Source organism: Panthera leo, chromosome D3 (assembly GCF_018350215.1).
Source record: "Panthera leo isolate Ple1 chromosome D3, P.leo_Ple1_pat1.1, whole genome shotgun sequence".
In the NCBI taxonomy this organism is placed as follows: Eukaryota; Metazoa; Chordata; class Mammalia; order Carnivora; family Felidae; genus Panthera; species Panthera leo.
In genome coordinates this window covers 43,578,643-43,855,875 of record NC_056690.1, presented here as the reverse complement: position 1 = coordinate 43,855,875, position 277,233 = coordinate 43,578,643, and the positions used below count along the sequence as shown (strand labels likewise).

The 277,233-nt window shown below is 41.1% G+C and overlaps 1 protein-coding gene and 1 pseudogene across 1 annotated transcript; both read right to left on the bottom strand.

Moving 5' to 3' along the window:
* Nucleotides 1-58,858: 58,858 nt before the first annotated feature.
* COLEC12 (collectin subfamily member 12) lies at nt 58,859-255,898 on the bottom strand. Its single transcript, XM_042910501.1, has 10 exons — nt 255,730-255,898; nt 236,809-236,859; nt 109,642-109,764; nt 102,960-103,058; nt 100,713-101,759; nt 87,623-88,111; nt 86,262-86,398; nt 84,899-85,008; nt 76,866-77,011; nt 58,859-60,315 (listed from the first exon to the last, which is right to left on the bottom strand). Exons 1-10 carry the CDS (start codon nt 255,734-255,736, stop codon nt 60,296-60,298), a joined length of 2,229 nt encoding a protein of 742 aa, XP_042766435.1. The 5' UTR covers nt 255,737-255,898; the 3' UTR covers nt 58,859-60,295.
* On the bottom strand, nt 186,514-187,286 carry LOC122203556 (annotated as a pseudogene).
* Nucleotides 255,899-277,233: the final 21,335 nt, after the last annotated feature.

Genomic DNA, 277,233 nt, shown 5'->3' with positions numbered 1-277,233 from the left:
AAATGTTAAAAAAAAAAAAGCCTGTATCACAAGTCTGTCGAAAAGCTCAAATGAAACAAAGCAAATGTGGCTTGTAATGGGAATATGAGCATCATTATCAATATCTTGGTATCAGTTAACTTTGCTGCACATAGAGGTGTCTACTGAAATAGACCGAAGAGGAAAGCAAAACTCCAGGCTCGTTGGAAAATGGATGGCACTGCATCCAGGGTAGAGACCCCAGTTGCAAAACCCTTAGTCCTCCGTTCCAAACGGGAGGAACTTCCCTAACGATCTTAGACCGTTCCATGTGTACCTTGTTTCCTTCTTTGGCTTCTAACAAGAATACAGGAAGCTAACCAAAGGATAACTTTGCATAATCTTGCCCCTAAGTGGGAATTGTGAACAATGGTGGCTACCTGGAGCATTGCAGTCTTTTTTAGAATCCACAGAATCCGGGCGCCTGGGTGGCTCATTCAGTTAAGCGTCTGACTTCGGCCCAGGTCATGATCTCGCGGTCTCGGCATCGGGCTCTATGCTGACAGCTCAGAGCCTGGAGCCTGATTCGGATTCGGATTCTCCCCCACTCTGCCCCTCCCTCATTCATGCTCTGTCTCTGTCTCTCAGTAATAAATAGGCGTTAAAGAAAATTTAGAATCAACAGAATGACTCATGTTTGAGTGTATGACTTAAATTTACAAGTTGACTAAATAAACTGGTATTAGCTGATATAATAGGATTATTATTATATTACAGATAATTATTAACTATCTGGAGTACAGCTAAGACATGAGAGGTAAATTTAAAAAAAAAATTTTTTTTTTACAAGAATTCAAACATAAGAGCTAGAGTGTATTATTCACCAAAGCCCCATGACTTAGAATTCTATTTGTTTAATTGACAAACATCTATTAGGCACTTGTATACAGTGGACAGTATTTGTTGAATAAATAATAACTATTTGAACAAATGATTGAACAAAATAATATAGCTTAATTCTTTTTTGAGGAACTCTATTTGACATAAAGGAAAACTATACAATTTCTATCAGTAATTTAGGTAATAGTTGCTATAAGTGATCAAAAGAGAATCAATACCACATGTGGTCAAGGAACCTTCATGCATTCCTCTTCTATCTTTCTCTTTCAGTACACACTGAATAGGAGAGATCTTCCAAATAGAATGGTATGAGCAGAAGTGTGGAAGGGAGAAGGCACAGTGAAAGATAGCTGTTTATTTTTACTTTAACATTGGCTTCTGCACAGAAATAGGGCTGAAGAGTCCAGCTGGAACCAGATTGTATTGATGTTTGAGGCCAAAGAATGTTATGGGTTTAAAAATGGCTTTTACAGCAGGTTATTACTGGCAGTTTATTTTGGAGTGGAGGAGAGGAATGAGCCATTTTGCTGCTAATGAGTGAGGCAACACCAGATGAAAGTGTAGGAAAAAACGTAATCAGGTGACAGAGGGGAGTTATTGTTTAATGAGTACAGATTTTAGCTTGGGAAGATGACAAATTTCTGAAATGGATAGTTGTAATGATTGTGCAATAATATGAATGTACTTATGTCACTGAATTGTACACTTAAAATGATTAAAATACTAAGTTTTATGTATGTTTTACCACAATAAAAATTTAAAAAGAAAACCTGTTTTCAAAAAGGCAGCAATCTGATGCTAGATACCTTAAAGACAAACATCAAAGACATTGGTATGATCTTGAGAACTCAAGGTAAGATTATATTCATTCAATAAGGCCAAGAAGTAGAGAATGCATTTTTAAAAGGTGTCCATCAAAAATCACTACAGTAAAATATTTAAGCATTTAAATATTTAAGCATGTTAATAAATGTTTTAGAATTCTGAGTACACTTGACATGTAGTACCTCCTTTGATCCTGTATGTGATATTTGGAGGTGGGTAATACAATTATCTTACAATTATTTCATCCATGAGGAAGCAAACTCAAAGAAATAGGGTTCTTGATATCGGGAATCAGCAAAATAAGACAACCCAGGAGTTTTGATTCCAAAATTTGTGCTCATTACTGTCATGATAGTGTGTTATATTGTCATGGGTAATGGTCAAGTTTTAATGACCACCACCTTATGACACTTTCTTGTAGTATTTCTATACCTTACAACAACATTGTGCATAGTTCTATAACAGTGAGGAAAAGTTTCAGCTGTCCTAGCTCACATGGCTAGAGAGAGGTAGTTTGGGAATTGAGCCTACCTTTAATCCCAAAGCCTGTATTTTTCTAAAGTCTTAACTCTTGAATCATTACCAAGCCATAGGCCTAATTAATATCCCATAATTATTTCCTTACAGTTAGATATGGGTGAGGATCCCACTGTCATCAATAACATATGAATTTTCAAAAGTATGTAATAACACTCAAAGGGCAGGCATCCAATGCACATAACATCTTCACTTACAGTTACTGAGCACCTGTTTTTCCTAGCAAGGTAAGGTGGACCAGGGACTGCCTCTCTTAGGAAATACCCTCCATGGGGAATTCTAAGCTGAGTGGTTTAGATCAGTTCTAAGCATTCACATCATTATTCTTTTTCTTTGGAGTACTCTCACTTGGATTCAAGTTACCATTGGAGTAATAACAGAAAAGGACCAAGGAGGCAGCTTAGTCTGCTTTTGTTCTGGTGTTTATCCTCTGGTCCAGTCCAAAGGAAACTTTTTGTTCTGTGATCACCAGCTACGTTAGGATGTTGGATTGCAGCTTTTGCTGGTTCAGGTTCTGGGCCCTTAGCCATCTTTCCCTTTCTCTCTGTCACTTGAGTGGATTGAAATAATTATATTGATAGGGAGTTGATGTTTGAGAAGCAAAGCTGAGAAAAAAGGATGAGACTCCTACATTTGGAGAGAAGTGGAACTGCAAAGAATAAGAATGGAAGAGAGATGGCACTTTGTATATATTTTGGGAATTTTTGTGGAAAAAGAGGAATTATATGAAAACTGTGGGTACTATATTTTTTATAGGGTGGTGGCAATTTTCAAGCATTTTATATTGTTATTATTGTAATGTTCTTTCAGTACATATTTACTGAGTGCCTACTATCTACCGGGCACAAATACAATATTATTGGCTTATGTATGCAGTATTATGTTTTATTACATTTTAAGTACTGTAAATGTCATTGTCTAATGTACGTTGTAAAATCCTGTGTCATGAGCTTGGTTGAACCACACAGATTGAGTGTAATTCAAGGTGTGAATAGAAGTCACAGAAATGGATGACTTCTTGCCCTAGTAAGCCTAACTTCCCTCCAGGGTTAAGCAGAGATTTTTACCTGAAACTGTACCATTGCTTGGTTTATTCCTGTTCTCTATCCTGATTCTCTCTCTCCCTTACTGGCTTCTCCTGACAGCACCTAAATCATTTGCTCACAAATTCTCACCTCAGGGTTTGTTTCTGAAGGTTCTGATTGTGTTAGTTTGGGTCTACCAATAAGCAGACACCAACAAGAATTTGTTATGGAGGGAGCAGGAGCAGGCAGAAAGCTGATGGACCACAACACAGGACCGATACCTGTGGGAGGAGAGAAGAAAGGAAGGAGGGCTAGGTAGGAAGTTTCTGAGTGAAACACAGCTCCAGGAAAGGTATGACTCTGCCAATTAGGAGTCCTCAGGTGAAACTTCTTGTCAGAAGACTCTTGCAGTTTGCCAGAATGAGCCTGAACTAGGACCTCTGCCATGCTCAGTCATTGACTAGAAATAGCCCTCGGAAAGCCTGGCCTCCGTGCCAATGTAGTGGATCCAGAGGTTAACAGCTAGGGCTGTCAGTCATTTTTGCCCCCTACAAGCAAAATTATCTGGGTGGAGCATTTTCAGGGCTGCTACAGTATCCTAGGGTATTCATATAATAACATTTTATTCATTCACTTTTGGAAAATATTTTCATTTGTTTATTCTCAACAAATATATATGAACCTGGCACCGTGAGCAGAAGAGTTCTTGCCCTCATGGAGTTTTTATATAACAGAATTTCATTGTGTGATAAATGCTGTGCAGGAAATAATAACATCTATTGAGTGCTGTTGTGTGCTTGAATTCTAAGTGCTTTACATGTATGAGATCCTTAATCTTCCCAGCAAACTTATAAAATTGACTCTTGGGGTGCCTGGGTGGCTCAGTTGGTAAAGCATCCTACTTCGGCTCAGGTCATGATCACGCAGCTTGTGAGTTTGAGCCATGTGTCAGGCTCTTTGCTGTCAGCTTGGTGACTGGAGTCTGCTTCTGATTCTGTCTCCCTATCTCTCTGCTCCTACCCTGTTCATGCTCTGTCTGTCTTTCTCTCTCAAAAATAAATATACATTAAAAAATAAAAATAAAAAAAGTTTACTCTTTATTATTCCCAGTTTGCAGGTGTAGAACTTGAACAGTGCTGAAGTAACCTAGCCCTAAGGTCACTTGAAATCAGAGTGAGAGACTCAGGGAGACTGCTAGGGCAGTGTGTAAATAGAGTTGTCAAGGAAAGACTTCTCTGAGGGAGTGATATTTAAGCTAAAACTTACAGGATGGAAAGGGATTCGTTGTGTATTTGTGAGGGTGGGATTTGGCAGGGGAAGGTAATAAAGAACATTCCAGGTAGAAGGAATAGCATGTACAATGGCTTGTGTTAGGAAGGACATCAACATATTTGAGAACTGAAAGAAGGCTTCATGAGCAAGATAGAAAGCAGCAGACAATGAGGTTGGACAAATGAACAGAGCCAGATTGTTCAGGACCTTGTCCTTCATTGGGGTTTCATTCTCCTCTATGGTATGCTATAGCTCTCTGGAATCTCACTGAACACACAAAAGTTTGTTTTAAACGTTCTCTATTTTTTGCATAAACTGTTTCTGAGGAGAGTCATTTGCTTTTATTGGCCACCTTGCTTCCACTCTGGAGAGCTTCTGCTCTCCATGTTACTGGAGATTTTTCATTATGTATTCATGTTTATAAATGGAGGTCAAGATTGCTCAGTCCTAAGAGCTATTGCAGGGGTTATTTAGCACATTTCCCACTCCTCACTTGGCATTCCCACCCCACTTCATCCCATTCTTGTAACAGACAAAACAGTGGTGGGCATATGACTGGGCCTAGCTATCAGTAAGTTTTTGAAATTTTTCTTCTGTGTCTGGAAAATATGACTGCTATTAGAGTTCTTTTTTTATAAACAATAGAAATCTTCTCTGGTTAGTGTTTTGTAAAGCAAGCTATTTGGAGGGTATTCGGAAACTTATACAACAAAGGCTAGAGATAAAGCTTGGGCAGGCTTCATGGGAAGCAAGACATAGCATCAGTCTTAAGATGCCCCTGATAACACCATCTCCAATGGCTTGTCTCTGCTCCTGGTTTCTGATCTCTGTGGACATTTGTCATCACATCACTGAACACTCATCACCACACCATGCTGCTGCAGCTATCCTTGCATCATCTCCAGCCCTAAAATTTTGCACCTCTTCCTCTAGGTATGAGATCATGGCTGGGAGTATCTGATTGGCTATCCTCAGGACTTGTGTTCATGCTGTAGCTTCCAGAGTACAGGAAAAGTGATAACCATCCCTTCTTGCTTTCGGCTTCTGTAATGAGCCCCATTTGGGATTTTCCTTCAGTTGGAAAGGGTCTTTGGATGCCGAGCAGTCAGTAAGAAAATATCCATTGGCCAAACTGGCTGCCCAGTACAATTCTCTGTTGTCTCAGGGGCTGTGATGAATTTTGACCTAACGTTGCCATCTTCCCCATCACTTGGATTAAGCCCATCTACAGAATGAGAAAATGAGCCTAACACACAGAAACAGTGTTGAAAGATGGGCTATAGGCAATGAAAAGAGGAGGAGAAATATATTAATTAGGTGGGGAGGAGAGATGTAGGGGGAGAGAGCAATGTGAGAGTGTTGGGAAGAGTTAACTGCAGAGAAGTTGGAGCACTAGGCTTTTTCATGTGAGGGGACTACTTCAGGGCATCTTCTAAAACAAACCATTCCCTTTTATAATAACTTAATGCTCTTTGGAGTTGGATTTCTTTTGTTTGGCTTCAAAGAGTCCCAATTAATGCAGGAGCTGAGGTAGGTTTAATTTCCTTTTCATTTATGAATTCCACAAAGTGGAGATGGGGCTACCCCATTGTGATGTTCTGAATGGGGTAGATTGACTTTTAAATGATCCAGTGCACTGGAGATTATGGTCTAGCAGGTGTGTACCTGTATTACCTCCTGTGAGCCAGGTGTGAAATCTAATTGGATTTTGCTTCTGAGCAGTGATAGATCTTTTTCTCAATGCACAGGAAAGTAGCAGGAATGCCTCCTCTTAGGTAAGGCATGACTTGAATGACAGTAGACATGAATATGAGCCTATCATTACATGACCAGTAAATGATCTGATAAATAGGATTCATTTTCTATGGTAATAGTGACATTAAGACCTCAATTTATGTCAACAAAGCTTGGGAAGTTTTGGAGCAAAATGGAAGAAGAGTGTTTTAGTTTGGATTACCACCCTCCCCCCTCCCCCCTCCCCCCCAGTAAATTAAAGACTTAATTTATTTGAAAAGTGATCCAAGGAAGCAGTGGAAGTAGGGAGAATGAAACAGAGGAGGAAAAGCCATTACAAAGGTACCTTATAGTACCGGTCACTGCTATGAGTGAATGGAGCTCAATGGCACTGGAATCTTTTGAGAAGCTGTATATAATGTGCCTCAAAAGTGCCTGCCCAAAGAAAGGGGAAGAAAGCATTTATGCATTGACTTTGAATCCCTATTCATCAAAAGCTGACTTATGGGAGATCATTGTTGTGCATGCAGGAGCACATAGAGAATTCCCACGGGATTTTGCAATAGCACAATATTAGAGAAGCCTTGGGGCAAAAAAAAAACAGGTGTGTGATGCAACTGAGGTGAATCTGGCTGTGTGGAGCTGGCTGTCAGCAGTGGCTAGAATAAAAAGTGGGTCCAAGGGATGTGAGGCAGGGCCAACGGATGTCTAATATAAGGGGAGGAAATGTGCTGAATTCTTAATCATACATAAGGGGAATCAAAATAAACTCTTTAGTGGCGTCTTAGGTAAGCACAAAAAGTATAGATTAAAGCATATAGATTTTAGAAACATAAGTGATAAGCATCAATAGAATCTAAAATAATATGTATACCCCCAAGATCACTGTAGATAATAAGAAAAAAATAAGTTCATATAACAAGAGTTAGAAGACAGGAAAACTGCAAAATCTCTTCTCTCTCTCTCTCTCTCTCTCTCTCTCTCGTGTGTGTGTGTGTTTAGATGGAGGGAGAAAGAGGGCATATGTATAAGCATATACATATGTATATCTAGTAAATTAAAGATTATGATTGTAGAAACAAAAGCAGACACACATCAAAGGAGGGATGGATCTAGCCTGAAGTTTATACAATTTGGGAGGGGTTGTCTTTAAGAAGAATAACAAAATTGTAAATACAAAATAAGATATGAAGTGAATATTTATTTGGAATGAGAAAAGAAAGGCAATCCATTACATATGTCACAAGCATCGTGAAATTCAAAGTAATGTTAACTCTCTGATATCCCTCCATAATGCTTTCTCCTACATGTTTGACTGCATATTCTCTGATTACCTTGTCATAATACAGTATTTATATAATATTTTTATTAAAAAGAATAGAAAGCTAATTCAGCCTTTTACTTAGCATAGTGGATATTTGTTAATATTGGTAGTTTATAGATTTTTCAGCCACACAACCCCTTATTGGGTATACCACATCTGTGATTTCCTCTGCGATTTCTTGCGCAGGTGATGTTTATTGCTCTAAGAACTTTAGTTCTTTAATTTCTCTTAGTATTAAGTCCATGTAATAGTTTATGTAAGAAAAAAATAGAAAAAAAAAGTTTATGTAAGGTAGGAAAATTAGTGGAAACTTGGTGAGAGGTATTCAGGAGCTGTCTATAGTATTTTTGCAACTTTTCTATAAATCTAAAGTTATTCCAAAATAGAACTTTTATTAAAAAATGTTAATAGACTATCAAATAAAGATCATGTCATTCTGGATCAAAAAAAGCAAGACTCAACTATATGCTGATGGTAAGAATACACTTTAAAAATAAGATCAGATAGATTTAAAGTAAAAGGATGGAAAAATACTTGTACAATCACTAATGATGAAAAATATAGCCTTACTATATTAATTTTGTAAAATTGGAGAAATGAAAAAAAGTATTACTAGAAATAAAGAAGCTTCTTTCATAATTAAATTATATTTTCATTAGGAAAATAATAATCTTTTAAATTTTATTTTATTATTTTTTTTTATTTTTTGAGAGACAGAAACAGAGCATGAGCAGGGGAGGAGCAGAGAGAGAGGGAAACACAGAATCTGAAGCAGGCTCTAAGCTCTGAGCTATCAGCACACAGCACGATATGGGTCTCAAACTTACTAATGGGAGATCGTGACCTGAACCGAAGTCGGAGGCTCAACTAACTGAGCCACCCAGGCGCCCCTGGAAAATCATAATCTTTAAGGTGTGTGCATCTCAAAACAAAACCTCATAATACATGAAGCAGAAATTGGCAGAGCTAAAAGAATAAATAGAAAAATACATCATCATAGTTGGAGATCTTAATACTATCTATCTTGGTAAGCAGAAAAAAAAAGGAGTAAAGCAAAGAATATTTGAATAACACTATTTTCCAACTTGACATAATTGATAGTTGTAAAATGCTACATCCAAGAAATGCAGAATGAATTTTCTCTTCAAGTGCGCCTACCTGAGTCATTACCAAAATAGACCATATGCTTAGTCATAAAGCAAGGCCGAAAACTTTTAAAGGGTTAAAATAGAATGTGTTCTCTGACAATAATGGAATTTAAAAATCAATAACAAAAGAGTAGCAAAATCACTAAATATTTGGAAATTAAGAAATAAAATTCTGAATCGTGTACCAATTATGGTATATTTTGGTATTGTGTACCAGTAATAACAAAAACACAATTTACTGATATTTATGAATATAGCTAGAGTAATACTTGGAGGAAAACCTATAGCTTGAATATCTTGTGTTATATACTTTATATAGCTTGTAATCATTAGAAAAAAGAAAGAGTTAAAAATCAATGATATAAATTTCCATCTCAAGAAGTGAGCAAAAGAAGGGCAAATTAAACCCTAAGAAAGTAGAAAAGTAAATAATGAATATAAAGGCAACAAAATAGAAAACGAACAGTAGGCAAATGAAGAAAACCAAAGTTGGTTCTATGAAGAGAGAAGTGAAATTGGTTTACCTTTAACAAGATAATCAAGAATGAGAAGAAAACTCAGATTGTCATTATGAGAAATGAAAAAGAGAACATCATTACAGATCCTACAGGCACTAAAAAGATAATAGGACAGTATTTAAAATTTTTAAGGCAATAAATCTGACAACTTAAAAAAAAATTTTTTTTTAATTTAGGAGACTTTTTGTGAAACACAATTTACCAAAACTGACAAAGAAGAAATCGGACATATGAAAAGTGCCATTTCTGTTAAAGAAATTGGATGTGTAATGAAAACCTTTCCAGAGAGCAAACTCCAAGTCTAGATAGCTCCACTGGTAAATTCTATTATAGAAGTAATAGTAATTTTACATAAGGTTTTTTTGAGAATAAGCCATGAATGGACATTTACCAACTTGTTTTAAGAGCCTCGCATAATTCTGATTTCACAATCTTAAAAGTACATTATAAGAAAATAAAATTACAGACTAATGTCCCTATGAACTTAGGTATAAAAGTACCAAAAGAAAAAACTTAGATCCAGCCATATATTAAAAGGTTAGTAGATCATGACCAAGTAAGGTTTATCTCAGGAATAGAAGTTTGGTTTAATATGTTATTCACCATGTTATCAGAATAAAGGAGAAAAATATAAATATAAGCATCTCAATGGATATAGGAAAAGTGATAAAACTCAGCACCCATTCATAATTTTTAAAAAGATCAAGAAACTAGGAATAAAAAGGACTTTTTCAATCTGGTAAAAAGTATCTTAAAAAATCTTCAGCTAACATAATAATAATAAATTTTGAAATCTTTGCCCCTAAAATCTGGAAGAAGATAAGGATATTTATATTCATCACTTAAAACAAATTTTTTTAATGTTTATTTTTGAGAGAGCGGGTGAGCTGGGGAGGGGCAGAGAGAGGGAGACACAGAATCCGAAGCAGGCTCTAGGCTCCCGGCTGTTAGCACAGAGCCTGACGCAGGGCTTGAATCCATGAACCATGAAATCACGACCTGAGCCGAAGTTGAATGTTTAACCAACTGAGCCACCCAGGCACCCCTATATTCATCACTTTTATTCAACATTATAATGACGGTCCTAGGCAATGAATTAACACAAGAAAACAAAAACAAAGAATTCAAAAGTGTCTTTATTTGCAAATGGAATGATTTTTTAATGTAGGAAATGCAAAGGTATAAAAAAAAGTATCTAAAAATGAACTATTTGTACTAATAAGTGAATTTAGCAAGATTATAGGATACAAGATCAATCAATCTATAGTTTTATTTCGTTGTGGTAATTCTAGAAATTTGGAAAATAAAGTTTAAAAAATAAATACTGTTTATAATAGCATAAACCACAACAAATACCTATGAATGATTTTTTTTTAAATGTAAAAGAATTTTAAAACAACCCTGAGATAAAGATGACATGAATAAGTGGAAAGGCAAATGATGTTTATGGATTTGAAGATTCAGTATTGAAAAGGTGTAAATTTTTCCCCAATTGATCTATAGATTCAATAGAATCTTAATTTAAAAAAAAAACCAGCAAACTTTTTATAGAAATTGGCAAGCATATTTTAAAATTTACAAAGACATGCAAAGGACTTAAAATAGCTAAGATGATCTTGAAGAAGAACAAAGAGGAATTACACTACTAGATTTGGAGATTTTCTATGAAGCTATTATAATAACATCATTAAAATAATAAGGGTAAAAAAGTAGACCAAAGGAACAGAAGAGAATCTAAAAATAGACTCAGGCAATTGATCACATGGTTTTTGATAAAGGTGTAAATGAAATTCAGTATGGAAAAGGAAGATCTTTTTAATAAATACTGCTGGAGCAATTGAATATTCACATGGGGGAAGAAAAAAACCTGACTCCTACTTTTCATCATGTACAAAAATGACTTTGAAATTGAGTGAAATAGGGGTGCCTGGGTGGCTTAGTCGGTTGAGTGTCTAACTCTTGATTTTGGCTCAGGTCATGATCTCAGGGTTGTGAGATCAAACCCTGTGTTGGGCTCCATGCTGAGTGTGGGGCTTGCTTGGGATTCTCTCTCCTCTCTGCTCTTCCCTTATGTGTGCATGTGTTCTTTCTCTCTCTCTCTCTCTCTCTCTCTCTCCAAAAAAAAAAAAAAAAAGAAATAGTAGAAAAACAGTGAAACTAAGAGTTGGTTTTTAAAAAAGATAAAAATTGGCAGGCTCTTAGCTAGTCAAAAAAAAAAAGACAAAATCAAATTAATGAAAGAGAAGACGTTGCAATTGATGTCACAGAAATAAAAAGGATCATGAGACTTCTATGAACAATAATATACCACCAAACTTGATAACTCATAAGAAATGAGTAAATTACTAGAAACATACAACTAATCAAGAATGAATCAGGAAATAAAGACTGATTAGATCTAACTAGTGAGGAGATTAAATCAGTAATCAGAAACTTCCCAACAGACAAAAATCCCAGGACCAGATGGTTTTATTGAATTCTACCAAACATGTAAAGAATGAATGCCAAATAATTGAAGAAGAGGGAGCACTTCCAAATGAGGCCAGCATTACCTTGATATCAAAGCCAGAGGAAGACCCACAAGAAGGAAAGTTACGGGCTAGTATCCTTGATGAAGATAGGTGCAAAGAATCCTCCACAAAATACTAGCAAACCAAATTCAATAGCATGTTAAAAGGATTATACATTGGGGCGCCTGACTCTTGATTTCGACTTAGGTCATGATCTCCTGGTTTGTTGGTTCGAGACTCATGTTGGGCTAATGCTTGGGATTCTCCTTCTCTCCCTAGCTCTCTGCCCCTCCCTCCTCTCTCTAAATAAATAGATAGATAGATAGATAGATAGATAAAACAAACACCACAACCAAGTGGGATTTATTCCTGGAATACAAGGATAGCTCAACATATGCAAATCAATAAATGTAATAAATTCACCATGTTAATAGAATGAAGGATAACAATCACGTAATGATTTCCATAGATGCAGAAAAAAAAACATTTGACAGTCAAAAATTAAGTATACTTCATGATAAAATCTCTCAACAAATTAGGTATAGAAGGAATTTACCTCAGCATAATAAAGGTCATATATGAAAAGCCCACAGCTAATTATACTCAGTGGTGAAAAGCTGACAGCTTTTCTTCTAAGCTCAGGAACAAGACAAGGATGCCTGCTGGTTCACAAACTCCTCAGGAGCTTCCCAGTTGTAATCTGAAACTGCCTCCCTCCCCCCACCTTGCACACCACACATAGAAGACAGGAAAAGACTGAAGAAAGAAGCAGGCCACTCCAGATCGGTGGGTAGCAGGGTTAATAAGCAAGAGAACTTACATCTGAAGCTTGTTTTGGATGGCAGCAAGAAAAGTTGATCTCTATTCCTGTCCACTGAATCTTCAAAGTTTATATAAAGGCCTTACTTAACTGGGTTCAGTCACATATACTGACCAGATAGTCTTGACTTCACATCACTATCAGGAAGCTATGTCTTTGGGACACACTCAGGGAGAAGAATCCATATTCCATGGACAGAGCAGAGGGTGAGAAGCCTCTGATTGCCAGGTCTAGCTCATGGATCAACTGGCTGTTATGTCTTCTTGATGACCTACCCTGAAACTTCACCCCTTGTGATTGGCTTTTGCAAACCCACATGCCCTCCTTTTCTGCAGTGGGCCCTGAGAAGTTGGCAAGATGTTTCAAGACATTGGAGGTGGCTATCTGGCTGCATTAGAGACAGATGCCACAGCAACAATATAGGCACATGTAAGAGAAAATACAGAATAAGACAATAATTTTCAAAGTCAGTGACAATTTTTTTCACCAGAAACCCAGTGATCTGACCTATTTATTAAGTTCCCTAAGCTAGAGGGTCAGATCACAGAGGGCATCTATTTGTGTCCTCATGGGATTTAAATAAAGATGACACGTTAGCAGACTTATCAGGTATGAGCACACAACATTTTGTTTGGATAATGGCACACGTGCCTCTCGTGAGACAGCAATAATCTCCAAGTCTGTTTTGGAGGACAGCTTTTTTCATTAGACATTTCAGTGTTCAGTAAGGACAGGCTTTGTTGGCTGTCATCAAGGCTTGTTGGGTGAATTTAGAAAGAGCTTCTTTCTATATGTGCCATAACATCCTTCAGGTCAATGGAAGGAACAAAGATGGTGGCCAAATGATCCTAACGGTGGGAAACAAAACGTGCCTACCTGGCAGTGAGGAGAGGGAGTTTGGCGGTTTTAGGAATTGACCTAGTTGTTCATACCATACATGTTGGCTGGGGGAGATAGTACTGTCAGGTGTGAGGAGATGGACCGGGGGTGGGATATACCAGACCAGGACCCCCACCTTCTCTGCTCTTTCAATGGTGCATGTTCCATTCTAGGAGGAGTGTGTTTCAGCAGGTCCGACTTGCAACAGGACAATAAGATCCCAAGGGAGATTGAGTAATTTCTCTTTACCCAAGTGTGTGAAGTTACCTGTTCCAGTGGGACGTCCCATTGCAAATTTTAGTAGATAACGCCTTTGACAGTTGTGATGTGGCAGCATAGCATGTTGATCCATGGTGAGAGCCAGGGAAATGACTGTTTCCCATGATTTTCATGCCTTTACGATATTGGGTACATTGGCAGGAGTCCCCAGTCTAGCATATGGGACAACAGGCCCTAATGTTGATCATTCAGATGATTAAGCCTGGAACAGTACTTTAGGTCATCTGCCCAAGGTAATTACTTGTTAGTATTTAATCCACTGCTTTAATATTCTATTTTTTTCTTTTTACCAACCCTATTTGTGGGCAGATGGAACTTCTATTTAATGTCATATTTTTTTGCCCAGTCTGATACTTGATGACTTTTGAAATATGACTCCTGATCACTGTCTAGTTGATGAGGGTATCCATACATGGTACTCAGCTTCTCTAAACCTCTAGTGATGGAAGCCTGGTTTTCATGGTGACTGGGAAAACCTTGGGTTAGGCCAGATGTGGTATCCACACAAACCAAGATGTATTTAGAATCCTCACTCAGAGGGAGGGAGCCCATATAATCCATTTACCAATCCCTCACCAGCTGGTAAATCTGGTGGATGGCCCCAGAATCTTTTAGCACTTGCCTTGGGTGTTGTTTAGAACACACAGGGCATGCTGCTACCACGTTAACCAAGTCACCATACTTCATGGGCAATTCATCATCCTTGGCAGTATGTCATTCTACCTGAGCACTGAGGTGGCCACTCTTTCTATGCATCCAATCTGCTGTAACTTCTGAAGGGTCATTTGCTAGGGCTTGTACCCGCACTAGGGCATCAGCTTCTTGATTGCCAGGTAGTGTCAGTGCCTTATGAGCTGGAACATGGAAGACAGTGAGGACCAGGCTCTTGCAGGTGGACCCAAATGCCACCCCATACAAGCTGTTGCTCTGTGGGGATATATTAGATTTCTGTTCCTTTCCAGAGCCAGGAACAGAATTCTAGGGGCACTCTGCCTTTCTTTCGTCTCTGTCACAGTGCCTGACCCATACCTCCCAGAATCACAGACACATCTAACTCTAATGGTAGCCCTGCTTGGGAGATGCCCAGGGCTTTAATTGACTATACGAGTATTTTTGTCTTCTCAAAGGTGGTTTGCTGCTCTGATCCCCACCCCCCACATGTGCTCTTTCTTTTCCAGGTAATACAAGGGACAGATACTGTGTCAGATCATGAATAAAATTCTTCCAGCCCCCAAAATCTTTACAAAAACTTACACCTTTTTCATAATTTTAGGGGTTGGATAGGCTTGCATCTTACCAATCACAGCTTCTGGGACAATCCAAATCTTTCTGAACCAAATGACTCACAAAACCTTATGAGCCTTGAGTTTTCTGGGGGTTCACTGCCCATCCTATCTCTTGTAGATGCTCTAGCAAAGCCTGTAGGGTGTCCCACAGTGGAGGCAAATCTTCACATGTTAACATTATATCATCAAAGTAATGGCCCATTTTACTGATGTGGGCTAAAGGAGAATGAGGACAGGTGTCAAGCTACCATCCCATGAGATATGGTGGGGCCATGTGAGTAGCTTTGGGGCAGAAGCAATAGAAAGGTTTATTATGTGTCCCTCCTACATGAATGCAAATTGACCTTAGTTATTAAAATAAAAGTCTTTTCCAGAAATCTCCTCACAGATGAAGCACTTTTACAAGAACACTTTTTTTTAGGTCAAAGCATCAGAGTAAAACAATAACTGTAAGTCACAAAGACTTAAGAAATGACTATGGTTAAAGATCCGATGATAATTCATTTTAATGTAATTGACAAGGGATTTTGGTTATTGCTGTGGCAGACATTTTAAAATTATGACTGAGAACATTGTCCCAGGACATATCAGATTTTTAGGAATTTCATACAAATAAACTTTAGCATCACTTATTTGACAGCACTTTCCATGAGATTTAATGAATACAAAGTCACATAGTTATATAAAAAAACTTAGCTCCTTTAATAGAGAAGACACCATTTTCTTAAGAATTCAAGGCTTGATAAAAGGCAAAACAGAATTTTTTTTTTCTTGGCAGATTACATTAAGGGTAAAAATGACTTTTACAATTTCTTATTAAGAGCAGACCAATAATCTAAGAAACCTTTGTCCTTTCAGTGGAGACAAAACCAAATTCTAATTTTGCACTAGTGTACTTTTAGTATTAATTTTTTTTTCTTTTTAACCTTGCGGGCAGTGTTTTGGTTATTTCCTGGGGTTTTACATTTCAAAGATATGATAAAATTTACAATCTCAAGGGGCAGAGAAAGAATGTAAGTTTTCCTCTAAGAGTTTTTTGGTAATTTCAATTTAAAAATTTCCTTTGGGGATCAGTTGGTTTGGGCATTCATCAATTTCCTCATCAATCACCACATCTTCTTTCTTCTCATCACTTCCCCAGGGATTCTCCCTCTTAGCATCCTAATCAGGCTTTATCCAAAGCATATTGTGCCCTCCTAGCTTTGCAAAACACTTGTAAAATAAAGTCTCCAACTTATTACCCTGCTCTCCCATTTTGTCTGCCATCCCCAAAGCTAGCAGACCAGTGGACACTCACATGTCCTTCTCTAACCTTAGCTGTTCTGACTTTCTAACTTGAGCGTCAGCCTCGAGCTGGGCGTAGTGGCCAGCTTAACTGCCCACAGTAGAGGCCAGCCCACTGTGAAAGCCATGTGTTTCCCTTTTGCACTGCAGTGTGCTATGTGCAGTTTCTCAAACAAGCTCATTAAAGCAGCCAGTATTTTTGGGGTATCCCTGAACCAACATGGTGGTCTGCAAGCATCTGATATGCATGCTACTCCAACCCACAGAGTGGTCAATGGCCAACCTGGGATTTCCCCCATGATGCCTTTTTCCCAAGGCCCATTTTTTTGGTTTCCTGGCTGGCTCACCAATTGTTGGTTCATAAGCTCCTTGGGAGCTTCCCAGGTATAATCTGAAGCTGGCCCTCATACATGGAGGGCAAGGGGAGACCAAAGAAAGAGGCCAGCCAGTTGAGATTGGTAGGTAGTAGGTTTAATAAACAAGGGAACTAACATGTGAAGCTTGTCTTTGGTGACTGCAAGAAGAGTGGATCTCTGCACCTGCCTGCCAAGTCTTAAAAGTGTATACAGAGGCCTTAACTGCGTTCAGTCATATAAATCATCCAGATGATCTCAACATCACATCACTATCATAAGGCTGTGTCCTTGGCAGCCTCTAAGAGTGGAGAAGGCAAGCAGAATACACATTCCATGGACAGGGGAGGGGTGAGAAGCCTCCAAGTACTGGCTCCAGCTCACGGATCAACCAGTGGTCACAGCTTCTCGATGACCACTCCCAACAATGCCTGCTCTCAGCATTCCTGTGCAGTGTAGTACTGGAAGTCCTAGCCAGAGAAATAGGAAAGGAAAAGAAATAAAAGATGCCCAAATTGGAGAGGAAGAAGTAAAATTATCTCTGTTGCAAATGACACAATTTTGTATACAGAAAACTCAAAAGACTCGACCATAAAAACTGTTAGCACTAATAAATGATTTTAGTAAAGTTGCAGGATACAAAATCAATATACAAAAATCAGTTGTATTTCTATACAGTAGTACTAAACTATCTGAAAAAGAAACTAAGTAAATAATCCCATTTACAATAAAAGAAAAAGGAATAATATTTCGGAATAAACTTAACTACAGAGGTGAAAGACTTGTACATTGAAATTATAAAACATTGGTGAGAGAAAATTAAAAAGACACATATGAAGATGCCCATGTTTATGGATTGGAAGAATTAATATAATATGCATACTACCCAAAGTGATCTGCAGATTCAATATAATATCAATCAAAATTCCAATGTCTTTTTTCACAGAAATAGAAAAAAATCCTAAAATTCAAATGGAACCATGAAAGACCTCAAGTAGCCAAAGCAATCTTGAGCAAGAACAAAACTGAAGGCCTCACACTTATTGATTTTAAAATATATTACAAAGTTCAGCAATCAAAACAATTTGGCATTGGCATAAAAAACCCAAATAGGCCAATTGAACAGAATGGAGAGCCCCAAAATAAACTAGGCATACATGGTCAACTGATCTTTTTTTTTTTTTTTTTTTTAATTTTTAATGTTTATTTTTGAAAGAGAGAGAGAGTGAGTGCACAAGCTGGGGAGGGGCAGAGAGAGAGGGAGACATAGAATCCGAAGCAGGCTCCAGGCTCTGAGCTGTCAGCACAGAGCCTGATACAGGACTAGAATTCACGAGCTGTGAGATCATGACCTGAGCCAAAGTCAGATGCTTAACTACTGAGCCACCTAGGTGCCCTTGATCTTTAACAGGGATGCCCAAGGTACACAATTGGGAAAGAATGGTCTCTTCCATAAATGATGTTGGGAAAACTGTATATCCATATGCAGAAGAATGAAATTGAACCCTTATCTCACACCATATATAAAAACTAAGTCAAAATGGATTAAAGACTTAAATGTAATACCTAAAACTATAGAACTGTTAGAAGGAAGCATAAGGAAAAAGCTTCTTGACATTGGTGTGGACAGTGATTTTTGGATATGACTCCAAACCACAGGCAACAAAAGCAAAAATAGACAAGAGTGCATCAAACTAAAAAGCTTTTACACAGCAAATGAAACAATCAAAAGAGTCAAGAAACAACTTACAGAACAGTAGAAAATATTTGCAAGTTTCTCAGTATCCACATAAAAGTGAAAACATATGGTACCTGTCTTTCTCTGTATGACTTACTTCACTTAGCATAACACTCTCCAGTTCCATCCACATTCCTACAAAAGGCCATAGTTCATTCTTTCTCATTGCCAAGTAGTATTCCATTGTATATATAAACCGCAATTTCTATATCCATCAGTTGATGGACATTTAGGCTCTTTCCATAATTTGGCTATTGTTGAAAGTGCTGCTATAAACATTGGGGTACAAGTGCCCCTATGCATCAGCACTCCTGTATCCCTTGAGTAAATTCCTAGCAGTGCTATTGCTGGGTCATAGGGTAGATCTATTTTTAATTTTTTGAGGAACCTCCATGCTGTTTTCCAGAGTGGCTGCACCAGTTTGCATTGCCACCAACAGTGCAAGAGGGTTCCCGTTTCTCCACATCCTCTCCAGCATCTATAGTCTCCCGATTTGTTCATTTTAGCCACTCTGACTGGTGTGAGGTGATATCTCAGTGTGGTTTTGATTTGTATTTCCCTGATGAGAATCTTTTCATGTGCCTGTTGGCCATCTCAGAAGAACATCTCTCAGAGGCTATCTCTCAGAAGACCATGGGGGAGGGGAAGGGAAAAAAAAAAAGTTAGAGAAGGAGGTAGCCAAACCATAAGAGACTCTTAAAAACTGAGAATAAACTGAGGGTTGATGGGGTGGGGGTGGGAAGGAGGGGAAAGTGGGTAATGGGCATTGAGGAGGGCGCCTGTTGGGATGAGCACTGGGTGTTGTATGGAAACCAATTTGACAATAAATTTCATATTACAAAAAAGAAAATATTTGCAAGCCATACATCTGATAAGGTGTTAATATCCAAGATATATAAGGAACTCAATTCATCATCAAAGAACCAAATAATCCAATTAACCATAAGAGGCTCTTAAACACAGAGAACAAACTGAGGGTTGATGGGGATGGGGGGATGGTGAGGAGGGGAAAATGGGTGATGGGCATTAAGGAGGGCACTTGTTAGGATGAGCACTGGGTGCTGTATGTAAGTGATGAATCATGGGAATCTACTCCCGAAGCAAAGAGCACACTGTATACACTGTATGTTAGCTAACTTGGCAATAAATTATGTTGAAAAAGAAATAAAATGTTAACACAACACATGCGTGCACACACACACACACACACACACACACACACACACAAATGGACAAAGAACCTGAATAGACATTTCCCCAGAGATGACATAAATATGGTCAATAGGTACATGGAAAGGTGTTTAACATCATTACTTGTCAGGAAAGGGCAAATCAAATGGGTTATTCCCTTACACTTGTTAGAATGGCTGTTATCAAAAAGAAGATAACAAGTCTTGGTGAGGGGGTAGAAAAACAGGAACCTTTGTACACTGTTGGGGGGAATGCAAAATGGTGTAGCCACTACAGAAAATGGTATGGAGGTTCCTCAAAAAATGGAAAATAGAACTACCATAAGATCTAGCAATCCCACATTTGGGTATGTATCTAAAGAAAATGAACTCAGTATCTCAAAGAGATACCTGCATTCCAATTTTCATTACTGCACTGTTCACAGTAGCCACGATATGGAAACAACCTAAGTGTCTGCCAGTGAATGAATGGATAGAGTAAATTGATATATATATACACATATACATATTTAATGAAATATAGTTCAACCTTAAAAAAGAAGTAAATTCAGGTATTTGTGATAGCATGGGTGAACCTGAAGGGAGGATATTATGCTAAGTGAAATAAGCCAGACATAGAAAGACAAATACTATATTATCTCTTGTATATGTGGAATCTAAAAAAGTCAGACTCATAAAAGCAGAGCATAGCATGGTGGTTGCCAGGGGCTGGAGCATGGGGGAAAGGAAAAGATGTTGGTCAAAGGGTGTAAACTTTCAAGTGTAAGAGGAATGAGTCCTGGGTGTCGAATGTATAGCATGGTGACTATAGTTAATGACATTGTGTTATATACAGATGGTCCCCTGACTTACAGTGGTTTGACTTGAGATGTTTTGACTTTATGATAGTGCAAAAGTGATATGCATTCAATAGAACTTTACATTTTGTGTTTCAGTCTTTTCCCAGGCTAGTGTTATGCCCTATGATAATCTCTCATGATGCTGGACAGTAGCAGCAAGCCACCGCTGCTAGTCAGCCATGTGACCTGGAGGGGAAACAAGCCATACACTTAAAACCATTCTGTACCTCTACAACCATTACATATTTCACTTTTAGTACAATATTCAATAAATTACATGAGATATTCAAAACTTTTTTATAAATTCTTTTTTTAATGTTTATTTTTGAGACGGGGGAGAGGCAGAGAGGGAGGCACAGAAGATCCAAAGCAGGCTCTGTGCTGACAGCAGAGAACCCAATGCGGGGCTCGAACTCGTGAACTGAACCATGAGGTAATGACCTGAGCTGAAGTCAACACTTAACCGGCTGATTCACCCAGGAGCCCCAATACTTTATTATAAAATAGGCTTTCTGTTAGATGATTTTGCCCAACTGTAGGTTAATGTAAGTGTTCTGAGCACGTTTAAGGTAGGCGAGGCTAAGCTATGATGCTTGGTAGTTAGGTGTATTAAATGCATTTTTGACTTAATGATATTTCAAGTTATGATGGATTTATCAGGATGTAACCTCATAAATTGAGAAAGATCTGTACTTAAAATTTGCTAAGAGAGTAGATCTTAAGTGTTCTCATCACACACAAAAAAGGTAACTATATGAGAGGTAGATATGATAATGAACTTGATGGTGGTAATTATTTCAAAGTGTGTATGTATATCAAAACATCATGTATCCAAAAAACAACAACCCAATTAAAAATTGAGCAGAAGACCTAAATAGACATTTCTTTGAAGAGGACATACAGATACTTAATATTACTAGTCATCAGGGAAATGCAAATAAAAACCACAATGCGATATAACCTTACACTTGTCAGAATGGCCATTATATATATAAAAAAAAAAAAAAAAGGAAAGAAAGAAATAACAAATTGGCAAGGATGTGGAGAGAAGGAAACCCTCGTGGCACTGTTGGTAGAAATGCGAACTGGTACAGTCCTGATGGAAAACAATACAGAGGTTCCTCAAAAAACTAAAAATAGAACTACCATATGATCTAGCAATTCTACTTCTAGGTATTTATCTGAAGAAAATAAACTTTAATTTAATTCATTGCAACATTATTTACAATAGTCAAGATATATGTTCATCAATAGATGATAAATATAAAAGAAGATTGTGTGTGTGAATATATATGTATGTACATACACATACAGACATACAATGGAATATTACTTGACCATTATAAAGAATGAAATCTTGCCATTTATGACAGCATGGATGGACCTAGAGGTTATTATGCTAAGTAAGTCAGACAGAGAAAGACAAATACCGTATGATTTCACTTATATGTGGAATCTAAAATAACAATTGAGCAAACCAAAACATAAACAGACTCATAGATACATAGAAGAATCTGGTGGTTGCCAAAGGGGAGGAGAATAGAGGGGATGGGCAAAATACAGGAAAGTATGAAAAGGTACAAACTTCCAGTTATAAAGACATGGGAATGCAATGTACAGCATTGGGAATATAGTTAATAATATAGAACAACTTTGTATGGTGACAGATGGCAACTAGATTTATCGTGGTGATCATTTCATAATGTATATAAATGTTGAATCACTATGGGTGACACCTGAAACTAATATAATATTGTATGTCAACTACACAAAAACAAAATCATGTTGTACACCTTGAATACATACTTTTGTCAATTATTCCTCAGTAACACTGGAAAAAATAAAAAATTATTATAATCATAAAAATTAGGTGCCATAATAATGATTTAGAGAATGATAAATAGACTAAGAAAAGAGTATGAGGAGCCTCTAAACAGACCCACATATATGTAGAAGCTTTTTACTGTTTCATCGTATCACATTATAAGACACTGTGACAGTTAGTAGGGAAATAGGAGATTGTATGATAAGTCATTCTGTGAAAATTGGTTATCCACATGTAAAAAAATAAAAATGGATCCATCGTATTATACCAAAAAAAAAAAAAAAAAATCCAGGTGGATTAAAGACATGAACTGCAAAATTAAATTATTTAGAAAATATCCTAATTTCCTTGGAGTAGGGAGGGATTTTTCAAAATACAAAAAAATAAGCCATAGAGGAAAAGATCAATAATTTTAGCTACTTTATTAAAAAAATTTTTTTAAGTTTATTTATTTATTTTGAGTGAGAAAGGGGCAGAGAGAGAGGGAGAGAGTATCCCAAGCAGGACCTGGGACTCAAACTCATGAGCCACAAGATTATGACCTGAACTGAAATCAAGAGTTGAACGCTCAACTGACTGAGCCACCCAGGCACCCCTAATTTTGGCTACTTTAAAATGAATTTTGGGGGTGCCTGCATGGCTCAGTTGTTTAAGTGTCTGACTCTTGATATAGGCTCAGGTCATGATCTCACAGGTGTGATATCGAGCCTTGCATCGGGCTCTGCACTGAACCTGGAGCCTGCTTGGGATTCTTTCTCCCTCTCTCTCTTTCTGCCCCTCCCCTGCTTGTGCTCTTTCTGTCTCTCTCTATCAAAATAAATAAACTTAAAAAAAAATAATTTCGGCTCATCAAAAGACACCATAATAAAAATGGAAAGATAGAGCTTGAGTGGTAGAAGATATTTACAACGCATATGACCAGTGATTAATATCTAGAATATATTGAAAACCTTAAAATCAATGAAAAAAATAGCAAATGACCAAGTTAAAAATGGCAAAAGATGTAAACAGGAAATTCATACAGAAGAGGAAACATGAAAAGCTGCTAACCTCACAAGGAATCAGGGAAAGGCATAAAACAATGCTGAGATACTGTTTTCTCATCTGTCCGATTGGCATGAGTTCAAAAACCTGATGAATGTTGCTGAGGAGGTGGGGCTCATGTATTCAAATGATGGGAATGTAATCTGGTCCAAATATTTTGGAAGAGTTGGCACTCTAGTATTATTGAGGACGTAATATGCTTTAACCTACTAACTCTAGGTATAAAGATAAGAGGATTTCTTACACATGTATACAAAGAGACCTGTATAGGTTTGTTTCAGTACCATTGGTAATGCTGCAGATTTAGAAACACCAGTGTCAATCAATGAATTGGTGAATACGTTTTTAAATATTCATTTGATGAGTGTATAAAGCAGTGAAAAATGAAGGAACTAGATGTACTTGTTTCAGTGGGAATAGATCACTGGTTTGGAGTGATCATGTTTTATACTTTTCAATAGAAATGTAATAAGCAAAATGAGAAATCCTGTGGAAAAGAGAAAGTTCTGTGGATTTCCAAGGATAAAGCATTTTGCAGACAAAGGTGTTTTTTTTTCTCCCTTAAAATATCATTTAACTTTGCCTCTTTCTATCCATAATAAGACTGATCTTAAATTCCATTGGATGCTTTCTTTGAAGTAACTGGTTCTTACCACAAGAGGTCAGCATTTGCATGGAAATATTTCCCTCAAAGTGGTACAGTGGAAAAATTGAGACCAAAAACAAAAGTGATTTTTTTGTATTTAGATGTATTCCTATCTGAAGTGGATTCTGGTACTGACCTTCAACTGCCTTAGTCAATGCAAATTTTAAGTAAGTTATTACAGAAAATGATATATATAGTATTTTGTATTAGAATGCTCAAGTTTTGTTAGTTCTGAGCATCTTAGTTCCCTGCTGCAGAATTGAAGAAGGCTCATCTTCACTTTGATGGTGTTTTTCTTTCTCTTAGAGGAAAATGAAGCACTTTGCCCCCAGGGCTAGAGGGGGTCTCTTGCCATTTGGTTCTGGTTAGATTTTCCACTACAATGTGTCTTCACCCAACTCCAGCTTACTTCCACCCACTTTGTAAATGGAAAATAGCAATGAATTTCCTGTTTTGAAGTCAGCACTAGACTAAATTGTCAGTGATGGCAATGAATTATAGGGACTCTAGATAGCATTTTTATTTAAACACCTTCTCTACAGTGCTTAGCACAGTGCCTTGCACTTGAATGTTTGCCCTAATGAAACAGAAACCTGATCAATCCATTCCCAGCTAAAAATCCATCAGTGACTCCAAATAGCTTTCAAGACCTAGTTGAATTAGCTCCACATTCAAAACTATTAATGATGTGGCCCTGACTAATCTGTCAGCCTTATTCAAAGGGTATAATATTCATACCTATTACTTAGAAATATATATGAATACTAATACTTAGTTATAAAGTATGTCATCATTGTCTTTCATACTATATATACATGATCTCACTTATTCCTTTTTGAAATGTTGGATGCCAATGAGGAAACCAAGACTCCGAGAACTCAAATTTTTATACAGCTAGGATTTGAACTTGAATGTATTTGACTCCAAAGCCATAATTCTGTATTACACTCCTCTCATCTTGCCTCTCCCCATAACCACATACTCTGCAGTCAGACTGAGCTACCCTTAGTTCCTTTCATGTCTAATAACTTTTGTATATCTCTTTACTTCTTCTGGAATGCCTTTCTCCTCTGTTCTAACTGGTCAAATCCTTCTTGGGTTTAAGACTTAGTTTTATCACCTGCTGTGGTTGACCCTGCCTGATCCATCCATTTGACTGTGTTTGTTGCACCTGCTCTGAGTTTCAGTCCTGAGTACTTTTTCTTAGAATGTGTGTGAGGGAGATCAGCAGAGGATTGAGGATGTAATTGCTGATGCTCTACTGGAAGAACCATTGCTTTACATGGTGCAGAACTCCATTTTTAACTTGAACTCCAACAAGGAAGTGATTCTTCCTTCCAAAGGGAGCAAAATAAGTCCACCTCCTTTGACCCCAGAACATGGTTACTAGGAGAGAGAGTACTGAGGGAAGCAGTAACTAAAGTTTCAACACAGAGCTCACAAGGTAGAGGGAATAGAAGGATACAAGGCTAAGAGAATAGAAAAAACTATCACCTGGGTTAACAAATCAAAGAAGTAGCTGTATTTGAAGACTAGACTTGAAATGAACTTTGAGCCTTTGCAAATAGAAAGACCAAAAGGACCTTGAAATTAAGGAACAACAACCCCCACCCAAACTACTACAGGGAGGATTTGCGTATTCAGAATGGGTGAATCCAGAGAAGCAACACTCCTTTCTTAAATTCTTGAGGTAGCTCATTGCTGTTTGAGCATGCTGTGTGGGAGCAGAAACTTTGGATTGATGGGTTGTATCTCCAACATTCCTTTTTATTTCTTTCTCAAAAAATTAGAAGCTAGACTTTCACTTAGATTTGTGGCATGAGTGTTGCCTTTCTTTTTTTTTTTAAACATTTTTATTTTATTTTTATTTTTTTAATGTTTTATTTATTTTAGAGAGAGAGAGACTCAGAGTGTGAATGGGGGAGGGGCAGAGAGAGAGGGAGACCCAGAATCTGAAGCAGGCTCTGGGCTCTGAGCTGTCAGCACAGAGTCCGACACAGGGCTCAAACTCACAAACCATGAGATCGTGACCTGAGCTGAAGTCAGACGCTTAACTGACTGAGCCACCCAGGCACCTGGAGCGCTGCCTTTCTTACTTAGCTATGGCTTCTTCCTCTTTTCTATTTTCTTTGCAGGTTGAACAGTTTCCTCGTTGATGAGACTCTGGAAATTTCCAGGCAAATTATGGTTACATTTTCTTGAGAAGAAGGAATTCTCTATATTTATTTATTTTGGGGCAAGCACAAGCAGGGGAGGGGCAGAGACAGGGGGACAGAGGATCCGAAGCAGGCTCCTCGCTGACAGACTGACAACAGTGAGCCCGATGTGGGGCTCGAACTCATGAACTGCAAGATTATGACCTGATCTGAAGTTGAATGCTCAACTGACTGAGCCACCCAGGTGCCCCAGAAGAAAGAATTCTTTAAAGAAATGGCCTTGGGGCGCCTGGGTGGCGCAGTCGGTTAAGCATCTGACTTCAGCTCAGGTCACAATCTCGCAGTCCGAGAGTTCGAGCCCCGCATCGGGCTCTGGGCTGATGGCTCAGAGCCTGGAGCCTGCTTCCGATTCTGTGTCTCCCTCTCTCTCTGCCCCTCCCCCATTCATGCTCTGTCTCTCTCTGTCTCAAAAATAAATAAACGTTAAAAAAAAAAAAAAAAAGAAATGGCCTTATTAGTTTCTCATTTCAGGTATTTTCTTTTTATCATTTTGAAAATGTTCCCTATTTTGAAAATGTTTCCTATTGGAAAGGGAAGTGGCAGACAATTCTTTCATATGCATTTTTTTCATTTAATTCCCAACACAGCCCCTATGATGTGTTGGTATTATCCCTATTTCATAGAGGAGGGAATAAAGTCTGATAGAGATATCAGACTGGTAGTAAGTCGGGAGCTGAGATTTGAATAACATTAAGAGTTTCCCAAATTTGGGGCGGCTGGGTGGCTCAGTCAGTTAAGTGTCCAACTTCAGCTCAAGTTACGATTTCCCCGTTCATGAATTGGAGCCCTGCATTGGGCTCTATGCTGACATCTCAAAGCCTGGAGCCTGCTTCAGATTCTATATCCCTCTTTCTCTGCCCCTCCCCCACTTGCACTCTGTCTCTGTCTCTCTCTCTCTCTCTCTCTCTCTCTCAAAAATAAACATTACAAAAACTTTTTTAAAATAAAAAATGAAGAGTTTCCCCAATTTGAGGAATAAAAACAAATTAAAAAAAATTTTTTTAATGTTTATTTTTGACAGAGAGAGAGACAGAGCATGAGCAGGGGAGGGGCAGAGAGAGAGAGAGAGGGAGACACAGAATCTGAAGCAGGCTCCAGGCTCTGAGCTGTCAGCACAGAGCCCGACGTGGGGCTCAAACTCACAGACTGTGAGATCATGACCTGAGCTGAAGTTGGACGCTCAACCGACTGAGCCACCCAGGCGCCCATAAAAACATAACTTAAAAAAAAAAATTTATAGTAGGGGTGCCTGGGTGGCTGAGTTGGTTAAGTGTCCCGCTCTTGATTTCTGCTCAGGTCTTGATCTCATGGTTTGTGAATTTGAGCTCCACATCAGGCTCTATGCTGATGGCTCGGAGCCTGCTTGGGATTTTCTCTCTCTCCTTCTCTCTCTGCCCCTCCCCTGCTTGTGCTTTCTCTCTCTCAAAATAAATAAGCTTAAAAAATTTTATATTTTAATCGTATCTTGAGCTTCAGAAATGATTTAAGCTCATTAGACCTCTTTTTTTTCCCCTTTAATCCCTATCCTCTAGTTTCCCCCTTCCTCCCACCGTCCTCCTCTCTGGTAACCATCAGTTCTGTATAGTTAAGAGTCTGTTTTGTGCTTTGTGTGTCTTTTCCTTTTTAACCCCTTTGCTCATTTGTTTTTTAAATTGCACATATGAGTGAGATTATCTGGTATTTATTTGTCTTTCTCTGACTTATTTCACTTAACATTATACTCTTTAGCTCTCTCCATGTTGCAAACGTAAAGATTTCATTATTTTTTATGGCTGAATAATATTCTATTATATATGTACACACATATACATACCGCATCCTTTTTATCCATTCATAAATTGATAGACACTTGGGCTGCTCCATAGTTTGGCTATTGTAAATAATGCTGCAATAAACATAGGGGTGCATCCCTTTGTATAAGTGTTTTTGTATTTGGGGGGGGTAAATACTAGTGCAATTTCTGGATCATAGGGTAGTTCTATTTTTAATTTTTTGAGAAATCTTCATACTGTTTTCCACAGTGGCTCACCAGTTTGCATTCCCACCAGCAGTGTACAAGAGTTGCATGACATGGGGCTTATACCTTATTAAATATAAATGCAGGGCCTGAAATCTCATGGTAGTAATAGATTGTTAGATGGTCATCCAGATGATTCCAAGTGTGCTTATATTGCTGAGATAATATTTTGAGTGATTTTACTTATTGATTTCTCTCTGTGTTGTTTTTCTCCAGCCCTTTTCTTTCTTCTTCCTTCAGCCACTCAGGCAGGTACTTGGGTTCTGTGCCTGTGACCTCACTGGAGAGATCTAGTGGCTCAGAGAAACAGAGGTTGTCTGCAAGCTTTCTTGGTTTTTGTTCCTTAAGCCTACAGATGAAAGCCATTTTTGAGTATACCCTTCCTCCATGTGATGCTTATCTTCATACCTCCAGATCCACTCTCCATTTCCCTCCATCCTCATCTGCGTGTTGGAGGCTGACCCTTATGAATTGCATAACTGGACCCTCTTGTCTTTTGGCTTCTTCAGTTTGGTCAGGTGGAGGCACTGGCCTGAGATTGGAGGGGCACACCTCAGTGGCTGTTTGGACAGATGTCCTGCCTCCCACACAGTCCCCCATACTTTGGTGTTTGGGTTCTGTGAAAGGTTGTGGGGTTGTGATAAAACCCTGGATATGTGAGGTGAGGGGAGCAAGGAGACTTGAGATTGTCTGGCTTCCTAGTGGAATGGTGGGCTTAAGTGAGAAACTAATTATAGAGAATTAAGTAGGAGGGAGTGTAAGACGGTGGAGTGGGAGAATCCTGAGCCCACCCCGTCCCATGATTACACCTAGATATCATTCACATCTGAATCAATAAGCCAGAGAGCAATTCGAATACTGGCAGAAAAAACTCCAGAACTAAACATAGAGAAGAAGCTGCATGGGAGAGGTTAGCAAGGGCAATAATGGTGGTCAGGAGCTGTCTGCAGGAGGGAGGAAGCTGCAGTTGCAGAGAGGGGAAAGCGCCAGGAAGCCCATACAGGGAAAACGAATCCCCATAACATCTGGCTTTGAAAACCAGAGGGGCTGAATTCCAGTGGGTCTTGGAGCCTGGAACTTTAAAAGGCAGCTGAGAATGTAAGAACACTAATTCGAAGGGATACATGTACCCCCATATTTATGGCAGCATTACCTATACGGAAGCAGCTGAAGTGCCCACTGATTGATGAATGGATAAAGGTGTGGCATATATACATAATGGAATATTACTTAAACATTAAAAAGAATGAAATCTTGCCATCTTCAATGACATGGATGGAGCTAGAGGGTATAATGCTAAGCGAAATAAGTCACAGAAAGACAAATACCATGAGATTTCACTCATGTGGAATTTAAGAAACAATACAAGCAAAGGGAAAAAAAATAGAGAGACAAAGCAAGAAACAGACTCTTAACTATAGAGAGCTGATGGTTACCAGGGGAGAGGGTGTGGGAATGGGTTAAATAGGTGAAGGAGTGCACTTGTCATGATGAGCACCAGTGTTGTATGGAAGTATTGAATCACTATATTGTACACCTGAAACTAATATAACACTGTATATTAACTAAGTGGAATTAAAATAAAAACTTTTTAAAAAGTCAGCTGACTCAGCACTGGGTGAGCTGGGAGGGGGAGTTATAGCTGGGTCCGTACATAATTTTACACACTGAGATTGATATCCACCCCCCATGACATTTTTTAAAAAAGGTTATCATTACAACAGAAACTCAAATTTTAAATTTGTGAATTCAATAGTGAATTCAATGGGACCCCATCTAAGAATGCACTTTGAGATACACGACATTATGTCACGCTAAACTTTAGGTAATAAAGTTCTTTTTTTTTTTTATTTTTAAATGTTTATTTTTGAGAGAGAGCATGAGTGGGGGAGGGGCAGAGAGAGAGGGAGACACAGAATCCAAAGCAGGCTCCAGGCTCCGAGCCGTCAGCACAGAGCCTGACCATGGGGCTCAAACCCACCAACTGTGAGATTGCGACCTGAGCCGACGTCAGACACTCAACAGACTGAGCCACCCAGGCTCCCTAGGGTTATAAAATTCTAAAAAGCTGGTTTCTGTGTGCCTGAACGAAAGTTGTGATTAAAAGTTATACTCTGGGAGGCAAAATATAGTGGATAAGAATGAGGAATCTGGATTCAGAATCTAGCTTTGCCACTTACTGGCTATGTGACTTTTAGAAGGTTGCTTAATCTCTCTGTGTCTCAGTTTCCTCATCTGTAAAAAGTACACAAAACTTTGAGGATTAAATAAGATCCTATGCGTAAGTGACTTAGGTGCACACAATAAAGTTTTCAACAAATGTTTATTATTATTATTACAAGGATTTCAGTATCACTAAAACATTCTTTGTCTCACTGATGTTTCATTGCCACTAACCCTGCAATGCCCAGCATTGCATTGCATTCCTGCAAAAATGAATAAGGCATTTATCTTGCTTCCAGGCAGATGACTAGCCATTAGCCAAAAAATCAATTCTTCTTTTTCTTGGGTGTGAACCTAGACCTCTCTTGTACCCTTGTGGGTAGGCATAGAATGCAACTAAGTTCCAGCCAATGGGTTGTGAGTAGACGTTTTGCATGTCACTTTTGAGCCAGGGTTTTTAAGAGGCAGGGGTGCCTCTTCATACTTGTTCCCTTTAGTGTCTTGATGCAGAAAATGACAAGACTGTGGAGATGACACAGCCGCAAAACAGATGGAGCCTGGGTTCCTGAGTCGCCATATGGAAGAGAGCTGCCAAACAACTAGGGATCTCTCTCTCTCTTACGTTGAATTATGCGTAAGAAATAAACCGCTGTGTTCGTTAAGCTATTGTATCCTTTTTTGAGGGGCTGTTTGTTATAGCAGCTAGTGCTACACTCTTTTCATAACTATAACCATGGTGGAACACATGGAAAGTGCAGATTTCTGCCATCACATATGTTGTGTAGTTGGATTCAGATTTTCAGAAGGGAGAGGGAGGGGAAGAAGGTAGAAAAATGGAAATCTTTTCACATCTTGTTTTCTTTACTGAAACCTGACCCTCCTGGTCTCCCCATTGTGTCTCACCCTGGGCAGTGCCCCCCCCCCCCCCCCCCCCCCGCTCCTGGCCCCACCTCTTTTCCATCATTTTGTTTGTTCGTCTTTCTCCCAGGCAGCAGCCTCCTCAGCTCAACCATGAATGGCATCTGCTAGAAGTGTTGGCCCCTTTTTATATCTGGGTCAGGCTTTGTGTGTCTTTCTGCATTAGTGTAATAAAGCGCTCTTCCTGACCCTCTGGTTCTTTTCCCAAATTATCAATTGGCAATTTTTACAGTGAAAGGTTGGTCTTCCAACAGTCCATAAATAATGTGACTTACTAATCAAAGGAATTTCATAACTCACAGGGCACTTAAATTGTTTAATTTAAATAAGTTGTATTGTTATTTTTTGAAAACATTTTAAAATTCCAAGTTAGCTGTATATCTACCTCTGGTGGCAAAGTACCTTATTTTCAATCAGCACTATTTGCAATGAAAGGCCTATCTATACCTTCACTAAATGGCAAAAACAGGTAGTGGTTCCCATAGTATTTTATCACCATCCTCCAACCTAAATTATGGATTTGACAGAGATACTTCTCAAGACACAAACAAACACCCAGATTTGCTAAAGCAAATCTGGATATACAGCTAGTTCGGCCAGTACAGAGTGGGAGCCAGTGAAGATTGGTTCTGAGCGAGCTGCCCTCATTTGGGGCAGCACAGGGAGGCCTGTTTTGGGTCAATTCCAGTGGGGCCCTGCTCCAGGCTCTGTCTGGAGGCCTCCCCAGAGGGGAGGGGTAGATGGTGTCCAGTTCTCTCCCTTCTCCATGGCACTGCCAGTCTGCATCCTTGGCTTGAAAGGTGTAATAACACAACTAAAAACAAACTGTAGGCACATTTTTACCTGTAGTTGCCAACTGTCCTGGTTTGACCGTTCTCGTCCAAGAAGTAAGCCTGAATCTTAGAGAAAAATAAGCACTTCAGAAACATTTGGAATTCTCTCTCTCTCTTTCTCTCTCTCTCTCTCTCTTTCTCTTTCTCTCTCTCTCTCTCTCTCTCTTAAACTCCCAAAGCCTGAAACCAAAAGAAGGCAATACTTAAGTTGCTCTATGTAGATTCAAGAGCCTGCATTGATCATATTTGCTATCAGGACTTCATTTTACGTTTTAAGATAATATTCCAACTCTGAAAAAAATTACTCTTTTGGCAGGTTTTCAGGAAATAAATGTTTACCATGTGAGGTTTTAGAAAAAAAGGAAGGGAAATTAGTCACTCAATACTTCGAAGCATCCAGCAACTTCAAAATCCCTGGAAAAATCAACACAACGCAGACCTCTTACAGATTTCTTAACTTTTCTATTCTCTCAGGAATGCCAGCCTCTCAGCTGGCTAGAACACAATTTGAGGACCAGGATTGGCCCAAACCAAACTGTGGTTTTTCATTCTTCTGTAGTAATGGCATTCAAATGGGTAATAACAGCTGCTGCCTCAAGTGTGCCCCCCAAAACTGGACAGAGTGGGATTTGGCACACGGTTATTTTTCTGACCTGCTTTGTAGAGGGTATCATGTTCTGGCTGGTTGCTAGAGGAGTAGTGACCACCCACTGGGCAAAACACTTAGGGGAGAAGCCGTGTGTTCCCCAGCCCAGTGCTGCTCTCTGGGTTGGCAGGGTGGGTCGCCAAGGAAAAGTACCGACTTAAGTGTCAACGAGCCTCACTCATATCACGTCTCTGCCCGGAACCTACCACAGCAGGAAAGTTAACCAGACACCTACCATCCATTTACAGACACAGTGGAAGAGAAGGATCACAGTATCTCACTGCTCACTGGGGAAGGGACTGCTGCCGTGTGAGAAGTCCTCTCATGGTGGCCTTAACAGAAAGTGGTGACAGCAATTGTTCCAGTGGGCAGAGATACAAACCGCATACTTGGAGGCTCACTTTATAAAGAGGGAGAAGTGGCTTGAGATACAGATTATTATGAACTGGAGGACAAGGGTGAATGGCTTGGCTGTTTGGTCAGGGCCATGAAGGAACCAGATTGGAAGGTCTGTGATAGGATAATCTGGGGGAGAGGGATGAGGTTGTGGGCCCAAAGTGTGTGTTTCTTATATCCTACATTAATGCCCACCAGAGAACTTCCACTGCAGAGCAAGCTGTCAACAATGAGGTCGATAAGAGGTCTTATTTTGTGGCTATGGACAACTAGTGATGAGCCTTGAGGACACCAGACCACCCACCTGGGGGCAGAGTGATTTCAATTTCAACTTGTCCTTACCAGAGTTGATACCTACATTGCCCCTGTGTCTCTGTTAGCACCACCATCCAAGGGTGCTGTTGACATCCTGATCTATTGACATGGCATCCTGCACAACACTGTTGCAATGGGTACATGACCATGAGATCTACTGGTCTTATCAGATATTTGAGTAACCAGGAGTAGCTAGGCTAATGGGACAGTGGAAAGAGTATTGAAGGCTCAGCTTGGGTGCTAGCCTCGGGGCAATAACTTATAGGGTTAGGGTGCTGCTGTTCTTCAGTGTGTAGTATATGCACTAAATCAGTGGCTATAGTGCTATGTTCCCAATACCTAGAATTCACAGATACAGGAACCAAGGGGAAGGAGTATGTGTGGAGCCTCTCATAAACACTGCTTCTCAAGCTTGCAACTTCAGGCTCTGCCATATTAAAGGTCCTGATTCCCACAAGGGAAACACCAGGCAGTAATTGGACTTGAGGCTGTGGCTACTGCTAGGTCATTTAAGTCGCCTCATGTCCGTGGAAGAACTGACAAAGAAAAGAATCACTGCATTGGTGGGCAAAATTGACCCCAATTACTGCGAGGAATGGGTTGCTTCTACATAATAAAAGCATGGAGGAGTAGACTAGAACCCAGAGAACTTGCTTGGGTATCTCTTGGTGCTTCTATGCCAGGGATAACAGTAAACGGGCAACTTCAAGAGCTATGGTTTGATGACGGCAAGGCAGTTCAAGACTCAAGGCTGAGGTCCTGGATCAGCCCATTGGGCAGGCAGCCTTGGCTGTCTGGAGCACTGGCCAAGGGTGACTGAAATTAGAATGGGTGGTAGAGGAGGGAAATAGAGTCTTTGTCCCACGATCTACTTCCCAGGGAACTCAAGAAGAAAGATCCCTAGCACCTGGCACAGGATCTGGGACAAAGCAGGGAGGCCCCGTGTGGTTGACCATATGAACGTCTTTGGTGAATGTATGATTGTGCAACTGCCTTGTGCTCTATGGTAAAGGTCCTCAAGTTAATTCACGTTTGAGATGTGCTTAGGGATCTTGGGGCAAAGTCTATTGTGGCACGTGGCACTCCCAGCCAGTTTCAGCAAGGTTCGCTAACTGCCCCTCCTGCAGAACCAGGGTCTCATGGTGAAGGCTCACACACAGCTTTGGAAATGCACCAAACCACCTCTCTGCTTGCCTCCCCAAGCCACTGTGTCACCAGCAGGAACTCATTATTCCTTCAGAGTCGGAGCGACAGAGAGAAATACAATCCTTCAGGCTTAACCATTTTCTTTCCCCCAAGTGAAAAAGCCAAGTCACACATGGCTACAATTTGGATGCTGTGTCACTTTCCCACTTTATTGCTCCACACATAAACTAGTTGAATGTTTTTGTAAGTGACTGAATGAATTTAGTTTTTCAATTACCCCATGTACCTTACCCTGATAAATTACCAAAATAAACAGCAAGCGTAGTATAATTACAGTGTTGACAGTGGTCTGAGGCTTAGCTGGATGAAAAATTGCTTTCCCTCCACCCCTTCATTTCTCTCTCCTGGGATCGGTTGGTGGGAGATGAATTCTCCAACATATGAGCCATCTTCTGAAATGTAATCATAAGCCTGGGTGGACCTGGAAGTGTTTTGCCTAATTGTGGAAGACTTTGAATAAGGTCAGAAATCTATCAGGTTTTCACCCTCTTCCCCACTTTTTTGCTCTCTCTACGTTTTGACATTTTGGAATCTGGTTCATGACTCTCAACTCTTAATGTTTCTAGACCATTCTCCTATTTGAGAATTTTGGTGGCATACTTGAAGAGATTGAAATGCTCAGCAGTAAACAAGCAATAAATTCCCATGTGATCACTGCTAGGTATAATGCTTTCTTGTGGTGTCTACAAAGCATCCACAATTATTACTTCATTCACCTGACAGTTTTTCAGGCCTATGTTGTTGTTTGAGGTGACCTTTTCACTGCCCTGGCCTTTTGTTCACATGTTTAAGTTATTGTAAAATTTGCTTTTAGTACTGGATTGGTAAAAATCTACATTTTATTGCCTTACTGTAAGTTTCACACTGCTGGTCATTGCTTTTCACAACCTTCTCACCTCTGTGTTTCATCTTTTGGATAGCTTTGTAACAGGAAGTACTCTAGTTGTGCCCCAAATAAAATTTATACCTTGTGAAATATTTGGCTGTGTGTTAGCAATGGGTTTGTGAGATGCCACAGTCCTATATGTGACCTACCAGTTAGAACCATGGATCTAGCTTGTAGTGGTGATTTCTGTGAAGAAAACAGTCTGTGTTACTTTTGTTAAGAGAAAATTATCCAAAACTCGGAAATAAAGTAGAAGGATGAATGTATATATACATGTAAATGTCATCTGTCAAATTGACCAACAAACCCATCTAAGGGCCATCAAGACCTCTAGGAGAATGACACTGGGACAATATGTCAAGTATGGGTCAGACCTGTAAAGCTAGATGTTAATGAAGATAATTGATAAGCTGCCAATGATTTTTAGAACAGTTTTAGATTTACAGGAAAATTGAGAAGAGAGTACAGAAGGTTGGTTTCCTTATGCCCTGCACCCACTTTTCCTTATTTTTTTTAATTTCATTTTTAATTTTTTAAAATTTACATCCAAGTTAGTTAGCATATAGTGCAACAATGATTTCAGGAGTAGATTCCTTAATGCCCCTTACCAATTTAACACATCTCCCCCTCCCACAACCCCTCCAGCAACCCTCAGTTTGTTCTCCATATTTGAGTCTCTTCTGTTTTGTCCCCCTCCCTGTTTTTATATTATTTTTGTTTCCCTTTCCTTATATTCATCTGTTTTGTCTCTTAAAGTCCTCATATGAATGAAGTCATATGATTTTTGTCTTTCTCTGACTAATTTCACTTAGCATAGTACCCTCCAGTTCCACCCACATAGATGCAAATGGCAAGATTTCATTTTTTGGTTGCTGAGTAATACTCCATTGTATATAGATACCACATCTTCTTTATCCATTCATCCATCGAGGGACATTTGGGCTCTTTCCATACTTTGGCTGTTGTTGATAGTGCTGCTATAAACATGAGGGTGCATGTGTCCCTTCGAAACAGCACACCTGTGTCCTGTGGATAAATGCCTAGTAGTGCAATTGCTGGGTGGTAGGGTAGTTCTATTTTTAGTTTTTTGAGGAACCTCCATACTGTTTTCCAGAGTGGCTGCAAATAATCCAGTGAAGAAATGGGCGAAAGACATGAATAGACACTTCTCCAAGGAAGACATCCAGATGGCCAACCGACACATGAAAAAATGCTCCATGTCACTCATCATCAGGGAAATACAAATCAAAACCACAATGAGATACCACCTTACACCTGTCAGAATGGCTAACATTAACAACTCAGGCAACAACAGATGTTGGCGAGGATGCGGAGAAAGAGGATCTCTTTTGCACTTTTCCTTATTTTTAACATCTTATATTAATGTGGTACATGTGTTTTACGTAGTGAACCAGTATCAATACATTATTATTAGACTCCATACTTGACTCAGATTCCCTTAGTTTTGACCTGATATCCTTTTCTGTCCTAGGATCCCACCAGGATACCGCATTACATGTAGTGGTCAGGTCTCCATGGGCTCTTCTTGGCTATGGCAGTTTCTACGTTTTTGATTGTTTTTGATGACCTTGATAGTTTTGAGGAGTACTGCTCAGATATTTTATAGGATGTTCCTCTGTGGGAATGTGTCCAGTGTTTTCTCATGATTAGACTGTTTTTATGGGCTTTTGGGAAAAAGACCATGGAGATAAAGTGCCATTTTCATTACATCATATCACAGGTATATACCATATATATAACATATATCAATATGGTATATGACTACTCAGGTTGGCCCGGAGCATCTGGCAGAGGTAGTGTTTGTCACGTTTCTCTACTGTGCATGTACTCTTTTCTTCCCCTATTCCACTCTGTCCTCTCTCTGGAAGGAAGCCACTGTATGCAGTTCATTCCTACAGATTGGAGAGTTTTGCTCTACCTCCTTGAGGGTGGAAGATCTACATAAATTGCTTGGAATTCTTCTTCATGGGATATTTGTTTCTTCTCCCCCACTTATTAACTTACTGAATCATGTATTTATATCATATTTATATGTACTCCTGGCTACTGGGCACTGGGTATACTTGTTGCTGATGGGGTGTTGTTCCTCCTGGGCCCTGTCAGCTGCAGCAGGGAAATCTGTGTATGTATATTAATCTGTGTGTACATACATGTCTGTGGCTATTTCTATATGTAGCTGTCTGTAGCTATCGTAAGCTACACATGAGTTCTTACTGATGTCTGCAACTCCAACTACATGCATCATTCTAGCCTCCTTCCCTGGCTTCCCTGTAATTTTCACTTCAGGAGTAAGAAGGCTGATTTTTACCACCCACCATCCATTCACTTAATTGTTCAATTCCAGGATTCATGTAAAGCACTGTAATAACTGTTAATCTATGCCCCCCTGGGAAACCACTTTATCTGCTGGGGGACAGTGCTTACGCCCAGCTCCTTCTGCCTTTAGTCTGTAGACTCCACTCATCTCCAGAGTTACTGAGGTCAGCACCCACCCCCTCCCTCTCCAGTAAGGTCGTTTCATACATTTGTGATACGGCCAGATTCTCATATCACAGTTAGCATTCCATCCTGGGATCCCTCAAGCTCTAAATGATTTAAAATCTTTCCCCCACACATTAGGATGCTGGAAAGTTCTATGGGCTTTAATAAATGTATAATGTCAAGCATCATACAGTTTTACTGTCCTAAAAAAAATCCTTTGTGCTCTGCCTATCCATCTCTCTCTTCTCTCTCCCCTCCCTCCTGGCAACTGCTGATCTTTTACTATTTCCATAGTTCTGCCTTCTCCAGAATGCCAAATAATTGGAATCATACAGTATATAGCCTCTTACTTAGCAATGAGCATTTAAGTTTTCTTCATGTTTTTTGTTTTTTGTGTTTTTTTTTTGTTTTTTTTTTTTTTTTTTGTGGCTTGATAGCTCATCTCTTTTTGTCACTGACTAATATTCCACTGCACAATGTACCAGTTTGTTTATCCGTTCACTTATTGAAGGACATCTTGGTTGCTTCCGGTTTTTAGCATTATGAATAAAACTGCTATATTTCTGCTAGCAACCCTTTTTTTTTTCACTGACTATATATATTCACTTCTTGTGTATGCCTTTGAATGAGTTTTTCTGTCTTGCCAGTTCCCTCATTAACGTGTGCCCACTTCATTATTTGCATGAGAATTGTTTTTACCCTCTTGGCAATCATATGCTGACATGCTGTTTTTATAAAATGCCTCTGGGATGATGTAAATATTCCTTCTGTGGCTTGGGGAACATGCTGTAGGACCTCAAGACTGGCCACCCACCTCATTTCCATAGGCATGGACCTTCATGTGGCCTTGGGATGGGTGAGCACTTCTAAGGGTGAGCCAAGGGGAGCATTTCTGATGAGTGGTGCTATGTGGTTATATACAAGAGAGTCTGTTGAAAGTACTACTTTGCTCTTAAAGCTCCTTAAGATGATTCTGTGTGCCCTTAAGACTTTCATCAGGTCATATTAAGGACATTATTAGTGTAAGGAGCATGGTGATAGAGTGGGATGGAAACTGCACTGGGTCTGAGGACCACTCTGTTACTCAGCACCAAGTCCATTAACACCTTAAGCCTCAGCTTCCTCATTTTTGTAAGGTAGGAAACATACAGCAACACAATGATACTATGTTGTAGATCACAGCAACACGGTGATACTATGATGGAGAAAATATCCTAATCCACTGAGATGTTTGTTTAAAATAAATGAAATTATATGTGTGAAATACTTTCTAAGCTCTATAAAAGGATAAGTTATTACTGTCTAGCATAGGCATTGACTAACTTTTTCTGTAAAGGAACAGATAGTAACTATTTTCAACTTTGCAGGCTAAACGGTTTCTGTTGCAACTACTCAACTCTCCCTGTGCAGTTCAAAAGCAGCCATAGACAGCAAATAAACCAATAAGCATAGCTGTGTTCCAATAAAATTTTATTTATAAAAACAGACAATGATCTGTATTTGGCCCACTGTAGTATGCTGTAGTATGCTGACTCCTTGTCTAGATTAAGTGTGGAAAGACACAAACCACTCTCTGCCTCTTTCCTTCTGAAGTCTCTTCCAAATATAGTGCTGAGGAGGACATCCAATCATTTCCTGAAAGTCTTAACTCACAGACTACAAAGTCTCTAGGTGGGTTGAGCCTAACTTGTCAGCCTAACTATTTAGAAAACACAACTGCTTCCCTGCTTTCTACCTGGGGTCCCATCTTCTCTGTGGGTGGAGCTTGACCTGCTACGGGAGGAACTGCCACACTTGTCTATCCATAAAACTGCTCACCCACTCGCTGGGCCATATTATTAAGTGTTTGGGATGACTGAAACCCTATTATTTCTTTAGCTGCACCAGAGACTAGAAGAGTGCCGCAGGAAGGAAAAAGACCAAGATCTTTGCCTGTATCATATGAACCAGACACTGTGCTAGGAGCTTTTTGTCCTTGAACTCACTTAAAGCTTGCAATAATTCTGTGAGGGTAGGTATTGGCACACTTATTTCACATTTGACAAGTTTAAATTTTATAGTTAGTTCATTCAATTTTCCATGTATAAACATTTATTCTGAAGTCATGACATCTCAGTTTCCAGAGAGCAGGAAATGTCATGTTGTCAACTCAAGGTAACACAGTCACTTCTAGATTTAAATGTAGTTAATACGTTTTTACAGTTTAGTGTAGTTTTTACTCAATTAGTGCAGGTTCCCCCCTCCACTCCTTCACCCCTTGTCTGGGGGTGGGGTGAGCTATGTTTGTGGGGTGTTGGTTTATATAACATCCTGGTGGGGAGAGGTGGTTACCAGCCTCTGTCTCCTGTATTCTCCTAAGAAGTGTGTCTTTTCTAGTCCATGTGGTCCTCATGGTTTCTTATCATGTCTGTGAGGATCACACACTCCTCCCTCTTCTTGCCCCAAACCCTGGCTCCTTTTTGACTGTGGCTTGTGCTCAGTCACTTTCCTTTTTGTGCAGCAACTCACAGGAAACTTTTGCTTATGGTTCTATGAGGCTGCCCTGAAGTTCATCTGACCTGGAAATATCCTTAGTCATTGTCAGGCTACCCCTCTGGGGCCATTTTGGATGTGAGGCTTTTCCTCAAGACCTGAATTCTTCCGAGTTACTTCCTGGGAAGCCAGACAATGGTCTCTTTGGCTCTGGAGATGCTTCAAGGTTATCTGGGATTTCTCTCTCCCCTTCTGTCCAAGGTTTTGGGTCCATGGAGGGGACCATTGTTCAGGGCACTTCTATTTTTTTTTTTTTTTTATGTTTATTTATTTATTTTTGAGAGAGAGGGGAGTTGAGGTGCAGGGAGATGGAGACAGACAATCCGAAGCAGGCTCTGTACTGACAGTGACATGGGGCTCAAACCCCTGAGCTGTGAGATCATGACCTGAACCAAAGTCGGGAGTTTAACTGACTGAGACACCCAGGTGCCCCAGGGTGCTTCTTAGGGATCCAAACATTGACTATAGCCCTATTTACTCTTGAAATTTTTTTTAATGTTTTTTTATTTTTTATTTATTTATTTTTATTTTTTTTTTAACGTTTATTTATTTTTGAGACAGAGAGAGACAGAGCATGAATGGGGGAGGGTCAGAGAGAGGGAGACACAGAATCTGAAACAGGCTCCAGGCTCTGAGCCCTCGGCACAGAGCCCGACGCGGGGCTGGAACTCACAGACCGCGAGATCATGACCTGAGCCAAAGTCGGCCGCTTAACCGACTGAGCCACCCAGGTGCCCCTATTTTTTTTTATTTTTGAGATAGAGACAGAGTGTGAGCAGGGAGGGGGAGAGAGAGAGAGAGAGAGAGAGAGAGAGAGAGAATCCGAAGCAGGCTCCAGGCTCTGAGCTGTGAGCTCTGAGCTGTTGGCACAGAGCCTGACATGGGGCTCAAACTCATGAACCATGAGATCATGATCTGAGCCGAAGTCAGTCGTTTAACCGACTAAGCCACCCAGGCGCCCCCGCCCTACTTACTCTTTATCCCACAGTCACTGAATCCATCTTTGGTCTTTTCAAGTAGAGAGAAATGTTTTAATGTCACCCTACATTTTTTCTGTTCTTTAGTTCATAGTATACAATACGCAGAATCCTCAAGGATCCTAGTTCCTTAGTTCAACATTTTCTGTCACAAACATTTTTCTCTCTCAAACCCCCTGCCTGCTGCAGCAAAAAAGCTTTGTTTTCAAGATACTATCTCTGCACTAGGCTCTAACGAGTCTAATTCAGAACTCACAGGTTAACAATTATTTGAGTTTAGCACATTTGCCTTCCCCCTAAGAATAGTATGCATAGAGAACTGCTTTCATTTTGTTTGTTTTTTCCTGGAAACAAACATTATGAAAAGCTTAAGAACCGACTGAATACAGATAAGTTTAGGATTCTGTTTCTTTGTCTAAATGAGGAAGCCAAGGGAAGGGCACAAGGAGGGAGGAGGAGGAGCAACCTAGGATAGCATCTCAAAATATCATCCATGCATCCTCACGCATGAGGAAACGGAGGCCCCCAGAGGCTAGACCACTCGCCCAGGGCACACCAGAGAGAGTGGAAGATGTGGAGGTCCAATCCAGGTCAGCAGCCAGCCCTGCCTGATTCCAATACGAACCCAAAGTTGGGGGGGGCGGGGGGAGAGTTATTAAAGGAAGGAGTTTTCAGTTTCAGCAGGTCCAAATGCTGCAGAGAGGCCCAGAGAGGTAAGAATGAAGACTGAGATTATTCAAATGAGATAGATGTTCAGATAACCACTGAGAGGTTTGCTCTATGCCAGACTCTGTTCCCCAACACAAGACTGCAGACTCAGAAGTCTTGGTCCTGAGGCCAGGTGCTCCACTGAGGTATTGCTGACTGTGAGGAGCTCCCAAGGAGTGTGCGTCCTTAAAATGTTTTATTCTGGGTGTCCAGGAGGGGGAGGTTCTAAAGACTAGAATGTCAGCAAGGATGTGGGGTACTTGACCATTACACAAGATACGTGGGTAGAGGAAGGTGCTGATTTGAAGAACATAGAAAAAGGTGTTGAAGGGAGTAGATAAAAGGGTTTGAGTGAGGACATGAGGGTGCCCCCAAATTTTCCACAAAAGAGAAGAGGCCAAAGGGCTGCCCCTCCAAAGATAGGCTAACAATTGCCATCCACAATGGAATTTTTTTTTTCCTGGAGCTGGCATTGTCTTTCCTTTCTTTTTTTCTTTTCTTCTTCTTTTTTTAAATTTAAATCAAATTAGTTAACATATAGTGTAGTGGGTTTCAGGAGTAGAATTTAGTGATTCATCTCTTACATATAACACCGAGTGCTCATCCCAACAAGTGTCCTCCTTAATGTCCATCACCGATTTAGCCCATCTCCTCCCCTACCTCCTGACCAGCAACCCTCAGTTTGTTCTCTGTATTTAAAAACTTTTTGCAAACTCTTCTAAGTAAATGATGTCAGTTTGCGCACCCCCCCAACTGTCTGTGTGCTAAGCGTGTGGAGTCTTTGTCATCTTACCTCAGGAGGGTTGGCTGCTACCTGAATCTTAGAGGACAGATTTTAATTCTCTCTCTCTTTTTTCTTCTCTGAACCTGCCTTCTAAATGCCTTGTGACAGCCAAGTTTCCAAGGCAAATGGCCTCACAGAGATCTGTCCCCTCCAGGACCTCAAACGAGGTGCCTTGCTTCACTTGTGCAGTTTCAGTGGGCTTTGTGGTCTTGTGCTAGATTAGGAGTGGAGACAGGCTGGGGGAGAGGGGATGGCGTGTGCCTGGCGGGAAGAGGCAGCCTGTGGGGGAAGGCTGGCCTCTGCTGTGAGGACAAACCCTTGGCTGCTTGTTTCATTTCTTCTAGAAACAAACATTATGGAAAACTGAAGTTCAGATTAAATAGAGCTCAATTAGGATCCTGTTCATTTCATTTTTTTTTTAAACCGTTTCTTTTTGAATCTTATTGTGGGGAAGAACTCTTAACAGGAGATCTACCATCTAAACATTTTTTTATTGAGATATAATTGACATATAGCATTGTGTTAGTTTTAGGTGGACAACATAATGATTTAATATTGTAAAATGGTTACCATAATGGTATACTTAATACCTATCACCACTTCTAACATTTTTTAAGTGCATAGCATAGTATTGTTGACTTTTGGCTTGATGTCGGCCAGCAGATCTCCAGAACTTACTTATCTGGCTTAAGTGAAACTTTATGCCTATTGATTAGTAACTCCCCACTTCCCCTCCTCCCATGTTCCTATCTTAATTCAGTTTGACTCCGGTGTCTCCAGTGCCTCCTATGTACAAGGCACTGTGGCAGGTGGCTGTAGAAAGGTGAAATGAAGTCCCAGCTCCTGCCTCAAGAGGTGTCTGTCACCTATGGGGTAGGAAGGTAGACAAATATTCAGGTAACTGGCAGAAAGTCAGTGCCTTAAGAGAGGAAGAATGAGGCACGAGAGAGTTAAACAAATTATTTCTGGTTGGGGTCTTCATGGAGGACATAGCATCTGAGGCAGAATTTGTAAGGAGAGCCTGAGTTCATTGGGTGGATAGATGTGTGGCTAAAAAGTATTCGACCCAGGGAAGCTGGCCATGGATATAGAAACTGTGGGCTTTTGCTCCTCTCTGGACCTGAGGCCACCTGATATAAAGCAGATCCCAGTTTGTTTCTCTGCCTTTTTTCCCAGGACTGCCTGAGACTTGAGTATTGTATAAAGTTCCCAGCTACCTTGATTATGGAAATAAACCAAAAGTGCTTTCCTGGAAAGATGGGAATTAATATTGAGAAAAAGGATAAAAAATAGGTCTTGGAAGGGAAGAGAAGAGGGGGCAGAACAAACTTCACAAGAAAGAGGTGACAAGGAGAGTCTGGGTGCCTCAGTCAGTTAAGCACCCAACTCTTGGTATTGGCTCAGGTCATGATCTCACAGTTTGTGGGATCAAGCCCTGTGTTGGGCTCCACATTGATAGCATGGAGCCTGCTTGGGATTCTCTCTCTTCCCTCTGTTCCTCCCCCACCTGTGCTCTCTCTCTCTTTCAAAATAAGTAAATAAACTTTAAAAAATATTTAAAAATTGGGGAGCCTGGGTGGCTCTGTCCATCCGTTAAGTGCCCAACCTCGGCTCAGGTCATGATTTCATGGTTCATGGGTTCAAGCCCCGTGTTGGGTTCTGTGCTGACAGCTCAGAGCCTGGAGCCTGCTTCAGATTCTGTGTCTCCCTCTCTCTCTCCCCTTCCCCTGCTTGCAATTTGTCTCACTCTCTCTCAAAAATAAATAAACATTAAATATCTCTGTAGCTATGTGCCTCTGCCTCTTGGCCTAACAACTATCTCATCCATCAGTGGGCCCATAGGTGAAGGGCCATTTGGCACATACATTGAATCCTGAGGAGCTCAGGCCTGGACAGTTGGGTTCTTTGTACAATTAGGGGTGGCCCTGTCGCTGGGAGTATCTCCACAGGTGGAAGCACAAAAATGAGGTTAGTGTGACAGGAGGGAAGCACACTGGGGCAGGTTGGGGCATGAGTCATAACAACCAGGAACACTCACATGGGCCAGATTCTGGGCTCTAAAGTCCTAACCTGTATTTTCTAACTTTATCCCCCCCCCCCCCCGCCAAACTGAGGCAGTCACTAGTGACCTTGGAGAGCATTTTTTCCAGAAGGCAGTGGGAGTGGGAGCCAGGTCTGCAAGGGGTAAAGGAGTGAGAATATGGAAGGGAAGTGGAGTGTGCAGGTCTAAGTCATTCTAAGCAATGTCTTTAATAGGAAGTGAGGGAAAAAGGGAAGCAGTTTAAGAAAGAGGAAGACAGTCACTTTTGATATTTTTCCTTTCATTAAAAAAAATTAGGTGTGTGTGTGGGAGGGGGGGATAGGAGATAGAGAAGAGAGGAAGGGACATGTAGGCTGAAGATACAAGAGAAGGGTTTCTTGAGTGATGTATTCTTGGGGTAGGCAATGTGATGTGCCTCCCAGTGGTGTGGTGAGTTGGTTCTGGAAATAGGTGTAGATGAAGTCAAGGGGCACAGGGAGACAGGAGGGCTGTGGCCCAGGTGAGAGGGACTTCCTCCTCAACAAAGGGAATGAAAAGGTGAAGGCAGAGAGAGATATTAAAATGGGCAGGAGGGAATTAAAGACATAAACATGACACCTTAAACCATAAAATTTCTAAAAGAAACATAGGCAATAATTTCTTTGACATTGTTTCTAGAAATATTTTTCTAGATATGTCCCCTCAGGCAAGGGAAACAAAAGCAAATATAAACTATTGGGACTACATCAAAGTAAAAATTGTTTGCACAGCAAAGGAAACAAGCAACAAAATGAAAAGTCAACCAACTGAATGGGAGAAATTAATATTTGCAAATGATATATCTGATAAGGGGTTAATATCTAAAATATGTAAAGAATTTATACAACTCAACACCAAAAAGAAAACATCCTGCAAATAATCCGGTTAAAAATGGGCAGAGAACCTGAATAGACATTTTTCTAAAGAAGACCGACAGATGGCCAACAGATGAATGAAAAGATACTCAACATCACTAATCATCAGGGAAATGCAAATCAAAAGCATAAGACATCACCTTATACCAGTCAGAATGGCTAGAATCAAAGACAGCAGAAATACAAATGTGTTGGTAAGAATGTGGAGAAAAAGTAACCTTCATACACTGTTGATTGGAATGTAAATTGGTACAGCCACTGTGGAAAACAGTATGGAGCTTCCTCAAAAAATTAAGCACAGAATTACCACATGATCCAGTAATTCCACTACTGGGTATTTACCCAAAGAAAATGAAAACACTAATTCAAAAAGATATATGCACCTCTATGCTTATTGTAGCATTATTTGCAATAGCCAAATTATGGAAGCAACTCAAGTGGCCATTGATAGACAAATGGATAAAGAAGATGATATATATGCATACATGTGCACACACATACAATGGAATATTACTCAGCCACGAAAAAGAATGAGATCTTGCCATTTGCAACAACATGGATAGACATAGAGGGTATAATCCGAAATGAAATAAGTCAGAGAAAGACAGTATGGCTTCACTCACATGTGGAATTTAAGAAATGAGACCAAAAAAGTGACAAAAAACCCCACTGACTTTTAACTGTTTTAACAGAGAACAAACTTATGGTTGCCAGAGAAGTAGTGGGCAGGGGGATGGGTGAAATCTATAAAGGGAATTTAAAAAAACGGGCATGAGGAAGCTAGAAAAGTGTACTTTGGCCTCAACATTTTAATAAAGAGGCAGAAACAGCCATTTACTAAGAGTGAAGGAGGCATGGAGAGTGTTACAGGGCTGTATTGTGTCCCCCAGAATTCCTATGTTGAACTCCTAACCCCCTAATATTTCAGAAGGTGATTATATGGGAGATAGGGTCCTTAAAGAAGTGATTAAGGTAAAATGAGGTCATTAAGGTGGACCCTACTATGACAAGTGCCGTTCTAAGAAGAGAAGAGGACCCAGGCACACAGAGGGAAGATCATGGGAGCTCACAACCGTCTCCAAGCCAAGGAGAGAGGCCTCAGGTGAAACCTGTCAGTACCTCCATCTTAGACATCCAGCCTCCAGAATTGTGAGAAAATTCATTTCTGCTGTTTAAGCCACCCAGTGGTACTTTGTTATGGCTGCCCTAGCAGACTAGCACAGGGAGGAACTGGAGGCTAAAACACGCAGGAGAAATTTCTAACAGTCAATGCAGGAAGTATCATAGAGAGTGAAGACCAGATGCTGAGGGGTGATGGTGTGCAGGTGAGTTCAGATGCCACTGTAGGTAGGCATGGGAATCCTCAGCTGGGTTTCGTGTATGAGTGTGTGTGCACATTCATAAACACACTAGTGTGTTTCAAGTGTTCGCTCATCCTCCTTTTGCAAAGATGTGATATGAACATGTCTGATTTGAGAACTTGTCTGGTGGTTAATATGTAGGATATGTGATTAATCTGAAAGCTTTGGAAAGTATTACAGCAGGGCCCCAGAATCCTAGCTCAAAGGCAAAAAAAAAAAAAGAGGGCGCTCTTCTCTCCCCTCAGCTCTCAACCACTCCTTCTAATCTGTTCTATTTATACCAGCTTGGTATGCAGCCTTCCCGTGGTAAAAGGCAGATCCTTAAAGAAAACCACCATGTGATGATACAAAATGTGAAAAATCTTTGCTTCCTTGTTTCATGGTGATCTTTTGCAGAGTTGTCTGATCTTGGGGGAGAAATAAAAAGTTGGTGGCTTCTTTTGCTTCTCTGCCCCCAGGGGCTTCTCTTCCCTGCCCAGCGCCCCTGAGACAGTGATATGCTAGCTGGACCCTCCAAGGGCCGGCTTTAAGTGTAGGGAGGGGCTCTCGAGCTACCATGCAGGCCTGAACTTTCCTTGAGAGTTTAGGGTTTGTGTGATGTCAGTCTCCCCAGTAAAAAGGGAATTCAAATGACCAAATGTGATTTTTGGGGAGGAGAAATGGGGGATCTTTTTAAGCTTTTTTTTTTTTTTTTCCAATGCACATTCACTTCACAGATTTTAGCAAAACGCTTTGTCAGATACCCTATTCTGATATTTTGTTCATCAAACATGGTTCACTTATAGGAAAAGTACAGGGGATTTTTAGGGCAGTGGAACTTCTGTATGATCCAGTGATGATGGATACCTGTTGTGAGAAGTAAGTGAGATGATTCGTTTTCATAAATACCAAATAAAAGCTGTGCTGTCTAGTCAACAATAGGTTTACAGCCTATTGGAAATATATACACACCCCCTCAATGGAGTCCCAAACCCGTAGACACTTCATTTCGCAGGCTTATTTTTCAGGGGCTTTGCAATGAGCATGCGCCAAAGAACTGAAGTCTCTGCGTCACATCAGGAATGAGCATTTGTTCTAATCAGACCTTTTTTCTTCCATGGGCATAGGCAACTTCCGAATAAGGCTGTAACCTCTGTAGTACTCAGCCAATGAGGAATCAGGGGAGGGACTTGCACTCTAGGAGATAAATTGCCTGCTGTAGCTGCCCTGAGTGTGCCTGCCCATTAGACACCCGCTTTTGCAAGAAAGTTGATTAAAAGCCTCTCTTCACTGTGGTCCGAGTCTCTGCATCCCTCCTTTAACTGGGTCAGTGGGCTCATTTCTCACACCTGTCATTGTACTTTCTATGGATTTTGACAACTATAAAACACAAAAAATGAAACTTAATGTAAACTACTTAGTTAACAATAATGCATCCATATTGGTTCATCATCTGTAACAAAGGTACCACACCAATACAAAATGCATGGTGAGAACAGGGAGCAAGGGGGAATATGTACTTGCTGTATTTTCTGATCCATTTTTCTGTAAGTCTATAACTGCCTCATAGAAGTAATACCTATAGAGATAAAGAAAAAAAAATCAAGGTCCATGTATAAATGTCAGCTGCTACCCTCCACCCCCACCCACTGTTTTTATTTCCTATTCCCAGATTCCTCTACACAATAACTATGTCCACCTTTGGAGACAAGATTCTTTGGGTGAAGTGCTCCCTTCCCAGACTTTTTTTTTTCTAATTTTATTTTTTTAATTTACACTCAAATTAGTTAGCATATAGTGCAACAATGATTTCAGGAGTAGATTCCTTAATGCCTCTTACCCATTTAGCCCATCCCCCCTCCCACAACCCCTCCAGTAACCCTCTGTTTGTTCTCCATATTTAAGAGTCTCTTCTGTTTTGTCCCCCTCCCTGTTTTTATATTATTTTTGCTTCCCTTCCCTTATGTTCATCTGTTCTGTGTCTTAAAGTCCTCATATAAGTGATGTCATATGATATTTATTTTTATCTGACTAATTTCGCTTAGCATAATACCCTCTAGTTCCACCCACGTAGTTGCAAATGGCAGGATTGCATTCTTTTTGATTGCTGAGTTAATACTCCATCGTATATATATACCACATCTTCTTTATCCATTCATCCATCGATGGACATTTGGGCTCTTTCCATATGTTGGCTATTGTTGATAGTGCTGCTGTAAACACTGGGGTGCATGTGCCCCTTCGAAACAGCACACCTGTATCCCTTGGATAAATACCTAGTAGTGCAATTGTTGGGTCGTAGGGTAGTTCTATTTTTAATTTGTTGAGGAACCCCCATACTGTTTTCCAGAGTGGCTGCACCAGTTTGCATTTCCACCAGCAGTGCAAAAGAGATCCTTTTTCTCCACATCCTCGCCAACATCTGTTGTTGCCTGAGTTAATGTTAGCCATTCTGACAGATGTAAGGTGGTATCTCATTGTGGTTTTGATTTGTATTTCCCTGATGGTGAGTGATGTGGAGCATTTTTTCATGTGTCGGTTGGCCATCTGGATGTCTTCTTTGGAGAAGTGTCTGTTCATGTCTTTTGCCCATTTCTTCACTGGATTTGTTTTTTTGGGTGTTGAATTTGATAAGTTCTTTATAGATTTTGAATACTAACCCTTTATCTGATATGTCATTTGCAAATATCTCCTCCCATAATGTCGGTTGCCTCTTCATATTGCTGATTATTTCCTTTGTTGTGCAGAAGCTTTTTATCTTGATGAGGTCCCAATAGTTCATTTTTGCTTTTGTTTCCCTTGCCTCTGGAGACGTGTTGAGTAAGAAGTTGCTGTGGCCAAGATCAAAGAGGTTTTGCCTGCTTTCTCCTCAAGGATTTTGATGGCTTCCTGTCTTACATTTAGGTCTTTCATCCATTTTGAGTTTATATTTGTGTATGATGTAGGAAAGTGGTCCAGGTTCATTCTTTTGCATGTTGCTGTCCAGTTTTCCCAGCACCACTTGCTGAAGAGACTGTTTTTATTCCATTGGATATTCTTCCCTGCTTTGTCAAAGATTAGTTGGCCATACATTTGTGGGTCCATTTCTGGGTTCTCTATTCTATTCCATTAATCTGCGTGTCTGTTTTTGTGCCATCCTTCCTAGACTTTTTACCAAGGTTTGCCTTTCCCTCCCTACTCCTTCTGTTTCTTGTACTAATGATTTGAGTGGTTTATTGGGAGGTTGTTTATTCTGGTGCAGATGGCTATAGAGAAAGGCTGAAATCTTTCCTGAAGGCTGAGGTCTGCTTTGTGTTAACAGTCTGAGACTAGTGGATGGATGGGTCTGTGCAAGTAGGAGAAAAGCACTTCAGGGGGCTGGATGCCTACAAGGTGCTCTTGGATGGAAGGTTTTAAAGGTGATGCCTGGAGGCAAGCTGGAGCTAAGACAGGAGGAGTCTAGGTGAGACCTCTTTGCCCTGGAATCTTCTGTGGACTGTGAACTCTGGTAGTCTAACAATTGGTTGTTCTTTGTGACTATTTGCTTCTTATTGTGTGCTAGCTTTTATTGCAAAGCCTTCTGCAGATCTTCCAACCTTGGGAATTTGAAAGGAAGAGATTTGGTCCATTTTTGGGTGTGAAGGGGCAACACTCCCCTCCCCACTATGATGACTGTAGGGATTAGTGTGGGCCTGAGGGGAATGTGAAGTTTGGGGACACATTAGGCTGTGTGGTCTGAGACATTATCCTTCTAATCTTGGGGAACTGATTTATTTTCCTATGAGAAGTGGTATTTTCTTTCTTATATAATCTCTAGTACTAAGTATAAGATTATTTCTCAGAAATACAAAGGGGCTGGACCAGAAAGGATGAAACTCTGGAGTTCATTTAAAGGTTTACACAGTAGAGGTGACAGCAGACGATCAACCTTGCCTGCTTTTCATTGGTGCCAGGCACCTTCCCACGAGGGTTTTAGGTTGTTGGGACCAGTCTGCCCCTGGTGCATCTGCTCCCGGGGAGGTTCATTTTCTACCTGTATTTGGATAACATGCTGGGTTCCTGGCTTCTCCTGCTTTGGTCTCCCTATGTGCCTGTTGTTCCACAGTACAACTAAGTGAGCTGAATTACAGAGGGAGGTAAATTGTCCTTTCAGGAGGAGGGATGTAGCAATCCCAAATGCCAGGGCCAGTTGACCAAGGCACCAATTCTTACTGCAAACTGGAGAATGCAATGCATGTAGTCTTGTTGCCTGTTATGAAAACGGGGAACGGTAATTTCTGAGGGGTGGGGAGGTCTATAAATAACTGCCAAATATTATAGCTATAGAGTATTGAAAAGTAAGCAAAAATGATTTGGGGCACATGATTTTTTCATGCCTTCAGCAAGGTATATGCAGTAGAGCCAGCTTTTCCTTATCTATTATAATTTATTTATAATTTTTTTTTAACGTTTATTTATTTTTGAGACAGAGAAAGACAGAGCATGAACAGGGGAGGAGCAGAGAGAGAGGGAGACACAGAATCTGAAACAGGCTCCAGGCTCTGAGCTGTCAGCACAGAGCTCGACGCGGGGCTCGAACTCACGGACCGTGAGATCATGACCTGAGCCGAAGTCGGACGCTTAACCGACCAAGCCACCCAGGCACCCCTATCTATTATAATTTAAAACTCAGGCATGGAAGCAGGTGATGGACTTCAATGGACTGGAGGGCTGTGCTTTTTCCACTGAAAGAACTCTTTCCAATGGACTCTGGGTTAAAAACTAACCACTTTTTTCTAGCCAACCCCCAATCTCTCTCTCTTTCTCTCTCCCTTCCATTCTATGTATGTATGTACGTATGTATGTATGTATGTATGTATGATGTATGTATCTTCCTATCTATCCATCCATCATCTAATTCTAGGTGTTTTTTTTTTTTCCCCCTTTTTGAGAAATGTCAGGATCTGTATGAAGATGCTGGTCACTATTCCTTGTGACTGTTGATTCAGGACTTTTGGTACATTTCATCCTGTGAAGCTGTAGGTATAAGGTTGAAATAAGTGAAGTTACAGTATAAAATGATTATCGCTTTGCAGAGTGTCTATTAGGTGGCATCTTATAGAACCTGAAATCCAGACTATTATATAAAATGGGCCTCAGACTATACCTTTGGAGAAAAAAAAAAGAAGCAGTTTCTTCTCACATGGTGGTGTCCTAATGGAGGCATAGCAAATAGTTATTTAGAAACAAGTAATTGTCACCATAAAAAAACAAGGTAGTATGAGTGGTACAACACATATGACCAATGTATATGCTGATTAAGCAAAAGAAAAATGATTTCTTTATTCATTTTACTACTTAAGAGCATCATGATAGAGTAGATTTGCCAGTCTACTGGGGGCACTTGCTTTTAATATGTGTGAGCAGGAGTTCCCATAGCCTCAGGCTTCTATGCCATTCTTCTAGCATCACTTTCCCCCCAGGTCTCCGTCAGTGCAATCTGGAGCTGCTTAGTGCAGCTGAGTTCAGCCAGCCTTGCCCATTGCACATATCCCTTAAGCTCCTCTTTAGTTGTGACCTCTTGGAGTTTGAAGTTGCAGGAGAGATACTTCCAGGGGGACTTGCGTAGGAGCAAAAAGACATGTTCCTATAGATTATGAGCAATGGGTAGAGCCTGTGAAGAAACTGCTTATGTTGGGGGCCAGAGCCTTCTTTATCTATCTATCTATCTATCTATCTATCTATCTATCTATCTATCTATCATCTGTCTATGCATGCATTCGTGCATCCATTCATCCATCCATGTATCCACTCATTCATCCATGCTGTTTATCTATGCATCTGTCCATCCATGCATCCATCTATGCTTCCAACCTTCTATCAGTACATCATCCATTTCTCCATCATCCATCTGCCCCTATAGCCAAGGGGGAACACAAATTCCTTGATTTTGGAGATATTTGAATTGATTTTGTTCCTTTTGGGGAGATATAATTCAATTGAATAAAAAGTTAAAGGCTAGTGTACTGCATCAAAGTTTTCAAACTTTTTTTTTAAACAGTGAATCTCGAGGCACCTGGGTGGTTCAGTCAGTTGAGCATCCAACCCTTGATTTCAGCTCAGGTCATGATCTCATGGTTCATGGGTTTGAGCCCCACATCAGGTTCTGGGCTGACAGAGTGGAGCCTGTTTGGGATTCTCTGTCTCCCTCTCTCTCTTTCTGCCCCTCCCCCACTCACGTGCACACACTTTCTCAAAAATAAATAAGTAAACACTAAAAAAAACAGTGAACCTCAAAAGAAACCTCATATATGAGATAAATACATAGCCATCTGAAAAGTGATCTGGAGTTCCATTTGCTCTGCAAATACCCACCTCCCAACTACTGTGACAACTTCACAAGATCCCTTTGCTCCCCAGAGCACAGTTTACAGACTGCTGTGCTTTGGTATAAAGCAAAGTATTGATGATGTGGTTTGGGTGGTGGATCTTGTGGGGGATTAAGGGAAGGGAGAGTTCACTGGGGCTGGAGACTTTGGAGGAAGTGTTTTGAAGATGGGTATGTCTTGAAAGGGAGTCATGTTTGAACCAGGAGAGTTGGGGGACACACTTCTTGGCAAGGTAAAGGACAGAGATAGGATGAGTAAAGGCCCTGGAGGGGGAGATGGGGTAGAGGCAGAAAGGGTGTCAGTCAGGGTCCAATAAGGAAAAGGTGGCATAGTCAAGCTGGGTATTGAGGAGAGTGTAATGATGGGGTGATTGAGAAAGCTGCAGCAGGTTTAAGGAAAACAATAAAAGTGTGGAATCTTGGAGCTAGTGTATCAGCAAGCCATTACTAGGGGTAAGAGGAAGTTGCTACTCCTGGACCCAGGGACAGAACTGGACCACCTAACAGGAGGTGTGGCCTTTGGTAGAGAGGTCCCACCTATTCCTGGTGACCTTCAAGGAAGAGACGAGGGAAATAAATACCCCACTTAGCTCTTTTCTCCCAGTGTGTCTCATTGTCCAAACCAATTGGAAGCCAGGGAGGCCCTCTTCAAGGTGATGACAGATGTACAAGAGGGCAGACAGTTACTTTAACACTTCTCAAGCCGTTGGTCATGTCACATCTGCCAATATTGGCCAAAGCAAGTCATGTGGCTGAGCCCAAGTCAAGGAGCAAGAAGGTCCCCTCCTCTCAGAGAGATGGGGAAATTGCCAGGTTGCCTGTGAAGAATTGGAACCAGTAATTCAGCCTATCAAAATTTCCCTTAAGAGGATGAGGTGGAAAATAGATTGTGCAGGAGGGGGATTAGTGTGAACAGCTTTGGGTGGTACAACTTCTATTTGTACTCCCACCCCCACCATATCCATCCTCCCTTCCTTTTATCATAATAGAATTTTCAGCTTGACACGTGACTGTATTTCACAGCTGAAGACAGTTTTTCCTAGCATTCCTTGCAAGTAAGTAAGGCTATTTGACTAAGTTCTGGGTGAAGAGATGTGAGTAGAAGTGGTATATACGGTTTCTGCCCTTAAAGGGATTAATTAACTTCTTTTCCCACCCTCTCCCCCAAGCCTGCTTCCTGGAATGTGGATGTATTGCTGAGCCCTCTTAGATCATGCTTGCTTCAGGATGGCAGAGCGAGAAGACTGCAGGAGGGCGGCTCCCCGGGCTGCTTATGTACCTATAGTCAGGTGCAAGGGAAAGAAGCCTCCAACTTTTTAAGGCTGCTGCTATTTTGGGTCTTTATTTCATCAGCCAAATCTGTAATTAATACAAATTCACAAAAACCTCTATTCCTCTGATACCCAATGGAAGGGATAACACAGAAGGAGGTATAAGTTTTGTTTTTGTTTTTGTTTTTTTCAGTCTTACTGGTATAAGGGAGAAGAGATCTCATAATTTTAGTTTTTCACCATGTTATCCCTATCTAGTATTTTGAAAGGATGCATTATCAGTGAGCTAGTTGCTGATGCAGTTTCCCTAATGATATTGGGACAGGTAGTGACAGGTCTGAACCAGTTCTGGACAATGCTGGTTCTATATGTGAGTGGAGGGCATGGCAGGCAAAGAGAGAAATGAGGGGAAGGGCAAACAAGCTCTTTGCCACTTGAGTATGTGTCATAACCAGGAAGTAGAGAGCAGGATTCCAACTTGGGCCCATTTGGCTCCAAAGCCCATCTCTCCTCATTTGGCACTAATTATATCAGAAAACTGGGAGAGGTCCAGCTACTCTAGAATCTAGAGTGGGTTCTTCAAACTAGCCTCTTTGGACATCCATGGCATTGGGGGCCTCTTTGCTAATTGACGTTGAAGGCAATGGTCTAGTACTTTTATCTAAACTGTGCAAATCAGGATTCCTACATTCTCTCTCTGGTCCTGCTAGAGAGAGGTAATCTTGGTGGTTTGAGATTTCTTGTGGCAAAGAACAAAATACAATGGGAAAAGCCTAGGCTCTCAGGAAGGTCCTGGTTGGGAGTATAGAAGACAGTATGGAGGGGTGGAAGCTAGGCAGCCATGAGTTCAAATCCCAGTTCTTGGAAGATTATTTAATCAGTCCAATCTTTAGTTTTCTTGCATAAGGGTTGGAAATAGTATATGTCAAGTTCCTAACCTATAGTAGGTGCTACTATAGAGCCAGCACTTTGTGCTTGTTTATGTCAGGCCTGGCCTGGCTCCTGCTTCATGGCACAGGAATTAATTTTAAGAAGCTTGTAACTCCCTGCAGCTTCCAGCCATGATTTGGTGGGTCTTGGCAATTAGTGACATGTAAAGAATACACAAAACTCTGGTGCCAAAGGTTAGGAGACTGGTCAAAGGGCAATTCTCCATACCTGGCCAAGAAGACTAAATTGAGACCCTTGGTTATGCCCATTTTATGACCTGTCTGAATGAGTTGTTAACACAAGTCTCTACACTGGCAGCTTCCTCCTGCTCAAGTTGCCAGGTGACCCTGCTTTGCAAACTGAGGGCTAATGTCCTTTGACGGAGTTTGGAGGCTGGGACACAATCCCAACTATGGCAGGCTGGGGTGGACTGAGATAGTTTATTCATAGACCATTCATTGAAAAATGTGAAAACCAGGAGTCCTGTCTCTGGGGAATTAATGTTAGTTTTCTTAAGCCTGCTTTTTTCTGGACTTTTGCTCAACTGGGCATGCTATATACTTATTTGAACAAGGATATCTTGGAGGAGAGGAAAAAGGATGAACAGGTGAAGCAAAATCTTTTCAACATCTGCTATGTGACTTATAAAATAAATATGACACCATGCCATTAAGGGATTCTTCCCAGGAAAATGGAACTGTTGTACAGAGAAACGCCTCAAAAAGACTGAAAAGTCTATCTGTACTTGTAAAATTGTTGAGTATAATGGTAAGAAAAGAGATACTCCATCACACTACCATTTAGAAAAGGTTTCTAAAGTTTTTCCCTGACTCAGGGCCATACTTCGGTAATAGAATGAATCTGTTTTATCATCTGATTCTTTCCACTCTATCTTCCATTCACGTTGATGGACTGAGACAAATATAATAAGCATTCATCCAATATACTGGATGTATAATAACCAACTTTTAGCAACATGAATCCCTTCATTTCTCTTGCTTGGCTTCTTCTACTCTTCAGTTCTTTTAAGATTTCATAACTGACTGGCCACATTCACCTTTCTCTCTTCTCAATTCAGTAATTTTTAGGTCTCTCATCTAATCTGTAGATCATCTTAACACATTGAAGGAGTTTTCTTCTGTTTCATCCAGATCACTTGTGCACAGTATTTGGCATGGAAAGAGGGATCTGCTCTACATTTTTTGGGAAAGGATTCAGACAAGAAGTGATGCTTGGGCTGAATCTTAAAGAAGGTACTCTCCAGGTATAAAATACAGGGAAGGAATCCAGGTAGAGTATGGGGGTGAGAAAGTGCATGGGAGAAAGTACAGGTGGCTTGGAAGGCTGTTTTGGTGCATGGATGAGGGAGGGTAGGGTTGCAGCTGGAGGGAAGGCTGGACATGTGGTTGGGAACCTGGGATCCTTTGGAAGATTTTAGGCTAGGGATATGGGGTAGGATAGAGTTGGATTTTAAATTAAGAATGAGGAACCTGATCAGATTTGCATTTTTGAAGGCAAATTGAAGGCATTTTGATGACAGCAGTGTGGGCTAGGGACAAGTCTTCCAATCATCCTGTTTCCTCAGTTTTGCATGAAGATTAGAGGAGATAATGTATGTGAAAATGCTAAACATTTAAACAATTATTCTGTGTGACTTCTCTGAGTCATGAGTTAATATGCTTACTTTTTCAAGAAGAGACCAGCTTTGTCATCTGAGGCAAAAAACACATGCTTGGCATTGTTACCTGATTTATATAGCTCTCTACTTCCTTAAATATCTGGTTTTTAAAATGGGAGTGGCTATTACCATTTGTATTACCATTTGTTGTCTACTTTAGCTTACATTTTAACTCCTACAAATTGGAAGGGTGAGAGGAGATTTATAATAGAAGATAATAGAAAAGAAAGGGTTTTTTCCCCTCCTGGTTGTGCATTCATTCTTTTAAGAACCATTAAAAAGAAAAATGTGGGGTGCCTGGGTGGCTCAGTTGGTTAAGTGTCCAACTCTTGATTTCAGATCAGGTCATGATCTCTTGGTTCTTGAGTTAGAGCCCCGCATCAAGCTCTGTGCTGACAGTGTGGAATCTGCTTGGGATTCTCTCTCCTGCTGTCTCTGCTCTTCCCTGCTGCATGTGCATTTTTTTCTCAAAATAAATACACTTATAAAAAGAAAGAAAATCATTCTCCTTCTTCTCCTAGTGTGTATCAGGTTACGTGCCTGAACAGACTTTATCATATCTCATTAAAATTCTCCTCCCAAAAGAGCATCAGTTGTGAGTAGGTGAACAGAAACCTGTTGTATAAAGAGCTAAATGTACAGAGAAGTACATAAGGTATCTTATAATGTGTGATATTCATCTGATTTTATTCAGTGTGTTATTAAGAAGGACCCCTGTTCCTCAAAAACAGAATTTTCAGAGCTCAAGTCAGAATCCTATCTCCTTAGTGATGGTGGGACCTAGGAAGTGGTGTCACCTCTTTGAGACCCTCCCCTTTTCTGTCAATGGGGAGGGTAGCAAGGCCTGCTCGATGGGACTGTTAGGAGGATGACGTGAGATGGTCTGACTAAAGTACTTCCCATAGTACCTGACAAATGACAGCACTGTAAGTTATGATTAGGGCTGGAGAGAACCATCTCAACTGAGAGAGCTAGCACTGTTCCCTTCTGATGATGGCATCACACATTTAAGTTGCTTCTGGGCATGAATATGAATTGACACTTAAAAAACAGGAAGAGGATGAAAAAGCAGATTGGGTTTAATCTATAAAAGGTCTTGAGGGATTGGGTTTAATCTGTGGAAGGCCTTGACCTGAGAAAATACTGGAGTCCAGTGCTTGCCTTGTGTCACAGGGCCCAGATGACGGTGAGTGCTGCCAACCTGACCAGGCCACGTGAACAGGACAGCAGGGCATAAAGGTGCGAGGAGATGGTTGTTTTCAGCTACAGAGATGGCATGAATGGTGACCAGGGGTTAAGACAACATAGTCCACACGGCTGCAGGTGTGAAAGTCAAACTCTGTCTTTATTCTTTTACCATTTTATTTGGGATAGGTAGCAGCACTGCCTGGGGAGCTCCTTGGAAGGGGAGGAGAGGGAATCTGTTGGTTGGAAATCTTACCTTTGAGCATCAATTATATCTAATGCCTATTTTCAGCACATTTCATGTTAGACTTTTTGATGGCAAGTCAAGGTGTAGAAGGTAGATGGGCTCAGAGGAAAGGTTCTTTGCAACAGTTCAATGTAGTGGCCAAAAGTTTACTCTTGCATTTCATCATACGTGTACCTTGGAGTTATGTTTTTTGGAACCTGCCTTAAGAAAACACAAACTTTCCAGGTAGCATATAGCTGTCCCCATCTTGCTTGCATCTCTGCCTTGGTTGATGAGATGCCATACTTTGCTGACAGTCACTAGTGGCTCTGCTATTGGTCTGATATGAAGCACATTCATAACTCAGCCATAAAATAGGGCTTTCTAGATAGCCAGATTTTTTCCCAACAGATACCTCTCCACCACCCCTAACTCCACCAAAATGAAGTAGAAGCACATCCTGAGTTGACCACTTTCTCTGGGCCTGGCCAGGCACATAGTAAGAATGTTGGCTGGTGATGGGCTCAAAACACAGCCCACTTGACTGAGCCATGTATATGCTCAGGCTTGACCTACCCTGGCAAAATCTGCAAGGATATTTTTAGACATTTCAAGTGATTGACTCCTCTGAGGAAATGATACATTAAAAAAATATATATATACACACATTTTTTTTTTTAAAACCACAACTGAAAAAAATTCTTTGCCAATGGGTAGAATTAAGTCTGACAAGAAACCCTAAGAGTTTTTTTTTTATTAGTACCATTATTGTTTTCTTTGGCTCCATGTATTATATTGGTAAGATGACCAAAAAAAAAAAAAAAAAAAAAGGAAGAAAAGGAAAAAATTGTAAAAAGGCAAATATTTTGTACAAAAATACAAAGTTTTAAAAGCTCTTTAAGTATATTTCATATCATTACTAAGAGTTGGCCTATATATCTGTGTGTCTGCATATTTTTCTTACATTTGGGATTTTAGAAATGTACGGTACGTTTACACAGTATAGTTCTCCCTAAAGCTCAACAACCAATGATAGCCTTTTTTCTGATTGGAGCAATCCATACTTTGGAAGATGTGATTTGCATAACTGTGCAGTTACTGGCTGAAAAAAATCTATGTGATTCAGTCCATTTGCATACTGAAAATCTATACATCATACTGGGGGGAACATTTTAGTTCTGAAATCCTTGAGTAAAGGAAGATGGTAAAGATAACTAGCTGTCAATTTTTTCAGTAATTTGTTTTCAGTGCTTTTTTTTCAATCTGGTGAGAAGATGATGCAATCAGAAAGAAGTATCCTTTGCCCTTGAGAACCATCTGAAAATCTGCTCTTGTTATTACATCACAGTCCATTATAATGCAGATGGTGGTACTACAAAAGAGGAAAAACAATGGGCGTTAGTTTTTCTTAAAGAATAAACAATGTACAATTCAAAAAAAGGAGCACATATTTTTATAGGAAAGATTCCAAAATACATCAATTATTTTTTTCAAGAAATGCCTATAAGTTCATATCCAGATTAACTAAAAGGTAAATGTCTCCTTTAAGGAGTCCATTCTGGGGTCAACTTAAATCTCAAGTGGCCAAACAAGGCAAACAAATGACAAACCTGGGTCACTTCTCACCCTCTACTGTAATTCTTTTTTTTTTAATTGAATATAACTGACATATAATATTAGTTTCAGGTGTGTAATATGATTTGATATTTGTATACATTGTGAAATGATCACCATAATAAGTCTAGTTAACATTTGTCATCACACACAGGAAAAAAAAAAAATTACCTTTTCATTTATATCCAAATTAGTTAGCATATAGTGCCATAATGATTTCAGGAGTGGAATCCAGTGATTCATCCCAACGAGTGTTCTCCTTAAGGCCCCTTGCCCATTTAGCACATCCCCCCACCCACAACCCCTCCAGCAACCCTCAGTTTGTTCTCTGTATTTAAGAGTCTCTTGCGTTTTGTGCCCCTCCCTGTTTTTATATTATTTTTGCTTCTCTTCCCTTATGTTCATCTGTTTTGTATCTTAAATTCCATGTATGAGTGAAGTCATAAGTATCTTTCTCTAATTTCACTTCGCATAATATACTCTAGTTCCATTCATGTTGTTGCAAATGGCAAGATTTCATTCTTTTTGACTGCTAATACTCCATTTTGTAATATATATATATATATATATATATATATATATATATATATACATATATATATATATATATACACACACACACATACATACCACATCTTCTTTATCCATTCATCTGTTGATGGACATTTGGGTTCTTTCCATACTTGGGCTATTGTTGATAGTGCCGCTATAAACATTGGGGTGCATGTGTCCCTTTGAAACAGCATACCTGTATCCTTTGGATAAATACCTAGTAGTGCAATAGCTGTGTCATAGGGTAGTTCTATTTTTTTTTTTAATCTAAAATTTTTTTTTTAATGTTTATTTATTTTTGAGAGAGAGAGAGAGAGAGAGAGAGAGAGAGTGTGTGAGTAGGGGAGGAGCAGACAGAGAGGGAAACACAGAATCTAAAGCAGGCTCCAGGCTCTGAGCTGTCAGCCCAGAGCCTGATGCAGGGCTCAAACTCACGAACTGTGAGATCATGACCAGAGCTGAAGTTGGACAGTTACCGACTGAGCCACTCAGGCGGCCCAGGGTAGTTCTAGTTTTCATTTGCTGAGGAACCCCCATACCATTTTTCAGAATTGGCTGCACCAGCTTGCATTCCCACCAGCAGTGCAAAAGAGATGCTCTTTCTCCACATCCTCGTCAACATCTGTTGTTGCCTGAGTTGTTAATGTTAGCCATTCTGACAGGTGTGAGGTGGTATCTCAGTTTGTATTTCCCTGATGATGAAGTGATGTGGAGCATTTTTTCATGTGTCGGTTGGCCATCTGGATGTCTTCTTTGGAGAAGACATATTCATGTCTTTTGCTCATTTCTTCACTGGATTATTTGTTTTTTTAGGTGTTGAGTTTGATAAGTTCTTTATAGATTTTGGATCCTAACCCTTTATCTGATATGTCGTTTGCAAATATCTTCTCCCATTCTGTTAGTGGTTTTATCTTTTTGCTAATTAAACAGTTTTGCTGTGCAGAAGCTTTTTATCTTGATGAAGTCCCAATAGTTCATTTTTGCTTTTGTTTCCCTTGCCTCCGGAGACATGTTGAGTAAGAAGTTGCTGTCGCCAAGATCAAAGACGTTTTGCCTGCTTTCTCCTTGAGGATTTTGATGGCTTCTTGTCTTAGATTTAGGTCTTTCATCCATTTTGAGCTTATTGTTGTGTATTGTGTAAGAAAGTGGTCCAGGTTCATTCTTCTGCATGTCACTGCCCAGTTTTCCCAACACCATTTGCTGAAGAGACTGTCTTTATTCCATTGGATAGTCTTTCCTGCTTTGTCAAAGATTAGTTGGCCATATGTTTGTGGGTCCATTTCTGGGTTCTCTATTCTGTTCCATTGATCTGAGTGTCTGTTTTTGTGCCAGTACCATACTGTCTTGGTGATTACAGCTTTGTAATACAGCTTGAAGTCTGGTATTGTGATGCCTCCTGCTTTGGTTTTTGTTTTTCAGGATTGCTTTGGCTATTTGGGGTCTTTTCTGGTTCCATAAAAATTTTAGGTTTTTTTTTTTTTAAGCTCTGTGAAGAATGCTGGTGTTATTTTGATAGGGATTGCATTGAATATGTACATTGCTTTGGGTAGTATCGACATTTATTTATTTTTTTTATTTTTTTTTATTTTTTAATATATGAAATTTACTGTCAAATTGGTTTCCATACAACACCCAGTGCTCATCCCAAAAGGTGCCCTCCTCAATACCCATCACCCACCCTGCCCTCCCTCCCACCCTGCCCTCCCTCCCACCCCCCATCAACCCTCAGTTTGTTCTCAGTTTTTAAGAGTCTCTTATGCTTTGGCTCTCTCCCACTCTAACCTCTTTTTTTTTTTTTTCCTTCCCCTCCCCCATGGGTTTCTGTTATGTTTCTCAGGATCCACATAAGAGTGAAACCATATGGTATCTGTCTTTCTCTGTATGGCTTATTTCACTTAGCATCACACTCTCCAGTTCCATCCATGTTGCTACAAAAGGCCATATTTCATTTTTTCTCATTGCCACGTAGTATTCCATTGTGTATATAAACCACAATTTCTTTATCCATTCATCAGTTGATGGACATTTAGGCTCTTTCCATAATTTGGCTATTGTTGAGAGTGCCGCTATAAACATTGGGGTACAGGTGCCCCTATGCATCAGTACTCCTGTATCCCTTGGATAAATTCCTAGCAGTGCTATTGCTGGGTCATAGGGTAGGTCTATTTTTAATTTTCTGAGGAACCTCCACACTGCTTTCCAGAGCGGCTGCACCAATTTGCATTCCCACCAACAGTGCAAGAGGGTTCCTGTTTCTCCACATCCTCTCCAGCATCTATAGTCTCCTGATTTCTTCATTTTGGCCACTCTGACTGGCGTGAGGTGGTATCTGAGTGTGGTTTTGATTTGTATTTCCCTGATAAGGAGCGACGTTGAACATCTTTTCATGTGCCTGTTGGCCATCCGGATGTCTTCTTTAGAGAAGTGTCTATTCATGTTTTCTGCCCATTTCTTCACTGGGTTATTTGTTTTTCGGGTGTGGAGTTTGATGAGCTCTTTATAGATTTTGGATACTAGCCCTTTGTCCGATGTGTCATTTGCAAATATCTTTTCCCATTCCGTTGGTTGCCTTTTAGTTTTGTTGGTTGTTTCCTTTGCTGTGCAGAAGCTTTTTATCTTCATAAGGTCCCAGTAATTCACTTTTGCTTTTAATTCCCTTGCCTTTGGGGATGTGCCGAGTAAGAGATTGCTACGGCTGAGGTCAGAGAGGTCTTTTCCTGCTTTCTCCTCTAAGGTTTTGATGGTTTCCTGTCTCACATTCAGGTCCTTTATCCATTTTGAGTTTATTTTTGTGAATGGTGTGAGAAAGTGGTCTAGTTTCAACCTTCTGCATGTTGCTGTCCAGTTCTCCCAGCACCATTTGTTAAAGAGACTGTCTTTTTTCCATTGGATGTTCTTTCCTGCTTTGTCAAAGATGAGTTGGCCATACGTTTGTGGGTCTAGTTCTGGGGTTTCTATTCTATTCCATTGGTCTATGTGTCTGTTTTTATGCCAATACCATGCTGTCTTGATGATGACAGCTTTGTAGTAGAGGCTAAAGTCTGGGATTGTGATGCCTCCTGCTTTGGTCTTCTTCTTCAAAATTACTTTGGCTATTCGGGGCCTTTTGTGGTTCCATATGAATTTTAGGATTGCTTGTTCTAGTTTCGAGAAGAATGCTGGTGCAATTTTGATTGGGATTGCATTGAATGTGTAGATAGCTTTGGGTAGTATTGACATTTTGACAATATTTATTCTTCCAATCCATGAGCAGGGAATGTCTTTCCATTTCTTTATATCTTCTTCAATTACCTGCATAAGCTTTCTATAGTTTTCAGCATACAGATCTTTTACATCTTTGGTTAGATTTATTCCTAGGTATTTTATGCTTCTTGGTGCAATTGTGAATGGGATCAGTTTCTTCATTTGTCTTTCTGTTGCTTCATTGTTAGTGTATAAGAATGCAACTGATTTCTGCACATTGATTTTGTATCCTGCAACTTTGCTGAATTCATGTATCAGTTCTAGCAGACTTTTGGTGGAGTCTATCGGATTTTCCATGTATAATATCATGTCATCTGCAAAAAGCGAAAGCTTGGGGTAGTATCGACATTTAACAATATTTGTTCTTCCAGTCCATGAGCATGGACAATTTTTGCATTTTTTTGTCTTCTTCAATTTCTTTCATGAGCTTTCTATAGTTTTCAATGTATAGATCTTCACCACTTTGGTTAGGTTTATTCCTAGGTATATTATGGTTTTTGGTGGGAAAAAAATTTTTTATGATGGCTTTATTTTTATGTTTGTTTATTTATTTTGAGAGAGAGAGAGAGAGTGAGCACAAGCCGGGGGGGGGGGGGAGAAAGAGGGAAAGAGAGAATCCCAAGCAGTCTTTGCACTGTCAGTGCAGAGCCCAATATGGGGCTCAAACTCCTGTATCGTGAGATCATGACCTGTGCCGAAATCAGGAGTCCAATGCTTAACCAACCGAGCTACTCAGGTGCCCCTAAGTTTTTATTTTAATTCCAGTTAACATATAGTATTACATTAGTTGCAGGTGTATAGTATAGTGATTCAACAATTCTGTACATCACCCAGGGCCCATCATGAGAAGTCCACTCTTTAATCCCCATCACCTATTTCACCCTCCCACCACCAACTTCCCCTCTGGTAACCACCAGTTCTCTATAGTTCAGAATCTGTTTCTTGCTTTCTCTCTCTCTCTCTCTCTCTCTCCCTTTGTTCATTTGTTTCTTAAATTTCACATACGAGTTCAATCATATGGTATTCTTCTCTGACTTATTTCACTGAGCATTATATCCTCTAGCTCCAGCCATATCATTGCAAATGGCAATATTTCAGTGTTTTTAATGGCTGAATAATATTCCTTTGTATTTATATATATACTGCACATTTATCCATTCATTAATCAATGGACACTTGGGCTGCTGTTGTAAATAATGCTGCAATAAACATAGAGGTGCATATGTATTTCTGAGGTAGTGTTTTCATTTTTTTCAGATAAGTGGCCAGAAGTGGAATTATTGGATAATATGGTAATTGTATTTTTAATTTTTTAGGAACCTCTATGCTGTTTCCCATAGCGGCTGGTATATTCCTACCAACAGTGTACATGGATTTCCTGTTTTCCACATCCTTGCCAGCACTTATTTCTTTCTGAGCACAGCCATTCTAACAGGTGTGAAGTGATATCTCATTGTGGTTTTGATTTGCATTTCCCTGATGATTGTGATGTTGAGCACCTTTTCATGTACCTGTTGGCCATTTGTATATCTTCTTTGGAAAAATATCTTATTCAGGTCCTTTGACCACTTTTAAATTGGGTTATTTGGCTTTTTGCTAATGAGTTGTTTGAATTCCCTTATGTATATTGGGTATTGACAACTTGTCAGATATATGATTTGAAAATATCTTCTACCATTCCACAGGTGGCCTTTTTTTTATCCTCATGGTTTTTATTCAAATCTTTTAAAAAAATTTATTTTTATCCCCGTAGTTAACATACAATGTTATATTAGTTTCAGGTGTACAATGTAGTGATTCAATAATGCTATACATTGCCCAGGGCTCATCATGATAAATATACTCTGTAATCCCCATCTTCTATTTATCCATCCCCCAACCCATCTCCCTTGTGGTAACCATCAGTTTGTTCTCTATAATTAAAGAGTCTGTTCCTTGGTTTGTCTCTCTCTCTTTTCCCTTTGTTCATTTGTTTTGTTTCTTAAATTCTACATGAGTATAATCATATGGTATTTGTCTTCACTTACTTCACTAAACATTACATTTTCTTACTCCATGCATGTTACTGCAAATGGCAAGGCTTCATTCTTTTTTTTATGGCTGAATCGTAAATATACACCACATCTTTTTTATCCATTCATCTATCAATGGACGCTTGGGCTGCCTTTTCATTTTTTTGATGGTTTTCTTTGCTGTGCAGAAGCTATTTAGTTTGCTGTAGTCCCATTTGTTTATTTTTGCCTCTGTTGCCTTTGCTTTTGGTGTTAGATTCAAAAAAGTCATTACCAAGACTGATGCCAAGGAGATTACTATGTTTTCTTCTAGGGGTTTTATGGTTTCGGGTCTTAAATTCTTAATCCATTTTGAGTTAACTTTTGTGTATTGTGTACATTTCATTCTTTTGCACATGGCTGACCAGTCTGTTTAACACTATTAAAGAGACTGTCCTTTTGCTGTTGTATATTGTTGGCTTTTTTGTCAGTTAATTAATGATATATGTGCAGGTTTATCTGTGGGCTGTCTATTCTGTTACATTGATCTATGTGTCTGTTCTTATGCCAATACCATACTCCTTACTATTAATTCAATCTTACTATTAATCTGTCAGTTCACATATTCTGTTTTCTTTGTTATTCAGTCTTGGTAGGTTTATGTTTCTAAGAATTTATCCATTTTTTTCTAGGTTGTCAAATTTGTTGTCAATAATTGTTCATAATAGTCTCTTATGATCCTTGTATTTCTGTGGTATCAGTTGTAATAGCTCTAATTTCTGATTTTCCTTAAGTGAGTCCACTCTCTTTTTTTCTTGAAACTAGATAAAGTTTTGTTGATTTTATCTTTTAACGAACTCTCATTTTCACTGAGCTTTTATATTGTCTTCTTAGTCTGTATTTTATTCCTTTCTGTTTTGCTTTTTATTTCCTACCTTCTACTAACTTTGGACTTCATTTTCTAGTTCCTTGAGGTGTAAACTATGTTATCTGACTTTTTCTTGTTTATGGAGGTGGGCATTTATTGCTATGAACTTTTCCCTTAGAACTCCTTTTGTTGCATCCTATAACTTTTGGTATGTTCTATTTCCATTTTCATTTGTCTCAAAGAATTTTTTGATCTTTCTTTTGATTTCTTCTTTGAGTAATTGGTCGTTTAGTAGCATGTTGTTTAATCTTCACATATTGGTGAATATCCCAGTTTTCTTCTTACAACTGATTTCTAGTTTCATACCTTTATGGTCACAAAAGATGTCTGGTAGGATTGCAATCTCCTTAAATTTATTGAAATTTACTGTTTTGTGGCCTAATATGTGATCTATTCTGAAGAATGCTGCATGTTCAGTTGAGAAAAACATGTATTCTGTTGCTTTAGGATGGAGTGTTCTGTATATGTTGGTTAAGTCCTTCTGATCTTAAGGCTGATGATTCCTCATTGATTTTATTGTCTGGCTGATCCATCTATTTATGTAAGTGGGGTATTAAAGTCCCCTGCTATTATTGTATTGCTGCCTATTTCTCCCTTTAGGTTTGTTAATATGTGTTTCATATATTTAGGGGCTTCTATATTGGGTCCGTAAATATTTACAAATGTTATATCCATTTGTTGGATTGACCCCTTTGTTATTATCTAATGCCCTTCTTTGTCTCTTGTACAGTCTCTGTTTAAAGTCTGTTTGGTCTGATATAAATACAGCAACCCCATCTTTCTTTTGGCTTGTTTTCATGGTGTATCGTTTTCCATCCCTTCACTTTCAGTCTGTGTGTATCTTTATGTCTAAAGTGAGTCTCTTTTTGGCAGCATATACATGGGTCTTGTTTTCTTATCCATTCAGCCACTTTGTGTCTTTTGATTGGAGAATTTAATCCATTTAAAGCAATTGTTGATAGGTGTGTACTTACTGCCATTTAAAAAGTTGCTTTTTAAAGGAAATTAAAAGCAAAAATGAACTACTGGGACCTTATGAAGATAAAAAGCTTCTGCACAGCAAAGGAAACAACCAATAAAACTAAAAGGCAACCAACGGAATGGGAAAAGATATTTGTAAATGACATATCGAACAAAGGGCTAGTATCCAAAATCTATGAAGAGCTCACCAAACTCCACACCCGAAAAACAAATAACCCAGTGAAGAAATGGGCAGAAAACATGAATAGACACTTCTCTAAAGAAGACATCCAGGTGGCCAACAGGCACATGAAAAGATGCCTAACGTCGCTCCTCATCAGGGAAATACAAATCAAAACCACACTCAGATATCACCTCACGCCAGTCAGACTGGCCAAAATGAAGAAATCAGGAGACTATAGATGCTGGCGAGGATGTGGAGAAACGGGAACCCTCTTGCACTGTTGGTGGGAATGCAAACTGGTGCAGCCACTCTGGAAAACAGGGTGGAGGTTCCTCAGAAAATTAAAAATAGACCTACCCTATGACCCAGCAATAACACTGCTAGGAATTTATCCAAGGGATACAGGAGTACTGATGCATAGGGGCACTTGTACCCCAATGTTTATAGCAGCACTCTCAACAATAGCCAAATTATGGAAAGAGCCTAAATGTCCATCAACTGATGAATGGATAAAGAAATTGTGGTTTATATACACAATGGAGTACTACGTGGCAATGAAAAAGAATAAAATATGGCCCTTTGTAGCAACGTGGACAGAACTGGAGAGTATTATGCTAAGTGAAATAAGCCATACAGAGAAAGACAGATACCATATGGTTTCACTCTTATGTGGATCCTGAGAAACTTAACAGAAACCCATGGGGGAGGGGAAGGAAAAAAAAAAAAAGAGGTTAGAGTGGAAGAGAGCCAAAGCATAAGAGACTCTTAAAAACTGAGAACAAACTGAGGGTTGATGGGGGATGGGAGGGAGGGGAGGGTGGGTGATAGGTATTGAGGAGGGCACCTTTTGGGATGAGCACTGGGTGTTGTATGGAAACCAATTTGACAATAAACTTCATATATTGAAAATAAAATAAAAAATAAAAAGTTGCTTTTTAGTTGTTTTTTTTTTTTAATTTTTTTAATGTTTATTTATTTTTGAGATAGAGACAGAGCATGAACGGGGGAGGGTCAGAGAGAGAGGGAGACACAGAATCCGAAACAGGCTCCAGGCTCTGAGCTGTCAGCCCAGAGGCTGACGCAGGGCTCGAACTCACGGACCGGGAGATCATGACCTGAGCCGAAGTCGGATGCTTAACTGACCGAGCCACCCAGGCGCCCCAGCTTTTTAGTTGTTTTATAGTTCCTTTCTAGTCCTTTCTTTTCTTCCTTTGTGATTTTATGACCTCCCCTACTGGTGTGCTCAGATTCTTTATCAACTATAGGTTTTTGTTTTGTGGTTACCATGAGGCTTACATACAACTACTTATAGCAGTCTATTTTAACTTGGTAACAAGTTTGCTTTCTAAAGCTCTACAGTTTTATTCCCACTTCCCACATTTTATTTTTTTGAGGTCACATTTCATATATTTTTATCTTGTGTATCCTTAATTATTGTATAGTTATTTTTATTACTTTTGTCTAATGACTAATCCACCACCTTTACTATTTACCTTTACCATTAAGGTTTATACTTTTGTGTGTTCTCTTGTTCCTAATTAGCACCCCTTTTTCAGCTTAAAGAAGTCCCTTTGACATTTCTTGTAAGGCTGGTTTAGTGGTGATGAACTCTGTTAGCTTTTGATTATCTGAGAAACTCTATCTCTCCTTCAATTCTGAATAACTTTGCCAGGTAGCGTATTCTTGGTTGGAAGTTCTGTTCTTTGAGCATTTAAAAAAATATTCTTTGAATATATAATGCCACTCCCTTCTGTCTTGCAAAGTTTCTGCTGAAAAATCTGATAGTCCTATGGGGGTTCCCTTGTACATAACAAGTTTTTCTCTTGTTTCTTTTAAAATTGTCTCCTTGTCTTTAACTTTTGACATTTCAATTGTAATGTGTCTTGGTGTTGGTCTCTTTGGGTTCATCTTCTTTGGAACTCTCAAGGCATCCTGAATCTGAATGTCTATCTCCTTCCGTAGGTTAGGGAAATTTTCTGCCCACCCCCTTTTCTCCTTCTACAACCCTTATAATGTGATGTTAGTATACTTGATGTTGTCCTATAAATCCCTTAAGGCATCTTCACTTTTTTCCATTCTCTTTTTTTGTTACTCTACTTTGGTGAGTTCCACTGTCCTGTGAATTCACTGATCCTTTCTTCTGCTTCATCTATTCTGCTGTTCAACCCCTCTAAGATATTTTTTCACTTCTGTTGTTATATTCATCAGCTCTGTGACTTCTGTTTGGTATTTTCTATCTCTCTGGAAGTTCTCATCATGTTCATCCATTCTCCCAAGTTCAGTGAGCATCTTTTTAAATAATTATTACTGAGGTATAATTGACATACAAGGTTATATTAGTTTCAGGTATACAGTATATTGATTTGGCAATTCTATGCATTATTTAATGTTCTCTATGATAAGTATAATCATCTGTCACCATATGATGTTCTGACAATGTTACTGGCTATATTCCCTATGCTGTACTTTTCATTTTGGTGACTTATTTACATTATAATTGTAAGTTTGTACCTCTTAATCTTCTTTATCTATTTTGCCCATCCCACCAAACCACCAATTTGTTTTCTGTAATTAAGAGTGTTTTTCTTTGTTCATTTGCTTCATCTTTTAGATTCCATATAAATTAAATCATATGGTATTGGTCTTTCTCTGAATTATTTCACTTAACATAATGCCCTCTAAGTCCGTCCATGTTGTTGCAAACAGCAAGATTTCATTCATTTTTTTATGGCTGAGTAGTATTCCTCTGTGTGCATATGTGTGTGTGTGTGTGTGTGTGTGTCTCTCTCTCTCTCTATATATATGCATGCACACACACACATCTTTATCCGTTCATCTATCAATGGACACTGAGTTGCTTCCATATTTTATCTATTATAAGCAATGCTGCAGTAAACATATAGAGAGTGCATATATTTTTTCAAGTCAGTGCTTTCTTTTTCTTTGGGTAAATATAGTGGAATTGCTGGATCATATGGTAATTCTATTTATCATTTCTTGAGGAATCTCCACACTGCTTTCCACAGTGGTTGCACCAATTTACATTCCCAACACTGTGCACAAGTGTTCCCTTCTCTCCACATTCTCACCAACACTTGTTATTTCTTATCTTTTTAATGTTTATTTTTGAGAGAGAATGAGAGCAGGGAGGGGCAGAGAGAGAGGGGGGGTTTGAGGATCTGAAGTGGGTTCTGTGCTGACAGTGGATGCTTAACCAACTGAGCCACCCAGGTGCCCCTATTTCTTGTCTTTTTGAGACTAGCCTGGCTATTCTGACTGGGGTGACGTGACATCTCCTGATGGTTTTGATTTGCATTTCCCTGATGATCAGTGATGTTGAACATCTTTTCATGTGTCTGCTGGCCATGTGCATGTCTTCTTTGGCAAAATGTCTATTCAGGTCCTCTATCCATTTCTTAGTCAAAAAAAAAATTTTTTTTTGGTGCTGAGTTGTATAAGTTCTTTATAGTTTTTGTATATTAACCCCTTAGATATATTATTTGCAAATATTTTCTCTCATTTACTAGGCTTTTAGTTTTACTGATGGTTTCCTTTTCTGGCTCTTTAAAGGTGGGGATTCAGTTTCCTATTGCCCTCCAGCTTCCTGGGGTTTTAGCCCCACTGATGTGATGTCCCTCCCATTTTCAGTTAGTCATAGTCGGGGTTTGGTTTCCAACTACATCTCTGTCCTTCCTACCTTTTATGATGTGGCCTCCTATGATTAGTTATGAAAAGTCTGTTTTTCCACTTTTCAGGTTGTTTTCAGAGTTAAGTCACATGGTGGTAGCTGCTATCTTGGTGTGTCCTTGCAACAAGGTGAACTCAGGATCCTCCTACTCTGCCATCTTCCCTGGTGTTCCAGTTAGCATCTTTATGACCATTACTATGAGCACTTTATCAGGTGTATTACTTATCTCCATTTTATGAAGGTTTTCTTTCCCCTGAAGTTTTATCTTGTTCTTTTGTTAGGAATATTTTCCTCTGTTTCTTCATTTTGCTTGACTCTCTCTGTTGGTTTCTATGTATTAGAGGAAACAACCACCTCTCCCAGTCTTTTTTTTTTTTTTTAATTTAAAAAATTTTTTTTAAATTTAAATCCAAGTTACTTCACATATAGTGTAATCATGATTTCAGGAACAGAATTTAGTGATTCATCATGAGCACACAGTGCTCATCCCAACAAGTGCCCTCCTTAATGTCCATCACCCATTTAGCTCATCCCCCCCACCGAACTCCTCTCCAGCAACCCTGTTTGTTCTCTGTATTAAAGAGTCTCTCATAGTTTGTCTCCCTCTGTTTTTATCTTGTTTTTGCCCCCCTTCCCCTATATTCATCTGCTTTCTTAAATTCCACATATGAGTGAAATCATATGATATTTGCTTTCTCTGACTTATTTCGCTTAGCATAATACACTCTAGTTCCATCTACATTGTTGCAAATGGTAAGATTTCACTTTTTTTGATCACCGAGTAATGTTACATTGTGTGTGTGTGTGTGTGTGTGTATATGTATATATATGTAGCACATCTTTATCCATTCATCAGTTGATGGACATTTGGGTTCTTTCCATACTTTGGCTATTGGTGATAGTGCTACTATAAACCTTGGGGTGCATGTGCCCCTTCGATCAGCGTTTTTGTATCCTTTGGATAAATATCTAGTAGTGCAATGGCTGGGTCATAGGGTAGTTATGTTTTTAATTTTTTGAGGAACATCCATACTGTTTTCCAGAGTGACTGCACCAGTTTGTATTGCCACCAGCAGTGCAAAAAGAAAAAGAAAATTTCCTTTTCTCTGCATCCTTGCCAACATCTGTTGTTTCCTGAATTGTTAATTTTAGCTATTCTGACAGGTGTGAGGTGTTGTCTCATTGTGGTTTTGATTCGTATTTCCCTAAGAATGAGTGATGTGGAGCATCTTTTCATGTATCTGTTAGCCATCTGGATGTCTTCTTTGGAGAAGTGTCTATTCATGTCTTTTTCCCATTTCTTCACTGGATTATTTGTTTTTGGGTGTTGAGTTTGAGAAGTTCTTTATAGATTTTGGATACTAACCCTTTATCTGATACGTCGTTTGCAAATATCTTCTCCATTCCATCGGTTGCCTCTTCGTTTTGCTGATTGTTTCCTTTGCTGTGCAGAAGCTTTTTATCTTGATGAGGTCCCAATAGTTCATTTTTGCCTTTGTTTCCCTTGCCTCCAGAAACATGTCTCTTAAGAAGTTGCTGCACCCAAGGTCAGAGGTTGTTGCCTGTTTTCTCCTCTAGGATTTTGTTGGCTTCCTGTCTTACATTTAGGTCTTTCACCAATTTTGAGTTTATTTTTGTGTATGGTGTAAGAAAGTGGTCCAGGTTCATTCTTCTACATGTCACTGTCCAGTTTTCCCAACACCATTTGCTGAAAAGACTGTCTTGATTCCATTGGATATTCTTTCCTGCTTTGTCAAAGATTAGTTGGCCATATGTTTGTGGGTTCATTTCTGGGTTCTACTCTGTCCTATTGATCTATGTGTCTGTTTTTGTGCCAGTACCATACTGTCTTGGTGATTACAGCTTTGTAATACAGCTTGAAGTATGGAATTGTGATCCCTCCAGCTTTTTCTTTTTCAACATTATTTTTTCTGGTTCCGTACAAATTTTAGGATTGTTGTTTCTAGCTCTGTGAAAAATGCTGGTGTTATTTTGATAGGGATTGCTTTGAATGCGTAGATTGTTTTGGGTAGTATCGACTTTTAACAATAGTTGTTCTTCCAATCCATGAGCATGGAATGTTTTTCCATTTCTTTTTGTCTGCTTTAATTTCTTTCATAAGCTTTCTACCTTGTGTAGGCAGACACACATTGGAAGTCAGACATTCAGGCAATAGTGTTTAAAATATGCAAATATATACAGTCCTGTGGGACCATGAGTATAAGGTCTGCTGGCCACCAGAGCCAGGTGATCTGGAGGTGTACCCTCAGTGGCAGTTGCAAAAATCAAGGCTCTACATGAGTATACAAGCTCCTTTCTGGGAGATACCAGTGGGCTTTCATGAGGCACAGGGAGAGTACAAAGTATCCCCCAGCCTCTGTTCCCTAGGAGCACCTCAGATGTGTGCCAAACCTGATAGGTTCCCTAGCCCACCACACATGTATAAGAGCTGTCCTGGGTACCTAGCCCACCAGGAGATTCTGGTGCTCTGGAGCACAGCAGAGAGCATGGAGATAGTGACTGCCCTCTGAGGAGAGGTCTCTGGAAATGCTTACAATCAGTCCTTAGATGCGTGCTTAATTATAAGCCTGTGCCTCCAGCTGCAGCCATGATGATAAGCTAACAGGCATCTTTCACAGATAGACTGAGCTTCTGGGACTGTTACCTGTTGCTGTGCTCTGGGGGTGGTCGCTGTTTAACAACTCTTTCTCTGTCGGTATAGTCCTGTGGGACCCATGTCCACTGATACCAAGTCATGTAGAACTGTCCCCTGGTGGCAGCTGCAAAAATTAGGGCACGAGACAAGGGTCTAAGCTCCTCTTTCGGAGACACCGATGAATCTGAGTGACTCTGAGGGAGAGGGCAAAGACTGAATCCACCAGCCTCTGTTCCTGAAGAACATATGTATAGGCTCCTAGACGTGTGCCAAACCAGAGGCCTGTCCCTTAGGCTCCTGGACAAGCAAATAGGCTTCTTTCACGGAATGATTGAGGGTGTCTTGCAGCCTGCTGTCTGTGCAGTGTCCTGGGGCAGTAGTCTGTCAAGAATGGTCTGATTGCTACAGTCCCATAGAACCCAGGAACCCAAGTCTCCCCGGCCTTCAGAGCTGGGTGATCAAGGGCAGTCCCATGGGCAAAAACCAAGGCACCAGACATTTATCTAGGAGATACTGGTGCCGTGGAGCAAGGCCGAGGGAGAGAGTAAGGATGGTGCCTGTCAGGTCTCATACAGTATTCCAGCAGGCTCCTAGATACATATGTTAAGTTAGATGCCTGCCCCCAGGCCTATGCTTTAATATAAGCAAATGAGCTTCTTTCATGTAAATTCTGGGTGCAGTTGACTGCCTGTGAGTTGGGCCGTGGGGTGGGTGAGTCCAAGTGTGCAGGCCTTTTAAGACCCCAGTTCTCAGTTTGCTATAGCCTTGTGGGTCTCATGGATGCAAGCCTCTTTGGTTTTCAAAGCTTGAGGTTTTGGGGGGTTGTCTCTCAGGTGCAAGTCTTAAAACTTGGGGTACCGGATGTGGGGTTCTCCTCGGGAAGAAGTTCTGGGTTTTGAGCTCCCCTCTGACCGAGATGTCACTGTGCAGGAGGGTGGGATTTATGGCAAGATTGTGTCTCCGCCTCTCGTACCTGCTTCGATGTGGTTTTTGTTCTTGTTTGCCTCATGTGTAGCAGTTGCTCGGCCAGGCTTTAAGTTTTTTTCGGAGGCAGTTATTCCATATGTAGCTGTAGACTTGGTGTGTTTGTGGGACATGCCATCATGAATTGGAAGGGGCTATTTCTTGTTTAGATATTTGTAGTTGTCCCCTGCCTGTAACTGACCAGGCTGGGAGTTCTTTGTGAGTTTCAAGACCTGTGGCACTGGAGACTAGTGCCTGGTATTCAATAAGTGTTGAATGGATGTATGGATAACTTGTGTCCTGGTTACTGTCAATAATGGTTTGAGCAAATGTATTTGAGGTTTTTGTTTACCACCACCGTTTTTATAAAGGCTTTATGAGATATAATTCACGTATAAATTTCACCCATCTAAAGTATACAATTCAGTGGCTTTTAGTATATTCAAAGATGTGTAGAATTTAGAAATATCTAATTTTAGAACATATCATCACCCCCAAAAGAAATCCATACTCATGAGGATTCACTCCTCATTCCCTCCTTCCCCCACCATAAATGTTTAAATCTATGTCTGATGAAGAAAACTAAGACACCCATTCTGAAAAGGGTCATGTATTAAATGAAACTTTAGATAGGTATCTTTTGTAATAAAAAAAAAAACAAACAAAAAACGTATACACAAAAGGCTCTTAGTCTATACCCCGGAAAAGCTTCTAAGCCGATCTCCCTCCATTATCAGGCATAGCATCTGGCTCATAGTAGATGCTCAGTAAATACGCATGGAATTGAATGCTTAGTCACCTAAATTGTCCACGTATGAAACTCTATAAAAACGATAACACTGATACCATATTTATTAACTGACAATATTATGAGATAGTGACCTAGAACAGTTAATCTGATATTTATTTCCTAGAAGTTAGGCACATTTATTAACTTGTTTAAACTCTCATGAAAACCCCACGAAGAGGATACTATTATTATTTCCCTAAGGTTAACAAGCTGCCCCACCGGTAAGAGGCAGAACCACAGGCTGTAGAACCTGACTGCAGAGTCCGCATTCAGAGCCCTTCTACTCCTCACATCTCACCCTTTGACAGAATATAAGCTGTGCAGCTCGCTCTTCAGTCCCCTCCCCTGCTTACCTGTCTCTCTGTCTTTTTCACAAATGAAGTTATTGATGTCTTCACACTGGAAGTCATTCCACTGCCCAGCATAAATCAGCCCAGCACAGTCTTCTCCTGGCCCATGGCCATGACCCCAGTTATCTGGCTGTCCAGCTTTCCAGTTTCTTTTAACAAAACAGAAATGGAGTGTTATTTGCAAGTCATGCAAAAGTTTTTTTTTTACCCAAGAGCAGCATATAAATATAAAAAATGTAACTGAAGCCATGTCATTTGTCCTGGAATAAAAATACACTGTTTAAAAAGCTGTGCCTGCTCTTAGAATAAAAAGCAGCTGTTTTGCAGAGTGGTGTGTGATGCAGCATCTCCCTGTGGGCTTGTTATCTTTGAATGAAATCAACTCATTGAGCTGCTTCATCACAATGCTGAGGGAGTAAATCCTTCTGCAACAAAGTTAGATGAGTAACTTTCCAGTGTGTACTGGAATGCTGACTTCTGGGCGTGTGTGAATATGTTTGTGTGTGAATATATATGCATGCTGAGGACATGACACACACATACACAGTCTCTCTCACTCTTATGGGAGCCCAGAGGGATCCTTGTGCATCTTGATTCCTTGCCTCTGACAAGTCAAAGCATCACACAGAGAAAGTGAGGGACCGCCAATATACACATTTACGAGAATTTACAATTACAAACCCTTGGTTATGGGTTGTCTGGCTAAGCTGCAGATAGTTGACTGCTTTAGAAAGAAATAGTAATTGAATCTTACTGAAAATGACTCAGACATTTCACTGTCTTTTTGGGGAGGGAAATTCTCAAAAACATATTTTCTTCAGGAGTTCACTGGGGGCTTGTTAACTTGGATGCCGCAGCTTAAAATACCACTTTGTCAGAGTTCACTGTTCTTGATTGTCTTTCTGTGCAATAAATTAGTTGTGCTTCCAGGACTCAAAACTTGAAAGCTCAATTTTCTCTAAGAAGCAGGTTCTTGCACAGAAATTTGTGGTTACTGCCTGAGAAGACAAGCTTGCCTTGCGTGGAGGGTCTAAAAAAACATGTGCAGCAGAAGGCTCTTCCCATAAATGATGACTCACTACCCCATCAGCCATAGGGTGTCCTAGGGTAATCTGAGGATAGAGCCCATATTGCTCTACATCTTTTCACAATAGGATCAGTAAGACTAGAGGGTAGTGGGAAATGACAGGTGAAATTTACAATTAAAAGGTGGGGAAACAAGGCAGAATTGACTCCCCACACCATATAATTCATATATATGTAAATGTATATAATATATAATATAAATATATGTAAAATATATATATGTACACAGATATATATATGGATCCATATATATATATATATATATATATATGGATTTTTAAAAAATGTAAAGTGACCTCACTTAAATAAATCTAGTGATAAACAGATAATTTAGACAAAACCATCAACTAAAAAGAATAAAAATGGGATGATACTTAGGAGGGAGTGTTAGAAATATTCATTCACACATTCACTCAACAGACATCCAGACAGTACCTACTATGTGCCAGGGATGATGCTACATGATGGCAGCACAGCATGTGGGTTAGGGTTGGGTTAGGGTTAGGGAGAATTCCCTCCCTCGGAGAACTTATGTAATAGGCAACAAACAAGTGAATTAAAAATCTCAGACTGCCGTGGTGATCGGGCCAAAGACAGATGAAGTTAGAAGGAAAAATAGTTTACTTTCACGTCTGCTTTTTTTGTATATTTCCATCCACCCTGTAGGACCCTTCAGCAATGTCAACAATGCCTGAGCAGTTTGATCCTGTTGGTGTACATTTGGTTAATTTCTGTCAGTAACATGAAGGGGTTTTATTCCAATTTTGTTTATAGAATTTGAGGTCTGTAATTCCTGAATGTATAATGATGGGACATTTGATATTCTTTATCTCAGTTAATTGGGAAGTTGTATAAATAGGAGTTCTGAAAGAAGACCTGCTTAGTATTTTTCCCTTGCATTTACTTCAAGTTAAATAGATAAAAGGGATTTATAGACTAGACCAAAAGATAAGTTAAAGATAAGAGACAGCCTTTATCAGGGTGCCTGGGTGGCGCAGTTGGTTGAGCCTCTGACTCTTGATCTTGGCTCAGGTCATGATCTCATGGTTTGGTTCCTGAGTTCAAGCCCCACATCACGCTCTGTGCTGATGGTGCCTGATTGGGATGCCCTCTCTCCTCTCTGCCCCTCCCCCGCTTGTGTGCTCGCTCACACTCTCTCTCAAAATAAACAAACTTAAAAAAAATACAAAAAAGAGATAACCTTTATCACCATTCTCCATTATTTTTTAAGTCATTGGAATTCTCTGCATATGGTACTCAAGTTTTTCCTTTGGGACTAGAAGTAGGATGCAGTTCTGTGGGTATGAGTGTGTGACTTAGGTGATACTAGTGTGGATGGGCGGTGGGGTAACCTGAAGCCAGGCTCCAGGGGGCAATTTGTCTTGCACCCAGTCTCAAAACATATCTTTGGAAAAGCCAAAATCACATGGAGTGATTTGTAGCAAAACCCCCGAGCCTGCATACTTGTTATTAAACAGAATAGAACATGTCAGATAAAGAGAGTGTATATAGTTTAGAGAAGAATTTCAGGTTACACCGCGCCTTAACTTCCTTTACAGGTAGATTCTGGAAAGAAGATGGCTGAAGCATGGGCCCCAAATCCCTGAATCCCATATTATAACACATATCCCAACACACATTTGTACCTGGACAGCATTCTCTAAGTACTCCAGGGACCTTGGAAGCACTTGGACTCACTGCTCTTGTCAGCTGGAAACACACAAGCACACCAGCTAGTGGGTGTGAACTCCCTCACCCAGGGTTTTGGTTTTTCCTAATGGTGGCAGAGCACAAAGTCTCAATCTTGGGAATAGCCCCTTCCAACCTCACGACTTAGTACTTTCTCATCAACCACAAGACTGGCTGAGGCCTCATGGCCAAGAAACTTCTGCTGGTAAGAGCCTGGCCTCAAAACAGGAAAATCTTAGTAGTGAGAAGTATTACTTTGCTGTAGAATGTTCTCCCGATACCAGGGTCTATATAGGTTTCTCTCTGGTGGCCTGAGCCAATGCCACTCTGACAGAAACATGAAGCGTCAACCAGAGTGAGTTTTTAGTGAATTAGATGACTCTGAAGGTTCCCTTCTGGTCTCCACCATTCTATGGCTCTACAGTCTAAAAACACAATACGTAATATTATAACGGAACAGTCTACATGGACAGAGGCAACCCAGGTTTTATCTTTGCAATGCAGAGATGAGAGTGTTACACATAACAGCATATTCCCACCAAATGAGGTTCTGCTCAGGGGACTAAGAAGTGGACAAGAGGAATAGAGGAACTTCAAGTGTGTTTTGGGAAACCCTCAGGAAGATACTCACATCTTTGGTGATCTAAGTAAGGTGGGCAACAGCAAGCAGAGTGGGCTGGAAAAGGCCTTACAAGGCTCCCTTTCGGTTGTGCTCTGGGCCAAGTCAGTGGGCAGAGCCTACATGCCACTTGTGTCTGATTCCTGCACTCGTACCAGGCAGCCTCTGTAAACAGTGATGATCTCTGCCAAACAACGTACTTGCATGTATTACATCCAGAGTAGAAAGATCAGCTTTGATGTGTTCCTAGGCTCACTGATCCTTTCTTTCATGTGTCTGTGTTCTGTTTCACTGCTTTCCAGTCATTATTGTTTCCTTCCTTCTACTTATTTTGGGATTGACTTGCTTTTCTTCTACCCACATAAAGTGGAAGCTTAGATCACGGATTTTCAAATTAAAAACTTTTTTCAAGGGCTGCTGGGTGGCTCAGTTGATTACGACCTGGCTCAGCTCAGGTCATGATCTCACGGTTGGTGAGTTTGAGCCCCACATCAGGCTGTCTGCTTTCAGAGCAGACCCCGCTTTGGATCCTGTCTCCCTCTCTCTGCTCCAACACAGCTCACGCACATGCTCCTTCTCTCTCAAAAATAAACATTAAAAAAAATAAAAAACTTTTTAAAAAAACATAAGTACATTAGAGGAGTCTAAACACTGTTTTAACTGTATAAATTTTGATATGTTATATTTTCATTTTCTTTGAAACATTTGCAAGTTTCCTCTCTGATTTCTTCTTTGATCCATGGGTTATTAAGATGTGTGTTCTTTAATATACAAATATTTGACAATATTGCAGATATCTTTTTTGTTGTGATTTCTAATTTAATTTTGGTCAGAGAACATACTCTGTATAATTTCAGTTCTTTTTAAATTCATTGAGACTTGTGTGATGGCCCAGCATATAGTTTATCTTGGTGAATGTACCGAATGTGCTTGAGAAGAGTGCATTTACAGCTCTTGGGTGAAACAGTCCATAAACATCAATTAAGTCAAGTTAGTTAACAGTGTCCATCGTATCCCTACTGATTTTTCTACTTATTTGCTCTATCAATTACTATAAGGAGAATGTTGAAATCTCCTTTGAAGCCCCACTCTTTGCTGTGTCCACATTTAGGGTTGGTGTGTCTATTTTCTTGATTGGGACATGGTCCTGGAAATCAGACTTTTTTTACATGAGCAGCAGCATGTCTCACTCACTGTTGCCTCTGTACTCTGGAAAAGATCCTCTAGGCCAGCACAGAGGCTGGCTCACAGTGGACTCACCAGGATAATTCACTGAATGTTGACATAGGACTATGGGCCCCTGGATTCCAATCTCCAGTCAGGGTTTGATGCTGGCCAGGAAAGAAGTTTTCACAGTTCTGTGGTGAAATGAAAAGGACAACTGTGTGTGTGTGTGTGTGTGTGTGTGTGTGTGAGAGAGAGAGAGAGAGAGAGAGAGAGAGAGAGAGAGAGAGACAGACATGGCCAAGTGTCTTCTTGGAAAGGACTATAGACTTGGTTTTTTAATACCAAGATTTGTTGATATGCAATTTTTAAAAAACATGTCCTTAAGTGGCAAATAAAATGTTGGCAACGTATTTCAGCCCTCCATTCTTTCCCTTGGAATTATATATGAGTGTGGACCCAAAGCATCTGGGAAACTGTCCTGGGCAGCATCCTGAGCCACCACAGATTGAGGCAGGTCGTATCTTTTATTAGAAATAAATCTTAATGCAGGTGTGTATGACCCAACCCTTTGGCATCTAGCATCCATTCCATGTTATTACCCTTGCTTTTTGTCTGTTTTTTTTTTCCAGCAGTCTTTGTCAACTAGGTCTCAGCATAAAAATGGAGGTGGGGGGGGGTGGGTAGGCAACAGGCAGGGAGAACCTTTTATCTCTTGTCTATTTCCACTTCAACAGTACCACAAACACCTGAAACAATTTCAAAAGGGCTGTGAGAGTGAGGGTGTGGGTGGGTGTGAAGCTGTGTGTGTTGGAGGAAAATGGTAAGAGGACATCTAGGAGACATGATTGATTCTTCTGCAGCCTGGGCAAGGCACAAGGTTGTGCCTTCACAACCTTGGTGTGGGATCTGAGTGAGATAACTATGTGTGGCATCTGAGTAAGGATACGGTAAAATACATAAATGCTAGGTAGTGTTATTCTGCAATTACTGACTGGTATGAAGATAGTTGGAATTATGACAATAATAGTGATAATACTGATACTAGTAGGTGACATTTCTTGAGCACTTCCCATGAACCAAGTACTGAACTAAATGCTTTATATACATAATCTCATTTAATTTTCACAATGCCAACATAGGTCCTTCTGTAATACTCACTGCCAGGTGAAGACATGAGATTTCACATGGTGGAGTAACTGGCAGCTACGAATGCCACGTCAAACCCTGGAACCCAGACCTCACTGCATTGGCTCTTTTTCTAGTTTGAGCAGTGTTTATTATTCTATGTCAAATTAAATTAGCCTTCCATTATTGAGGCCTCATAATATGTCTGCCTAATTTATTCTTGCTTTTAAAACTTGATCCTGGGGACTTTTCACATACTACATATGTGTTCCTCTGGGTGGAAAACGAGAAGTGCAGTGTGTGCTGTGGTTAGGGTCAGAAGCCAAGGCTCTCAGGAGGCTCCAGGGTGGCTGTGGCTGGGGAGGAGTTCCCAGCAAGGTGTCTGATCATCTAATCCCTCTCAGGTCCCAGGTACTGACACTGGTGCTCTCCTCCCCGTCACCAAATTCCTGCTGGAGCCCAGGGAAGAGGAGAAAAGTTCTCCTTTGGGAGAGTTGGCGCAGACAATAATGCTTCAGCTCAATCCATCCCATATGGGCCAATCTAGTTTTTTTCTTGGAGGAAGGCTTAAGATTGAATTTCTCAGTGAGTCTAACCCAGACCTTTTATGCACTTATAGCTGTGAGGAAAGTGGAGAAGGCTGATTTTTTTAAAGCTTGCCCCACCCTTTGTAATGTTTATTTATTTTTGAGAGAGAGAGAGTGTGAGCAGGGGAGGAACAGAGAGAGAGGGAGACACAGAATCTGAAGCAGGCTCCAGGCTCCAAGCTGTCAGCACAGAGCTCAATGTGGGGCTCAAACTCACGAACCCCAAGATCATGACCTGAGCTGAGGTCAGATGCTTAACTGACTGAGCCACCCAGGCGCCCCTAACTTTGCCTACCCTTAAAAAAAAACAAAAGATCCTGGCACTCCTGTCTGTTGAAGACAAGATTTATGCTTTATCCTCTAAAGGGAGATGCCTTCCATCTCCACCGCCAACCCTCCCAACTGTTTCGCGTCTCCTGAGTACATCTCTGCCACGCTGGGTGCTCAGGGTGGGCTGTCAGCCAATTTCCCGAGCGCCAGGGTGTGGCATAGCTTCCTCTCCCCCAAGGACAGGTGCAGAGGGAGCCGACAGGATATCTGTCAGGCCAGCAGGCAGAAAGCCAATTGCCCTGTGGGCACTGTGAGGCTCGCCTTCGGAGCAGACCTAAAACCTTCTCATGTTCCATCTTGATGTTTGGTCACTGTTTTGTAAAGAAATGGCCTTACTCAGGTTTCTACCTATATCCTCTAATCCTGGTCCCGTGGAAGATTTAAAAGTACAAAGCTAAGCTGCCTGTCTGTCTACCTGTGCACAGGCACACAGAAACATTTTAAAAACTCTCACTGGCTTCTCCACCGCCTCTGGCCCCTGCTTCTCCTCCTTGACAGCTACAGGCTCGGCCTCAATACCTCCGACACCATCTTAGTCCTGAAACACCTCACTGTCTCCTTCCTGGGTGCCGTGGTCACTGCTGTCTCCAAACCACGCCTGCTTGAGCCTCTGCAGGTCTGCCTTCTCTTCTCCAGCACAGGAAAGGTTGGTTATTCGGAAGTGAGTTTGCATAAATTCTGCTCCATGTGGTGCAGCTTGTTGCCTATTTTCACATCCATTAGAGGCAAGACAGGAGTTGGAAGAAGTGAAATTCAGATTGGTACAATTCAGCCACCATATGACCCTTGGGCAGGATTAGGGAAGGAGCTGACATTACAGCCCGGGATTGAATTAGGGGCACAGAAGTCCCCATGAGCCTGGGAGTCTGAGCAGGTTTTATAAAGGGCTTCCATTCTTTGTCGTTGCCTTTACAGAACTCAGGTCACACTGGACTTACAACACACACCTTTGTTCACGGTGCACCTGTCATAAACTTGTAGTTCATAATCATACTCTGGCCAGAAGCCCCGCTGGGGTCAGGGGCAGTGATGGTGTTATCCTCAAGGGAACTCCCAGCTCTTGTCAGGAACAGGGCTGGGGCAAGTTCTGATCGTGCCTGAAGTAGTCTGGGCTTCCTTATCCTTCAGAGCACCATTTAAGGAGAACACCTCAGTCCAAGTCCCATACTGTGAGCTTTTAGGAGTCTCTGATTTTTTTTTCCCCATATAAATGAAAAAAATTCACTCCATGAAAAGAAAAAGGAACCTTATGTTATAGCACAGTGATTCTCAAGCACACGTGGAAAGACACAACACTTGTACCAGAAGCCTCAGTGTGAGGGGCATCTGGGGCATCGGTGGTTAAAGAAGAAACTACAGGGGGTCAGGCAAAAGGTGAAAAACAAGAGCAGCCCAAGTCTTCCCAGGGATCTGGAAGGCCTCTGAGCACTCACTTGTACTCCGGAGACGTCCCATCCAGCCACTTCCATTCATTTTCGTGCTCCGAATCTGTGAGGCCGATCCAGTGGCTGTCTCTTCCTACTATCTGCTTTTTTATCCATTGCTGAAAAACAAAACAGTGACAATGTGTTATTATTTTGGGGTCACACATACCTGGGGGAATTCCCCTGTCCCCTGCAGCATTTGGGGGGAAAAAGGACATTTAAAAGAGGATGTTTGTTAGAGCACATACATGCTTCTGCTCTTTTTTACTGCACCTGTTTTGTTTTGCAGTGTTTTGGGGCTTTGACACTTTCTCCTCTTATAAGTTTGTAAGTAACATTTATGGGACGCTTTTCCTCTTGTAAATCACCCAGACAACTCAATGAATCCCACCAGGCTCCATCCCTCTCCATCAGCCGTCGCTCCCATGTTCTAATACTACTAACAACCGTGGCATTATTGAGCTCTTCCTTTGGCCACGTCCCACGTCCAGTGTGTCACATGCCACATGTCTTTAAGCCTTCACAGCAACCTATGTAACCAAGATAGTAAGTGGCTGGGCTGAGATTACACCCAAGTCTACACAGTCTAAAGCCCAGGCACCTGACTGGATGCTCATTCCTGGCCAGTTATTGCAGGAAACATCTGTTTTCAGGGTTGTGTCTGCTGGAGGTACTTAAGGAAAAGGAAGGAGGCCATTGGAACAGTGTGGCACCAAAGCCCATTGGCATGGTTGCTAGAGGGACCTCAGTTTCAGTCTCAGCTCTGCATTACTTTTTAATCCCATAAATAAAGCCATTGAACCTTGTGGGGCCTCAGTTTTCTTATCTGTAAAAAGGGGATAATAATACCCCTAGGTTCTAAGGTTGTTGTGAGGTGTAAAGGAGAAATGCCTTGTACCGTGCCTGGCACACAGTAGGGGCCTAGGGAGTAGTCAACATCGTTATGTATGGGCTCTACCCCGTGGTCTTCTCTGCTCTTCCTGACCCTGCTGAAGCCACAGATCTGGTCCCTTGCACCCACTCCTACAGTGTTCATGCCCCTTTGTTTCTCTCTCCACAGGTGTTTGATGCCAGCCTGCAGGCTTCTTTTCCACATTACGGCTCTTTTAACAGCCACCAGAGGCGGGGTTTGGGGTGAGCCACAGATCTCCGGCTTAATAACGCAGTATCTTCCAGGTAAGAAGCAAGAGGACAGAATTCCCGTGCCATGAATGCTTCTTGTCACTGGATAAAGCCCAAATCTCCAGAATGTGGCCTTCTGTGTTTATGTGACTATAGATTCTTGATATCTTCGAATCCCCAGTAAGCATGCAATTTCCAGATGTAAACTATCCTTAAATTATAGTTTTCTCCAAGTATGCTGCAAACATACCTGTTCCTCTCTTGTGTTTATGAAAACAAGATGTGAAGACTTGTCTTCACAGAAAAGTTTTGCATCCTCGAAAATGTCTTTCTCAACCGAAAAATAGTAGCATTTGTCTGTGAAGTTCTTCCAGTGAGGTGGGCAGCCTAGGAATGCAAATGTTTAAGATTATTAATTAGGGGCGCCTGGGTGGCTCAGTCAGTTAAGTGGCCAACTTCAGCTTGGGTCATGACCTTGCAGGTCCTGAGTTCAAGCCCCGCTTTGGGCTCTGTGCTGACAGCTCAGAGCCTGGAGCCTGCTTTGGATTCTGTGTCTCCCTCCCCCTCTGCCCCTCCCTGGCTCATGCTCTGTCTCTGTCTCTCAAAAAATGAATGAACATTAAAAAAAAATTTAAAAAATATTAATGAAAACACAAACACACACACGAAGCGCTATGCCTTTCTTCAGTTATATGTCAGAGGCCATGGCTTTGGCCTCACTTCCCTCACAGGCCAGGAGTGAGCAGTTCCAGCGTCTGTGTGTAAGCCTGTGACTGCCCTTGACAGACACCTTGGGAGCTAAGACTGGTCCAGGAGGGCAGGCCACAGAGCACACAGTAGTCAAAACTACGTAGCCTGGAAAATCATTTTTGCTGGGTCTTAGCTCCTCTGTGTCTGGATTAGTATTTATAGTGACAGAAACAACAACAAAAGGCAATGCAGATGCAGATGTTCCACATCAGTCTGGAGTCACATGGAACTAATCAGTAACTAGATGGGAGCACCCAGAACCAAAGCTGGGCTCGTGGAGCTACAAGGATGACCAGAGTCGTGCTTAAGGAAATCAGGTGGAACTGGGTGTGATTCAAAGGAGAGAAAAACAGGCTTGGTTGATAACCAAACACTGAGGGTTTTGCCAAGTTATCAAAATTTAGTAAGCAAATTTAAGAATTATAAAAAACTAGAAGCACCATAACACCTTCTCGAAACAATGAAATCTGGGCTTTAGTAACAAAATTCCATCTACATAGTTACTGAGGGATGTCTGTCCCCCAGATTGAAGGGCATAAAATGAGAACAAAATGGGTGGGGGGTAGCCAGGCTCAGACTGTCACAAAGGAAATGTCTGGGGACGCATTTGTCCAAGGGCTTGACTTAGCTACACAAACAAGTGCTAGAGAACCTGATAGTGTTTAGAGAGAAACACATGTGCCTGAGTGACACTGCCTGGTGCAGAGGCCTGTGAGAGCAACGGGGTCCATGCCTGCCCACGTGGTGCCTTCAATGCCAAGAGAAGTGGGGTGTGGGTGGCATATGGGCTGCATGCTGGGGGCTGGGCACAACCCCACACAGTGCCCTTGACCCTGGTTGTGAGGGAGGGCTCAGACTTACCATTGGCCTCAGGTGCAGAGGTTGGCTCATTCTGTAGGGCCAGGGGCATCGCTGCCCCTGATGGGCCTGGGGGGCCAGGGGGACCCTTCGGGCCTGGCATGCCTGGCACCCCAGGCAAGCCTGGCAGCCCCCGAGGTCCAGGTACCCCCGGCTCTCCCACGGTGCCCTGCAATCCCTGGAAGCCAGGAGGGCCCTGAGGGCCAGGGAGTCCATCCTTGCCTGGTGGGCCTGCGGGGCCTGGGTCTCCACTGGGGCCCTGAGGGCCAGGCTTCCCAGGGGATCCACGGGAGCCTTTGGGGCCCTGCAAGCCTTTGGAGCCTTTGCCGCCACGCTCTCCAGGGGGGCCAACTGGCCCAATTGGGCCCCTCTCACCAGCGGGGCCGGGTGGACCAGGCTCTCCCTTCTCTCCTTTTTGTCCTTTGTTGCCAGTGGGACCAGGGGGTCCCTGCTGTCCTCTGTCGCCTTTTGGACCCCTGGGGCCAGGAGGACCTAAAACATAAAAAAAATGTACATGGCATGAACAAAAATCCATTGTGAGTGATAGTGAAGAATTTATCTTATAAAATATCTAATTAAAAAAAATCTAGACATATAAAATATATTCATTAAAGGACTGCTTGTTTCACTATACTGTTGTCGATGGTATTTTTTTTCAAACAAAAAGGTTTCTTAACTAAGCTCACCCTTTCTGCTCCAAGCATTTAGAATATATTTTTTTTTAATGTTTTTTTTTTTTTCCCCCTGTTTTTGAGAGAGAGCAAGCAAGCGCACAGGGGAGGGGCAGAGAGACAGGGAGAGAGAGAATCCCAAGCAAGCTCCATGCTGTCAGCCCAGAGCCCGACGCGGGGCTCAAACCCATGAACCATGAGATCATGACCTGAGCTAAAGTCGGATGCCCGACCAACTGAGTCACCCAAGCGCCCCGCATTTAGAATATATCTTAATGGCACACAACCCTCCGGTATCCACTGATGTTTTAGGGGGAAGGACAGCTTCACGCCAACAACCACAGCAGTGACTCACACCATTCACCTGGGCTCCCTTAATCGTCTGGGACTGTTCCATCACCAGGAGAAAAGCAGTGCAAGTTGGGATGGGGATTCTCTCCTACTACTTCCTCTTCTTTTCATAGAGTGAATGAAATATCCCATCCAATGTTGAGAAGCACCATTCTGCTAATTCATCCTCACCAAGTGGCAGCCTCTCCTCTGACACCTCACTCCCGCCCTCCTGGCCCCTCTGCCAGTGCTGCAGGGATGCTGCTGCCCTTGAGGCTGAGCCTTGCTCACCTGTGGAACAGCTCAGAGGGTCTCTGGGGGAAAGTGTTCTACGAGCTGGGCTAAGTGTCATTTTCCCCAGTTTGTTAGTCTAATGCAAATAGGGCTGTGGGCTACGGAAAAAAATAGGCGACCATCTAATTGGGCAAGGGAGAGGAAAAACAACATTTTTCCCCCAAAGGAAGAAGGCAAATACCTGCTCATCCCTTGTCATCCTAGAGATGCTCACACAACCTGGGATTGTTTTGTTTTCTGTAAATTCTTAGAGGTGACGGGGAACTGCACACAAACATACCACAACCAGGATTTATATGGTGACTTGACAGTTTTTGAGCTAGTTTCACATACATTAGGTTATCTGAACTGTATCTATGAGATTATATTCCCAGAGTACATTTGAGGACGTGTAGGGCCAGAGACACCAAGCTCTTATTCCATGCTAGCTCCTTAAGACAGATCTATCCAGGAGAATGAGACATGAACAGTTACAGTCTAGTGGTGGAGCTGGAATGGTAATTCCTGTCTTCTCGTTGCAATGACTGTATCTAGGAGGACACTATTCTCAAATATTCTACTCCCCGGAACTTTTGAGTGTCTGAGATCTCATTGTTCTCTATGTGAATAAGTAAAGGAGATCCACACTCGCTCTTTCCATAGAAGTGGAAAGCCTTTCAGGCTGGATGGGCAGAAGTGCTGGGGAGAGGGAGAGTAGATAGGCCTCCCACCCTATGTTTTTCTTGATCCCCTTACCCCACTCCTCCCCCACCAGCTCATCAGGACAGAACACTGAAGCAGGCCTTCCCGCCTCAATGGGGAGGGGGCTTCTCTCTGCCCCACTCCCCTCTCTAGGTCTTGATGGATGTCCATTGTACCCTCATATTATCCATGGCCCTAACTAGCCCACCCATCTCTGTTCTCCTGTAGCAAGAACCTTGGCTCTGGACTCAGCTTTCCTCATTTAAGGTACTCATGATGTTGCCCTGGATTGACTGGCAGACCTACTACCAAGCTGTAAGAGAGTTCATGCTAATGGTTAGGACGAGCTTCAGTGTGTTTTTTTTGAGAACCCTTTCTAGGGGTCTTTCTCATCTGCTTGAGAAGACTTTGTAATGAAGAATTTTCTCTCCGAACCCAACTCACTGACTTTTGCCCACCAGCTCCTATTGGCTGCTCTCCATCACTAGCTCTCCTGGCCCTTATTTCCATCTCATAGTTGGACTGTCCATTATCTCTGGGATGTCCTGCCAGCACCTCCAACCTGACATATCTAAAACTGACCTTATCACCTCTTTATTGTTTATGCCCTTCTTCCATCATCCCTCATCCTACATCATCACAACCACCTCTTCCCTCTGTCCTTCATCATGACCCAGTGTGGGGGTTCTCTTTTCGGCAGATTTTTATAGTATCCTCTATAGTAACTGCTCTTCCTACCTTTGATTCCTCTCCATTCATTCCACTCTGTATCTTGCCCACATTTGTCCCACAGCTCTGATCTCCACTTGCCCTAAAATATTTTGTCCCCACTACCCGGTCATGTGGTATTAAATCAGGGTTTTCATGACCTGGTCTAACATGTCTTTAGTCCATCCTCCTCTGCACTTCTGCGTATCTCTTCTCTTAAAATTGCCTCTGCTCATATCCATCTGGAGAACTGTTATCCACCTACCACGTAATCCTCCCAGGTGGAAGTTTTTCCTCTTTCTCTAATCTTTTAGTACTTGTTTGTTCTTTGAGAACACTTTTCCATCTAGCAGCTAGCAGTGTCTGGTGTATAGTCCTTATTCAGACAGTGTTTATCAAACCAATGTGCATCACAGATCTAAATGCCTAGCATGCTGATGCCAATAGTTTGGGCCCCAGGAGAGACCAGAAGGGAGAGATTTTGGGGGGAGCAGCGATTTGCTTGGTGCCCCTTACCTTTCTAAGAAGTAAAGCTCCACTCAGTCTATGTATCAGGATGCTCCTGGCTGCTGCTACGGAATGGTCCTGGGGAGATCTTTCTTGACTCTACACACATTTAAGAATTGATCCAGTAGTCTCTTCATCTGCAATCTGAGGTGTTTTTTTTTTTTTTCTTTTTAAGCTGAGGAGGCTCTTGGAATGTATTAGTAAAGATAGAGAAAGTGGATTTTCATTGTCAAATCGATCTTCTGTAAAAAAGTATCTTAGTTCCTTTGTGTGGTTGAGAAATAGTGCCCTAGAGATTAATAGTGGGGATGGTGGTGTGTGCATTCATTCCTCCATAATGGATGTAGTATTATGGAAGGTTCTAGCGGAACAATACTGACAAATAGGCCAAGACAACAACAACAAAATTCTAATTTAGTTAGAATAATAGCAAAAATAAAAGTAGCTTTTCTTCCCACCTGTTTCTTTTTATGGTCTATGTTTAGACTTTAGAAATCCAAATAATGAAGAGGTTTTTTTGGGGGGGGGGGGAAATTCAAGTGCTTTAGACTCTTTGTTCTTTATTCCTTATTCTCCTTATGGGTTTTGCCAACAATCAGTGTTTCTCAATCACTCACAACTGGGTTTGGTACTATACTTGCAGGTTATGGGAAATGGGTTTACTCATGCCCATGGAATAGTGACTGTTCTGGGACTTGTCTTCCTGACATGACAGGGAGTTATATTTCTTCCAGAACACCTTCCTCTTGTTTCTAACAGAACTCCGAAGACACACAACTCTCTACTCCTCTCCGGGTATGAATCCGAGACCTTCCTTACGTAGGATGACAGCTTTTCATTAATCTTATTTCTCTCTGAGGTTGGGTGGGTTTATTATGGTGTTTAGCTATTTCCCTCTGAACTGAAGTGCTTCTCAAATGTCCCCACTCACTCCACACAAAAGTTGTGGCTTATTTTAAGAATGGCATCAAACATGGATCCCATAGTCAGTGCAAAATATCAGCAGGTGCTAACTTCCAGATCTTGGGAAGGAAGGGAAAAGATGTCAATATGCAAGGTTTTGCCTCTGATATAAAGGTCGAAAATCTCTTTTTTAAAAATATTTATTTTTGAGAGAGACAGAGCATGAATGGGGGAGGGGCAGAGAGAGAGAGAGGAAGCCACAGAATCCGAAACAGGCTCCAGGCTCCGAGCTGTCAGCAAAGAGTCTGACATGGGGCTTGAACCCATGAACCTTGAGATCATGACCTGAGCTAAAGTCGGATGCTCAACCACCTGAAGCACCCAGGCACCTCCAAATTTTTTAATTTTATTTTTAATTTATTTGAGAGAGAGAGTGGGGGAGGGGCAGAGAGAAAGGGAGAGAGAGGCCCAAGCAGGCTCCATGCTGTCAGCACAGAGCCTGATGTGGAGCTTGACTTCATGAAACCGTGAGAACATGACCTGAGCCAAGATCAAGAGTTGGATGCTTAACTGAGCCACCTAGGCACCTTGAAAATCTTATTTGTGATGCATTTCCCAGCTGGATTAGAATGAAAACTGAATTTTTTACAGGAATTGCTACATCTCTCTTAATAAGACAAGGTTGAATATCAATGACTGTAGATAAACTCCTGACAAGCACAGGGTTATCGATTTCTTCATCCATGGCTGCCCCAGCCTTGGGAGAAAACCATCATGACACTAGAGCAGGAAGCTGGCACTCTACCTTCCAATGCTGAGCTAAGTAAAAATGTACTCTATGTGTCCCATATGTAAGAGGATTCATTCATATACTTAAGTATTCAGTAAGACCGTACTTTGCTCACTAAGAACTAGAAATTTACAACTTGTTTCTTTTTAAAAATTACTGAGGAAAAAAAGCTAAAACCACTGGCCACCTGTAAAATAGCCATACTGGCTACCCGTAAAAAATAGATTATTAATTCCAGGGGTATATCTTCTTCTAGGACCTGGGATACTAGCATCAAATATTAATATCTGGACGATCCCAAGCTTTTAGGTCTTACTTGAATCTTTAATTGGGCAGCTGCTGAAATGAAAAGAAGATGAAATAAAAGACAAGTCACCCCTAGTGCCTTAAAACCGCAACAGTGAGATAAATGACCCAGGATTATTTATGAGCTTGGGCAGTAACAACTTGTGTTCAGAGTCGAGAATGTGGTAAATGCTACATGTGGAGGCAGATGTGATGTCCCCCTTCAGAAGCAAATTTGAAATTTGCTTTCAAGACCAAGTGAGTGGCTCCCTGGCTCAAGATTCTGAAATGCCAGAATACCCAGGTTGCTGGTAAAGCCATTGCAAGCTCCAGAAATGCCTGAATATGACCTAGACCAGATCTTTGAGCAGCCTGTGTTTTACTGCCAGCAAAACATCCTCCCTGTTCCCCACCCTCCAGAATTGGGAGCCTTGAACACCTGAATCCTCTAAACAGTTTAAATTTTTTTTTTTTAATGTTTATTCATTTTTGAGACAGAGAGAGACAGAGCATGAACGGGGAAGGGTCAGAGAGAGGGAGACACAGACTCTGAAACAGGTTCCAGGCTCTGAGCTGTCAGCATAGAGCCCGACGCGGGGCTCGAACTCACAGACCGCGAGATCATGACCTGAGCCGAAGTCGGCCGCTCAACCAACTGAGCCACCCAGGCGCCCCAAAACAGTTTAAAGAAGACAGAGTAAATTTACATCACTTTGCTGTTTCTGGTTTGGAAACCAAACTGCAGGCCCTGAGGAGGACCAGCCCTGTGTCCTACCCCTGAAAGAAGTTTCCAATTTGTTTTCCAATAAAGCAGAAAGTAGAGAAACCACTTCAATTCTTACTGCCCTGCAAGATTTTGGAGACTTCATTTTAGAACCTCTAGTGGTAAGGTTAGAAGATAGAGAAAACTAGTCGTATAATCTGAGACATTTTTTCTTCTCATTTTTTTAAAATATGAAATTTATTTTCCAGTTGGTTTCCATACAACACCCAGTGCTCATCCCAATAGGTGCCCTCCTCAATGCCCATCACCCACTTTCCCCCACCCCCCATCAACCCTCAGTTTGTTCTCACTGACGTGCTTTAAAAGTACTTGTTTGAGGAAATTTAAAAGATATTATTTGGCAATAATTTTGAAAAATAATTTGATTCTTAACCTCATGTTTAAGACAGGCTTCTGGAAAGCCACGGAAGCTCCCTCTCCACAAATATACCCTTGTCCACAGGGTATATTTAAACCACCATTTCTCACCAACTGGCCACAGTTCTGTTTCTATGCCCTCAAATGCCTGCTCTCAAAGGTCCTCAGACAAGCAGTCTTCTTTGAGGAAGCATGACAAGAATGGCAGTTGGCAATGAGAGAAATTGAGGCCTCCTGCCTGATCCATTCAGCCTTCCTACGTATCTGTCAAGGTCCAGCTCAAATGTCAATCTCTTACACCTCAACCGACTGTTCTCCTGAAAACAAACACTTCCACATTTCAACTTCCCAAACATGCCATCTTTTCTCTTACATCGTTGCATAGCAGCAGGGGCTCATGTGGAAGCATCAGTTTGGGAATTAGATCCAGGGTTAGTACTCTCTGACATTACTAGCTCCTTGACCTTGGATAAGTTACTCAGGCTCTGTGCCATGGTTCCCAGCCCTGCAAATGCGGAATGCTGGTAATTCCTACCTTAAAGAGATGGAACAAGGAAAACAAATTAACCAAGTGCTTAACAGTATGACTGGCACACTGCAGACAATGGACTGGAAAGTGAGTGAAAGCTAGCTGTCAGCAGCACCTGACTCTGAGTCCTCTCCAAGGCTAGGCACTGGGCTGCCAGCAGTAAGTACTTTTGGAACCAAATCAACACTGACCCCATCTGTACAATTTTATTCCTTGAGCACACAAAGCTGTCGTTTGGCACTGTGACGTAGCAGCTGGGGCTGCAGCAGAAATCCTGGGTAGGCACTGAACTTACTCACATTTGAGTATGAATATTAGCCAACTGCCTGCTAGGCACTGTACAAAGAGCTTTACTGACATTATCTCATGAAGTTCTCATAACTCTAAAGGTAGATACAGAATAGGAAACTGAGGCAGGGAGAGGATGAGGAACTTGGTATTTGTGTTCAGGTCTATTTCCAGAGCTCTTGTTCTTACCCACTAAATCTGTTGCCTCTCTCACAAGAACAAAGGAAGGGAGCACTCTGATTGTGCTAGGAAGGTGCACCTTGCATTCTTTGCTTCCTACCCGAGAGTGCACTGTGACGTTATGACGAGTGAAGTCCTCCACATACACAATGAGCATAAAGATATTTACATTATTTGTAACAAAAACAAGGCTTTTCTAATAAAGCATTTTTGGTTTATGGATAAAGAGATCATTGTTGCTGGGATTCAACATGGGGTTTAAAATCTATTTCCAGTTATCACCTAGCTTCAGTGCAAGCAGGCAGCTTCAGCTTCTACTTCGCAATGAGGCCAATGTCTCCTGTGACTGAACGGCATGCACCATATGCGTGAGGGCTCATTAAGTGCGAGTCCAAAGGATTTCCCAGGAAGCATCAGGGTATTCTGAATCTTGCAGAGGCAAGCCCAACATAACCCAAAGTTAATCCAATCCTGCTCCATCCTACTTTATCTCATCTTTCCCTCATCCTCAGGAACAAGATTTGCTGGGAGGGACAGAGGAAAGGCACTGGAGAAGTGCAAGGGGAAATGGAGCTCTGTCCCCAGTCTCTTCTTCCGTGGGAACACCTCATGAGCATTCCCGTTCTGGAGGAAGTTGAACAGATGGAATAGAATGGGGGCAGTTTGTTTGGCCTGAGAAGTTTCATTTACCTCACAGAAAGTGCAGGTAATAAAAAGACCAAGGATAAAAGTAATATAGGAAAGGCATATGTGAAAAGGAAAAAATCATTTAGAAACCAGGATCTCAGGTGTTTCAGAAGCACGGAGTCAGAAACCTCATTCTAACAGATATGTTCCACTTAATATGTCTAAACGGGCCTCTCAACCTGAACCTCCCCAGTCTGTCCATCCACCTACTTGCTTCAGCTAAAAACTAAGGAGACATCCTGCTCCTCTCTTTCCCTCACCCTCACAGCCAATCCACCCATCAGCCTCATCTAGCCACATACACTGGCCCCTGACCCTGTGTTCAGTTTCTGTCCACACCCCTCCACCACCACCCCTACAACACACCATGCCTCACGGCTGCTCCTCTGGGCTTCGGACACTTTGCGTAGGAAATTCTAGGGTCTTGGGCATCAAATGGGGTCAAGAACAGGTTGATGTGAGCTCTGAATACTCGCAGCCCCTTGAACCTGTAGACTCCTCCCCCTCGGCAGAGTACAGCCAGAGGAAGCCAGTCAGGGCTTCTACAGCAGGGCCCTGTTGACCACGGAAGGGTAAGGCTGCCCTTGAGTCTGCCTACAAGACTCCTCCTCAATGATGAGACCCATTTCTCTTATATCCACGTCACTCATATCTGGCCCATAGCTCCTCACTGGACCCCCATCACCCTGCTTGCTCCCCTGTAATCTATTCTTCTCCCACCTCACCCCCTGACCCTGCACCCAGAATGACCTTTTAAAAATATAAATCAGACCATGTCACCACCTTGCTTAAAACCTCCCTGTCGCACTTAGAACGAAATCCCAGCTCCCTGCCCTCACAGACTACTTCAGGGGCAGCTGGGGACTGTAGAGGAGGGTCACTCACTTTCAGCAATTACTGACGGGGTTGGCAGCATGGGCTCTGGCACCAGGAAGGCTGGACTTGATACTATTTAGCTATTTACCATCTGTAAATTTGAGCAGTTTCCTTAAACACCTCTCTAAACCTTAGTTTCCTCACCTGTAAACTGGTTATGATCTTATAAGTTCCTATCCTACAGAGTTTGTGCAAAGCACTCAGTATACTCACATTCAACATTAGCCAATAAAAATAATCACAATAATGGAAACATTAATTTAAAGCCAGGGTCTGAATGTTCAACTATAAGCTTTTCACACACTTCCCTAGCTGACAAGTCACACTGTCTATACACACTAAATATGTCAAAAGTTTACTTGTAGAAGACAAGCTAGCAATTGGACTAATGGAATAATAAAACCATAAAACTTATAGCTGGAAAATGGCCAGAAAACTACAATAGGATTTTCTAAGGTTTTACAATGCCCAGAGAAATTTAGCAAGCTCTTATTTCATGTGGTTGCATTATCTATTGAGATATGCCCTCATTCTGAATTTGAGAAAAAACAGGGAAAAACTAGTCCCCTAATACCTTTTCTATCATTTGAAAACCTGTCCCTTATTCAGAGTATGACTTACACCCACAGTGTCCCTGCAACTGTCCATCCCCCAGTTGGGACATCCATATTTCTCAGGGAAGCCATTATATTTACAGGCAATGCCAATTTTTATAAGCAACATCATATAAAACCAAAATGTTTTCTATTAATGAATACTCATTAGTCTTTGTTTCACCTTCCTCAGATGTCATTTAAAATCTCTTCCATGTGACAGTCTTTAAATAGCTATAGATAGCAGCCTTGTCTCCCACTAAGCAGTCTCTCCTACAGGTTAAAGTTCCCAGGTCCTTCAATCTTTCCTTGAGCACATCTAGACTGCATAATCCTGGGCAAATTTTTCTGAACATGCTGCTCTGTGAATGCCCCTCTTGAAAGGGACCCCTCCAAAGTACACACTATCCTCCAGGGATAGTCTTGCCACACTGAATGGAGTAAGATATCACCTCCTTCATTTTGGACATATTTCTATTGATATAGTCAAAGATCACATTAGATTCACTGGCAGACACAGTGACTTGCTTACAATCAACTAAAACCACCATGCTTTTCATGCATACTTCTTTAAGCCATGCTCTCCCATCAACATTGTTCTATTTGTTTTTTTCCACCTACCAGCAGGATTTTACATGTATTCCCTATCTCCTTCATTTGTTGGTATCTTTTTATTATTCTAGCCTCTCCAGGTCATTTTGGATTATGATTCTGTCATCCATGGGCTAGTATATATAGTTTCATGTCATACAAGTATTGGATTACCAGGTCATCCATATCCTCATGCTAGTCACGGACAAAGCTGTTGAATGGGCCCCTGCCATCTGCCATCCAGACTTGCTGCCAGCCTCACAGGGGCTCATTAACTACCATTCTTTAGACCCATTCTGTGGTAGACACACCCTAGGGTCATCTCCAATGACTCATACCCTCGTGTAATCCCTTCCCCTTGAGTGTAGAACCTGTGACTTGCTTCTAACCAACAGAACATGGCAAAGATGATGGCATGTCACCCCCTTGACTTACATTAGATGAGATGACGTTACATAACACAGTCTCAGCAGACTGGAGCTAGAGACTCCCTTGCCAGCTCTGAAGAAGCTGCAGTGTTGTCAGATGGTCACATGGCAAGGAACTGTAGGTGGTCTCTAGGCCAGTACCCCTTACTCCCCTGAAATCCCCCAGGAACCTCAATCTCACATTTGCAAGGACATGAATTCTGTCAAGCACCTGAGGGAGCGTGGAAATGGATCTTTCCCCAGTCAAGCCTCTGATGAAACCTCAGCCCCTCAGTAACACTGCACCCTGGTGAGAGACCCTAAGCAGAGGACCCAAGCCTTGCCCAGACTCCTAACCCACAGATATTGTGAGATAAGAAATGGGTGTCACCTGGGTGGCTCAGTCAGTTAAGCATCCAACTCTTGATTTCAGCTCAGTTCACGATCTCATAGTTTTGAGTTCAAACCCTTGTCAGGTTCTTTGCTGACAGCATGGAGCCCGCTTCAGATTCTATCTCTCCCTCTGCCCCTGCCCTGCTTGCTCTCTCTCAAAATAAAAAATAAACTAAAAAAAAGAAAGAAATAGGTGTTGTCTTAAGCTGCTGAGTTTGTAATTTGTTACATAGCACAGAAAACCAACGTAACCCATAAACCCATATAACTGTGCTATAATCCAGTAGCTATTTTTACCATCTTGTTCTTAACAACATTAGTGACAAATGCCTTGGTAAAATCCAGATATGCTATTTTTCATTCTCCTAGTTTAAACAATCGAATAACTCTGTTAATATGCAGAAATAAGTTTAGGTTCACCTGCTTTCTTCTTTTTTTTTTTTTTTAATTTTTTTTAACATTTATTTTTATTTTTGAGACAGAGAGAGACAGAGCGTGAAGAGGGGAGGGGCAGAGACAGAGGGAGACACAGAATCTGAAACAGGCTCCAGGCTCTGAGCTGTCAGCACAGAGCCCGACGTGGGGCTCGAACTCACAGACCGTGAGATCATGACCTGAGCCGAAGTCGGACGCTCAACCGACCGAGCCACCCAGGCGCCCCATCACCTGCTTTCTTAATGAACTCCTTATGATGACTGCTGCTTTCCTGAAGGTTCACAAATTATCCTCTTCTCAGGCTTGAAGACAAATTCCCATTCTACACAGTGTGTAGAATCCACCTATATCCTCTTTTTGAAAACCAGGATTATTTTGCTTAACAGGTAGTCTCCTGATACTCTAAATCTCTTGATTTTTTTTTTTTAAAGGTTTACTTATTTTTGAGAGAGCGAGCATGAGTGAGGGAGGGGCAGAGACAGAGTGAGACAGAGGATCAGAAATGGACTCCACACTGTCAGCAGAAAGCCTGATGCGGGGCTTGAAGTCTCGAACCGTGAGACTGTGACTTGAGCCAAAGTTGGACACTTAACCGACCAGCCGCCCAGGCGCCCCTGACCTTCTATTCATTTGAGCTACCTGAGGGCAGAGACCACCTGGGCTTCTCTGCATACCTCAGAGGGCTCAGCACAGCATCTTTCACATAGTACTTTCAACTTAAAACCTGTGAAGATAGTTTATGACTAAAAAATACTATTATTATATGGTTGCTGCAAATCTCAGAAGGAGACTTAATTTGAGCCAAATATTTTCAATTTACATGGATGACCTGGATGAAAGTAAAACTCAGATTGTATATGCAAGTCACATTCTTTCTCTTCTCTGTGGACTTATGGTTACTGGGATGGCCATCCATCCATCTGCTCATGACACTTAGGAATAGGAATCTCTGAGGTGCCTGGGTGGCTCAGTTATTTAAGCATTTGACTCTTGATTTTGGGTCAGGTCATGATCTCATAGTTCATGAGATACAGCCCCGCATCAAGCTCTGCAATGATAGCACAGGGCCCGCTTGGGATTCTCTGCCCCTCCCGTCATGTTTGTGCGCACGCGCGCACACACACACACACTCTCTTTCTCTCTCTCTCTAAAAATAAATAAACTTTAAAAAATTAGGAATCTCTGTGACCTAAAAAAATTAATCTTGCTTTCAAAGGAGCCCAATTATAAAGACTTGAAAGAGCTAGGCACTGACAAAGTCCAAATTCAACAAATATTTAATGGACTGTCTTTGACCACTGACCACAAGTTCATAGTTAAAACTCTTTTCAAGATGTGGAGCTTAATCTCCCCAGGTTGGACTTAGTGATTTATCAGATTATGGTGGAAGTGATGGTATGTGACTTCTGAGGCTAGGTCATAAAAGGCATGTGACTTCTCTTTGTGCTTTCTCTTGGATCACCTGCTCTGGAGGCAGCCAGCTGCCATATTGTGAGAACACTCAAGCAACTTCACGTTGTGAGGAACTGAGGCCTCCTGCCAAAAACCATGTACGTGAGTCATCTTGAAAGCAGATTCTCAGCCCCAGTTAAGGTTTTGAGATGACTGCAGCCCTTGCCAATATTTTGACATAACCTTATGAAAGATACTGAGTGAGAATCACCCAGCTAAGCCACTCCTGAATTCCTAACCTACAGAAATGGTGAGATAGCAAGTGTTTATTGTTTTAAGTTGCCAGCTTTTAGGGTCGTTTGTTATATAGCAATTAATAACTAACACAAGTAAATTCGGAATTTTCACTTACCTTGTAGTATTGTAAAATTCTTGATGAGCTGACCATGCTTGGAGTCTACCAGCTTCATTTCTTCCATAATTACTGATAAGTTGGCTACTTCAGTATCTAACCTTGACCTCATCATGTCTTGTTGCATCCTGAGAGAAACAGAATCCAAACGGATGTTGGCCAGTGTGTTATTCAAGGAGGTCAGGTCATCTGTGTGTTTGGTCAGCGTATCTGTGCAAGTCGTCCTGACTTCATTCAGATTGCTGGTCAGCGTCCGCAGGTAGTGGGCAGTGTAACTGATGTTGCTAATGATGTTCACAATATCCGTCTCAAAGAGCTGGAAGCGTTCCTCCAACTGGCTGAACTTCATGGCTGTTCTGTTCTCCGCATCCTTGTGTACGTCCTGCAGGTCTTTCAGGTTCTGCTCATTGGCTTGTGAGGCTGTGGTGATGTTGTCCATCTGACCTGTGAATGAACTGAGCTGGCTGTTCATATCCTCCAGGGTGTCGTTGTTAGCTTTGGCCAAGGCAGAGTTATTGGCAGCCAGCGTCTGTAAACTCTGCACTTTCTCCTTCAGCCAATCAGTGTCCTTCTTGGCTTGAAGGAAAACCTGCTGCAGATTTTGGAAGTCGTTCTTGATTCGCTGGATGGCCTGGCTCGTGTCATCCACAGACCGCTGCAGATTAGTGATGAGGTTCCTCTGCTGCACCTGGGTCAGGTTCAGGTTGTTGAGGTTCATAATAACCACGTTATGAGAGTACATTTGGCTCTGCAGATTGCCCTGCAGCACGCTGGTGTCTTGCTGTAGATTGGTGACATAGCCATTATACGCTTGGAGGGTTTTGTTTACAGTGGTGATGAGGAAAGAGTTATTCTCCAAAGTTTCCTTCAGGTGACTCTGCCTGTCCACCAGCGCATCCCCACTTGCCTGTAACTTCTCCAGCGTGTCTTTGTTCTTGCTGGTTTTCTCTGTAATCTCACGAAGCTGCTGACGAAGATCCAGTATGTCTGATCTGAAGGTAGAGAGTTCTGAGTTGGTGCTTATAGCTTTCTTCCCAGTTTGGTCCCCTGGAATAAGACATGTTTTGTTACTTAGTGATATGAAGAAATGTTCACATGAGGTCAAAGATCCCAAAGAGACTTAATTGGTATGCACTGCGTATTTCAGATATAAAATCTGTGATATATGCAGAATGGTCTACGTTAGTAAAACCCACATGTCTATTAAAACTGGGTCCTGGAAAAGTGGAAAGGGTACTAACTTTGTTAAATGCTTTTCTCAAAGAAGGAGGGGAATTCTACCAGATTCTAGAGCACTGGGCAGGGTGTCAAGAAGGCAATAAACTGTTTATTAAATTTACCATTAATTCCTTCCAAAAAAATGGAAACAAAAATTCAAGGATACAACTGGAATCTTTCATTTAAAAAAAATTAATTTTCATAATTCTTCAATGCAGTTTAGAATATTTCAAATAGGAATTGACTGGAAATTTTATAAAAGAGTTTTTATTAAAGTGTATTTGTGGTACTTTTTGATCAGGATTGGTCTTCAGATTTTTATAAGCATTTTTTTTTAATGTTTATTTATTTTTGAGAGAGAGGGAGAGATAGACAGAGCATGAGCAGGGGAGGGGCAGAGCGAGAGAGGGACACAGAATCCGAAGCAGGCTCCAGGCTCCGAGCTGTCGGCACAGAGCCCGATGCGGGGCTTGAACTCACGAGCTGTGAGGTCATGACCTGAGCTGAAGTAGGACACTTAACTGACTGAGCCACCCCGGCGCCCCAGTCTTCAGATTTTCAAATGCTTATTTATTTTTGAGAGAGAGAGAGAGAGAGCGCGTGCGCAAGTGAGCACAAGCAGGGGAGGAGCAGAGAGAGGGAAACAAAATCCAAAGCAGACTCCAGGCTCTTAGCTGTCAGCACAGAGCCTGACGTGGGCCCTGAACTCATGAACTGTGAGATCATGACCTGAGCTGATGTTGGATGCTTAGCTGACTGAGCCACCCAGGCGTGCCTGGTCTTTCAGGTTTTAACTGGCATATGGAGTAGTTTTTGGGGGTGGGGAGAATCCAACTCTAAGATTGCTCTGTAACTTTAAAACGTAGACGCCTTTAAATTAAATTGTGAGGAAAAACTCAATGCACAACACAAAAATTAATGTCCTTCTGGGTGGATGTGAGTTTATAGCAATGTCATTCTAAAGAGCTATGGTCTTTTAATGTAGAATTAGAGGATTTAGTTTAATGGGTCATTCTTGTTGCAGATTACCTAATTTTTTCAGGTCGCTTTCCACTGCTGTGAGCTTGTCATCATAGGTTTGGCGAGATGTCTCCATGCCACCTGTAACATTGTCCATTTTTTCTACAACTAAGATTTGGAAACTAAAGATTAGTACACACACCTGCTCATAATTTATTTTTCAGTTTCAACAAAAGACCATTTCATTACAGAATACAGGAAACAGATTGACACAAAAAGAGTATAAATGAAATCAAACATGAGGAATAAGCCATTCTCGTAGAAAAACAACTTGTCATAAAACCCAGTGATAGTTTATTTGGTTGAGAACTGTATGTTCTTATGATTCTGTATTGCCTCAGATGTTCCAGACCTTGTTTGAAACTAATTTTTAATTTTTATGTATTATATAAGCTTTTGATCTGTATTATTTTCTATAGGAACTTCCATCAGTAGATCATGTACAAAATCTCATCATTCATCAGACTCCCTACTATTCCTGGAAGGTGGTAGCAAAGAACACCTAGCTTAATTCTATAAACAGTCTTCGTGAAAGGGAAACAGTGTTTGCCGTTCTCTTTCAGGAGGCCTGAAAAATTTGGTTCTCCTTAGTGACAAGTGAATCTGTAGTTTATCAGTTCCCAAGGAGATGCCTAAGTAGGTTTCCAAACAATGATCTACGAAGACTTTTCCTTTTTTTTTTTTTTCTTAGCATTTTCTTGATTGTACGCGATAGGGAAAGAGTTAGTGATACAATGTTAAGTAAAAGCTTCTGTTCTCTTTGTTCTCAGAAGGCAGTCATTCTCTATGGTTGTGAATATGGTTTCCTTCTAAAATATCTATTAAGAGTGTATTTCTCCAGAAGTGACTCCTGTGAGATCCAGCCTCCAGCAGCTTGAGATGCAGTCTTTCTTGGTATCAACGGCTTTCTGAAAATACGGACTTTATTTTTTTTTAAGCATGAATATGTTTTGTATGTTAATTGTGAGGTAATGGAGCCAGTTTGTTTTTATTTATCAAGTGTCCCACCCATGCAAGACCGTGTGAGAAGATTCCCCTGGCTCCTATCAGGAAGCAGAAGTATGCTCCCATGTGTCTGTATGACCTAAACTGACCCAGCCCTGTGGTGCCTAGCACCTTCCCTGGAGAACCTTGCCATGCTGTCACTGTACCAAATACTTTCTCCCAAGCCCTTCCATGTGTTCTTTCTACCTAGAATGTTCTTCCCTGGACTCTTCACCACCCTAAGCCCTACTTGCTCTTCAAGACTCAGCTTATTACTTCCTGTGGGAAATCTTTGCTGCCGGGCATCTTGCAGAATTCTTTTGGCAACTAGTCCTTTCCCTACTGCAGGACTTCCTTCAATGTGTTATCATGGCTTGTTTACTATTAGATCCTTTAAGGCAGGAAAATGTGTATGCAGTTTTATCCGTACCTCTTAGTGTGTGGCACTTAGTGGGCATTCAACACATATTTGTTTATAATGCTATTTATTTAAATAAATGAGAGTCTGCCTGCTGGCTACTGAGGCCTGTGAAAAACTGGCTAAGCTAGATAGAGGTCATGCAAACAAACATACAAACCAGACGCCCCAGGGAAGCCTCAACACTGGCAAGGAGTACAACATCCAGGTGAATGATGATTGTTTCTTTGGTAAGTGACTATATAGACAAGAGAGGTACAGTTACAGTAATCTGTACCTTAGGATTGTTAGATAGGCATGCACATTCATAAATCCCTGAAACTGAACAAAATGTTTCATCTGCATTTAAGCAAAATTAAACTTTTAAAAAATAAAGTATAAAAGGTTTATGAGTTAAGATTCAGTTTTGATCCTCAAATCAAAATACATGCCTCAGTCTGTCCTCAAACCACACACAGGATTTTAAGTCCTGCCCTTTTTTCCCCCGGAAGCCGAAAAAACCTCTAAATATGCTGACAGGCAGTCATTTTTCTACCCTCTCTAATTTTTCTTCCATTTTAGTTTAAAAAAACACAGAACTTTCATGGACAGATAATTCAGGTTTGGGCAAAGTGAATGAATACATTTGTTACAAACAAATAACAAACCTGTTAGGTTTCTCTTCCGCTCAGCAAGGAAGCTATTTGCCCCGGCCACAAATGCTAATGAACTGCTTACATGCACTGGGGTGTGTGCGTCTGTGTTTAAAAATAGGATCTGGGTATAAAGCTGCAAACTTCAGGGCTGCAAAGCTGGCAGCTTGGTATTACATAAAAATACCCAGCTGATGGACATCCAGAACCAACACTTGCTGTAATAGCACACAGCGTTTTCGTCAAGTTTTACTCTTATCAGCACAAGTTGTTAACCAGGAAAACAGTGGCAGAGCCATCCTCTCTTAGACTAGAAACTCAGTCTATCGATGCAGACCTCTGTCTGTAGATCCCTCTCCTGTGAGGAAAATGAACATGAAACAGAAGAGTTCCTAGCAGTCTGTTTTTTTCATGGGCTCTGCTTTACCAGAAACTGTTTAACAGAGAATTTTTCTTTAGAATATTGCTGCTTCAGATATTATACCTAAAGGGTCAGCCCTCTTCAAGTACCCAAAGCCTAATTCCCTTGGATAATCTGACAATAATCCCTTTTCTACAAAAGCATTTTGGTACCATCCCTTGGCCTGGACGATCAACCTCCTTCTCTCTTAATGCCACCCATCCTTCAGGGTCCACTCCAAGATGACCACCCCAACTATGCTCAGCCTTCCCAGATGATCGGATTCCACACCACACCAATGATAACACCAATAACAGCCTCTCTTTATTGAGGGCCTACTCTTTGAGAGGTGCACTGTGCCATCACTGCAGTTAATCCTTAAAACTGCTATTTTACAGATGAAGAAATTGAGGCTCAGAGATGTTCAGTAGCTTGCCCAAAATTACACCGCTTGTAAATGACTAGGGGGCTGGCAGCCCAGGAGATCTAATTCCAAACCTCATGCTTTCTCTATAACTCCACACTGCTTCTTATTTACTATTTCTTTTTCCTAAATATGGTTTCCTCCCACAAGAGGCATAGCTCATGGCCCAGTCCCTGAGGAAAGGAACAGCAGCAAGGCACAGAGCTCCTGCTTGGTGCTCATGAGTGTCTGTCCCAGGCTGAATGGGGGATTGGGTGAGGGGAGATACCCCTGCATTGGTACCTGGGACTTCTGGGAATACCAGCTGCACTCCCCTGGAATGCAATAAAGACATTTCTACCTTGAACACTATTTCAGGTTTCATTACAAACACATAGGAGATATGGTTGTATGGTGTTACCCTGGCTTCTAACGTAGCCAACTCAGTGTGATTTGATGGACATAACTGCTAGGTTAGGAGAGCTTAGCAGCAGGGTAGACCTTCTGTGACTAGGAATGTTGAGTTATAGGAGATTCTTCTTGAGAAATATTCAGATTTCTGTCTTTCTTCTTTATCCTAATTACCTTAAGATGGATGACTGCTGGGAAGGACAACTGAGTACAATTTCCCCGTTCAGGGAATGTTCTGGAGGAAACACAACTCATTGAAATTAAACGATGGCTTCTGCCACGGAAGCTCCATGACTGAGGATAAAAAACCCAAGCAGAGAATGACCCAAGCTGAAACTGTCCAGGAACACGCTTTCTATAAAGTAGCTCATGAGTGTCGTGGTCACAGCCACTGTACAGACCTGTGTGGGTGACTCAGCAGTTCCCTGACTTGTGCAGCAAATTCTCTAGAAGGAACTAAGTTATATCCCAACTTGTAGCTGTCTGAGTGACATAAAAGGAGAAGTAAAAACACAATTTTGAGAAAAACAGTATGGAGTTGCCTTTGCTAACTCTGATACATAAAGCAGTTTCTATTTTCTTTCCTTTCTAATTTCTCCTTCAGAGAAACATCTTCTTTGTCTGAATATTTCTTTTTCTTCCTTTCTTTTTTGCAATGGACAGAGTTTCTCTAGACTTCAAAGGGAGACATGGGAGGGGAGAACTAGGTCTTATCTTTCTGCCTCTTACAATGTGCGGTTACTAGAATCTTATTAGCAAGAAAGAAGAATCACTGTACAAGAGAAAACACACCTGGAAAATATCCACACTTTAGTTTATGAAGACTATGTTTGGAAACCAAAACTGCATGTTGTATTATCTTATATTTCTAAGTAGATGCCTGAGAGATGGGGGCCCCTGAAGGAGGAAAAAGGGGCAAGACTATCATCTTGTGTCCACTTGTACTTGGTTCCCTCAACTGCTCCCCACTTCATCCTGGACAGATGACACCCACGGAGAAGGCCATGCTGATCTTCAGGATTTTAGGCTTACAGGTAGGGATCTGAGTGGTAGCAATGCCTTAAGTGCAGAATGGTTTTAGAGTCCCTGGGCACCACCTGATTGTCTTTACAGAAGTCAGCCCTGATCTACAATCCATCCATCCATCCATCCATCCATCCATTCTCTCATTAATTTATTCAGTAACTTCACTTGGTGCCTAATAAGTACCGTGAGGCTAGATGCTAGATGGGAGATATAACAAACTAAAGATAGGAGTCTCTTGTCTTCATGGAACTTATAGTTTGGGTGGTAAGACAGACAAGCCCATTTGTCATAATGATACAGTGTGATGGGGGCACCTAACTCAGCCTTCAGGGTGTTCTTGCAGGATGTATGTCTGAGTGAAACACGAAGGGAAAGAAGGTGTCATTTTAGGTAGAGAGCAGAGAAAAGGTGTTCCAGGCAAATGGACCAGCACACGCAAAACATGCCAGAGCTGAGAAGGGCTTTCAAAGGTCATAAAAATGGAGGAAACATCTGTACTTTAAAAACAAAGAAAAAAAACCCCTCCTCTAAATTTGGATCTTTCTGTATCATTGTAAAGGCATCAAGATCCAGATCTTACTTCTTTGCAGTGGTAAGAATTACAAAATCCCATATGGTGGTATGCTCTTCAAACCTTTGTCATCTCTCTTTCAGTAGTAAATGTTTGCTTTCATGATATCACATAGTACTAAGCCCTAAAGGTACTTGTTAAATGGCCATTTGCCAAGTTTCTCCTTTATCCGAGTTTGCTGGAAACAGTCAAGGAGAAGCGAGCAGTGACCTAAATAACTTGGTAAAGGAGGAGAGCCAGTCTGAATTACCTGGGACATAAAATACCCTCCTTTTCCTCACTAGGATCCCTCCCTACTCCTTGTCCTGCCTTACCACAGTTTAATAACCTTTCTTAACACTTACTTTGTTAATACTAAGTTGGATTAACTAATCACAAATGGATAAAATTACATGGTAATTTTCCAAATTTCCACTGCTCAAATTCATCAGTCAACACACTGTAGGACACACATAATTTTCTCTGCGTGTGACCTCAGAGATGAGACTTCCAAGCCTCACCTATATTGAGTATTTTTAACATTTTGCCATTCTAATGGCTATAGCTGTATAAATGCAGTTATGAAGAGGAAACACAGAAATATGGCCACTATCTAGTAGGACTAGATGGACAGGTGGTTCAATGACATCATCTTTGCTCATCTCAATCACCTTGAAAAATGGCATTATTAATTGCCATTTTAAGAAACAGTAAACTCAAAGAAGTTATGCTTCATACCCAGGTTACACAACCATGCAGAGGACTTAGCATGATGCCTAGAATATCAACAAGCACTTAATAAACATTAATTGTATTACAAACAGCAGAATCAAGAATGAACTTGACCATCTGGCTCCAAAGCCCATTCTCATTTCAACACATTGGGTTTCCTCAGGAAGCTTCTAGACACTGGGAGAGAGGAGACAGAAGTTACAGCCTGGGGGGAATTCACTTTGAATCTTTCTCTCCCCAAGGAGAGTAAATCTATGAACCAAGAACCCGTGGGAATTCTCCACTGTTAATCTGTCAGTTCTGAGGGAAGGCAGCCGAGATGACTGCTGAGTGAAGGTTTTGAAGATTAGCAGACCCCACGTCTGCCTCTTGCTAAAACCAGATGACATGCCTGTCTCACATATCTTTGATGGAAAGGCTTCTATGGCAGTTTTCTGTAAAAAGGTTTATGTAGCTTGTGATTCTGAATCATGACACCTTTTACCTGCAGTATCTAGAATGGGTGTGGTGGTGATGGTGGTGAAACCGCTTTGTTTGCAAGTCTGAGGCAATAATTCTCCACTGACCTGAAACCAGACACATCGAAAGAATACCTAACATCCTATAAAGTATTGTTGAGGTGGCAATGCTCCCTCTGTGTTTAACTTCTTCAGGGCAATATTTTTATGGAGCTATATAAACAACAGTGGTCACAGTAAATGTGCTGAAGAGGAAAAAAGGGAACTGGCTGCCCAGTCCCTGAGTAAAGTAAGTCGTATCTCTGGAGACTGTGTTTGGCTTACCCTGTGTCAGTACAATTTTCCTGTGTGCGGACTCAGGGTTTCCATAGCACCTCTTAGAGAGAAGATGAAAAAAGAGGGTGGAACTAGAAACAGGTAGGAAAATGCAACAGTGAGAAAAATTTTTATAAGTCATAGAGGACCTTTCTTATTGTTGAAATGAGTCAAAAGGACTCGGATCCCACAGCTACAAAAGGATCAAGACATAAAGTTTATCATGTTGCTTACTTGTGCGTTTGAGCTGAATTAATGAAATACTTCATACTTGCAAACAGGGGTGTCTTTTTTTTTTTTTTCATGTTTAAAGTCATAAAGAGAAACCTGCCATTTGGAAGGAAAAAGGAAAGAGTACTTACCTTTGTATCCCAAAATGGCTACTGTGATTGTTAGCAAGGCACACAAAATGTATAATAATATGATAGAAAACTTCAGTGCCCAGTTATTTTTACATTTGGTACACTGCGTTCCTTCCTGGATACCTGTAAGAGAAGTCAAATTTTAATAATAGTAACCAGAGATCTCATTTTGAAAACTATCTTTCTGCATGTTGCTTCAAACACTATGATCAGGAATAATTTTTCTAGGGTGCCTGGTTGGCTCAGTTGGTTAAGCATCCAACTCGTGATCTCAGCTTAGGTCTTGATCTCAGGATCTTGAGTTGAGTTCAAGCCCTGGGTTGGGCTCCATGCTGGGTATGGAGCCTACTTAAAAAAAAAAAAAGTAATTTTTCCACATGCCTTACTATAAGATGAGTGGTATTTTTTTTAAGTTTATTTATTTTGAGAGAGAGAGAGAGAGAGAGACAGAGAGAGAGAGACAGAGAGAGAGAGAGACAGAGAGAGAGAGAGACAGAGAGAGAGAACGCGCACACGCAGGGGAGGGGCAGAGAGAGAGAATCCCAAGCACACTCTGCACTGGCAGTGCAGAGCCCAACATGGGGCTCGAACTCATAACCCGCATGATCGTAAAAGTTCATGACCTGAGCCGAAACCAAGAGTTGGATGCTTAACTGACTGAGCCACCCAGGCACCCCAGAATGAATGGTATTTTAAAATTAAACATACCACTTTAGCAACACAAAGACTTTGAATAATGCCATTATGTTGTAATTTAATGTTGTTGTATTTAATGATGATTGGGCATTTGCATATAACTTTGTCTCAGAATAATTTCAGATCAAATTCCATAATTATAATAAAAATCTCTACATGACAAAAAATAATTATAATTTCAATAAAAATCTCTACATGACAGAAGATTTTAAACACCCAAATCTACTTGTTTCAGCTATTATTGGACCTATCACAATTCAAACACACCAATCAAAAAAACTGTGGCCTGTCCCTTAATGTTTGTTCAGTGGTATACTCGAGCTAGTTCCTACTGGCTTTACAAGAGTCAGCTGTTAAGTGTGTGGGAATCTGGGTAGCTGGTTGTTAAACTGTTGGTAGCTTGAAGTCGGCCCTGGAGGGAGTGTTTACACCATGGAAATTAGCAACCACCATAAACTGTGACACGCATTCATCCCCCCCACCCTCCCGACACCGAACTGGTTTACTATGCCACTGGCTATAATGCACTATAACCTGCAGCAGAAAATATTGGTAACTTCATGATTAAAATGCTCAATATATAACTATTGTTGTACATTATATGTATACAGAAAACAGACACCCTTATTTACGTTATCACAGTGACTTGAATAACGACTAGAAAACTAGAAAAACCAGACGTTTTTGATGAAAGGAGGTAAATTTTTACTGCTTACAGTTCAACTTTTTGAAAAGCATTCTAGTCTCAGTGGTAAACCACCATCACTTCTGCAAGTGACTCCAGAAACTAACCTATAAAAAGGGAACTTTCCATTAAATTGATTAGAATCACAGAAGACAAAAACGGTGGACATTTAAATGTGAAAATCACATTGTAAGAAATATCGGGAGATTCCTTGTTTTCCTATGTGTGTCTTACTAATAGTGTCCCACAGGAGCAACAGCACATAAAGTACTGATCTCCTATAATTGTGCTCAATAACTTTTGATGGGTAAGTCGTGAGGATTAAGCTGCAGCCAAAGCTCCCCCCTTCTGGTTTGCAATTTTACGCATAGTGCCCTTCTTCAGTGAAAAGAGTTCTTCAGCTGTGTTTAATGCAAAATGATGAGAGAAACAGCATAGAACAATGACTCCATTTTAACTTTCAGGGTTTAACCAATCCCTCTGGTGTTCTGTGCTACAGACCCAAGAGGAGGGGGTTCAATCCATCTGTTCCATGACTTAGAGCGGTGATTCTCAAGCTCTAGGGTACATCGGAGTCGTCAAAATACAGCCTTTCTAATTCGGGAGGCCTGAGAAGGTGCCTGAGAATTTGGATTTCTAACAAGTTCCCAGGGGATGCTGACACTGCTAGTCTGGCCACCTGCTTTACAACGGTGCTTCTCAAACTATAAAGTGCTTACAAAACACACTGTCAAATGCAGATTCTGATTTAGCAGGTCTGAAGTAGGAGCTAGGATTCTGCATTTCTAACAAGGTCTAGAAGATGCTTAGTTGGAGACACACATTATGAGGAGCTAAGGTTTACTGAGAAGATGATGATGCCGGATCAACCTTTGGGTAGCCAATCCCTTGAAGGTGAAGCTGTAAAGTCAGACTCAATGGTCAAACAGACCTAGAGAAAATCAACTTCTTTGTTATCAGTTTTCCTATTTCTTTCACTCTGTTTCCTTTTCATCCTCCTTCTTTAATTGCCACCTGTATGTCTCCGCACCACCTCTCCTGTCCAAAACGATCTTCACCAAACCAGATCTTCACCAAACCAGATCTCTAACTTCCACCAATGTCCGTACTTCCATCCAACCTAAATAGTACCACTATCTGAGTCCCTCACTCAAAGACACACTCAAGTCTTCTTTTGTACTTATTCTTTAATTCACTCAGTTGCCAGGCTCTGCGAATCCTCCCTGGGGATATTTTTATGACTATTATCTCATCTATAGTTTCTTGCTGTTCATTTACTGCCTACACTGTACCAGGTTCTGAGCTAGGTACTTTCCACACAGCACCTTTATTTGTAATCACCCTTCAAGGAAGCATGGCAGTGAGAGCTGAAATGACATCCCATAGACATCACAACCAGGATTCAAACCTGGGTCTGCCCAACTTCAAATGCCATGATCTCACTTTGCCATGGTGACTCTCTCTAGTCATCCCTTCATCTCGATTTCACTGGCCCTTCATCTCAGTGGGAGCTTCTACTTCCATTCCCACTGGAATCCGGCCTCACCCTGTACTCAGATGCTGTTGTCCTCATGACAATGCCAAAGAGAAAAAAACAAAAACACTTCACTAGCTCATCCTTGAATAAAGGATGAACACACACACACACACACACACACACCCATCAGCTCTTAGATTCTCTACAATTTGGCAGCTTAAAACAAAACAAAGAGCCCTTACATCAGTCAGAATGAAAATATTTTTGGAATTGGGAGAGGGGGGAAGTGTAAATAGACCCACAAATATGCCACATCTCATGTTCAGAAACCATAAACTTGCTTTGGTGGCAACTGTAAACACAGAAAGATGATAGACACAGCAATGCTGGACCAACCTCCCTTGGAAAGACTGGATGACATTTTTATGACTGATGGGGGAGGGGGTTCATTCCTTTTGGATTTTAGGACTGTGGTGGGTGAGCTCTTTATGTCTCTCCAGGGCTATTTTTTGCATTCCATTAGCAGAGCCTCAGAAGAGTTGGTCACCAGAGAGGTTAGGATAGATAACAGAATCTAGGGCGAGGAAGTTGCTTAGGGGTCATCTGGTCAAGTGTCATTGTGTTATTGATGGGGAAAGTGAGGCCAGCGAGGTAAAGCAAATCAGGAGCCACGCGTCCTCACTCTCAGGGAAAGGGTCTTTCCCTCCCATTCTGGCCATGTGTGCTAGGACTGTGTTTACCACCGGACATCTTGTGCATGTGGTATTCATGCAGACCTGCTCCCAGACCTCTGTCACTGGTTCATATTCTGAAGAGTAGGGTCATTTCCTCGTGATGTGCCTTTCTCCCTGCTGGCCTAATCAAGCATTTAATCAATATCAGATGGCACCGCCTGGCCTCCCTTTCCACTTGACACACTTTCTGTGTCTTGTTTTTTCTCTCCCCAGAGACTTATTTTTAATAAGAATTCTGTTTTATCTTTCCCTCTCTGCCCTCTGCTGGGAGGACACCTGGCCAAACATACAGATGCCTACTACAAAGAGATCCTGCTGGCTCACGTAGCTGGGGGACCCCTCCTCCTTGAACCTAGATGGTCACAAAAAACATTCGAGAGAGATATCCCCCTGTTACCAGCCTTTGTACTGTTTGTTTTTTCAGCATTACTTTCCAGAGACTGGGGACTTTGTTCCTGTTGGAGGGACTGGGGGTGGAAGGAAGGGCAAGGGAATCAGTCTGCAGAGCGCTGGAGATAAGGCATTCTAGTTCAGGAAGTGAAGCAGTTTTGCCCCTGTACCACCAGGACACTCAGCAGATCAAAAAACCTGGCCCAAATAGCACATTTGTGATTCAGCAGGCCACAGACAGAACGTGCCTGAAGGATCCATGCTTTTCTGTTGGTTATGCCTCTTAAACTAGCTCCCACTGAACTTGATTCTTGGCTCATGTTTTAAATGTATTTTCCAGGGTCCTAGTCTTTCTTATGCAAAAGTAAGTTTGGGGGCCCAGTGAAGTCAGAATCACTCCCAGTTAAGTCCTTGGGTATCACACGGAAGTTCAGAATAGACTGACAATATGATCCCCAGGGCCCAAACTCAAAGTTCCTCGTGTTGCCCTGTTTCCAATAACACATGTTTAAAGTAAGAAGGATGGGGTGCGGGTGGGGCTGCTGATCAGGGGGCTGGCGGTTAGCTGGTTGGAGAGAATAACTGCAACACTGCAGGAATGACAGTGCAAAGGGCCAGAATTCTCCAGCAGAGAATTCCTTTCTGCTGTGGTTCTCCATAAAGAGCCCTCCCAAGTGCTGCGGTCCAGGCTCCAATCCAGTCTGTTTTCCCAATCTGTTTGGAGAACAAAAGGGTCTCCTTCATTTACTATCATACTTTTCTGCCATCACAAGGATGGCTTGTCTTTTGAAACAGATTTGTGCTGATCAATGTCCTTCCTTGTCAGGTGAAGAAGCCTGGCACTGTGGGCAAGTGTGGAGTATTCCTGGTCTGTCCTAATTATCACAAGTGTCTATAAAAGCTCTGTGGTGTTGTCATAAAAATCATATTACCAGAGAGGAGCTTCAAAAAGCTGGTGGGTTGCAAAATCCAGAAAACCACAGGTTTTGATCCCAGATTTGCAGTGACCTTTTCATGTGGTTTTTTTATAGTTATTAATCTACCGCCTGGTGGCATATATTCCCATAAGCCCATGAGAATGATTTGGCTCTAACAGTAAAACTGATGATTCAAATAAACTCCTACAATTAAAATGCCCTCAAAAACAACAAAACAGTAAGAGTTAACATCCTGGTTAGTTATTTGGATATTATGCAATATCATTAGAACAAAAGTTAAATACATGAAACACTTTATCCCACAAATAATTAGTTTTTTTGCTTATTATAAAGGCCATTTACTAAATGGTGGAATATGGATTTAGTTAGCAAAATTTTTTTTTATTAATGAGTAATTTAGTTCCCCAAATATAAATCCCAGCCCTGGACACCTTATTATGCCAAGTTTCCTAAACGATGTGGAGAATCATGAAAATGGAAGCAGGACAAGACTTGGGAATGAAATAACTTTCTGCACAAAATAAATGAAGCCTTACAGCATTTCTGCATTCATAAAAGTATATTCAAACCAGGAAAATTATTTAGAGGAGAGTTTTAGGAGTTTGAAATCTTCAGTACTCCTGAGCTTATATTAATATTCTGCACATTTAACAAGGGTATAGTTTTTTTCATTAAAACAATTATATATATATATATATTTATATATATATAATTGTTTTAATATATATATATTTATATATATATGGCAGTCAGTTCTGGTTTGGGTTTAATGTTTTAAAAAAGAGTATGTGTTATTTGTTTAAAATTTATCATTAGTGCCCTGCCTACTAAAAAAGAACTGCTGTAGGAAAAAGCCAGATGTAATGAGCCACTCAGAGTATATAGTGTCTGCCAGAATATATACTGTCTCGACAGAACACCATTATTTTCTCTTTGTGGCTTTTAAAATAAGAAATCCTTTATTATATGAACCGTACACAAATGCTTTCGATTCTGAGGAACGGAATCCGGGCTCATCAGGGAGCTCAACCATCACATCTCCTGCATTTGTCCCTCCTCGCTGGCCCCCCTCCTCTTGGCTCCAGTCCTGTTCATTTTATCCTATGGACACAGAGTGAGCTGTCAACAATCCTGTTGATACATTTCAGCAGCCCTGACTACTTCATTATCTGGCACTACCAAACAATGTCCTTCTGTGATTAGGCACTGAATCTTTTCATGAAAAGGACTTACGAAAATACAGCTCCAGCTCAGGCCATCAGAGTCTGTTGTATAACTGAGCCAGACACATACACTGCACAGGTATCTGGAGGAAGGCCACTGAACATTTGTTTAGTGGGTGAGAGTCTGCCGTTGCTGCTAAGGCAAAGAGGCACTGCTGAGGACGGCTGCTCTTCCTGAGGCCCTGATATGTGCCAGGCACCCTCTCCTGGTTACTTACGATCCCTTTCACAATTCTGCAAAGTAGGAATTCTGACCCTAATGTTACAGAGTTTGGGAAAGTGGGCATCAAAGAGGTTGACTATCCAAGCCAGTGAGCGGCTGAGCTGCGAGCTGAACCCACAGTTATCATGTGCTGCTTCTCCAAGCTCACTGACTTCCACAAGTGGAAAGCAAAACAAAGTGAGATTAAGGATGCCTAACAAGATAAACTGTAGAAAACTGACAGGTTAGACTCCTAGAAGCACTCTGTCAAAATAAAGCGGTGTAGAAACATCTTTTCAAACGTTGATAGATAAGCCTTTCTCAGAAATGAGCAGTAAAATTCAGTCTCCAGTAAGTTAACTATTACAGGCCTGGGTCTTCTACTGACTGTAATTTCTCTCTGACTCTTCTGTGGTGACATACTGGAAAGCAAGTTAATTCCACCCTAAATAAATGCTCATTATCTCTGTGAGAGGTCAGGACTGTCTTGAAGGTTGGCTGGTAAGGTCTATTGGCCTTTCAGGGGAATCATCCACCAACGGTGATGGAATTTTTGGAATGGGGTGGGCCGGGAAGAGAAGGCAGCTTTATAATTTCAAGGCAAACTATGAGACGTGCAGGGGGCTTGCACAGTTTAAGCTTGGAACCAAAGCAAGTTGGTTGCTCCTAAGGAGTTTTCTTCTGAACTTCTAGTACATGACACAGTGGCCACAAAAGCCAGTCTCCAATGGACCATTTAACAGGAGGTTCACACCTGCAGAAGTTGGGTGAGATAAGTTAGTGGAAAGAAGGAGGTGCAAGAAGGATTAATTAAATGGTGATAAAAAAAATAATTTATCTGTAGCCTCTTAACCACCCCCTCAAACAAAAAATCTGCTTGAGTATATTGGGAAAACCTTTTCACAAATACCAGCTTGACCCAATGCTTCAGAAACCCATGGTGTTCTCCACTGCCATAGTAAGTTCCAGGTGGCTCAAAGTAGATTCCAAGACGCACACCAGCTAGCCTCCTCTAACCACACAGGTCTGAAGAACCTCAGGGCCAGGAGGAGAATCAGTTGTCATCTAGGCCAACATCTGTCTCACAGTGAGGAAACTACAGCCCAGTGAACTCCACTGTCTGCCCCATTCCACGGCCAGCCCTGTCTTTAGGATTCAGGTTTCCCGATTCTCTGCCAAAATTCTAATCTAGACCCCCAAACCCTGCCCACCTCCTTATGCTTCTTTCTTGTTACATCCCATTTATTCATTTATTCAAGAAATAAATATGGAGCACCAACTATGTACCAGGCACTGGGTATAATGGTCAACAAAACAGACAACAAATCTTGGCTCTTACGGAACTTACACACCAGTAGGAAGATACAGTAAGGTGTCGGAAGGTGATAAACACTACGGAGAAAAATCAAGCCAGGAATGGGCAAAGGGCTTGTGGGAGAGGAGATGGATGGCAATTTAAATAGCGTGGTCAGAGAAGGCTTCAGAGAGTAACACTGAAGCAAAAGCTTGGGGGAATGTGGGAAAGAGCACCAGGGTACCTGTGTGGAGCTCACACTGCACTCCCCAAACATTCCCCAAACATGTGCTCATTCCTTCTCCAGGTCTTGAGATCTGTCCTCCTTCTCCCTGCAAAACGTTTCCTCTCCATCAAACGACTTCTTTTGAAACTTTACTCACACATTTGTGAATCCTTTCGTAAAATTAGCCCCACCCCATGCCCAGCTGGGCCTGAACCCCTTTAGTACCTGTGTGATTTACAGTGTATAAATCTATACTCATTTGAGTTTTTGAATCTATACTCATATGTATGTCTACCACCTCTTGTAGGTGTGGGAATTTTATTTCTCTGCATGATTGCTTTTGGATATCTCTAAACAAACCAGTTATTTCTCTCTAGAACCCTACACATCAAGCCGTTTAACAAGTGAGAAAAGCAGTCTCTGTCACTCCCTCAGTGAAGGTCTCTCACACAAACCGGAAGTGGCCACTTCCCTCAGCTCTCAGGTGCTGGGATTTCACAACCTTTTCTCCCATCTTGCCTTCTACCTGATGAGTGACATGCTGATCTCACTTGCGGGCCAGGATGTATGCAGCCATCCTGGGAGAGGCATTCAGCTCAGAGGCCTGACAGTCAAAATGCAGACATTCATAACAACACTGCCTGGAACAATCAGGAGCCCACAGCCTGAAAGGAAGAGTTTTCTTTTTCACCACGGGAGGTGGGGAGTGCAGTGGGGTTTACTGACCAAAGAAACTCAAGGCATTCTTTAGACCCCAGCCCAGCCTGAAATGAATCCCAAGATCTAATGTGGGGCATGCAGCAGCATTTCTATGTTTTTTGTCCCTCAGTACTCACAAAACTAAATCCAGTAGGGCAAAGATGAGAAAAGCGAACCCGCAATCCAACATCTGCCTTGAGTGTTGTTGCTTTATTTTTTTTAAAGATTTATTTATTTAAAAGTTTATTTATTTTTAAGACAGAGAGTGTTCTCACACAAGTGGGGGAGGAACAGAGAGAGAGAGGGAGACAGAGAATCCTAAGCAGGCTCCGCAATGTGAGTGCAGAGCCCGACATGGGGCTTGAACCAGGAACCGTGAGATCATGACCTGAGCTGAAATCAAGAGGTGGACCCTTAACTGAGCCACCCAAGTGCCCCAGAGTGCTTTTGCTTTAAAAAGTGTTATTTGGGGGGCAGCAGAGGAGCTAATATCATGATGATGGGAACCCTGCTGAGCCAAGGGGGAGTGAGTCTCAGCTAATGATAGTGTATTTGCTGTTTATCACTGAAACAGTGTTGGGACATGTGGAAATTATGCTGTGGAGCAGGTGCTGGCATAAAAAAGAGACTAATCCACTCTCTCTCACATACCTACTTGATTTTTTCAAACCAACAGAACTAGTGTTTTGATGGGAAAAAAGGGGCCTTGATGTAAATGAAAATATCAATCAGCCTGACAGACATTCCTCATTCCTTTATGAATATGTGTTTTTTACTTTCTTCAAGTGAACACTGTAGTTGAGGACACTTAAATTAAGGGAAAAGTGAGCCAAGACAGAGCAACAAATTTTACTGTTGGTGTTTTAAAGTAATTATCTACTCTGCATTGAATGTAGCCCCAGTTCTGAACCTTGATGAGAAAGGAGTCAATCAACTTGAAATGACCCAAATGAGGAAGAGTTGGCAAATAAATAATGAGGGAAATGGGCGGGGGGGGAATCTATTTTACAGACTATGGCCCAGCGGTGAGAAGAATGAGGTCCCCAGATTCGGTGAAGAGCATCCCATTCACCAGCTTGTTATTCTTACTTGTTATTAAGGGCGGACAAAGGACAGAGAGAGGAAGAAATGTTTCCACGGGGCAGGCAGCTATGGTTGTAGAGGTCAAAAGAACATAAAAATGGAAACCCACTACACAAGAGAGTCAGAAGGCATGCAATGAATTATAATTGAACATAAAATAAATGGGAAGATGTATGCTTATTAAATTTTCCATGACTTTGTAAAGAGTTCGCAGAGTTAAATTTAGGAAATTATCTAAAACTGAAATAACTACATAAAAAAAAATGGATAAGTGCACACACTTGTATACATATGCACACGCACACAAAGTGATTTTCTTGACAGTAGAAATGTTTTAAAAATGGATCTCTAAGTCAAAATCCAAATTGACAATTTCCCATAGATTCCTCAGGTGTGTGCCTGAGCCAGCTGACACTGACTGGTGAGAACCAAGTATTTGTATCTCTTCACAACTCTACATTCAGTGACTTTACATTGGCAGCTTGGAACTGGTCACACTGGGAGTATTTACACCAAAAAAATCAGCAAATGCTACAAATCAGGGCTTTTGTCCCCTGGAAAGCTGGTTGTTAAACATCTGCCAGCACACTACTCAGCCTGGTTCAACTGACCCATCACATTTAAACAAATCAAACTGCTCTGTCCATCTGGAGTAATCACTTGAGAAGTTCGGGATCGTTGGACAGAGTGAAGATAACACTGGACCTTTGTTTCTTCTCTCCCCCTGCAGGTTATAGAGATCAGATGGGTATTCTTATTAGTGATATTTGTGCACATGAGATGTTTTGAATTCAAAATTTCCAGGGATACTTAATACATTTCAAATTCATAATCTCTATGGGGTACAATAATCTTCAATTCCTAGTGAAACTGACAATGTTTAGGATTCAATTCCCACAGGTCTTTTAACTTCCTACCATGGATAGAAGTTTGACTTAATTCTGACCAACCAGTCTGAAAGTGAATTTTCCTCTCGCTTCGGAGATGATGTACAGAAGGGCTGGCCTAGTCTGTCACCTACATGAAGTTAGTGCAGCAAAGTTAAGAGGTGGAGCATAGATGAATCAGTCTAAGGACAGAGAGTTGTGGAGGGCACATCAAATGACAAGCCTCAGGCTGGAAGACATTCTCTCTGCCTCCTAAAATTCTGAAGGAATTAAAACACCATCTGCTAGGCCAAATAATAATAATAATAATAATAATAATAATAATAATAATAATAAATTTTAAAAATTAAAAATGTCCAAGAGTCCAAAGGAGCATAAGATCTCTATACATTCATGAGATGCACAAATATCTGTGACAGCATCCATCAGACCCAGAGACAGACAGAAACAGGAAAACATCAGAAATACACCAGCTGAGCTGCAAATAGTGGAGGCAGAATACCTTTTGAACTTGACCTCTTGTAGCAGAAAATTGCAAAATTTGGCCAGGGCTACCTTAGCTCTGGTTCATTATTCAATGGAGATCACAGATGCAGACAGTATACACACAATTTCACCAATATGAACTTCTTAGGGTCAAATCACTTAATTCTATTCCATGCTCCACAAAATGCATTTTATTGCCCAAATGGCCAAACAGCTTTTAATTACATCAGTAAACTGGTTAAACAGATGGAAAGAAGAGGTTTAGGACAAGTTCTTAACAATGCTGTCTAACCCTCACCTAAGTCAGGGTTTTCTCCACTATGCCAGTGAATGTGGAATTTGAAATTTGTATCAGAATCACCCACTAGTGAGTCACTCATGTATTTCATTTCTAATTTGTAGCACATATTTATTTACATTAATTCCTAGTAAGCTAGATATAGTTTGGAATATAGTGTGAGTTTATTGCTTATTATTCTTTAAAATATCCTCTGGTCCCTTCCAGTAAAGAAGTACTTGTCTTGAGTGGTCACTGCACAGTGGGATGCGAGGGACAGGCCTGGCTTGGCTCAGCAGACCAAGGACACACACCCCTTCTGGAACAGGGCCTGGGGCACCTGGGTGGCTCAGTTGGTTAAATGCCCGACTCTTGATTTTTGGTTCAGGTACTGATCTCACAGTTTGTGGGTCTGAGTTTCACACTGGGCTCTGTGCTGACAGTGTGGAGCCTGCTTGGGGATTCTTTGCCCACTGCCCCCCTGCCCCCGTCTCTAAACAAACAAACAAACAAACTTAAAAACAACAACAACAAACCAGGGCCTAAGCAGGGATCTTCCTTCCTGGAGCGGCAAGACTTCCCCATGAAGTCTTGGAAGTGTTGGAAAAGCTCTCATCCTATTGCTAACAGTCCGGCAGTGTGATCCTACAATCAAAAGACAGTGCTATTTCATTACTTTCACGTCACGGATGGCCCTGAAGAGGAACTGAACAAGGATTCAGTGATTCACAGAATATCCATTCCTAAATGAGGAATAGAATAAAGTCTGGACTTAATAACTCCACTAATATGTGATGTTCCCTCCTGCCAGAAAGCAGTTGTGTTGTAGCAGTAAAGCTAGTAAAGACAACCAACCACCTGTAAATACAGTCTACTGGTTGCCTTGAAACAATCTGTCACTTTATATAGCACTTAGGGGAAACAACACCTAATAAACAACACCTAGTAAAGCACAGGAACATATACTACAGTAAAAGGAAAAATCCCACTTACAACTGTGGTTATGACAGTCCTTATAAAATTAGAAGCACTAATTTACTAGGGTATACAGAGCCCCCAATGACTATGTGATTGTAGATTTACTCAATTGTATCTATGGGACTAGCGTGTAGAAGTAAATCTTCTTGGCTTTGAGCTGGGTGGGAAGATCTGTCGGTTTCCATCTACTCTTGCTTACTTCCCAGGCACACAAAACAAGTGGGCACAAATCACCTAATGGAAATGTTTGTTCAAGCGGGGCTGGGAGAGTCAGGGGCTCAGGGAGCACTCCTCTCAAGGGCTTCAGCTGTACAGGCTTAGGGTAGGAAGGAAAGGATCTCAGAATAGGAGACAGAAATAACCAAAAAAAAGTTTTTTAGAAGAAGAGCAAAGATTTGTGAGTATCTAGAAATAACAGAAGAAAGGGGAGAGCTGTAGCAACAGAGAAATGAAAATAAGCAACAAAAGGCCTTGAAAGACACTATAAGGAAGGTTGATATCACTGAGTCATTTGTGTCCCAACAAGCGGGGAAATCCTGAGGTGGAATGTCTGTGCTCCATGCACTGGAACATAGAGATGATATAGATTATTTCTGTTAGTAATGAAGAGTGGGTTCTAGAAAGTAAAGAGAAAACAAACTAGAGCATGATACAAGTATCTGCACAAGTCATAGAAAATTACTTGGACATCTAGGGCATAATCAAGTAAGTCTGTTAGGTAAAGAAATGAGTACCAATGGAGCTCCTGCTGTTAAAATGCAGTGATTCTTAAGTTCCCAAATGGCCAATACTAAGGTTTTATAGCTGCACACCTGGTCCTCAGAGTAGGGTGAGATTTTGGCTTCCACTCAACCCTCACCACCCCTCCCACCACGGACATCATGGACAGGTGCTCTTGTGTGGCCCCCACTGGGACCCAAACACCGTGGCTCAGCACATATGTCGGGTGCTCCCTACTTGGGGTGCTATGTCTAGACAATGAAAGCATTCTTTTTTAGTAGACCCATTTCAGAGTTCTTCCTCAACCTCAATTATTTTTCCTCTACCCACCCTCATGAAACAGGTAATCAACTGAAGAGACCAAAGTGACTCTATTTTTACTGCACTATCTCATTTCTAGTAAGTCAAGTACTACAGTTCTGAAGTCTCTGAGCCGCAGCTGGGAGCAAACTAGTCCAACCCTTAAGATGGTGCAGAAGTGGGAGCAAAATAATTTCCCAGCTCTATCATCTTGTAGGATATACCTATAAGTGTTATTTACTGACACTGGGCAGCACTTTTGGCAAAGCACTTTCTGACAAGTGGACATGTAACGTGACACAGGAAGCGTACTGATACCTCCCAAATAGGGGATCCAGTTTTTGGTCTGATCTTCCAGCAGAAAAAAGGTTCCGGCCAAAGAGGTTAAACCTCCTCCCATCTTTCCAGGAAACAGAGATTACAGCTTTGTAGCAAAAGATAATGAATCTTTTCGAGAGACTGGTATTGTTAAATTAATTAAATCAGGAGGCCATTAGACTGAGGTGGCTCTCATGCCCTGGCAGCCTACATAAGCCAACCAAAGCCTAAGTCTGTAAATGCCTTAAGGTTACAAAATCCCAATCCAAGAATAGCCAATCACAAACAGCCAACTAGGCCTAAGCATTAGTCAATCAAATATTTTCCTTTCCTTGCTTCCGCACCTTCTCTTTAACTCTTTCCCTTGGCTCCTAACCACTTTTGGTTTGCTGCCCCAATTTGAACAGATGTTTGCTTAAACTCTTAAAATTCTTAACATGCCTCACTTTATCTTCTGACAGTATTTTCAAGTTAGAGAGGAACAGAGACTAGGACTCCCTGTGGCCAGGACAAAACTGAAATGTTGCTCGTGTTGGTGGACAGAAACACAGACTGAACCGGTAGCAAATGTTTTCATAGTTTTCCTTTTTAAAATTCTCATCTCAATAAAAAATGTGAAATTTCTATGCAATTGAAGAACAAAATAAACAGGCTTCTGTTTCATAATGTGTATCATGGATCTTCTCCAGTTATCAAATACAAGCTTAATCATATTTGACCATGTTTCTGATGGTCCTAGTTTTTCCCCTCCACAGAAAAAAATAGGAAGGCTTATGGATGTTCCTGACCCTGACGTGAGAAGCAGACATCTCTTTAGTCAGTGAGACTAAACAGTGGGGGAAGAGCAGGGTGGACCTATGGAAGCAGATTCAGACAGGACCAGAACTATTTCCTTAGCCACAATGATGAAGGGTTTTTACCAGTTCCTTTAGTGAGGAGGAGCTGGAACCTGATATCAAAACCCACTGTATGTCCTTTATAGTTTATTGTATATAATTATGTACCATAAACTGTGCAGGGTTTGCATTCCAGGGCGTGGGATCAGTCATTCTCAACAAATCCTTTTGTTGACTTCTCTAAGTCCCAGCTAAGAACCCCTTGAGGGCTTCTCTGCACTGGGCCCCATGGACTAATGTGCCCAGGGGAAGCAGCAACCCACCAAATTCCGCCTGGTGTGCTTCGGGTACATCTGCAGATGAGCGGCAACCAATAGATATGCCAGGTGCATAGCCTGCCTCCAGTACAGGAACACGTTAGGATGTGCCAGCACAACTTTAGGAACGTCTATTTCTATCACTGCACTGCTGCGAAGTCACTATGCTTCCCTATTAAATTTTCCTCTCTTTTCCCCTTTGCAGCTTGGACCTCATGTTGTGTGTGAGCTCTGTTCCACTAAGGACCCAAGGGGATGCGGGTGCTTCCAAATACCTAAGGCCTAGGTTGTTGTTTTAAACCATTTGGCTCATGTGCATGTCTGTAAAGCATTGCTAAAGTTGGAGGTGTCTCAAAGGCAATGAGGAGCATATGAGAATAAGTGATCTAATACAGCGGGTGAATTCCTAGCAGTTTAGTCACTGAGCATGGAGGCAAAACAGACCTTGTGTGATAACACACCTTGATGTCCTCAAAAATACATTCCATGCCTTCCTAGAGACCATGATTTATCTTTCCATCTTAGAAATCCTACAAGTAATATTTGTTAAATAGAAATTTTACAGATTCTTAATATTAGGAAACTAAAAGATCCCTTTAAGCCCCTTTTTGAAATGTTGCCACATTCAAGGAACAAGCAACATGAAAGTTATGACCTCTCCCCAGAAAAATGTACCTGGATGTACACTGGACATTATTTCAGGAGATCTCTGGGCTCTAGAAGCTCGCCATACCTAAGGCTCAGAGTTTGTGATGCCTGGCCCCTCACAGGAATATAAGGATATCATAATCTTTTCCCAAAGGAATTTATAGGTGCTAGTGAGTTCTCTGTCTGCCACACTGCAGGGGGCAAGTCCACTGACAAACATGTCTTTCCACATCCTTGGTCTCCACTGGTTCTCTTGGTTGCCCAGCCAAAGCAGTATTTATCTGTGAGTCCCCGGTCCCAATAACTAATGCAAACGCAGCAACGCATTATGAATCACAAGTATAGACCACATTAGCAGTATCATCGAGACAATCCAGTGCAGAGAGGCAGCAAAGGACAGAATCATCCAGAAGGGAGGCTGGACCCAGATAGAGGGGAAGTTGGGGAAAGCTCATCTGCTGTCAAAATCAACAAGTATAATGTTGACAGTGGAGGCCCAGATGTCCTGTTAAGAAATTTCCTACTTAAACAGTCTCAAAAAGTTGGCAACTGTCCTTGTGGGAACCAACAGCAGGGGCAGCAGCTGTAGTGAATGAATCAGAAGTGTCCTTTCTACACATCTGGCTTCTTCTTCAGCATGCCCCTCCTCTGCTCAAGTTCTTCTGGTAGCTTCTCATCTCACAGAGACAAAGAGCTAAGGCCCGCAAAGCCCTACACAGTCCGTGCCCCAACCCTGACCTCTCTGACCTCATCTGCTCTTTCTACTCCAGCCACACTGGTCTCCTTGCTGCACCTTGGATACACTAGACATGTTTCTACAGGGCCTTTGCATTTGTCTTTTCCTCTACCCAGACTCTCTCTCTCTGGGATATCCTCATGGCTCCGTCTCTCCCTTAAAGTCTTTACTCAAATATCATCTTGTCAGAGAGGCTTTCCCTGATCATTCTTTTGAGAAATAACAACACTACCCATCCCTCACCATTCCCCATTCCTGTTTTATCTTTCTCCATAGCACTAAGCACCATTTAACATGCTACTTATTTTACTTATCTTTTGTCTTTCCTCAAAAACAATGTAGGTTTCATGCAGGCAGAGATTTTTGTCAGTCACTTGCAACTCACTAGTGTATCCCCAAGGGCTAGAATATGGCTAGTCTGGTGCCTACCCCACGGGGTTGTTGAGAAGATTAAATGGGTCATGTCAAACCTAACAGCACAGAGCATATAACAAGAATTATGTAAATGTTGGCTATTATTTGAATTTTGTTTTATTTTATTATTTTTAAAAAATGTTTATTTTTGAGAGAGAGAGTGTGAGCAGGGGAGGGGGGGAGACAGGGAGACACAGAATCCGAAGCAGGCTCCAGGCTCGAACACGCGAACCACGAGATCATGACCCGAGTCAAAGTTGGACGCTCAACTGACTGAGCCACCCAGGCGCCCCATTTTGAATTTTGTTTTAAACTTCATGACAACCTAATGAGTAATTACTACTATGCCATTTTACATATTAGAAGACTAAAGCTCAGAGTAACTCACTTTAGGTGACATATTAGCAATTGGCAGAACCAGGATTCAAACCCAGATCTGACTCTAAGTTCTATGCGCTCATTCCCCTCACTCTGCTTTGTAATTCCCAGCAAAGAAGAGAGGCAGCAATCCATTCATTCTGGAACAAGCCCACAAAGCCTGAGAAGGCTCCAGCCCAAGGGAGTGGGGGGCAGGGAATAAAGTTTCTCGAATCCAGAGACCTTTGTATTGCGTGAATCTGAACTGGCGTGTGGCATTCTGTTTACTTCCTAACTTCACCGAAAAATGTAGAAGAGCCTGCCAATTAAAAAATGTTTTCATGACCCCAGAAAATCCATGTATTGGAGACATTTACTTTAAACAGTCATTCTACCATAACAGGAAAAAGAGGTAGAGTAGAGGAGTTTATTATAACAGCTGCTTTCATACCCAAAACAAGGTTTGGCTGTTTTTGGCAGGTTGTACCGTCCTAATGTTGGCACGAAGCTGATGGACTGCGTGAGTTTCCTTTCAAAAGATCATTTTGCTTCCTTAGAGAAACCCATGACTGGACTATCTAGTGTGAATTGCAGATGTTTGTTCCTCCTTTGCTCCTCTGTCCTCCTGGGGCTTCCACCCTGCCCAGGCCTAACCAGGTCATGAGCTCGTAGAGCAGAAAGAGCGTAGGCTTTGGATTCACAAAGATCATGGTTAGAATCCACCGTTTCTTTTATTAGCTGTGCAGCATTCTGAGACTCAGGGTCCTCGTCCACAGGGCTATGTGAGGAGTAAGGAAGGCAGACGTCACTCCTAGCATGTTACCAGGCACCGCCAGCAGCTATTATTATAATATAGTTTTTATGATGATTTTTAGGTGGCTAGAGGCTTGAGTCCCAATTTCCTCTGAGGGTTCGTTTGAGACATTCCACTTTGGAAAACGCACATAGCAGAGGATGTAAAATGCAAATCCTCTCCTGGGGGCTTTTTAAAGAGTGACTTACCTGCACACCCCACCCCTTCAAACCTACAAGGTAGGCAAGAAATGACAGAAGGATAGATGTCAGAATCTCCCTGCAAATGTCGTTACTCTTGGGCTCCAAAAGGAGAGAAAAGGGAAGAGATAGAAGGGGACCTGATGATGGCCTGGAGGCTAGGGCTTCACTGGGTTTTAAACTGGAAATCCTACAGGAAGCAAAAAGGCTCCTGGTTCCTAGAACTGGGGCTGTGCTGGGCTGCGCCTCCTGTGACACACCAAGTACACAGCGGCTGAAACCATTTCAATGCTAATGATTTCCAGATGGCGGGAGAACAACCAGCACATGATGCACTCAGCACAAGTGAGCCCAAGGGATCTGATGCCCATCAGCAGGGCTGGTGGCCCACACTCATAAAGAACCTATATGAACTAGAAATGGACCCCCAGCAAACTTGGATCCCCTGGCTGGACTGTACTATTCCAGTACTGGATCAGTCAGCACAGAAGTCACCTCCCTCCCTCCTCCAGCAATGCTTGCTCCCCAGCATCCAAGTCTGAGGCTCACAGACAACACAGGTCTTGTTGCACAAAGGAAATGAGCTTCCTAAAGCATTTGGGAGATGTGTGCTGGGCTGGGTTTTTGGACCCATGCTATAGTGGAGGGAATCCTTGGCCACTGCTGGCAGCTTTGAAGACCTATTTTTGACTTCAAAAGCCTTTAATCCTCTGTCTATTCAGAGCCTGAACTTGGAGCATTTGCCTTTCAAAGAAAGATAGGGAAGCCAATGAGCAGCACGCGGAAAGAAGATTCAAGGAGCACCCTTAATTGGGCACCTTTAAGCCCTACTCTTGGGCTCTAGCCTGGCAAAAAGTGGGGTTGGGGGGGGGCTACATCCTTCCCCGCTGAGAGGACTGAGGTTTAATTCAGACATTAAAACATCCCATATCCCAAATACCAGTTCAACCAAAAGGAAAATATGTGATTGTGCACGTCAGCCCCAACCCCATATCTAGGGGTGATTGTCCAAATATTTAATAAATGCTTTGGCATGGGCACTGATCAATCAGACGGAATATACCATGGTGCTCCCCTGCTGAGCATCAGCCCTACCTATATCCTGACAGAGATGTTTTAAAAATACCACGGCAATTACTTGTGGGTGGAATATCCCAGAGCAGCCAACACACTTTCCACTGTTGACATGCAGCTCTCACTGCCTGAAACTTTGCCTGGAGGGCGCCCTGCTCCATGGTCACCTGGCCACACAGAGCTCAATGGTACATCAGAAGATGGACTGCGTGCCCCAGTTGTGAATTAAAAACAAGAACTGTTATAAAAGTAGACGATGAATGGCTATTTTAAGTTGCTCCACTGTTTTGGGAAAGGAGCTGTGAGGACAGGTGCCAGGGCTTTGAGAAAATTCTTCCATTCCTGTCATATTGCATAAAAACCCCAAGTGTATTGCTTTGTGAATGAAAAAACTCAGATGTGATTGCCACAGGTCCTTCAGCAGGCAGACCCACATCAAGTCCCGAAGGGCATGGCTAGGGAGGGAGAAAGAAAGAAGCAAACAGCACCCAGTGCCCAGCCTCCAGAAACTTACAATCGAAGTCTTTGCAATTACTGTCATAGTTGTAGATAACTAGGCTCCTTCCATGCAGCAGTCTGTCACTACTCAGCAGGGAAAGACTGTAAGTGCTAAAGGAGATACAGAACCACAGTTTGTTTTGTCTTATTTATTTATTTACTTATTTTGAGAGACAGAGTAGGGGGGGGTGCAGAGAGAGAGGGAGGAAGGGAGGGAGGGAGACAGATCCCAAGCAGGCCCCATACTATCAGCACAGAGCCCAATGTGAGGCTCGAACTCACAAACTATAATGATCAGGACCTGAGCCAAAATTAAGAGTCAGATGACTCAGGTGCCCCTGTTTTGTCCTTTCAGGACTCTTCTGACACAGTGTTTTTCTTCCCAATCTATTTTCCCTTCTCCTTCTCACTCCTAGTAGATCGCTACCTTCTCCATTCTCACCTTTCTTTTCCTTCTTTCCCTAGAGCCAGTTCTCCATGGCAGTCTCTTTGATTCTTAGCAGCTCTATTTCTTTCTTTCCAACAGTGCCCTCAAGAACCTTACATCTGGACCACCAGAAAGAACCCCGAGTGCTTGTGACTGAGGATGGAGTGGGGCAAGGTAGAAATGTGAAGGATGGTTTCCAACAACATGCCCCCACCAGCCCAGGATTCCTTCTGGTAGGCCAGAGCTGGATGGACTGTTCACTCTTTTATCACAAACTAGATCTTCACTAGGAGAAAAAGTTAGAACAGGTCACTTACTCCCAGCCCAGGTCCATGCAGCCTAAAAATTCTGTTAAAGCAAAAAAGGAAAATTGGAGGATAAAAGGAAGAAATAAAAGGAATAAAGAGCAGGAGAGAGAGACTCAATTTCAGAGTGATCACACTGGATACAGGTCAAGGTTCAAAATACTAAAACTGTTTTTAATGTTCCACTAAGTAGCAGCCTCTCAGTGCCTCTGACAAGTGATTTAAGACAAGTGGTCTGCTCCCAAGGGGGCTCATGAATCTCCATGCATGACGGTTAGATCGAGAGAGTCTGGAGTCACACAGTTGGAAAGGTGGCAATGCAAAGGTCAGAAATACAAGGGAGGAGTCCATCCATCAACCCTGACAGGCGGGCATGCCCAGGACGGCAGAAGGGACAGGAGCCATCTGGTAGCTTTGCTTGCAAGACCAGATTAAGAAAGCACTAGCCCAGAAACCACAAAGGAGAAGATGGAGCTGTATTTCCGGAGGAAAAAGCAAAGACTTCTACCCAAAGCTGAGGTAAGAGCTTTATTTTATTATTTTTTTTTCCAGTGATGAAGAAAGAATTCTACTTCCCTCTGATTTGAATTATTTTTAGCATACATGCCTCAGCTTTGATGCCCAACACGTCTGGCCATGTCTCTCTTCCCCTGCCTGAAATTTTTCAGTAGCTTCCCACTGCCTACAGCGTAAAACGTAAACTCCACCGCATGGCACCAAAGGCCATCACGAAGAGACCTCTGCCTAACACTTCTTGTCTTCTTCCCACATTCTCAGCTCAGACTTCAGAGGACTTGCACCTTCCAGAACACATTACACTGTCTCATGATTTTCCCTCTGCTTCGAACACTTTCTCCTGCTTGCTTGCCTTCCTGCCCAAATTTTACTCATCCGCTATAACCCATCTAAAACTCCAGCTCTTCTGTGAATCCTGACTTCTAAGGCGTTCCCTCTCCTGGATGCCCACAGAACTTGAATGTGTTTCCATTCTACTAATTATCTTTTACCGTAATAGAGACTAGAGCTGTATCTTTCCATCTTTTTGCAACCAGTGGGCACACAGGCAGTGCCCCAAACATATTCAGAATATTCAGATATCATTTGTTTGAATTCTACATGTATACATATTTAATTACACACACACACACACACACACACACACACACACACACACACACACACACACACTCTGTCATCACCTCCGGCATCTCTAGGATTGTGGGTTCTAGTTAGGACACTGGTTAGAAGTTTTTGACCAGGGCCCCAAGGTTGGGACAGATGTGATGTGATGAACAGAGTGAGTCGTCTATCAGAAATCAAGTTTGAAACCTGGAAATGAATGGCTTCAAATGCTTAGAAGTATTTCCTATCCACAGTCCTTAGCCTTCAACTCAGAGTATAAATGTTTGCACGTGGGGGGTAGGGAGGTTGTAAATCAAAGTGAGTGAGAGCAGACAGAGGGGGTACAGGGTCTTGTGCAGAGTCTCACTCCTGGTCCCCCCCTTCCAGCCTCCTGGGCAAACGGCCCCTGGCTACTGGCTCTATATAAAGAGTCATTTATTATTTCCATCCATTTTAACTAGCCTTTTCCCAAGAACCACAGAATGTCAAAGATGCTGAGGTAAGCACTTGAGACTTTTGTAAATGTCAAAGGCAGTGGAGCCAGACTCCGAGAAAGTCAGGTAAGTGCAGGAAGGGACCCCTTGCATTCCAAAGCATGTGCAGAAAAGTGTAGAAAAGTACAGAAGTGGGTATTTATGTACAAAGGAATTTTTGAAATAGTTCATTGTACAGAGATATAATTCTGCTCCAAAACCTCAATTTTCAAGAAGTCTGGCATGAAACTGACAGGAGAAGAAAGGGGTATCTAAATCTGGAATATTCTGCACTTCTGAAACTGGGTGTAGTTGGTAGTTAGTAGATGTGCTCACCTCTCATCAGGAAAGAAACTGCTGGATTTACAAATGTCAAGAACTCATTATTTGGGCACGTTAAACAAGCATACCAGGTCTGTGATCTTCTAGAGATCTAAAAACTGCTACTGCCACCACAGGGGAGACAGGAGCTTTACTAAGAATTAGGACTACACTGCTATAATAATCCATAATATATTCATGGTGGAGTTGGAATAGTATTTTCACTATACATACCAGGTACACAGTGGGTTAAACAGGCATTGCAGATGATCAGAAGGTAAAACATTACTTCTAGAGAGAAATGTATCTTTAAATGATCAAACAGCTGCCTTACAAATTATTTTGCCTGTTCCAAGTTAGGAACTACCTGTATAAATCATTCAGACACACTGATGAAAAAAAAAAAAATCCCCTCTTCTACTTTTCATGCAGAGTCAAGAATATAGGATCAATTAGTTTCACAAGTGTGTAGTCTGACTTACTACTTTATACAGCAAGTTGCTCCAAGGAAGGTAGAGTATCTCCTAAGTGTTCTGCATTTCATCACAGTGGAGCAGGTTTTTGTAACCTAGCAAATGTACGCCATGCAGAAATAGGACCCAGAAAGACTGACAGCCTGGAATTCTGGAGTGAACCCAATACAATGAAATTCAATACAGATGAAGTGCCTCCCTTACCTTAGCAGTATGGTGGGGTGGAAAGGGCATGACACACATTTCCCTCCTGACACTCCACTTATTAGCACTCTGCCCCTCTGAGCACTAGCTTTCTTCTCTGTAATGTGGGCATAATTACATGCACATCACAAAATTATTGTACAGATTAAGTGAAATCATGCATTTACAATGAATATGGAAAATGTGGTACATATTGGGCCAATGCATCATAGTTACCTCTTCTTTCCTTGTAAAATGTAATTCCCTTTTGTGGGTGTCTGCCTGAAGACAGAGAACACACTTTATGGTCTGTGCCTCCACGCAGTACGTTTTACAAGACAGTCCCCACATAAGAAGTCTGTGGTTTTCTAGTATTCCCTGTGGGAAAGTCCAGCTAATTCTAGAGTCCAGGATTGGGAAGCTCATTGCTGTGGTACACCTAAGCCACATCTTCCTACCTAGCCTTTATCAGTATTAAAGGTGAATTTTTTAATTAATAAAAAAAAGCATCTGCCTAAATATAAGATGGGGTAATGGCTTAGTAGTAGCATGAGGGAAAAAAGACTAGAAGTTTAGGTGAGTAGCAAATTCAATATAAGTTAGGGATCTGGTGTAGCTAATGTGTAATATGTAGTGTGATAGAGGTACGGAGGGGAGTGATACCTCAGGAGGGAGACTGTATGTCCCCATATCCCAACTCCCAAAATGCCTTGTCATAACATCCCATAGCAAAACAAAATACCTGCCAGAAACATGATAAAATGTGGAACATGAAAACATGAGCTTACCTAGCTCAGCCGTGAAACTTAAGTTATGATTATATTGATTTTGTATTAATGCAACATAATTCAAGATTAAAACCTAAAAACCAAGTAACCTTAGTTCCATCTTAAGGAGAAACCTACCAATTCAACAACAGGTTATAGCTTCTCCTCCACGCTAACCACCCTCCCCATCCCTTTTCCACACTCAGCCCATGCACCCAGGAATGCCTTTGATCAGTAAAGACTCTACAGTAGTGGTTCTCAGCCTCAGTTGCATGATATACCCCAGAAGTCTGTACAAATCTTGAACCCAGGTCAGTAAAGTCCAGGTGATCCCAATGCACAGTCAAGGTCAAGAACCACTGCTCTAGAATGCTGGTCCCACTTGAACCCAGAGGATGGTACCAGTTCTGGTCCACAAACTTGAGGAAGATTGGAGAGAGTTGGGAGCCTGTTCAAATGAGAATGACCAGGATAGCGACAGAAGGACAACTGGCAAGGGACATGGAGATGAGGAGAATATACTCAGGGGGTGTATAATCGATACTTAACATATGTGGAGTCGATACTACCCAAAGCAATCTACATATTCAGTGCAATCCCTATCAAAATAACACCAGCATTATTCACAGAACTAGAACAAATAATCCTAAAATTTGTAGGGAACCAGAAAAGATCCCAAATAGCCAAAGCAATCTTGAAAAAGAAAACCAAAGCAGGAGGCATCATAATTCTGGGCTTCAAGCTATACTACAAAGCTGTAATCATCAAGACAGTATGGTACTGGCACAAGAACAGACACTCAGATCAATGGAACAGAATAGAGAACCCAGAAATGGACCCACAAACATATGGTCAACTAATCTTTGACAAAGCAGGAAAGAATATCCATGGAATAAAGACAGTCTCTTCAGCAAGTAATGCTCGGAAAACTGGGCAGCGACATGCAAGAGAACGAACCTGGACCACCTTCTTACACCATGCACAAAAATAAACTCAAAATGGATGAAAGACCTAAATGTAAGACAGGAAGCCATCAAAATCCTCGAGGAGAAAGCAGGCAAAAACCTCTTTGATCTTAGCCGCAGCAGCTTCTTACTCAACACGTCTCAGGAGGCAAGGTAAACAAAAGCAAATATGAACTACTGGGACCTCATCAAAATAAAAAAGCTTCTGCACAGCAAAGGAAACAATCAGCAAAACTAAAAGGCAACCGACAGAATGGGAGAAGATATTTGCAAACGACATATCAGATAAAGCGTTAGGATCCAAAATCTATAAAGAACTTATCAAACTCAACACCCAAAAAACATAATCCAGTGAAGAAATGAGCAAAAGACATGAATATGTCTTCTCCAAAGAAGACATCTAGATGGCCAACCGACACATGAAAAAATGCTCCACATCACTCATCATCAGGGAAATAACAAACTGAGATACCACCTCACACCTGTCAGAATGGCTAACATTAACAACTCAGGCAACAACAGATGTTGGCGAGGATGTGGAGAAAGAGGATCTCTTTCGCACTGCTTGTGGGAATGCAAGCTGGTGCAGCCACTCTGGAAAACGGTATGGAGGCTCTTCAAAAAACTAAAAATAGAACTACCCTACGACCCAGCAATTGCACTACTAGGTATTACTCCAAGGGATACAGGTGTGCTGTTTCGAAGGGACACATGCACCCCAATGTTTATAGCAGCACTATCGACAATAGCCAAAGTATGGAAAGACCCCAAACGTCCATCAATGGATGAATGGATAAAGAAGATGTGGTGTGTATATATATACATATATATATACATATATATATACATATACATATATATATATATATATGTATATATATATGTATATATATAATGGAGTATTACTCGGCAATCAAAAAGAATGAAATCTTGCCGTTTGCAACTATGTGGATAGAACTGGAGGGTATTTTGCTAAGTGAAATTAGTCAGAGAAAGACAAATATCATATGACTTCACTCATAGAGGACTTTAAGAGACAAAACAGATGAACATAAGGGAAGGGAAACAAAAATAATATAAAAACAGGGAGGGGAACAAAACATAAGAGACTCATAAATATGGAGAACAAACAGAGGGTTACTGGAAGGGGTGAGGGAGGGGGGATGGGCTAAATGGGGAAGGGGCACTAAGGAATCTACTCCTGAAATCATTGTTGCACTATATGCTAATTTGGATATAAATTTAAAATAAAATAAAATAAAATAAAATAAAATAAAATAAAATAAAATAAAATAAAAAGTGTTATGTGAAAACAGAGATGGGTCAGTTATAAATGTATATTTCAAACTTCAGGAAAAATTAAAAAAAAAATTTTTAATGAAAAAAAAATAAATAAAAGTAAAATACCTGGATCCCTGTCAAGTGTAGGAAAAAAATTGTTTTGTTCTCCCTGCATGACTATCAAAGGATGGAAACTAGAGGGAAATGATTTCAGTTCAACCTCAGGAAGAACTTTCTTAGAAGGAGAACTCTTCAAAGATGAAGAGGCCCTGAGGGAACTCACAACCCACAGCTGGATGTGAATGAGCGCAGACTGGTGTGAGGCCCCAGAGGCCAGAGATTCTATAATGGGAAATCAGGCATCAGATGGGGGATCAGACTGGACAGCTTTTCAGGTCTGGTGCAGCTCTGTGATTTCCGGGGCTTGATGCTAGTAATGGACTAAGTTATCAACTTTACATGATGAAGAAAAAAATTTCGTTTAACTCAGGAAAACAAATCCATTAATAACCCTTACCTAATGGGTAAACATGAGTGGGCTGGGATGTAGGAACAAACCCAAGAAGACTAAAATGCCCCAGAGCTCTTTCCACAATACCATACAGTTCATTAGAACAATTCAAAATACAGCAGTGAAAGGCAGCTACGCTGAATGCCCTCTCTGCAGCAGCTCTCCAGGAGCTATCTGATTTGAGAAGGCAGACACTCTGGAGGAGCTCCCTGCTGTTTATATGGCTGTCTAAGTTAATTATCCCTATATTTTCAGATGAAGTGAATGGTAATCTGTTTATCTAGGTCAAATGTTTGGAGCTGCCTCTGTCCCTTGATAGTCATACAAAAATACATAGTGTTATCCTTCTGGGCATTATAAGAAAAGATCAGGTTAAAAAAATAGCATCTACTTCTTTATAGGTTCAACACAGTAAGCCCTTATTTGTAAAGTACTCTAATTAAACCTAACTCTAAACAAGTAGTTTATAATGGGATTTTTTTAAAAAAGAAAAGAAATTTTGAATTCATGCCATACTGTTGTCCTGAGATTATGAATATGTTTCCCCATAGAGATAATGAAAAGCTGACTTCTGGTTTCTGCAACCATTCCTAAGAGTAGTCACTTCCACTGAACAAGGAAAAATGCATGGTACTACCATAGACAGCTAATAAAGTGCAGGTATTGATTACCAGAGCAAAGAGCGGTGTTGGACTGGAGGAAGAAACTTTATATGTAACAATGCATGTGGGGGAGGATGTGATTTAACACGCAAAACAAAATCTCTGGAAGGGTAGGTGTTTCCTAATGTCATCTACGATTAAGATGTACTTTAAGGTCATCTCATTTTGGATCAAGTCAGTCAGAGTGAACTGAGGATAGAGTTAGGGTGGGTATGCCCACCTGGGAGAAAGGATTAATAGGAAACCTGCTGTGGGTGGGGATGGGAATAAGGACAGTCTTGGTTTGGTCCTGGAGGAATGGAACCTTTAGAGGACTACAGAATCACTGAGCAGCTAAAGTTACAAACTCCCATCCATCTATGTCCCTTTGAGCCACTTTTCTGTACTAACTAGATCCAACATGTCTAACGTTATTACATGCAAGGCATCTAACCAAACGTGAGCATACAGCAATGATGGGAAGACTAAGACATGCCTGCTGCCATCTTCGAGTCTCAGGAGGATAATGCTATTAAGACCTCCACACTCGGGGCGCCTGCGTGGCTCAGTCGGTTGAGCATCCGACTTCGGCTCAGGTCATGATCTCACAGTTCATGAGTTCAAGCCCCGCGTCAGGCTCTGTGCTGACAGCTCAGAGCCTGGAGCCTGCTTCGGATTCTGTGTCTGTCTCCCTCTCTCTGCCCCTTCCCTGCTCATGCTCTGTCTCTCTCTCTCAAAAATGAATAAAAGTTAAAAAAAATTAAAAAATAAAAGACCTCCACACTCAAAGTGCTATCTGTGCACCAGCAGCAATAGCATCACCTGGATGGAAGCTTCTCAGAAGCAGAACGTCAGGCCTCCCCCCAGACCTACTGAATCAGAATCCACATTTTAACAAGATCCTTAAGTGATTCCTTTGGCTCATTAAAGCTGGAGAAGCACTTTGGTAAGAGACCTTAGAATTTCTATCCTCCCATTTAAAAATTTTAAAAAAAGACTATTTTTAAGGCAGTTTTAGGTTTGCAGCAAAATTGAGGGGAAGGTACAGAGATTTCCCATGTACTTCCTGCCTACCCACTTGCACAGTCTCCCCCATTATCCACATCCCCCATCAGAGTGGCACATTTGTTATAGGTGACACACCTACATGGACACATCATGATCACCCAAAGTCCACAGTTCACATTAGAGTTCATTCCTGATGTTGCACATCTTGCGGGTTTAGATAAATGTGTAATAACACGTATTCACCATTACAGCATCACACACAGTAGATTCATTGCCCTAAAAAATTCTGTGCTCCATGTATTCATCCTTCCCTCCCCATTACGCCTGACAATCACTGACATTTTTACTGTCTCCATAGTTTTGCCTTTTCCAGAATGTCACACAGTTGGAATTATACAGTATGTAGCCTTTTCAGACTGGCTTCCTTCACTTAGTAATATGCATTTATGTCACCTCCATGCATTTTCATGGCCTGATAGCTTCTTTATTTCTAATGCTAAATTATATTCCATAATCTGGATGCATTATGGTTTATCCATTCACCTACTGAAGGACATCTTGGTGGCTTACAAGTTTTGGCAATTATGAATAAAGCTGCTATAAACATCTGTGCACAGGTTTTTGTGTAGACATAAGTTTTCATCTCCTTTGAGTAAATGCCAAAAAGTATGATCGCTGGATTGTATGGTAAGAGTATGTTTAGTTTTACAAGAATAACCTTTCATTTCTTAGCTACAGAGCCGAGGCCCAGAGAAGTTAAACGACTTGCCCAAAGTCACACCATAAATTCATGGAAGCCAGGCCCAGAACACACATTTCTTGCTGCTTTATCTGGAAACATATGTTGTTATGGGAAAATAATGAATATAGAAGCCAGGGAGACCTGAATTTGGAAGCTCTGTGCCTCAGTTTCCTCACCTGTGGCCACTACGATGCTAATACTTGCCTAGTAGCATAATTGTGAAGATTTAGTGAAACACCTGAAAGAGCTCAAGGTCCACAAAAAATGTAACTTCCAAAAAGTTATTGTTCCTATTGGTACCTTCCAGGGGCACAGAACCTCTGAAAGGGGCCAGCTGCACTCCTCACTGAGGCTTCAGGGGCTCTCCACGTGGTGAGGAGTTTTGTTGGGCAAGAATGGAGAACTCTACTTCATCTGCTGAAGGGTGGGGTGCCACACTGCTGCCCATGTTCTTTAAGACTGCTGTCCAAGCTTTATATAGATCCCTGGATGTTTCCAGTGCTGTTTTCTAACACAGTGACAAGCTCGCTTTTGGCAGATTAATTGGTAGAGTTGTCAGCACAGCTGCCTTTTATTGCCAATAAATGTGGGTCCCTCTGAGCTGTGGTCTTAATTATTTGTTATTTCTTTTTCCAAGGGGGGTAACATATGTCCTTCTTTAGCTGGTGTTTTCTTGCATCAGGGCAAGAAACTGAAGGGTGCACTGAGGCATTTATCATATGGCAGTGACTAGGAGCGTTAGAGAAAGCAATAAACTAGCAGAAGCTGGAATACTCTTCTACTAGCCTTTTTCCTTTTCTCGATCCTCTCACTCCCCCCCCCTTTCTCCTCCCCACCAAACCCGTGCTTAAAGGCAAGAGGCAGAAAAACTTCTGCATCCAGTTTAAGCCTCATGATAAAATTTCTACTGGTATAATATTGTGATTTCCCTCTCCCCATTTAAGAAATGTTTGAAGTGGGGCACCTGGGTGGCTCAGTCAGTTGAGCGCTGACTTCAGCTCAGGTCATGATCTCACAGCCCTGCATTGGGCTCTGTGCTGATGGCTCGGAGCCTGGAGCCTACTTTGGATTCTGTGTCTCCCTCTCTCTCTGTCCCTCCCTGCCCATGCTCTGTCTCTCTCTCAAAAGTAAACATTAAAAAACAAAAACATAAGAAATGTTTGAAGGCTTCTAAGCCATAGGGCAATCCCTCGGTGATATTTTCTTATGCAATATTTGAGAACTATCAATCTCAGCACCATTGATTCAGATACAACTATAAATGACTATTTTTATAGCTCTTAAAAATAATGTACTCTAATAAAATTCAGAAACTTTGTTGACAGTATTTACAGAATTAGGCAAAAACTGTTTTGATGAGTGTAATCACTGTACAAATCATGTGTAATTTGAAAATCTTCAAAATCCTGTTGGATTTATCACTGTTTTTCCTTACATGTAACAAAATTAATGCCATATAAAGCAGAATCCTGCTGAGTTTACTTTTTATCCTACCAAGAAATATTCAGTTCAGCCAATTGTTAGCTCTTTCCAACATTGGGGATCTAAGGGAATCAAAGGAAAATGTAATCCATTCGGGAACACATAGGTCTGTTTTCAGCCAATAGTTTCAGTATCTTCCCCACAAAATGTTTTACTAGATTTGCTGCTAGGCAGATAGATGTGAGCTTCACCTTCTTCATGTCTAGCTTCTTGTCAAGGGGCTAGGGAACTGTAAAACAATCTCAGCTGGACAACAGGAGGGATAACGAGCAAAAAGAACTTGGTAATAAGCCATCTACATAATTGGGACATGAAACAAATCAAGCTAAAATGGTAATTTTTAAGGCTGTTAGTAGCACTCAGCTTCCACAATGGCAAGACACAGTAAACTACTTATTACACTATTTTATTATAGTCAAATACCACCTCATTTTAAATGGAAGCCTTGTAAAATTGAACTAGATTGATGTCTTAACCAGAGTTATCTGTATAATCTCTAACTAAATCTGCCTAATTGGGTCATCAGCAATGGCTCTTTTGGCCATTAGTCTTAATTAGCATGGCGCCATCAATACTGCACACACTCACATGCCTTCCAAGTAGGAGCTAGCATTAGCCACCTACCTTTTTTTTTTTTTTTTTTTTGAGAGAGAGAGTGCATGTGTGGGGGTGCAGAGCAAGAGAGGGAGGGAGAGACACACAGAGAGAGAGAATCCCACTAGAGAGAATCCCACACAGAGAGAGAGGGAGGGAAAGAGAGACACGCGCAGAGAGAAAGAATCCCACTAGAGGCAGAGGGGGAGGGAGGGAGGGAAAGGGGGAGGGAGAGAGAGAGAAGCGGGGATCACCCAAAGTGGGGCTCATGCTCACCTGAAGTGGGGCTTGAGCTCACCCAATGCGATACTCAAACTCATGAACCAAGAGGTCATGACCTGAACCAAAGTCAGATGCTTAACCGACTGAGTCACCCAGGCGCCCCCACCCGCCTTTTTATGAAGAGATTCACTCAAACATATGTATGTGGGTCTCCCCAGATGCCAAGCATACATCCAGTGAAGGTGGTAAACCTCAACTTTAACTTACTGAACTGATTAACTACTTGTGGCCAGCCAATGTCCAAGAGCCAGTATGTCACAGGGATGGACTAAATAGAGATAACACTGGAGAAACAATGGGAGGTATTCCTGGCAATGATGGGCTACCAACTCATTAATGTGACCCTGAAGCCAGCTTTTGCCACAAAATCAGAGTCCCAGGGACACTTGAAGAGGAGCAGGCACATCAGTAATTGTAATAACTGACTGTGCTTAGAAAATTCTCACTCACCATTACTGCTCCCTTTCCTTCAGGCCAAGGAACACTTGGGAGATCACACACCTTTCGTCCCAAGCCAGGGTCTGCTTTACACTTTCAACATAGGGAGAAGTTTGGAGTCCTCCTGTCCCCATCACTTTGGAGTCCTCCTGTCCCCATCTCTGCATTGCTCTTCTTTCTCCCAAGTGCCATCTACCCGTCCCCCAGCTCCCGGTGAACTCACTGTGCCTATCAGCTAGTGGCATTTCCTCACTTGCTGCCCTCTCCAATGCCCCTGGATTCTGATGACCTCTTCCTTCTATAACAAACATTTCCTCTCCTGGTGAGTATGTAAGCCAGGTGTTAGAAAGAAACAACTTGTCTGTATGATTCACAATTTATTGTGAAAATAGAACAACTAGCCACAACTCTCCCAAGGGTATTAACAATTAAAAGGATGAGCTTATTGACAAAATTGAATTTATAATTGATAGACTTCCAACCAGTGTAACTTTGAAAAGGAAGCTGTTTCAGGCAGAATGAGGAAAGGATGTTTGAAAAGATACCTATATCCATTTCACACACACACAGCCATGCTGTACAATACTATGCAGCAATTTTTAAAAATGACATAGTGCCATATATACTTAAGTGGAAACTCTCCAAGGTACTGTAACAGCAAGCCCCTTTGGGGATTCTTTAATCCAACCACAAGGTCAAAAATAAGGTCATCACTGGTCTTCTCCCACTACTTCAGAATAATCATCCCCTCTGCTCCACCTACTCCCCGAGAGAATCAAGCTCACTCAAAATGCCACCCACAGACTCAAGCCTGAAGAACAGAGCTGAAAACCTGGCACAGCACCTCTGAAAAATTGTTCAGCCCTGACCCTGGCCAATGGATGTGGAAATCTCATCTGTGGTCAAAATCACACTCACAGATCAGGCCACAGATGCAAATCCATTTTCTGCCATGGTATCCACAGACCTCATCTACAGCTTTCTGATGACTGGCTTTCATTCTAACTGAAAGGCCAACAATAAGATCCTGATGGAATTTTTCCTTAACATTAAAAGCACAAAGGGGCACCTGGGTAGCTCAGTCAGTTAAGTGCCTAACTTCGGCTCAGGTCATGATCTCACAGTTCGTGGGTGCAAGCCCCATGTGGGGCTCTCTGCTGTCAGTGCACAGCCTGCTTCAGATCCTCTGCCCTTGCCCCTCTCTAAAGTAATTAAACCTTAAAAAAACACACAAATAAATAAAAACAAACAGCAAACACAATGTCAGACTCTAATTTCACAGGATGCCATGTCAACCCGAGGCCTATCCCAGGACCCGTAAGTGCTTTGCCCAGCAAGGGGCTAGAGTGCTCCAAATCACATCTGCATTTCCCAAGAGCAGGCCTCAGATGCTCTCAAAATCTGGGAAGGGAAGCCAGTCCTGCTGCACAAATGGTGGTTTGTTACGGAACAGGCCTACGCCTGTTGTCCTGTGAGCTATTTTTGAAAAAGAGGCAAGATGAGTAAGTTGAATTAGAATCTTTCAAAGCAGAAACTACTTTCCAGGACCCAGATATTTTCAGAAATGTTCCATTAACTATTTCAAGGCACAAAAGATCATTTAGCAAATCACCCTTTACTGTACTTAAAGGTTAAAAAGATAACAAAGGCAAAGGCTCCTTTAGTGCATGAATTATAATCCTAAAGACTTAAGAAGGCCCTGTTTTCCTAATGCCCTGGCCACAGTACAGCAGCAGGTCACAAAGACACAAGGACAGTCCTTGCCTGCTACACTGGTGGGTCAGACATCATCCCCACAGCAGCAAACTGGGATCTGTTAGGAAGTAACCATGCAGGTGGCTGAGGGAAGCTGTGTGTTGATGGGGAACTGGTTCCACTCTTTCTCTCTTCCTACCTTCCTTTCTTTCTCGTGTGAATTTCCAGTTTTACTGCAGAGCCATTTAATGGCTTTTTCCAAACCAGTCTCAGGTTTGGATGTCACAGAGTCTTGTTTCCACTGACTTAACATGAACTCCATCTCTAACAACTTGGGAGGTTGGAGAGAAGAAAGCTCTTTGGGGATGTACCTACTTTCATCTTGTAGACTCTCAATGTTTTGAACTGAAAAAGACTTAGGAGATGATACATTCTCTCATTTGAAGAGTATGTACCAACTGGATGGCAACTGGAAAGGGGTGTGTGGTAATGTGTGTGCCCAAACAGAGAAGAGAATAGGGAAAGACGTTCTGGAATGTTTTACCCTGATTGATTTGGGGAGGGGTTACTTTGGGGTATCTTTGGCAAGTAACTGCAGCAAAAGTGTCTCCATTTTTCAGCAAATACACAACATGTTATAAGTTAACAGGCAGTATGCCATATTAAGATCTGCCATCTCCTCTTGGGCAATAAACTGGAGATATTTAGTGCTATCTTGAGATCACCTTTTTGAGTGCCTGTGGCTCTCTTGTTGTAAGAACTCTTGTTGATTGGGAGGAGATTCTGCCTTTTGGGACAGTAGTTTATAATTAGTGCACTGTGCCATCGATGTCTGAATTTTACTTCCTATTTGTATTTTTGGGGGGGACCAAGAGAAAACAGCCTACAACCACAAATTCCCTGCTGCACACCAAAGTAACTAGATACAAGTTAGCTGTTTGGATGTTCAATGAAAAAGTAGGTAGGAGGCAGCAAGAGTTTATTTTTACTTAAGTAGAGTACTCAGAAAACCAATTATTACAATATACAGAGTTCAAGTTCATCCTTACATCTATAGTGAGTAAGTACCTTTGGGAAGATCTCGTCATTTAATATCAACAGATAAGATTACTTAAAGTTTATACAATGTTTTTGGAACTAATCTTACATTATACTGAGAACATGCACATCCACACACGCAATAAACTTTGTATGTTTAGTAAATAGAAGACCGAAAGAACAAATCGTTGGATGGTCTCTGGCCCATGAGTACCTGGGACCATCCAGGGAGCACAGGAAATAGGAAGTGCATGGCTTTAGCATTTCTGCCTAAGGAGAGGATATTTTTTTCTGGGTTAAACTGCAGGGAGACTTCCATCCCCACAGTGCATGGAATTTTTTCCAATTGGCAGTATATAGCCTGGTGGCTGCTGAGCACAGTTATCATAACCTACAACTCACTATTCTTTTGGATAAGTCAGATACATCTTGGAAGAAAGAAAAAAATAAAAGACCCAGGTTATGACCCTTGCTCTCCTCCCCCATGTCCATGTCAACTTGGTCAAGCCTTTAGTTTTCTCATCTGTATTATGGGATAATCATACCAGTCCTGCTCAAAGTTTTATGCAATTCAAATTAGATGCTGGGTCGGAATGATGGAAATCTATTTTATAAATTGTACAATGTTGCATAAATATGTGGAAAGTGTGTTTTATATGTGGTAAAATTTACACTCTTTTAGTTTACATGCTATTTGGTGAATGCCACACACACACCAGCCTGTTGGATCTATGTTTATGCTTCACACAATTGCTTCAGCTGCTAAGGAAAAGGGCTAATGTCAAAAGATGCTCAGCTCACAGCTTGACTTGTATAATGTAAGGGCTCTTTATACATCTACCTTCAACCTAGAGTTCACAGCAAGACACGTGCTGTCAGGTCAGGGAACTCACTTTAGCAACCCAGTCCTAATTCCAGGTCAGCTGGAGCTGAGCCATGGATTACACTATTAGTCCAGGATGACAGTTACTTTCCTTCTATGATTAAACATCTTTGGAAAGGATTTCTGTGTTACATAACCCAAGGTTCAAACTCTTTTGTTCTTGAGTTGACAATGAATAGAAGCTTAAGTTCACTGTCTGCTGTCCAATACTTTTTAAGAGTCCTGTTGTAAGAAATAATATTCATGGATGATTGCCTAAAAGATACGAACAACTTCTATCCCTTTATATACCCAAAATTGTATCCGCACACCAAGCCAAATGATCAAAAAAGCAGCAGGCTTAGGCTGAACCGCTCTGGCCCGGTGTAGAGCTGCTTTTACTGAATTACACTTTGGCAGTATGCCATTGGCTTGCAGTGAGGGACATTATAAGAAACAGTTCTATAAAAACTGCTAGTGTAAGAATGTTGTTGAAGATATTTCCACTGTATCTCCACATTGAGCATTTGATGAGAATCAGTGGAGAAATGTCCCTTGGGTCTTAGTTCCAGCACAAACCTGTTTCTCTGGCTTTCTTGATATGGGCACAGGAAAGTGCCTATTTCCCTTTTTGCTGTGGTTTTAGGAAGCGCAGAGTCAAATTTTTGTGCTACCTCTAACAACTAACTGTACATAAACTGTATATGAACAACTAACTTTCATGGTCTTTTCCATCCTCATCCCTCATACTTTCTACTGTTTAATTTCTTCTTAATGTGTTTATTATGTGTATTTCTGTAAACTCTCCTAAATTTTTGAAGAAAAAATGTGCATTTAACTTGTGGGCCCTGAAAAGGCTCTGCCAGATCACATCTGCCTTTCCAGCCTTGTCTTTTGCCATTTTCTACCATGACTCTGTGACCCAGTCACACTGACCTGCATCATGCCTCAACTATGCTGTGCCCTTCTGTGTTGTTCTCCATCTGTCTATGCAGATTCCTCTGCCTGGAAGACCCTTTGCCTGTTTCTTAGTCAAGTGAGATCCTGGCAGAACTCATAGTTTCTGTCTTTGTTCCTGTATGGCTTTTCATCCATGCCACCAGGATAGCATTTATATTATCTCCAGTACACTAGGTATACACCTGGGTCCTTTGCTAGATCATAAACTCCTTGAAGGCAATTTGCATTTATCTTTGTATCTCCAGCACCTCACCACAGCTCCATATATATATATATATATATATACACACACACACATATATATATATGTGTGTATATATATATAATAACTGCTCAACAAATGTTTGTAAAAGTAACAAGTCAATGAATACTCCAGAACCAGAACTGGGACCCCTGGGAGACTCGTAACAAAGTTTGATAAGCTGCATTTCAGTATTCACATGGGCTTCACAGTGGTGGTTGCTGGAGGCACAGGTACACATGCTGGTATCTTCCAGAGTTTGAGATAACTGGCTACATCAGTCTTTCCTCAGAGCAAACCCCAATCCTCCAAATTTCTTCTGGAGACAGGAATACAGGGATGCTTTCTTCCCCCCACGACTCTTGCCTATGGCATTTGCTACCTGGTCAAATTCCAGCTGTTTGGCATTGGTGATGCTAACACCACAACATCAAACCCAAAATATAAAAAAAAGCTACACCTGATTCTGCTTTTTGATTCCACGGGACAGAGAAGAGGGGCCCAGGTAAAGGGAGCAGGTAGGAAGCAGTCTGGTATACTGGGGGCCTCAAGGGTACACACATGCATATGAATGTTGAGGAAAGCTAACACCAGCAACCAATGATTCAATCAATTTTCCAAACACTGGGATGGAAATGATGCTACCACAGCCTCCCCTGTCCTTTGAGTGCCAGCATAACTTCTCATTTGTTCAAGAATCCAAAATATCCACTGGATGATGAAACAGAACATGAAAATAGCATCACACTGTTTACAGAAGAGTCTTGCACCAAAACACATTCAAAGGGCACTGCAGAGCAATTTTAATATAGTAAGCAGTAACTTTCTGCCTTGGAGCTTTCCCATTTTTGCCTTTTGCTTAGTGTTTGCCTTCCTGGAAACCTCACAATAAAACTAATAGGACTACTACAGTTTCAACAGGAAGACCATGGAGTCCAACACCTCCATTTTACAAGTGGGCAGGCTGAGCCCCTGTCAGATACACTGAGTTGTCCAATGCTACACAATGAACTGGCAGCAGAACCAATGCTTGATACTCAGACCATTGTTGCTCCCAGGATCTCATGCCAGCTGCCTCCTGGTAGTCCTCAGACAAAAATTAAGTACAAATAACCAGAAACTCCTGGGAGAATAAACCAACCCACTTGTTTCTACATTAATGCCAACTCAGTTAAAAGAAAAAAAAAGCCCTCTATTAAAGGGCTAACAGACTCAGTTAAACATCTGAGCACGTGATTAATGTGTACAGGGACAGGGACAAGGTTGCAAAGAAATGTTCTATCTTCGAGCTTGGCATCTGGGACTAATTCTGTAAACACTTGGGGAGAGCCTAGCATCTGCTGACCCAAGTGTTGGAAGAAGGAGAGGAGGTGAATGAAAGCAGGGTGTGCAAGAATGCAGCAGAAATCTTGGTCTCAGATCTCCTACTCTGCTGACGAATGTGTTATGTATGTCACTTGGCAACTGGGACATGGCGTGCATCAGCAAAAAGACACTCAGGGTTTCTGCAGTTGAGTTGGGAGGGCACAGGGCTCTACAAACAGTTCACAATTCAGTTGGAAGTGCCATAAGGAACACAAGAGTGCTGGTGCCTTCTGGTTTCAATTCTGGCACAATATCCCAATTTTAGGGGGCCACATGTGTCCACAATCCCTGGGCACGCACAGCACAAGGCAAAGGCTCATGTTAGGATGTACCGACTCAACCACGGGAAGGGCACTAGACTTTTTTGAGTTTCTGATTGCCTTTTTTAAACAATAAAAACATGGATCATAATCCTTCCCAGAAAAATGTGAGGTTAAAAGTTTAATCTGAGTTCACAGCACACACATTCCAAGGGGGCACAGTACTTGGGGAAATTACTCACCTAGAGTTTATATAAGTTCCGAGGCGATTAGAGTCAGCCGACAAATTGGAGCCAGGACACGTTTACATTTAAGGCTTAAAACGTAGATTCCTCTTACAGAAAGAAAGAATGAGGGGGGGAAATCACCCAATGTTTCTTGTTAAGGGACCAGACCCCATTAAGTGTCAGTCCATCATCTCAGAAAGTGTGGGAGATGCCAACACATGATCCCTCTCTGTCCCTCTTGAAAAGCACACGTCACATCTGCTTGCTATCAGTATTTATCTCACAGCGTGCGTCTGACTCATTTGGAAAACTCAAAGCACATGTTTATTCCTGCTGAGGAATCAGCCATTACTATGCAGTTTTACAGGTCTTCTGTAACCCAGAGCACACTGTGATGAAAAGAGCTGCCAGGGAGGCAGGCTGGGCTCTCAGTGCTGCCTGGTTTGATTACATGGCTCCCAGCTTTGTATGTGGAGAGAACACCTTCCCATCCTCCAGTGAGCTCTCTTTCACTTCTAGTCTGGGTCACAACTAACTCCCCTTCTTAGTCACACAGTGGGTGAAGACCTTAAAGCAAGTGTGTCTGGGAAAGAGTGGCAGCAGTTAATGAGAATGAGAAACACACAGCTTGTTAATTGTTGGAAACTAATGGCATTTGTGCAGCAACTCAAAAAGTCTTGGTCACAAAACGAAATCTACGTGCTCTTCCTTTTTTTTTTTTTTTTTTTATCCCTGTCTTTGGGGTGGCTCCTGATGACTGCAATACAATTCTCACACTGGGCTTCTGTGCACCACCTAATCTGATTTCAAGTGGCTTCTCTAACAACACTGAAGATGATGGCAACGTGAACCTACGTTACCTGGGCCTACATAAAGCCACACTCTGGGATGAAGGATGAAAATTCGTTAGACTTAGTGTTTTGCCTGTTGGATCTTTTTTTCTGACTTTTGGCTGTATTCTGCCAAAATTGACTGCAAAGCCATGGCAGGACAACATAAGTGTCTTTGCATGACTTAGGAAAAGGTGCCCCTCCAGGCAGATCAGCCCTTCTGGAAACCCTTCTGCAGACCCAAACCTGCACAAGTGAATGCAGCAGCCCTGGCAAGAGCTTTTCCTAAGCCTTTTCTTTCCAGAGACCTTAAAAAGTGACAGAAACTCTAAAGTTTATTTGCTTTAACTGGAAAAGCCACACTAGGATGATTAAATGCAAGAGGTCAAAGGTTCTAATCAAAACCTACCATGGGGCATCTGGATGGCTCAGTTAAGCGACCACCTTTGGCTCAGGTCATGATCTCACGGTTCATGGGTTTCAGCCCTGAATCGGGCTCTGTGCTAACAGTATGGAGTTTGCTTGGGATTTTCTCTCTCTCCGCCCCTCCCCTGCTCACACGCTCTGTCTCTCAATAAGCATTAAAAAAAAAACACACAAAACCCTACCATATACTTTTGTGTTTGCTGAATGCTGAGTCCCACAGAGGGCTGGACGGCAAGGCTGGCATGAGTTAGCCATACCCGATGGGCCTCCATCTGGCCAGATGAGCTGATAATCCTCAGTTTGCCCAAGAACCAGCTGCCAGACAGAACTTGTTGCTTTGGTGAGTTTGTGTCCACTTTCTTAAGCTGTGTCCTTAGTTCTGCATACCTCTGGAATGACAGGGAGATTTCCTGTCCTCCTGGTTTGTATATGCCTTCCCACTTCTTGTCAGTGGCCTCTATCATCCCTCAGATTTTGCAGGCAGGCCTGTCCTCTGTGGCCACTCTTATCTTTCAACAGACCACCAAACTCTGACCACCAACTTTAGTAGGTGCTATTTCCTAGTTCAATGGGTTCCAAGCATTCGAACACAGAACCCCCAACTTCATTACTTTATTTATTCTTTGTTAACTGATAAATTATCGATGCAGGCTATCACATAATTACTTAATAGTTCAAAATACACTTAGAGTGAAAGCTATCGTAACAATTACACATGTAAATTTTCATCCATATCCCCCAGTGACATTTTAATAATTTTGATGGTTTTCTGGCTAATGCTTGGCAAATCACAAGAGACTGTCACTGTGTCTACCCTGTAACACTGTCACCTTATAATGTGATTGGCAAACCATTTTTGGGAGGCATAGGAGAAGTGTTTCCTGTGTTTAATTTTTGTCTATTTGGTTCTCTCAGGGATGTACTGATAGAATGCTATCTTTAATCCATGGTTCCTTTATAGGAGTCTTTTATTTTTATTTATTTTTTTAATGTTTATTTTTGAGAGAGAGAGAGAGAGAGAGAGAGCGAGAGCATGTGCAAGCATGTGGGCAGGGGAGGAGCAGAGAGAGAGGGAGACACAGAATCCAAAGCAGGATCCACATAACCTGTCAGCATAGAGCCTGACGTGGGCCCCAAACCCACGAACTGTGATATCATGACCTGAGTCGAAGTCAGACACTTAACTGACTGAGCCACCCAGATGCCCCTACAGGGGTCTTTTAAAGTCATATGTTCATTTCATGGAGGTTAAAACTAGACAATACAACTGTCAAATCCATTCAACTAGGTACCAGTAACCAAGCATGGAGTACTCTCTGCCTTTGAGGACTTGGAGACAAAAGTCTAAAGATTGGCCCACTCTTTCACTTAGGGTTAATACCATGTCACCCAGCCAGGAAAAAATGCAGTGGGTTTTATAGCCACCAGAAACATGAGAATTTCACAGCTGACTCCACATCTACATCATTTCTGGTTCAGAGCACTTCCTAGCAAGAGAAAGGAAGTTACAGATACCATGTATGTCCAAAAGTCTTAAATGCCTCCAAAGGGAAGCAGGTAAAGTATACGACCTAACTTTCTAGGCTTAAAACAAACAAAACAAAACAAAACAAAACAAAACAAAAAAACAGGGTCTGTCTTCACTCATCTTTCCTCCATGGGCACTTCAAAAAAAGCATGGGAGCTACAAGACAGCAGCAAAAGGCATGCTGTTCCTCCTTCCATTAGCCCACATTGCCTTACCTTCCGCAATAATAACACCTACGGTCTTAACACCTTCCGTAAATTGATTTTGTCACCCCATTCTAGGTTTGAAAAATTAGAGCTGCTATATACATTTTCAATCCGAATGGTCGTGATTTCTAGTTTTTGAGGAATGTTGCTACTTTATCCAAGAAAAGCAACCACCAACAAGATGAAAGGAACTAGCCACAAATTCCCCTTTCCACCCACTTCTACGGTAAAAGCACAAGATCAGCGCATTTCTCCAATGTTGCCAGTGAAGACTTTTCTCCAATGCCCTTCTGAGCCAGGTCTCCCCTCTGTGCACAAGCCTCTCTCTCTGACGGCAGAAGCATCTCTGTGCATTCAGTGGGCCTGATACAAGAGAGGGAGTCTGGGGGAAGGGTGGGGAAGCTGACTTAGCAACTTAGCAGGGTCAGTCACAGGAAAATTCTATCGATGGGAAAAGCAGATTCAAACTGTGCAAGAGTTAGAGGAGTTAGTTAACCATAAGTTAACTCTAAGTTAGCTTCTCCAATGAACTCTCTGATTCACTGGCATCTGTAATGGAGTTCAAAGAAGTCAGTTATTATAAAGAACAAGAAGAAAACCAGCATTGAAGCCAACTGAGGCTGTGGATTGAGACATCCAGAATCTCTAGTCTTTTCTGGAATGGGGGGAACATGTAAGCTGACAGCTTTGACCTCAAGTTCTACGTGCTGCCTCTTTTTGCACTAGGTGATTCTAAGTGCCCATGGACTTAATACAAGAAGAAAAGAAGGAATTAAAAGCTGGCCTATATGTAGTATCCAGACCTAAATCCTAACCCAAACATATCCAAATTCTTCTGATCTTGTTAAGATCAATGTAAGTAAACAAAGCAGGTCCAAATAATGCCAAGCAGTTGAGGGCCACCCATGTATACCAGGCTACTTTATCAGCAGCTCGAGGCACTATTTATAAAAAAGCAAAACCAACCAAATAAACCAACAAAAGACAACACACAAAAACAAACCCAAAATGCCATCCCAGAAAATGCACAATGGAGTCTGAGGTTGAGGACATTTTCCACCCTGTCTCAGGACTGAATTTCAGATGACTGGGGTGGGGACCACCAGCACTAGAGACCTGGGGTGTGTGACAGGGAAATGAGCCAGGAGAGCAACTTAGTTGAAAAGATACTTCTCGGGGGACCCGGGTGGCTCAGGCAGTTAAGCATCTGACTTCAGCTCAGGTCATGATCTCGTGGTCCGTGAGTTGGGGCCCTGCGTCTGGCTCTGTGTGGACAGCTCAGAGCCTGGAGACTCCTTCAGATTCTGTGCCTCCCTCTCTCTCTGCCGCTCCCCCACTCATGCTCTCACTCTCTCTCTCTCTCTTAAAAATAAACAGAAAGAAAGAAAGAAAGAAAGAAAGAAAGAAAGAAAGAAAGAAAGAAAGAAGGAAGGAAGGAAGTAAAGGTACTTCTCAGTCCCAGGTGGGCAGCTCTGTGCCCCTATAGCTGTTCCTACTAGTTGGGAGTCCTTTCTGTCAAACTCTCCCCAATGGCAGGCCATGCTCTGCTATCCATGTCATGTCATTTACTAATTTATTTGTCCATTTAGCAAATATTTATTGAATTCCTCCTAAGGGTCAAGCCCTGGGGATATACACATGAATGGAACACACATGGCCTCTACCTTCTTTTGGAGCTTTCTCTAAGTCTCTCTGGCAGGCTGTTTGCTTGAGTTTTAATCCTGGTTAACATGTAGACACTGTGGGGGCAGAACTAGACTTGGCTGTTGCCAGTTAAGCAGGGTTTTGAAATTCAGACTGACAGTGAGTACCTGGAAGGAAGCACTGGGGCAGATGTGTGGTGGGAACCATGGTAGAGCACTTGGGAAATTAATTTTCATCTGTTTCACAGTTTGCTTGGGACTAGCCCAACCTATAACAGACCCCGGTTCTTGGCTCAGTCCTCAGACAACCCTTGTTAAAGGGTGGACATGGGGGGGGGGCAATGACTGGAGAGGCTATATTTATTCAGAGTCTATAGAAAGTCCCAAGACACAGTTTTAGCTAGACTTTCAGCTCTCTCTTTGTGTAAGTGGTTAACCCTTTTCATCTCCATTTGCGTCCTCAGTGCAGACTGAGGTAGTGCTTGGGAGGAGTAAAACTGCAAAAAGACAGTGGCAAGTGGATATCTAGAAGCTGGAAAGGGCACACATAAAGTCTAATCTGGATAATCTCTGGGTACTGGATAATGAAGCACTGGTGTGCTCTAAGAGTGGAGCAACTTTCAGTTTAAATCACACCAACTGAGTGTTCAACAGTTTCTAGAATGAATAGATCCTTCTGATCTGTCATAAGTTCGTGCACTTGGAATAACCAATAATGTATAGTTAAACATGTAATAAAACTTAAGGGAAAAGAGAGTCCAGGGCGTGCAGGGGAAATGAGCTATTACTCCTCTGGCATGGAAAGGCCATTGTGTTTCATGTATGATTTGACCATGCTTCAGGAAAGCAATTTTAGCTTTAAATGGCACATTTCCTTTCTTCTTTTATTAGGCTTCCTGAAGGGTTATTTCACCCCAGGTACTTTCTTATTCTGAGTAGTATTTCAGCTGTTTCGTGCAAACCCAGATATCTTGCAGAGATCTCAGTAATATTTGGTATGTCACTAACGGTCAACAACTGGCAGACTGTGGTTCTGGAATCCTGAGCTGCATACTTGAATCTGTGATGGATGTTTATAACTGTCGGAATGTGTCTTCAATCATCACAGAAATGCCTGAGCACATGGCTGTCTGTTGCGCAATGGAAGACGTGACTGACCATGTTTCTTAAGATGGGCATTTGTGCCATTATTTATTATTGTTCTGGTAACATTTACTATTTTTGAGGGCTTGTTGTTCTGTTTTAAGAAATAACAATTTGAGTGTTCCCCCCCCCCCCCACAAAAGAAATAGCCTCAACCTTCTTTCCCCAAGTTTTGTAGCAAGGCAGCATCTGGGAACATATGGTTTCAGCTTCCTGAAAAATAAACTTTCCTTTCTTATTTTGTTAAGATGAATTCTTTATTCCTAGTGAAACCAAGACTAGATTAGTTAATGGAATTTTATTTCCTTGGAATTTATCTACATGGGAACATCAATCTCATTAGAGCCTCTGGAGGCAGGGGCTAATGGAATGTAGACTATCTTGTACATGAATGTCTTCTAATCATGAAACAATTCTTACCTAGGAGCCACAAACATGTGCTTTTTTTCAATACTATCTGCACTCAGGCTTGCTTCAACCTTCTTAGTATTTAGGTGTCTAAAATTAGTTATTCATGAGTGAAATAAAATATTTGTATTTGCATTATAGTTCTTCAGATCTGTAACCAGCTCACACCAGCTGGCCTTTTAAATAATTCCTCTGTAAAATCTCCAGTAACTCCGCCACTCAAAGCAATGCAGTTACCTTTGGCTTCCTTACAGGGATTCAACCCCTATTCCAAGGGAAACAGACCAGGTTTTCAAAAAGCCAAATGGTCCTTGGCGCCTTAGCTGCTCATGAAAGTACAATTATTATCGACAGAAAAGATACTTTCTAATTGTCACCAAGGACTTGTCCTCAGTGTTTTGTGATCTCAGATCAAAAGTCTCCAGGTGTCATGGGTGGGGCCAATGCTAGCACTTGGCTTAGCTCCACTGTGCATCCTCTAGGCATCTCAATGTTCTTGTTTATGAAGCTGGGCCATCTTATCCTTTACAGATACTCCACAAAGTACCTCAAAGGAATACGCTCAAATACTTGCTTCTGTATAATTCCTGGAGGCATGGCACTGGCCACATCATATTGCATAAGACTTCACAGCAGGCTTCAAACCTTCTTTCTTCAGGGTCCAGGGACAGGAAGGCTGAAAACTAGCTGTGTTACATGATGGTCTGGAACTCAGAGGACCCGAGGTGGCCTGAAAGGGATGGGTGGCTTCTTGAAAGACTCAACACTTAGCTCTGACAAAGTCCTCCTCTATGTTACACCAGCAGAAAGAACTATACACTGGAAAGCGCAGTTAATACATTCTGAGTCCAACTGCTGCTTTACCACACTTCATGGTTTCCTCACCTGTACAATGAGAGTTGGATATTCAACAACCTTCAGGACACCTTCAGGTTTGTTGCGTGATTCTGTAATTCCATTCTAGTCAGAATCATGTCCTAGCAGACTGTGGTGGAGCAAAGCTGCAATGTAACTGTATGAAAGAGGGAACTTATGATAGCCTGGCCAGATGACACAAAGATGAACCAGAAGTGAGGTATAGAAGATGCCCATGTCTCGTCTCCTGTAATCTAAAAGATCCAGAACTTCTACTTTCACATAATAAAGTAGTTGCCGTCTTAGCAGTAGTTGAATGAGGGCTATTTCCATGGCTGACACAATTCCACTGCCACCCCCATCCCCCACCATGGGCAGCAGTGAACGTTTGTTCCTTGCTTTCGGGTGTGTGCGTGGGAGAACTTGGTGGATTAGGTGTGCACGAAAGCAGGAAACGTGTACTGGGCACAAAGTGATTAAACAGCTATGGCCTGAGTTGCCAATTTGGGGGAGAGTCTATAGTGTTATATAGTGTTGGTGCTTCTGACGATGAGCAGTCCATGTTCACTTCTTTAAGGGTTAAGTTACTCTGCCCTTCAAAAGCACTTTTCAACTCCCCATCTGTAGCCTTAGCATTCAGAAGAATGCTAATCCTTGGAGGACTTTTAAATACTTGCTTCTTAAGAGCTAAACTTTAAGAAACAAAGACTAACAGCTATGTGCAACCAGCTTATGAAAGACCTTGAGGTAAGAAGTGCAAACCAGACCAAGTGAGACAAGATCATGATAGAAACGACTCAGACGGGAGCAGAGCCCCACTAAGGGTGACCAAATCCTCAGGGATATGGAACCAGCAACTGATAGCAAAACTCATTCTCTTCTTTATGGTTTGTGGTATCTACGCAAGTTGTATAAGGTCCTTACTTATCAGAGGGTGTGTTTTTAATCACTCCCAAGAAATTCCTTTGTTGTCTTCATACAGACCCTGAGTTTAAAAAAAAAAAAAAAAACAACCTTTCAGAGGTTGTTGTAAATAAACATATGACCTGGGTAGACACAGGTGCCTACAAAAGACAAGATTCTGATGCCCAGAGTGGGAAAATCCAGACTAACAGCACCCATTTGCCAAACCTTCCAATACAGCACTGCGTGTGCTAATAACACTTATAAAAATGCATAAAACAACAGAATATGAAGCAAAAAGTATTTTCTTTTGCCTTCAGTGACTCTTTACTATCCAAATTTCTGAAAAAACAGCTTGGAATGAAAACCTATCAACCTAATTTCTGCTGGAAATTTCAATCCAAAAGATAAATGGAGACAAAAAGATTAAAAAGTTGTATTTCCATTAGCTAACCAAAGTGGGGAGCTGACAAAAGTGTCCAGCTTGGACAAAACTAAAAGACAAGTTATCTTTTCAAATCTAAAATGTCCATACTCTCTATGGTCCCAATTTTGCCAGGTCCCTGGGCAGCCTTCTCATTCCCCTGAAGTCAAGCAAACATGAAAAAGGGATGGTTACATTTTGTTCTCACATACCTATGGTTCTAAAAAAAGGGGGGGAGGGGTTGGAAGGGGTTTTCTTTTGCTGCTATAGAATTGGAAGGACTCCAAGATCCAACCCAGGGCATCTTCCTTTTTTTCCCCAAATGTATTCCTAGTTGGGTTTTTAAATTTACTTTAGGTAAAATGAGAATAGCAAAACCATCTGAAAATTAAGCACGAAATGGAAACTCTGATGCTTTTATCTTCATACACGGCAGCCCTGATGTGCTGGTAGGATATAGTCATGAAAGCAGCCCTAGATAAACTTCGGTGACTTCTGATCTCTCAAAATCCGTTTATTCCCTTGAACCAGAATAATTCCTATGGCTCTGTTTATTAGCAATTGTTTTTCAAAGTTTGGAAAAGGGGGGGGGGGGAAGCAAATGATAAAACAAGAATATCACTCCTCTGCCAGAGATTTACAAGATACTAAAATAAATTAAAATTTACTCTAACAATATGGAATCCCAAAGTGCCTTTCATATATTTAAAGATATGATCAGTGTGATAGAAATTTATGAGGCACTGGCTTATGGTGTTATAAACCAAGGCTTTTTTTTTTTTTTTTACCAAGTCATGAACTTGTGTTACTGAATAAAATGAAATATTCAAAAGACAGATGGAGCCACATCTTAATATAAAGTGGAACTAAGGACGGGGCTGTAAAAATTGAATGAAAAAGTAGCCACTCAGGAGCGCCTGAGCGTCAGTTGGTTAAGCATCTGACTCTTGGTTTTAGCTCAGGTCATGATCTCATGGTTCATGAGATCAAGCTCCAGATCAGGCTCCGCGCTGAAGGAGCGAGCTTGGGATTCTCTCTCTCCCTCTCTCTCTGCCCCTCCTCCACTTTGCACTCACTCACTCTCTCTCTCTCTCTCTTCCAAAATAAATAAAAACTTAAAAAAAATAGCCATTCCAACACAGGACTTTCAACCAAACTGATTTATTCATGGCCATATGGCTGGCAGTCAATATGAATGAATCAGATATGCAATGATGGGAACATCTGGTTTACCTTCCCATCTCCCTCTCACCCCACCCCATCCTATTCTCCTCTGGCTACATCTACTGGGCTCTGACCTTCGACTTTCCTTCCCTCTCTGGCTCCCTGCTTGCCCCTTGGACTGGTATGGGACACTAGCCTGGCCCTCAGTGCTCTCTAGGATTGGCCTGTACCCCTCTTTGGTTCATTTTGCTCTTGTATCTCTGGGTAGTCACCTCCCCACTCAGTGTTGGACTCTAGATGCCAAGTTCAGCTTTGGGCATCTGGCCAACACTCTGAGCAGACTGATCCAGACCACCAGGAGGGACAACTAGTGTGCGTTAACAACGGGTACCATAACTGAGGGTTGATGGGGGTTGGGGGAGAAGGGAAAGTGGGTGATGGGCATTGAGGAGGACACCTGTTGGGATGAGCACTGGGTGTTGTATGGAAACCAATTTGACAATAAATTACATTTAATAAACAAACAAATGACAAAAAAAAAAAAAAAAAAACCACAATAGGTACCCCCAGGCTGCTCTTCCTGTGTTGAGGCCACTTTATCTAGGCTGTGTTTTGATAGCAAGGTATTGTGTTCCTTGATTTCACAGCTGCTTCTGTTGGAAGAACATAAGTATAGAGGCCAAGAATCAGATCAAGCTGGTTGAGGGAAGCACAGGGGCAGGAATGTGAGTTTCCTGTGGCTGAACTGCATCCCCAGCATCAATATTGAGGTGTAACGTTAAAGAATGTTAAAGAAATGTCCATCCAACCCCATTTCAAAAAAGCTCTCCTTATGATATCTAGAAGGACATAAAGTATGAAAAATCTCAGAGACGGAAAAGGTGTCAAGAAGGCTTAGTTAAAATATGATATGCATATGTGTATAGAGAGATTTATTATAAGGAATTGTCTTGTGTAATTATAGAGGCTGAGAAGTCCCAAGACTGGCCTTTGGCAAGCTATAACCCAGGAGAGCTGATGATGTTAGACTGAAAGCCAGTTGAGACCCAAGAAACACCAGTGTTTCAGTTCAGTCAAAGGCAGGAAGAGACCAAGGTTCCAGCTCAAGGCAGTCAGACAGAAGGACCCAGTTACTCCCAAGAGGGTCAGCCTTTTTCTTCTATTCAGGTCTTTGACTAATTGTAGATGGCCACTCATATCAGGGAGGGCAATCTGCTTTATTCAGTCCACTGATTCAAATGTTAATCTCATTCCGAAACACCCTTACAAACACACCTAGAATAAATATTTGACCAAATGTCTGGGCACCTCACAGCCCAATCAAATAGACACATGAGATTTGACCATCACAGAAAGTGACCTTACAGATTACAGGAAGCAAGGAGACTGCAAGGTGTCGATCCTGGCTGCATATCAGAGTCACCTGGGGACTTTAGAAATAGCTGTCTGGGCCCCATCTCGGACCAAAAATCAGAACCTCTGTGAGATGGAGCCTGACATAATTAAAAAACCCCAAAAAACAAAAACACCTGCCCAATGATCTGATATGTGGTCATAATTGCAAAGCTCTGGACTAAAAGGAATACAATAAATGGTTGGAGAAATGATGAACAGATGGAATCCAGTTGCTGGCACTAGCCTAGGAGATGAATTTTTAGTAGGTCTTCTTCAGAACGCAAGAGGTTAAGTCAATTTCTTTGGTTTTCAGCATAAGAGGATTTTCCAGCTTGGCGTGGGGAATGTATCCTGGAAAGTGTATGGGTTTCAGGGTCTGAAAGACTTAGGTTCAATCCCAGCTCTACCACAGAGTTATTTAGCCTCTCACAAATCCCTGGCAACCCCCATTTCCTAACTGGTAAACTAGGGATAATGATGGCTGAGTCGACACTCTTAGAAGGTCAGCACAATGCCCGACCCTGACAGGATACCAGCAAAGGCCATTCTCTTCCTCTAAACTCAGCAGGGATCAAGTATTATTAAAACTTGAGAACCGAAAACGTTACTATCATACATGTAATCCCATCTGTATTTTCAACACATAAATAATACATCACATACCACATCTCTTTTAGCAGTCTTTCTTTTCAATCACTATCTTGTACCAAAAACTCCTGTGGTTCATAAACAGAAAAAAAAAAAAGATGTCAGATTTTGAACTTGAAAAGGTATGAATGCAGGATTAAACTTGATTTATTCATAGCTGTCTCAAAGTTGAAACTCTCCAAGGAATTCAAGTATCGCCAAATATTGAGGGAAAAAAATGGGGGAAAATAAAAGGGAATAAAGAGATGAGGATGATTTCTTTAAGTCAAATTTCAGAGACAGGAAACACGTCTAAAATCAGTAATGTGTCCAAAGCCCCTCAAAAAATAATTTTGCCACAATTAATTCACACTAAAATAAGGCTTGCAATGCCTAACTCAGAAATGATCGTGCTCGACAATTATTATCAGCTTATTAACCTTAAATGGAGCAATAATTCTTCAAAACCCAAAGAATATCATTTGGATATTCTGCTAGCAGACAAATGTTTTTAAGTTCTTAAAGAAATGTCTCCTTTCCCCAAAATGTGAGCATTCCTATAAAAAGTGGCAATGACTTCTTTTACTTATGATTTTTTACATATGTATTTACTTATGAAATCAGTCTATTACATTGCAGGCACAACTTACATAGCAATACTGGAACACACTAACATGGTGGGTTCTCTCACTGATTTGATCCAATAGGTATTTATTAGTTTCCTACTGTTAGTATAGGACTCCTCTCTAACTACGCAGGTGTATTTATATTTATACACAAAAACCACACCTATAAGAATACGGTTCACCTAACTGAAAACTGATGTGGAGTTGCATGGGATTTATTAGGTATGCATACGCAAAAGAAGCAGGAAAGATCATCTCTGTCCTGGCTGAGTTAACAAGCTGAGTGAGGCATGTGGTGGAAGAAAAATGTCAGCAAATTACTAAATTGTGAGATCTGGAACAAGTTACTTAATTTCTCTAAACTTCAGTTCTCACCTCTGCAAAATAGGGTTAATAATACCCTCCCTGTAGCATTATTTTTGAGGATTAAGTGAAATTATGCATAAAGTACCAAGCACGTGGTAGACACTTTTCCTCTTGCATAAACCCAAGAAACAAATGTTTCCTGCAGGTGGTTTGGTGTCCTTCTGGTTTGTTAAGTGGTACTGCGTGTTCGTACAATATTGAGCTTGAAAACCAAGCTGACTAAAACTAAAGCTCCAGGACTTCCAGCTTCCAGGGAGATGAAGTGGATGCACTTACTCTCGTTTTTCCTACTAAGTAAAAATGAAACCCTGGACGTCAGATATTAAACAAATGTGACACTGTGAGAGGAAGGAGAAGGCAGACTAGTTAGAGACCTCAGGACACATGGAACAACACAGTGGTGAGTTGTTCTTATTTCTTTGTATGTCAAATACCCCCAACAAAAGCCTGCTTTGGAAAGGGGCAGCCTTGCAAGGTAGTAAACTTTTAAAGTAATAAACACTGTGCTCCAGCGGCGCCTGGGTGGCTGAGTCGGTTAAGCGTCCAACTTCGGCTCAGGTCATGATCTCACGGTTCGTGAGTTCGAGCCCTGTGTCGGGCTCTGTACTGACAGTTCAGAGCCTGGAGCCTGCTTCACATTCTGTGTCTCCCTCTCTCTCTCTGCCCCTTCCCTGCTCATGCTGTGTCTCTCTCTGTCTCGAAAATAAATAAACATTAAAAAAAATTAAAACAAAGCAAAACAAAACACTGTGCTCCAGCTAAAACTTGCACACACAAAAAATGTGACCCAACCTCCCAGGTGGGGAGCCTAGACTTCCACCCTTGTGAGGCTGTAATAAGGTGCCCAAATACCCGCAGTGGGGTGGTGGTGGTGTCAGGACTTTCATTATAGCCTCGTGATAATGAGGCCACCCTGCCTGTGGTGTCAAAGGAGAACCTCCACCCCTGTCCAGCAATAATGCTTAATAATGAGCAGTGATAATAGTGAGCAAGAATGACACCCCTCAAGTGTCAACACAGGCTGAGTAGGGGACCTGCACGTCTGCCTCCACCTAAACAGTAATGAGGCAATGCTCACGCCTTCTCCTGCTGAAGGCCCAAGAAAGCCAGTTTAAAACAGGGTTTCAGTAAAATCCAGAGTCTCATAAAATAATATGAAAATAACTGAGTTTCAATTGAAATCACTTGTCATACCAATAAGCAGAAAAATCTCAAACTCAGTAAAAAATAACAATCAACAGCTGCCAGTAATGAGATGACAAGAGATTTTAGGATTACCTGACAAAGATTTTATAGCAGCCATTATAAATTGCTTCTATAAATTGCTTCTTGTATTGCAATTATGAATACATTTCAAATGAAACAAGTTAAAAAGTTAGAAAGAAAAAGAAAGTTTAAGTGTAAAACCAGATGACCTAAAGAAAAATGAAATGGAAACTTCAAACAAACAAAAATGTAATAACTACAATAAAAAGCTCATTGGAAGGGCTCCACAGCAGAATGGATGGAACAGAGGAAAGAAACAGTGAACTGGAAGACAGAAGAATAAAAGCTACCCATCTGAATAGAGAGAAAATAGATTAAAAAGAAAATGAAGAGAACCTCAGGAACCTGTTAGAAAAATCTAACATTCATGTCAGCAGAGTCTTGAAGGAAAAGAGAAAGAAGGAGGAGCTAGAAAAGTACTTGAAGAAATAATGGCTGAGAAAACTTCTCAAATTTGGCAAGAGACAGAACCTACAAGTTCAGAAGCTGAGTGAACCCCAACCAGGATAAAGCCAAAGAAATCTATGCCAACACACATCATCATTAAACTTTTGAAAACAAAAGACAAGAAAATATTTTGAAAGCAGCAAGAGAGAAACAACACTTTACCTACAGGGGAAAAGCAATTCACACAACAGTGGTTTTCTCATCTGAGAATATGGAAGGGGGAACAAGATTTTTCAAGTGCCGAGAGAAAACAACTGTGAATACAGAATCCTATACCTTGAAAAAACATACTTTAGGAAGGAATGGAGAAATGAAGACACTCTCAGAAGAAGGAAAACCAAGAAAAGTTGTAGCTAAAAGACCCACTCTGAAAGAACAGCTAAAGAAAGTTCTCTAAACAGAAAAGAAACTGTGGAACATCAAGAAGGAAGAGACAGTAAACAAAAAAAAGATAAATGCAATAGACTTTTATCTTCCTTTGGAGTTTTCTAAATTATGTTTGATGGTGAAGCAAAATTAACAGGACTGTTTGATTTGGTTCCAAATGTATGTAGATGAACTATTTAAGACAAGTATATTATAAATGGAGAAAGGTAAAGGGAGGTAAGGTTTCTACACTTCATTTGAATTGGTAAAAAGAAAATAGCAGTAGGCTGTGATAAACTATGTAGATACACAATATAGTATTTAGAGCAACCACCAAAAGAAAGCTATACAAAAAGATACACCCAAAAACACTATGAATAAGTCAAAATGGAATTCTAAAAAATGTTCAGATAACCCACTGAAAAGCAAAAAAAAAAAAAAGAAAAAGAAAAAGAAAAAAGAAAAAACAAAAGAAAACAGAGAATAATGACAAAAAAATAAAAGTTGATGTAAGCCCTAACATATCAATAAATCCATTAAGTGCAAACAATCTAAATAAACCAATTAAAAGATAGTGAATGGCAGAGCATATTTAAAAGTGTTACTTAAGAATATGTTATCTACAAGAAACTCATTTCAAATATAGCAATATAGGAAGGTATATTCAAGTAAGAGGATGGAAGAAGATACATCAGACAAATATTATCAAAGGAAAGCAGGAGTGGTTATATTAATATCCGATAACGTAGACTTCAGAGAAAATAAAATGACCAGAGACAGAGAGGGATACTACATAATGATAACAGGGTCACTCCAACAAGACTTGGAAATCCTAAGTGTATATGCACCAAACACCAGAACTGCAGAATATGTGAAGCAAAAACTGATAAAATTCAAAGGAGAAATAAACAACTTAAGAATTATGGTTGAGAAATTTAAAACCATTCTTTCAACAATTGGTTGAAATTGATTTTCCTTTTTTTTAAGTTTTTTTTTTAATGTTTATTTATTTATTTTTTGAGAGACAGAGAGTGAGTGGGGGTGGGGCAGAGAGAGAGACACACACAGAATCCGAAGCAGGCTCCAGGATCTGAGCTGTCAACACAGAGCCCAATGCAGGGCTCGAACCCACAGACCATGACATCATGACCTGAGCTGAAGTCAGACACTTAACCCACCAAGCTACCCAGGCGCCTCGAAAATGATTTTCAACAGCAAATCAGCAGGACATAGAAGAACTCATCACCATCGACAACCAACAGGATCTAATTATAATTTCTAGAACACTCTGCCCAACAACTGCAGGATATACATTCTTTACAAGTGCCCACAGCACGTATACCAAGATAGACCAAATCCTGAGTTATAATACAAACATCATCAATTTAAAAGAGTTGAAATCATACAAAGTGTGTTCTCTGATCACAATGGAATCAAACTAGAAATCAGTAACAGAAAGATAACAGTAAAATTTCCAAACACTGACACTAAATAACAATCTGCTAAGTAATCCATGTGTCAAAAGGAAATTTCAGTGAAATAAATACATTGAACTGATGAAAATGAAAATACAACATATCAACATTTGTGGGACACAACTAAATCAGTGCTGAGAGGAAAATATACAGCACTAAATATATACATTAGAAAGGAGGAGGTCACCTGAGTGGTTTAGTTGGTTGAGCATCTAACTCTTGGTATCAGCTTAGGTCATGGTCTCTCAGTTTGTGGGATTGAGCCCCGTGTCAGGCTCCATGCTGAGAGCACAGAGCCTGCTTGAGATTCTCTCTCTCCCTCTCTCTCTACCTCTTCTAGTTCATGCGCTCTCTCTCTCTCTCTCAAAATAGACAAATAAACTAAAAAAGAAGAAGAAAAGTCTGAAATCAATAATCTAAGCTCCCCGCTCAAGGACCTACAAAGAAACAAAATAAACCCAAAGCAAGCGGAAGGAAGGAAATAATCAAGATAAGAGCAGAAACCAATGAATATTAAAATGCAAAAACAGTAGAGAAAATAGTAAACTGAAGAGCTGGTTCTCTGCCAAGATAATAAAAGTGACAAAAAATTCACTTCAGTAGGATCGACAAAAAATATATATGTAAACTACCAACAGTATCAGGAAAAAAATGGGATATCACTACAGACCCAGCAGACATCAAACGGATAATAAAGAAATATTAAGAACAATTCTACATGAATAAATTTGACAACTTCTATGAAATGAACAAATTCCTCAAAGAAACCCAAACTACCACAACCGACTTAATATGAAATAATATATGTATTCCTATATGTATTGAGGAAAATGAATTTATAATTTATTTATTTATTTGTTTATTTATTTATTTAAATTTTTATGTTTACTTATTTCTGAGACAGAGTGCAAGCTGGGGAGGAGCAGAGAAAGAGACACACACAGAATTGGAAGCAGGCTCCAGGATTTAAGCTGTCAGCACTGAGACTGATGTGGGGCGCGGGCTCGAACTCGCGAATGCTGAGGTCATGACCTGAGCTGAAGTCGGACACTTAACTGACTGAGCCACCCAGGAGCCCCTAATTTATTTATTTTTTAAATGTTTGTTCACTTTTGAGAGAGAGAGTGAGTGCAAGCAGGGGAGGGACAGAGAGAGAGGGAAACAGAGAATCCAAAGCAGGCTCTCCACTGTCAGCACAGAGCCCAACACAGGGCTTGAACTCACAAACCGTGAGATCATGACCTGAGCCAAAGTCGCCCACTCAACCAACTGAGCCACCTAGGCACCCCATGAATTCATAATTTAAAAACTCCCAAAAAGGAGTGGAGGAATTAAAATAGCTAAAACAATTCTGAAAAGGAATCATCAAATCAGAGGAATCAATTTACCCTATTTCAAAACTTTATATAACTACAGTAATCAAGATTGTACTGCATACGTGATTCAGAACAGAGAACCCAGAAACAGACCCCAAACATGCCCACCTGATTTTTGACAAAGGCACAAAAGCCATTCAATAGAGGAAATTTAGCATTTCCAACAAACTATGCTGAAGCAATTGGACATTGACAAGCAATTCTCACACCTGATATAAAATTTAACTTGAGGGGCGCCTGGGTGGCGCAGTCGGTTGAGCGTCCGACTTCAGCCAGGTCGCGATCTCACGGTCCGTGAGTTCGAGCCCCGCGTCAGGCTCTGGGCTGATGGCTCAGAGCCTGGAGCCTGTTTCCGATGCTGTGTCTCCCTCTCTCTCTGCCCCTCCCCCGTTCATGCTCTGTCTCTCTCTGTCCCAAAAATAAATAAAAAAAAACGTTGAAAAAAAAAATTAAAGAAAAAAAAAATTTAACTTGAATGCATCACAGACTTAAACATAAAACAAAAGACTTATAAAGAAAAAGTAATAGAAGAACATTTTTAGGCTCTTTATTTAGGTAAAGAGTTCTTAGACTTTACACGAAAAGCAAAATACTTTTAAAAAAAAACTAGTAAGTTGAATTTCACCAAAATTAAAAATTTTGCCTTTGGAAAAAAGTCCTGTTATCTAAGAAGCTGAAAAGACAAGCTAGAGAGAGGGAGAAAATATTTGCAAACCATATATTCAAACAAAGAACTAATATAGAATGTATAAGGCATTTTCAGAAACTCAAGAACAAAAAAAAAAAAAACCCAAATTTTTTTTTTTTTAATTTTTTTTTCAACGTTTTTTTTAATTTATTTTTGGGACAGAGAGAGACAGAGCATGAACGGGGGAGGGGCAGAGAGAGAGGGAGACACAGAATCCGAAACAGGCTCCAGGCTCTGAGCCATCAGCCCAGAGCCTGACGTGGGGCTCGAACTCACAGACCGCGAGATCGTGACCTGGCTGAAGTCAGACGCTTAACTGACTGTGCCACCCAGGCGCCCCCCCAAAAATTTTTCAATTGGAACATAGGCAAACATGAAGAGACATTCAAAGGAACATGAAGAGACATTTTGCCAAAAAAGACAGACAGCTGGCAAATAAGCACATCCAACATCATCTGCCATTAGAATGATGTAAATTAAAACCAACATCAGCAGCCATTAGAGTAATGTAAATTACAAGATATCCAACATCATCAGCCATTAGATATCCACCATCACTAGCCATGAGGGTAATGTAAACTAAAACCACAATAATATATACCACTACACATCTATCAAAATAGCTAAAATAAAAAATAGTGACACCACCAAATGCTAGTGGGGGTGTGGAAAAACTAGATCACTCTAGAATGTGAATGGAATGTAAAATAGTGCAGTCACTCTGAAAAAAAGTTGGGAGTTTCTTAAACAACAAATATGCAAATACTATATGATCCAGGAATTGCATTCCTTTGGCATTTATCCCAGAAAAAAAGTAAGACTTATGTTCACAAAAAAAATCTGTAAATGAATGTTTATAGCAGATTTATTCATAACAGCCACAAACTGGAAACAAATCAGATGTCCTTCACTGAATGAATGACTATCCCATGGAATATTACTCAACAATAAAAAAGGAAGGAAGTACTGATACACACAACAATCTTAATGAGGCTACACAGAATGCTCAGTGTGTGTGTGGGGGGGGGGGAGTCAACCATGAAAGGTTACATATAGTACAATCCTATTTATACATTTCTTGAAATGACAGAATTATAGAAATGGACTACTGATTAGTGATTGCCAGGGATTACGAGAAGGTGGAAGGGAAGGAAGTTAGTAAAGCTATCTATATAAGGGAAATGTGTGGGAACCTTGTGACAAAGGACATTTTCTGTATCTTGACTCTACCATTGCCAAAATCCTGGTTGTGATAGTGTCCTATAGTTCTGCAAGATGTTACCACTGGGGGAAACTGGGTAAAGGATACACAAGCTTACTCTATATTATTTCCTACAACTGCATAAGAATTTACAATGATTTCAAAACAAAATTTAAGTTAAAATTTAATGCTTCAGAGGTGACTTGCAAACTAGTAAGGAAAGTAAGCAAAAGCAAAACAAAACAAGCAAAAAATAAACACTCGTGCAAACGCTGACCCTTAGAGGTAGAAGACCTTTTAATTATCAACTAGTTTGATCTGTTAATCTGAAGATAGGAAATGGAGGCCCAGAAAAATAGAATAATTAGCACAGCTTTTCTGGATAAATGTGCAATAACATGGAGGTTTATTCAGTTGCCTATCATCCTGACATATGAACCTAATTATGTTGTAATTCACATCTGTCTTTCTTCAACTACTCAATACTCTGGTGTTGAATACGTTAGGCTTAAAATAAGTTGGACTGAAGAAAAATAAATAAGAAATGACAATCAACAGCACTAGTTCCTGGTCAGGCTACTGATTTTCACTGCCCTCAACTGAGTTATCATCATGCTAGGAGATGTGGGTGAAATATTTTTAGGGTGGAGAGATGACTTTTAAAACTCTTTCTAGATTCTCCAGTTCCTTTTTTTTTTTTTTTTTGCTGTTAAAGAAACAAGAAGGTCCAACAGATCAAATTTCAAAATGAACACGTTACCTGTACTGACCCACAAAAAATTCAGTTTGAGAACTGTTTAAGGAAAAAGCAAAAGCTAACAAAGAGCAGCCAGGAATATCTAGTGAAGTACTTATCACATGCTGGTTATTGTACATGATTCCAACATTAAGCAGAACTGAGTTTCATGAGATTATCTGATGTAGAGGAAAAAAAGAAAAGAAAGATGAATAAAGTCAGAGGTTGAAAAGGGATGTACTGAGAGACACTGTCACAATATCTAGGAGTTATACATCTTTAACTGCTCTCCCAACCATTTTATTTAAATATCTTGTTATTATATCCTACAAGAACTTCACAAGCCATTGAAAGTGGCTTCTGTGCCTCCTCTCTAGTAGGGAATATCTCCTGTTAAGAGCAGGGAGATAACTTCAAATTTCCATCCACACAATGAGGCTTTGGGACTCTTCCATGACCTGCTGTGCAGGCACTGTTCACATGCTTCTCTTGAATGTGTCATGGGAAAGTACCAGCTCTAGTGAAGACTGAAGTCCTTAATCAGAGGATAGATCTTTTGCTCTAACAATCAGAGTGACAGATCTCTTCACCTAAAGTATGTAAATAATAATAATAATAATAATAGCAATAATAAAATTGAAGTTAGAACATTCATCTTGCCCACATTCTGGACAGCACAAGATAAAGTTTGGTAAACAAATTGGGGGGTTATAGAAAAAGAAGAAGGGAGGAAAAGGGCACTCCAGGTAGAGGGTCCAGCATGTGCAAAGGTATTGATGTGTGAGAAAGTATACCTGGTTTAAAGAACTGCAGTAACTAGGAAGAGTTCATTAATTTTACATATATTTGTTGAGACCTGGGCCAGGCATTGTTCTCAGGGTTCTACTGGTGACCAACAGACAAGGTCCCTTCTCCATGAACCTGCCTCTGAGACAGAGTATGGGGGTTGGGAAGAGACGCAAAATAAACAAATAAAATAACATGAAAATTTCAAATAGTATTACACTGAGAATCAAAGTGGCTACTTTACATTGGGTCCTTCAGAAATCAGGAGGCTAACAGATCATCTAGGCAGAAAAGTCAACAAGGAAACATCGGCCTTAACAACATGTTAGACCAGATGGACCTAACCTATATATACAGAACATTCTCTCCAAAAGCAATAGAACACACACTCTTCTCAAGGGCACATGGAACACTCACTATGTTCAGGATAGATCATATCTTAGGTCAAGTGTTAATAAATTTAAGAAGAACTGAAATAATACCAAGCATCTTTACTGACCACAATGGTGTAGAAGTAGAAATTAATTACAAGAAAACTGGAAAATTCACAACTATGTGAAGATTAAACAACATGCTACTGATGGGTTGAAGAAGGAATTTAAAAATTCCTTGAGACAAATAAAAATGGAAATACAACAAACCAAAATTTATGAGATACAGTAAAAGCAGTTCTAAGAGAGACATTCATAGTAATGAATACTATCTCAAAAAAAAAAAAAAAACAAGCAAAAATCTCAAACAACCTAACTTTATACCTCAAAGAAATAAAGAAAAACAAAGTACAAGTTGGTAGAAGAAAAGAAATAAATATCAGAGCCGAAATGAATAAAATAGATACTAAAAAGATAATAGAAAAGATCAATGAAACTAACAGTTGGTTCACTGAAAAGATAAAATTGACAAGCCTTTCGCTAGGCTCACCAAGAAAAAAGAGAGAAAACTCAAATAAATAAATCAGAAATGAAGAAGACATTACAACTGCTACCACGGTAATAACAGAGGACTATAAGAGACTACTACCTGACAACCCAGAAGAAATGAATAAATTCCTAGAAACATATAACTTGCCAAGACAGAATCATGAAGAAACAGAAAATCTGAAAAGATTGGTTACTAGTAAGGAACTGAATCAGTAATCAAAAACCTCCCAACAAACAAAAGTCCAGGACCAGATGGCTTCACTAGTGATTCTACCAAACATCCAAAGAATACCAATCTTTCTTAAACTCTTCCAAAAAAATAGAAGAAGAGAGAGTTCTTTCAAACTCATTTTATAAGGCCAGCATTACCCTGATACCAAAACCAGACATGTATGGCACCAAAAAAAAAAAAAAAAAAAAAAAAAAAAAAAAATCACACATCAATATCCTTAATGAACATAAATGTAAAAATCTCCAATAAAATATTAGCAAACTGAATTCAATAATGTATCAAAAGGATCATACACCATAATCAAGTAAGATTTATTCCAGGGATGCACAATGGTTCAACATCCACAAAAATCAATCATTATGATACATCACATAATAAAATGAAGGATAAAAATCATATGATCATCTCAATAGATGCAGAAAAGCATTTGAGAAAATTCAACAATAAAAAACTCTCAACAGTATGTACAGAGGGAAAGTATATCAACATAATAAAGGCCACATATGACAAGCCTACAGCTAACATTATACTCAATGGTAAAATGCTGAAAGCTTTTCCTCTAAGATCAGGAATAAGATAAGGATGTATTTTTATTCAACATAATATTGGAAATCCAAGCCAGGGCAATTAGGCAAGAAGAGGAAATAAGAAACATCCAAATTGGAAAGGAAGAAGAAAATTGTCATCATTTGCAGATGATGTGATATTATATATATAAAACACTAAACTCCACCAAAAAAGTGTTAGAACTAATGGATGAATTCAGTAAGATTGCACGATACAAAAATCTGTTCCATTTCTATACAGTAATCACAAACTATCAGAAAAAGATTAAGAAAACAATCCCATTTACAATGGCATCAAAAAGAACAAAATATTTAAGAATAAATTTAGCCAAGTAGGTGAAAGAGTTGTACACGGAAAACTTTAAGACATTAATGAAAGAAATTAATGGAAATAAATAAATAGAAAAATACTCTGTGTTCATGGATTCAATGAGTTAATGTTGTTATAATGTCCATATAAAATAAAATAAAATAAAATAAAATAAAATAAAATAAAATAAAATAAAATAACCCATACTACCCAAAGCAATCTACAGAGTCAATGCAATCCCCATTGAAGTTCCAATGGCATTTTTCACAGAAATAAACAATACTAAAATTTGTGTGGAACCACAAAAGATGTGAATATCCAAAGCAAATTTAAAAAGAAGAAGAAACCTAGAAGCATCATGCTCCCTGATTTCAAACTATATTTTGAAGCCACAGTAATCAAAACAGTATGGTATTGACATAAAACTGACACACATCAAAAGACCAGAGCAGAGTGACCAGAAATAAACGTGCACATATATGGTCAATTATGACAAAGAAACTAAGAATATACAATGAGGAAGGGCAATCTCTTCAATAAATAATTGGATGGATGGATGGATGGATGGATGACTGGACAAACTGAACAGCCATATGCAAAAGAATGGAACTAGAAAGTATCTTACACAATACACAAAAATTAACTCAGAATGATCTAAAAACTTGAATGTAAGATCTGAAACCATAAGCTCCTTGACATAGGTTGTGTTTTTTTAATCTGACAACAAAAGCAAAAATAAGCTGGGGCGCCTGGGTGGCTCGGTCGGTTAAGCATCCAACTCGATTTCGGCTCAGGTCATGATCTCACAGTTCATGAGTTCAAGCCCCGCGTGGGGCTCTGTGCTGACAGCTCGGAGCCTGGAGCCTGCTTCGGATTCTGTGTCTCCCTCTCTCTCCATTCCTCCCCTGCTTATGATCTGTCTCTATCTGTCTCAAAAATAAATAAATGTTTAAAAAAAAAAAGCAGAAATAAGCAAGTAGGACTATACCAAATTAAAAGCCTTTACACAGTGAAGGAAACCATCAACAAAATAAAAGGCAACCTATAAAATGGGAGAAAATATTTGCAAATCATGTATCTGGTAAGGGGTTAATATCCAAAATATATAAAGAACTCATTTAACTCAATAGCAAAACAAAGAAATTAACAAAAACTCAAAAAAATCTGATTAAAGAATAGGCAGAGGATCTAAATAGATATTTTTCCAAAGAAGATATAAAGATGGCCACCAGATATCCTCAAGGAAATACAAATCAAAATTGCAATGAGATAAAACAACCCACATCTGTTAAAATGGCTATATTCAAAAAGACAAGAAATAACAAGTGTTGGTAAAGATGTAGAGAAAAAGGACTCTTGTGCACTGGTGGTAGGAATGTAAATTGGTGCAGCCACTATGGAAAACAGTATAGAGGTTCCTCAAAAAATTAAAAATAGAAGTACCATATGATCCAGCAATTCTACTTCTGTGTGTGTGTGTGTGTGTGTGTGTGTGTGTGTGTGTGTGTCGGTGTACACACACACATACATACATATTATTATTCAATCAGAAAAAAGAATGAAATCTTGCCATTTGCAACGACTTGGATGGACCTTGAGGGCATTATGCTAAGTATAATAAGTGAAAGAAAGTCAAATACCATATGATCTTACTTATAAGGAATCTAAAAAACAAACAAACAAAAAATCAAGCTCATAGAATCAGAGAATAGACCAGTGATTTCCAGAGGCAGGGAGTACAAAATTCTAGTTATAAAATAAATACATTATGGGGATGTAATGTATAGTACAATGACTATAGTTAACAATACTGTATTGCATATTTGGAAGTTGCTAAGACAGTAAACCTGAAAAGTTCTCATCACAAGAAAAAAAAAATGTCGCTACATAAGGTGATGGATGTAAACTAGTTCATTTGTGGTGATCATTTCCCAATGTATACAGATATCAAATGATTAAGTTGTATACCTGTAATGAATATAATGTCGTATGTCAATTATACCTAAAAAAACCCTAAATCAATAACAATAATTTAAAACTAAGTCAGGAAGTGGTTATTAAGTGGAGCTCTGAATAACAAGGAGCTAGTCATACAAGATCACTGGGGAGAGGGAGTAGCTACTGCAGAGATCCCAACACAAGTAGAAGCTTGAGGAGTGAAAGAGGGCCGCTGTGGCAGTGGGGAAGGAATGTGGAACCGGGAAATGTGTCCTGTAGCTTACTGCCAACATCTGCTTACGTCTCAATGGAAAAATGGAAATGTTTGCTAATGTTGTTTCAGCTTGAACAAATAACAAAATAATTTATTTCCTAGTCTCTTTGTGACATCTACAGATGTATAGACGATATTGGATCTACCCAAACATTTACCAAGATCGGTTCAGACTTGGGCTCCAAACTCCTCATTTTCCCTATCATCAGCCTGGCTCCCCTTCCCTAGAACATGGCCACAGCTGAACCATGTTCCCAAGGCCATTGTCAACATGTCTATCTAGTGACATGAGCAGAGACTTGTCTTGCCCTTCCTTCTGGCCAGGAGATCATGGTGGGAAATGGACATGGTAGAGCGGCTGAGATGGTGGATCCAAGTTCATTACTATCAGCATCAGAAGCATGATTAACAGAGAGATTTTTACTCCTAAGGCCTGCTGCTGTCAGCAAGTTCCAACAAACACTGGTCATTGCTATAGCAACTGATTTCACATGCATCAGGAGAAATCATAACAGTATTAGCTTTTCCTGGAAACAGTCAAAGTTGAAACTGCCTGCAATTAGAGTGTTCCCCATTTCCTCTAATAATGCCAGTGCTGCCCTGTTCTTTGTGCCTTTCTCTCACTGCTCTTTCAGTCCTCTGAGGCCTCCATTTTTGTCCCTGAGAAGGCTGGTCCCGGTCTATACAACTGAGCCATTTGTATGCTGTCCTAAGACTTCCAAGGCCAAGAAACAGGGTGTATGGGTGTGGGGGAGTGGGGATTCAAGAGGTAGACATGACAAGATTCAGAGTTTCAAGTTCTGGGCGTGGGCACTAGCTCTACCAGTCAGCCATGTGACCAATCCACAAGCAGTTTACTTAACCTCTCTGTACTTCTGTTTCCTCATCTGAAAAATGGTGCTTTAACAATACCTCTCATGAGATCAGCATGTGGGACAAAGTCTCTAAGAGCTGTCAAACACTAAGCATGTACCTGAAACCAAAGATCTTTTCTTCATTTCAGGAAATTAACACCCAAAATGATGAAATTTATTAAAAGTTCTTATCATGGTCGTTGACTTCCTTTTATCTATATTAAGGAATACAAAGATGCCATCAGTGAAAAGTATACAGCTAACCTAATTCTGGTCCTGTCTCTGCCACCATGAGTAGCCACGTAATATGGGACACTTAACCACTCAGAGCCTCCACTTCCTCATGAACAAAATGAAGACAGTAATACTCAAGCACAGATGTAAGAATCATTTAATACATCTTAAAATTCTTTGGAAAATATCCAATAAGTGCAAGGATATACATTTGGATATCCTACTATACACTGTAAATAGTTTAGATGATTACCAAGTCATAATTTTAGTTTGAAGTCAAAATTTTTCCATCAGTCAACAATCTTCATAGAGAGAGAACTCTGAAATGAGCTACAGCTGAATATCTACTTTTCTAAGGTAGGTACAGAGTGAGATAAAAATAATCTTCTTTTTGTCGATATGCTAAATGCCATGCGGTAGAGATAACCACAGATTCTTTGCTAATCTTCCAACTGAGAGGTGAAGTCTGTCCTCTGCCCTGGAATCTGCAGGGTGGGGTGTGGGTGTCTCTGTGAAAACTTAACCAACCTAACCAATATGGCAGAAAGAATGCTGTAGCCTGCCAATTTCCAGGCTCAGCCTTAAGAGACCAGCAGCTTCCCCTTTCTGATTCCTGAAGAATTGTTTTTGGAGCCCAGAGCAACCATGTCAGAAGGCTACCCTGAGGCTGCTGTTCTGTGAGAAAGCTTGCACTTAGTCACTTGGAGACCATGTGAGGAGAGAGACCTGCCCTGCTGCCCCCATGTTTTCCAGTTCCAGCCATTCCTATGATCCCAGCTGAAACCCCAGGGTGGTGCTGCAGAGGCGAGCTGCACAGAATCCTGAACTCACAGACCAGAGATATAAGAGTAATAAACTGCTTTATGCCACTAGGTTTTGGAGTGGTTTGTTTCACAGCAAAAGATAAAATAGATAACTGGAAAATCATCCAAACATGAAATGATAAAATATCTGATGGTTATTTATGAGTGTGTGTGTCACCAAAATGAAACTTCAGCCCTACAGTTGCCTCAGTCCTAGAATAGGAAAACATTTTCCTATGGCTAGCTGCCAGTGGGTGTCTGAGAAATTATGGGTAACTGGAATGAGTCCTCAGTATTTCCAAGTACGGTGAAAAGGGGAAAAGCCTCATTAAGTTTTGTAAAGCAACAAAATCTATGTAGGCTAAAATCTCTTCTGCAGAAATCTGAAAAAAAAAAAAGAAAAAGAAAAAAAAAGAAGTCTAAAAGGCTAATAAGAGCCCTCAAAAAGTTTCTGGGTGAGGGGAAGAGGGCTCTGGATTGCCTGCCACAGTCGAGGTTAAAGTTGGTATTGGACAGTAACTTAGGGCTGTATAAATACCGTACCATTCATTTGAAATCATGTAGACCACTAAAGGCAAATCACTTTATAACATAATTTGGCAAATACTCATGCAAACCCACAAAAGGTAACTAAGAAAGATTCAGACAGATATGTTAAACTCATCTGTATTGTATTTTTTTTATTTTCTGTACATTATGATGTTTTGACACCTTAAAAAAACCCTTTCTAGCTGAAAAGAGACTGTCCCCTCCCCTGGGGATAGCCAATTCTTGGAGATAGCAAAGGGCCCAGCTGGGAGCATGCCTTTGATATGCAAACTAACCAATCCAGAGCCAGACTTCCTCATTCTGTTCCATTCACCCTGGATACAATATTCCTCTGCCTTAATCATCCCAGGGCCAGGTACCAGGCAACTAGAGACCATCCCCATTGCCAAAATCCCTCAGAAATTATTCAAACTAGCCAATCCTATTTATCCTGGTCTGCCCTTCCTTTCCCTCAGAAACCCCAATAAAGATTGTAGCCTTCTCTTACCAGGCCATATCCAACATGGACATTCTTAGAACATCACTCAAAGGGTTACATGTTAAAGACTTAGCTGAGGTCAAGTGTACCTGGGGGGGAAATCTGGGGTGGGTGAGGTTACACTAGTTTAATGACCGTGGGATTACAGAGAGGCTTTTCTTGGCACAGAGACCTAACAACCTTCAGACTGGTGCACTGATGTCAGTGAGGCCTAGTCTGGGAGTACAGATGGGTTAGCACGTCTCCCATTATAATCAGAAAACCAACCCAGAAACTGTGACAGTAAAAGAAGTCATCACGTCCCCTTCCTTACAAAGGGGAACAGGTGAGAAAGAGGAGAGAAACTTAGCTGCTTAATTCCAAAATTCAGTTTCTCATGTCATCTAGCAGAAAACAAACTTACATGGCTTTCTAAGTACCTACTTCAATTAGTTCCTACAAATAAATATCTAAATGGTTGCATAGTTTTAAAAAGTACACACAGCTTTAAGTTGTTCATGACTACAAACCTTCTGAAAATGCAGCCTGTCTCTATTGCTGAGTTACGAAAAATACATGTTAAGGTTAGAAGGCTGTACTTTACTAGAAATACAAGATAAAATTGAACCTTCTTGCCTGGTGATAGAAGTCAAATATGTTTTATTAATAACCCATGTTAGTGGACAGCAGATAGCAAAAAAACATACAAACATTATGTCTCAGTTCTGCCTTGAAATGCTCTACTATCAGCAGAAATCAGATTTCTTATCTTCTCAACTTCCAAAAACACTGCCTTCATTTTCCTATAGTGAAAACAAATTAAGTAAAGTCTTTTATCCTCTTACAGATCCTCTACCTTCACCGCTGCTCATCTTCTGCTGGTAGGTTGATCAAACAGGCAAACACGGACAAACAGGAGACAAACTCAAAGGAATGTAGGAGAAATTTGGAGGTGTAATTAAAAGAATTACATGTCTGCCTTTTTGTGTCTTTAATTTAGGAAGTCAGTGGCTTAAATCACGTACTTCACAGCATGAGTAATGCACAGAACGTCTGTGCTGTAGCTACATTTAAAAGGACTCTCTGCCACCCAGACTGAAGCTAAGTGGCACTTTTTCCACCTGATCAAAATACTTAAGTGATTTCAGCAACCGACTACTGGTGGTAATCTTATCTGGACATTCCTGCCATTGGGATCTTTCTACCAGCTTCTTCAAATAGACTCCAAGCTGCCATTCAAGCATTTTTAAATACTGCCAACTCATTTCCTAGATGAGGGGCCAAGAAAGGGTTTCGTGCATTGGGGTCATACCAGCTGGATTCGGGTTAAACGTTCTCACGCATCATGTCAGTTTCTGGACATCAAGCTCATGGACGGGCCAAATGACTGGTGCTTGAACCACTAGATTGCTGTCTCCTTCTCCAGATGGTTTCATTAGTTCTTTATTTGATGCGGCAAACCAGCATTACCTGAAGAGGACTGTGAGTACAAAGGCCTTTCAGGAAGCTATGCCTGTCCAGCCCTATCAGGTTAGCAGATCACCAAAGTTAGTGGCCTTCTTGCCAGGCCATTGGCCTTTGTTCAGGCAATAGATAAGCCCAGAGGAACACCTACAATTATGTGTAATACCATGTTACTCTACATAATACTATGTTATTTGCTAATAGTGGGCAGTAAATTTGGGGCCATTTTGGTTTTTTTTAATTGGAAAATATATTTATCAATAGCAACCCAAAACTATTCCTATATTTCTGATGGCTTCTTTGATTGATAGACCCAGACGATGCCCTCTCTTTCCTAAGTCTTCAGTTCAATTTCCTTATCACCATTCTACTCCTAACTCTCTCAAAGTCAAATGTTTTGAGTCTAATTTACATGTCACTCCATTCACTGATTCACTTTATGTGTGTGTTTAACATTGATTTAACGTTTGCTAAGTGCCAGACCATGTGTTAAGAACTGAGATATACAAATGCATACTCATAGGAAGAATTCAAAAATGAGAAACACATAAGCTAAATTGTGAAAGTACTCTTTATCTTTCCCAAATTTACTCCTTTTTTAGAGATAACTACCGTTAACTATATTTTCCGTATCTTTTAAAAAAAAACATTGATATATATACATGCACTCACATAGAGGCTATGCGTGATGGTCTAAGCATGTACCTATGGGAAGTGTTGGGGGTGTATGTGTGTCCATGCACAATTTCAGATACGGTATTCATGAGCTTAAAAAGTACATATTATTGAAAATTATAATAAATGTTCTTTTTAAATTCTCACTCTGATCTTTTTGTTTATACACATTTTCAGAGTTTGCAGAAAGAAGACACCACTGGACTCACAGCCAACCAGCACAGAGGCTTCTGCTCTGTAAATATTCCTCTCACTCAGTGATTCAAAAAATATTTATTGGGCTTAGACCATCTTCCAAACACTACACCAACTAGGAGTACAAAAATGAAGATGTAGCCTTATCCTCAAGTCCAGAACACACGAATTAAAATGAATATGTGTACTATTTTTCCAAATAACGTTCTTATTTTTTAAGAAAATAACCTCAAAAATCCTTTTGGATTTAAAGAATTAAAATGATTTAAGGAATTAAAGTAAGGAATTAAAGTTAGTTGTATCAACTGTCAGGTGTTATGATAGTTGTTCAAATATTAGCTTGCCCAGGTAACAAGACATGACGACTCATTATTAGTGCAGGTCTCCCTGGAAGAGCCTTAAGAAGTAACGTTGCAGGTAACTTGAGAAATGGGCAGATTTTTATATCATACTGGCCACACACATAGTAAGGTTGATAGTAAGATTGGTTTAGGAGCACTCTGTTTTCACTTGTTTATAATTGAGGTTGGCTGATGTGGTCCCTAATACAGGGACAGGGAAAGATGTGACCTAGAGACCTGTCTCTCTTCCTCAGGCGAGAATCATGCAGGTTGAGAGAGCTAAAGGGTTCATTTGGTTTCTTGTCCCTCTTGCCAATTGGGAAGGAAAAGAAAGTGATTTTGGAATGTGCTACAGATGGTCTTTCATAGCTGCCACTAAACTCAGTTTTAAGAACAACATCTTCTAGTGAGAGAAGAAATTACACAACAAATGTCCCTGATCATTTTTCTACATAGGGCAAAAGCCCAGTTATAAATTACATCAAGTACTTAAATCATGGCATGACCTACAAGTGACCTTTTGCCTTCTGTCAGTCCAGCCAGCCTGGTGACTCCCTCCAACCACTGTCACCATGGATGCTGCATTACAGCTGAGATGGAGGGTGCAAGGAGGTTTACTTACGTAACCCACAGGGCCGTCTCTGTCCCAGCCCTCCGCTCACATTAACACTAAGCAGTATATAATTTAGAAAAGGGGAAATGCGATCATAGCTTTTGCCCCCACACTGCTATGACATTCCAGGCTTTTATGTTCAGGAAGCTCCGTGTTGATCTTGGCGTCCCCATGGGTTAAAATCTTGTTTAAATGTTGCAGCCTTAGAATAGTCTTTGAGGTTTTTCTGTGTTGTTTTATAAAAGGCTTCTGCCTGATTATTTACAGATGCTGTCTCTGAGAAAGCTGAAAATAGTCTCACTACGAATGCTGAAGTTTGAACTCAGGCTTCCCTTACTATTTTATGGTGAACAGTTCAATAGCACTCACAGGTTGGGCTGGTCAACTGGCTTTTAAATGGGGTTTCTGTCAGTGTCTCCAGCATTGAGGTTTCTGTTGACTTGACCTCAGCCTGTCAAAGGAGTTATTCATATCTGTGCACTCATTCAACAAATATTTGCTGAGCCCTACTACGTGTCAGGTATTATGCTAGGGGCTGGAGACACAGGGGTGAAGACCAAGGCTCTGCCTTTGAAGAGCTCAGTCTAAGGAGAGGAAGTAAGTGTGATAAACGCTGTCACAAATGCTGCCCCTCACAGGGCACAGGGAAGGGAAGGTAAACAGGGAAGTCAGCTCAGTTACTCAATCTCTCTCCCACCTTCACCTGGCTCTGTTAGTCACAATAGACAAGGTAGGACAATCAGGTGTGGTTCCCTTGTCTCAGCTTTTCCCTTCTTCGTATCTGAATAAAGCCTCTGCCTCTGCGGGGCAGCAGGGGAGACATGTTCTGTAATATTTCAGATTAAGAGAGTCCCAATCTTGTTCTTCAAAATCTCTAGAGAAGAACTTGGTAGAACCTTCATAAATGTGTCCACAGCATTCACTAGCTTAGGCAGACAGTTCTTCAGTTTCCATAACTATAACCCTTGAGGTAAAGTCACTCTCTTCTGCACCAGGCATGGTGGAAAGACTGCCTCTGTGGAAGCATCTGCCCATAGAATCCCGCTGTGGCCTGCTCCTTTCCAGGCGAAGCAGTCCTGGCACCTCCCACCAGAGCTCGCTCAACTCCTCTCAGTGCTTTCAGTGTCGGGTCCTGGACTCACTCCAAACCCTCCTTATCCCTTCTCAATTACAAAACCCAGAACTGGGCCAGGAAAGGAGTGTGCTGGGCCAAAGACTTTTCCTTCCCAATTCCTGCAAATTCCTGAGAGTCTCCACAGGCTGGTTAAATGAATCTCTTTTTACAGGATAACCAGGGGAGACTCTGGGATGACAGCACTGGGGGAAGAGGTTGAGGAGAGTAAAATGCCGTTCTTACAGGTTTAATTAAGGACACATGGCCCCATGGGCATCAACATACCACTGCTGGCACCATGAACTTCTCTCTGGAGCCATCAGGACATGTGGGTGAATATTGGAGAGGTGCTTTTGGATCAACAGTAGTGCCATAAATCATTGTTACTGAGTTAAAGACCTCTCCATGTGATTTACAACTTGCAGTAATAATGACCTGGTGAGTTTAAGAACTCACCACTCCATCTCTTATTCTAAAGTCTCTTCTTAAAGAAAAATGGACCAAATCTAAGCTGAGAGCAATAACATCACATCCCTTCTATAGCATTTTTTTTTATTTTCCAAAGTACTTTCCCACACGTAACTTCATCTAATTCTCACCATAGCCTTGTGCAGTGAATCTTAAATACACTAACTTACAGCTAAGGAAAGATAGGCAAAGAGGTGTTCTGTGACTTGCTCAAGATCACAGTATCACAGGAAGTATCAGAGGTTGGCCTGAAATTCAGGTTGGCCTCACCTGTCTCTTTTGTACTCTACTATTTGCAAAATATATCACAGCTTATATGGCAAATTTTCATATCTATTAACTTATTGGTCCTCAAAACATTCCTAGCATGCAAATAAGGAACTAGCAATAAGAAAAAAAAATGCAGAAAATAATTGTGAAAAATTCTGAAATGGATCAGAATGATTAATGGGTGTTATCAGCAGAAAACTAGGCATTGTGTGGTGCAGCCTTCCAGGTACCTGATTGTAACAACCTACTGATTATCTCATTAATGAGCGAATTAAATAAATCCTTGACACGTGTTCATTTGATATCTGAGAGTCATCATTTACCCTTTTAAAATAATCACCCTTTAACAATGGCTAACACTTCTTAAGCACTTACTAGAAGCCCTTACTAAGGGCTTTACATACACTGAATTCTCACAGCCATCAGAAGGCAGGCACTCATAATCTCCATTTTCTAGATGAGAAGATAGAGGTTTAGAAAGATTAGATAACTTGCTCAAGGTCCCAGAGTCAGTAAAAGAGGGAATCACTTCTCTCTGAGGCCACTGCTATTGATTTTTCCTTGGGGTCTACAGTATCTGGAACTAAATAATTAGGGCAGCAAGGGTCCTCAACAAGGGTGGGCATGTGAGTTCCTCTGGAGCAATTGTGCATGGTGGTCTGCAGTTCATGCACCATGAAGTTAAAGTCATTCTCATTCTGGTTGTTGATCAACATCCTACTGATAGACAATTTCCAAAGTACTTTCCCACACGTAATGTGTACTCGATGTCACCTATCTCTCACGCAGCATGAGTTGAGGGAAGGTAGTGTCCTGGATACAGCACTGGCCCCACAGTTAGAAGAGGTACATTCGTGGGGCGCCTGGGTGGCTCAGTCGGTTGAGCGTCCAACTTCAGCTCAGGTCATGATCTCGCAGCTCGTGAGTTCGAGCCCCACGTTGGGCTCTGTGCTGACAGCTCAGAGCCTGGAGCCTGTTTCAGATTCTGTGTCTCCCTCTCTCTCTGTCCCAACCCACTCACATTCTGTCTCTGTCTCTCTCAAAAATAAACATTAAATTAATTTGTATTCACAAATAGTGATATACTGGTTTTTATATGTGTGTGTGTCTTTGTGTGTGTATTACCATATTACATGTATCTAGAAAAAAAAATAAATAAACATTAAAAAAATTAAAAAAAAAAAAAAAAAGAAGAGGTGCATTCCTGCCCTGGCTCAGCTACTGAAAAGCAGTGTCACCCTAGACAAGACACAATTTTTCTGGTTAGTCTAAAGTAATGAAGAACAGATGGACAAGACGGTCAAGGAGAAGGACAAATTCAGTTATGCCCACAATGCTAACAAAGACAACGTGCGTGGAGTAACGTACGTGGGTCCCTGCCCTTTCAGTACTTAAATCTGGGCCTCAAGGGAGGGGAAAATCCTCATTTAAAAACTGGTAAAGAAGCAAGAATTGCAGGTCATCCAGTACACATAGGTGGAAGTGTTCTATATCTTGTCCCCATGGGCAGAACTGTCCTAGGTGATCCCCACAAGGCTGAGCCCTTTGGAAGCCTCTTCAGTGGATCTCTGGGGGTAACTCAGGGATGCAGCCTTCTTGGAAGAAAAGTGAAACTCTATGGCTGGGACTAACAAGACTGAGGCTTATCTATGTAATTACTAATCTCTAGAGGAAAAAGATCTTTTCTTATTCATCTTTGTGTCTGCCCAATGATTGACAAAGCTCATAACTAATCCTCAAATGTTCACTGAATATAACTGAAGATAAGCCCATAGCTAGTTAAATAATTAATACAACGAACATTTATTAGACATCTACCACATGCTTGGTATTATCCCAAATGAAGGAGATGCCAAGCCCACCGTACCACGTTCATGTGGGACATGCTCCCTGGATTCCACTCTCCTCTCTGGCTGTCTTTGGGAGGTATTATTTTCTCCTTTCAAAGTTGTCTTTGGTGTTAAACTATTGTCTTTTAAAAGTGCACAATTCTACATGAACTGTTATCTGCCCTCATGGAGGGCCTACTTAATGACATTTTTCTGGGTCACCTGGGTGGCTCAGTTGGTTAAGCATCCGACTCTTGGTTTCAGCTCAAGTCATAATCTCACGGTTCATGAGTTTGAGCCCTGCATGGGTCTCTGTGCAATGACAGTGCAGAGCCTGCTTGGGCTTCTCTCTTCTTCTCTCTCTACCCCTTTCCCACTCATGCACATACTCTCTCTCTCTCAAAACAAATTAAAAACTTAAAAGAATAAAAAGTAATGACATTTTCCCAACAAATGCTGACTGAATGTTTGCCATGGGTTATGCCATGTTCTGTGTGCTAGATTAAAATGGAGAAAATCTTTCCTCCCACAGAGTTTATGTTCATTTTAAGGTGAGACAATGGTGGGAGGAAACAGATGACGCTAAAAGAAAACTTTTTAAAAGGCATCCAAATTATAAAGAGAGAAGTAAAATTGTCTCTATTTGCAGATGAAATGATACCATACATAGAAAACCCTTGGGGTGCCTGGGTGACTCAGTCGGTTAAGCGTCCGACTTCAGCTCAGGTCGTGATCTCATCATGTTCACGAGTTTGAGCCCTGCGTCAGGCTCTGTGCTGACAGCTCAGAGCTTGGAGCCTGCTTCAGATTCTGTGTCTCCCTCTCTCTCTCTGCCCCTTCCCTGCTTGTGCTCTCTCTCTCTCTCAAAAATAAATAAACATTTAAAAAAATTTTTTTAAAAAGGAAAATCCTAAAGACCACACCAAAAAATGGTTTGGCTAGTCAACAAATTTAGTAGTTGCAGGATACAAAATCAATATACAAAATCAATATACAAAAATCAGTTGCATTTCTATATATTAACAATGAACTATCAGAAAAAAAATTAAGAAAAAAGTCCCATTTAAAATTGCATCAAAAAGAATAAAACCTGGGAATAAATCTAACCAAGGAGGTGAAAGACCTGTACACTGAAAACTGTAAGACATTTATGGAAAACTGAAGATGACACAAATAAATGGAAAGATATTTTGTGTTCATGGATTGAAAGAATATTGTTAAAATATCCATACTACCCAAAGCAATCTACAGAGCCCCTGCAAATTCCCATCAAAGTTCCAGTGGCATTTTCACAGAAACAAAGCAAACAATACTAAAATGTGTATGGAACCACAAAAGCCCGCTTGTCAAAGCAATCATCAGAAAGAACAAAGCTGGAGGCATCAGGCTCCCTGATTTCAAACTATGTCATGAAGTCATGGTGATCAAAATGTATGGTATTGGCATAAAAACACCCACACTGATCAGTGGAATAGATTAGAGGGCCTAGAAATAGGCCCACAATGATATGATCAATTAATTTATGACAAAGGAGCCAAGAATATACAATGGGAGAAGAATAGCCTCTTCAATAAATGGCCTTGGGAAAACTGACAGTCACATGCAAAAGAATGAAACTGAACCCCTATCTTAGACCATATACAAAGTCAACTCAAATTGGATTAAAGACTTGAACAGAAGACCTGAAGCCATAAAACCCCTAGAAGAAAACACAGGGTATAAGCTCCTTGACATTGGTCTTAGTAATGATTTCCTGGATTTGACACTGAAAGCAAAGGCAGAAAAACAAAAATGAATAAGTAGGACTACTTCAAACTAAAAAGCTTCTACAAGGCAAAGGAAATCACCAACAAAATAAAAAGGAAACTATGGAATGAAAGAAAATATTTTTAATTGGGTTATTTGGGTGTTTTGCTATTGAGTTGGATGAGTCCCTTGTGTATTTTGGATATCAGTCCTTTACTGGATGTATGGTTTGCAAACTTATACTAGGAAACCTTAAAAAATTGTTAGAAATCTTGTCTTGAGTTTCAAAAATAAAATAAAATAAATAACCTAAGCAATAAAAACTCACACTTTTTATATCTCTTCAGATCAAGTTAAATGATGGCAAAGAAGGTTGATTTTCATATGATTCTGTGGTAGTTCCCATTTTCAGAGAATACAGAAATCTGATCTTTTTGTTAAAAATAATTAAAAATAATTGGTTACTTCAAGTTACCCACTGAATAACTCCAGGTGGTCAGAACAGATGCCACGGATTGCTCAGCAATCTATTATCATGGCTAAAAAAGTGATTGATGAGAAATTATATCCAATTGATACATACAGACACATGTCTGTGGGAGCTCATTTAAAAGGAATTAAATAATGTATTATTCCCCTAATGAATCAGCATTGCATTTAATTAGGTAACTAAACACTGTATCTTTTTTTTTAGACCTAAATTAAAAATTATAAGCCAATATAATTTGGGAGAATAATAATTAAGACACCACACTATATATAATGGCTTTCCATTAAGATTTCATTAACTTAATGTTTTTCTCCCTTTGGATTAAATTACATCAGGCCAAAATGAACTTGCCCTAGAGCAAATTTTCTAAGGAATGAATGTAACATTTACTAGGAAAGACAAACACAGTAAAAGAATTATTTTTTTAGATATTTTTTAGCCAGATGGAAGGCTTTACTTTAAAAATGTAAAAGGTCATAAAAGCCCCCTTTTGGGGGGCAATCATAATTTTTTTAATAGGCCAAAGTGAATATTCTTAACATACAAATGTGACTTTTAATTCTTTAAAATGCAGTGGGGAGTAAGTTTTCCTTAACAGTAAGAAGGAAAATCCCTCTGAGATTATGAAGCCATAGAATTTGAGACTAAAATTTGCTCACATCAAGATGCTGTTAGTTAGCCATCTGCTTCATGTATGTGTTTTCTTAATGAAAGCATTTTGTCTCCCCACTAGTAAGGATGCAGATTTCAAAGTATTTACACTATTGTTAGAATAATGTGTGCCACATGAGACAACCTCTATACATGGCAGATTTGATAAACAACGCAAGCTATTTTCTTATGCAATTCATTACCAACACAAGCTAGCAGAGACTATGCACCAGAGTGAAACGGAAGGTAGGACTGTGTGATGGTAGATGTCAATTCGAATGTCTGATTTAGGCCAACGTGAATAATGAAATCTTAGTGAACAACCAAATAGGGAGGAAGCCCCACAATCTATGAGTGATTTCCCATCACCTTATCTATTGCATCTAGCACTCTTTACTCGCTAATCCTTATTGCCCTTATTTTCTTTAGTGAGATGATTCTTTTAATTATACTCCATAGACAAGAAATGTTTATCAATTCATAAAAGTTATACATTTATAAATAAATTTATGAATTCATAAAGGACTGTTTAAACAATAAGTTTTCCTCCAATAAGAGAATTATTAACTATGCATATCTTTTCTTTAAAATGAAGTGATAAATTATAAATAATGTATAAGTATAATAACGGTACTAAATTTAGATATGGAAATTAGCCTCAAAGCTGCTGGGTGTGAATAATCAAACCTTTCCTTTCTATTTATGCTTCTGGCTGAGAATGAAACAAGTGATGGAGACTTAAAGAAATGGAAAAAACCTTCACACGGTTTCTTGTGACCATGAGTGGAGGGCAAAGTCTTTTTCTCTAGAGTCCAAAGACAAGATAAAATGTCAGTGATTTGAAATCAGAATGGATCTGCTGCTCCGCTAACCATGGCTTGAGTATTGCCATAAACCTCTGATGGAGGATTCCCCAGTATGAGGTTGCAAATGGCAGTTCTTGCCATCTTGATATTTTGTAAAGAGCCAAGGATGTGAACCTTCACATCAGCCAAAATTATCCTTGTCCATGCCACACTCTCTGTGGTGAATTTGGGTGGTTCCTCCTTTGCCAGTGATTCTTCCTATTGCCCCACACAGGTGGTCTCCCTTTAGGGTCATCACATCTGTAATTTCAAAAGACTCTAGGAAAAGGTTACCCAACCTAATGAGGGCAAGTATGTCCTCCACCTGAAACCCAAGAGAAAGGTTTTCACAAAATCAGCTGCTTTTGTCAAAATACTAACGTCCTTGGTTTCTTTACAAGTCCTGATTCCACATTCCTGAATTTCAAGGTAAAGCGTATCTGAAGTCGCAAATGTTCTACAATAGGAGTAAATCTCTGCATCCATTCTCTTTTAATGGCATGTATCTGTTAGCTGGGACTGGAATTTTCCTTGTCTCTTCTTTCCCACCTAGGAATCCACGGCTGGAGAGGGGTGGGAAACCGGGCCTCCCTGCGGCCGGGCCTCTGCCTGCCTTGTCCATGCAGCTGCTGTTTCCCTGGGCCCCTGGGCCATCCTGGCGGGTGACCTGGGTGAAGCTGTCCTCAGCCCTGGCGCTCTGTGCCTCCATCCTTGGAAGAATTTTTCCAATCCCAACCTGTGCTTCTGGCTTGAATGCGTGTGCGCTGCCCTTATTGCCCCTATTTTAATTCATAGCTCTTATCACTGCCTGGCATCACAGGTTTATTGTTTATTAGTTTATTTCCTGTCTCTCTCAGTAGAATGTAAACTGTCTCAGGGCTGGGTTCTGGTTTGCTCACTGCTGCATCCCCAGCTCCCGGAACAGGACCTGGCACATGGAAGTTATCAATAAATAAATCCTTTGGAGAACTACAGACTCTGTACCTAGATAACTTTGCTTATTAATTACCCCTATTTTAAAAACTTTTATTTTTCCACAGCTCTTTCCTAACTGCCTAATTACTTACTAGTGAATAAATTATTTATAGTGCATTTGAAAGATAATGTTCCCTTTCACTTACATGTTACATTTGAAGCTTACAGTGAATTAAAAATCTCTAAGGTTTTATTTGTACAAAACTGCTAAGAATATGAGAATAAATGGGCTAAGCTCAATTTATTAATCCAACTGAGTATATAAAAAGTAGAAATTTAAATTCTTTAATTTAAATTTAAAACTTCTTTAACTTAAAAAAATTTTTAAATAGTCGACTTTAAATTATTTTCAACCTACCTTCATATCACCACAAAAAACAATTACCGTACAGACACAAGTCCACCTGAAGATCTGAATATTCTAGGGGCACCTGGGTGGCTTATTTGGTTAAACATTCGACTTCAGCTCAGGTCATGATCTCATGGTTCATGAGTTCAAGCCTTGCATCGGGCTCTGTGCTGACAGCTCGGAGCCTGGAGCCTGCTTCAGATTCTCTGTCTCTCTCTCTCTGTCCCTCCCCTCCTTGTGTTCTCTTTCTCAAAATAATAATAAACTAATAAAAATAATAAACATTAAAAAAAGAACTGAATATTCTTAAAAAGGGAAAACTTTTACTGTAAAGTCATCATCATGTGAAAGAATATTTTTAGGACCCAAAATGGAGAACAAGTAATAAAACTAGTTTTCCCAGGGGTGCCTGGGTGGCTCAGTTGGTTAAGGGTCTGACTCTTACTTTTGGCTCAGGTCATGATCTCAGGGTTGTGAGGTAGAGAAGCCCCAAGATGGGCTCTGTGCTGAGCATGGAGCCTGCTTGGGATTCTCTCTCTCCTCTGCCCCTCCTCCTCCCCTGCTCCTGTGTCCTCTCTCCCTCTGTCTTCCTCTCTCTCAAAAAAAAAAAAAAAAAAAAAAAAAAAAAACCAACCAAACCAAACAAACAAACACTAGTTTTCCTGACAAGTGTTTTGCTAACCAAAAGGACCAAAATTTTTAAAATACAGAATGATCCCCTGATGGTACCCTTCATCATCTTTCCATGTAAACGGTTGTCCACTTTGTATTTGAGTGGCAACATATAGGAACCATGATCACATCATGTGGCCTCTTACAGCTGGTCAATACATTTTACCTTGACTGGCTTACTATGTGGGATTTGCATTCAGCGCTTCGTTCTCTGCATCTTGTCTTATACTGAAGATTCTTCAGGACAAGAATCATGCCTTATTCACGCTTATTTCTTGAGGCACTTTGGAGAGTGCCTCGTACACACTTGGTGTTCAATAAAATCTTAATTGAGTGTCACACTTAATTGAGGTCACACTTAATGAGTGACCCATGGAATGTGGAGGAGGAAGGAGAGAATAAAGGACCACTGAGGTGTCTAGCTTGGGTAAATTGAGGAAAGTGGGAACTCATGAGGAGGAGTCTACTGGGAGCAAGCTAATGAGTTTGACTTTGGATGTGTTGAGTTTGAAGTGCTATTGTATCTCTGGGTTGGGGTATCCAGTGAGTAATTGGAAAAACTGGGCCACAGCTCAGGAAAAGTACCAGAGCGCCTTCTCTCACATTCATTGGTTCTTGGTTCCTTCCAACATACAGAGGGTTATGCTAGAAAAACAGCAGCAACAGTAGTAGTAGTGATGATGATGATACATGCTAACACTTAATGAACCATTGCCATGTACCAGGCATTATGTTAAGAGTTTATATACATGATTTTATCTAACTGTTACAGAAACCCAATGAGGTAGCTCTGGTATTATCTAGGGAGGTTAAATAGCTTGTCTGTTGTCACAAGCCTATACCTTAATTATTTTACAAAAATCCAAACAAACCCAAGAAACCTTGAAGAGTATATAAGGAGAGTACTGCCATCCTGAACTCTACATATCTTTTCTATTTGTTCCTCTACACGCAGGTCTGGAATTGTTTCCACAATGAACCTGGGCTTGATTATGACCATTCACTAACCTCATTCATTTATTAATTCATTTACTGACAAGTATTTATTCAGTTCCACATACTATGTTAAGTGCTTACACCTACATTAAAACAAGTACTAAAATAATGTTATCACTAACAATAAAAATAAAGGATATAACGGTAAAAGAAGCAACAGATGACATAGATATTCCTACTACAAAAGGAGCCTGGGTGTCCAAGAATTCACACTCAGCTCAGCTACTGCTAATCTGACTAGGAAACCTCATTTAGCTTGGCTGGGTCTCAGACTCCTTATATAGAAGCTAAGGGGGAGTTCTGCTGTATTGCCAGTGTGAGGATACAAATTCTTTCCGAACCATTTGATATATTAGAAAACAATTTGAGCATAACATGAATTTCACTTTGTTGCTAATGCAAAATTTCTTCTGTGACAAACACTAAGTGAATGCAGAAAACGTCATCCAGCTGAATTGAGCCATGTGGGAATACACAAAATGCGCAGTGTGTGTGCGTGCCTCCCCCCGCCCCCCCCCCACACATTTTAAACACCACCCAGCTACCTCGGTTCACTGTGTGTTGTGAGCCATTCCCATCCACATCTGGTGTTAGAACTTTCTGATATCAGATAACCTTCCTTCCACCCTTTCACAAAACTCACAAGCAACAACCCTTTCAGTATCTACCTCCTCAAACAAACTTTTCAACATAAAGTGCCACATTTACCATAGTATTTACATGCTTCTTAACGTGTTTCTTTAATGTGTATAAAACTGTGCTAATCTTTTTACAGAATCTTATCTTTTTTAAAAAACATATGTCACTGGTGAAGTCTTTGAGTGTTGTGTCCTGTGCCCCTTACCCTACGTTTCCCATTAGCCTGTGGTTTTTATCACATGATTTTGCATAGTGCAGTGGTTTTTAGGAAGGCAATATGCTGCATGATAGCAGAACTGACTGTACTCGGATCATGCTCAAATTTAACGTTCAGTTCTGCAAAACTTCACTATGTCATTCTAGATTGAAGGTTTACCTTTGATAGTCCTTTAAACAAATCTTAACATGTGGAATCACATCAACAGGAGGCTGAAAATAAAAAGAATTTAAGTATGAACTTGCTTTTTCCCCCCTATAAGGGAAAAAAGGACCAAGTCATACCATTTAAATGACCACACATTTGCTGTCCATTTTGCTACTCCCTCAGGAAAAGCACCTACTTCCTTGCATTTGAAAATTCAGCACTTTAGAAAGGCTGGCCCTTGGTTTCCTAGACAATCAAGGATGCTTGGGGCTTCACTTAAGGTAGGACTGGTATGGGCCCAAGAAACTTAATATAGTCAGAAGATTACTGGCGTGTGGCTGCCAGTTTTTTCTCTGAGACTCCTATGGCAACTGAACAGCTGGCTTCTTATAAGATTCTGGCATCCCGAGGAGGCCCTGAAGTCAAGTTATTGCTTAGCCCAGAAGCCAATCAGCTCTAGGAGTCACCACTTGTGGAAGACAACACAAGGTTTTAGAGGCCGGTCCTGATCATCACCTCCTAAATCTAGGTCTGCTCTGTTTCTTAAAAGGCTGGAGAAGAGATCTGCTGTGGCAGGTGGTAATCTTCTGAATATAATCATGGGAAAAAAGAGAAGAAAGAAGGAAGTTTAGGGGCGCCTGGGTGATTCAGTCGGTTGAGCGTCCAACTTCAGCTCAGGTCATGATCTCACAGTTTGTGGGTTCGAGCCCCGCATTGGGCTCTGTGCTGACAGCACACAGCCTGGAACCTGCTTCAGATTCTACGTCTCCCTCTCTCTCTGTTCCTCACCCGCTTGTGCTGTCTCTCTCTCTCCCTCTCAAAAATAAATAAACATTAAAAAAATTGTTTTAAAAAGAAGGAAGGTTAAGTACCCTGCAAGATTGTCCATAAAAATCAAACCCATATCCCAAGAGGGAGTCATTACACAATCATAGGATGCCATCTTGTTACTACTAATAATATAACACTACTGAACTATTATCCATATATCATTAAGCCATTCTTACTGATTGGGAAAAAGGAACAGGAATTATTAGAATACATGCTTTCCACTGATGATGGAAAACTGTGAAAGAACATGCCAACCACTGAAAAGTGGTTCAAAGCATCATCTGAAAATGGAAGAAATAAGGGAAGATACACAGTGCTTAAAACTGAAGATGTTTTAAAAATACATAAACTGATAATGGTTGATAATGACCCAGAGAGATAAATGTGGTACATGGTATTTCCATGACAAATCTCCATAATTGGGGGTGACTTGCTTTCACAACCAAACTTGCACTAGGTTTCTATCACCTATGTTTCTATATTGTCTGAGCAGCCACATCTAGCTTATTCTTCCTCCACAAGGCCTCTCCCGGCCACTCTTCCTCACTGTCCTGATCAGCTCAGGCTGCCACCATCTCATGCCAAGTGGGATGCAATGGTTGTCAAACTCAAACCCCTATCTGAGATACCTCCTCTCTTATCACTTCCCTACTCACACAGCCATCAAAATTATCTTCCCAAAATTCATATTTGAAGCTTACTTTCTCTTCTGCAATCACACAATGGCTACCTTTTCCTTACAGAAGTCTTTGGATGGGTTTTAGTGCAAACATCATCTCCATTGCACCCCACTGTTCTGGTCTAAACTATCTTTTTCTGCTTCATCTCCCATCCTGGCCATCCCTACATCCCCCAGTTGAGCCAAAACACTTGCCATTCACAGAAGTGTCCTACATGGCCCCTGCTCCAGGCCAATGCTCAGCCTAGGTTGACTAGCAGCTTTCTGGTGTTATTTAGTACTTATTCCTGATACTGTAATTCTCTTCACTTACACTTCCCTAGCTGGATTCTGAATTTGTTAAAGATTTTAGCACCCAGCACACTCTCTTGCACATAATGAACACTATTAATATTCACTAAATGTAATTAGGCTTAACTTATAAAAGAGAAAGGATGAGAAGTTAAATTCATAGAAATATATGGCTGACATATATCTGAAGTCTCTTTTTATACATAGCTTTTTCCTGAATGCTCTGAGGTAGACAAAGCATTCAGAATTTTGCCTGCTCAATAAGAATCCTGGATATCTAAAATCTGAATATTGCATTATACTGAATAGCCTTCTACACATAAGTTGAAGACACTTATTTGTTCTCAAAACACAACAAGTGTCCAAATATAATGACTATTATTTTGATGGGTTAGGCTAAAGAATTTCCTGGAACTTTGCACTCTTGTTTCTGATAACACACAACAGAAATCTGGACTGAAATCTAGACTCTTCATCTTCTGTTCACAGCAACTGTCCACAAAAGACTCTGATTGTGTTTCTGGCAGTCAGATATTCTTAATAACTGTTCACCTTTCCCCTCTGGTCTTCCATGTGTCTGTGTCGTCTCTGGAGAGAATTTAAGTCAGAATCCGTGACTAATGTGCATAGTATGTCAGCCAGACTATTGCTACGAAATAAGCTCCAGCTAGCTACTCATCAACTCTTTGTTGCTTCTTGGTCAAGTTACTAGACTGCATGAAAAAACACTACTTAGTGATTAAAATACTGCTCAAATAGGCCCTGCTCTGCCACAGGACTAACTAGACAAAGGGGTCTTTCTCAGCTAGAGATCTGTTTATTTTACAGGTAACAAAGGAAAAAAGAAAGGGTGGCTTTCAGGAATTTAGATGTGGGACTCTACAATGTAAATGTAGTTTGGTACACACATCTCATAGATCTCTTCTGTGTTCAACTGGGATTTTCAGGCCTTACTTCCAGTTTATCTGTGAGTCACCTGAATCAAAAGTCACAACCAGAGGTAGCCATCACAAGGAAGCATGTAGATTTCCTCTAAAGAGCCATAGAAGAGTTTTATATTGTTCTTTGATGATCTTACATGTGTTCATCTTTCCTTCACAACCAGACTACATGTTTCCTGAGGCCAGGTTCCATGTTTTATGTTTTGTTTGTATTCCTCACATGGCCGACAGAGTCGCCAGTGTTGAAATATATACCACAAGCTCATTAAATATCTTCAATTAATTGATTTTGCTATAGAAAGTAGCACACTACTTGTGTCTTTCAGAGATTTCTAACTCATGACTAGAAATAACCACATATTTATATGATCCAGCAGCTTCTGAGGTGAAAAGCATTCCCTGAGTAGAATAAAATTGAAGATGGAGGGGGTGGGGGGCAGTGGAGGAAGGGAGTCAGCAGTCACTGAGGAGAAATTACAAAAATTACAGTAGGCTGTCTTGGCCCAAACCAGGGACTCTCTAACCAGGACTCTATATTTTCAGAGAACAGCTCCATTAAATATTGATGATTGGACTCTGAAAGCCCTAGAATTAAATTCCAATCCTGTTTTAATTTTATGGGCTATGCAACATAAAGACCGAGGAAGAACATCTGGGCCACTGGGCCACATGCACATGTTCACAGCTGGAAGAGATCATAGATGACCCAAGTTAAATTAGCTTCAGGGTGGCCACCTGCACCACATTTTTATTTCTCTCAAATTCTTTCCCCTGCCCATTTTGACCTGTCCCATGACTCTCCACTTAAACCGAATTTTTTTTAAAAGTCTATTTCCGTAGTCTCTTTTCTCTCATACTCTCGAGTTGGTTTTCATTGCATTGGTGGTGTATGTGCACACACATGGAATGAGGCACTTGCATCATTTGCTCAGTTGATAGCTGGTTGAGTTATCTTTCTTTAGTATATTCCTAAGTACAATTAGAAAGGACAGGAAATGACTCCAGGGCTAAAAGTTTTATTCTGATTTGGGTAAGTGGTTTGAGTCAACCCAGATGGTGATACTTCATGTCACAGCATGTGACTGAAAAGAAAAGTCTTTGGAGAAATAATAGGAATGACAAGAGCTTGCATTTACTGAGCCCTTACCAGATGCCAGGCACTTTCTCCTAAGCTCTTTTGCATCTATTAATTCACTTAATGGACTATTTGAGCTACAAAAATGGGTTTTAAAACAAGTCTCCAATATTTCTCTACCAACTAATAAAATAGACTAAGGAAAGTAGAATTTAAAGCTTTGACCTGTCATCCCAAAGCACACATATTTCTGAAGAAATATAATTTTTAGAAATTTATAGTCTACGTACACATGGTACATGTATATAGTTGAGTATAATTCAGCTTTGAACTCTGGGATATATTTTGAGTTTAACTTTTAAAAAATGATAAAAGGGGTAAGATGACATATGTGCTAGATTGCAAAGTAAAAGCCATATTCTTAAATGAATGTAAAAAAGAAATTAATTTGGCCATAGAGATACTGTTGGATCTAGAAAAGTAGACATGAGTGATTTCAGATGTTGTACTCAGAATGCCAGCATAAACCTTACTCTCTTACAACCCGGGCTGACAAATAAATTAATAACTTACTTTTCCTAACTCCTTTCTTCCAAGTTGATAGCTTAGCCTCAAATATAAAATTGTACTATATCATGGAGCTAAAATTCATTCTAAATTTTAATATACTCAATATTTCTGCCAACTATTATTTTTAAACACATTAAAATCTTAAGTGAACATATGTCATTTTATTTGCAATACTTTAAAAATTTACACATCAAGTTTAGCTGCACTTTATAAAAAAAGAAGAGATACAATGCAAGATCAAAAACTCTCATTCCACAAAATCCCAAGCACCCCACATCTACAAACTTTCACTGAATCTCTCTGAATAGTCACAGAAAGAACAGAAGAAAGAACAGACTAGAAGTCTGGGGGCAAGGCCATAATTATGGGAAGTTAAAGAAGCAGCTGGCAGGAAAGAATAATAAATAAAGGAAGCAGGACTTATAATTTTGGATAGGAACTGGCTGTTCCTATTAACATGCCTCAGCTATCTGGGAAACTTTTTCCAGAATTAACTCAAACTTTTCTACCTTCCTCTGACAGTGCCCTTGCTCTGAGAAATCAAGGGCATCTCCTCATTCTTTGTAAATACCTCCACAATGGCACATTCTTTACTGTTTTATAATTATTTGTTTCCATGTCTGCCTTTTCCTCAAAACCATGAACTTAAAAAAGAGATTTTTTTTTTGTTTCCTTCATAGGCACTGTCCGTATGCCTATACCAACCAAAATAGTAGCTCATCTGAAGATGAGCTTAATAGTATTTGTTGCATAAATGAATGAATGAATGAATGAATGAACGAACAAGCAAATGGAAAGAGGTAATTAGGCTGGCAAGGGAGAGAAAACCTAGAACACAAAGAATACCCTCACAGCCCCAACAATTCAAATTTTCTGAACCTCATGGTTTCCAGAAGTATGAAGTTTTTTCATTTTTCCAACTTTCTCTCTCTCTCTCTCTACCTACCTAACAATGTGTATCGAGATATAATTCACATGCCATCTATTTGGAGAATAGCACATGCAGTAATAATAATTAGGAAATACTGCTAATACCTTACATTTAAATAGAGTTTTACATAAAAGCATTTTCAATATGTTAATGCACTGGATTCTCCCAACATTTCTTAAGCACCCGACTTCGGCTAAGGTCATGCTCTCTCAGTTCATAAGTTCGAGCCCCACATCTGGCTCTGTGCTGACAGCTCACAGCCTGGAGCCTGCTTTGGATTCTGTCTGTCTGTCTGTCTCTGCCCCTCCCTTGCCTGTGCTCTCTCTCAAAAATAAATAAATAAACATTAAAAAAACATTAAAAAAAAACAGACAAGCATATCAAAACTACCATGTGATACAGTGAATGCCATAATAAAAGAATGTAAAGTCTCTCTCAGCATTATCATTCTGATTTCCTTTACCATTTCTTTCTCTTAAAATGAAGTTCTGGAATCTAATAACAAAATATTGCTTCTGATGACCATCATTAGGAAATAGGAAGTGTTACACACAGGGATTTTGAGCCTGTGAGCCAGTGCTGTTCTCCTCAATGCTGGGGATGTCTAAGGAGTCAGTCAGACAATGATGCAAAGAATGAAGAAGAGGTTACCAAGTGTGAAATGTAGGCTGGCATTTCCCTTCCTTCATATTCATACTGTGGCTCTCTGATTTTCCATCACCACAATATTTCCTATAGAGATGGATTATAAAATTCAAGTCTTCGATTGTGACATCTACATAGAGGGCATTTGAATATTTGTCTGCAGCCATGACTTCTCTCCTGAGTTCAGTGGATGGATCCACCTCTTTGTGGATACTTCTACTTTAAAATCTTACCGTGACCTCACGTTGTTTACCTCAAATCAGGTAACAGCAACAGATTACATCACAAGTGTTCCTGATTCCAATCTTTCCTTTCTTTTAACCCATTTTATACACTAGCATATACAAATGCTCCTAAAACAGAGGTTTGTAGTATGCCTTCCACTACGTGACAGCATCCAAACTTTCTAAGCTGATCTGCAATGACCTCCTACTCTCACTCATGGCAGGTTACCGACATACTGGATTGGAGCAGAGGCAGAAGCTTGCCTCTGGCACTTGATTGCCATGACCTTGGGCAAATAGCTGAGCCTGCTAGGACTGAGTAAAAATCCCATGCCAATGTACAGCCCCAGGAGTAAGAAAGGCTTACTTCCTAGGTTTTCTATGTTCCTGCCCTTTGTTCTTTGCATATCCTGCCTCTCCAAAGTGAGTTCAAGTATCACCTTGCTTGTGAAACTTTCTTCAAGTACTCTGGCCCAGAATGACTTCTGCTTTTTCCAAACTCCCAGGACCTTTACTTCCAGCTCTTTTCATAATCCTAGAGCCATCTCTTGGAAATCTAGAAGTCACTGTCAAGAGTTCATTTGGTCCAGTCACTTGCTGGCTGGAGAGTTACCTCTTTTTACTGATCACCCGAGGCTGTCTCATATACAATCCATAGTGTTCACTAATTTTCTATATGTGTGTTAACATGGAATATATATATATATATATATATATATATATATATATAGTATGAAAAATATGTATTCTGTACATGCATATCTCTTTCCAACTAACGCATGAACTCTCCAAGAACAAGTACTTCTCTAATATTTCCCACAGCACCTAAAACAACGTATGTACTTGAGTACTGAACTGACTTTTAAGTATCTTCAGATTGGAGTTAAATTATTGGTCAAAATCTCCAAATCTGGAAAAATGGATGCATTAATTTTTCATGGCTGAAAGAAACCATGGGTCAAACCTGGAAGAAACTCAGTTAGCTTGTATCTCACTTTCATGTCTTTCAGTTAGTAAAATAAAACCATTCCTTTTATTTAAATATCCTCTTGGGCCTTCTATTGAAATGGTGGTTAAGAACAGTTGGCTCTGGAAGTGTGGCTGTCCTCAGGTTTTCATGGGAATGTGCATCTGTTGGCGAACCCTGAGGTACTCTTGGTTCCCAATATGTGCCTGTGTGCCCTTAATGGTGCTTAATGGTGCAGGGTGAGGGGAAGGGGAACCACTGGAAATGAATCATGGAGGCTGGAGCATAAGAATAAGGGTTAGATTATGATGGGAAAGAGAAAGCAAAGAAAGGAACATGCTCCAAACTTTTGTTCAAACATCCTTATCAGAAACAAAGTAATGAGAAAATGTCCTTCAGTATATTTATTTTATATATGTGTGTGTGTGTATATAGGCGTGTATATAGGTATACACACACACACATATATATACATATATATGTGTATATATACACACCAACTATGTCCATATTAAATAGTATTATAGTTTAAATGTCCTTTTCTTTTGTCAAATAAAAATCAACCATGTTCATACTGCACTTTGTAGATCACTGGTATAAAGTCTAGACTCCATAGCTAAGAGCTGGTCCAGTGCAAAGGCTACGGTGGGTGAAAATGCTGACATAATTGAAACAACATGCCATGTGCACAGCTAATAAAGCCATGCTCCCACTTCAGCTTCAACGGTCCTGCCAGAACACCCTCTGTGCAAAGAGCCTCAGGACTGCCCTGGCCCACACCCACTTCACCTCCAGCCATCCCACCAGGGCAGCCTCAGCACAGTGTACCCCAGGACCCCCAGCCCACACCAGCCATAGCCCCAACCAGCCAGCCAAATTCACCAAGTACACATGGTCTACATAAGGGACAACCATCCACAAGACCATTCCTTCAAGTTTAGAAGTAGCTGTTCAGCCTAAATCATAGAAACAAACACAGAAGGTCAGGTAAAAGAGGGAGACAGAGGAATATACTCCAAAATAAAGAGTAAGACAAAACCTCAGAAAAAGAACTAAATGAAACAGAGATAAGCAATACACCTGACAAAGAGTTTAAAGTAATGATTGTAAAGATGCTTAGCAGGCTGAGGCACTTAGGTGGCTCAGCCCAGCATCAGGCTCTATGCTGAATGTGGAGCCTGCTTAGGATTCTCTCTCCCTCCCTCTGCCCTTCTTGCCCCACTCATGTGCTCTCTCTCTCTTTCTAATATAAAAACTAATAATAATAAAAAAAGATGCTCACCAGGCTGGAGAGGAGAGTGGAAGAAATCAGCGAGAACTTCAGCAAAGAGATAGAAAATATAAAAAATATAATAACAAAGCCATGCAGATAGAACCCTGAGCCCATATTTACACTGCAGTGCAAACATAAAACATCAGAAGTAGTCTTGATATGAAATTAATTTATTTTTGAGACATGATATTCCCAGAAGTGGCTTATAGTCCTGACACTCTCAACTCTTTCTGAAGCAATATATATATGTTTTGCTTCTTCGTGTTGTTTTGTTTTGTTTGGTAGAGGGGAAGCAGGAGATCGGATAGAACAGGGAAAGATAAAGTTAAAATACAAGTACAGGTATGAAAAACAAAACTATTTTTCTCCCATGTGAAAACAACTTAAAAATTTTTTTTAATGTTTATTTACTTTTGAGAGAGAGAGAGGCAGGACGCAAGCAGGGGAGGGCAGAGGGAGAGGGAGACACAGAATCTGAAGCAGGCTCTAGGCTCTGAGCTGTCTGCACAGAGCCTGATGTGGGGCTCGAACTCACAAACCATGAGATCATGACCTGAGCCGAAGTCGGACGCTTAACTGACTAAGCCAACCAGGCACCCCTGGAAATAACTTTTATTTTAAAAATTATATATCTCTATATAAATGAGATATACATATGATATTTCCATATTGCCTTAAAGCAAGAAATTTAGCATTGTCAGGAACAATATCCTGAAAGCATCTCACCAGGTCTCATACTCACAATAAATGCAATTCTCCAAGCTGTCTGCAAGATCTGACAGAAGGGAACATGTACAACACTTTTCTGGATCTAGGCAATACTTACTCCTTGATTTGTTATGTTTTGTTTTTATTTTGTCCATTTAAGCTACTTTTACTCATTAAGATACTTTTTTTTTTTTTACATATGACTTTAAAACAGAAGTCAACTCTGACTTGTTGCCCTCTTCTTACGACATTCACAGTTTGTTTCTTCCAGTTGGAAATGTTTTTCCCATGTGATGTTTCCACTCTGAGGGGAACATATAATAAAGTAATCAAACCTGACCGGGACAACAATTTTCATATGGAGAACAGAATGCCAGGGAAAAAGTGCCAGATCATACAGCAACATGCACTTGTTCTTTCAATGTGGCACAAAGTACGCATCAGCAGATTCCAGCTAGTGTGGATTTCAGAGCACCTGGGGAAAAACCTTATCAGTCTCTCCTAAATTAAAGCTACATTTCTCAGCCTTGCTCCTTTTAAGTGGTAGATGTTGCCTATGTTGTATGTCAGCTCTTACTCATTTCAATGCCAATTATTCATATCTGTGAAAGTTCTAATAGGGATGGACTGACATTTAACTTTTTTTTTTTTTAATAGAAGAGCTTTGTTGAGATATAGTCACATACCATATAATTCACTCATTTCAAGTGTTCAATTCAAGGGTTTTTAGTATAGCTGTGCAACCATCACAATAAGCAACTTGAGAACATTTTCATCACCCCAGAAAGAAACCAAATACCCATTAGCATCCTCCAGCTCCTGCCCCACCCCACCCCATCCCTAGCAACCACTCTACTTTCTGTTGCTATAGATTTTCCTGTTCTGACACTTCACATGAAAAGAATCATTTTGTGTATGATTTCTTTTGTTAACATAATATGATCAAGGTTCATCTATGCTGAAGCATGTACCAGTACTTCCTTTTTATAACTGAATAATATTCCATTCTATGGATTATACTACATTTTATTTATCTATTCATCAGTTAATAACACTTGGGTTGTTTCTCCTTTTTGGCTATTATGAATAACGCTACTATACGCATTTGTGTGCAAATTTTAGGTGGACATGTTTTCATTTCATATCTAGGGGCTGAATGGCTGAGCCATATAAAAACTCCATGTCCAATCTTTTGAGAAACTACCAGACACTTACCTTCTTGTTGATGTAAACAAGTTTTGTAAACAAATTCAAACGTGAAATGCAAAAAGAAAAAAGGAATATTCTGCCCCTTTTCTAAAATAATTTCCAAACCTTTCAACATTTCAGAACTATTTGCATAAAATTTTTACTATGTTACTGGCAAATTATCGTCTTATTAGAGCAATTTTGGTTGATATTAATGTATATTGCAACATTCTGTCAGCCATTTATTTGTATTAAGCAACCATAAAAGCAATCAAAAGCCTTAATTTAATTCGCATTTTCCATTTGACTTCTCCCTAATCATTGTGAATTATTTTAGCCATTTTTCTTTAGAATATAAGATCTTTGAGTGCATATGCACATTAATAGGCTTCCAAAAAAAGTATGCGATTATCTTTGACAGTATGCTTTGAGTGCTCAGGACCACCTTCATAGTTATTCTTGATCATAAGTATTGGTTTATCTTCCCATGTTCAAGATACTGACTATTGATGGGCTCTTCTAGCTCATGTGATTGGACACAGTGACTTCCTGCTGAGAATTACATGCCCATTAAGTCAGATTAAAACATGCTGAATCCCTCTTTATGAAAGACTTTTCACACTGTATAGATAACACATGCATTCAGGCTTTCTCCTTGGTTTATGGCCTTTGTTAACCAACAAAAATGGTTATATTTTAGTAAATACTTTTTCTATTCGTAATTTGGGGTCAGCCATGGTTGTACCATCTAAGAAATACTTGGATCAGTCAGTGGTACCTTCCTATATGGAGACATACCTTGCTCCTCTGAGCAGGATCTGACTTCATCAGAAGGCAATCAGATCTCCACTCAACCTGCCCTGGGCAGTATGAATGTTCTCCATTTCTCATGGGGTTTGAGGCAAAGCAGAGTAGCCTACCACTTCTCGAAATTCACCATAGTTCTTCCTAGCATGCTGAATGGCGGCCACCCAGTCTGTCTTCTTCAATAGAATTTGATGACTTCACCAAACCAAGTGAAACAGATCCACCATAGAAGCACTCCAGGAAAAACAGCAGAGCGTAACCTCGGTGTGCTGAGAAACTCGTGTACTGCTCTTTATGGGCACTGTCGAAAGTTGGAGGGTACAACCCAGCTTCTCCTTTTGTGGAATTCACCCCTTCACATATACTTGACAACATTATGAAGAAGCCGTTTCTAATGCTTGGATCTTTCACTAATGTGTAGTAAATATACAAGTAAAACTGCAAAAGCAGATCCTGTCATCCCTGATTTTATTAAGTATAAATGTACTGATCACTTTGTTTTCCTCTAGCAGAATACATCAATAAAATAATCTTATGGGGAGAAAAACTCCACCCTTCATTTTTATAATTATCAAATATTTTAGAACTCTTTCCAAAAATTGTCAACAGTCAAGGTAAATGGTAATTTGAGGGTGTAGGGGCATGGAAATCTGACTTTGGGGAACAGTATGTATGAAAATATGTATCTAAAAAGCTCAATGTGGAATGCAGCACCAACTGCAAATGAAAAACAGTAATTCTGCTGCTTTCAAATACCCAAGTGGTGGCCACAAAGTCTGTCTTTCTCTAAAGCCTGTCTGCATCGATACCTTTTGTGTCTCCTGAAAATATTACTTTGTGTAGTAATCTTTATTTTAACCACTCTGTCATCATCGTGGGATAAACACAATCGAGTTTCCAAAATGAATCTGGGAGGCTGGGGTTGTCTAGATAAAACATGACTGACTGTTTGGCAAACAATTGCTCACAAAGGACCTGATCCTGTAATCTTTGTCTTGGCAGAACATTACTGTAGTATAACTCGGTTTGGCAAACCTTATATAAAAATAGGACCCTTGACTTAAGATACAGTGTAAACAGACTGACTTCCTAAAGCCCTCAATGGGTCTGTGGTGAATGAATGCTTAAGCGCAGACTCTTCTATGGAAAACCAAATCTACTTGAAAAGTAATGTTTCTCTTCTCTATTTTTCATAATATATGGGCAGCCCAAGCCCTACTCCTGTACCAAAAACTTCACAGTTATTGTCCAAATTCCTATGGAATCCAAAAGGGAGATGGTTTTTAACTACTGAGGGACTTTGAATAAAATGAGATGTGTGTCAGGCCATTATGGTTGTCAGTGGCCAAAAATATGCATAAATTAGAAGAATTAACTAAACAAAAATGACTAATAGAAATTTGTGGGGAAAAATCTTTTTAACTGATGCTGTTTCCATTACACAAGTACCAAAACCCTTTCTGATGAGTTTAAAACATTTAAAAAACTACTGTATTATACATAAATTTAATGACAATAAAGCAGTGCCTTCTGTTGTAGCATACAAAGGAATAAATACTACGGTTTCTTTTAAAAAGTAATTTTCATTGAAGGACTGATGTACACTCAGTATGTTCACAAACAATAAAAAAGAATTAATGGCCAGATACACAAAACAAGGTCATTTTTCTGCTCCTACAGAAATGACACCTGTGGGGGGGGGGAGGGGAATAAATATTGTTTACTTGAATTCATGTCTTTTTTTGTTTGTTTTTAGCATTTATTTATTGCTGAGAGACAGAGACAGAGAATGAGCAAGGGAACGGCAGACAAGGAGGGAGACACAGAATCTGAAACAGACTCCAGGTTCTGAGCTGTCAGCACAGAGCCCACCGTGGGGGCTCGAACCCATGAACCGCGAGATCATGACCTGAGCCAAAGTCAGACACTTAACCAATTGAGCCACCCAGGTGCCCTTACTTGAATTCATGTGTTTCATTGAAATCATACTGAAGTCTATATACAGTTGACACTTGAACAATGCACTTAGAGACACTGACCCCACAACAGTAAAAAAAAAAAAAAAAAAAAAAAAAAAAAGTCCATATATAATTTCTGACTCCACAAAAACTTAACTACTGATACCCTACTCTTTTTTCAATGGGGGGGAGGGCAGAGGGAGAGAAAAAAAATTTTTTTAATGTGTAGAGGAGGGGAGGGAGAGAGGGAGAGAGGGAGAGAGGGAGAGAGGGAGAGAGGGAGAGAAGGAGAGAGGGAGAGAAGGAGAGAAGGAGAGACGGAGGGAGGGAGGGAGGGAGAGAGAGAGAGAGAAAGAAAATCCTAAGCAGGCTCCAAGCTCTGTGCAGAGTCCAATGTGGGGCTCCAACTCACAACCCTGGGATCATAACCTGAGCCAAAATCAAGAGTTGGACACTTAGCCAAGTGAGCCATCCAGGTGCCCCCTAATAGCCTCCTCATGACCAGAAGCCTTACCGATGACATAAACAGTCAATTAACACCTATTTTGTATGTTACCTGCACTATATACTGGATTCTCACAATAAAGGAAGGTAGAGAAAAGAAGATGTTATTAAGAAAATCACAAGGAAAAGAAAATACATTTATACTGCTATACTATAAAAAATCCACATGTAAGTGGACCCATGCAGTTTAAACCCAGGTTTTTCAAGGGTCAACTGCATTAATGTTTTTTTTTTTAAATATAGAACATACACCTTTTTAAAAACAATGATTATCTTTTGGGGATGGAGTGTTACAGCAGACCTCTACATTCTAAAATACACATTTCTAAACTAATAAGAAAAAACCTGTCACTTAAAAAAATAACTCCAGTGTGAGAGATTTTCTCTGAGGCGGAGTTGAAGAAAAGGATGTTCTTCTCACTGTTGTTTACAGTCGAAATATACAAATATCAGAGCTTGTCTTGAAGGCCACCTGCAATGCCATGGAGTCTCTGAAATGCTGTTAACTAGCTGCCTTATGAGCTACCATAATGAAGCTTCCTCAGCAAACTCACACAGGGGCTCCCATATTGAGATGCTTTTCTAGAATGTGGTAAAAACCACTATGCAGGCATGGAGGTGTGCCTCTCAGATCTGCCGTCAAGACAGTACTTGCTGTGACTGCCAGCTACTATACTTTTGGGATCTCCAACAATGTTCCTGCTGAGGCCACACTGTCCTAGGTCTGCTCCCAGTCAATGACTGGGCATAGCAGGAACACTAGATCTAGGTCAGTTCTCAACATGGGATGCTTCTGAACAGGCAGCCTCTGCTCTGGGGCTCCCCATCAGGCCAACTGATCCCGTCCCTGGCTGCACTGTAGTCTGAGGCTTCTCCTACCCAGTCCTCCTTCCTTCCTCCTCTCTTTTCAAAGGTGTCAGACCCGTACAGTCTGAAGGCTCTCTCTGGTTATTCTGGCTTCTTCACTCCATTATCCTTCACAAGACATTTCCACCAATTAATTCTGTGTTGGCATGTGCCTTGCAGCGGACTCAAATAAATGTAGACACCTTAGGCTCCAACCTACATTCTTGTGAGAAAAATGGGAGCTGAGCTAGCCCTGGGATACCTGTAGTATACACACAGATCTTTAAATGAGAACAGAATGTCTGGGACACATCATCCAAACACCTTGTGCTCTCCTGCTCAGACCTGGCTTCCCCTCTCTATTGCAAAGCAGTTCCTAGAAACTCGATACTAACTCTGGTTTAGACATAGCCAGGAAACATTCTTCTTTTTAAAAACAATTGTGTCCCCAGAAATTACATAACATTTCAAAAATAATATTGTTATCAGTAATAAAAATATGACTAAAAAACTTTCATTGAGATATTTCTTATGATTTTAAACAATTTTCACTTATATAATTTCATTTTATCTTTTATTATCATGTCAAATATGTATGCTAGGTAAATCATTTATTAGTAAAATATTTAGTGAAAAAATTAGGCACAGATCGCCTTCACTTGCATTAGGAAACATCTACTTAAAGGGAGAATGTTGACATCGAACAAAGTATTAATAAAATACAAGAACTTTCTCTTTATTCACTGTGGCAAAATACACATAGAATTTACCATCTTAACCATTTTTAGGTATACAGTTCAGTAGTGTTAAGGACATGATGTTGTTCAACCAATTTCCAGAACTCCTTTCATCTTGCAAAACTGAAACTCTGTACCCATAAAACAACAACTTCCCACTGCCCTGTCTCCAGCCCCTGGCAACTACTAGAGTAGAGTACTACTCTACGTAACTCTAAGTGACATCATGCAGTACTTGTCCTCTTGTGACTAGCTTATTTCATTTAGCATCATGTCCTCAAGGTTCACTCGTGTTGTACATGAACGACTTTTTTTTTTTTTTTTTTTTTTAATTCCTTACTTAGCTTCCAGGGACACCATACCTTCCTGATTCTCTTCCCACCTCTAAATTTTTACTGGATCATCCATCTTTTTCCATCCACCTCTTTAACATGGACATTCTCCAGAGTTCTGTCCTTGGCCCCGTCAGGTTCCCTGTAGGTGGTCATATCCACTTCTGATGGTTTTCACTGTCATATATGTTGTGGTCATTTACTCTCCTGTGGACTTCAGACTCATATCTGACTAACCGCTGGACCTCTCCACCTTGGTACTAGAGGATCTGTGGTAAGCAGGTAACAGCCCCCAAAGATCATCAACTCCAATTCCTAGAACCTGTAAATGTTACCTTATTTAGAAAAACAGTCTTTGAAGACAGTAAGGATTCTGAGATGAGATTGTCCTGGATTACCTGGGTGGGCTCTGAATAAAATCACAAATGTTCTTACAAGGGAGAGGAGGAGAGAAATTCAACAAATGCACAGAGAAGAAGGCAAAGTGACTGCTAAGGCAGATAGAAAGGATGGGGCCAAAAGCCAAGGAATATCAGCAGCCACCAGAAGCTGGAAGAGGCAAGGAGCAGATTCCCTCCTAGAGCCTGTAGAAGGAACCCACCTGGTGACATCTTGATTTTGGCCCAGTGAAAACTGATTTTGGACTTCTGGCCTCCCAAACTATAAGAGAAGAAATTTCTGCTGTTTTAATCAACAAAGATCATGATAATTTATTTTGGCAACCACAAGAAACTGATGGAGTACTGTATTAATTTTCTACAACTACTGTAACAAAGTACCACAACACAGGACATAAACAGCAGAGACTTGTTTTCTCATAGTTCTGGAGGCTAGAAGTCCAAGGTCCAGGGATCAGCAGGGTTGATGCCTTCTGAGGGCTGTGATGGAGAATCTCCTCCCTGCCTCTCCTAGCTTCTGGTGGTTTGCTGGAAACTGCTGGTGTTCCTTGGCTTCTGATACATCACCCTGATGTCTCCTTCATCTTTACATGGTGTTCTCTCTGAGTGGATGTCCTCTGTGTCCAGACTGCCCCTCTTTATAAGGACATCAGTCATACTGGATTAGGGCCCATCCTAATGACTTCATCTTAACTTAATCTGCAAAGACCCTGTTTCCAAACAAGCTCATATCCACAGGTACTGGGGAGTTAGGACTTCAGCATCTTTTGGGGGACATAATTCAACCCATAACTTGTCTATTCTCTTGCTGCCCCAAATTCATGTCCTTCCCACGTGGAAAACACACTGACCTCATCACTTATATCTCCCCAAGTCTTAATCATTCCACCATCAACTCAAAGTCCCAAATCTCATCATCTACATCATGCAAATCAGTAATGGGTAAGACTTGGGGTAAGAATCATCCTGTAGCAAAATTATTCTCCAGCTGTGAAACTGGACAACTGGTTATCTCCTTCCAAAATACAACTGTGGAACAGGCATAGGATACAAGGATACACATTCCTATTCCAAAAGGGAGTAACTGGAAGGAGAAAAAAGGGACTATGTTGTCCCAAGCAAGAAAGAAAAGTAGCAGGGCAAATTGCATCAGATTTTAAGGCTTGGGAATAATGCTCTTTGGCTTCATGTTCTGTCCTCCAGGCCCACCAGCATGGCGGCCCCAGACCCAGCCCTCTGGAATCAAGGAGGAGGCACTGACCCCAGGCCTGTGTCCTAGAGGACCATGGTGATGACAGCAGCCCTGGTGACCTATGAACTGCCTTCAGGCTCATTCTTCCCTTTTCCTGAAGGATAATACATATTCTTGGCCAAACAGCTCCATCGACCCATCTCCTCCCTATAGACTCCTAGAAGTCTGATAACATCCTTCCCTCATTTTATCCCATCTCTGGCCCCTTTAGTCCACACTGGAAGTATTTCTGCTGAGATGGTTGACACCCTTGATGCTCTCTGTATGGTAGACTTTCTTGTTTTTTGTTTTTTTAATTTTTTTTTTTAACGTTTATTTATTTTTGAGACAGAGAGAGACAGAGCATGAACGGGGGAGGGGCAGAGAGAGAGGGAGACACAGAATCAGAAGCAGGCTCCAGGCTCTGAGCCATCAGCCCAGAGCCCGACGCGGGGCTCGAACTCACGGACCGCGAGATCGTGACCTGAGCTAAAGTCGGACGTTTAACCGACTGAGCCACCCAGGCGCCCCTCTTGTTTTTTTTTTTACAATATGGACAGGCTGAGAATTTTCCAATCTTCAGGTCCTGTTTCTTTTATGCTTAACAATTCCTTCTTCAAATAATCTCTGTTCTCTCACAGTTTCCCAAAAGCAGCAAGAAGATACTACACCATGCTTTCAACACTTTTCTTAGAAATCTCCACAGCTAAATATCCATGTTTAGTACTTATAAGTTCCACTTTCCATCCGACAGAACGCAATCAAATTCTCTCCTACTTCATTACAAGGATCGCCTTTCCTCCAGTTTCAAATAACACATTCCTTATTTCCATCTGAGAACTCACAAGAAGCACCTTAAGCATTCATATTTCTAGCAACAATCTTGTCATGATGATTTATGTATTCTCCAAGAAGATAGAAGCTCTCTCTACAAGCTCTCTTGTAGAGAGCCCTCCTGTTCTTTCTGAGTCCTCACCAGAACCACCTATAACATCCACATTTGTACCAAAATCTCTTTAAGGCAATCTGAGCTTTCTCTAGCAAGCACTACAAAACTCCTCCAGCCTCTACCCATTACCCAACCCCAAAGCCACTTCCACATTTTTAGGGATTTGTTACCACAGCACCAAATGTGTATTCGTTTCCTAAGGCTGATGCTGTAACAAAGTACCAAAAACTGGGCGGCTTAAGCAACAGAACTGTATTCTCTCCAAGTCCTGGAGGCTGCAAGTCCAAAATCAGTGTCTGCAAAGCTGATTCCTTCTGAGAGCTGTGATGGAGAGTGTCCTCCATACCCGTTCTAGTTTCCAATGGTTTTCTGACCATCATTGGCATTCCTTGGTTTCTGCTCATCATCCTGATCTCTGCCTTCATCTTCACATGACGTTCTCCCTGTGTGCATGTCCTGTGTCCAAATCTCCCCTCTTTTTATAAGGACCCCCATCATATTGGATTAGGGTCCACCCTAATGACAGCTTAGCCTGATTATCTGTAAATACCCCATTTCCAAATAAGGGCATATCCACAGGTACTAGGAGTTCGGAGTTCAACATCTTTTGGGGGAACATAACTCAACCCATAAATACCGCAAATTCAGCATTATGCAAAACATAATTTATCCTCCTTCCAAACAACATGTTGCTCTTCCTATACTCCATTCGTGAGATAGTAACACCACCACCACTGATCCATTCAGAAGTGTTGGAGTTCTCCCCGATGCCTTGCTTTCCCCTGAACTCCATGCTCAATCCTGCTTATTTTACCACCTAATTATGTATGTATGTATGAATGTATATATATATGCATGAATTTATTTTTTGAGGGGGGGCACACACATGAGTGGGGGAGGGGCAGAGGGAGAGGGAGAGACAGAATCATAAGCAGACTCTACTCCTGGCACACAGCCCAACGCAGGGCTCCATCTCGTAACTGTGAGATCATGACCTGAGCAGAAATCAAAAGTCAGCTGCTTAACTGACTAAGCCACCCAGGGTCCCCATATTTCAATAATATTTTATTTAACCCAACATGTCCAAAATATTATCATTTCAATATAAAAACAGTTTTTTTGGATGAGACTGCTCTTTTTCCCCCTATTTATTTCCAGTATAATTAACATACACTGTTATACTAGTTTCAGGTGTACAACATAGTGAGTCAACAATTCTTTTTTTTTTTTTTTTTTTTTGTGAGTCAACAATTCTATACTCAGTGCTCATCACAAGAAGTGTACTCTTAATCCCCATGTTCTATTTTACCCATTCCCCGCCCCCCACCTCCCCTCTGGTAACCATCAGTTTGTTCTCTACAGTTATGAAGAGTCTTTTTCTTTTTTCTTTGCTAATTTGTTTTGCTTTTTAAATTCCACATATGAGAGAAATCATACAGTATTTGTCTTTCTCTTACTTATCTCACTTAGCATTATACTCTCTAGCTCCATCCATGTCATTGCAAATGGCAAGATTTCATTCTTTTTTTGTGACCGAATAATATTCCATTGTACATGTGTGTGTATATATGTGTGTGTCACACACCACTTCTTCTCTATCTATTCAGCTACTGATAGACACTTGGGCTGCTTCCATATCTTGGCCATTGTAAATAATTCTGCTATAAACCCTGGGGTGCATGTATCCATCTTAATTCGTGTTTTTGTATTCTTTGGGTAAATTCCCAGTAATATGATTGCTAGATCATAAGGTAGTTCTATTTTTAACTTTTTGAGAAACCTCCATACTGTTTTCCACACTGGCTGCATGGGTTTGCATTCCCACTAATTGTGACAAGTGCTCCTTTTTATCCACATCTTCACCAACACCTGTTGTTTCTTGTGTTTTTTATTTTAGCCATTCTGACAGGTGTGAGGTAATCTCTTATTGTGGTTTTGATTTGAGTTCCTCCGATGATGAGTGATGCTGAGCATCTTTTCATGTGTCTATTGGCCATCTGTATGTCTTCTTTGGAGAAATGTCTGTTCATGTCTTCTGCCCATATTTAAATTGGATTATTGTTTTTTGGGTGTTGAGCTGTATAAGTTCTTTATATATTTTGTCTATTAACCACTTATCAGATCTGTCATTCACAAATATCTTCTCCCATTCAGTAGCTTGTCTTTTTGTTTTTCTGATTGTGTCCTTTGCTGTGCAAAAGAACTTTTTATCTGCCTAAGTATTGACTTTATCAGCATCTCTCAATCTCTCCAGCTAAAGCCTTTAAGTTAAGAGTTTATGTGCTTATCATCTGGGCTCATGGGCTCATTCCCCATGCTCTAGTCTTGCACTTCTCACATTTGCCCTCCTATCTTCTGAGCTCCTTCATCTTGGAATCCCACTGGCCTCACACAGAACTTCTCACATAGAAGACACTCACTTAGCAAATGATGACCAGTGAACTCATTCAAGAAACTGCATTATATACACAACACTAAAACTATCCCATTTGAGGTCTTCCTTGGGATTCACAGATAAATTCTCCTATTGAAACAAAAGTTATGATAGTATTTCTGAAAGTGGGATTTTACTAACCTTTTGATAGAGGGTACATCCTAAGTTATCAGTCAAGATGGTGTTTTATACACCATTAGTTGAAAAGATAGTTACATCATAGAGGAAAGATATCACCTTGACCTTTGTCACAGCATTTGCTCTCCCTTGGGCATCTGTAATATCTGTCCATAGCTCTGATTAGGCAGTTTGTTATCTACTGCCTTACACTTGTCTCTATTTTTTTTTATTATGTCTTCTCTGACACCTAAGCAGCTTGAAAAAAAAAAAAAAAACAACAATGTCTCATATTTTTGAATGCCCCCACAATGCATGGGCTAGTGTTAACAGAACAGATATTGGCATCAATCATCACTCATACAGATTGTGTTAGAAAAAGAAGACCAACTTTGTGCACTTCTGTCTCCAATATATATGTTTTAGATTAGAGCTTAGGTTCTGCAAACAGACAGACTTGGTTTCAAATTTCTCCCACCTACTAGCATATAACATTAGATGATTTATACAGCCTCTTGAAGCCTCAGGTTCCTCAGCAATAAAATGGGATCCCTCCCTTTAGTGTCTCTTGTATAGGACTATAGTAAGGATCAGCTCAGATAAGGCATGTAAAAGTGTCACGCAGTGCCTGGTACATGTAAACACTCATGGAATGGTGATTATCAACATCACTATTAGTTTTTATTCCTTTAAGGATTCTGACTGCTGCTTCTAGAAATCTCCTCTTTGGCAGTAGCGTCCTCCTCCTCCTCCTCATCACCATCAAAGAACATTTCTTAAGAATCTTGGAAGAAATCCCGTGTTTCCAGGTGTTGGGCTCTGGCAGGATTCTGTGGGAGTACAGAAGATCAGCTGATATTACCCCTGACAAAACCAAAAATTTTCCCAGTGCGAGCCAGGATCCCAAGATTGGATCTCCAGCACTTGTAGGCTTGCTTATTTTTTAAATTACTGTGTTCTGCCGATATGTTTTTTGCTGTGTATTTATTTCTCTTCCACTGAACCTCACATCTGTTTCTCTTGCCACACAAGTACCTAAGGGCCTTGGGACCAGACACTTTTTTTTTTTTTAATGTTTTTATTTATTTTTGAGACAGAGAGAGACAGAGCATGAGCAGGGGAGGGGCAGAGAGAAAGGGAGACACAGAATCCGAGGCAAGCTCCAGGCTCTGAGCTGTCAGCACAGAGCCTGACGTGGGGCTTGAACTCACGGACTGCGAGATCATGACCTGGGCTGAAGTCGGACGATTAACTGACTGAGCCACCCAGGCGCCCCAGGACCAGACACTTCTAACAGGAGCACAGGGCTGCTTTAGAGGGGTAAGGACATGGCCTTTGTCCCACCAAACAATGCCACTCAGGCACCCACCGTCAGAAATCCTAATCCATGGGAATTTGAAGCCAATATTCCACAAATTGAAAGAATGTATTCAAAACATATCACCCTAAAAAGCAGCAGGAAACTAGTGTTGTTGGTTTTTGTTTTTGTTTTTGTTTTTTTTATGGCACACTGTCAAGTCCATCTTCTAGTACACAGTGAGCTCCTCAACAATAAAGAGAGGTCTCTGGGATTTGATGGTTTACTCCCCACCTTCCCTAAACAGTCCAACTTCCCCTACTTAAATATGGTGGTGAATTTAGCAAGGAAGAATTCTGAATCACTGTCCAATGATCAGCGTTACTGAGCGTGTTCTGGAGATCGACAAGGACAGGAATGTGCTAGGAGATGTAAGCACAGGATCAACTCCCGGCCAGGTTGGGGAGCTCCAGAATTTGGAAATTAATCAAGAAAGGAAAGAAAGGGGAAAATAAAAGGAAAAGAGGAAAAAGAAAGTTATCAGGCCCCGACTCCCCTGCTCTTCCCGACACACATGAAGAGCACAGACCAAATACCTGAACATTCCTGACCCCACCCTTTCCCTTATACCCACATCAGCAAGCCCAGTCAGCTCAGTCTCTAAAATGTACCATTATTTTTGGTATTCTGGTCAAACACACCATTATCTTCCATCTGGTCTACCAACACACTTCCTTAGCTATCCCTGCTCCCACACTTGCCTCCTTATCCCTCATACCTTATAATCACTTTTCCATAGAGAAGTCAGAGTGGCTTATACTACGAGATGCAAGTCAGACCACGTTACTTTTCTACTCGAACCCTACTAAGGCTTTCCAAGACTCCAAAATCCTCTCCATGGATGCCAGGTCTTAACACTTCCCACTTCTTGACCTCATATCCTCCGCTTCCCTTTCATTTTATTCTAGCAATATCTGGCTTAGTACTGTTCCTAGAACACTGTAAGCTGTTTCTACCTCAGGGTCTTTTTACATACTATACCCTCAGCCTATAATGCTTCCCCAAAATCACAGCATCCATCATCATTTCATGTGTGCCCTTGTTCCAATGTTACCTCTTCCAAGAGGTTTTTCTTAATCATCCTGTCCAAAACAACCATTCATCTCCCTAGTCCTCTGTCTTGGTATTTCTCCATAGCACCTTGTCACTATTTGAATTATTTTCTCATTAGATTATTACCTATCCCCCAACCAACCTGTCTGAGGATAGGTGCTTTCTATGTGTTCTCCACTGTATTCTCAGAGCCTAGAACAGAGGCTGGCATATAACAGTTGGTCAACAGTATCTCAATAAATAAATGTGGAGCCATTGAGATTGGCCAGAAACGGTTTCCTATAATCAGGATTTTTAGTTTTATTTTCAAAGAGACGAAGGATACACGTTGGTTGGAATCATACCTGATGATCTCTAATGTTCCTGCTCTTACTGATGTCCAAGAATCTCCACTACCCCCACAAGCAGGGCCACCTTTTACAATCACAGACCACACACCATCATTCAGATGGTGCATGTGAGCCAGACAGAAACAATATGAAAAATCAGTTTTCCATTCCATGATTGTGTGGTACCTAAATGGAAAGCTACACTGGAAGATAAACAGAAATGAAAGGCACCATGATGCTATAATGTTATCTTTAAAAAGAAAGCGCAACCTATTTTAAATGACACAATACTTAAGTGCATCAGGCATACCCAGGCAGGGTGTGAAATCAGGCCATATGTTAGCCCTCAGGTGGAATTATAAAGCACGTGGCTGAAGGCTGACTGCTTTAAGAGGGCCTTGCATTACATTATATAAAGAATTTTACTACTTTTCTGAATTGAACTTAGCTACGGAATTGAGAGAAACCATCTGACTTCCACATTTACCCTGTCTCACAGAGGTGGGGCATGGTAGCATTAAAATCCAACAGGCACACTGTAGCCATGCTCCGTTCAAATTCTCAGTGCAGAACTACGATGTTGATGTTATATTGTGTTTAAACCTTAATGAAAGATAACATTTCTTTCTCTCTCACACAGTGCTCAGTTCTATAACCTTCATACAAAATACAGACCCTTGCTGGGGAGTTTGGACCAACAGTGTGCTGTGAGCAACTTGTGCTCATAAGCCAGGCCCACACAGATGAAACACTTTGCACAAAGAAAGAAAAGCTTCCCAAAAACCTCCTCTGGAGAAATACTCTATATTGGCTGGATTCTCTCTTCAGTGCCGGAAACAGCAGGATGACTTCTAAGTTACCAATGATCTGTTCTCCACATCACTGGAGCCTTCCCACACCTCAGCTCAAGAAGGTCACAAGCCCACTTTGGGTTAAATGCTCTCACAGCTTACTGGAAACCCACTGATGGCTGATGCAGTGTTTTGAGAATAAACTATGTAATCTTCAAGATTTCCAAAAGGCACAGTTTCCCTTCCAACAAAGCAGATTCTGACTGAACTGTGGGATGTGGGCAGTGGTAACCCCTGAGCTGCTCACCTTTTTGATTCTGGAGAGATCCCACGTGAGGATGAAAGTCTGTTGGGAAGGCAAGATCAGCTTTCCAAGCAGAAAGTAAACATAAAATACAAGGGGTAGGTAAGAGCTATGCAGATATGGCCACACAATACACAACTCTGAGATTTCAGCCCCCTCCTTCTGGTCAAGTGGTTAGCCCTAGCTCCTTCTCTGAAGATGAGCCTGGGAACACCTTCAAGTTCTTAAATGTTTCACTGCTCTTTGGCAGTGTTTCCATGGGCATTTTGTTGGGAAGATAGTTTGCTCATGTCCCTGGGAGTTTTCTCTTGGCAGGGATCAGTACAGCTAGGTGACTGCTCTCCCTTAATGAGCCTTAATTAGATTATGTTTAACAGCACGGACTGCACAGGGAGGCATGCTGATGTGCAGACAAGGAGTGGCTTACCCTGTAAATTAATAGGCCTGACTGGAATTATGGAAGCTAGCTGTGTAAACGCAAATGGAGCCCCCTAAGCCAACAGTCCTTGGCCTGCTGACACAGCTGCACCAGAGTACCCAGTCACTGGAGCGCCAAAGGATATTCAGTTACAGTGAAGAAATCATAACAGAGACAGGAAACAGATCAGCACACTCTGGATTTAACACCCTCCCTGGGGAACTCGGCTGATTTCGAGCCTGCAGATGTTTTTAACTCTGCCTTGAAGAATGTCCATGTCACATGCTCAAGCTGATGGAGTTGAGTACAGTAGTCAAGCAAGGCTTACATATTCAGAGAGGGGACCGAAATTCTGTTGATTCGAACTCCTCATCTCTGAAACTGAGGTGGGGCAACTGATAAAATCCGCAAAATCCTTCGGTGGATTTGCTGAGCTGGCTGGAAATAGATGCCTACAAAGCCCAGTGTTTACACGAAATGAGGTGTAAATGAAGTCAACTAGACTCTTCCATGAAGATCCTGCCGTCCCCATGGTAGTGGGGTTTCTCAGCTGCTTCCCCCTTGTTGTTATTCTCACTGCTCCATACCAAGTGGAGGAGAATGAAAACAAGCCTTCTCCATTCAGCATTTTCAACATCACTGCCAACAAAAACGGGATCCTTGACTATTTAGAGCTTATGACTAAGGGGATGGCATATCTTAGGCAGGATATAGGTCGTTTTTCAAAAGTTACAGTAAATTTGCAGAATTGGAAATTTATCTTTTTAAGTTCTTCCGACTGAGTTAGATAAATATGTCTAAGGCTGAATAAAGATGTGGTTTGCCAGAGGTACCGCATTTTCTTTGGGGCAAAGGGACCTGCTGGACCCTGCCAGGAAAGAGTTCAGGCAAGAGGAGGACTATGGATGTGAGATAAACCTCAAGTCTGAGTTGAAAAAAGAGAAGAATGTTCAGTTTGCTTGTGATTTTTTTGTTTTTGGTCCCATTTGCAGTTATTTTACTCTTCTAAATTTCCTTATCTATAAAACGAGTAATTTTTAAGAATGCTCTCAGAGGACCCTGTCAGGACCAAAAATTCTATCAGTCATTTCCTAACATACCCTTGAAACATCCCGCTGAGGACATATTTTTGTTTCTCATGTTGAAAAAGCAATGATCTTTTTAACTGCTACTGAATTGAGTTTCGTGTTTGAACAGACACACATTTCTGGCAATTTAGAGCAATTCTCCTTTCTCCACCTGAGTTTGCGGACTTATCCAAACAATTGAGAAGATGGGAGGGTGGTGGGGCCAGGGAGAGGGGAAGCCTGCTGGAGCTATCTGGGCTGGCCCTCTCTGCAGAAGGCAAGCCTTCACTTCTGTGAATGGGAAGCAGTTCTGGATGGAAGTAGAGACTTATGGGGCGGCCTGGATCACTGTTGGACAGTTCCACCTGTTAAAATAAGCCCCTCCTTATTTTGGACTTCTCCCATCTATGTTCTTGTCTGAAGAATTTATGACCACAGACTCTCTCCCCCGATGATCACTCCCCAAGACTTCTCTTTCCCAAGTGGAGCTATTTCTCCAATTTCCTCTGTGCTCTACCACCACACCTGGTTCTTACTTGCTATCTAAATAACAGGTGGATAGAGTTGGATCACCCAGATTCTAATGAGGAGCTTAGATGGATTAGGGACTTAGGGACTTAGGGACTTAGGTGTGGGCACAGAAATTCATCTTGTATTAAGATGTGAAGGGTACTGGGGCACCTGGGTGGCGCAGTCGGTTAAGCGTCCGACTTCAGCCAGGTCACGATCTCGCGGTCCGTGAGTTCAAGCCCCGCGTCAGGCTCTGGGCTGATGGCTCGGAGCCTGGAGCCTGTTTCCGATTCTGTGTCTCCCTCTCTCTCTGCCCCTCCCCCGTTCATGCTCTGTCTCTCTCTGTCCCAAAAATAAATAAAAAACGTTGAAAAAAAAATTAAAAAAAAAAAAAAAAAAAAAGATGTGAAGGGTACCAATGAAACGGACTTTGCCCTGCCAATCAGCTCTAAGTCTGGAAGGTCATTTGTTGCATGTTCTTGTTTGGAGTTACACAGGGCTCTTACATCAAGGTCTCCTTTTGAGTGAATGACCACCTGGAAAAGTAAGCATGCACAGTGCCCAGTACATATGTATAGAATGTATTTAGAAGTTAAATCCTAAATCAGACAGCTTTTCTCACACTTCGGGTTCCTGAAAGAGTGAAGGGGCAGGATGCCTGGAAGAGACTGACCAGAGCGAGGTATGTAAAACCTGAGCGTAGATAAGAGGAGCATTTGAGATAGTTCTGTCTACCTTAAAACTCTGCTAATGCCAGGTCTACATCAAGAGACACCAAACCAGCTACCTCTGCACACCTAGGGCAGCAAGTATTGCCTAAGTGCTAGAATACCTTTGCTTATTCTTTTCTCCATCTTCCTTCCAGAAGTTTCATGGAAGTAGAGCCAGGGCCAGGATACAATTTCCTAACTCTCCCATGCCTCTTAGTTATGGAGGTAGGACAGTACAGGAGGGAAAAAGGATACTGAGGAGCTTCTTAAAGGGGGATCGTTGCTCGTAAAGTTGGCCCTAAAATCAACCAGAAAATCTAATTTTAAAACACATGTGTTCAACACAGAAATTAGTTTATTGGATCATTCTCTCTCTTAATTACCCCGTTTTTCAGTAAACCATAATGACCTCTCAGTACTTCCCAGGGGGACTTCCCTAAAGTTGTTCCTTTAAAATGGACAAGTGATGAGTGATGATTGAGTAACCTGCCAAATCCTTCACTTACGAACTCATCAAGAGAAAGAAGAAAATAGACTTAGTTATTTTGATTTGGCAGTGAGCTCAAAGAAACAACATCAGTAAAACAGTTAAGAATGTTTTTGACAAGAGACATCATTTAAAGACACGTGGAATCCCTCTGCTGTCATCCAAGAACAAAATCCTGACTGGCTCCCACCTATTTTTCTCCTTCTTCTTCCATGGTCACTTGGGATGGGCCATGGGAGAGATCAGGATTCTTCATTTACTCTTTGCCCTAAGGTTTTATGGACTTTGTCTCACCTTTTGAATCCATTCCCCCAACACCACCCCAAGTTTCATTTTACACATCAGCAAAAGTCTCAGCCAAAGGGGAAGGAGTTTTCTTCCCACTGGAGTAGAATTCAGGAATGTATCTGTCTTAAGGTCTGGAGTCAAGCTAAATTATGTTACCTGGGGATGGTGCCAAAAAAAAGGTCTGTTCTCTTTTCTGAATCATGAAACCACCAGTGGTAATCTTATGTCCAAATAGTTGAGATTAAAAACACCAGTACATAACGTGTGCTTTACAGAAGATGGCTGCCAAGTATGTTACGCCTTCAACATAGCTCTCCTGGTAATCTGAAAACTGACCTTGAACGAAAAAAGGCAGGTGAGAAACACAGGGCCAACTCTACGATTAAGTGGTACCCACACATATTAGTTGAAAGATCAGCCTCGCCCAACATTTCCCCAACAACTTGCCACATGTATATTGTCTTTTTTTCTTTCTTGGCCTGCAATGTCCACCAGTCACTCTCCTGAGCTACACAAAGAGAGGGGACACTGTCCTAGGCCAGCATGTTACTGGGAGAGTCAGTGAAGGAGTTATATTCGATTATCACAGGAGTTTGTTTTAATGTCTTTATGGTCACGTTTCTTTTTTCTGTGAAGGCTTTGTCTTATTTTGTTGGTTAGGTGATGAATTAATTTTGAAGGAAGGCTGGTCAGTCGGTCAGTCAGCACCCTTCTGTTGAAGGCTGACTCACTGTTCTCAGTCAAGGGCAAATGGATTTCTGCTCTTTCTTTAGTGATTAAAAAAAAAAACTTGCCAATAACCATCTGAATCTACCCAAAAGAGAGTTAAATTTTTTTCTTTTCCAGTATTCAAAAAATAAAGCCTAGAAAATAGTATATAATAGCACTGCCGAATAGAAATATAAGCCACACATGTAATCTAATATTTTCTAATAGACACATAAAAAAGGTACAAAGACACAGGTGAAATTATTTTTAACAGTATATCTTATTTAACCCAACAGATCCCAAATATTATCCTTTCAATGTGTAATCAATATAAAAATCGTTATATTTTACATTCTTTTTGTCATATTAAGTCTTCCGAATCTGGTGGATTTTAGACTCACAGCATATCTCAGTTTGAACTAGACACATTTTCGAGGGCTCGGTAGCCACACGCAGCCCCTGGCTACCACACTGGCAAGCTCAGATGTAGCCCTGCCCCACACCTCACCAACTTAGGGAAAGGAGAACAGAAATATTAACCGGGTTTTCTTTTTCACATGGTGGCAAACTGAAGTATACTGTAATGTATAGATATGGAGATGTAAATAAATGACACCATACCTAAAACCACTCTCAGATCATTTCAGCTCTATCCTCTTTAGTTAATACAAATCACCACTGTACTATAGCAAAGTAATTGAAGATGGGTTTTTTCCCCTTTGGGGGTAAAGGACACAATGAAGGAGTGGTGCAGCCACTTTGGAATACAGGCTGGCTGTTCCTCCCAAAGTTAAACACTTCCCCAAGAGCAGTGAAAACATACATCCACACCAAAAACTTACACATCCATGTCCACAGCATTATTCATAACAGCCAAAACATGGAAAGAAGCCAAATGCCCATCAAATGATCAGTGAATAAATGTGGCATATACACAAGAATATTATTCAGCAATAAAGAGGAAAGAAATACCGACACGTGGTACAACACATGAGAACCCTGAAGACATGATGCTAAGTGAAATAAGCCAGAGAGAAAAGACCATTGTATGGTTCCATTTATTTTTTTATACTTTTCTTTAATGTTTATTTATTTTTGAGAGAGAGACCGAGAGAGCAAGTGAGCGTGGGTGGTAGAGGGGCAGAGCAAAAGGGAGAGAGAGCATCCCAAGCAGGCTCCACACTGTCAGCACAGAGCCCAAAGTGGGGCTTGATCTCATGAACCTTGAGATTGTGACCTAAGCCAAAGTTGGAGTCTTAACTGACTGAGCCATCCAGGCTCATTCATATAAATGGTGCCATTTTTATGAAACATCCATAGAGTCAAAAAGGACAGGAAAATCCATAGAGTCAAAAAGTAGCTTGGGTTACAAAGGGGTAGGAAGAGTTGGGGAGAAGAGGGGAATGACTGCTAATAGGTACAAGGTTTCCTTCTGAGGTGATGAAAATGTTCTAAAATTGATTGTGGTGATTATTGCATAATTCTGAATACACTAAAACTATCTAATTGTACACTTTAAATTGGTGAGTTGAATCATATGTGAGTTATGTCTCAATAACGCTGTTATTAAAAAAAAAAAAAGTAACAAAAGACGACTCCACCTAATGTATGAGGCCCCTGAACACCACATTTTATCAAGTGCTCATATGAGATTGCCCATGTGACCGCAGATATATGGATACGGAGGCATTCTACCAATACAAACAATGGGTGAAATGCTGAAGTATGTTTCTTCTATTTAAAGAAGGCAAAGCAGAGAAGCTCCAGGTTAATTTCTCCCTAGCCAGAGCCTATAAAGAGAAACAAAGTGTAGAATCTCAGACTGAAGACCTCCCTGGTAATAAGGAAAAAGCCAATCTTTCCATAGGAGGGTTGGCGAGAGGGGGTTTGACGACAGGGTGACAGGTCTGCAGAAGTACAGGCTCATACCGTGACGTCCCGCTTCCTCCTGCAATCCCGCCATCCTCCTGGGCAGCTCAGCACTCACTCACCACTCACTACCTCTTCAAGATGGGTTTCCAAAATCAGCTTCAGACTTTAGGACCCTAGCGCCAGCCTTCAGCATCAGGGCTTCCAGAAAAGCGATTTACTTACCCACAGACTACTGTCCTCCCTTATAGTTTGATACTTCTTTTACAATGTTTTGTTCTAGGCTTGGTTTGCTGTTGTTTTTATTTCCCCGAAACCAAAAACGTTTCCAAGACCACACTGGCACATTGGTGAAGTAACAGCTGCTTCGTAAAAAGCGCTTATTATTTGTACCTGACTATCCACGGTTGCATTTCAGCCACTTCCAAATAACCAACCAAACTGAAAAGATCTATTCAAATCAAGAAAGTAACAAACCACAAAGAAAAATAATTAGTTGCCTAATTGTCTCAATGAAATGAAAGGTGGCGGCCTGGGTCCTAAGCAACGTAAGTGCCTGGATTCCTCTGTGGTGGGAGCACGGTCTGTGCCGAGCTGCGGCCTCGCGTGCTGACCTCTGAACCTCAGTGCCAGATGCTATCAGCGACCACAGGAAGAGTCAGCAGACATCCTGGAGTCACAGATTACAGTGTCTCTTTCACTTCATTCCTACTGTCACAAGTATGTTATCAGCCTGTTCGCTGGTGATAGCTACAGCTCCATCTCCTGTCCCCTCACTGCCCCTTTCTCCTCTTTCTGTGTAACATTGTGAGGCAACATCACATCAGTCACCCTCAATATCCCTTAATACCCCTTTTGCTATACAGACTGCTCTGTTAAAACACTTTCAGAGACGGGCTATTTTAACTGAATCAAGTCTAAATTCTTTCGTCCTGGTTTTCAGCTCGCTAGCCTGGCTCCTTACCCACCCCCCACCACACCCTCCCTACAACCCCAGCTCCAGTCAGGAAAACAGTTTCCCTCTCTGGGGGCCTTTTCTCCCATCCCCACACGCTCCCTAAGCTAACTCCTGCTCTCCTCACCCAGAGCTCCAGACTACTACAATGGTTTTCCTCTTCCTTTCTTGATTTCCTTTGGACGCACCTTCACCACAGAGAGCTACTGTTGGAACTCACTGGCACTGTTTGCTACTGTTACCTGTCAGTAACTTTTGTCTCCTTAACTTGCTTGTAACATGCTGACCGCAGGGACCAAGATTTACTATTCTGAATCTTCCAGGGCATCGAGCACATATTGGGAGCCTAAGCCACACAGCATTAACAACTATCACTGGATACTGGATTACAGAAGACTGGTACTTAATGCTCCTTGATTCCCTTGCTGTATCTTCAGTCTGTCTCTGCCTCGAGACCCTCCCACTGACTGCCTAGGGACTCCCTCATTTTAATGCCCCTTCCCTTAAACAATCATCCTTCCCTATTCCTTTCTCTGATCACACATTGCTGTCCTCCCTACAGAATTAGTAACCTTAGAATCTGGGTCCTCTATCTATCCTCTATTTCCTTTCAAACATCTTTCAAACTATAGTATGATTATGTTGATTTTTTTCCCCTCCTCTGTTAGACCACAACGACCATAAATACTGATGCCATGTCTCAGCAATACAATCCCACACTCTAGCACAGGGGTAGGATATAATAGGTAGATAACAGATACTCTAGGATTTTATTCCAGGAGCTCTCATGGAGGGCCCAGGAATCATGCAAACTTCCTCTTCCTAGTGAAAATTAACTCTTTTCACAGAGCTTGGTTGAGGAGTCCTTCTTCCCAGCATGCAGAGATGGGCTCAGCCCCAGGGTCCAGGGAAGCCGGCGTGCCCTTCGGCTCACCACTGTTGCTCTGGGGACCTCTATCTAAAGGTAGCTTCCCCCCAGCAATAGCACTGTTAGGAATTTACCCTAGGGATACAGGAGTACTGATGCATAGAGGCACTTGTACCCCAATGTTTATAGCAGCACTCTCAACAATAGCCAAATTATGGAAAGAGCCTAAATGTCCATCAACTGATGAATGGATAAAGAAGTTCTGGTTTATATACACAATGGAATACTACATGGCAATGAGAAAGAATGAAATATGGCCCTTTGTAGCAACATGGATGGAACTGGAGAGTGTTATGCTAAGTGAAATAAGCCATACAGAGAATTAGAGTGGGAGAAAGCCAAAGCATAAGAGACTCTTAAAAACTGAGAACAAACTGAGGGTTGATGGGGGGTGGGAGGAAGGGGAGGGTGGGTGATGGGTATTGAGGAGGGCACCTTTTGGGATGAGCACTGGGTGTTGTATGGAAACCAATTTGACAATAAACTTCATATATTGAAAAATAAAATAAAATAAAATAAAATAAAATAAAATAAAATATAATAAAGGTAGCTTCCCCTCAGACTGCAGACTGTACTCTCCCTCAAGCCTCCTTTAAAGATGGCCTCTTCTCACTTGCTTTCTGGAAAGAAGGGAGATAGGAACAGACCTAAAGAAAATCATTATGGAAAGTTTGTTGTTTCACACTCACCTCTCTGAATTCCTGCTCTACATCTCAACACTCTTCTTCCCCAATCCTAGGTGCCTTCATTCCAAAGCTCCTTGAACCTCTCATATCTCTGAAACATGAACCTTTTATTAACAACAGATTTGAGGACCTCAGCGAGATTTTATGGAGAAAGTAATCTGATTCAACAGTGCAGCCTGAAGTGCAGGTGACCATTAAGAACCACCATTCTTTCTAAAACTTCCTAGTGTATTTGTACTTCACAAGAGGTCTATAATCTTAAGTTTAACGGAAATAGAGTAAATTCAAATGAAGCAAAAGGACTGTCCCAGTATCTTTCTGAAGAAGCAAAGAGACACCCGGTCCTACCTTAGAGATTTCCAGGTGCTTCAGCAGGTCCTTGCTTTGCTCAGTCTTCTCCCTTTGACCCTAGTCACTCTCTGACCTCCTCCTCCCCAAGGTTGGCTTGAGTTTGTCTCCTTCCTTCTCAGACCTAGCCACTGCTATCTTTTACTTTTCCTGGATCTGACTCTGTGCTATAACTGACTATTTGACGTGGGGTCTGAGCCTCTGCCTTCCCTGAATTCAACTTTAGAAAATATTCTTTGTCCATACACAGGCACCTTTGGGGAGAGGCCTACCAGATCATGGGCTTCAGTAAGATTTAAGAAAACACCCTAAGTAGGATGCACATCATAAGCACACAAAACATATCACTCTTCCTTTCTCAAATATTTATTGAGCTGAGGAACCGTCCCAGGTACAGTAATGAACAAGACACTCTGTCCCCATTAAACTTACACCATGGCTAAGAAAAAATATTTAAAAACAAAAAAAGTAATTGTAAGGATGCAAGGGTTTGTTCACTCCCTTCTGCCTATAAGCCCTGCCCTTGAGGACTAAATAAGATCACTTCATACCCCAATGTCGAAACCTGCTGCACACTCTGCTCCCTCCAGATCTTCCCACGCATGGGTCCTTCCCTTCCTGGTGCTTCCCTGAGCACCCTGGAGCCCCAAATTCTTCCACTCTCTCCAACCGTGGGTATACTTACCCCCGCCCCCACCACATGCTCATCCAGGGTATACATACCATCCCCTCCCATTGTGTTCAGCCTAGGTATACATACCAAAACCACACCACCACCCCCATGTGCTCAGCCAGGGAGAAAAAAAAAAAAAAAGACTCTGAACTTATCAGAATCCACCTTTTGTAGGTATTTGCAATTAAAATAGGACAAAAAAGTTAATACTCTTTTCTTTCTCCCTTCATTCTAAATGCTGACTTATTCACAATTTTGAAAGTGAGGTTAACTATATACAAAGAGGCAGAGAGGGAAGGAATCAATTTAATAATATCCTAGCTGGGAGAAGGACTAGCTGAGCTTTTAAAATATAAGTGTTCCCACTTTACATAACCACAATCTCAGAGGAAGGAAAAAAGCTCCAAAGCAGAGAAGACCACCTGGCACCTTTTTTTTTTCCTTTGGTGGATGGATTCTAATACTTGGTCATTAGCCTGAGAAGGTAAGAAAGTCACTGCTCCCAGCAAGCCATCTCAATACAGAGCATGGTTCAAGTGATTTCTTTTTCCTTTGTTGATAACTAGTAGATTTATGTTTTCATTCAATGTGGCTTTCATTAACATGAGAAGCACAAAGAAAAATTTCATAATATGATAAATATAAACAGATCACTGAACTGAGAGAAACTGCAAGTTTTCTTGGGGTTATTAATGGAAACGTTATGCTTTTTATTAAATTTGTAGACATGTATATTTGAATAATTACCCACTGATTTTATGAAGCTGGGAGGGACCAGAATCTTCCATGATTGAGTGTGGAAATCTAGAATAAAGTGAGTTCAAAACACGTAAGCCTAGAAAATACTTCAGTACCTCTAAAGTTACATGAAGGGAACCAAATGGAAAACCAATAATCATGAGATCACTAATATTTTGAACAAAACTAATGAGATGAGAGCTTTCCATCTGTCAATTTTTACCAACTAACTTTTGTTTCAGAGAACTGGAAAAATATATCTAAAGGGAAGGTACCAAAATATTTACTCTGAAGTGTTGAAGTAAGTAAAAGTAAAAACCAGTACTATGTATGTAAAATCAGGGTCACCTAGGTGGGTCAGTCAGGTAAGCATCCAACTCTTGATTTTGGCTCAGGTCACGATCTCACAGTTCCTGAGTTCGAGCCCCACATTGGGCTCTGCACTGACAGTGTGGAGCCTACTTGGGATTCTCTCTCTTTCCCTCTCTGTTCCTCCTCTGCTTGTGTTCTTTCACTCTTTCTCAAAAATAAGTAAACTTGAAAAAAAAAAAGTAAAATAAAATAAAACGTAGGGGTGGAATAGAGCTCTGGATGACATTACAGATCACACCCATAACAGTGCATGGCCTAAAGAAGGTTTCAAAATCACCTACTCTACTCCCTTCATTTTGCAGACTGGCTTATTTGAGACCCAGAGAGTTTACATCATCTTGTAAATTCACATAGCTAGTTAGTTAATACATATGCAAAAAAAAAAAAAAAAAAAGACTACTTCTGAACTCCATTCTTCAAATATCCAGTCATGCATGCACATGTAGGGGGGTGTGCATGTGTAGACAGAGAGAAGGAGGGAGAGACAGCGTGGGAGAGACAGGGCTCAAATGAAGTACTGAACTCAGTTATTTTCACAAAATCTAGTTTTCTATCTTTGTCTTTCTGTCTTGATTAGTAACGAGCATTTGTGGAATACCTTGTAAGTGCCAGGCGTTTCACTTACATCAAATAATCCTCATAATGCCCTGTGACGTAGGTGGTTTTGTTATCTCTCTTTCCATAAAGAGCAAATGAAGGCTTGGTGGTATAAATTTACAAGTTTAAGGTCACTTGGTCTCCCTGACCTCCTCATTCACAGGCTTCACTGTTTAGAGGAGGCACATTTTGGTCTACCAAAAGTGCAACAAATAGTGAAGGCTTCCAAACCAAATTATTTTATGCATACTTTCTGAACTGTGTTTTAAACGAATATAGCTGCTGTTAAAAAGCAGAGTGGATTCACAAGGCAGCAGCTTAGGAACAGCTGTGGTCGCTGGTGTGTACACCATATGGAGACGGAAATTACCTTCCAACCTTCTTTCACGGGCTTATATCAAACAGATTCTTACACTTCATCCTGAATCTTTTCTGTGGAGCAAAGGAAAGAGACTCTGCATATGCCCTCTTCACTTGCACAGACGGGAAGGGGCGGGTACAAAGGAGAGTCCCAACCTTACCCGGAAACCACTGAAGTTTTGCCAATAGCGAACTGACAGCAACACTGGAGACAGAGAGAGACGGCTCACATTCCATCTGGCATGTGGTGCCCTCTATTGTGCCTTTTGAAATTCTGCTGGCGGGTGGGGAAACAATTTGTAGGGCTGGCTGATATTTTTCTTTTATGCAAATGTACCAGTGTTGGAAAACTGTCTGCTTTTCATTAAATCGGAAATTCCCAAAGGCAAAGCTTACATCTCCCTTCTTTACTGTGCATGATGCCCAACACATTATGGATAGTTAATAAATGTCACATCATTTTCATATTGCCTTGACTAAGAATGACATTTTCCCATGAGTCTTGCTTGCTTCAATTTCTCAGCAAATCTCAAAAACTGCGTTTATTTCCTAAGAAAAAAGCACTGTGTAAGGCCCATCTTCCTTGCCTGAATCTCTTTCCCAAACTCCTATTAATGCTTCACTCGCCTTTTCTCTGGGCCAAGGGATATCTCCTCCCACAACCCCCAGCTGTTCCCCAACTCCGTTTCCATTCCCACTTGCAGAATTTATTCACAAATCTCTGACACCCTGGTTCATATCCCTTCCATCACAAAATGGCAGCTCTCTCTAAACTCCCTATACTTTATGAGTCTTTGGGGGAACCCTTTGATGAGGATTCTCAAGTAGGCTATCACTAGTATGCAGATTTTTTAAAGCGTTTTTTTTGTTTTCATAAGGATTACTATACCTCTTATTTTCTGAGAAACTGAAAAAAATGAATTATAAATGCCAATGATAATTAATAGTCAGGAAAGGGACCTTGTTTTCTTTATCTTTGTACCACAATTCACAGCACATGGTGGGTAGTCAGTGAGAGCTCATATGAATGATAAGTATTTCCATCTCTCCTCAATTATCTCAAAAGCAATTCAACAGTAAGATTTCTATGTAAAATGTGAGGTAGAGCAATCACTATATCTTCATATTCTTCATCAAAAGGCCCCAGTAAAGTACTGAATATGAGCTAGCATGAGGACTTCCTCTTCCAAGTACAAAACGAAATAAAACCCAAAGGGGAAGAATATGCTTATCTCTCGCTTACACTGCTTTGAATGCCTGAGCTTGGATTGAAAACTCTATCATCTAAAATGTCAACAGTAATTTTACGCATTTTCCTGCTTCACAGAACAAGAATGTAATAAAAAGTCTATCTCAAATATTAGAGAACAGAGGCATCTTTAGGCATTTAGAATAAGAATGTATTCTAAGTTTCTGCCAGAACTTTTGCAGACTGCTAGTTCCATTCTCCTGTTTTCCTGACAAGTCTACAGTTCTTCATCTTCTCAGTGTATGAAAAAAATTGATCTGTGTATGGAAATATTTACACCAATCAAAAAAAAAAAAACTATCGTAGCATATGAAAAGAGAAGCTTGTTTCAATCAGGGCCAAATGTCAGTTTTCAAAAATTTATAAAAAGGCTAAAAAATGAAAAACATCGGAAGAAGCACGAAGTGTTTATAGTTATGACTCAGGAGACCAGTTTCACAATGTTTCCTGTGGCAAGAGTTGTGTTCGCTAAGAATACAACATGAGAGTTGTATTCTTGAGAGTTCAACACCTTTGTAGCTCCATTTATAACAAAATTATAAGGCACTGAAAAGTAAACTTGTAATTATTTTGTAAATAAACTGAATTTTTCAATGTGCTATATAAAACCTGACAATTTTGTAAGTGGAACAAAGCATAGGTAATAATGGATCAGATTATAAATAAATCACATTGTTATTTAATAATTAATAATTACTCAGTCTAAATTAACATTAAATTATAAATATGACAATACTATATATAATATTATGTTAAATACCATGGCTATTAAGTTCTACATAATAAGAGCGGTCAAAGTCCTTAATTCCTCACTATACATTCTACACCTAAATGATTAGCCCAAGCCAACCAGAGCCAGCCCTACTCCCTTCGTCCATACTGATTTAGGAAAAGACTGAGGCTCAATGCTGGCCAATGACCTGTGACAGAGGGTCTACTGAAGGCTTTCTAGGATAGTTTCCTTGCTTCCAAAAAGACACTGAAACACAGATTCTTTCACCAACCTGGACCCGCTGCAGCAGCCACCGTGTGACCATTTCCATCACTTTTCATAACACACACTTGTATGCAGTTCTCTTTACATGCAAGATACTGTTCTAAGTATTTTAACTCATTCAGTTCTCACCTCCCTATAGGTAGATACTCGAATTACCCCCATTTTTTGATGAGGACAATGAGGCACTGAGAGGTTGACTTACCCAAGGCTGTCTCGCCACTAAGTGGCAAAGCCGGAAATTCAACCCAGGGTATGCTCTCTCAGCCATGAGGATGCTATGTCACCTCTCCAAGAAAGCTGCTCTTAGCCCCCAGCATGTGTTTCTTCCCTTTAAAATATCCTCTTTGCTAGTGGCCACTAGGTCTTTAATTATTTTTAAAAAGGCCTGCAAGACAATAGACTCCTTCGATATTCCCTGAACAAAGTATGACCCTGGTACAGGGAAGAGTACATAAGAGGGCAGTGAGGTTTTGATGGAGGGAGGACAGAAGGCGGGAAGGGTCAGAGGGCATGAGGCCTACCAGGCTTCACAAAGGGAGAGCCGAGGTAACGCAAACATGGGAGGCTGGTGCCTGGAAAATGGAGGGGAAGGGAGCAAGAGGGTTGAGAGTTGTCAGCAACTTACCGGCAGCCACAGGTCAGTGCAGACCGACTATATACTTGGCCCCTCTTCTGTATTACTTGTAAGTGTTATAACTCACACATCCTGCAAGGAAGGTTTTCTTGTTATTCCCATTTCCCAGATGAGCAAAGTGGTACTTCAAGAGTGGGTGATTTGGTGGCAAGGGGCAAAGCCAGCATGTGAACCAGACTATCGGAATCTAAAGATGAGCTGGCATCCTGCAGAGCAAAGGCACCAGCAGGGACTGTGAGGGAGGAGAGGAGCCCTCCAGCTCACCACTTTGCTGAGGACTGTGTCTTCCCTCAAAACCAACGACTCTCAGACATCATTCCCTTCCCTGGGGGGCCTCCAAATGAACAGCTCAAGTCTTTCAAGGAAAATTTCAGAGTTCATCTGTTTTAAGTTACTTGGAGTTGCTACCAAAAGGAATCACTCTTTCCCACCCTACCCCTAACGACCAAGCACTGGAAACAACCTAATGCCTTCATGCTGTCTGAGCAGAAAAATGGCTGAGATTTTTTTTTCCCCTTAGTTTTTCCAAAAATAAAAACAAACCACATTCAGCTTCAACCCAATTGTAGGACAAACAAATTATTCTCCCTCCCCACACTCTTACCAGGATTCATAAGCAAATGCAAACCAGGAAAGGGCAGGGAGGAATTCTACTTAAAACGGTTGAAAACTTCAGGGCTCAAGTATTCAATCGATACATATTATGAATTATGAAACATGAGACCATGTATAAACAGCTGCTGATTTAATCCACATATACATGTGATCGTTTGTTTTCCCATCAAAAACTTTTAGATGCAGGGCACGTGGGTGGCTCAGGTGACTGAGCATCCACCTCTTGATTTTGGCTCAGGTCATGATCTCACAGAGCATGGGATAGAGCCCCACCTCAGGCTCTACGCTGACAATGTGGGGCCTGCTTAGAATTCTCTCTCTCTTGGGGAGTCTGGGTGGTTCAGTTGGTTGAGTGACTTCAGTTCAGGTCATGATCTTGTGGTTGGTGAGTTCAAGCCCCACATCGGGCTCTGTGCTGACAGCTCAGAACCTGGAGCCTGCTTCAGATCTGTGTCTCCTTCTCTCTCTGTCCCTCCCCTGCTTGTGCTCTGTCTCTCAAAAATAAATAAGCATTAAAAAAATTAAAAAAAAAAAAGAATTCTCTCTCTTTTCTCCACCCCTCCTCCACATGCTCTCTCTCTCAAAAATAAATAAGCATTTTTTTTTTTTTTTTTAAATCTTGAGATGCTCTGAGAATGGATGTATCTGTGTGTTTCTTAGCCATGGATGGAGTGGAGAGATTGTGGGGACTGAAGTCAGGTTGAATACAAATGTTGGCCATGCCACTCAGCTCTAGGGGCTTCAGTCCTCCTCACCTGCAAACTGCAGGTAATTCCCACTTCAAAGGATTTCTGAGAGAATTAAATGAACTAATGAGTGAGAAATTGCCTAACACACAATAGATAGCTGAGAAATGAGAAATGATGCTTAATGGTTTCTTTCACATGAAAATGGTTAAAATAAAATCATAATCACATGGGAACACCATGTGGAACAAATTTTTTACTGATGAGCTAGAAGGACTAGGCAGGTAGGACCTTGATAGGAGCAGAAGTGAAACCTGGACAAATACTGGTGCAAGAGATGGTGTGAATATCATCTCTAATGATAAAAGTTAGGAAACCTGCTTAAGTTATTTAAAAGAAAGTGACAGCCACGGAACTCCCGTTCTTAGGTCTCAGGAACCCCGCCTGCCTGACTGGAAGCAGAGAGTAGGGTGAGATATTCTACGAATCTCCTTCAAGGTGACTCTGAGAATCTCTTTTGTGTCTACTTCTCCACAAGCCATGTGACACCAAATTCTTAAAAAATCAGAAATATCAACTTCATTAGGATTCACAAAGCCACATAAATAAAACCCTCCCACAAAGTGATGCAAATGGCTTGAACATTTCCAAGAAATCAGATTCCTGTTTCCTGCCCTAACCTGGTCTCTGCCCAGGGTCAGTCCTTTGCAATTGATCCTATATCATTTCCATTCAGAGATGCTTGGAAAAGGTGCAGCTGAAAGGCCAGCCCCATGCTGAACTTATTGAGTCATTCCTGACAGGAAATGATGGACATTCCTGGCATTCTTCTCAGGGACCCCGGTGAGCTCTGCCGGTGTCAGTCCTGCAGGCCTTGGTGAGAGGGATGTGGGGATCCCTGCTTTGTTGTTGGAGGTGGATGACTTCAAAGCAGTGCCTTCACCAAACCCAACCACGGAAGATAGGCTTCTAGCACAGTCGTGGGAGAGAAGAGACAGACAGCCTGGTCCCCAAACCCAAATAACCAGAAGTTGAGGCATCCAAGGGTTTATCTTGAGCAGCTTCCCAAACACAGTTCAGCGTCCTCTTGGTAAACTTTTTCAATCCTCTGCATTGAAAGCAGAAATGCACCATGTATCTCAGAAAGAACTCTTCTTTCTGGCTGTCTGACTAAGCAAATATACGTCACTATTTTTCAGGAGCCTGTGTGGTCTTCCACACCTTTAGACATTCAGTTCCTCTAAAACTCTTGGCAAGAAACAGCTCAGTGATTTAACTGAAGTCACTGATTTGAATTTTATGTCTTTGGAGGATGGTGTAGGTAAGGGGTGGGGGGTGGGGGGCATTCTGGAGCAGGACCGGGCTCTATTCTACATAGATTTCTCAGGCTGTTTCCACGTGCCTGAAGGTTAAATTGCTAAAATATTCTTGCTAAACTGAAATTATCATTCAAGAAAAGAAAGGAAAAAGAAAAAGCCCAGCATGTTTGAAACTTTAAATACAGGGGGGCCTGTGAAGTTGTAGGCGAACAAAACTATTCAAGGGCACACTTCCCGGAACATACTTAGGAAAAGGCATCTGATACCCTTTCTGGGACTGTATCCCTTAAATAGTTCTCTCAGAACTTCCTCACTTAGTTTTTACAAACGACTAGAATTCTACTCCACAGAGAATGCTTCTTTAACTTTCTGTTACTCTTTCACAGTTTGCAATTTTTCAGATCTTTTTCTCTTCATAGCTATTAATGCTCCTCATAGCTGAGCCCCGAGGAAGCAATTTTGTCACAGCTTTGTCAAATACAAACAACGAATGTTTCCAGCCACTCCCAGTTGGTCACTTGCAACCCTTAAATCTACCCATGATTTTCACGGACGGAACCACGTATCTCTTGCTCCTCTACCATTCCAGCTTTGGACATCCTATTATTATACCAGATCATATCCCAAAGATAACTCAAGAGAACCCAAAGCAACCAAGGAAACAAAGTTGGTCTAGGCTCCCTTCTGCCCCAGCACACAAAGGAGCAAAGCAGGCTCTAGAGGGAGGGCCCGCGACATCCAGTATGATGTTCACCGTGAGATGCACACACCACCCACCAGGGTGCTGGGGCACAGGACTGCTGTCCCCAGATCTTCTCACCTTTCCTAGTTTTTAGCAGTAAAGCAAGAGATATGATAGAACAAGAATTCATGAGGTTGCTAGAAATCAGAAGGTTCCAGAGGTCTACTAAATCCTAGGCACTATGTTCAAGCCACAGGGCCAGAAGGTCCAAGAAGGAACCTAATATTAGAATAAGGGTCAACACTTACAGGATGCTCACAGTGTGCAAGGCACTGTGCTAACCCAGCATCATATGTAATTCCACAACTTCATGCAGTTGGCCTATTATGATCCAAACTTCATAAGTGAGAAAACAGACTTCACAATTTTGGACACTAACGAACCCGAGGTCACACAGCTGGTGAGTAAACTCACACACCTGGTTCCAGTGCCCATACACCTAACCACTGCCCCCGCAATGTCTCAGGAAAGATGGAAAGCAGCCATCAAACAGGAAAGATGACACCTGGCCTGCTGTCCTCATGGATTTGTTGTGAAGGAAAAATATGTAAGTCCTTTAGAAAGATAAATGTGATACACAAATGTGAGCTGGATTTGCTATGATCATTTCTACACATGTTCTGGAATTCACCCCTCTTCCCACACTTCTCCCCTTCTCCTATGGAATTCTGATACACTTAGCCCTTCATTCAATGAAGAAGAGACATTCTTCATTCCTTCTACTCCACATCATTTTCATGAAGAAAAATTTAAGAAAACAAAACCTGGGATGCATTCATGTTGATCATATGACTAATCAGAAGGTTTCAGGAGACATTCTTGGATCAATTTATCACAAGTTCCAAAATTTATAAATTTATATTTATCCCTTATAATATGAAGTAATTCTCCTTCCTTTTCTGCTAACTACAATAAAGGATACTAGTGCCACGTGATATTTTGAAGAAAACAGTAACTGAGAAATATGTAGAAAGATATCATTATAGTATAGATCATACTCTATCTCTAGAAAGTAAAAATTTAACATACAGGTGCCTCATGTTTCAGAGAGTGAACTCTGCCAAACTGTAACTATAGTTATATCCCAAATTAATTAGCTCTGCATACTGAGTCCAAGAAATGCTGACCCTGAGAACCTGATTAAAACTTGTATATGCTTACTTCATTAACCTTTCGAAGTTTCCCCTCATTGAAGCCTCTGTTAGAGAAGCAAATGCATGGCAAACCTATGAGATTTAACTCTGCCTCTTCCCCAGACACCTGTCCAGAACTTTGGGAAAGGGGCTAACAAGTGTGACATAAAAAGAGGCTAAAGTGGGGCGCCTGGGTGGCTCAGTTGGTTGAGCATCTGACTTCGGCTGAGGTCATCATCTCCTGATTCATGAGTTTGAGCCCCGCACCAGGCTCGCTACTCGCAGCGTAGAGCCTGCATCAGATCCTCTGTCCCCAGACTCTGCCTGCCACTCCCCCACTCGTTCTCTCTCTCTCTCTCTCTCTTTCAAAAATAAATAAAACGTTAAAAAAAAAAAAAGAGTGACTGAAGAAAAACAGAAGACCTGCTTAAAACCAAAATGCAATAATGAATGCCCAAATAGACAAGGGCTGGTTGTCCTAATATCATGCCATGCTAGATTACCAGAAAAGATCACCCATTTTGCACTTTATTATAATTTTGTACTGAATTTAAAAAAGCAAAATATTATGTAAACTGCTACTATTTCATGTAGCAAATGTTTCTGAATAACTGTATACAAATAACTTTGGAAACAAGCCACCAAATAACAATTGTTAGAACAGTGAGTGGCCCCTTTGCCCTGTGAATAACAAATCCCTGGTTCATGTGTGGTCTAAATTCAAGTTGTGATTTGCATAAATCACAACAGACCCTATATGTTACCCCACTCGGACCACTTGCTAACACTCTTGCCACGCCTCTCTGCTCACGATCACCAATATTGGTAAGTTTTTATCATGCCTCCTCTGAGTCATCAGTCTATGATTTCCACACATAATTTAACCACCACAAATTAAATATTTCAGCAACTTATCATTTTTGCGTGTTTTTCACCAAATCCCCATCCATCTAGCTAGTTACATAGCTAGTTACATAGTCATGAAATTTTTAAAAAATTTCTCTCAAGGTCACTCTTTTTAAAGGAAACATTTTCTCATGGCTCTTCTTATTTCTACTAATGTCCAAAGAAAGATCTGAAATCTACTGATTTCCAAAACAGGCAGGTCAACATTGATTTTGCCTTATTTTTACAAGTTTGATATTCCTCTTTATTTCTACCTTTCCATTTTTGTTTTGTTTTTCTTTCCTTTATAATTCCTGGGTTCATCTTTGCTCCTGCTACCACCTTCAGTGAACCCACCATGGCAGTGCAGAACAACGCAGGGCACCAATCCCGAAACATGGAATGTGCAAAGAACAGCAGCGTGGAGGAGGGGAGAAAGTACTGAGCATCCCTGCCAGTGTACGAATGGAGTGGCCATCGGCTTGATGCCAGTGCATTCCCATCGTAAAGCCCTACTTTTTCACAGAAAGAAATGTAGAAGTGTATATCCAGAAGGAAAAATGTAAAGCAATGAGGGAGCCAGAGCAGCTGGGGACCGTTAACTTTAGTCAAAATCCAGCCAGGAGACTTTTTTTTTTTTTTTTAGTCAACAGGAAGTAGATTCATTCTCTTTCACATTCTCTCTCTCCCATTCTCCCTGCCCCACCAACACACACACACACACACACATGCACACACACATGCACACACACTCATTATTTTCTCCTCTATCCTTCTTCATTTCCTCTTGCCAAGGCACAGAAACACCCTGGACAGAAAAACCCCAGCTCCTCTGAACAGTCTTCAGAACTTTAAATGTTCACTGCCAGTTCAAAACCAAATTGCAGAGCACGAGAAGCATGGTCAAAGAGAGACGAGCACGGTGTGCGGCAGTCTGGGAGGCAGAGGAGCGTGTTTTGGTTCCCTACGGCTGCTGTAATAGATTTCCACAAACGTGGTGGCTTAAAACAACACAAATCTCCTCTCTCACAGTTTGAGAGGCCAGAAGTGTGAAATCCACTCCAGTTGGCTGGAATCAAGATGTTGGCAGAGCCCTGCTCCCTCCAGAGGCTCTGACCAGAAAATCCATTTCCTTGCCTTTTTCAGCTCCTAGTGACCACCTGTATTCCTTGGCTCGTGGCCCCTTCCTCCACCTTCAGAGCACACCACCTTCCCCTGTCAGTCGTCAAATATCCCTCTCCCTCCTTCTCATAAGGACACTTTGATTGCATTTAGAGCCCACCTAGATAACCTGGGATAATCTCCCCATCTCAAGATCTTTAACTTAATCACATCTGCAAAGCAACTTTTGCCAGACAAGGTAACATTCAAGTTCCAGGTATCAGGATGTGGATACCCCTGGGGGCTGCTATCCAGCCACCACAGGGCACCTGTGTCTGGCTGGGTGCCTGGAGAAAGCCGCCTTCTCACTATACACTACGTTATGAAAAAGGAGCCCTGAGGAAAAGAGGCAGAGATGTTTTCTCAATATCAACATAGAGAAATCATGTGTATTTTTGCTCCTGTCCTGTCACAGATTTACCTTTCTCATCAAGTTTTGCCTATTAAGCCGACTGGTTTATATTCAGCGAACCCTGTGAGCATCCCATCACTTCCCGTGCCTGGGCACGGCTTCTGCTCCATTACCATTACCCTCCGTGTTAGGAGAAATCGTCCACCTGTTACAGGGAAACTCAACTTCCAGTCAAACCTGGGCCTCGGAACCACACACATCCATGTGTGTTAAAGGTCCAGCAATGGCACTATCACCGTATCTCGTATCAAGCACAGAGAAGAAGAGCTTGGTCAGCACTCACCAAACCGCTTGTAACCGAAGGACTGCACCTCCTCCTCCTCTGCAAAGTCGTCTGCAGGAAAAGCAAAGGCACACTGTTAACCCTGGCGAGGCCCAGATGCACAGGGCCAACCTGGAATGCAGCTGCTGGGACCCCACCAGCTCCACCCTCCCCCACCTCTCCACCCTCCCCCACCAGCTCCACCTTCCCCCACCTCTCCACCCTCCCCCACCAGCTCCACCCTCCCCCACCTCTCCACCCTCCCTCACCAGCTCCACCCTCCCCCACCTCTCCACCCTCCCCCACCAGCTCTACCCTCCCCCATCTTCTCCACCCTCCCCCACCTGCTCCACCCTCCCCTTTGCCCACAACACGTGTCCTTCTGCTCCCGGAAAACATGCCACACTTTCTAAGAAAAGCTATGGGGTTCCTGCACTGGCTGTTCCCTCTGGCTGGAATGCTCTTTCTTCTGTTCTTGATGAGACTCCTTCTAATCCAGGTCTCAGCTGAAGAGTGACACCTTTGAGATGCCTTTCCAGACCACAACCCAGACACTCCCTGTCACACCACCCTACTTTAATATTACTCTCTGATATCCTCCTCATTTATGTGTGTGTGTGTGTCATCTTGCATCCTGTGAGCAGAAACTTTTTCTGTTTTGTTTCACGAATGAATCCCCTATGCCTAGAATGGTGCATGCCACAAAGCAGGGGCTAAATGAATTTTGTTGAATGATGACTGAATAACCAGCTGTCCAAAGGGTTATGTTATCATCACATAACTGAGTCTTAAGCCCTTCCTCTCAGATGCCAGGCTCTGGGGTCCTGTGTTTCACTAAATGTGACATCTCAGGAGCCCAGCATGGCTCCTGCAGTGACAAACAAACCCTTCCCACTCCCTTTCCATTGGATAACCAGGACCAACAGATGGTTTCCCAGTAAATACATTTCAAAAGACAGACTTGCTATGGGAATTCCTAAATGTAGGGCCCCTCTGGAACAAAAGAGATAGGTCAGCCAAGCTTTCTACCAAAAGATCTAAATCCAGACCCCCAAGACAGATGTGATGTGATTCCTTATCACACTGACAAAGAACCTACGTTACAGTTCTGCCAGGTGTGGGTCTAGTTTCTTGTGCACTTAAAGGATACTTCTGACAACAAGTAAAGTGTCAAGATGAGGCCTTTCCAGGGAGCCCTAACCAATTATTCTTGAGCTGGTCACCATTATTGCACCAGCATTCAGTAATCTCCATTATGCAGTTCAGTTCAAAAGCATTTATTTGGCACTTACTGTGGACCAGAGATTGCCAGGCAGTGGGGCTTCAGAAATGAGTGAACATAGTCCCTTCCCTGAAGAAGCTGACAAGTTTTCAAGAAAGAGAGTCAAGGAGGGGGAAAACAAAGCCTCTGAGATCATTTTTTTCAGGCCCCAAATGGAATGCAGGACCTGGATGTATTTGAACCTTGAACTGTTATAGAAAAACCCAAGAGGCATGGTATCTGTAATACAATGTGGTGGCCTCAGAGCACTAGTTTGTTGTGAAGTGCTATGAAAACACCAGTGAGAGAGCAATTACTTCCAGCAGAGAATGGAGAAGTGTGTATCTGTATTCTACCATTGTTTCCTTATTCAGAGAACAGGGAAGAAATCTTGCTTGGAATGCAGAAGGCCAGGTCTTCATAATTAAAGCAGTCTTCTTATGTCAAAGATTGAAGCTTTAGGGGTGCCTGCGTGGCTCAGTTGGTTAAGCATCCAACTTTGGCTCAGGTCAAGATCTCATGGTTCACGGGTTCGAGCCCTGCATTGGGCTCTGTGCTGACAGCTTGGAGCCTGGAGCCTGGAGCCTGCTTTGGATTCTATGTCTCCCTCTCTCTCTGCCCCTCCCCTGCTCACAATCTCTCTCCTTCTCTCTCTCAAAAATAAACATTAAAATTTGTTTTAAAAAAAGATTAAAGCTTTAGTTCTTTCTACATGGAAGAACATGCTTACAACCAAGAGAACAGCACCTTTCTCAGTCACTCGGTGACTGGTTAGTTTCACAAATACCTATTAAGCTCCTCTGGGCCAGCTTTACTAAGTAATCCTATCATATAAACGGCTGAAAGGCTTGGTCTAGTCTCAGTTAAAGAGAAATCCTTATCTACTGCTTCTGCAGATAAATAAATCCATTAATTCATTTACTTACTTATTTATTCACTCAATAAACATATGCTTATAGCCTAATGGGGTTGATGAGGCATGAAGACAGGTAATGGTGTCACCTAGATGTCAGCTTCCCCTGCCAGTTCCAGCCCCTCCTCCACCAGGCCACGTCTGAGGAGTCTACTCACAGACTCCTCAGACTTTGTGAAGCAAGGAGGCATCACTGAGGATCACACAGTGGAAACAAAAGAGCGGTTTATGCTGTACCTCTGATAGCAAACAGCTTACAATTTCCCGTTAAGACATTTCTGTTCTCCTCCCAAAGCTTCTTTTCAGCAAGCCTACCATTAGTTTGTTTGTTTGTTTTCTTTTTCCTCTCTGATCTTTTTCCCATGCAGCATTTAGTCTGACTAACTCTTGTCTCCTTCCTGAAATTTCCCTGGGAACTTCAAATGTCTCATATTTTTGTTACTAAAACAGTTCAGCTCTGTCTCCAAATTAACATACTCAAACCTATTAGGAGTTTGAGAAAACAAAGGCCTTCCAGGTGACCCCTAATAGGGCTCAAGGAGGATCTCCTCCTTCTTGTCTTAAGCCTCATTCCAAAAGGATCAGGACTTCTTATAGCGGCTACTAAAAGAATACAAACAACTATCTCATCCAACTCTACAACTAGACAGAAAATCATGAGCCCTAAGGGGTACACGTCAAGTACCATAGATCACATCTCATGTGGATGATCAGAGAAGGTCTCATAGAGAGGCATCTTAAATGAGTCTTCTCAACGTTTTTTCTTTGGAGGAAAAAAGAATTTTGGAAACACTGTATAGTATGTTCCTTTCTTGGCGATTCACAAGGGTTTTTGAACCCTTATGAAAGAGGAAAAAGAACTTAACTTTGTTTTACTCGTGTTTTCAACAATTGATCTTAGAATCCTCTTCTTGTATCCTTAAAAGCCAGGTGAAGTCAGTCAGGTAACACTTATCTGTTGTTCATTTGCATAGTTGGCTGGCCCCCAGAGCCCTCTGCCATGTTTCCCCAGCTGTGCAGCCAACAAACAGCCCATTCAAGCTAGTGGTAGAGCCAGGCATTTAGGGGATGGAAAAAGGGAAAAAGAGAAAAAGGCCAGGGCTGATGGCTCTGTGGCTGCGTGGGCAACCCACATCAGGCTACACGAGCCCCAGGAGAGAGGACAAGGTCAAGTGTTCTTAATGCCTAAATGCTTTATTTTTTAAGTTTATTTATTTCGAGAGAAAGAGAGAGAGAGCATGAGCTGGGGAGGGGCAGAGTGGGGGGGAAGGAGGGGCGGAGAGAGAGAGAGAGAGAGAGAAAGAGAATCCCAAGCAGGCTCCATGCTGTCAGCACAGAGCCTGACAGGAGCTCTATCCCACGAACCTTGAGACCATGACCTGAGCCAAAATCAAGAGTCAGATGCTTAATCCACTGAGCCGCCCAGGCACCCCTCTTTTTTTTTTTTTAATTTACTTTGAGAGACAGAAAGAGAAAGCAATTCCTGAAGATTTTAGAGGGGAAAAGACTACAATTCAGCCCACAGTGGCAGACAGACAGGTTTGAGGAAGATAAATAAGCCTGACATGATGTGCAACGTTGCATTCTATTCTCAAAACTTTTCCTCACGCTCCGTAGACCCAAGGGAAGTACATCATAGACTATCTTTACAGTACCGAGGGCCCCCAAAAGTGGTGTTCTTAAATAAGGATATTCTCCCTAGAGTATATCCAGTCACCTCAGCAACTTGCCACTTTCCAGAATCTGTCTCTGACACCACCTAAGCCACACATCTGTTGCACCCCTATGCAAGCAAGGATTTGGCTAAGATGAAAGGCCTCTAAGTTCTGGCGTGGCCCTAACCTGATCCCTGCTTGTCACAGCAGTTTGTCTGCAGAGAGGACATAACCTTAACATAACAAAATAACAAAACAAGTTTAAAACAATGTGAGACTTATATCTATAGGCACATGCTTTTAGGCTTCCACAGCTGTATTTCCGCATTTTTGTTTTAATACCTATGGGCTACCCGGTCTTCAGTTTGCCTGTTTCAAAAAGTGATTTTTATTTGTTTTCTTTACTTTCCTTGATATCTGGCACAGAGCCACACTCATCAGAGGTTTCATGATAGAGAACACTGAAGAGAATTCTGTTGATGATTGACAGCTTTGAGTCTTGCTATTTCAGGGTACCATGGGTTCAAGTGAAGATGTTCCAATCAACTTAAGGACCAAGTGTGTGACACCCTACAGTTAGAATATACCTCTCCTTTCCCTACACTCCCTTTAGGTCAGTGCGACAGCACTTTCCTCCATCTATCCCATGTTCCAGTTGCTGGTTTTCACGCCACCAGATAGAAAGCCATTTGAAAACAGGAAACTTGTTGCATTGTATGTACCCTCAGCAACCAGCACATTTATGGCACCTTATAGATACTCAATAGTTGTTGAAACTCAGCGGATTAGAGTTATATATGTGTATATCTCTACTACCAGTTGATGAATTCCTAAAGAAAAGAGATTAAATCTTCCTCTTTTTAAATATTCACCACATTTGGGGAAGATAAGAGAACTAATACTTAGTTAATATCTTCCATATGTCAGATACTTCCTACACATTATGTTTCTCTGTTTTACAGATGAGAAAACTAAGGCTCAGAGGAGTTACATAACTTGACCCCAGGTCTCACCGCTTGTGAGGAGTCAGACCAAGACTAAGACCCAGAATCTGGCAGCAGTGGGGGGAGGGGGGCTTGAGTTCCACACCATGAGGACACCACAGTCCCAAGAAACTGAACCCTGTGCTAGCAGCAGAAAAGCTAAGGTGCAGTCCTTTATACCACAGAATGCTGAAAAGGCTGAGGAATTTGGGACACAGGTCACTCTTGAGGGAGAACCAACATAAGGCTAAAATAGGAGGACTGGATGAACATATATTTAAGAAGCAGTTGCCTATAACCAAAAAGACAAATGGCAAATGTTGGCAAGGATGTGCAGAAATCAGAACTCTCATATGCTACCAGTGGACACGTAAAATGGTATAGCCACTTTGGAAAATGGTCTGGCACTTCTAAGGGTTAGGCCATTTCACTTCTAGGCGTACATACAAGAGAAATGACAACACATGTCCACACAAAAACTTGTACGCAAATGTTTGTAGCAGTATTAGTCATAACAGGAAAAAGTGGAAACACCCTGAATGTGCACAAAATGATGAACGGAGAAATTAGGGTAGAGCCACACAATAGAGTATTATTCAGCCCTAAAAAGGAATGATGCGCTGGCATGTGTTACAATATGAACGGACCCTGAACACATCATGCTAAGTGACAGAAACCAGTCACGAAAGACTGCATGTTGTACAACTCCATGTATATGAAATGAAATGTCTACGTTAAACAAATTCAGAGTTGGAAAGCAGATTAAAGTTTGCCTATGGCTAGAAGTTTTAGGGGAAAATGGGGAATGACAGCTAATGGGTATGGGGTTTCTTTCTTGGGTGACAAAAGTGTTCTAAAATTGATTGTAATGATGGTTGCAAAACCTGTGAATACATAAAACAAAAAAAAAATCCAAAAAAACCCACTGACTTGAACACTTTAAATGGTTTGTGTGGTACGTGGGGCAGCGGCGGGGGGGGGGGGGGCGGATGGGGAGCAGCTGGACTTCCCAAGTCCCCTGCCAAGGGAAGTGACTGTCCCTCCCTGACTACAGCAGAAGACCTAAGTTTATATTTCAGAGAAGTCAGAAACAAAAGGTATCTTGCCTAGAAGACACCAGGAACAGCTGAGATGAGGGGACTGCAAGGGACTCAGAGAAAAGGTGAACGTTTGCACACTGAATGTCCAGACACGTGGTCCTCCTCTCCCAGTCAGCCAGACTGTGCCCTCTAGGTCAAAGACTGGAAGGCTTTTCCTGGGAAATCTGACCAGTTAAGAGAAAAATAAACGAATGATTCTGATTCTGGGTGGTCCCCAGTGGAACAGCTCAGCCAGTTCAGCCTAGAGTGACAGTCACAGTTCACAAAACCCACCAAAACAAAGAGGTTCTAATCAACCTTTACCATAGTCTGTTCCTACTGATAAGACCCAGACATCTGACACAGCCTCTAATATGAAAAAAATAAATATGAACATAAAGAAACCAGATAGGGGTGCCTGGGTGGCTCAGTTGGTTAAGTGTCCGATTTCAGCTAGGGTCATGATCTCGTGGTTCGTGAGTTCGAGCCCCACGTCGGGCTCTGCACTGACAGCACGAAGCCTGCTTGGGATTCTCTCTCTCTCCCTCTCTCTGTCCCTCCCCTGCTCATGCACATGCATTCTTTCTCTCTCAAAATAAATAAATATTAAAAAAAAAAAAAGGAAACCAGATAAAGAAATTTGGAGGAAAGACATATGAGACGAAAAAAATTTCATAAAAAATTTCTACCAATATCCTTAGAGAGATAAGAGAAGATAACATATCCATAAAATTAGAACAGGATGGCATAATTTAAAAAAAGAACCATAAGAGAAAGAGAAAAAGAAAAAGCTCTTGGAAATTAACAGTATGATCATAAAGGGGCACCTGGGTGGCTCAGTTGGTTAAGTGTCTGACTCTTGATTCTGGCTCAGGTCATGATCTCCTGGTTCATGAGATTGAGCCCCATATCAGACTCTGTACTGACTACACTGAGCCCGATTGGGATTCTCTCTCTCCCCCTCTCTCTCTGCCCCTCCCCTGCTCATACGCTCTCTCTCTCTCTAAATAAATAAATAAATAAATGAATAAACATTTTTTTAAAAGTATGATCACAAAAGCAAAAATTTAATAGAAGAGTTGGAAAATACAGCTGAAATATTCCAGAGGTTGGGAAGGAAGGGAAACAAATAAATAGAAAAGAGCAAAGCCAAAAAAAAAAAAAAAAAAATCAATTCAGTGGATCCAATATTTAAATTCAAATAGCAAGTGTTTTAGGTAAAAGAACAGGGGTAGATAATTATCAGAGGAAGAACTAAACAAAATTTTTCAGCAGTGAAGGATGAGTCTCCAGAGTGAAAGGGCCAGTTTCCTCCCAGCACAAAGAAAAGAGATCCACTCCAAAGCACATCACTGTAAAATTTCGGAACACTGAGGACAAAAAGAAAATCGTAAAAACTTCCAGACAGGAAAACTTAAAAGCTTACAAAGGAAGGGGAAGGGGAAGGGGAAGGGGAAGGGGAAGGGGAAGGGGAAGGGGAAGGGGAAGGGGAAGGGGAAGGGGAAGGGGAAGGGGAATGGGAGGAGGAGGGGGAGGAAAGGAAAGGAAAGGAAAGGAAAGGAAAGGAAAGGAAAGGAAAGGAAAGGAAAGGAAAGGAAAGGAAGACCTCACACTCACACTTCTTAATAGCAAAACTAAAAGAAAATAGATCAGTGCCCTCAAAAATTCTAAGGCTAAATTATTTCCTACACAGAAATCTCTCCAGTGAATGAGTAGGTAATACAAAGATGTCTTCAGACCTACACAGTCCCCAAAAATGTACTTCTCATGAACACTTTCTTCAAGACATTAGAGAATGCATTCCACTAAAATAACAAAGCTAGAAAAACACGTGTGTGTGTGTATCCGTGTGCACGCACACATGCATATACCCTAATCTAACCCTAACCCTGAGTAGGTCAGAAAGCTCCAGGGGAGATTTCTTCAAAAATATGGAAATGAGAGAATATCTACTATAGGTGAACACATGTGTAGAGATTCAGAAAAGTGGAAGAGACTCTGGGGATGAATGATGATACACACACACACACACACACACACACACACACACACACACAGGAAGCTAAGCTAATAAAACAAGAGAATTGTTAACTCCAGAGGAGAGAAGTTATGCATGAAGGAAATATGAGTCAGCTGTGAATAGCATTTATATAAGTATAGTAATATGAACACTGAATGCTGATTTAATCAAGATTGTGATGTAACTATTTTGGGATGATGGAGGGCAACAGACGGCATCCATGAGGGTTGTTAGGTGGAAATGAAGGGTGAAAGAACTAAACCTTATCTGCTATAAAGGGGAGTCAATATATATGCCTAAATCCCAATTAGCAATGAGTACTAATTGCTAACTAATTGCTAACTAGTACTGCTGTAGTACTAATAATAATAAGGAGGAGGAGAAGACCACAAGCATTTCACTTAAAGACAAGGGGTTGTGACAGATCATCCGCATAAAGGACTACCAACAATTATTTCCATCCCTCCACGTGCAAGCCCATTTCCACTCTCTTGAATCTGGGAGAGCCCTGTGACTTGCTTTGGCTGATGGAATTTGCCAGAAGTGGCAGTGGGTGACCTCAGGAACTGGGCCCCAGATGCCTTTCAGCTTCTGTTTTCACCCTTTGGCAACTAGCTGCCATGTGAAATGTCCCACGACCGTGCTGGACTGGAGGCCCCCCTGGGAGAGAAGATCTGTGGGAGAGCAAGAGATGACGAAGGGGAAGAAGCCATTCCAGCCACCCTGCTGATGCCCGGCCCTGGGGGTGCGGCTGACCAGCATGGTCAACACCCCAGGAAGCAGAAGCCGAGCCGAACTACAGAATCCTGAACAAATACACAGCTGTTGTTTTACGCTACAGGGTTTGGGGATGGTTTGTTAGGCATCAGAGGATAACCACAAGAAAAGTAAATGCCAAGAGAAAATGTTAAAAATGTTCTCAAGAGATTCCCTCTGGGGACTGGAAAATGATGATATGAAGGTGGGCCGGCAGGAAACTGCTGTTTTTCATAATAAATCTCATTCATAATAAATGTTTTTTGACTCTTCAAACCATATACATCTCTAACTTTGATTTAAAAAAAAAATAAAGCCAACAAAACAAAGGAATGTGGGTGCAAGATAAAAGTCAGGTAGACAAAAATGAAAGTGCTGATGACCAGAAAAAGGTCCAAAGTCCACCCTGTTCCAAAGAGCCAGTGTGAAGAGTTCAACCTGAAGCAACAGAATAAGAAGTTTGGACTTAGAGCCTTAAATCCCTGGCACAAAGTATGTTCTGACAAATGCCAAACTGAACAGAGCAAGTTCAGACTTCCTTAGTAGCCAGGCTGAAGGACCGTGGACAGAGGCTAGGCTCAGTGATGCTGTCCGCATGTGCGTATCCATCGGCTACTCTATGCTGTTTCTACCTCGATGCAGTCCCAGCTCTTGTACAGCCATCACTGTTAGAACAGAACAGCACAGTCCTACCAGCTGTTAGAATGTTTCCATGCTTCCAAACCAGCTGGTGAACATACGGTGCCTGCCGTGAGCATTCCTGCAAGCTGTTCCTGTGGGTTCCCACCACCACTACCTATCATAGCAGGTCTGGGTGGTGAGGAGAGGAAAAAATGCCCCTGCATCCCTGGAGCCAAATACCCAGTGTCATCTGGACCCCTGAGTCTACAGTGGCCCTCCACTGGCCACTGCTGCGTGGAGGCACCTTCATGGCACTGCAGAACTGTGGCCTCCACAGAATGTCACCTGGGTTACTAAATATTTTGGGCATCTCTTTGGACACCACTGTGCTGTTCTGGGGGACTTTGCTCCTAAAGCCAGGCTGAGCCAGCCAAAGCTTGGGCTCTGGAATTAGAAGACCTGGGTTTGAACACTGGCTCCACCTCGTCTGGCAACATAAACTCAACGCTGCCTCTCATTCTCCCATAAGATGGGACCAATAATTCCTATCTCACTTATTGTTGGGAGACAAACAGGAATTGATATGTGGGAAACACCCAACACATACTTAATGCTTAATAAACATGAGGGGTCTTTCTAAGTAAGAGGACAGAGGTGGTAACAGCGGTACTCTGCTTTAAGGACAAAAATACATATCACAAAACTTGAATGTTCATGAAATACAAGATAGCTTTAGGTTTGGATAGGGACCACTTATTTTTTTATTTTTTATGTTTGAGAGAGAGGGAGAGAGAGAGAGAGAGAACACACCTGAGCAGGGAGGATGGGTAGAGGAAGGGAGAGAGAGAAAGAGAAATAGAAAGGGAGAGGATCTCAAGCAGGCTCAGTGAGAAGCCCAACATGGGGCTTGATGTTGGGGCTCAACCTGAGCCAAAATCAAGAGTCAGATGCTAAGCCAACTGAGCCACCCAGGTGCCCCAGGTAGGGACTACTTTAGTGCTCAAGTTTCAAAAGACTCAAAGCTCCAGTCTGAAGTGAGCATTTGGGGGAGGTCAACAGCAGGGAAGTTTGATTAGCAAGAGTATTATGTGGGGTGGGTTCAATTTGGACCCTAGCTAACTGGCACTGAAGTATCTATCTGATATTGAAGAAGATTTACCTTAACAAATTTGGGCTGTAAAAACTGAAGACAGACATTCTTTTTATTTTTGAGAGAGACAGAGTGTGAGCAGGGGAGGGGCAGAGAGAGGGAGACACAGAATCTGAAGCAGGCTCCAGGCTCTGAGCTGTCAGCACAGAGCCTGACTCAGGGCTTGAACTCACTAGCCGTGAGATCAATGACCTGAGCCGAAGTCAGATGGTTAACCAACTGAGCCACCCAGGCGCCCCAAAGGCAGACATTCTTTAACCTTGATTTAACCTTAAGAGCCGTACTAGTACTATCTGCCCTGGCTTCATAGCTTTATAAATATAAAACCTAACATGGCCCTTGTATAGTTTGGTTTGCCCATTGGCATTTCTGGGCCATAGTTGTTAAGTATTCTGCAAGTGAATGAGCTCAGTGCAGTGCAATATAATACTGAGGTTCAGCATAATTTTGATGGGGTAATTAGATCTGCCTTCCAGGCCTCCCCACTACCATACTCCAAATGGATAAAGGAATTTGTAGCAATTTAAATACTTGTAGATTACTCCAAATATTACAGAAGATTTATTTCAATTATTCAGCTGCTTTCCCAATTTTATGTTTTATAACAAAAGGATCACTTTTTGGTTCAATAGTATAAGTTTGTTTTTTTTTTTTTAAGTCAATATTACAGACATAAAATGACCCTAATTTGTGGTACAACTTATGGTTCTGATTCTTATAAAAACAGCAAATACTTGCTTTTAGGGTAAAGAGAGATACCATACCTTTTTCATTCCTTTATATTCCAACAAAATTGAGGTGATTTTTTTTTTTGTTACTTTTACCCCTAAATTGGGAGTGTAGGCTAAACCAGATTTCCCCTGGGAGCCAACTTTAACAACTTAAAAAGTAAGAAACAAATATGACACTCAAAACCTTGATCCCCACATCTACCATTCATGGCTAATTATAGGGCAGAGGACATGCCTCTCTTTGTTTTATGATGGACCTCCTCATCCAATCACATTGTCAGGTTAATAATAAGAAAGTCCAGAGCAGACGAATCACTGCCTCAAATTTTCTAAGGGCTCTGAAACGGCCTCAAATACATGGGTCAGTTGTCAAGGAAAACTAATGCTGTCCAATTCTCTGGAGGCATGCAAAAAATAAGTGGTCTTTGTTAACTAGCCCCCTCCCAAATAATAAATAAACAACTGATACATCTGTTTTGTTTTGAAATCACTTAACTTTCTGTTTAGGTTATCCAGACAATTATGCCAAAGTGATATACTATAATTAATTACAAATAATGGACCAACATTGAGCTCAGGAGACAAAGTTTGAGAAAACTGTGATCTCTCACCTCCTACAGTGAAATGCCTCACTTCAAGGTTTTGCGGGGCCTGGATGTACCATTTCCCTCTTCAATTACAATTAGAATAATACAATCTGAAATACGAAATATAATTCAAGGTAATGAATCAGCTTGCATCATCCCTCCAAATGAAATTATCCCTGTTTTCAGCCAGGTTGCCCTCTCCTCCTGTCCTCCAACAACATTTATCTGAACTTCACATAGGCCCCATTTCACCTTTTCCTTAGATGCCAATTGTTTGTGCATAAGCCTTGCTCTGCCCACCAGACTGCAAGCTCTTTGGGGACAGGAGCTGTATAATATACTAAATAATGTAAATAATATACTATATAATGTACTAAATATTTGAATAGATCTCAATCATATACTAAATGAATATTTGAATATATTTGATATAAAGAATATTTGAACATATTTAAATAATATATTAAATAAAGAGTAAGTGAAAGCTAGTTAAGATTTGGTGGCCCAATCATAAATAATAAAATACAAATATGACAAATCAGTAGGAAATCAACACTACCAGTGAAATAGACATGATCTCATACAGTGTGTATATATATATATATATATATATATATATATATATATATATATGCCTCTGTCCTAATGCTTCCTTAGAGACGAATTTGTTTTATGTTTTGATTCTTTGATGTCATATTTTTACTGGATAAATCTGGACACTGGATTTGAGATACATATCTTTAAAAACAGTATGTCATTATTAGTAGGCATTATTAGTAGGCATGGAAATTGCATGCTCTTAGGCAAATTAAATGTATTTACAAATATTTAATCAATTTTCTACCACTACCACAAATGAGAAAATTGTATGATTTTACTATAGTTTACAAACTCACTATAAACACGGTCCCTGCATTTTCAGTATGGCTGGTTTTTATATAATACAATGATGACGATAACACTAGAGACAACAGCTAAAGATAGACCAATGTGAGCACTGTTCCTATAGAGAGCACAGCTCCCTCCAGTCTCTGAGGTCAGCTTTAACACATCTGTAATTTGAAAATTACTTTTCTCTCAGAACTGAAATTTTTTCTTCATGGTATACATTGTTTCACTTGATTAACTTAAATGGTTCATAACTGGCAATTCTATTACTGCCTGGAGGAGGCAGCAGGTTAACAATTACACAGTATAACAATAACTAAAATGTCTTGAGTTTTCATTAAGTGCTAGACACTATTCTAAACAATCCATACCAACCTATTTAATCCTCCACACAACGAACAAATAAGAATGGCATTGGGTAGATGCCATTACTATCCCCCACTTGACAGAGAAGGAAACCAGGGACTGTGTTCCTAACCAGGGGAGGTTAGGTAATTTTCATGTGGTTACCAGGTCCCTCTGGTTTCAGAGTCCACACCCCTTGCCACCACACTAAAATTATCAGGCTCAACTCCTGGGGTCACTATGTATAATTACATTTTATGAAATGGTTATATTTTAAAGTATGCGTTATCAAGTATAAAGTTGAACTATTTTGCCTGTGAATAATATGTTGTAACATAAATATCAGTTTCTTAACATTTCTAGGTCACAAGGAAGTGACTTAGGCCCAAAGAAGTGCAACTGCTTCCACAAAAGCCAAGCACAAGTCAGGCAGAATGTCAAATATCCAATCTCAGTCTAGTGAATATGACCTCATGTGATACTGAGTTATAGTCCCAAACCATTCATTCAAGGAAATGTAAAAGAGTCATATTTAATATATCAAAGTCCAATAAATTTACTTAATTTTTGAAACTTCTCCCATGCTGAAAAACACACTTCCTTTATGTTCTAAAGAGTATTAACTGAATATTCATGATAAATTCAGGGATTAGCTCTTTGGCATCTTAATTTGATATCACTTATTTCTGTTTACGCTGGTTTTCACTGCCATATAATTACAAAGGACCCTTAAGCAATCAGCAGGATCTTTTCAAGGCACTGTATTGGTTTGGGCTCTTCAAATATCACTCACTTAAACAGAAATCAAATCACTGATTGAAAAGTTACCTCCCTCAAGCTTTGTTGCTATGGTTAGAAACAGCGGTGTCAGCAGTAAAGAATGAAATACTTTCTATGAAGAATGTCCCTATTTCCCTATCCGTTGCTCATAATGTTTATTTACTACCACTACTACTATTTTATTTTTATGTATTTTTCTTATAACTGATCATCTACTGATGGTTACAGTCTGTTCCTGAATATGACACTTCTGACAATGTTCCATTGTTTCATGGCAAATCTGTCAGCAAAACTGTGGTGCAGAGGCTGTTTTCAGAGTTGCTGGATTCAGTGAGCCACTCACATTCATTCAATCAGTCATAAGCAAAACCTCCCAGAAGATAAACTGTACACATGGCAATGACTCTGGAATATGATATATCTTTTATAAGAGCTTCTGTCTAACGAGGCTCTTCTAGTGGCTGGCTGTAGAGCACATCAATTTCTTCAGACCTTTGATGCCAGGTTATTATAGGTCTGAGTCCAGATGGTAGGACTTTATGTGGCTCACTTAGTATCTAGTGGAATGTGACACACAGTAGGTACTTAACAAAGATGGGTTGATTGAGTGGAATATTAGAGTTTGGCTAGGAAGGAGTCTAAGCAAGAGGTGTCATGTGCATTCTGGAGTCAGACTGTCGGAGTTTGAATACCAGTTTTCCCACTGACCAGCTAGGTGCCCTTAGATAAGTAACCCTATCTCTTTGAGCCAAACTTTTCCTATCTGCAAAATGGAGAAAATAAGGACACTCGGCTGGGCAGGTGCTCAATAAGTGTCAGCTATTATTAGAGAGAAAAATAATAAGTGGGCATATTAAGTGGCCATCAGCCACACCTAAGAAGTTGTTAGCAAGCGTAAACCTTGGTACAGATCAACCTCGTCCCTGCCATTTATCTTCCAACATATGACCCTGTTTCCTTCCTCCAGGCCATTGACAGGAACTCTGGAAGCTGAGTGGGAGTGAGCCGGTGCCTTCAGAATGGCAGAAGATAGAAAGGGCAGAAACATCCTGGTAGAGCTGACCCCATGGTGGGGTTAGATTCTTCACAGATGATTACCTTCCAGACCTAGAATGCTGTCCAGCCCCCACTCCCCCTGACTGCCTGATTCTCTTCACTCAGACTCACCAGCTGAAGCTCCAAAGCACCATGGGTACACACGGCCAGCAAGAAGGCTGTGCTCTACCACCACTCTGGGCCTCCTTTCCCAGGACCCCACCCCTTCTTCCCACCATGGGGAGACACGTGTCAGATTTGCCACCTGAGAGATTACTCACATTCCACGTTTACCTGAGGCAAAATATATTTTTTTTCTATCACAAAACTTAAATGTCTATTTTCCCATCTGAAAACTTACTTTGGCAGCAGCTGCATCAACTGTTTTAAAATACTATTTTAATAAGTGTTAATTCAGAAAATTAGACACCTGGTTATGCTGTAGCTTGCAAGCTATCATCTGCCAGCTTGTCCCAGTCACACCCTTATCAGTAGATGAACTGCATGGTAAAAAGCAGGGGGGAGGGGACATAGGAGCAATCTTGGGAAACCACAGAAAAGATCTATACTTAGCAATAATTAAACCTCAGATTAAGAATGTTAAGCATCCCCAAACTAATGAAAAGTCAAAAGTATAATTAGATTGTAAATTTGCCTTCCAGAGGAAGGTCAGCCCCAATTCCAAATCAGTGAAGGGGAAAAGGCCTCATTTTGTTTCCATTTCCCCTCAGAAAACATGATGCTTTCAATGCAGCTGGCCCTTACATGCTTGTTTACTTATCCCAGTTAAGGACAAAAAATCTTAGAGAGACAGTGGTAAAGCAAGGAGTCCATGAGTCCAGAAAAACAACTGGCAATAGACATATATTGCTTACCAGTGCATTTTTTAAGTATTCTTGCCAACAGTATTTCAGAAATGTTTATATACAGGCACACAAAAATAAGCGGCTGAATACTATGATTTGATGGCACCAACCTCCTTCCTGTGTTAAATCAGAACAGTGGTTTGGACCACTGTGGTCCCAGTTGCTAGTGGCTGTTTTGGGCCATCTCTTAGGCAACAAGTGCTGCTGCATTAAAAATTACCAATATTCCCAACTTTCAGAACTAGAAACGTGATTTAATAATGACACACCTAACTCTGGAGGAGTCAAATTCCTTCAAAAAGAATGTGACTATTTATCCAAAACCATGAGATTTATGGTGTAGCACAGCTAAATGAAAATGAAACTGGAAATAAATTAAAACAACTTCATGTTTTAATAAGTTTGAAAGACTTCGAGTATTGCAGCACAAGGCAAGTAATTTTCTTCTGGAAAAGATATAATGATGTCATTATTTTGGTACTTGTGATTCCAGAGATCGAGGAAATAAACAGAGAAAGTACTTGCCGAATGCAACAGATAGGTGGCGCTGTGGCTCATGGCAGATGTGGAATTACACTCCAAAAGCCAGGTTTATTACATAGACCCTGTCCCAGGTTGAAACATCAGAATTAGAAAGTCAAATAGGTACCTTATAAAAGCATTGGACTCGTACAGGAGCTAAATTTTTGCTTTAGCAAAAAAAAAGTTCTGTAACTTCTAAGGAGTCTACTAATTTTCTATTTATCTAAAGAATGTTTTAAGTTAATACTTTAAGCATTTGCAAGGTTTGTCATTGACCTGTATCATTTAGGGAAGTTAAAGTCTAATGAAACATTGGCTTTCTTCAGCATAATGAGTTAATAACTACGAGACATAATCACAAACCCAAGGAAAACTTTGGATTGGTTACCTATGGCAAATTGTCAAAATAATTCCACTCGGTAAAGGCAGCCTTCCTCCTTGGCTAGAAATACACTCTCTGCTTGGCTTCAGAAGCCTTGTGTCCAATTTCTTGGATCCACCCCCTTCCTGACTGCTGCACCTACTGTGGGTTACTCGGCTACTTAGTTGTCTGAGACTTACCCCTCTTCTAGTCTATACCAGAAGTTATCATACCTGGTGTCCTAGGCCTTTCCAAGGAACACAGGGAAACTGGCAGAGCTTGTCTTTAGTGCTTACCACACTCCTGGACTCCAGTTCTTATAAGTTCTAGACTCAGTTTCCACATCTGTAACGTAGGAGTTAAAATACCTACCTCATACCATTGAGGATTAATTGATAGAGGGCTTGTAGAGGGTGTAGCACAGGGGTTGGCACTGAGTACATACCAAAAAATTATTACCATCCTCTCCTTTCCCCACCTCAGTAACCAGACAAATGAATGTAAGTTATATGGCAATAGTTGGTAAGCAAATCTCTTACAGAATATTTCCTTTGAAAAGAGGCCTTCAAAGCAAGTAGTCTACCCTGGGATTCACCAGTACCTTATACCCCCTCCCCCACTGGGACACAAGGTAAGTGGGACCTTCAGACAGTGCCTGGATCACAGAGGGTAGGCAATGAGACTTCTCCAGGGGGGTCTGCAAGCTGGTCCAGAATGCAGCGTAAACTTCACAAATGTACATTTAGGACTTTCAGGTGTGTCTTCCCTGGCAGATTTGAATTAACACTTAAAAATACCCAAATTGCAGTAATGGTCATTTACCCAGTCAAAAAGCATAAAATTTTCAGGGTTCAGGAGCCCAGATGGGAGCTGATCTTCCCAAGAGTTCAAAAACTACTGGCCTCAGGGACCAGCAATAAGATTAACTTCTGGCTCAAATGAAGGTAACTGAGCCCCAGAGTAACATTTAGCCATGTGAACTCTTTCCTTTCTGGGAGGATCCTTTAATCAGTGCTAGCCAAGGAAAGTGTGTTTCCTAAAATGTAAATGAGAGAAGACAAACTGAGTGGAAAAACAAGAAACACACACCACTGCGTTTTGAAATTCCCTAGCCAGAAAATTGTATCATATCTTTCGTTTCTCTTCTGGGGAGGGTGACTTTTCACCTGGAGTTCAGTCCCTGCCCTTCCTCGAGTCTCCTGACTAGGAAACTAACACCTTGGAGGGACAGATAATTGGTAGAACGGTATCGCTCCGGATACTTTAGCGAGAACTTCCTTCCAGAGAACGCTAGAGGCAAAAGTTACTTTCCAAGCGTGTGGGGCTTCCCAGACACCTCCCTCGGACCACAGCCCTGGCAAGTCAAAGCGATCGCATCGCGTGGTCTCTGGTGGCTGGAAATTCGGTCACGGCGGTCACATGGCATTTCGCACCCAGCCCCCTCACTCAAGCCCGGCCCGTGTTATCCTAGCACAAAACTAGAAACTCCAGTCTTGTGTAAACACCACGCCAGGCCATCCCGAAATGATTCCCTTTTGATGCCCGTTGCAATTATTTATCCCACATATAAATCAGAATTCTGTTGACGGATCTCACTGTTTCTAATAAATAGAAAGTTGCCCTGCAAAGCCCTCATCCTTGTGATTCCGCTTAAAGGTACGGTAACATCTGACACTCCCCTAAACCGGCCTGCAGAGGACACCGCCCAGGAGACGATCAACGGAATGATTTGTGTCACCTCTGAGCACACGTGGACACACCAACTGCACAGGCGGGCACATGGAAGGGACGCGGAACCGAGAGCAGTTATTTTCCAATCGGTGGGTCTGATGGAGAAAGATGCCAAACGCATTTTCCGAGCCAGCTGAACTCCGCGGGCACCTAATCATTGCCAGATGTGGGGAGGGCGCACCGAGAACATCCCCGAGTCCCGAAGGAAACACCCGGCTGGCAGCACGTCGACTTCTCGGATGGGGAAACTGCACCAGCCGAGCGGAGAGGACCCCCAAACACAGTGTGGAGCGCCTCAGAGCGGAAAACGGACTGGGAGGAATGAGGATGCCTCCACTCTCCTCGGCATGTTTTTTCAATTAAAAAGTTGGGAACTGGAATCTGTAAACAACGACTTAGGGCTTCAAACTACTTCGCAGAGAGACACGATGGGGAGAGGAATACTTGTACGCCCCCAAACCCGAACCTCTGTGTCTCCTGCCGTGCGGAACTGCGGGGTGGAGGAGCGCCCCACGCGTGCACGCACGATCCCCGCGCCGCATCTCCTCCGGCCCTCCGCCCGGAGAAAGTTCGCGCAGCTTGCACCTCCGCCCCCTCCCGCGCGTCCCGAAGCCCGCCCTGCGGGCCGGGAGCCCAGCGCAGCCCGCCGCCGCCCTACCTTTCATGGTGACCGAGGAGACGCACCGCCAGCCAGGGAGCTCCGCGCAGCCGAGGAAGTTCGCACTAAACAGCGGGTCACTGCGCGTCCATGGCAGCCGCGCCGCGCGTCGGCCGTCTGCGCTCCAACCCTTCCTCGCCGCCACCCGCCCGCGTTCCCCGCTCGGCGCTCTGTGCCGCGGGGCTGCCGCGCGCGCCGCTCACCCCGGGCGGGAGGCGCCGCTCCCGCCAGCGCCCCTCCCCCTGGCCCGCCGGGGCGCGCGGGCCGCCGCGCCCACGCCCCCTCGCGCCCTCCCGCGCCCGCCCCGCCCTTCGGCCCGTGCTCGCCCCTGCCCAGTCGCTTTCTCGCCCGGCCTCTCCCCCGCGCGGTGTCTCGCCCCGGGTCTCCCTTTTCTCGTCACACCAGCGGCAGAACGATGTCGGAAGAAGGCGTCTTCCAGTCGGTAAAATGCTCACCCTTGGTGTGCGCGAAAAGTGCCGCTACTGGGCTTGTTTCTAGACCCCCAAAGTACCTAGAGAGTGGGGTGAGAGAGTTGGGGAGCAGTAGTGTCACCGGGGTGGCGGAGTAAGCATGTCCCTTCCCCAAAAGTCTCTGGGGCATCCAGGATTAGATCAAACCGAGATGAGAACGTCTTCGGGGTTCCAAGTTTCCAGGTGCGCTTGTGGACACCCGAAGGAAGAACGGGCACAGGCGACCGCGCTGTCACCCCGGGAGAGCTGTCGCTAAATCCGAAGTCACAATTAGATGCTCTCCCTACAGAACTCCGAGCAGGATTACAACTTTGGACCTTCAAGAACACAAAGACACAGACCAAAAAATCCTCTACGCTCCCCTTGGTTTAGAAAAGTCACCCTTCTACCCACCTCCCCTGAATTGATAAGGTTGAGGGATGCTGGGCTACTGAGTGGCTTATTAGTAAGTTCCCTCCATTGTGGCCCATCATGTTGTCCCAATGGGGGTTCCACCCCCCGCCCCCTTTTAGAAACTCCTAAGCAGACCCATTCGTTGCTTTATTGCTTTAAAAGTTTCAGTGGTGAGTGGATCTGTGGGGAGGGAGGTGCAGAGAGACTTCTTCAACAAGGATGGAATGAAAAATCACCATGCACTCAGTAACACAGCAAAAGGAATACAATTCTGCCTGGGCGGTGGTTACAGCTTTTCAGATTTCCTCTCCTGAGGATTTGGTAACGCGGTGTAAACAACCCACTGATTCATTCTAAACAGGGAATTCTGCTCTAGAAAAAGGTAGTGCCCAGAAATGAATACATTCTAAAATATTTTAGACTCTCCATTCCAGAGTCCTTCTTTTGTCAACACCAGTGGGGAAACTTGTACATGACTAGCAAAGAAAAAGGTAGAAAACAACAACACTTTTTATTTCACTTCAGGAGTTGATTAAACGTTAGGGTCCCTGGGGACTTGCTCCAGGTCTCACCAATGTTACCTGCTTTGTCTTGCTGGGCAAGTGAGGGTGGCCAAAGGAAACCCAGATTATGGATTCTCAGCCCAGAACTTACTAGCCAATGTTGGAATAGAGGAAATCCATCAGTTTCTTTGTGTAATAATTTCCCCAGCTGAAAAATGGAGAGGATTTTGGCTCCAATATTTCAGTTAAAAAATGATTTTAAAAACATAAATTAGGGGCGCCTGGGTGGCTTGGTCGGTTGAGCGTCCGACTTCGGCTCAGGTCATGATCTCACGGTCTGTGAGTTCGAGCCCCGCGTTGGGCTCTGTGCTGACAGCTCAGAGCCTGGAGCCTGTTTCGGATTCTGTGTCTCCCTCTCTCTCTGCCCCTCCCCTGTTCATGCTCTGTCTCTCTCTGTCTCAAAAATAAATAAACGTTAAAAAAAATAATAAAAAAAATAAATTATAGCTATGACACCAAAAACAGTAAAAGAAAACATAGATAAATCGGATTTCATTAAAATTCAAAACTTGTGCATCAAAGGACACAGTGTGAAAAGGCCACCCATGGAATGAGAGAAAATATTTGTAAATCATATATTTTGTAAGGGACTAATATCCAGAATATATAAACAATGCCTACAACTCAACAGCAACAAAAAACAACCCAGTTCAAAAGTGGGCAAAGGACTCAAACTGACATTCTCCAAACATTTACAAATGGCTAATAAACATATGGAAAGATGTTTAACATCTTTAATCATTAGGGAAATGCAAATCAACACCACAATGAGATACCATTTCATATCCATTAGGATGACTATTATAAAAAATAAAAATGCTTTTAAAAAAGCAGCAAACAACAAGTGTTGGCAAGGATGTGAAGAAATTAGAACCTTATGCATTGCTGGTAAGAATGTAAAATGATGCAACCACTGTGGAAAACAACATGGTGCTTGTTCAAAACAATGAAACAGAATTATCATATTATCTAACAGTACTACTTCTGGATATATGCCCCCAAAGAATTGGAAACAGGGACTCGAATAGATATTTGTACACCCATGTTCACAGCAACCTTATTCACAATCGCCAAAAGGTAGAAGCAATCAAAGTGCCATCAATAGATGAATGGATAAATAAAATGTGGTATATATTAACAATGGAATATTACTCAGCCCTAAAAAAGGAAGGAAATTCTGACACCTGCTACAGCACGGATGAACATGAGGGCATTATGCTAAGTGAAAAAAAGCCAGTCACAAAAGGACAAATACTGTATGATTCCACTTATATGAGTCACCCAGAATAGTCAAATTCATAAAAGACAGGAAGTAGAATGGTGGCTTCCAGGGGCTGAGGGGAGGAAAGAATGGGGACACAGTGTTTAATTATTACAGAGTTTCAGGTTTGCAGGGTGAAGAGTTCGGGAGATGGATGGTGGTAATGGTTGGGTGATAATGTACCTAATGCCACTGAACTGCACACTTAAAAGTGGTTAGGATGGTAAATTTCATGTGTACTTTACCACAAAAAAATTCTAACCAAAAAAAAAAAAAAAATGAGATTGAAGAAAATCCCATAAAACCCCAAACCTATGATGTTAGTTATAATGAGCCAGACTCACAGACCTGCTGATGAAGAAGCAGGCTTGGCAATTCTTCTTCTTCTTCTTTTTTAATGTTTATTTATTTTTGAGAGAGAGCACGTACATGCAAGCAGAGGAGGGGCAGAGAGAGAGAAAATCACAAGCAGGCTCTGGGGTGTCAGCACAGATCCTGACATGGGGCTCAGACTCATGAACTGTGAGATCATGACCTGAGCCAAAATCAAGAGTCAGAGGCTTAACTGACTGAGTCGCCCAGGTGCCCTGGCAATTTTTTAGAGGACAGTTTTAAGGAGGGTCCCTGGAAGATTGCCTCTTTCAGCACAGGAGCCCCCCAGGTACATCCCACAGGTCCTCTGCCTGCCACCCCCTCTGAGTCCCACTCTGGAGGGTTCAAGGGCTGAAGGTGTGGACGCATGCAGACCATCAGCTGACCAAGATTTCTCTGATCAAGATCTGTGAGAGAAGTTGAGGACCCAGCTGGGACTCAGGAAGAAAAGGGAAAGGTAAAGAAGAAGAGGGTAGTTGGCAAGGACTGAGTCATACTGGGGAAGATGCTTTGAACTCCTCAGTGGAAATGGGCTACAGGGCCTCTAGGTCACACAGAGGCCTCCTTACCACCAGCAGCAGCACCTGTGTTCTGCATTCGCACTACACTTATAAACTTGGGGAAGTCATTATCTCAGTTAATCCTCCCCACAACCTTGTGCTAGGTATCTCCTTTTTACTAATGAAAGCGCATATCTCACACTTCTCCACCTCTTTCCATCTCCCATGTAAAGACCACTCGAGCCCAACTGGAATTTTGCAAGGACCTTGCAAGGCCTCCCCACACCCACTGTTGCTTCTCCACTCCAGCCTCCAACACGCAGCAGCTGGAGAGGCAAGGAAGGACAGATGAGAGATGGGAAGCTCTACAGTTTCCCCAGCTTACTACCTTTACAGAGTTTCCAGGCCATGATATGAAATGGGGAACCCAGGCTGAGCCCAATCGGCTCCTTGAGGGAAGGAGAAGCTGATAGGGTAGGAAGACCAAGGCAGGACAGAGCACTGGAGGGGAGACAGTGGCAGTCAGTTTGTGGCAGGATCATTCCAATACCTTGATCTCTGACCATCTGTATACTTCCTCTCTGGTGGGCAGCCAGTACCTTCCAGCAACTGTCAGAGCTACTACCACCTTCCATTTGCCCACTCATTTTTCTCCTCTCCTTATACATCTCCTTTTGTTCTGTTTTAGCCAAGCTATTCAGTGTCTCCCCAAACATCCTGTACTTACTCCACCTATGAAGCACTGAGCCTAGCTAGCATTGCACATCTGAAAACATCCTCCTTTCTCCATTGTATCAGTATATTTATTTACATCCGCTTTATTTTTTTTATTTAAAAAAAAAATTTTTTTAACGTTTATTTATTTTTGAGACAGAGAGAGACAGAGCATGAACGGGGGAGGGTCAGAGAGAGAGGGAGACACAGAATCTGAAACAGGCTCCAGGCTCTGAGTGGTCAGCACAGAGCCTGACGCGGGGCTCGAACTCACGGACTGCGAGATCATGACCTGAGCCGAAGTCGGACGCTTAACCGACTGAGCCACCCAGGCGCCCCAACATCCGCTTTAAAGGCACAACTTTTTACAAATGGGCCCTTCATCCAGCAAGCAAGACTTACATGATTACTAATAATTGGCACTGTGCTTCACACTGCAGAGAATGCAAATTTGGGTCAGATGGTCCCTCATCCAGGAGTCTGGTAGGTGAGATAAGACATTCCAGAAAGGATCCATAGTAAAGACAGAAAGTGGGAGATGGCCAGTGTCATGAGACATACAGATAAAAGGCCACAGAAGGAAATAAGGTGATGATTTCTGACTAAGGTAACATAGAAAGCTGGGCGCTGAAGGTTAGTTGAGATTCAAAAGAACATGAAAAATGCTCTCTCCCTCCAGACCAGTAGGTTGAACAATGGCATCTGGGAATCACCTATATCAGAATCACTCAGGGGTGTTTTTATAAAGTTCAGATGGCTGGGCTTCTCTTCAGGCTCCTGAATCAGAATCTTTCAGGAAGAGGTTTGGGGTGCTTCCATTTTCTAGCACTCCCCAGCTGAGTTTTGTGCTCACTAAGCTTGGAAGATCATCACAGTAGACTATGAGCTTCTTAAGAGAAAGACCACGTCTTCTTCATCTTTGTAGCAACAGCTTCCAGCAATTAACAATCAAGCGAAAGACCGAATAAACGGAAAGGGGATTAGCAATGGAAGACAGTGCCCCCAAAAATGCAGAGCAGGGAAAGCAGAATGTATGGAACATCCCTTAACATAGCCCTCTGTGGATGACACATGCTCTGCTTATTCAGGAGAATAAGCTTGTTTTCTGAGAATATTGGCTTCTACAGGTTGGTCCTCTGAGTCACTTCATATTTTCTCCCATACTTGACAAAGAATAGACTTTATTTTGACTGATGAGTCATTGTGCTGTTAAGCAAGTCCACTAAAATGTAAAGATCCCATAAAGAAACTAAGGGTGCTGTAATGGACACGAGGTGCTCTGTCTCATTCTGTCTGCATGAAAAGTTTTTTTGGATGAAGAGGTAGTTTTCAGGTCTTTAAAAGCTTAGGTTTTTGTCAGTTCATGTTCTTTTTCTTTAGTGTTTAGACAAACAGCATTTTGGAAAAGGGCTCTGATTGAGAGCTGCTTCCCCTGCTCATCCCCAAAATCTCTATTCTATTCCATTCGATGTTTCACCGTTCAAAGGATGAGTCTGAAATTGTTCCTCTAGCCCACTACAAACCACTTTGGTTCTCGGGGTGGTACTGGGGCCTCTTTTTAAGTTCAGTGAAGAGGCAAGGGGCCAAGAAAACAGAAACGTGGCTCTTGAGTCTCAGTTTGGAGACCAGGGTGTATCTTGAGGTAAGCAGTAATTACCTCATCATGACCTGAGAGCTATGAGGTGGATGACCATTAATTCTGTTCCAGCTCTCAAAACATTGGTGATTGCTTTCCTACCAGGCTTCAGATGTTTAACACTTATACATTTCAGATTGACATGTGTAAAATAAAATTAAGAGTTTACTTTTGCTTTTGATATGTGTCTATTGCAGTGACATAGATGAGAGGGATTTACTTTGGCTTCATGTTTCATTTGGCTTTGTCGTTCATTTGCTCTGGAGATGAAGAGTGTTGGATGTGAGAAAACCACCATCTGGTGACCAGTCGAATTGGACTCCAAGGCCGGTTCTGTGAGAGGTGCCTCTCTGATTTAGGGCAGGCCTCTGACTTCTCTGGGTCTAAGGATTCTCACTGTAAGATGAAGGATTTTAGACTAGGTCATGTCCAAGATCCTTTTTGGCTCAAAAACTCTAACATGAAACACATACAAATACTATTTAAGTACAAAATAACCACACAGAAAATGTGAAAGTTGGAAATTCAGATACCTTTTGGATATATATATTGTCATATCCAAAAGGCATCTGAATTTCCAACTTTCACAGTGATCAGCTACAAATACATACATACATATATATATATATGTATGTATATATATCTGATCAGGATATAATATCCTGATATATATATATATATATATATATATATATATATATATATATATACATACACATACATATATGTACACACACAGCACACACACATGCATTTGTAGCTGATTGCTTTTTAAAATACTGGATTTCCTCAGGGTGCCTCAGTGGCTCAGTCAGTTAAACATCCAAGTCTTGATTTCGGCTCAGGTCATGATCTCATGCTTTTGTGGGTTCAAGCCCCACTTTGGGCTCTGCACACGGTACTATGCAGAACCTGCTTAGGATTCTGTGTCTCTGTCTCTCTGCCCCTCCCCTGCACACACACACACACACACACACACACTCTGTCTCAAAATAAACTTAAAAAAAACTACTGGATTACCTCAGAGGTACATCTTTGTGTATCCACAGTGATATTCTCAGTGCATCGTAAACATTCAGTAAATGTTTGTTGAATGAATAAATGAATCAGTATTCAAATGCATTTGAAACAGATGCAAAAGCTAGACTAATTTATCTGTTCATCAACTTTCACTGACCTTTAAAGTAAACCCCTTCTTTAGAGTAATAACAGTAGCCATAGCTGACATTTATTGAGTGCTTTCTATGAGGGCTTATTTAGCCCTTGATACACAGTACTGTATCTTATTTATCGGATTCAGAAAATACTTGAGGCTTTAGGGAAATCACTTAATTTGAATATCAATTTTCTTCCTATAAGAAGTGAGGGCTACATTTTTTAAAAATTTTTTGTTCTAATGTTTATTTATTTTTGAGAGAGAGAGACAGGACACAGCAAGAGCAGGGGAGGGGCAGAGAGAGAGGGAGACAGAATCTGAAGCAGGCTCCGGGTTCTGAGCTGTCAGCACAGAGCCTGACGTGGGGCTCAAACCCACCAATCATGAGATCATGACCTGAGCTGAAGTCGGCCGCTTAACCGACTGAGCCACCCAGGCACCCCAGGACAATATCTTTCTTGCAATATTTTGTGAGGAATTAAAGATAATGGTTTAAATACTTCACATATTACCTATTACTTAGGAGGAACTCATTAAATTGTAGTAATTTTCTCATAATTAATGAACTTATTTATTATCTTCTATTTTGCTTTTTTAAGGTAAAACAGAAGACCAAATTGAACAAAGGTAAAATAATCTTGTTCAATTATTTCATGTGAAATAACAATTTGGCTGGGTAGGGAAAAACCTAGTAAAATTAATTTTAAAGCTGAATGATAGAGTATCTTTAAAGAGACAGTTTTATTTTTAAAAGCAAACAAGTACAAAAATAGTAGAAAGCCTAAAGAGAACTACCTTCAGGGATAGATTAAATTGTTTATAATTCATATGTACATTGTTACTAAATACAGTCCGTTCAAGATATTTGAACATAATCTGTTCTCTAAAGTAATTTAAACATTAACTTTGTGAATATTGTTTATACTATAATTTGATTAATAATGGTGAAAAGGTAAACTTGCTCTAAGCTTTTGTCAAAATTGTTACAAATTCTAAATAAGCATATCAAGATTGGTAAGGCTTCACAGTGTGGTCTTATTCCTATGTGGTATTATCTGTTGATATTATAGTCTTTCACGATTGGCAAAATTTTACTCCTTCATATAAATAACTAGCCATTTCCATTGGAGTTTTTGACCACACTACATTTTACACTACATTTTTTATTCAAGATTAAGATCCAATAATTCTTTCCACTTTAGTTATTTATATCTTCATTGAAGCAACACATTATACATTGAGGTTAAATTTTTCTTTACCTAGAATGTGCTTTCTCAGCACATAAGAATAGCGCATATCAATATTCTAAAAGATTTACTTAGAAATAAAGAGCACCAGGTCAGGTAGGGGCTGGGAGAAAATTTTTTTAAAAATAATTAAAAATAATAAAATAAAAATAAACAAATAGCACCAAAGTGCAAACAATTTAATAAGATCTTTTATTTGCAAAGACTTTTCACTGAATTGGAAAAAGTGTTCATTGTTGATTGCTCCTATGCTTCTAGTGAATTCTCACATTGCCCATTAAGCTGATTTGCTCTATAGATTGTAAAAGTTGTGGATTTTCAATCACATACAGTTGAAATATTTAGTATCCATATAGTAGAAACTAAATCCCAGAAGTGTTCCACAACTTTTCTAAGTCCAAGACAATCAAGAATAATGTTCCATTAAGATTCCTATTGAATGTATTCAAAATAAACCCATCTCAAATTGAATATGATTTTCCAATAACTTCAGTTTAGCTGAATGAAAAACTTAAGACTGGGAAGAGAGAATAGGACTTTTGTGACTAAATCTACAATGCTGCAGGAACATAGGAATGTGGGTAGCTTAAAGATAATTGTTACCTTTTATTTAATATTGTCTATGGAGAAGGTACAGCTAATGAAATCTTTATAAATTTTTATAAGATCCCTAGAATCCTAGGGATTATTATTATTTTATTATTATGTATTTATTTTTAAAGTTTATTTTATTTATTTATTTTGAGACAGAGTGCATGGGAAGAGCAGAGAGAGAAGGAGAGAGAGAGAATTCCAAGCAGGTTCCGCACTGCTTGAGCTGGACGCAGGGCTTGAACTCACGAACCGTGAGATCATGACCTGAACCGAAATCAAGAGTCTGACACTTAACTGAGTTAGCCACGCAGGCCCCCTTTAGAATCCTAGAGTTTAATGTGCTATAAGGAAAATACCCACAAGTTAGACCCTAGGGTCCTGGTACCAGCACAGATCATAGCTAATTCTGCTGTGGTCTCACTACTCTCTCAAGTGTCCTTGCATGTGCTCTGGGAAGTCCATTTCCCCCATTTTCCTAGCAGCTTCTCCTGACCTTCCCCAGGACCCTGCTTGACACCCACCCTCTTATTCTCTGCAGATATGAACTCATCTCCTCCTCTACAGAAAATCGGAGGTTATCTGGCAGGTATCCCCTCAAGTTCCCATGCCCTCCCCTACACCTACCCCTTTAGAACTTATCTTGCCTAGCACCTGGCCTCACCACTTCCCCTAATTGTCACAGGCAGAGGCATCTCATCTGCCATGCAGGAGCGGCTCTCCACCCAGCTGTGTTCTCAAACCCCACCTCTCCTTGCTCTCATGTCCCACCCTCCCTCATCTATTATTTCTCTCTCTCTCTGTATCTCTCTTTCTCTCTATAGATTCTTCCTTTACTTCCTAAACTCTTCTTCTCATCAGAGCCAAGCTCCTGAAGTCATCTACATTTTGCAGTGTCCACTTCCAGGAACTGTTCCTTCTTTAAATGTTCCAACATTGCCCACTTGTCTCCTGCCACACGGTGGCGCTGGCCCTGCTGTAACAAAGGTCATTCAAGCCGTTCAAACTGCCAACTCCAGTGGACACTTTGCACTCCATTCTTAATTCATTTAACTTCTCTTCTGTTGACACCCAACTTCTTGAACCTTTCTCTTCCCTCTGATAGCTGTCAACATGTCTCTGATTCTCCTACTAACTCTGTCACTCTTGTGATCTTCAATGTGGCTTTTCCTTATCTACCTTGCCTCAAAATAAGGATGATCCTAAAGATCTTACCATCTGTTCTGCCTTCAAGTCTTGAACAACTGTTTGTTTCTGATGACCTCTGTTTCCTGCCTGGACTTTTCTGAGTTTTTGTGGACATTGTCCACAAATGTCCAATTGCTTACTAGATATTTCAAAACCTTTCTCTTTCATGTAGTGTTCCAAATTTACTGGCATGAAATTCATTGCAGTCACTTGTATGATTTTTTAAAAAACATATCTGGAATAGAATGATATGTTCACACCTTTACTATGGCATCATGGTGGGTGGAGTATACTCCCTGCCTCTTGACTTTAGGCTTGTCCACTTCGGCCATATTTGAAGTAACCTGAAATGTACCTATGCTCTTGGGCTTGCCCTCCTGCTCTCTGATGATCTGTTATGAGAAGAACATGACCCAGTATCTGCTGTCTCTCAGCCTGGGTGCCCAAATGGTAAATGTAAAGCCAACTACATGCCCCAGCCCAGGACCTGAAGAGTCGGTGAGACTTGACTTTGGACATAGGGCCTAGGGAGCTTGCATGGAGGCTTCTGAAATGTATTACACAGGTAGTGATAAGCACAGAGAAGAAAGATGAAAATAAACCAAAACCCTCTCATTCAAAGTAAGCCTGTAAACGCAAATTCTCAAAACACTTAGGGAAAAGGAATACAATAAAGTATAATGTGTTAGCAATTATCACCACAGCAAAACTTTTGCTGTACAGCAAAACTCAGTAGCTTAAAAACAGCCATCTATTCTCAAGCAGGCTGCCACCTGACTGGGCTTGGCTGGACTCTAGGTTCTAGGATCCAGCTTCTGGTCTCCAGGTTCCAGGTTGATTTCAGGTCTGGTTTGTGTGTCTCTTATCCCTCTGAGACCAAATGCTACCTAAGGCATGTGGTTGGCTTCACATTTCCCATTCAGGGGCCTTGGCTGAGGGACAGCAGGTACCTGGTTCATGTTTCTCTCATAATAGATCATCAGAGAGCAGGAGGGCAAGTCCACCAGCACAGGTATACCTCAAGTTACTTCAAATATGGCCAAAGCCAGTCACACTGATGAGCCTATATCTGGTCATTTAGTCAGAGGGTGGCTTGGTCCAGGTACTGGCTGTAAGCTGCATTTGCATCTTCCTGTCTCTCTAGGTATAAAACTCATATCAGATGGCTCAAGTGGCAAGGTAGTTGGATCTATTCTTAGTTTCCATTCGTGCAGGAGTTAAAACCAGCCCCTGGTTTCTAGGGCTGAGCCTGGCTCACTTCTTCTATCTTGCCTAAGTTCTTTTACCCCACAAGACATAAACTCCACCTCTACCTGCTTCCAGACCCTGAGCTCAGCAGGCCACAGCTTCAGTCCTGCTTATCATTTTGTATGTATTTCTCTTCTAAACCTAGTCCAATGTTGTATTTATCTTACTTTTGAGATACCAATGTCTTTTTAAGTTTCACACTGCTCTGTGTTTGAAGTGGGGAAAGGGTGCTTTGAAACATGAACTCACAATGCTATCTTGACTACAATTTTCCTGGACATTTCTACCTACGTGCTCACCAGGCACTTAAACCTCTTCCACTCAAAACAGATTCTATTCACCACTTTCCCACAAAACCACTACTTCTGTATTCCCACTTCTGGTTGTTACACTATCTCTCCATTTGCTCGAGTCAAAATCCTCATTCATTCTTTTCTTCCCACCTTCTGCATCTGCTTCCAGTCTGACTATCAACTCCTCCCCCATGCCAACCCTCAGTCCCTTCTGTGAAGTCAGATCACTAAAATGCACACCTTATTCTATTACTCCATAGCCTGAGCGTTCTCAGCTTGAGAATAAAGTCCAGACTTTATTCTGGACTGATAAAGTGCAACATAGGCCTGATCCCACAGGTCTGATTCCCTCTGAGCCTCAGTTCCCGCTACTAATGTATCGACAATTCCTTGACTCAGGTACCCTGTTTCTGGCTCCGTGTTTCTTTTCATGCCCTTTGCGATAACAGAAATTCCTTTTCCTGAACCACCAGCCCAAGCCCTACATCTACCACTCCTCTTCTCTCCCCTCTCCACAGCTCATCTGGGGAATCCTCGAGACCCAAGAACCTCTTGCTCTGAAAACAACTTCCACAATCCCCTCACCCCCAGAGTTAACTGATCTTTTGCACTTTTGAAGAACCTGATATTACACCTCCATTAGAGAACCTATCACACCAACTAGTGTGTGCTTGCATACACTTGTTTTCCCATCTAGGCTTTAACCTTTGTAAGAGCATTTTCTTTTTCAATACGGAGCATGCACCCAATGAACGCTTGCTGAAGCCTTAGGATTAAACACAGGTGAGCCTTTTTCTCACTAGGTCTTTGGTTTTCTCATTAGCAGGTGAAGAAATAGACTGCATGGCCTCCAAGAGCTCTCCAAGGCTCATCACACTGCCATTGGGATGCCTCAAATGTACATTTTAAGTATAACTCACACGAAAATTTTTATAGATAACATCAGTAAATCTTTGATGTTTCAGGCCTCAAAAGATGATGGCAGTGAAATTGATAGTTGTTTTAATAAATGTTTCTAGTTTACCCTCGGTTTTGGGGTGGTTTTTTTTGATGTTATTGTTTTAGACTAAAAACGTAAAGGAAGACTGTCAAGTAAAAGGTATTCTACTCCAAGTATGTATTGCACACAGTTATGTTTGAGTCTTTAATGTAGTATTTATGTTTTTATTTAAAGTACTTGTTTACTGTTTTATTTCAATGGGAATCTCTTATTTGCAGTTGTTTGGATTTTGTGTTCTTGTTTTAAGGATTTAAAAATATATTCAGTGGAGACCTTAGCTAATGTGGTACAACTGAGCCATATTGGGAATCAGAAATTTCATTTCAATTTCTGCCTGGCTTGGCTGCTCAGAACTTTTCAGGTCCTTGTTGAAAATCTCAAGCATCTGTATACAGCAACTGAAAGTTTGGTTCAGGTCACACATGATGAAAATTTGCCATTCATTCATTTCATTCATTCAGGAAATATTCATGCAGCGTCTATTAGGAATTGAGCACTGGGAACACAATAGTGACAAGATAGAGTAGTCTCTATCCTCAAGGATGTTTGCATTTGTTGGGGGAAAGAAGCAATTAAATAAGCAAGAAAAATATGATGTGTAGTGCTGATGAGTTAAACAGCTTTCCAGCACAAGTAACATAACCCTACTGTAACTGGGTTAACCAAAAGAAAATTTATATATGCCTGTGTCTTCAGAGGTAGGCTGGCTTCAGCAAAGCTTGATCTAGGCAGTTCAAAGCATGTGGCCAGACCTAACACTCCTTTCTCTTTATTTCTCAGCATTGCCTCCATGATGTGGGCTCCTTTGTCATCAGAACTCTTATGATTCCAAGATGGCTTCAAGCAACTCCTGAAGCTGGAGGCTACATATATCATTCACTATGGTGGGGAAGAGGGAATCTGTGTCCCAGGATTCTCTGCATTTGAGGAAAAGTCTCAAGATTTCTTCTTATTGGAGCAGCCTAGCATCTGTGTCTGCCCTGAACCAATCACTGTGAGCAACTGGAAGGGATGTGTTGATTGGGTTAGTCTGCATCATGTGGTTCACCCCAGGGACCAGGGATGGAAACTGAAATAGAAATTGTTGGGGCGCCTGGGTGGCTCAGTTAAGTGTCTGACTTTGGCTCAGGTCATGATCTCGTGGTCAGCAGATTCAAGCCCCACGTCAGGCTCTGTGCTAACAGCTGAGAGCCTGGAGCCTGCTTCAGATTCTGTGTCTCCCTCTATTGCTGCCTTTCCCCCACTCATGCTCTCTCTCTCTCTCTCTCTCTCTCTCAAAAATAAATAAACATTAAAAAAAAGAAAGTTGTTGTGAAGGAAAGAGAGGGTGGGTGCTTGGCAAGCAATATATTCATGTTCACTAGAAGTGCTGTGATAGGAAAAGTACAGAGTGTTTTGGGAGGCAGGATAACACAGTAGTTAGGAACATATGTCCTGCCTTGTTGCTCAGATGTTGAATTTGGAGCACCCTTGGCAATAGAAATCTTCATAGTTGGAGCCACCACATACCAAAGAGACAAAACATGCATCATATTGTGAAAAGTACCAAATGCAAGACTGGAAATACTGATACTGACTTTTTGGATTTAAGAAATTTCAATACTTGAACTATAATTGAATAAAGGAGAGAGATGATGAGTGATCATATTTATTAAATATTTGGCTTTGGTTCAACAGGATGAAATCTTGATTATCAGATAAAAGGTATGTCTAAGCATAACTTCAAATGATGTCATTTTTTTATTCATTGGTCTTAGATCAAGCTAGAGATAAGATAGTCTGCTAGACAAAATTCATAGTGGGGTAAGTTTCCTCAGATAATAGCCACTCATTGTCAGGAGTCAGTCATTTATTCAACATACTAGCACATTTTCCTTGACTGTCCATCTTGTGACTGACAATGTTCTAGATGCTGAGAGTACCTACAAAGCATCTGGGGGATTTGGCTGTCAGGTGTGAAGACAGATGGAACAAATAGTCTCAATGTAGTCCATGCTACAGGGAGATTTGTAAGCAATACTAAGGAGTGATGGGAAGGAGGGTGACAGTCTCCCTGGGGAGTTCAGAAGTGTCCCATGAGAATCAGAAACCTATAAAGCAGTCACATTTCCACTAACAATAGCATTAAAAAGAATGTGATTACCAACAATGCAAAGTTTATTACAAAACTAAAATGAACTCCATCCTAAACATTTAAAACTGTTCGGAGCAAATAATGCAGATAAGGAAAACAGTGACAAACTGAAGTGACAAACTCTTCACTTCAAATGAACAGCTTTCCTCCCCTCCCCTCCCCTCCCCTCCCCTCCCCTCCCTTCCCTTCCCTCCCCTTCCCTTCCCTTCCCTTTCTCCTTTCTCTGCCCCTCCATCTCTCTCTCTCTCTCTCTCTCTCTCCCCTTTCCTCCCTCCCTCCCCCACTCTCTTTTTGGTGAATACTTCTTTTTCTTGGTGTAGCTGTTTGATGGTTAAAATGAACCAAATTATAGTTCTGTGTGGTTGACTCTTAAGTGGTCAATCCAAAGATAGGAACACGTCACTTATAGGATATATTTTAACATGGCAACTTCCTTTAATCTATACATTTACTAAAACTATGAAACATAATTCATTGAAACTAATTTTTCAAAATATATATTAAAAGAACCATCAATAGGCAAGGTGGGACTCAGTAGTTACCCCCAGTTTTCTGTCTTTCACACTTATCTATCACCTTCTAGCCCTGACCCCTTCCCACCATTTTCTACCCCACTCACTTCCCACCACCTTTAAGTAGCTAACCTCTACTTATTCAGACCTCACCTTCTCCAGAAAAGATATCCTTCAACCCTCCCAGAACAGCCAAGTACCCCTGCTTGGGGGTCCAACTTAGCCCTTTCACTGCCTTATGACAATCTTTTATATATATATATATATATATATATTTTTTTTTTTTATTTGTTATTTTTAGAGAGAGAGAGAGAGAGCATGAGCAGGGGAGAGGGGCAGAGGGAGAGAGAGAGAGAGAGAGAGAGAGAGAGAGAGAGAATGAATCCCAAGCAGGCTCCAAGCTCAGTACAGAGCCCAACGCAGGACTTGATCCCATGACCCTGGGACCATGAGCTGAGCCAAAATAAGAGTCCATGCTCAACCGACTGAGCCACCCAGGTGTCCCAATCTGTTTCTATTTTTAAATAAAACACTGCATCATGTGCACTCTTTTATCCTCTGTGCCTCATGAAGAGAAGCTCAAAAAACATTTGAGAAATGAATGAAAGAATTTGGTCACCATATAAATCAATAGCTAGAATTATAGTGATAGTGAATGTCTATTAGGCATGTGTAATGTATCAGGCACTGTGCTAAGCATTTTATGTGTATTTCATTCCATCCAATCTTCACAACAGCCATAAGAGGTAGAGACTATGAGTCTCCTCATTGTACAGATGTAGGCACTGAGGCTTGAGGGATTAGGTAACTTGCTCAAAGGTAGAATGAGACAGGGTCAGAACTGACTCCAAGTCTGATCTCACTCCAGAGTTCATGCTCTTAGTCACTCAATTTTTCACTCTTCAACAGATGTCCTTACAGGGGGAAGTTATAACCAGCCCATTCTTAGACGTTCTACTGTCTTGAAACAGGTATCTTTTAGATTATCTCTTTTTTTTTAAAAGAGGGAAAGAAAATGTGTGCAGTGAGGAGGAGGAGGAGAAGGAAGGAGAAGAAGAAGAAGAAGAAGAAGAAGAAGAAGAAGAAGAAGAAGAAGAAAGAGAATCTTTTTTAAAAATTTTTTTAGTGTTTATTTACTTTTGACAGAGAGAGAGACAGAGCATGAGCGGGGGAGGGTCAGAGAGAGAGGGAGACACAGAATCTGAAGCAAGCTCCAGGCTCTGAGCTGTCAGCACAGAGCCTGATGTGGGGCTCGAACTCACAGAGTGCAAGATCATGACCTGAGCCGAAGTCGGACGCTCAACTGACTGAGCCACCCAGACGCCCTGAGAGAGAGAGAATCTTAAGCAGGCTCCATGCTCAGTGCAGAGCCTGATGCACGGCTCGATCCCTCATCTCTGGGATCATGACCTGAGCCAAAATCAAGAGACACTCAACCATCTGAGCCATCCAGGTGCTCCAAGATGATCTCTTTTTACACTCAGTTCTTCAGACTTCACAATGAAAGTTTATATAGACACCAGCCAAGTTGACTGATGATGTCATTCTATAACACTACCTCTGAAATGGCATATTTCAGGCTCAGAATTCTTTTTAACTCAACAGGCCCTGTGATATGGAAAAAGGAAGAAAAAGAAAAAGAAAGAAAGAAAGAAAGAAAGAAAGAAAGAAAGAAAGAAAGAAAGAAAGAAAAAAAAAAAAGAATGGCCTGAGTCACAACTCTTGATGACTCCATCTTGAGCAAGCTGAGGGTTTGAGGCAAATCACTCAATCGCTCTGGATCTCTGAATCTTTGCCTGTAAAGTGAGAGTCATCTCTAGCACTCATATTCTGTGATCCTTCCAGGATCTCCAGCTGTCTCCATATTATATCTTGAAACCTTATACAGTGACATGTTTTGTGAATTTAACTTTGGCACTTTCTTTCTCAGAATGTGTGTCTAGAAAGGCAGGATAAAGTAAAGTTACAGACTGCATTAACCTTCCAGAATAATTGCTAATTCTGGCCAAAAAGAATTGCCTTTGCCTGAATGCACAGGTTTGTCTGAACCTCCCTAACCAAACTGCACAGTCTCTGAGGGCCTGCTGTCTTTCTTGGGAGGACCCAGCTAAATGCAATTGGGCTTTTTGTTGTCCAGATACTAATTGTAAACATGACCTTTCTGGCATTCACAAGGAGAATATGCAACTTTTGAAGCTGAATCCCAGAAGACAGAATCTTAATTGGGAACAGTAGAAAGACATCTATTTCAGTAGAAAATTATGCATAGTTCAATGTGGATTTGTCTGTAATTGTTCCCAAGTGGTTCTTTGTTCATCAGAGCCACTGTATCTAAAATAGATAAAAGTTCTTCTCAGAGAAACAAGTTGAGGAAGCAAAATACCACACCAAAAGCAGATCTGGGGAACACTTGGTGTGGCAAAGGCAACTCTTGGCAGAGCTGCGGGTGGAAGGAGGTGAGTCTGATGGATTCACCCACAGCCAGAGCAGGGCTTGTCAAGGCATCAACATCCGCCCCATAAGTGGGGTTCCTGTTTCCTCTGAACAGGTAATCAGGGGCCTTCAAGTCTGGTTGTCTGTTTTTCCAATTTGTGACGCTTGGTTGTATTATCTTATCACTTTTCCCCTTTCCAGTTTCCTCTCCTCGTCCTCCCAACCCTCCCCTCCTTCTCCCTCACACTCTCCAACACCCCTCCCCTACTTACAGACTCTCTCTCACATACAGCCCATAAAGTTATACTTAAGACCCATTCTCTCATTTAAAAATGAGAGTGAAACACAAAGGTTATTTTCTAACATAATAGAATTTGCATGTCGGAAGTACCATTAGCAAGCATGTAGGCAAACTCCGCATTGGACTGCAAGCCTGCAGGCTGGAGCAGCTTATGGGAGTGCCTCCGGTTGCTATATACCTAGAGCAAGGATTAAAATCCAAGTCTCCCAACACCCAGACGTTTTCAGCATCATCTGATTACAGCCAAACCTTCGACATTTATAAAGTTCTGCACTTTACAAAGCACTTTCCCACATGGGTCTTAGCCTAGGTGTTAGACCAAGAGGCTCTTTATAACCCTCGTTATTATTTACACATAAAACAAGGCTGAAAGAGCAAGTATCCTTTACTGGATCACCTGGCTATTAAATGCCAGAGGCAGGGTTTGAACTCTGGACCCTTAGGCCATGTGCTTGCCATATTGTCTTCATATGCCCTCTCATGCTTGCATTTTAAGGCCAATTTTGTACACAAATTTATAATTGTGTTAACAGAAATGATCTAGTTGCAGTGACAAGCTCTTAAGTATGAGATTAGCACTATAAAATGATTCCAGAAAAGTCTATTTGCTCAGATGGTGCTTTCTGGCTCAACATGTAAACACCATGGCCAATCTGGACACATTTACCCAAAGTCTTCTCTTCAGTATAATGCTCTGGATTTAAGGCCTTATCTACTGTATCATCAATCTCGTTCTGAAATTCAGGATAGAAGGTACATGCTAAAGTAGGAGCAACAACAGTAATTACATGAACAATACAAGTCAGAACCAGCAGTCCTTGGAATTAGGCCCAGTGGGCTACCTGCAGACCCCTCCCTGGAGATCTACAATTGTGGTGACATCAAGTGACACTAAGGCTATTTGGGGGCCTATGTTTTGGTCTATTTTTTTTCAGTTAGTGCTATATCAAAAATGTTTTCCATGCCCATAAATACATTTCTATAACAGGATTTGTGATAGCGACATAGAATTCTGCTTTATATATGCACCATATCTCTTCTAGACAATCCTGGATTGTTGAATTAAGTTTGCCTCTGATTTTTCATGTTACTAACTGAAAACATTAGTAACATCTAAATCATTTGTTATGACTCCTTTCTTATTTAAAGATAATATGAGGGACGCCTGAGTGGCTCAGTTGGTTAAGCATGAGACTTTGGCTCAGGTCATGACCTCACAGTTCATGGGTTCAAGCCCCGCATCAGGCTCTGTGCTGACAGCTCAGAGCCTGAAGCCTGCTTTGGATTCTGTGTCTCCCTGTCTCTCTGCCCCTCCCGCACTTGCACTCTGTCCCTCTCTCTCTCTCTCTAAAAAATAAATTAAAATATTAAAAAAATAAAGACAATATGAAAAACCTAAGACTATAGAAGGTCAGGTTGATGTAGCCTTACTTACAGACCTATACATTTTCTCCCTAAAAGGTATTTGTTCAATGGTTTACTTGGTGCCACCTAAAAGAAGCTGGTATTGGGGCGCCTGGGTGACTCAGTCGGTTAAGCGTCCGACTTCGGCTCAGGTCATGATCTCGCAGTCCGTGAGTTCGAGCCCCACGTGGGGCTTGGTGCTGACGGCTCAGAGCCTGGAGCCTGTTTCAGATTCTGTGTCTCCCTCTCTCTCTGACCCTCCCCCGTTCATGCTCTGTCTTTCTCTGTCTCAAAAATCAATAAACGTTAAAAGAAGCTGGTATTTATGAGAAAGAGAAAAGCTTATTAGTAATTATTAATGAGTATTCATTAGTAATACTAATAATAATTAGTAATTATTCATGAGTATTCATTCGTTCATTCAGCCAGTCAGTTATGAAATATTTCTTGTGCTCTTAAATATTCCAGGCACTGTGCTAGACATGTACTAGGCAGAGATGATTTAAGACAGATTCACAACTTGGCCAAAACTCACAGTCTGGAGGCATGGGGGTGTTAGTGTATGTGTCAGTATTCCCACCTAGAGAATGAGCTCCTTGAAGGCAAGAATGAAACTCATCCTTTCATGCCCACATGGCACCTACCTCAGCGATTTGTGCTGAGAGGTCCATGATGAACATTTACTATGGGAACGAGCACACTTGACATAATGTGAGTGACTGAAACCACTGTACTTTCCAAAAATGAGGAAAGGACCCATGGTTATATGAAAGAAAGGAACTCAATTATTTTCCTGAATTCAAAGAGCCTGAATTTGAGATTTATGGGGAGTTGTATAAGAGCATCTTATCTTTCGTGTTGGCTTCTTTTTTTGTTTTTTTGTTTCTTACCTGTTATTATTTGTTTTGGGTCTTGTCCACTCAAGACATTAGTTACTAGTTACCCAGTTTCTTTTTACTGAATATTATTAAAGTTAAACTCGATTAACAAAAACCTTAATAAATACTAAATGACTATTAAAATATTAACCAGATACTGTTAATAATAAAATTGCCTATTTATTCTTATACCCAATAACTTGGGTATATCCAATAGCTTTCTTTCATCCATGAAGTTTGCCCAAATGCTAATTCTTAGAAGACAATTGTTATCATTGGCCAACTGAAATTTAAAGAGCTACCAGGTTTTTTAATTCATTTTTTTATTATAGAGAGAGAGAAAGAGAGAGTGTGTGCAAGTGGGGAGAGGATCAGAGAGAGAGTGTGTGAGAGAGAGAAAATCCTAAGCAGGCTCCATGCTCAGTGCAGAACCCTATGAGGGGCTTAATCCCATGACCCTGGGATCATGACCTGAGCTGAAATCAGGAGTGGGATGCTCAACTGGCTGAGTTACCCAGGTGCCCCTATATTATCTTTTAGAAAAAGGTTTTAAACAATCTTACATTCTGAAACAACTTTACAAGACATTTTTATTTTCATTTTTAGTGACAGAAATCTGTCTCTCAGCTTTGTGAAAATAATTTTGAGGAGTTGATATAACTAACCTGGTTACAAAATTAATCAGCATCCAAGCAAGAAGAAAATTAGAATCATAGAAACTTAGAGCCAGGAAATGCTTAGAAAGAATATTTAGGGGCACTATATAGATATATGTTTGCAATGAGGTTCTGAGTCCTAATAAAGCTGGGCATTGATAAGGGAGAAAATAATGTTGTGGTCTAATGATAATCAATACATAATTTGGTAGGCACAGATGGGAAACAAGAATGAATAGAACATAGTCCTTTCCATCTAGCTTAGAGAAGGACCTATATATGGAAGTTATGGGGTGAGGGAGGAGCAGTGGCAGGACTATCTACCTGATTTATGGGGCCCAGTGCAAAATGAAATGTGAGACTCATTTAAAAAATTATTAAGAATGCCAAGACAGCAACAGCAGAGCATTAAATCAGGCAGTCTGCATACTCATGAAGCCAGCCTAGGACAGTGTATTAATCATGGCCTTGCCCCTCCAAATACAGGTGCTGGGACTCTTTCTTCCATACCAACACCACGTCTTTGGATATCAAAAACTCACCCACTGTTTCCC

What these genes read in the sequence shown, in the direction of transcription:
- COLEC12 (XM_042910501.1), bottom strand. An exon ending in CTTCGGTTACAAGCGGTTTG is followed by an intron (nt 109,765 to 236,808) that starts GTGAGTGCTGAC and finishes CTTCTCTTACAG; the next exon opens with GTATCCAGGAAGGAACGCAG. An exon ending in AGCCATTTTGGGATACAAAG is followed by an intron (nt 103,059 to 109,641) that starts GTAAGTACTCTT and finishes TCCAAATCTTAG; the next exon opens with TTGTAGAAAAAATGGACAAT.